At 37.9% G+C, this 288,358-nt stretch overlaps 4 protein-coding genes across 10 annotated transcripts in view; 2 read left to right on the forward strand and 2 right to left on the reverse strand.

Annotated features, from left to right (window-relative positions):
* Positions 1 to 5,965: 5,965 nt before the first annotated feature.
* mapre2 (microtubule-associated protein, RP/EB family, member 2) lies at positions 5,966 to 135,493 on the forward strand. 5 transcript variants are annotated; one of them, XM_028803492.2, is made up of 8 exons: positions 5,966 to 6,056; positions 43,522 to 43,569; positions 113,470 to 113,597; positions 114,584 to 114,729; positions 117,304 to 117,517; positions 127,489 to 127,628; positions 130,331 to 130,489; positions 134,949 to 135,493. In XM_028803492.2, exons 3-8 carry the CDS (start codon positions 113,477 to 113,479, stop codon positions 135,021 to 135,023), a joined length of 855 nt encoding a protein of 284 aa, XP_028659325.2. In that variant the 5' UTR covers positions 5,966 to 6,056; positions 43,522 to 43,569; positions 113,470 to 113,476; the 3' UTR covers positions 135,024 to 135,493. The 5 variants fall into 5 exon arrangements, with proteins under 5 accessions (XP_028659325.2, XP_028659326.2, XP_051785075.1 ...); XM_028803493.2 differs by lacking the exon at positions 5,966 to 6,056 and adding an exon at positions 6,129 to 6,443; XM_028803491.2 differs by lacking the exons at positions 5,966 to 6,056; positions 43,522 to 43,569 and adding exons at positions 61,947 to 62,274; positions 131,095 to 131,168.
* Positions 135,494 to 147,516: 12,023 nt separating this feature from the next.
* LOC114653273 (ethanolaminephosphotransferase 1-like) lies at positions 147,517 to 202,747 on the reverse strand. Its single transcript, XM_028803488.2, has 11 exons — positions 202,703 to 202,747; positions 200,446 to 200,703; positions 189,929 to 189,997; positions 179,023 to 179,131; positions 177,182 to 177,256; positions 175,811 to 176,076; positions 171,228 to 171,336; positions 163,478 to 163,526; positions 162,689 to 162,869; positions 158,932 to 159,114; positions 147,517 to 148,377 (listed from the first exon to the last, which is right to left on the reverse strand). Exons 1-11 carry the CDS (start codon positions 202,745 to 202,747, stop codon positions 148,312 to 148,314), a joined length of 1,410 nt encoding a protein of 469 aa, XP_028659321.2. The 3' UTR covers positions 147,517 to 148,311.
* Positions 202,748 to 225,227: 22,480 nt separating this feature from the next.
* LOC127528468 (protein ZBED8-like) lies at positions 225,228 to 227,225 on the reverse strand. The gene is given in 4 exon segments (XM_051929354.1): positions 225,228 to 225,652; positions 225,655 to 226,297; positions 226,299 to 226,492; positions 227,135 to 227,225. Coding segments are annotated over 4 exon segments (1,353 nt in total).
* Positions 227,226 to 230,559: 3,334 nt separating this feature from the next.
* Positions 230,560 to 288,358, forward strand: part of spidr (scaffold protein involved in DNA repair) — a 389,881-nt gene continuing 332,082 nt past the window's right edge. For all 3 annotated transcript variants that reach the window (XM_028803494.2, XM_051929096.1, XM_028803495.2), the window contains exons 1-5: positions 230,560 to 230,749; positions 236,861 to 237,019; positions 248,995 to 249,052; positions 251,021 to 251,230; positions 258,547 to 258,701. In XM_028803494.2, the coding sequence (XP_028659327.1) occupies positions 230,732 to 230,749; positions 236,861 to 237,019; positions 248,995 to 249,052; positions 251,021 to 251,230; positions 258,547 to 258,701 (600 nt within the window). In that variant the 5' untranslated portion in view covers positions 230,560 to 230,731. The remainder of the gene's footprint in view (positions 230,750 to 236,860; positions 237,020 to 248,994; positions 249,053 to 251,020; positions 251,231 to 258,546; positions 258,702 to 288,358) is intronic.

Raw genomic sequence — 288,358 nt, forward strand, 5'->3', positions numbered from 1 at the left:
ACCCATTTCTAACTCCATTAAGTGAGCTGTTACTACAAATGTAGGGTGATGTGATTCTCTCAGGCGTGTGGACCACCAGTTCAGTTGCTTTCTGAATCATTGATGTCCTCAGTTAAGACTCTGATTCTTAATTTTTTTTTTGTGAATTTCCCCTTGGGATTAATAAAGTATCTATCTATCTATCTATCTATCTATCTATCTATCTATCTATCTATCTATCTATCTATCTATCTACTTCATGGATTAGTTAGATTTTGTGTCTGGTTTACCAAGAACCAATGTGAGTGATTGGTGATGTGACGAGGTCAGTGCCACCCCTCGCCAACCTGGGGCCCTAAGTAGAATCGTTTTCTTGAAACCCCCTTCCACCCCCCAAACTCCACAACCTGCCCCTTCCATTATATTAGTTTTCATATAACTGCTTTAATATGAACAATAAATATAAATAATAGTTATTAATAAAAAATAATAATAATATATATTATATAATCATCTGCGGTGGGTTGGCACCCTGCCTGGGATTGGTTCCTGCCTTGTGCCCTGTGTTGGCTGGGATTGGCTCCAGCAGACCCCCATGACCCTGTGTTCGGATTCAGCAGGCTGGAAAATGGATGGATTATATAATCATATACAGTATAATAATAATAAATAAAAATAATAATAAAGTAATAAATAGTAAATAAAGAAGCACTCATCACAAACTTAACTATAATTTTTGTTAAAAATATCAAATACATTTTTTTAATAATCAGAAGTTGAAAGTGAATGTTTAGGGGTTTCTTCAGTCTCTTTGTTACTTGATATAGCCAACAGTATCATTTGTGACATGTGTTACAACAACAACTATTTTAATTCTACTGCTGCTACTAATATGAATAATACATAAAATACTATTACTACTAATAATAAGAAATAATAATACTACTAATAATCCACTATTAAATAAAACACTGTGTATCCAGTCCCTCTGATTGGTCAGTTTGGCTTTGGTGATGTGATGAAAGCGTAGGTGCAAATGTGAGACACACAAGGGGAGACGTCGCATGGAAGGCATGAAGAAAAGTGCACAGGAGGTAAGAAAATAATGAGAGAGTCTGAGACGTGGGCTTTACAGCAACGAGCTCGAGAAAGGGACCACTGGTGAAGAAAATAGAGAGGAAAGTAGCAGAAAGTGCATGTCAGGGCAAGAGATAGCAAATATTTTTAATTGATTCTATTACCTGTCATTGATAGATACCATGGCAAGATACTGTATACTGTATATAAAATACTACTACTACTAATACTAATAATATAACAATGAGTAGTAGTATTTATTATTATTGTTAATAGTAGTATTATTATTAGTAGTAGTAGCAATAGTAGTTTATGTATTAATAATAAATAAAATACTTCTTCTTCTTTCGGCTGCTCCCGTTAGTCGTTGCCACAGCGGATCATCTTCTTCCATACCTTTCTGTCCTGTACATCTTGTTCTGTCACTCCCATCACCTGCATGTCCTCTCTCACCACATCCATAAACCTTCTCTTAGGCCTTCCTCTTGTCCTCTTGCCTGGCAGCTCTATCCTTAGCATCCTTCTCCCAGTATACTCAGCATCTCTAGCATATAAAATACTACTGCTAATAATAATAAATAAAAATTACTAATACTACTACTGAACATTCTTGAGAAACGTACTTAATGCAGTAAATACAGGGTCAAAATTAAGGTAAATATTTAGATATTCAAAAAATGAATATGTGAATATATCATCACTTCATTTTGTCTTTTCAATGACAGCAGAGAGCAATAAAGCATTAAATAAATCAGTAAATGTTAGCTACCAATAAAATTAAGCAATAATTGAAGTTAATTTGAAGTACAGTATTTGCTGTTTTTGTATGTCATTGTTGCCTGCATATGCTTTTCCACAATTCAGCCAATAACTAAGCGGTAAGCAGAGAGCCTGTGTGTGTTTTGGTGAAATTTACAAATCTGTCCCCAATGCCACAACACACATCATCACTTCATATGTCGACTCACATCAGCAGCCTTTAACAACGAGGTCTTGAGGTCTATATGGTGTTAAAAAGTAATCCACAACCATGTTTCAGCTGTGTACTGTAACATTAGACAAAATCTGTTAAACACTCGATATCAAAACTAATAATAATAAACACATAATGATATTGTTTCTCCACTGTTACTCATGTAAGTGTCGTGGTGACTGAAGTAACGTTAGCTAACCTATTGGAACTTAGACACATTTAGAGTTCTAAACACACTCGCAAGGGCAACAGGGGCTTCTTCTTCGTGCTTTCGTCTTCTTCTTTTCTGCGTTCCTGACTGGTGTTGACTTGACTCTGATCACAACAGGTGACACCATTAGATGGGCTCCTGCCCTACTGGTCCTTCAGTCACAGGCCCCATGCCCAGTACGTCACGTGAGTATAGGAAAGGGAGGCTTATAGGGGTGGGGGTTGATTTGTTTACTATCCTATTTTTGTAAAAATTGATTTATTTGTATGGAATGTTGTGTGATTTTAATAAAATCAAAAAAAAAGGAAAGGGAGGCTCGTGCGTATTTTAATATCTGCAGAACGTAACTGAATGAGAAATACTTTTTTTTTTTTTAGAATCATTAGATACATTTCATTTAGGGCCTGATATATGGGACTGTTTATCAGGAAATATGGAGCATGTGATCACCCTTTACAAACAGGGAAAAGGAAAAAGATAATGTTAAGTAAGAAAATAATGTTTATTCTACGTACAACACACATTACAAAAGGTGAAACTAAACACTCTTTGCTACAAGCAAAACTGAATGGTTAGGAAAAATGCAAGTATTATTTAAAACCCGAAATGTTATCTAATTATTAAAATACTTTGTGTTATTTTCCTATTTGTCAGGGGGGTAATGTCCTATCTCCTGTTACACCCCCCGCCCCCCCGAAGATGACCTTGTGTTCAAGTCTGACAAATTCATTCTGTCTGTTTCAGCTTTTTCACATATTTCTCCTGACTGCAAGAAATATTGGGTCAATAGAGATTTTTCTTTTAACATTGCTACCAGAAAGCATGTCTAAACAATTATCTTCACTTGGGGGCAAAACCGAAGGTGGTTAGGACCCTGTCCTCTCTTGCTGCTTTAGTAATACTGAGAAGGTTTTCTGTTAACATTAATATTATTTAAGAAGGTTTTGATACAAATAAGACTTTCCATTTCTTGATGTGCATTTCCACTCAAAGATGCAGCCCAGCGTTAGATTTAATAAATCCTGCAATTTTTTTCTGATGTGAGGACCGAGATATCACGAGTATTTTTGACGAGCAGACAGCATTTTCAATAAAAAGTATAAATTTGAAAATTGCAGACAAGTTTGTCAATGTTGCCATAGTTTAAAATCACATAATGTTTTAAAGTATGCTAAAATAATAACATAAAAAATAGTTATGCAACCCTGTGTCTGCGTGGGTTTCCTCCCACAGTCCAAAGACATGCATGTTAGGTGCATTGGCGATCCTAAATTGTCCCTAGTGTGTGTGTGTGTGTGTGTGTGTGTGTGTGCGTGCGTGTGTGTGTGTGTTTGTGTGCCCTGTTGTGGGCTGGCACTCTGCCCGGGTTTGTTTCCCGCCTTGTGCCCTGTGTTGGCTGGGATTGGCTCCAGCAGACCCCTGTGACCCTTTAGTTAGGATATAGTGGGTTGGATAATGGATGGATGGATAGTTATGCAAATAAATAACGCATTAAAATAATACTTCATATAATAACAATGTTGACAAAAAAAGAAACATTAAAAAAGGGATTTTATTAGCATCAGTGAATCCATTCATTTTAACCCGCTTACTTTAATACAGATCATGAAGGAGCTGACATCTGCCACAGCTGCATCAGGTGTAAGGCAGGAATGAAATCTGGACAAGACGCTTGGTCAGCACAGGGTATATTGTGTACACACACACACACACACACTCATTCACAATTGGCTGATTTTTGAGATGCCAAATAAACTAGTATGTATGTTTTTAGAATCAGGAGTAAACAAAAAAACTAGGAGAAAGGCCTCCACAAACCGAATAAGAATATACAGATTTCATATTTGCAGCTGCCCTGACCTTGTCTCTGGATGTCTGAAGCAGCAGTGCCAACCACTAACCAACAAAGCTTCAGTTTTAAATAAAATTCTCATAATTCACCAAACATCCCTGTTATTTCTTGTTCGTGACGGGGTGTGCTAATATAAGACCTTCACTACTGATATCCTCAATCCTACCATCACACAAGCAAATGTGATATTTATTGATGTAGTGCAGTATTTCAGCTTTTCAAGTCACATATCTCCCCTTTCTGCTTGTGCAGGATCAGGTTCCTCGATAATGAGAGCATTCTGCACTCCCCCACCCACTGTCTCCCCACAGAGCGCCAACAGGTGCAGCATGATGGCGTCCCCCAGCACCACACTGAATTCAGCCAGGTAGCTGTCAATGCCTGACTCGTAATTCAAGTCAAGCCAACTTTATTGTCATCTTTACATAGTTGAATAAAATGCTTCCCTTCATGTCTCCTCAGAACAGTTGACAAAAATACAGTATCAAATAAATAAATCAAATTAAATAAATACGGATCTGGTAGTGGAGTACAGCTTATCTAGCATAAAGGAAGGTTCCAAGGCCGACATACCCGCCATAGGGTCAACGGTGCCATCAGCTGTGTCTGCCTTGGTGGTGTTTGGGGAGTACAGTCTCTAGTAGTCTTGGATCACTTGCGTTACCTACTGTACTTTTTCCCCAGCTAATTTTATTAAGTGACTGGAATGGAACTGTTTAAAGTAGGGGTTGCACTTCTCATTATTCTAAAAGTGCTCCTCTTTAGAATGGAAGGCATGGATTCCTGCTTTAGGTGCCTTTTCAGGCCTTCTTTGGTCACCTGCCACTCACGTCTTACAGTTTAAGAAAGCATGGATTCCTTATTTTACTTGTCACTCCTTTTTTTTCATCTTGTACCATTTACATATATTTTTTGATATACTTTGTTAAAACCAGAAGGGAAACTGTCTTTTAACATGACTGTTAGTGGTTAGGGCGTACAGGCAGCCATTGTGCGGCACCCCTGGAGCAGTTTTCAATTTTGCTTAAGGGCCCAAAAGAGTAGGATCCTTTTTGGCCATAACAAGATTTGAACCAGCAACCTTCCAGATATCAGCATAGATCCTTAGCTATTTTATCTGTAGATTTGTGAAATCACTGAGACAGCACTTTTGTTAGGGGTTTCTTCATTGGTGCCACCATTTTGTGTATTGTGGTACAGATTGTAGAATGTCATTTAAGGTGTTAATTTGGTTATACTTACGAGAGTACTGTGGTTGTATTACAGTTATGTAATTACTTATTTTTCTGTCTTTTATATTGATACTACCATTCATAATATATACCTGTTTTTGCATGAGTCCAGAAATGTGACTGGCTTTAATCCCATCCATAGTTGGTTCCTGCCTTATTCCCATTGTTGCCAGGATTGTCTCCAACTCTCCTGCAAAAGTGAATTAGACAGGCAGTTTCAGAAAACAAAATGGAGTGGAGGAACATCATACATAGAAAGATTTGCATAGTTCTGTATAATTTTCAACATAATAAAAATTTTACAACTACAAGACAGACATATATGTTCAAAATGCATTTTTAATGTGTCATTGCTTACCCAATTATTAGAGTGGATAAAGTTCTGAGTACCCCAGGACGCAGAACATTACCTACCAGTACTAAAACGTTAACACAAATATAAAGCACAGTCACAAGAGAATGCTGAACCTGAGAACAAAGACAGAAAGATCAGCTAAACTCAAAAGGATTAACTGTAATGACAAGCCGGCAAACAAGGGATTCCCCCGGGCCCAGAAATGGGAATCACTTTTGTGTACACACCGAAGAGTGACGACGCAGCTTTTGGCCACGCCTCCTGTGCGGTGGGGCGATCACGTGGCCCACGGGGTGGGCGTGCCGAATGAAGAAAGGAAGCCCCGCTAGTAGTGTGTCAGGGACTGACAGGGAAAGCGGAGCGCGAGGAGAGAGTGGGTGAGTCAAGTGTATTTAAAGATGCACGATCCAATTTCGCGTTATGTCGCAGATCCGGGGGGCCGACCTCGTAGCACGGTACCGTCTCTTTCTTGTGGCGTGTTGTCCAAGCGAAGCTTCACTATTGTTGAATAAAGTTGGGCATGGGCTTTCTTTGAAATCTGAGGGAGTTTGCAACGAGCTATTTTGTGGTTAAAGTACAGCATTGTTATCGGACGGAAGCAGGAGACAAATTTGGAGAAAGTGGTCCACGTTAGACAAGCACTGCTCTGACATCGCGTTGCGTAAGCATCTAATAATATGAGCGGAACCCATGTGCTTTGTTGAAACAGACGAGCAAAGGAGGGCGTGAAGAAGTAGTCCCTTTCTCTCTTAAGTGAAAAGGAGGTGAGTGTTATTATTATTTTTGTATCTCTTCCCGCGTTGTTTTTTTCTGGCGTGACACTCATTGTAACGTTGGAGGCTGCAACTGAGCCGTATACGTTGGTCTTTTTTGAGAGTAAACCGGTATTCCTCTTTGACACGCCTCTCTCACTCCCTTGTTAACGTTACAAATAAAGAACAGCTGTGTCATTGCACTGGGGAAAAGAAAGATGACAACCAGCTCCTTGTAAATCACTCTGCGTTATCGGTCTGGATGTGGTTAAGCCGCCCCGCTCCGTATTTGTGATCGTGGCGTTTCCGTGCGGCTCATTCTCCAAAAGCACGCGTGCGCACTGCAGCCAAATTCCACCTGAGCTGTCACCGGTTTCCAGCTGCTAGACTGCTGTCCAGCCGGAGCCGCCCAGAGCGGGAACGCCCAGAGTGCTCGCTGCGCACCTGCCATTTGTTTTTGGTGATTTGACTTTGACGTTTCAAGAGGAGGGCCGAGGTAAGACTCGCGCTGTGATTCGGGGGACCGAGGCTTCTGCAGGCGTTTCCGGCGTGATCATTTAATCACGAAAAGAGGCGTGGCTTTGTGGAAATCATCAAAGTTTTATATGGACGTGGTTCTGAATGTGTGCATTTCGGGTGTGGGAATATGTTCTGTTATTTTTTTATTCGTTTGTAGGTAGAAAACGAACAGCGTCGACAAAACTACTCAAAATTGCATCATTCCGGCTTTAGCGTCCTGTGCAAAGTTTAAAAAAAAATACCCCGAAAAGCAAAAGAGTCGTTATGCAAATATTTCTGTTTTGTCTGAAAATAGGCGTTTGAAAATAGAATGTAAATGTAAATAGAATGTAAACATATGCTAATTCCTTTTTTTGCTTCCATTAAAAAAGTTGGCATAAGACTTACCCTCTCCAAAAAACAGCACAGCCGAGCAGTTGTCTTTTTGTCCGGTCCCATTCTCCGTGGTTCCTTTGCTCTTCGAGCCAAGCACTTTTCACTCAGGAGTAGATAGATGGAAACTTATTTCTTACGGGGCAAATTTTGCTTTTTACAGAAGCTCCAGAAATGAATAAAAATTATGTTAGGTCAAACAACAAATACATCAGAACCACTGAAAAACAAGACCACAGACTTGGTAGTTACAGTCGTGGTGAGGCATTATGTAGCTGTATTGCCTTGGGCTTAAAGGAGCCCCAGTAGTGTTTGACATACTGCATGTGCAACTTGGTTCATAATGACCATCAGTTTTGTTTCCATTAGCTCTTCCGCCGCCATCTCCAGGGTGATGAGACTGACTCCCATAACTGAGCAAGCCTTTTTAATTAGCTTGTTGGTTTGGTGGGTCACACATGAAGTGATGTTACTGTCCCAGCAGCCTATACAGCCTAGAACATCGCACTGGCCATCACAGAACTGTAGAATATGTAAAGGATACCAGTACCAGGGCCACCATTTAGCCCTAACTGGCAAAACCAAAAGAATTGTAACCAATTGTATCACAAATATTGTAAGTCATGTTGGATTAATGTATCAACCAAATATGTAAAAAGCCCTTTCTTATGCTGTATATACCTCCTCTGTATTATGAGACCAGTCCATTCTGTCATTGGTGTGGATCCTCAAGCCCCTGTAGCAATGCGCCACCTCCACTTTCGCATCCACTCCATGAACAGTGACCAGGCATAGAAACTCTTTGCTACGGCAAAAGTCAATAGCCAGTTCCTTGGTTTTGCTGATGTTAAGTTGCAGTTATTTCTGTTCCAAGAAACATAGTTTACCACCTGACTCCAATACTTTTTCTCATCACCCTTATTAATACACCCCATAAGTGCAAAATCACCTGAGATTCTCTGCAAGTGGCATGACCTGGTGTTATATTTATAATCTGAGGGTGTACAGGGTGAAGAGGAAAAGGGACAGGACTGTTCCTGACCGTGCACCAAGGCTGGTCATGACCATATCTGAGAACACAGTCTTTGAGCCTCCCAGACTGTGGTCTGCCAGACAGGTAGTCCTTTAACCAGGATATAGCATAGACTCATCTCTGAGCTTACTCCTTAACAGGGAGTGCAGAATGGTGTTGAAAGCATGAAAGATTCACGGACTCAGTGACCCAAAGGCAACACAGCTTATGGAAATGCTAGATGTCTCTGCTTGTGTGATATATATTCATAATAATATATTCACCACGGTTTTCAGTCTGTTTTGGCCCACTGATCAGCAATATAGTTGGTGGAGTAGGGAATTACTACTTGGCAAGTTCACGGAGGTTTGTGAGGTGCACTTTCACCCAACAAGATCCTGGTGAAATAATGCCTGATCAGGTGACCATTGAAAATGCACTATTATCATCTTCTCTTTCTCTCTCCCTGTTATTTGCACCCTTTCATGTCTCTGAAAGCCTGTCTTACTGCTCCATTCTTTGTTATATACTGTAAGGCTTTGTATGATCCTCTACCCCTAACTTCTCAGTGGTTAGATTGGGTAGACTTTTATCTCAGAGGGCAATTTATTTATGGCAGGAAAGTACAAAACATATAAGGCACTGTTACAAGAAAGTAACCCAAGACTCAACAACTGACAATTTATAATTCAGTTCAGTGACTGAAGTCTGCTTTAAACCAATAATTTTACTGCTAATATTAACAATGGTTGTTAAGATAGTTTATATCTGTAATATTCTGGTTGCCAAACCAATATATAAAAGCAAAGGTAACCGCAGATTTAATAATTTGGAAAAAATTGCCGCTATGGTTTTCTCCATTTTTAAAACGATTGAGTTTCCCCAGGAAACATTAGAACTGTGTCTACTCCTTACAGATTTTTGCAGTGTTAAGATCAAACTTTAGCCGATTATCAATGATTATCTCACTCTCTAGGTATTTGTATTAGTCCACCATGTTCACGGCCTCCCCTTTAATTAATGTTGAGACAGTGGAGAGCAGGGAGTACCTAAAATCTGCAAGCATATCCTCTGTCTTAGAGATATTTAGCTATAAAAACAGGGATCACACTATTGAACAAACTCCTTAACAGCAGGTCTCATTTGTCTCGGGATCTCACATTATCCTCTCCTCTTTGCTGAGATGCCATTTTCAAAAATATCAAATTTTCATATTTCCAACCACCAACTTTCTCAGTTTTACTTTTGTTTATAGGTTATCTCTTACTGCCCACATAATGTCTCAGGGACAATTCTGTGCAGGTATTGTCTTTGTCCTCAAGGGGTGTGTGATATTGGCAAAAAAATATATCTCTGTTTTCTGGAAGTTTGACAATAACGATATTTAGATGATATTTTGCATCCTTTTAAAACATGTTTGTAAAAGTCTTATTGATCTAGTTTGGTCTTGTTAATAGGATATTAATTGTAGCTTACTAATGATATTTATGAACAGTTAAAGAAAACAGGTCTTATTTATTTACTTAAAACTGAAGTGAAATAACACAAAAACATTACAATCACCAGTCAAACTATCAGTGAAATCAAACAGTGCAGTATTTACACAAAATGCCAATGAAACCATTATAAACAGACACAACTATTTTAAACAGACACTTACCCTTAATATAAACACAATATGAATGCAAAGGGAATAAAATAGTAAACATAACAGTCTGGATAAACATAAACTGCTCTGTTGTAAGGTGAATTGTGCAGCATACAAGCAAAAACAAAAATCTAACGTACTGTACTATAGTGTAAAAATCCAATGTTCTGTCAAATACTGCGCAAGAAATTTAAACTATTGCATTTGTAAACGGGTTCTGTCATATAATAATAATAATAACAATACATTTTATTTATATAGCACCTTTCCCGTGCTCAAGGCCCTTCATAGTTTAAGATAGAACAGCAGGGTATACAGTATATAGCGTTGTACTAAACCAGATAAATAAATAAAGAAGAGTAAGATAGTAAATTCAGAGAAAAAAAGTCTAACAGACAACATAACTGATGGTCTCGCACACACACACACAGGTTACAAGAGCAACTTGACATAGCGGTAAACTGAAAGAAGGGTAATAAAGTCAAGTAGAGCTAAAAGCCTACCTGAACAGATGAGTTTTGTGTTGTTTTTTAAAAGAATTCATGGAGTCAGCTGACCTGATTAATTTCGGTAGGTCATTCTAGAGTCTGGGCGCTATACAGCTGAAGGCCTTGTCACCCATGGAGTGTAGATTAGTGTGGAGTACAACAAGATTACCAGAATCAGAGGACCTTAGTGGGCAGACAGGCACATAGTGATGGAGAAGGTCACTGATGTAGTTTGGCACAAGGTCATTTAAGGCTTTGTAGGTTATTAGTAGGATTTTATATTCGATTCTATAAGACACAGAGAGCCAGTGAAGGCAGAGCAGGACGGGTGTGATGTGCTCACTACTGCTGGTCCGAGTTTTGAATAAGCTGGAGCTGTGATATAAGATTAGAAGGGGCACCTGCCAGAAGGGAATTGCAATAATCGATGCAGGATGTGATAAAAGCATGGACGAGTTTCTCAGCATTGGAAAAGGAGAGGAAGGAGCGAACATGGGATATGTTACAGAGGTGAAAGTAAGAAAGTTTCTTAATGTGGTTTATGTGGGCTGAATAATCAAAAATGACACCCAAGATTCTTTGCAGTAGAGGCAGGTCTGATGAGATCACCGCCAAGATAGACTGGGAAGGAGCTCATTTTATTAAGTTACACTTTAGTCCCAATTTACAGGAGTTCAGTTTTGTTGCAATTTAATTTTAAAGAGTTCTGCTCCATCCTTGTTTTAATTTCACTGAGGCAAGTTTTGAGCTGAGAAAGCTCTGATGAAGTTCCACTTTTAACATTGAAATAGAGTTGAGTGTCATCTGCATAAAAATGATAACCCAGTCCAAAGCTACGAATAATATGGCCAAAGGAGGCATATAAATACAGAAAAGCAGAGGGCTGAGGACAGAGCCCTGAGGAACTCCTTGTGTGACTGGCGCTGAGCTGGACCTGCTGTTGCCAAGACTAACAAACTCTTGCCTAACAGTCAGATAGGACTTGAACCATTGGAAGGCAGTGCCAGAGATACCCAGCATGTTCTCCATTCTGGACAGTAGAATGTCATGTCTGACAGTTTCAAGTGCTGCACTGCGGTCTAATAGAATTAATATGCTGGTTTGTCCAGAGTCTGCTGCCATAAGCAAATCATTTGTTACCCGTAGCAGAGCAGTTTCACAGCTGTGCTGCGCCCTGAAACCAGACTGAAAGGGTTCCATCAGATTATTAGAAGTTAAGTAGTTTGGGAGTTGGGAAGCTATAACACGCTCAAGAACTTTTGACTGAAAAGATAAGTGGGAAATAGGCCGGAAATTGTTAAGATTATCAGCATCAAGACCAGACTTTTTTAACATTGGGGTTACAGAAGCGGTTTTAAAAGTGAGCGGCACAGAGCCAGTGTCAAGGGATGAGTTTATTATTGTTGTAATAGTCGGGATTATGGTATGAAGGCAGGATTTAAGTAGTGTGCTGGGGATGGGGTCCAGTACACTAGTAGTCGGCCTCATCTTACAAAGCAGGTTATTAACAAACGCAGAAGTGACTGGTGAGAACTTAGAGAAGGAGCTGGATGGAGTGGGAAAATGGAGAGATATAAACAGATGATGTATTTATGTTAGTTGAATTATTTAAATCTTTAATTTTGTTACGGAAAAAGTGGAAGAATTTCTCACAGACTTCAGTAGAAGAGGTAGTTGGGCCAGATGCGGATTAGAGCCGTTTATTAACTACAGAGAACATATATTACACAAAGATACAAAAAGCCCAAATCTGTACAATTTTAAACAACTTACTTATTTCAAGTTCTGTCCAATTTTGCACAAAGATATCAGAAAAAATAAAACAATTTAAAAATGCTATTGAGGAATCTTCAAGTTGTGTGACAGAAACACCAGTCTGTCCACAGCATGTGGCTTCAGAGCAGCACAGTTACATTTTACAACATTTCCTCAGCTTCTGAAAGCCCTCTCAGAAGGGCTGCTTGAGGCAGGGATGCACGGGTACTTTTTTCAAGTTCCCCCAATTTGGGGAAATGTGCTTTCCACCCCTTAAGTGGATTTACATAACTGTCCACCTCAGGTATCATCAAGTAGCTGTTGATCTCTTTTTCAGTGGCAGTACGCAGAGACTCGCCTTCTCAGAATTCCTGTGTATTTTTTTTTTTTTTTAATAGCTGCTAAAATACTTTTTTCAACCAAACGTAGTCATTTCAGATGTATAGAAAGGTTGGGATTTATGGGCAAAGCATCTCTGTTCCGCTTCATTATTGGTTTAACATTGTCATTATTGTACATACTTTATACATGAGTCGTGGCAGGATGGCGTGGGGCGAGGTGGTGGGGATCTGTGCGAGTGTTTTAAATAATGAAAGAAAAAAAAATGCATCGGAATCGAGGACCTCCAACTAAGACAGCCTGCAAAATAAAATTTGCCTGATATACTACTTATAGAAATAAAAATAATATGTTTTTTGCGTAATTCATTCCAACAGTTTTTATTTTCTTGCCTGACACCTACGTGGCTCTGTAATCGCTGACGATGCATGCCTATGCACTCACTTTGCACACTCGCAGCAGTCTGTCCTGTTAGGTTACACGAGACAGTGAATGCGTGGACATTCAGGTTGCTTTTGATTGTTTTTTGCAAAGTGAGTGACATACTTTATTTTCAGCTTGCACGTTGTTAAAGCAACAATTAAGATATTTTTGTAGATGATGCATCTTGCACACTCCCTCTCTCTCCAGTTTTATCAGTTTTTATCCCTACCTGCATTTCATATTCTTATAGTACATATTAGTTTTGGTTTTTTGACATTGATCAGCAGGAAAAGGCACATTAATGTCAAAGTGAAAATGATCTCTACAAAGTATTGCAAATATAATAAAACACAAAATAAAGTAATTTTACCCAGTCAGTATTTAGTAGATGAACCTTTACGAGCTGACAGCCTTGAGTCTGTGTGCACAGATCTCTTATCAATTTTGTACATTTGGACAATGTGATGTTTCTTCATTCTTCTTAGAAAAACTTCTCAACCTCTGTCAGGTTGCATGGAGATTGTGAATAAATAGCCTTTTCCCAAGTCCAGCTACACATTCTCCATTGGACTGAAATGTGGACTCTGACTCGGACACTCCAATATTGTTACTTTTATCCATTCCTGTGTATGCTTGGCTTTATGCTTGGCATCATTGTCTTGTTGCAAACAAATTATCTCCCAAGCTCGGGTTTCTTGCAGACTACATTTGTTTTTCTTCCAGAATTTTTCCATGTTTTGATGTATTCATTTTAACCTTAGAATCAATCCAGGACCTGCTGGAACAGTGGCACATAAAGTTGAAACTGGTAAAGCGCCTGGGATGCAGTTTTCTGCACAGTCTCTCCAGTCTTAGCCCCTGCAACGTGCAACTTAATCAGAGTTCTCATAGGTCTTTTGGTGACCTCTTCACTTGTCGTCGTCTTGTTCTTGCATGATCAGTCAGTATTTGTGGACAGCCTATTCTAGGAATATTTACAGCTCTGCCATACTCTTTCCACTTCTTAATGATTGATTTAACTGGACTCCAAGAGATATTTAGTGCCTTGGGTATTTTCTTGTATCCATTCCCTGACTTGTCCTGTTCAATGACCTTTTCGAGGAGTTGTTTGGCATATTTCTTTATATTTATTGTGTATGTTAGGCAATAATACTGACTCACCACAAGTTGGACCTTCCAGATAAGGTGTATTTATACAACAGTCAATTGAATCTCCTTGATTACAGACAGCTGAACTCCACTGAACTAATTCTGTGCCTTCTAAAAACAAATTGGCTATACCAGGGATAATTTAAGTGTGTCATGTTAAAGGGGGTGAATACTTGTATGATCAGCCATTTTGTGTTTTATATTTGTAACTAATCTAAACCTCTTCACAGGGATTTGTTTTCACTTTTACTTTAAAGACTTTCTGTTGTTCAGCATGGAAAAAAGCCAAAATTAAATCCACTGTAATTTAATATTGTACAGTATAATAATGTAAAAACTTCCTATGTTATGAATACTTTTTAAAGACACTGTATATACCTAGAACTTTCTGGTTTTGTGACCTGTGGTCACCAGTGTAAATTCTTCTGTTTGGGAACAGAAGCTTCTAAACATCTCCTTGCTGCTTGACGGTAGACGCCAGACCTGATTTAAAATGATAAAATAACTTTCATTCTTTTTATAATTTAATTCTTTAGGAGTTACCTGTATCACACATTAATTGATTATCTAGCATTTCTATTTATTGATGGGGTTCTTCTGCTTCCAAACTTAAATATTTTATGAACAGAAGCTTTTGATGCAGTCTCTCCACTTGTCAGGTATAGTGGTGTGGTCAGTTGGGGCAGTTGCAGTTCCTGATGGTATGGCACAAGACATTGTGTGTGGGAGATGGGCACCATTTGGGCTTATTTTGCAAACTGATTGATTGTTGTTCTGGCATGTTGATCTACTATATAATAAAACACTAAGATCTGTGTGTGTGTGTCCTGTCCCTCAATAAAAATTGATCATAAAAATGCCTTAATGTGAAACTCTGGCCATGTCAGTTTTCTTTGTATTTTGTAATGGCTCAAATGTCACAAGAAGCATAGGAGAGGACCTTTGACATACTGCAGGGAATCATGTGCCAGAGATTGAGCTGCTGCATTTTGTCCTGAGTTTTGGCAAGATGTTAGCAGATGGGTAGGGCAGATGACCATCCAAGGTGTGGTAACTCCAGAGTACATCAGATGAGGCCATCTAGATAACTGTTTTAGATCTGCTACCCATACTCCTGTTGAAACTTTTGGCAGACGCATTGTCTACCTCAGTGATGGGACAGACTCCATGCTGCTATCTTTGGAGCAATGTGGCCCTCTGCTCACACCCCTGGGGTTGGAATGCCTTTTCTCCTATCCTTAACCCCATAGACAACTTTTACAGTTGTACTAAATTGCTAAATTTGCTGCAGCGAAGAGGCCACAGCTTCATCGGGACCTTTATATAGTCCCAAAATTGCATATTCATTCATTGGCTAGTTTCAAGCAGTGGTGGCTGCAAGTGGCAGTTGCTTAACATACTGAAGGACCCAAGTACAACTATTATTAGTGTTAAATCTTGTTGTTGTTTTGGTTTTTTTTTTGTGCTAAAGTTGCACTATATTCTTTCTCTTGTTTATTCTTATTTTAGTATTGAAGGTTGAACCAACAATTAATGCTTCATTTGTTTGCTCCAAATGAAAGGTAATATGTAAATGGAAATATATGGAGTGAATCCTATAAATGGCATATGAGCAAAATACATACTGTAGGTCACTATTGAAGGGTCCCTACTTTGCCAGTACGTACAGTGTTTTCAGGTCATGGTAAACCATCCAGTAATTACAGCCACATATCCATTCTATTTGTTCTGCACATCCTTAAATACATTTCTTAAATGGTGTAATGGTCATTACATTCCCACAAAATCAGTGGAAATGATAATAAAATACAAGATCCAAAAGAAAATGTCCGAAAGAGAGGTGTCAGTATACATAGGAAGGGAAGATCCTGCTATACTGGAAATTACCAAAACCATTAAGATCATTTACTGTTATTTTTTGGGATTAAAGGTAATTATTTGATGAGATGTCTCAGAAGCAAGAGTAAAATTTTTCTCCAGAAAGGAAATGCATAGACATTGTTGTGAAGATATTTGTTTGAATTTGCCATTGCTTTAGTCCTTTATTCACTTTTGATAAGTTTCATAATTAAAAACTGGCAGAAATTAGCAGTCCTGTTGTAACAGGCGCTGGATTGTTTAGATAAACTACTAACCATCAAGTTAATTACATTTTCTGATTAAACTGAATTAGGAGGATTATCTGATATCCTTGGAGAAAGTAGATTTTTTGACGTGTGTGGACAAAATAAAAAAAATCAGAAGTGGCATGTAATATTTAGTGTAAACAAATGAAACCTATGGAGAGAAAATGATGGGAGGGGAAATGTAAAACTTTCTAATTTGCAGTGTTGTGGAAATGTATTTACCCCTTTCATGATTTCCTCAATTTTTATTTGTAACACATAATTGTTTCTGATCTCCTCCAACAAAACAAATTATACAAAAGACAACCTGAGTAATCACAATACACTGTTTTTTAAATGATCATTTGATATACTGAAAGAAAAACGTTCACCAACATTCATATCACCCATGTGAAGAAGTAATTGCCACTCTAAACTTAATATTTGGTTGTTCCACCTTTAGCAACAACAAGTGAAATTAAATTAGTAGGAGATCAGTCTTTGATATTGCTATGGAGAAATTTTGACCCACTTTTCTCTACAGACTTGTTTTAATTCAGCCACATTGGAAGGTTTTCAACTTTGAGGTGCTCATTTAAGGCCCTGCCACAATATCTCAATGGTGTTCAAGTCAGGACTTTGACTAGGTCTTTCCAGAACCTTAATCTTGTCATTTAGAGGTAGACATACTCATGTGCTTTGGATTATTGTTCTGTTGCATAATCCAATTGCTCTTGAGCTTTTGATCATGGACTGATGACTGGACAATCTCCTTCTGTACTATCTGATAGAGGGCTGAATTCATGGTTTCTATGGCAAGTCACCCAGGCCCTAAAGCAGCAAAGTATCCCCACACCATCACACTACCACTACCATGTTTGACTTTGGGCATGATGATCTTATTCTGAAATGCTGAGTTAGCTTTACACCAGATGTAAAAGTTCCACTTTTGAGTCATCGGTCTACAGAATATTATCCCAAACATTTTGAGGATAATAAAGGTGTTTTTTTGTCAAATGTTAGGCGAGCTTTCATGTTAAATAAAACATTGATTTTTCACCTTGCAACTCTCCCATAGTTGCCGCTTTTGCCCTGCGTCTTTCAAATGGTGGAATCATGAACCCTTACATAATCGAGCTGGGTGAGGCCTGCTGTTCCTTAGATGTTCTTGTGGGTTCTTTTATGACTTTCCAGATACGTTTTGCTAGGCTGGCCACTCCAGGGCAGATTTACTACTGTTCCAAGTTTTCTCTGTTTGAAGGTGATAGGTCTCACGGTGGTTCGCTGGACTTCTAGAGTTTCAGACATTGCTCTACAAACCTTTCAAGAATGATATATTTCAGTAACGTTTTTTCTCAAATCTTCTAGAATTTCTTGTTATCAAGGCATAGAGCACTGCTTCTTGAGACCTTTTAGCCAATTCCACATTGTTAGAAAGGTACTATTTAAGTGATGTTTAGATTCACTAGGTCTGACAGCAGTCAACCTTGTGTTTGTCTAGTCTAATTTGGTTCATTGGTTGACTGAGTTACTAAGGGGTTTTTGTTTTGCATTATGCTAAATTTGTTTATAGGTCAGAAACAATTAAGTATTATGAGTAAGCACAAATAGAATTACTTTATTAAATAACTAGGGGGCTTTGCCCCCTGCTCGCTTCACTCGCCAACCCCCGTGTTTGGTTTTCCAGATACACACACACTTTTAAGATTTTTTTTTTTTCTTTGAATTGTTACTATTTCATTAGTTTCACTTTTATTTCAGAACTTCTTTAAAAACAATATTTGGAATCTTTCGAGTCCCAACATGCTGAATCTTTTAAATGAGGTCCGTGAGACTCCAGAAAAAAAAAGGCTTCAACCTGGAAGGGACGCTACAATACTTTTGTATTTTCCTGCTTTCGTATGCTTTCCACGCTTTACATGCACTGGGAGCCCTGGATCTGTGTTTTGCTGCCCGTGGTCTTATTTGATATTGGTTGTAAGTAGGGCGTGTCTTGCAAGAATCTCATGTTGTACGTCCCCGCGAGACGGTCCTGGGTCAATCTCTTTTGTCTCGCAGGTCTTTTAAGTGTCTTCCGTGATCTTCACGTGAAGATCACGTCTTGTCTCCCTAGTCATTTTGTCCCAGGGTTTTTTTTTTTTTTATAATAGAGGGATGTGCTGATGCCCTCTTGGGCACAGTCATCAGCAGTGTGCCTGTCTGTGGAGAGAGTGTTGACCTTGTCGAGAAATTTACTTAACTCGGCAGCAACATTCATGTGTCTGGTGACTCTTCCTATGAAGTCAGTAGGCCGATTGGGAGAGCATAGCAGAGGGTCGTGAGGTTACTGGAAAGGGGTGGGTGACGCTCCTGATTTCTGTGCAAAAGGACGAATGTGCAAGTCTTTAGAGTCTTGGTGCTCCCTGTTTTGCTATATGGTTGGGAGACATGGATGCTCTCCAGTAATCTGAGACAAAGACTAGTCTCCTTTGGTACTGTGTCTCTTCGGAGAATCCCTGGGGACTGCTGGTTTGACCTTGTGTCAAATGAGTGGTTGCTTATAGAGTTCTGAATTTAGGCACATTGCCTGCATTTTGAGGGAGAGTCCGTTATGGTACTATAGCTATGTCACGCAATATGACTCTGTTGAGGACCTGAGAGGCTGGACCAGGCTAAGGGGATGCCCATATAACACCTGGCTGCTGCAATTAGATGGTCATTTCGGGAGGGTGGGACTGGACCGCATGTCTGACTAGGGGGTTACCAACCAGGATCCCAAGTTGTTTCGTCATGTGGTGGGTGCTACCAGTGAATGCTCTCCAACCTGACCTGACCTGATAATGTGTTTGACTATGTAGTATAGTATTTTTCTATTTTTTTTTTTTCTTTATTGAAGTAAACTGAATTGTGTTATTTTCAAAGATGCAGGGGATACAGAGTTTTAAAAAGCTCTAGAATACAAGAGCTTTAGTGATTCTTGAGCAAGCGAGTAGTAATCCTTGCAGGACATGCACATTTGCTGCATGATCTAGCATCTCTAGTCACACAGATAACTTATTATGAAATATACAGTATATGTAGTTCAAGAAATGGATGGCAAGAAGAATATTTGTCATTGCTAGAAGAATACTGTAACAGAAATGAAGGAAAAAGCAATTGAAGAGAGTATTTAAATAATTCAATATTTTTTTCAGATGCTAAATAATTGTTCTTTGAATATGTTCTTCATACCAACCAAGTCTGTGTCTCAAATTAATGTGTTTATTCCTTGACCTGCAGCACTTGGAGAGAAATGAGTCTTGTGGCAAACAAGATGACATGTGAAGAATGAAAAAAAAAATTAAATTTAGAGAGGTGCAGTGCTGTGGGGTGTTTATTGGCTAGTATCCGGTCAGTCTGGGGGTACATTTTAAACTTTCTAAACAAGAATAGAAAGGTCTTGTTCTTTTTTCCATTAAAGCAAGGTTAAGCGATGCTTAAAACAAAGGAAAAGCCTAGTTGGCTGAGTAGCCTCCTTAGCGTTAGACTCGAAAACCATGCTAAAAGCGTTAGTCCCAAGTCTCATTTGGGCAACTGTACAGATGCGTCTTGCATAAGCATTACAACCGAGAATCATTAGGAATTTGGTTTTGTATACAGGGAAAGGGACAATGTTTGATCCAAAATATAATCATGATGGTGTTGTTACGTCATCGATGCTGACTTTGATAGATGCTCTGCGGTATCAAAGTTACTGTGTAACTATGGACAATTTTTATACTTTGGCAGAGCTATTTGACATTGTGCTGCAAAGAAAGACTGACGCATATGGAACAGCGCGCCCTAACCGTCGTGGTATACCTGAAGATTTTGGCAGAGCTAAATTACAGCGAGGTGCAGTAGTAGCTTGTCGAAAGGGTAAAGTGCCTGCGCTGAAAATGAAAGACAAGAATGATGTTTGTCGTCTTAGCACTGTATATAATTCAGCTACAGTCCCTGTACAGGCAAAAGGCAACAAGCAGGTTGGACGCCTTATGCTATGGTTGACTACAATAGCACAATGGGCGGCATAAATCGTGTGGATCACTGATTGACTTTCTATTCCGTTATTTGGAGGCAACAAAAGAAATAATACAAAAAGATATTTTGTCAACTGGTGGAACAGTACATTTGGAATGCATTTGTGTTATACAAACAAAAAGCTGGCAAAACTATCTCATCCAAACTTTAAATGCCAGCTTGGAGAACAAATCATTGCTGCATTTCCACCGTCCACACTACCACTAAAGAGATGCGGTCAACCCAGCACGTTGTGGATCAAGCCAGTGCATCATATAGGTAGACATTTTATTGATTAATAGGGGGTTTTGCCCCCTGACTGTTTCGCTTGACCACTCACCAAACCCCAGCCCAGGGCATGCTACGCGCTAGCCACTTCACGTCTCTGCTGCTCACATTGTGAAGGGGGTGGCTGAACACATGCTAAGGAGATGCGGTTGAATCAGCTGCTGGCTTGCTGCCTGCTGCCGCTGAGCTGCGTGTTCTGCTTGTCACAGCAGCTGTCCTTTTGTCTCACTGCCTTGTCTTGTGAGACGTCAAAGTGTCTTCCGAGAAGATCACGTCTCATCTCCCATGATATGATATCCCAAGATTTTTTTTATAATAGAGAGATATACCTCCAACAGAAAAACAAAAACAGAATCCAACTCGTACCTGTGCAGTGTGCTGTTGAAAAACTGATAATCCTGGAAAGAAAATCGGAAAAGAAACTGATGTCAAAGTGTTCCATGATGGTATTAAATGATACATTAACATTAGAATCTTAATACATAATTCGCCTGCCTCCTCACTCACTCACTCACTCACTCACGTCCGTCCGAAGCCGAATGCGCAGTCGCCTTCTGTGCAGCTGCCCGAAAAACCTTAAGAGACCGAAATCCAACCCCAACATCGCAGCAGGTGGTGGATGCGCAGTCGTCTTCTGCGCACGTCCGAAGCCGAATGCGCAGTCGCTTTCTGCGCAGCTGCCCGAAACACCTTACGAGACCGAAATCCAACCCCAACATTGTGGCAGGCGGCTGATTTAGCCTACGCATTTCAGGATTATTATTCTGAAATCCCAAATCCTTCCGCCTAGGCGTAGGATATTAGCCCCAATTATAGCCAACCCTCACACTCAAAATAATACATAAGAACATGTTATTGTTAAGCACTTTCAGCGGCAGGAACGACTCCACAGCCATCACGATCCTTGCACTACCGTCGTCCGCAGATGTTGATGTGTGCGAAGCGAGGTACACATTCTAAGCCGCATACAAATCTCCACAGGTGGCGCGGTACGCATTGTCGTACACTGCTGCTGAGATCTGAGTAAAATAAAATGCTGCTGGCCTATTCGCACCAAGCACTGAATGTTCACCACACCATTTGGACTGATTTTAATGCCCCTTGCATCCTCGCCCTTTTAAATCTGCTTATTCTCGCAACTTGGTGCCAACGGCCGCAAACATTCAAAGAAAAAGGCGACTTCGATTAAAGCTCTAGAGGCCTGAAAGGCGATTTCGACTACAGCTCGAGGCCTAATTACGCATTCTGATTCAATTACGCATTCATTCAATACACCTATATCAGGTTTGTGGTGCTTATACTTATTACTATTCCATATTTTACTGGAACATTCATCATTCAATATTATACTATAGGCCTGGAAAATGTAGTCTACAGTGAGATTTTACAACTTTAGTTGCATACTGACAGGCCTCCAGTATACAAACAAACAACGTTGTCATAGCATGTATTTTTTAAGTGTACAGTATTTTTCGCCGTGATAAAGTCATACATATCCCAGACCTCTTAGTTACTTATCATTACTTACGTCACTTTCTTATTTATTTCTTACTTATCATTTGTTCTTCATACACTGCTGAGACAAACTCATGCCTGTTTCATCTTACGTTGTCGAAACGGGCTTTTTGTCTAGTTATTAATAATTTAATATTTGAAATTTCTGTATAATGATAATTGTCGGGCATGCAGTTTCAATAAACTCTTCTGCTGAGTTATTGTATGTAATTATTTTTATACAGATTCTATAGGAAGTATATGGTATGTTATTGTCATTCTCACCACTGATGATGACAAGTCTGCAAAATACTGGGTAACTTTTAAAGGAGGATCTGATATTATTGGGTATGGCATTTTACGGCCATTTCAGCAGAGAGCACACAAGGTTTTTTTTTTATATAAAGGGAATGTTGACTACAGAAAAGTGTGTTTTGTTTTTTTTTTTTAAACCCCCCCCCCCCCCAGTTTTATTTATTCACTTTCATTAGCTTAACATAAAATTCAAAATAAAGCAAAAACCGGATTCCTTAGACATTCACTTGTTTTTTAGTATAAAAATAATTTTAACTACTTCACATAAAGCATGTACTGTACTATGTCACTATTAACATTATCAGCAATTTTTAATTATAATAATTATTTTGGACAAAGTGAATGAATGTAAAACTTTGAAATTATCTAGACATCTAATGTGAATATACAGTGCCCTCCATAATGTTTGGCACAGAGGCACATTTTTTACTTGATTTACCTCTCTGCTCCAAAGTTCCACAGTTTAAAATTACAAATCAGATGATATTAAAGAGCATATTGCAGACTTTTAGTTAAGGGTATTTGCATACATTTTGGTCACACCATGTAGAATTTACATTTCAGGGTACTAGGGTGTTGTTCCGTGTTAGCCATTTTGGATATGGTAAGAAGTTAAGCAAAAGGACACCTTTAAGTGGCTAACTAGAAAGATTGCAATAGACAAGCTTTCAAGGCAACTCGGGTCCCTACTTTAGGCAAGATGTATGAGTTGCCTCAAAAGCTTGCCTATTGCAATCTTTCTAGTTAGCCACTTAAAGGTGTCCTTTTGCTTAATTTCAGAGTACCATAATGTTTAGGACATAGCAATGGTAGGTACATTAAAGCAGCCATATTTATTACTTTGTTGCATGTCCCTTGCTTCCAATTACTACTTGAAGTCATCGAGTCATAGACATTACCATGGGGATATTACCCACATTACCCCTAAAGATTTCTCTTCAGCATATGGAAGACATGCTCAATTATATTTAAATTGGATGATTGGCCTGATTATTCAAGAATTTTCAATTATTTATAGATATATTTGGGATTATTATCTTATCTTGTAGGATGAAGCACTGTCCAATGAATTTGGAGGCATTTACTGGAACTTGAGCAGATAAGATGTTTGTATACACCATAGAATTCATTGTGCAACTGCCATCAGCAGTTATATTGTCAATGAAGAGAAGTGTGCTAGTACCTGTGACAGCTAAGCATGCCCAAGCCATAACACTTCCACCACCATATTTAACGGATGTGATGGTATGCTTTGGATCTTGGGCAGTTCCTTTTCGTCTCCACATTTTGCTCTTGCCGTCACTCTGATACAGGTTCATCTTTGTCTTGTGTTTCCTTGAGACCTTTTTCCAGAACTCTGCAGACCTTTTTGTTCTTTTTCATAAATTGTAATTTGGTCATTCTGTTTTTGTGGCTAACCAGTGGTTTGCATCTTGTATAGTGGCCTTTGAGTTTCTGTTCATGAAGTCTTCTGCAGATAGTCATCTCTGATACATTCACATCTGCCTCCTGAAGACTGTTTCTGATCTGTTGAACAGGTGTTTGGGGATTTTTCTTTCCCATAGTGAGGATATTTCTGTCGGTGGAGGTCCTTCCTTGGCCTACCACTCCCTTTGCAATCACTGATGGTATTGATATTCGAGACATTTGATTTAGGTAATCCTAAGGTTTTACAGATGTCTCGAATGGTTTTATTCTTGTTTTTCAGCCTCATAATGGCTTCTTTGACTTTAATTGGCACAGCGCTTGTCTTCATGTTAAACTATGGCAACTACAGACTCCAAAGGTAGTCTGTAAGTAGAAGCAAGTCTAGGCATCTTGTGCCTGCAGTAATGAAGCAAAAAACACACCTGAGTAATCACACACTAGTTATGGTGCCTGCAAAATGGGGGGGCCATGTATAAAAAGTGTTGTAATTTGTGCATGCTCAGACCAAAACATGTATAAATACCTGCAAATGAAAGTCTGCAATTTGCACTTTAATCACGTTTGATTTGTAATTTGAAACTGTGGAGCAGAGGGGTAAATCAAGGAAAAATGTGTTTTTGTCCCAATCATTATGGAGGGCATATTCCCAATGCACTTAATCTTTGGTTATTTCTGTGTACTTCACTCTCCTTTGTGATTTATCTTCTAAGAAACTGCATCACCCTGTAGAATCTGTAGTGCTTGTGTAATGTACTGCCTAAAGCCTTTTACTATGTATCGTTCTAGATAGCAAATAAACAAAGAACTAATTTATAAATTTCTCTTTTACCTTTCCATTTATCTTTTACTTTATTTACACTTAATTTAGTCTGTTTGGTTTATATGTTACAGTAGAGCAAGTAATTAGCACATGAAATTAAGACAGTACTCTACACCATAATAATAATGCTCTTATAAATAACACAGGGTTTTGTGGGTTGTTCAGCAAGGCTATAATTAAAGCAAGCAAGTCATATTGTATTGGTTTATATCTGACTTTTATTAGCTGTCATAAATGTTGGCTGTCCCCTAGGGTTTTGCCTATGCCTCCATGATCGCCTTAAACTAGGAAGTAAATAATATTGTTCCCTGGAGTAAATGATGTAAAAGTGTGATTAGCTTAAAGTACTGTAGCTGTCCTAAATAACACACATTGAAGAAATGCATAATGCATATACACAATAACTCAAAATAATGTTTTGTTTTTGAAAAGAATGTCATTGGATCACATGTTACTGTTGAGTAAAAGAGGACCTTGTTAACCAAATAATACTAAATTTTAATATTTACAATTATAGCACCCGGCTGGGACGCCTCCACGCTGAAAAGACCGGGGGAGCAAGTGGGGCCAGAGCGTTACCTCCCCCGGAATGCTAGATGGCAACCCCCCTGGACTCAGACTCCTGCAGGGCTGCATGGGAGTTGGAGTGTGGTGCAGCCCTGTTGAGATCCACAGGCGCCGCCAGGGGGTTCTGCAACAGGAGTTGCTGAGCCCTTATGGGCAGTTCTTCAGCCACACCTGGAAGTGCTGCCGGAAAAGAGTAATCAAGCACCTGGAGCACTTCCAGGTGCGTTATAAAAGGAGCCAGCAGCCACTACAGGGGGGGCCAGAGTCGGGAGGAGGAGCGATGAAGCTTGACCTGAGGAGTTAAGGTGGAGAAGGATAAAGAGAAGAGACGTATAGCAATGTGCTGTGCTTGTGCTGGGACTGTGTGGGGAACGGGGAAGGCGTTTCCCACAAGGGGGAAAAAAAAGGAAAAATAAAACCTGTGTGCCATGAACTTGTGTCCCACGCATGTCTGTGTCCGGTTTAGCTGGCGGTGCCAGCCTGGTGGACCACGACAATGTTTAATTTATTAGCAAAAGTCACTCAATACCCAGTGCCCTGTGGTTTAATATGAAAAAGTAATTTTCTTAAATGCTGTAACTAGTTATGTTGCATTTAGCTGAAACAAGGGCAAATGCTTTGAGCATGGGAAATGTCCAATATAAATTAAATGTTGTTATTATTATTTATTAACAACTGGGGCTTTCCTTTAGTTACTGATCAGTTTCTTCCATCTCTCTTGAAGAATTTTGGCTCACTACTACTTGCGAAACTGGTTCAAACAAATGACTCTTGTTGCTTTACTAGCGCAAACTGCATATTTGATGCCAGTCTCTCACAGATGTTGATTCTTCATCTTTTGACAAGGCAATTACAAAGCCCTGAATTTTTTTTTCTCTTTTGCCAATCTGACATAAGATTTAACTGTATGGGCCTAATGTCAGTATCTCACTTCATGACCCTGCCATTCTCTTTCCTAAACTTTCAGACTGGTGGCCTGGTAATCATTTTCTAAATAATGGAATTCTTGTTTCTGTCATTTATGGCAAGTTTTCCTAGTTAGGATATAGCGGGTTGGATAATGGATTGATGGATACAGGAATACCCAAAGCCAATGCCCAAAGCCCCAAGTACCCCCCCAACCCAAACAATGGTTTTAACAACATGATCGTGATCATTCTTGATCACTGGCATTTTCTTACTTCTCAACAAAACTGGGCCCAGCTCTGTGTTTGTATATAATATTAAAAACAAAACTTTAAGCTTCTTTGTATATGAAATCTTGTTCTTGGACTCTGAGGATCATCCAAAGATCTTTTTTTGCAAAAAGAAGATGAAGGATCAGATTGTTATCAATGAGAAGTGTTTTCTGCCTTCTTTCTTTGCTGTGTGACAACCTTTGTAATGGCAATAGAGTTACTCATATTCCTGGATGATGATGATCTAGGGTTCTTTTTATCTTAATGAGTAATTTCTATTTCTCTCTCTATTATTATACTTGGTATTATAGCAAGACAGTTGTCTTTTTTGGAATAAACAATTATTACACAGCTGTAACTCATATATTTAAGTTTATATGGCGTTCTCTATATCTGCAGACTGGAAACACCTGAAATAAATTCAGGCAGTATATCACCTTTATAGTATACTGATAGAATGGAAAGTACAGGCTACAAGAATAAGAAAGCAAGATCAAAAGAATATAACTGTAGCCAAACAAACAGGCAGTGGTCAAAATTCAGTAAGTCAACATAAATCCAAAATTACTAAAGATGAAAATGTTTGCCAAAAATCTAAACTTTAATTCCTTAGTTTCTTAAAATTCTAACCACTCCCAAAATTTTCTGATTTTTGAATTTGTGATTTTTTTTTTTTTAATATAAAAGGGTTTGACTAGTGTTGATTACGCACAACCCTGTTAAATATCATTGAGTCTCTGACAGACATCATGCATTGCAGCGACCAAAGAATGTTGTTGCTAAAAACAGCATCTCTGTGATCACTTCTCTTCTAAACACACAGAATGGCAGTGACACAGATAATAAGTGAAACACAAAATGGCAGACTGAAAATGTAAGTTGCCCAGGGGGATATTTTAGCTTTTACATAAACTCATTAAAAATAAATTGTATTAAAAACATAAACCACCCCTAAATACACACCAATATTGCTAAAAAGGAAGAAAAACATCTTACCTAACTAAAAATGAAAAGAGCAGTCAATGTTCAACATTATAAAGGCATATTACCATAGGTATGATGGAGCCCCCGTAGTGCTTCTTGACACACTTCTGCTAAATAATTTGTTGACTGAAGGTACTTAATGATAAAAAGTAAAGTAAAAAAATGTACATTCATTTTTGTTTGGATAAAGTGCAATATTTGTTTGAAAATGTCGTCTGCACAACCTCATAATCATAACTTTTAGGAAATGACACATGGAAGCAAGCAACTAAACATTTCACAAATTCATGATTAAGTTTCTTATTTTAGTTTTGTTTGAAGTTCTGATACTGGGAACATTAAGGGCAAGCCTCAGACTTGGTATTGGCCTAATGTTCCCAGTATGCCTGTCTCTGGTGGTGAGAATGTACTATGGTTGTGCCTTGACCGGTTTAGCTGTTTTGTTTTCACTTTTGTTTTATCTAGATATCTTTTTTTTTTTTCTTTTTCATTAATTCCTGTGCACATGTTATTTCTTCTACTGCAATAGCATGGTGCAGCTTTGATGTACTCCATTTACAATTTATGCCATCTTTATAGTTTTGACTTAATGTGAAAAAACACATAGTTTTCGACCAGTATCCCTTCTGATTTTTGGTGCTGGTGAAAAAGTCTCAGTATATTGTCCTTTTAGAATGTGTTTATATGTTAAAGATCCTTTAATCAAGATTTTTTCTATTTTTTAATGTATGTGTTACTTGCTGTTTATAAGCCTTATCAAAGACTAGACAAAGCCAAATAAAGGTTTGGGGCAGCCTCTTGTATACTTGAACCCGACTGCAAAATGGTAAATTGATTGCACAGCTGTGCACAGATTGGAGTCCAAAACAGAAGTAACTTGGCGGAGGCAAAGATGGCAGCTTTAAAGGCAGGCTGAGGAAGTGAGGTCGTTGGGGCTGGGACTGGAATTTCCTGTAACTGGTCTGCAGTGGAAAGAGAGAAAGGATTAGCACACTCCACCACACCCTGGTCTTGTGTCGAATTACCTTCGTTCGAGCCCTTTAGCTGCCTCCCATGCGCACGTGTGTGTACAAAATACATTGAAATTCTTACTTGCGTATATTTATCAACATGCATCATGTTGCCACTCGCTGGTACCATGATTAGAAAGAAGTCCTGCGTTCAATTCTTGCACTCTGGTATTATTCATTTGGAGTTTACATTTCAACCTTTTCCTTCCATGCCACTCATGTCAATGTGCATCTTTTTCTGCAAATAACAGCTTGTCAAATAGTTACATTTGACTATAACAACCATTCTTGAGTATTAATAATATTTAATACAATTACCTCATACTTACTTACAGCCTCATTATTTCATTGGGTCTTCTGTATTTCTCTAGATTGGTCTACTGTATTCTGCACTGCTTAGGTCAGATTTGGGAGAGGGACTGGTTTCTCTATATTCATGTCAAGAGGTACAAAGGCTTAATGAGAAGTAAGAGAGCCGTTATACTGTAAAACACTACTGTTTATTTTTGGCAAATGTTCTCTTAAATAGTAAATGGTTAAACAAAATATTTGGTCATTCATCACATAATATTACAAACATAATTCTGAACTTCTTTCCATAATATATTGCACAAAAATTGCCAGTAGAATAGTCTCCCCATTATAAAGATGGAAGACTTTTATTTTGTAATTTATTTGGCAAAGCTCTCTTTGCCAGATTTGCTCTTATTTTAGGAAGGCTGGGTTTCCTAGGTACCTCAAATACAATATCTGAGCCTGCAGGCAAAGGCTGCATGCCAAATGGTACTCTTGCATACTTCATTTAAACAAAGGTCTATGGCTGGTTCATAAGCACAGTGTTTTAAGTACACGATTTTGTAATTAACAAACCATTTAGCTACCGTTGTGGTAAGTCAGTATTGTCACAGATTTTGCAATAAGGAATTTGTTCTGGTACCTAAGGTTTCAAAAAATATATATTTTTTTTTTTACATTTTATTATTTAACATTTAATCACAGTGAAATTCATTTGCCATTTTTACATTGATCAACAGAAAAAGACTAATGTCCAAGTGAAAACTGATCTCGGCAAAGTCTTCTAAATTATTTACAAATATAAAAACAAAATATTTGGTTCAATACTTGGTTTCATTGTTTTGCTGGAAAACAAATCTAAGCGAGATGTTGTTTTTAAAGCGTGATTTCTCTTTGCCACTCCCCAATCATGCTGGAACTTGTGAAGCACCCGAGCAACTGCTGTCATTTGCAGTCTTCCTAATCTGAGCCACTGTAGCTTGTAACTCATTCAGAGTTCTCATATATCCCTTGGTGACCTCCCTCTCTAGTTTTCTTCTTGCACAATCACTCAGTTTTGGTGGCTAGCCTGCTCTAGGCAGATTTCCATTTCCTGATGTAACTGGACTCCAATGGATATTCAGTGAGCTGGAGGTTTTCTTAAGGCTTTGCCATCACTTCTTCGTATGTAGGTGTTTGGATTTTTCTTTTTGTTTTCACTGTGTATTGGTTTGTCTACAATACTGCCCCACCATAACCTCAGACCTTCTGGATATGGTGCAGTTATATTTTAATTTAGATTACTTTGCAGAGAACAGTTTTTCACCTTGACATGATAGAGCCTTTTTCTGTTGATCTTTGTCAAAAAAGCCAAATTAAGTTCACAATGATTCAGTGTTGTATGATAATAAAATGTGACACCTTCCAAGGATTGGTATGAACACTTTCTGCAGGCATTACCTTATATAGACACTTTTTATTTTTTACAACAGCTTTAATTTATGCCTACTAACTTAATATGCATTGTTAATGTTTGTGATAACGAATATAAGGTCAATTACCCTATGTGTGGCAGTAGTTTGGGTAGAAACACAACTGAGGGTAGAAAGTGATAATATTCTTAAGGGTCTCCATAAGTCATCTGCACAGAACTAAAATGTAACAAAACAATTATAGTAAATAAAAAATCTGCAAGATAAAAACTTCACAAGTAGTAGTTTCAAATGAGCATCTTCACCCTTCGGCTTATTCTGTTGTACTCTAGTGATTTGATTTTTCCACTAACCTTTCTGTATTTGAGTGAAAATTTCTTTTATAGTGATATTATATATTTCTACAAATAGTGTAGTGACTTGTCCAAGGTCATACAGCTGTCCGAATGTTGAGAAATGAATTTTCATCGTTCTTTTTATAGCTAACAGTCAAACATCTTATTCACTAGGCCACAAGTTGTTTTATTTATCAGTGCCCCAGCAGTTGAAACTGTAGTGTGATTTTTGCATTATATTGGTCAAAGTACCAAATAAAAAGCCTTTAAAAAAACTTTTTATTGCTCAAGTAAACACAAAGAATTAAAATAAAAATATGAAGAAAATTTAGCATTAAATATACATGCTAACAATTTTTATTATACAAAAAATTGTGTATATCAAGATATATTTTAGTACCACATGCACTATACAGGGTTGTGATCTTTGACAATGAAAGAATATATTTTTTAATTAATGCAGAGAAAACTACAGATACAGTAAATTCCTATAAAAGGAATAAGGAAAAGTAAATTGTCCAGTGATGTATCATCTCCTGAAATTCATTGCAAAAAGTGTCTTTCTGTTTAACTTTCTCTGTCAGCACACTGAAAATGTTTTCTGCAATGGTACTGTACTTTGAAATTTGGCAATTTTATGGATTACCTAATAGCCATTTGATAATGCATGTGACCGTTAAGGCCTCCAACTGTAATCAACAATTTAGCAAGCTAGTTTTGCTGGGTGCAGTATTAAAAAGTAAATAAACAAAAGGTCTATAAATTAATTTTAAGATTAAATATTTGGTAGTACTTTTAACTTGAAGTATCCTTTTTCCTATAGATATTTATTTATTATTAAATTTGGTTTGCATCAAATTGTGTGATTAACATTTTTTTTTTGGCAGTAGATGGCTCACCACTGAAATCTCGTCCATGTTTAGTATTGGTAATTCACAATATGACAGGTGACACAATAGTTTACTTCTGTCTTAATCCTACTCACTCCATTTAGAGCACAGGGCTTTAACCGAAAAACTCCCATCTACAGTTCTACCAGTGTTGTTCTTCTGCAGGACAGAGATGGTCTCCCACTTTTTCTCTTTTCCTGGGGATTCTATTCCAGGGCATGATGTGCAATATTCGTCTGTTTCCAACTGAAGATGTGTCCCCAATCCACTTCCATGTCCTTCTTTGTATGCTGCACATGGTGGATATCTACTTTGTTTGCTTCCAGAGCACTATGTTTGCAATACAATACTAATGCACATTATCTGGTTCAGACAGGTGCTTGCAGCTTGTGGCTTGGCATGTTTCCAGTTCACTATATGCAGCAGCACATAATTTATATTGATATTAAATGTTCTGAGGTTGGTGTGATGACTAATGTTCTAGTTTATTTACACTGGCTTCAAGGCGATAAAGACTTGATGTGCTTTGCTGAATTCATCTGACCCTCCTCTCTGGTGGACCCATTTAACCACTGTCATCTTCTCCTCTCTTCACCTGCACAATAATTCCCACTCTACACACTTCTCGCGTTCCCTCTTTCCACCAGTTGACCACTAGCCACTTGTTCCCTCTTTTTCGTCTTGACCACTAGTCCCCACCCTGCACTATGCTAGTGCCAATACCAAGCAGTGATTGGGTAAAGAAGCAAAAGTTGATTCTGTGTATTTTCTGTACCTCTGAGCTGTATTATGGAGTACCAGAGTGCTTTCCCTCCCCATTATTCTTGCAAGAGTATAGTACTTTTCTTGGAAAACAGTCGCAACATTAATGATTCATTCCTGGATTGTCTTTGCCCCTGTACTATAACTGTACTTTTATTGTTTATAAAAAAAGAAAAATGCAGATAATTTCATTTTGTCACAGGAGCACGGTTTTTGCTATGGCTTTTCTTTTCATTATTTAGTTGTCATTAACTTATTATTCACACATGATGAAGATGACATTATTACCAGTTTTTGAACTGAGGACATTAATAACTGCAAGTATTTTCAGCTTATCAAGATTTTTATCAGTATTGCCATTTTAAATTGCTTTTTCCAAAAACGCTACAACCATGTCAAAGCCAGATGTGTGAAAAATATCTTCCAGGCTGTGCATAAGTAGTTTCAGACTTCAGACAAGAGTACAGTATGGGGAAGGTTACCATGTGATGTAAAGTTTTAAAAGTTATAGTGGTCAGTATGGCTGTATATAGCTTATATATAAAACCTTCTCTAGGTGTTTACTTTACTAAGCACATTTTTATTTTTTCATTCTCTTTTTGCATTCATTAATTTTCAGTCTACTACATGGTAGCAACATGCCAGACTGGGCTGGGCTACCCTCAGCAACCTCCTCCAGCACTTCCTTGGAAATATGCAGACTCTCAGAATAGTCAAAAGTTGGGAACTTTTAAACTTTTATCTGATTTGAAGATGAATATCATTTGGGAATTAAACAAAAATGGCACATAACTCCCAGCCCCTTCCCCTCCTCCCTCCACCAATCACAATACACCTTACAAAAAAAACAAGATTACAATATGGCATCTATATGCTGCTTGACAAAAATCTATAAATAAGTAAGCCGTGTTTATCATCGTATATAACAATTGCCTATGTTGGTGTACAGTTGCTGTTCTACCCATTACTAGTATTGCTAGGCTGGTGGTGCAGAGTTGTACTTTGTTTGCCGTTTTTAAAAAAGATTATTTCAAATTAAATCTGCATCACTTTCATATGTGGTCCTAGATTGGATACATATCTTTGCTGTGGTCATCAGCCAGCTCCGGTAGCACTGCGAAACAGCAATGGAGGAGAGCTACAACTGTGACACCAGTGGCAGTCACACACCAATGCTGTCCTGTTGTGACAATAGTAAAAGTTAGCAAATTGGCTGCTTTTTTTTTTTTCCGCCTTCTTGACCTAATCATGTACAGATGATGAAATGTTTGCAGTCCTCCAGGGCAAAATGCGAACCATACACTAGCTAGTAGAGCATTCATTTTCTACGTTTTTATTAACACAAGTCATCTCACAAATATGTTTTATGTTGTTGGTGATGTAGATCTCTTGCTCACAAACGTATCACTGTGTGCATACGTGTCGGTTTGTTGGACAGATGGGTTCACATTACAGTAAGATGCAGGTCACTGGTATTTAACAAATGTGAACAGTCAAGATGGGCAAATCCAATATGAGAAAAAAATGGGAATTGAGCAATAAGGGTTGTAAGGCAAATGTAGCCTTAGTTTACTCTCTTAGTGCTGCAATGTCGACCCGTCCCAGTATGAACAGTGTCCAGAAGACTGACTGCTTTTTGTGCTTAATTGTGCTTTTGTGCCTTAATTTTCTTTTATACATTAATGTGAATCTATACAGTACTTTCATATTCTAGTTGCTTAATGTGACAACAGTCAAAGCTTACGCATTCTCTTCTGGGTCCTGATGATGGTGCAGTTTTAAAGGCACTTCGTTTGGATATTTTTTTCCCCCCCTATTTCAAAATAAATAGAATCCCTCAGCAGAGGCGAATGTTGAGAGCATTTGCCTAAATAGTCATTTTTGTCCCTTTCCCAAAAGATACACAGGTTTTAAGTAGGAATCTGCATTGCTTTTTCTTTATATGGTCTTTCCAACCAGTATCAATAAGAAAGAAATCTTACTAAATAAAAAGATGTTGCATGGGATGAGGCGTTTAAATTAGAAATTTAAGAAAGGAATTTTAAGTAAGCCATTTTGTTTCATGAGTATGATTTACATAATGTTTAGGATAAAGAAGCATTTTTCCTTGATTTTGCTCTCCGCTCCAAAGTTTAAAAATACAAATCAAACAATTTGGATGTGATTAAAGTATGTATTGCAGACTTTTAGTAAAGGGTATTTGCAAATATTTTGGTCAAACCATGTAGAAATTACAACACTTTTTGTACATGGCCAACCCATTTTAGCGTACTGTGATGTCACAGGTGTTTGTGATTACTCAGTTGTGTTTCTTTTGCTTCATTAGTCCAGATATTAGATACCTTGGCTTGCTTCTACCCTTTGGAGTCTGTAGTTTAGACTGTTCAATATGAGGACAAGAGCTGTGCCAAAGAAAGTCAAAGACGCCATTATGAGGCTGAAAAACAAGAATAAAACCATTAGAGACGTTGATAGAACGTTAGGATGACCTAAATCAACTGTCCGGAATATCAGTAAGAAGCAAAAGGTCACACTGGTGAGCTCAGTAATTTAAAAGGGACTGGCAGGCCAAGGAAGACCTCCACTGACAGAAATGTCCACACTATGGTAAAGAAAAAAGCCCCAAACATCTGTCCAGCTGATCAGAAACAGTCTTCATGAGGCAGATAGATAGATAGATAGATAGATACTTTATTAATGGGAACGTGTCAGAGATAACTATCCACAGAAGACTTCATGAACAGAAACTCCGAGGCCACACTATAAGATGCAGTCATATAGTATCTACAGATCCTTTAGGCGTCATTGTGGTCTCATTCTGTGGAAACCTCATGTGAAGCTTGATAGCTTCCTTTTCCAGTGATGTCCACTAGTTGCTCCAAGGGTTACTACAGTGGCAGGGAATGACAATCTTTTGGCCACAGGTCCATGTTCCAGCCTCCACTGCTAAAATCTTATACAGGGTACATTTGGAAGAGAGCAGAAGTTCTCCTGGAGGCATGAGTTGAACTGTTTGAGATCCAGGTTTTCCAGGTCTTTTAAGCAGTTTCTACATCTTTCTGAGCCAGTCCACCATTAAGTGGGGATCAAATGACAGCTCAGCGCTTCTCTTTATGTGAATATCTAAAACATGTGCTCATATCAGTTGACACAAGTACAAAATTGATTATTAGTCTTGAGATACTTTGGGTACCTTGTTCACCTATGAGCATCCTTACCTTAAACAAGGTTTTCTTGTGGATAATCCATTGCTACCAGAGAAATCCAGTAACGATTCACTGGTTAGATTTAGATCATTTAAAGCCACACCTACCAATCACAATCTTCCAAATATCTATATTATTCCCTATGTGAGCATAGAAGTCTCCTAGTAGGCTTTCAGAGTTTGTCAATTATACTCTTTCAAGTATTGAATCCATTGAGTCTAAAAAGGCTGAATACTCTGAATTGTTGTTTGGCATAATTTATAGCCATAAATGTTTCCTCTGTAATACTTGAGGTCTTTTTAAAGCAGTGATCTGCCCCAGCTGAACAAAATTCAACTGTACAGCAGATAGTAAAGGGCTTGTCAATATTTCTCACACTCGCTAGGGGCATCTGTCATTTACCGTGTCCAGTAGGAAATGGTGAGTGAGATCACCAATAATTTAGTATTTTGTTTCTAAAGCCAGTGCAGTGTATATAGACGAGTCTCACTATATCTAACTGGAATTTTCCAACCAACTACATGATGGCTCCTTCCCTACTAGAGATGTCGTGTTTCAAAAATGTGTGTCCTTTACATTGCTTAGGTCTAGTATTCTTGGATTCATCCTTATTTTGCTTGTCACTCAAAAGGTATTGTACCCTTCATGTTGTTGGGTGGTGAGCCCACATGGTGGCTCAATGCAGTCTTTTGTCTAGCTGACTCCTGCATCACCAAGCTCATAGGTATCCATTGGTGAACCACACTTTTAGGTCTGGCTTTAGGAGTGGGTCCATGGTATCAATGCAGGGATGTATTTGAGCTAATTAGAAAATTAATGATTTTTAGCTATAAATTACTGTTTTTGTGGTCCCCTATCTTTGACTAATTTGCTATGAGGGAACTTGACAGGAGTACATTTCTCTAGAAAGCACAGCTGTAGGAATCATTGAGACAAACGAGACCCTACACCACATCAGAGTCATGAACTTTAATCTGTTACAGACTATATATGTATTATTTTATTAAGCTTTTTTAAATCTTTTGTTTAAATTGGTAGACTATTTGACATTTGTAAATTGTGAAATTAATTTCAAAATGTAACATTTACACAGTAAATGGAAGAGCAATCCACATGTAAAGAGGCGATTCTTTATGAATTAGTGGGCTTGAAGGAGATCAAAACAAGTGTAGACAACAACCATTATTTCCCTTTTCCGTTTTCCTTTTGACAAATATGCAGTTTACCATAAAGGGTAATTCATTAAGTACTTGAAATTTAATTCATGATAAACAAAATGTGCTTAGTATGTCTAAGATCTTTTGTTTTATTTTTGGATGATCTTCAAGCAACTTTGAAGTTGCTTCAATTCACATGATGAAGGGTGAATTTTTTCTAGTGATGTGAAATTCTATTTGTAATAACTGCCTTGAGTTAACATGATTTAATATTTTAGTTTAGCTAATCCTCCTGGATTGTCAGATGTTGTAAACTGCATTTTCTAATCACCACCGTGATTAATGTGGGACTTTCTGTTAAGTTTTAGGATTTAAAGTCATTGTGTTCTGTGTGGTATTCTGAGAGCAGGGTCTTGTTACCTATAGTTTGTAGGATTAGAAGATTGTACCTGATGACCTTCATGATCATTTTTATATTATAAAAGTCTTAATGTACAAGGATTATTCAAGTTTCAATGCAAAACAGGAGAATTTTCCTAATGGAATACACACAATACTGGTAAATCCAGTTGTCAGACTCAATTGATTTAAATAGATAATGACTTTTGATATTCCTCAGGTTCTAGCAATTGTTTTGTCTTTCCCAATGCTTCCCTCAGAGGTTTGGAAATCTGTAGAGAAATGAGGAAAAAAAAAAGGACTGGAGTTTGTCAGAAATGCGATCAGTTTGCAAGCAAATGCAGGTCTTCCATTTTTGCACTGGCATAAATGTGAAGATGCACACAGACAAAATGACATCAAGGAGGACCAGTTTGTACTTGATATTTTCAGGTATTCTTACAGTCTTAAATTTTCCAAACCAGTCCTTCACATTGCTAGTCGATTTAAAATTGATCAAACTACTTTAAAATCGTGTCACAAGAAGCAGTTCTTGCTCACCAAAGTATATGAAACCTAATGTAATATATTACCTGCACCTCTGCCTTACAGAGTTAGATTCAATGTGTGCTGTAACAGAGAATATGTAACAAAGCTCCCAACAGTTGTTCATGGCCACTTAAATTGCTTTCAGTTGGCAAAACACAGCCATATGATGGCACTATCATTGCATTGACGCTGTTCTGTTGCCCTTTATTTTTTATGCCGCAACCTTTATTTTCATTTTGACATTTCAAGGTCTGCTGTCCCTTCAACTCACAAGCTTAGCTAACATTCCCTTCTTTCTCTCCCCCTTTCTGATATGTGTCTTTGCTTGTCAGTTATCTCTGTTTGTTTCACAGGTTGTGAGAGGAGGGAGGTCATGCTGTGGGGAATAGTATTTTTATATTTTCATGCCAAAGAAACATAGCTGGGTGTGATGCATTGACGGCGTTGTTTCACATACTGTGGCTTTGCTACACTAAGGAGAAGGCAGTATATCACTTGACACAGAATTCGCAATTGGATGAACTTGGCTAACTTCACTACACAATCACGTGGTGACCCATCACAAACGTGTCCATTACCTAAATTTGTTCATAATTCATAGTTTAAGAAATACAGGGATAAAGCAGATGTCACACAGAATAAAAATTTGGGAAAGGGTTCTAGAGAGAAAGCTTAGAGAAGAGATCACCACGGAAAAGGAATAGTTATTCTTCCTCTTGAAATAAAAAACAAATGTAGTCTTTGCACTGAGTCAGTTCATAGAGAAGCATTGAGAAAAACAAAGGTTTGCATATGGAATTTATTGATTTGGAGAAAGCTTGTGATATAGTTCCATGGCAAGAGGTGCATGAGAAAGGAGTATTAGAGAAGTATGTAAGGATTGTCCAGGATATGTATGAGGGAGTGAGGACTCAGGCTAAAAGCAGTGTTTGGGCTGCATACAAGATCCCAGTTAGAATAGGTCTGCACCAGGGATCTTCTTTAAATCCTTACCCCTTTGATCTGGTTTTGCAAGTGTTGACTCATGCATTAAAATACCAATGCCCCTGGTGCATGCTTATTGCTGATGATGTTGTGTTGTGTTGTACCAAATAGAGGAAGTGGAGAGGAAGTTGAAAGAATAATAAAAGGCTTTGGAAGAGAGAGTATTGAAGATAGGTAGGAAGAAGACAGAATACTTGAGGTTTCATGAGGATCAGTATTCAGTAGTTCACCTGTAGGGAGAGATACTAAAAAAGTGGATAAGTTTAAATATTTAGGATCAGTGTTAGCACAAGATGGAAACTTGGATGCAGATATAACCCTCACAGTTTTGTTTAGATGAAACAATTGGAATAAGAATCAGAAAATGTTATTAATACCAAGGCAAAGGCACAAGAAACACTAAGAGCAAGTATAAAAAAATAAGCATGTAAAATAAAAAATATAAATAGAATATCTCTCTATTATAATAAAAAAATCTTGGGACGAATCTTGGGTTGTCCTACGAGACAAAAAAGGACAGCTGCTGTCCAGGATTTTAAATAATCGACATGCAGCGCGACAAGCAGAATACGCATCTCGGCGGCAGCAGCTGATCCGACCGCATCTCCTTAGCATGCATTCAGCACCCCCCACCCCTCCACCTCCCCCTCCCCCTTCACAACGCAAGTGGCTGGAGCGAAACGAACACGAGCCTAGTAAATATCAAAATAAAGTGCAATAAATCATCATTTACTAAGATCTACAAGCACAGTATTTATTATATTTCATTACCATGTACATGTTAGTATCTTACAAAATACCTAGTATACTAGACAGTAATAGCATACAAATATTGCACATTCTGAGAACAAAAAGTTATTCATGTGAGAATGTGAGATGTTATTGCACATCTAAGTAGTTGAAAATGTACTGGGATATCCATCAGAGAGAAGGGAAATGGCTTATATTGAGGATGATTGACCGGAATTAGGAGTTGTAGAGTCTGATGGCTGTGGGAAGGAAGGATATCCTGTGACATTCAGAGAAGCACTTTATGCTATTCAGTCTCCTACTGAAAATGTTTGTCTGTCCAACCACAACAGTATGAAGTGGGTGATTAGTATTTATAAATAATAGACTGAAGCCTAGACAACATTCTCTGATCTGCCATAGTTACCAAGCTCTCCAGTTTCCCTCCTACCAGAGAGCCAGACTTCTGAATTAGTTTGTTTAGCCTGTTAATGTCTGCCACTTTCATATTGTACCAAACAACCCACACCCCACCAAGTATGCCACAGCAAAAAAAAAATAGCACTGGCAACCACACACTCATAAAACATCGGCAGCATTTTGTTTCAAACCCTAAAAGATCTGAGTCTTCGTAGGAAATACAGCCTAGTTTGATCTTTCTTTTATATGGCCTTTGAGTTCTTGAACCAGTCTAGCTTACTGTTTATTTACACCCCCAGATACTGACTGATATTTCCGAATGATCTCCACATCCACACCCCTAATAGACAGGGGAGTAACTGGAGATTATCTTCTTTAATCCACCACCAGTTCTTTAGTTTTACTGGTGTTGGTCTGCAGCTGATTCGGCTCACACCGGTCAACAAAACCGTCCACTACTTTCCTATATTCTCTTGTCACTATGCCTGATACTTCTCACTTCTGCGCAGTCATCAGAGAATTTCTGCAGATGGCAGCCATCTGTGTTGTAGCTAAAATCTGTGGTGTTCAAGGTGAAAAGGAACGGTGACAGAACTGTTCCTTGTGGTTCACCAGTGCTACACAGCACAGCATCAGAGACACAGCCCTGTAGCCATACATACTGTGGCCTTCCAGTCACACTCCATGATCATGAAACAAAGGAGCATCCACCTGCATTGCCGATGGCTCACTCTCCATTCTGGTAGGCTGGATGGTGTTAAAAGCACATGAGAAATCAATGATCTTAATCCCACGATTTCCTAATGTCTTGGTTAGGTGACTGTAGGCATAGCACAGCAGGTAAATGATAGCATCTTCAACAATGCTGAACTAACCTGGGGGGCGAAGTGTTTCCAGGACCACTCTCTCAAAAACTTTAATTATATGTGCAGTGAGTGCCACTGGTCTATAGTCAGATGGGGCTCAAGGATGTGCCTTCTTTGGAACAGGAACCAGAGAAGATATTTTCCACAGCTCCAGCACATTTAGAATATTCAAGATTATGTTGAAAATCCTTAGTAGCACACCACAGAGCTGTGAGGTGCAGATTTTGAGCACCCATGGGCTGATGCCATCAGGGCCTGCCGCCCTGGCAGAATGAAGTCTGTATAGTTCTCTCATGACTTAGTCTTCAGTAAAGGTGATAAATGGTTTGCTTGTTATCAGCATTGCAGACAAAAGGGAGTGGGGGTGGGGTGATTTCAGCTAGTAAGGGGGGAGGAGAAGAAAGCTTTCGGAATACTGTGTGATGGAAGAATTAAGGTGAAGTTTAAAGGTAAGATTTTTAAGATTGTGGTAAGACCAGCAATGATGTATAGAGTTGAGATAAAGCTAGTAAAAAGCAATGAAGAACTTACAACAAAATTGAGCGAGATACTAAAAGTACAGCAAAGTAGATTGAAGTGGTATGGATATGTGATGAGGAGAGACAATGTGGGCAAAAGAGTAATGGAAATGAAAGTGCTGGGGAGGAGGAATTGAAGGATTCAGAAGTGGAGATGGATTGATTGAAGTGGACGGATAAAGTAAGATTTGAAGGAAACGTTTAACTGGGGTGTAGTTGCAGGACCAAGCTGTATGAAGAAGATTGATCATACACATCAATCCTATTTCCATAGTGAGAAAAGATGAAGAAGATTGATCTAGAACCTAGCTTTGTATGTTGGCTGATGCCAGTTGGCAATGCTTACATACTTGTAACACGTTTCCTTTACTCCTGGATCTCTAAATAGTATTACTGCTGGAGTTCCCAGAAATTGGTACAGTTACGGCCTCATTTCTAGGGTGAACATACATGTTTGACATACTGTACTTTTAACTTATGTTGGCACTTTTTAAAAGGTTTATAATACATAACATAATGTGTGATTGCACATAAATATAAACAAAATTTTGTTGAAACATTAGACTTGAAAAGTTGTCCAGCCTTCTCAGATGTTCTGTGAACATCAAGCATAAAGCATGTTTCAAAGTTGTTTTTCGCCCAAGCACTTAATGCATTCAAAATGAGGTATATTTGCAAGAGGAAACAATTCCTGAAAATTGGATTCCTTACATTTTGTTTTACACAGTTTTGCACTAATAACCATATCTTGATTCCTGAACACTAGTTAATGTCTCACACAGTAATGAATTGAAGAAGATGATGGCCCCATAACCATTTTGAAATGTGTTTTGCTACTGACTGACATTTAAATAAATCACTATTAAACCACCGCAGTTTGCTTCCACAGAGATGCTGAATAAGGTCATTAGTAGAAAGGAAAAACACTACTCAGTGTAAAATGTTAAGTATTTGTTTTTCTTTCTTTCATTCTTAACAAAAATATGTAGATCTTTGAAACTGAGTCAGTCTGTTTGGAAAGTGCAATATTAAACTGAACATAATCAGTGCAGTTCTTATTACCTTTTGTACCATGAGAAAATTTGCCACGTGTTATGTTTGGTAAATTTATTGCAGAGTACAATGTGATTATGTACATGCCTGTATGCATTTTTCTTATTTATTTTTTATTGTCTGTCTGTAGGCATTGTAGGCAGGCAATGTGGTGTAGTGGTTAAGGCTTTCGACTTCAGACCCTGAGATCGTGGGTTCAAGTTCAATGACACTGTGTGACCCTGATCAAGTCAATTAACCTGTCTGTGCTCCAATTGGAAAACCAAAAGATCATAAATTTTATAAGTCGCCTTGGATAAAGGTGTTAGCCAAATAAGTAAATGTAACAATATAATGTACAAACGAACAAGACTTTATTTTTATTATTTTTTTTCTGGCATTCCAGTACAGTAATCTCCATAAGGTGCTTTAAGTACAGAACTTTACTACTGTTTTTATAATCTGGGCAAAAACGGGTTAAGAGATTGATTTGCTAAGGATCATATGGGGAATCAGAGACTGAAATTTATTGGGTAGTCATGTGGTTTACAGCAACTTTAACTACTATGCCATACTGCATAGAAGTCATTGCTGACATACTGTATATGCTGCCTTAAAACCGTTTTCTTACACAAGACATACATTTTCCATCTGTCTGTTCATTTATTTATATTATTTTTCTCTGAAACATTCCTTTGTGTTGAAATTGTTTAGTTTTTTCAAAAATATTAAGATGCAATTAATGTTCTTTGGGATTACTTTCTCCAGGAACAGGATGTTCTAAATAAAAAAAAAAAAAGTCTTATTGTAAGATTAACACAATTTTTGAAAGTACAAAATTTGTTAGGTACAGGGTTTTTTTTTTTTTTTTTTTTTAAAGTTTGCTTTCATTTTAAACATAGACCTTCTGAACAAAACCTGTTCCCCTCCATGTTCTGCTGTAATTTTTCTTTTTCTTTTCTGTCTGTATTCTCTGTTGTATCATTCCCTGCTGAGAAAAGCAACAACTTGTTTGATGCTTGCATGATCTTTTTTTTTTTTTCATTGCTCTTGAAAGGATTTACCATTCAAGTTTAAAATAACACTGTCAAACTGAAAAGGTTGCATTGACACCCTATTTTCTTGTTTTGTCATAAAATTTACAGAATGTTTTTGCAGTATGCAAAATGAAGGACTCAGTAATTGATTTCGTTGTACCAAACAAAGTGTTCATATAGGTTTTCATTCACAAATGCATCTGACATTCAAGATTGTCTATGATGGCACTCTCTTCAGTAAATTACTACTTTGTTATGAATTTGTCAGTACAAGTTGCTTAGATATTTTAGTGAAATGCTACTGCCTTGAGCACCCTGGTTAGAACCTGGAAATTATAGCATAAAGTAGAATCTGAACAATAATAAACCCAGTTCCTAGGACTGTGGCACCTCCTTGGTCTGCTGTCACGAGAGCCACATCTGTTTGCTCTCAATGTGCATCTAACAGACTGCTATTGTGTGCACAGTTGAATAGAGATGTCTGTCCCTGATGCATGCTTGTGCCTCTTATCTTGATACTACAGTTTACTTTCATAATTTTCGAGTTGAAGTATTGAAAAAGATCTCCTTCATACTAAGTGGTGTTATTTATGTATTTTGTTTTCTTTAGATTGGTAACAACCAACTGAAGACTCATCTTTGTGACTGGATGAAAAAGGTAAAGTGCAAGCATATAATTTTTTAAATTTAGTGTCTTTTTATGAATTTTACTGGAAGTCGGAATCAAAAATAGACGTCAGCATCTAATGAAAAAGTCCTCTTTTGTCCTGTCCTTGTGTTAGTAGAATTGTAATGAGAGGTTCGGCTAGTCTGCAGGAAACTGTATAGAAAAATGTCCTTAGGTCTATGGGCTGGATGTAGCTGTTGGATATTAGTTATGTCCAGGTTCTTTGGTTACTGCTCTGTTTTGTGTACTAGTTCTATACACTTTCCGCATAACTTTTAAACATTGTAAATTATCTAAAGAAAATCTTAATTAATCAAATTACTGCATCTTTAAAATATTGTAATTTAAAAGCACGATACATCTCCATGCTTACTTGAAGCCCCCACCAACCTAAGTTTGTGAGATTACTATAACTAACACTAATATAATAATTTTCTTATTGAAATTTTCATTTGACTGAAATGTGGTTTTCCAAGTATATTATATTTAAAGGGACCAATGGACTTTTTTCTTTTTTACAAAAAATAATGATTTTTTTTGCTATTTATATCACTCATGAGCAAAGCAAGTTATAGATAATTTTAAATAAAAAGTGTTACTTTACAAATTTAAATATAACAGTCTGAACTGGCAAATGATTGTTGGAAGACTTGATATTAATTAAGGTAAAAGTAAATTTGGTCATCACTGGTCAGTGCATAAGAAGCCTTAGTTATATTTTTTGTTATAGTATATTTTTAACACTTTAATTTTAAAGCATCCACATTCTGGTGTTCTGAATATGAATTACTTTTTAATTTTTTCTTCCACCATTTATCCTCAGATTTATGATTCCCCTGCTGAGACAAATTGTCTTAACATTTATTCCTGAAGGACTTACATTTCACCTAATGATCACCATTTGTGATGTATATTTAAATAATGGGCAAACTTTTACATTTTCTAGTAGTTTTACCACGGAATAAACAGATATCTTGGGTAAATAGTATGCTATATTTTTCAGGTTTGTCTCTTCCATCCTCCCCTTGCTCCCATATTACATAACTGGTCACTGCATAATTTGTGATTGCATTGTGCTGTGCTGATTATTGAATAATTGCTGAATGTATAATGCACGCACAGAAACTTTGTGGAAAATTTGTGTTTTGCGCAAAGTAAAGAAATAATCTTTTGCCACCACTAAAAGGCCTCTTTTACTTAGGCCAAGCGAGTACAGATTGAATAGCCCATTTTCTTATTATAATTTCCTTTAAGTTGTTAACCAGCCATTATGGTTGCCATTAAACACATTTTATAAAATAATGATGGCTTAATAGATTGTACGATTTTGTGTACAGGATGCATTATTTTTTTCAGCTATAAGATTTAATTATAAGTTTAAAAAAAAGTTCAATTTTCTTAAATTACTTTCTTAAACTTGCTGTCACATGTGGGAATGTTTATAAATTGCATCTGTTAACCATATTGGATGTTATGAAATGTTAAGTGATATAGTAATACTAATGAGTAATAAACAGCAATAAAATGTTTCAAGTCACAGCAATGGGGCAACAAATGTTATCATTGAGATGTACTCTTGAAGAGCTATACCTCACCTCGTCTTCCTGAAAATGTCAAAAAATTTAATTTCTTTTTTTCTGGGACTGTACGAATATTCTACATATATGTTTACTGTTAAACCTCGCATCAAAGCCAGCTTTATGGACCTATATAGGGAAGACAACAGCTGTGATTGTGCATAAACATAGCATGTTGATGATATTGAAAGTTAAGCTGGCAAGAGGACCATCGTATACCAACTTCCTTAGCAACTTGAGGCAATTATGGTAAGATTTTTGTCATCACTGAGGTTGACAATTGGAAGTCATTAGTTATTTAAGTCCGCCTTAAGATTCTTTGTTTTTCTTGTATGTAAACCTGTCCTGTTTTCTGCCTGCCTCTGACCTCAAATAAGTTGGCTTCACGTCAGAAGAAAAATTTTAAATGGTTCTGTGCGTGAGATCTACACATAGATGTGATAGTGTGCCCTTGAAGATGTGGAGTACACTGAACAGCACAGGATGCTTGGTTCAGTCTTTACTAGTGACAAATTGTGTTACTGTGATCTTGTGCTCTAATTGTAGATTCATGTGAACAAGAAGATTTAGATAGGGATCTGTACGTTAATTTGGATTTGTATACAGTATGTCTCTATAAGCAGGGATTTGCCAGAACCAAGGCATTTTTAGTGTAATTTTTAAAAGTTTGGCTTGTAACATCTTATGGTTAAAAGTTTCCTCTTCACTCTTACGTAGTTATTTTTTTGGCAAGTTCATATGATATAACTGTACTGATCAAAGTACCAACATGACCTTTCATATGAAGTTGTCAGGATCAAATCAGGTTCTTTAGGGATTCATTGATTAGGCAAGGTTGATCATTGAATTTACTTATTTTGTTCTTGGGTAAGATTTCAATGTTAAAGTGTATTTTATAACGGAGATACTACTTTTTGGTTTTTACCTATACATCCACTAGAAAGTAGTTCCTTTATATGTTGTTAACTATTACTCTCAAAAAAATTCTTTGTATTAAGCTTGGAATTGTTCTGCCACGGGTTGTAAATTGGAAGGCTTAAATGGGTTCACATTAAAGATGGAGACATGTTCTCCAGTGATGGACTAATGCATCATAGCAACTGGAAGCCAAACTTGCATTGCCCAATGAAAACCAGGGTAGTGTTGTGGTAAATTGAAAATGTAACAGTGTAATAAAATAAACAAGCCAAAGTGCAAACTGAAAGTGAAAATGAATTCAGCACTGTTCGAATCCTAAGTAAGACCAAAATAAAAATGTATTGAACCAAGTTAAAAATTCAAGTTACTGACATTCATAACAAGAATGAGCTGGATGAGGAGGTGGATGTTCTTCAATGAGGCACTTGCTCCACACTTCTCACTGTTTTAGCTGATTCTGCAGAAAGTCAAATCATAGGTAAGCTAGGAGTAGCATGTCAAATGGTTAGGAAATCTTACACATACACATTGGCTCACAACCTACTGAAACAGCACTGGATGTATAGTGGTCTTATTAGAGCTATTCACTCCAAATGACTGTATTAAATAAATACTTGGCATCTGTTTTTCAGAGTTCTTCCTTTTTATCCAGAGTTTTTAGTATGATCTTGTATACTGTAGATTTACATCTTGTAGCGTCCTCATTTTTCTATAACATTGTTTCATATACACACAATGTCAATATAACAAGTAACAATACTTTTTCCTGCCCTTTGTCTGCTCATTTACAACATTGGGTCCTTTGCATATAATCACTTTTTCTTTCTTATGCTCTTGCACGCTCCCTCTTTCTCTCTCTCTCTCCCTCTCTCCCTTGTCCCTTTTAGTATCTTGTTTGACAAAAGGTTAGCCTAAACATCCTGAAGAATAAATGTGTTTCTACTTCCTCTTTGCCCTAGATGCCACTGAATTTTATTTTTACAAATTTCAAATGAGTTCAACAGGGTCTGCCTTCTTGTCAGCAGACTATAATGGAAATTTTCTCCAGGCTAGTGTGAATAGCCTTTCTTAAAACTCTTTCTAACCAGCAGGAGCACATTATCCAAAATACCCACTTGGTTCCCAGTCTCAAAGATTCCTAATGAGTGTTCCCTGACTACCTCACACTTAGTCATCATATTTTTTGTAAATATTTTTATTTTCACAGAAATTATCAATAAACATTTCACTTTCGTGAAATGTACCAGAGTTAGAACAAAAAATCAAAAATATGGTTCGTTTGTAGAGAATTTTTTTTTTTATATAGAAATGGATGGTAATAACCTGAAAGTGTTGCCATTTTCAGAAAAATATCACCTGATTATAATTGTCACTGATACTCCATACTGCTATTTTTCTCCTTTACAATGCTCAATATTGTCTGCCTTGACTCGTTACAACAGTACAGTTTTCATGACAACAAGCTGTACCCTATATTCATAGGCATCTGTGTGGGGAAAAAAGAACATAAAGATGCAGTTTGGTTTTGTGTCTGGGAAGGGGAAAACAGATGTGATTTTTGTTGTAAGGCAAATGCAGGAAAAGCATCAGGCGAAGGTAAAGAATCTACATAATTCATTTCTATATCTGGAGAAGGCGTTAGACAGTGTGCTGCAAAAAGTTAGGAAATGGTCTGTGAAGTAGTAGTTATTTTCTGAGATGATGAAAAGGCACAAGGAAGTACACACAGTAGTCATGGTACCCAATGAAGATAGTGAGCATTTTGAAATTAATATGAGGCTGCATTAAGTATTTTTAATCATTCACTGAAGTGGCCCCAGCCAAATAAGTGGATCCAGTCCCAACCAGTACTTCCAGGAATGCATGCTCAGAGAAGTATGAAAGTGATTGTTGATCTTTGACCTAAGGTTCTCTAATAGGTACACATATTTAGCAAAGTTATGTTTGTTATGAGCAATCCACGAATCACAAAAGTCTACCTTATTAAAAGGACAAGTGTGTGTGTCCTTATATTTGCTGTGTCTTTGTCATTCCAACAGATAGCACATCACAAACATTTTTATTAATGAAATGTATTGCATTTGTCATTCTAATAGTGCATCACAGACATTAACACTGCTTTTATGAATCCCATACCAAGTGGCTTATAACTGAGATGTATGCATTGCATGGTGTACTGCAAACATTATCACTGAGGTCTAAGTTGATTACTCAAGTTTCAACCCATCTTAGATGGGTAGTATACCTAGTACGTGATAAATGGTAAAAATACATTCTAATTCAGATCATCAGAGGTTCTTTCCCAGTCATGCCCCACTAGATATTTATCTTTACTGATCTGAATATATAATATCATCCGGTAGAACTCGAAAGTCAGTAGGTGGTAAAATTTCACGCAGTTCGTTAGATACATATGATACTGTACTTTTTATGTAATGGAGCAATATTGGTTAACCTCCAGTCACTGGGAATTGTTGCCGCCACGAAAAAAAATAGAAGGCAAAGGTTTATATCTAGACAGTTTAAGTTCACATTTAAACAATAAAATTATTAAAGACCTGTGACTGTAGTACAATATGAAGAAAAACAAAAAAATACAGTATGAGCAACAAAGTCCGCTCCATATATAAAAAGCAGCACATTCAACCACAGCTTTTATTGACAGGTCATATGATATTCAGCAGTCTCTCAAAATGATAACTACAATATTTCTTACTGACATTGTCACTTATGACAACATGGAAATATAAAAATTGTTGGCTTTCTCTATTCTTCTGCATTTTTTTTAATCTTGAGAATTTAGTAAATTGAAAACTTGTTTATATTCTCTCTGAGTTGCGTGCAGCTTTTGATTAAGTTGTGTATTTTCACCTACCCTTAACATTTCATGTCTCTATGTTGCCTCAGTTTTCATAGTTAGTGGACAGAAGTTTGTTTTGATCTTTAATGCTCTATTAAAATGTTTCATTCAAATGAAGAGTTTTTTTTCCTTTATTTCATTCCTGGCTTGAAGCCCATTATCTTGTATATTGTTGACATTTCTTTTTTTTTGTGTGCTTTAATGCTGAATTATAAGCTGGAGCCATTTGCAAAGTACATGTACTGCATCATTATGCAAAACAAAAAATCAGTTTTTACATAACTTCATCTGGTAATCCTAACTATCCCAGACTTGTACTTTTTGCCTGCTCTCTCCATGATAGATCAGACCCTGTGTGAAAAAATTGTATATGGTCATAACCAAAAATGTAAGAAAATTTCATGTAATAATTGTTTCTTTATTTTTCATAGTGTCACAGAAATCAGTTTTAATATGTAAAGAGTACAGTACATTCTGCGATTTTAATAAAAAAAAATCGTCTTATGCCTATGAAGCACTCTAACTATAAATACATTTTATTTATATAGCGCCTTTCCCATGCTCAAGGCACTTACAGAATATAAGAAAGAATGGCAGGGTATACAGTATATAGCATTGTACAAACCAGATAAATAAATAAAGAAGATTACGACTGTGAATTCAGAGAAGAAAAAAAAAACAGACAACATAATTGATGGTCTAGCACACACACACGGGTTACATGAGCATCTTGACAGAGAAGTAAACTGAGAGAAGGGTAATAAAGTCAAGTAGAGCTAAAAGCCTTCCTGAACAGATGAGTTTTGAGTTGTTTTTTAAAAGAATCCATGGAGTCCGCTGACCTGATTAATTTCGGTAGGTCATTCCAGAGTCTGGGCGCTATACAGCTGAAGGCCCTGTCACCCATGGAGTGTAGATTAGTGTGGGGCACAACAAGATTACCAGAATCAGAGGACCTTAGTGGGCGGACAGGCACATAGTGATTTCAAACATGCTTTTTATGTATAAAGTCTGACAAACAAAAAAAACATTATTATGTAAAATCATCCATGCTAAACTTTTAAAAGTTCTTATGCTTTTTTTCCATTCTGTTTAAATGTTTCTGTACAGTCTGTGTTTCTTTGCTTAACTTGGATATGTTGAATATTCCTGGTTTATTTGGAATAAAAGTGCATCTCTCTCTCTCTCTGATTGTCTACTCTCTAATTTTCTACTTTTGTATGCAGTGGCATGCTTTCTCTTCTAATTAGTAAACTGATTCTGATTATGATCATTTGACCTAGGGAATTATCATCAATAAAGTGATGGATACCAGTTAGCTTGCATACTTCTCAGAATGAGCATCATGTACTGCGTTGTTGAGTTATGAATATCCACCAGATGGCAGTGCAGCTTAAGGAGTGTATTCTATGCTTTGTTTCAAACATGGAAGCTTGCCTTGGATAGATTTGCCTTCCCAGTTCTTCTGGTATATGTAATTCAGCCTCCTTTTGGCATCTGTTATAAATCAAAAATGAGCTTGAATGTTACTTTTTACAGTTTAATTTGTCATTACAAATTTGCTCATAGTTTATCTCGTATTTATTTTTATATTTTGCAGTTTACTTTTATAAATTCCAATTGGCAGTCCGAGAAGTCATCTGTTTTTCATTCAGCTATTTATTTTCTTTGCAACACATTTTATTTTATAGATCATCTATCACTTGTTTTAGTAGAGTGTGTTATTTAGAAGTGCAGACGATCAAAATGCACTTTCATTTCAGGGTCTATATTACAGGGCACAAGTACACTTGTTCCAAAACAATTTAAAAACTTTCCTCATGGTTTTTGTAATAAAAAAAAATTTAAAAAGCATGTTTTTTTTATATTTTTGTTATTTAAAGGAAAGCTTTTACTCCCGATTTTACTGTTGCTGGGTTGTAAAAAGTCGCATCTTATCCTGGGACAAACCAGACTTGAATGGGATGCCAGTCATAAAGCACACAACACCCACATTCACTGACACTGCGTCAGTCCAAAGTCTAACCTGACTAGATGTACTAGAAGCAAGGAGTTATCTTTATAAAAGGTAGAAGAGATCCATTCAAATAGCAGCAGCATGTAGGGATACTCTGCCAGCTCTGAAATATTAGTTAAAATGTATAAAACTTGAAATAGGGACACATACTATAAAAATGTAGATAAACTATTTTCCAATGTTTCACGTGACCCTTATTTAGATTTTCAAAGACACTAATACATTATTTTAAACTTAATTTTTCGTTGTTTGCTTTATGATTAGATCTAGTATTTCTTCCTACTGTCAGACAGGTTTTTCTTTTTGAAGAATTTATCTGTCAGTTCTGTAACTGTGATGTAGCACAATAGTGCTAGCAAAGAATCTGTCCCAAATATGCAAATTATGCTTTTATTTTTTACTTGGCTATTTTAGCAATTCAGTTCTTTTGAGCCTTTCATTATATATTTATTTGTAGTCAGTAAACAATGTCTTATCTTTTCCTTGCCAAAGCCAACAGCCCCCACTTGTTCTTTGCAGGAAGTATTTTTTTTTTTATTTTATCCTGCTAATATGCCTATTCATGCTGTTTTTTACTCCATAAATATATACATATTTAATCTCATTTCAAAATTTCAAGCATTATTTAAGTTATTTTGTATGTTTTAAATTACCATATGATGGTGATATATGGTTTTTAAATGCAGTTATAGACAAAATTCATTAAGTGTACGTACAATGCTTAGTAGATGATTTATTACATTTTTCTAGTTGGGTAAGGAAGGTTCATGTTGCATTGCAATGAAGTGGGACTTGCTTGTACAGGTCATTTTGAAAAATAACTTCTACACATTAAGTGAGATAGGTGTATGGGTAAGTGTTTGTAATTTGAGCTTAATATGGGTTCAACATTACTTGAGAGAATAAGTGGCCAGGGCTCTATAAATCATAGACTTTATTGACACTAAATTTGAATTTCATTAGCTTCAAATCCACTAACAAGGAAAAAAAACTGTGTGTGTGCCATCCCCCAACAAACTGTCTAGGGCTTATCAGAACTTAAATTGTCTTGGCTTTTTTAGACATCAGTGCCTTGTGCACCTTGCTAATATGAGTTAGTAGTGGAGTGGCTGATCTGGCTGCAAGAAAAAGACACATTTCTTGTCAATTCTTATAAGGAGAAAATGTTAAACTTTCATCTCCTTTTTCTTGTCCTCCATTCTATGAGTTTTCACCTTCTGAAAACTTTAAAATTCATCCTAGTCTTGGTTCACACTGAACAATATAGTCACTGCATGGAAAATGTTACATTTGTTCCAGTATCTTATTTAAGCTAGATATCTCCACAGCAGTATGTGTTAGCTCTCAGCCTTTAGTTAGCCTTACAGTGTCCAGTCTTCAGGGCAGCTAACCAGTGGCCTGTATGATCTAAGGAACAGCATCTTCCTTTTTGTTCACTTCTGGAATTTTGTGTCACCCCACCAAGCTGCTTCTTCCTCCGACATATACTAGTTCCCCAATCTTTTGTCTGTCTAGCTCAATGAGCAAAACTACATGACTTGCTGTCCCCTACATCTCCACACAAGCATAAGCAGCACCTTATGAGAGTATCTCACAGATTTTATTAGTGTTTAATTGAGGCAGTCTGCAACACATTAATGTTTTATTTTGTGTGTTCCCAATTGTCTAGACACTGATTCTAATGATGCCAGCAATATGCTAGAATTGTTACTTGGTCAAATACTGAAACTGCTAAAAGAAAAATGCAATAATTGTTTTGATTCATTTAATAATTCATACAGGTGTAATTAGATAATTTTGGTTGTGGTGTTCGGGTACCAGAAAATGATATACTATATGTCCTGGGGAATTTATAATGCTAATAACACTGGCAGCTGCTGGCCAGTGGAATTTCAGTCTGCTTGTCAAGTATTTTTTTGCTTGAAGCACGTTAAACAGCTACATCTCTTATTCTGATGGCTGAAAATGTGAAAGGAGATGTTCAAGGTTATCTGTTTTTGTACTACTGCTCTACCAAGTAAAATTGTCAAATAAAGCAAGTTTCAAATGTTTAAAATTGTAAACACTTTGTATTAGTTATAAAAGGCCTGAATTATATCCACTAGAGTGGTTTTGGAGTGTAATGTTTTTTTTTATTGATTTTATTGAAATCACACAACATTCCATACAAATAGATCAATTTTTATAAAAATAGGATCAAAAACAAATCAATCCCCACCCCTGTCTTTTGTATCTCTTTATTTTGTCACAAATAATCTTAATGCCCAGTACAAATCAGTCTGCTGATCTGAATTCATTTTTGGCAGTAGTGAGTGAGTAACAGTAGGTGACTCCTTGCAGGCTTGACACTTGACTGTAAGAATCTGGAAATTTTGTTTAAAAAAAAAAAAAAAAAAAAAAGTACCAAGCCAGTTCTTTATGTCTAGCCATCATGATTTCATATAATTGAGGTCTGACTTCAAGACTTTCCATTTCTTTGACCATCATCAATTCCTTTCCAATAGGATAACAGTGTTTATGTTCAATTTGAAGAAAATTGTGTCTGTTGATCAGAAAAATATTAAAAGGATGAAATAATGCTGGGATGGAACATTTAAAATTTATACAAATAAAAATAAAAGGATAAAATAACTCCTGCCTACATGTCTACAGTATTAGTTGATTTCCTTCTGATATGAAGCTGTAGGTCAAGCCATTGCTTGTACCTCTTCTTTCACATTCTTTTAAAGTCAAGCTCCTAAAAAGGGAAGGAAAAAAGAGCTTGTTGTATGATACCCCCCCCCCCCCCACGTGGGTCAGTTATGTTTCTCCCTGCTAACAATTTAAAGAAAAAAGGGTTACATTTAAGTGTTTTGGTCAGTGTCTTAGAATTAGAATGGCACTAATTGCTACTCCTTTGCAAGTGTATATCAGTACACTGAATTACAAAACAAACTGGTGAAACAAAATTGAACTTATTAACCTTACTAACCATTATTTTGTTTTGTTTTGGTTTTTTTTGTAATGCTGTTCAACCTTCCAGAGTATGCCATCAGTTAAATTTCTGTTAAATAATTCACTAACAAACTCATGTGAGTAAGAGCCTTTCGTGATTGAAAGTAACATTTTGTTGACAACCTTTGCTTTTATAAATTAACTATTTCATTTCTAAATTAAGGGCAACAAATGCCTCAATTTATTGGTACAGTCAAAGTTAGTAAGGAAGCCACCCTGCCTATCCTGTTGCACATTTACCATCTTCTTAATTAAAATTTTCATGCTAAAGGTTCAGATTTGTAAAAGGTTTTAAAAAAATTTTATTCACCGTATTATTAGCATTATTACTTTTTAAAAGACTCCTGGTTGGCCTAGGTGGAGGCTGAATTTTGATGAAGGCTAAATGACATACACTTATGTAAGACTTCAGCATACCAGTTCTTTCATCAGATTATAGCAATACATCTCTTTTTTCCTTATTTTTTTTTAATTCTTAGTTTATGTACTGCATTCGTGAGAGAATGTGTGTATGAAGGTACAGTATATCCCTGCAACAAATATTTTTTTCTATAAGGCTAATAAAGTGTAACTAGATCTGTGAGTTAGTTACATTCTGTCAAATCTTTCTTGTTCTCCATTACAGAATTCCCTTCACTGTATGATGATTTTACATTCTATGTAAACTTCATGGTAGTTCATTATTGTCAAAAGAATTAAGGCATTTCCTATTAGAAATGAATGCAGTCATAATTGATTCTTGTACAGAAGGTGCTAGTATATGATTAATGGTATTCCAACAAAAGCGATTACTGGCAAATTTGTGCATTTAGTAAATCCACTCCCAAGGGGTTAATTTTATTTATTTATTTTTTATAAACATAAATGAAATAAAAATGTGGGAAAGTAAAATTGTATAATACAAAAAGAAACAACAATATAGTGTTTCTGTAGGGTTGAAGAGAAACCACAATTTCATGTAAATTAAGGTTCTGTACTGTGCAATTTATTGCACCAAAGTATGTGCTGTGCCCTGCAATAAGTGTTAATACCAAAATACGGACAAATGTCAACATTTTACAGTGATTAAACTGGACATATCTTTATTTGGAGTAACCTCCTAGCTCTGAAGGAAAAATAGCTACAAGCTTATATTATCTTTATATATAATACACTACTGTGGCTGTTTGTCTGTCCAGGAAATTAAATCACCTGTAGCTTGCAAACCATTTGAACTATTGACCTAAAATTTGGTACACATACAGTATGTAACGTCTACTATCCGCTTTTGGGGTGATGATTGACCTCCAAGGTTATTCCTGTTTTTATTTTTATTTTATTATATTGTAGAATCAACTCTCTGCAGCGGTCCGGCAGGGCGGCCGTGCGGTGCATGCGTACGGACATCGTTCTCATCCCTGCCACCTTCACCGTCACTTCCCATACCTCTTCATATGTTAAATCATTCTTGAGGCAGATTGAAGAAAAATTAAGGAAAATGTACTAAGTAATTGTAACACAAACACTGACTTAATCAGTTTTAACGGAAGAAGAGAAGAAGCAGGCCACTAGGGTGGAGAAAAGAAGAGCTGCTCAGGAAACGGCAAGCGCATCAACCTCTGAACAAAGGAATGCTAAATATGCAGAGAAAGAGTATGAATGCTCAAGTCAAGTGTATTTGCACCGTTACTGGTACTATATAAACTGCCAAAGAATACACTTTTTAAAATGTAAGCATCCAGAAAGAAAATAGAAAACAAGATTATAGCTGAAGGCCTAGAAATTGCAAAAAATTCTTGTTGCAGAGAGGAAAATTGGGTGTATGGGGAATTGTATCTCTTTTTAGACGATTGTCACCAGTAACATTTTAATTAATGAGAAATACAGGGTAGTTGTAATGCCCTGTTGCTGTTTTTGTATTGTCTTGATGAGCTAGCGGATCAATGTTGTTTTAAGTAATCAAAGCCATTCAGCCTATGGACCTTTTTACAATAAAGCCTCCTGGTCACAGCTTAATAAAAAGCCAGAAAGACAACTTGGTGACAACAAGAAACTTCACTCACTACTTTTATACCAGAGACTCCTTTTCTGACAATGTGATAATGATAACACTCTTCTTTGAACAGCATTAAAAACTAATCTCAGCATTTTTTTTCCTGTCTAATAGTTTAATTTGTCCTTTTATGCCAGTTTGAATGCAGGTGGGCATTTTTATACTAGGCCTTAGGCTCGAACTACAGTATAATTAAGACCCCCACAGGCCCCTAGGTGATTTAGCTCCTTATCAGAGAGTTAATCATATTAACAATGCAGTGAGTGGACAACCTGTAGTTTAATGTTGCATGTATTTCGCATAGAGACTGGACCGTTTCATCAAGCTTCAGAGAGAGCTGATCATTTCATCAGATGGGGGCTGGAGGAGGGGGGAGGGTGGATTAGAGAAAATCTACAGTGTAAATGTCAAGAAAAATCATAAGATTTAACAGCCTATGCTTAAAATTTTCCCCTTGTTTGTTTAATTCTAAAGTTTTTTAGTTTGCATATCAGGAAATTTCCAAGGTTTTCAGTAATAAAAAAGGATGCATTCATTTCTATATGCAAATTAATAATAAGGTAGGTTTTTGCAAAAGTATTTATCTTGAGGTCTTGGGTCATGTTTTCCTCTACAGTCTGTGAATGGGCCATTACACCTGATGTAAAACACATATTCTGATGTCTGGAAAACATTACTGGCCTAGCATAGCTAACACTTTCCCAAACTTGACAATTTCATGTTAACACTTTTTTGTGTGTGAAAAATAACAACTTCCAAATGCATGTTGTTGCTTTAGAGAGAAGGGTACAAAACACCCATATGTCCATTCTTACTACCCACTATTATGATAGTTTTTTTTTTCTTACTAGTTTAAATTTAATATAATCTAAGATTCTTGTTTTTGTGTAAAACATGCTGGCAGTTCTCTATGTACTTAGAATTGCTGTGATAATAATGAACTGTATAAATATCATAATGGTCATGAATACTTAATTCTAGATTAAATATTTTTTAAATTAATATTGTAATTATTAAACTGTTGAATTGAATCTGTTATTACTAAACATTCTGAATATCTCAAGTGAGCATTACAAAGGACTTCATTTTTCCTTTGTTATATAATTAGTTTAAGTATTAAATGGAATAATTAAGAATAATATTCATCCATCAGTAATCAAACCTGTTAATTGTTGTAGGGAATGGGACCTTTTCCAGCAGCACTGGAATGAAGGCAGGATCCAGCTCAGGAGAAGGGTGTCTGTGCATTGCACTACATACTCTAATATCTTTTTTTTAATACAGTCATGTATAAATAACATTTATGCGATAAACGACAATGTACAAAGAACAAGCAAAAAATAAATTTAAACCTAGAGTCACCTCTAAATTACTTTTTTTCCAAACCACACAAACCAAATTTTAAAAAGTAGCCACAAAAGCAACAATTTGTGCATTATATCATTGTATTAATACTCAACCATGCTGTTTTTGGTTTGAAAATTCCAAAAGGGCGATACCAGGATTTTCTTATATGTACAGACTTCTCTAACATAAACATGAACTTAGTTAACTAATGAAGTCGGTCCCTCTTTTGCTAATGACTTGTGAAACATGCTGGTGCCTGGTCTGTTTCAGTTGGCATCAGATCATTGTGATATCTCTGACACTATCATCAACTGAGAAAATCCAACAAAATAGGTTTAAAGGGCATTAAAAAAAGTGAGAGACTCACAACCACAGTATTTTGGCTATAAGCTGCCTAAATTGAAACAGCGACACCTTGATTTAGAATCACACAGCTTTGAAATGAAGAAAAAGGACAAGCCACAGTAACATGAAAAGAATTTGCAGACTACACAGACTATGTTCGGTAGCCATGCTATCTACCCAGCCAGGTGATTGTTCATCAAATTGAACAAACAGTTTTCAACGTACATACTTGTTCTGTCCACACCAATATTCTGTGCCTCCTTGAAGCATTGGTATTATATTGTTGACATCTTTTCTATGAAGAGAAAAGAGAATGCGTAAGCCTTCTTGGTGGCTTTTTCAAATTTAGCACAGTCCTCCTCTGCAATAGGTGAATATCAAAATGTGGTGTAATGTCTTGTGAACAATGCATTTCTGATATTGATCTCCTTTTTTATTCTCAAATTACTGTAGCTACCTTTAAAGAAGGAAATGGTACTGGACTTTTCTTACAGTTTCCCTGGCAAATGCTGCTTGGCCTTGGCTGGAAAAAACTTGAACCATAAGTGCAAATTTGTGATTTAAAAAAAAAAAAAAAAAAAATGGCGGTAATGACCCACCAGACCCATCACTGAACTGGAAAGTTCACATAGCACAAGTGCTTAAAGAGGCAAGGGTATAGAGAACACTGCAGAGCCAACTGGTCCAGCCTCATCAGCCAGAAACAGGTTTACAGCACCAGGCACAAAGACAATTTTACATACTGCAGGAAGCAATGTATTTATAGATAAGTAAATAAATTGAGCATGTGATAGAAATTTTGAAAGAACAATGTTTTAAAAGATAAAGCTTAGGGTTGTTATAAACATTTTAATAATAAGCTGAATTACTAAGGAAGGTGTATTAAATACTTTGCTGTATCCCAATGAATCTTAAAATATAATTTTTTATGACATTAGCTAGATTTCTTTCGAAATTATTTCAGAATTAATTTAAATTGGTATCCATTTATATAATCATTTGATACCATAAAAGAACTGCTGTGCCATTGCTAAAATTCAGTACAATATGAATGTATTAGGATGACTACAATGGATCTGCCATTCTCACTGGTCTGTTCTCATTCTGTTTTCAAATATTTCACATTGCCTTTACTACATTTTTGATGATGGTCACCTTTTGTTATAAGCTGAACAAACCACAACATTGTGTCCTCCAAGCCTTCTTGGGAAATTCCCAGACTCTCTTAGGCCCTTTGAGAGATGTAATGCCTCCAGCTTGTCCTGCACCTCCCAGTTGCCATGCGTTATACACCACCTTAAGGAGGCATCCAGGCACCCTGCTAACTACATATCCCAACCTCCTCGACTTCTTCCTCTTTATCTAGTGAAGCAACCGTTTTACAGCAGAGTCTTCCCATAGTGCTGAACTCTTCATCCTTAAACATAAAGGGAAATTAGCAACATGGCCAAAATTAAGCCCCTGTGCTATTTGTACTCGCAGTCTCATTGCCTTAGTTATCATTCAGGAATCCTCACCATAGATCAAGATTGTGATTTTGACCCCTCAAATTTTAGGGGGTCCCTTCTTACATGTTGGTTTTTTTTTGTTTTTTTTTTTATAAGAGAATGAGAGACAGTGAAAAGATTTACATAATAGTATCTAATGAGGAGTCAAACGAAATGACACCTTTTATTGGCTAACTCAACAGATTACAATATGTAGGCTTTCTGAGTTACCTTGAAAGCATTGCATATTGTAATCTGTTCAGTTAGCCAATAAAATTTGTCATTTTGCTTGACTTCTTCTCATTGCATCCATAATGGCTAACACAATACAACACCCTACTACTACATAATAGAATCTATATTTTGAAACATTCAGATCATTTATATGTGCAATTTATAGCCCAATAGAAAAGAATATTTTAATCTCCACTTTCTATTGTTCTTTATATAAAACATAAACATTGTATGTAAAGGTACAACTCATTCTCAAAAGAGATATGGCATTTTTATTTCCTTTTGTGTACTTCAATGTGCTTTACTGTTAAATTAAATAGAAGCAGAATTTATGGTCTTTTTATGTAAGTGTTTTAATAAATACCAGTAATTTCTCTTATTAACTTACAGAAATCTGCAAATCTTTCCCTGAGTTTTAAATAACCTTGCAAATTAAAATTTACATCACATACAATTATTCTTTACGACTAGAGAATGGTGTTTAATAGGAAAGTGTAAAAAAGAAAAGACTAAAATTCTGTAGACAAAACAATTGTGCTTTCAATTATTAAAGGCTGTAACCTTACAATAAATAACTTAAAATTTTTATTTAATCAATTCCTGGCCGAAGAATATTAGTGTTCTCGGATGGGGAAGGAAGTACGCTCGAAGGGTTTCCATATTTTAAACAGAGAAGACAATTACTAGCTGCCAACACTAAAGATTTAAGGAGCTTTGAATATGGGATGGTAGTGGGTGACAGATGTGTATGTTTTGGGATTAGCCATAACTAGAAGCGTTAATGTGATTGGAAATGGGTCACTGGTCACAGAGCACTGAATAGGCTGATGTGATACACTGTGCAGAGTGACAGTTTAATTGTGTAGGGTATGTACAGCTAGACCAATATTTGAATGCCACAGGTCACCTGAATGTCATTGCTGGTCTAATGCAACCCTTCATGATAGTCATATACCCAAATTTGAGAGGAATTTTTTGAGCAAGTTACTGCCACAAGCCACAAAGCTAAGAGTTTTCTGGAATGATTCCATGGACATGACTATATATTAAACTTGATGTAGCAATCTCCATATCCACCAGACCTTTATCCACTTCACATTGTGGGATGCAAATTGAAATTGTATCTTGTCTTATTTAAGCTGCTCCAAGAACAAATAAGGGCAAACCCACCATTAGTTAGGTGTACCTATATTACTGGCCACCCTGTGAATAATAAAATTAAGCTTGATTTGTTGATTTTTACAATTTAAGTAATCGGCACAACTTTATGAACTACATATAAATGGAAATCTGTACCTTCACCCATTCATTTTTGTATCCTTTGATGTTATTTGATGTTGAGATAGTCTGTGCTTCTTACAGCAGATTCAAGGTGGAATCCAGCATTGTACAGAGCACTAGTTAGTAACAGTTTACATGGATTCATGCACCAGTCCATGCCAAACAACCCTTATTGCTTAGAAAGAGACCCTGACAAGGCGCAGTGTGCTGATGCGATTGTGGTTCTGTATATGACTGAATACACTCCAGGGTGGGTTCCAATCCTATGAACAAAGCTCTAGAGAACTGGCAACAAAGTGTTCTGATCGAAAAATGGATATACAGGTTAGAAAGTGGATGTAAAGTGCAATGATAGGGGTAATGGGTTTATACGCCCAGATTTCTTCACCCCAACGATTTTCCAAGAAAAAGAATTCACAACCCTATTTTCTTTGTAGTTAAATCCTGCCATCTAGCGCTGAAAACAAATACTAAGTGGAAATTGTGTGTTGTGTGCCAATATTTTAATAAATTGATGCAGTACATCCATTGGTTATTTTTCAAAACCGCTTAAAACAATTCTACGCCAGTGTCCTAGCATCTTAGCTCCTGGGCAAGGTAGGAATCAACCCAGTCGTCGTTAATTAGTGCTTCAGTGTTAAAATTAAGTAAATATTGTATAACACCTATTTTTTGAATGTTTCAGACTTGTTCATTTACTTCATTCACATTTTACTACTTCATACAGGAATCGACAGTTTAAATTGCTTTGCTTAGTTTCAATATATCGTTATAGTATATTATTCCTTTATGGTGTTGTAATGAGTTTCCCTAGGTTTCTTTTTAGTTTTGTAGTAATGCATTGTACTGTTTCCTTCGCTAAGCTAAAAGAATGTAGCCAGGTGCACATTCGTGAAGTTGAAAAGAAAATTGGGATGCAGAATCTTACGTTGCTATGTATCTGATTCCTCCTGTATACCGTACGATGCATTATTTTTCATTATATATGCATTTTCTTGCACCCTTCTATCCCTGTTTACACATTTAAGCGCTTGACCCCAAATACTGCTGCATTCCATAGAAGCATTGTGAAGGTTACTTCCCGTCTACCCTTAGGGTGACTTTAGTTTGCACAGCTGCAGCTTTGGGATTCAAAACAAAAAAAATGAGACAAGAGCAAAAGGAACACAAGTCAAGATGTAATAGATTAAGCCCACACTGACAGTGTAATGGTGGGTGAGCTGCGTAGCTATGTATGCGCGCGTGTCCCGCGCGTCTGAGAAGGGAGGGTTGCTCGGTTGTCATAGTGAAAGGACGAGTCACGTGACGCCAAGATGCTGCGGCCGCCGTCACTGACGTCACAATCGCGAGCGAGTAAAGGAGGGGCGGTTTGTGTCGGAGAAGGCAGACGAGCAAGTCAGCTAAAGGAATAGAAACGATCAGATATATACGTAACGGTCTACCGAAATCTGTGCCCTTCTTCTAATTTTGGGGATTGCTCCAATGCCCGGTCCCACCCAAACACTTTCCCCAAATGGAGAGAACAACAACGACATCATCCAGGACAACGGGACCAACATCATCCCATTCAGAAAGCACACGGTGCGCGGGGAGCGCGCGTACAGGTAATAGCGGATCATTACGCAACTGGTCAGCCGCCGCAACACCTCATCCGTATTGCTAAATTTCAAGTAGAGGTTTGCAGTTGGCATATATAGACGAAAAGTCACATTATGTTGCATTCTCGGAAATTTATGTTTATCGCTGTCAAGCCTCCTTTAGGAGATTTTCTCTAACACGTCTTTTATTTGGGAGGGGGCACGAATAATGATTAATTGTTTACATTCTAGAATCAGTGGAACATTACCGTTATATGCTTGAATAGACTGAGCGTACCATGCGTCCGCCGTTATATTGATTGTACGTATTATCGTTTTATTTTTGAAAAGGGCGAAAAGCGGTCGAGCAGAAAGGGGGATGTGGCAAACGTGAAAATGGAAGCCTCTGGATTTAAAGATGCAAGCGGCTGCTGCTGCTGTGCGGGCGCCAGATTGATGGAGCTTTGCGCGGTGCTGTCGCCTCCCATTGGCTGGGCGCGTGACAGCTAGGTCACGTGGTTGTCCATTAAAGGGGTGGCGAGCCGAGAAGGAGCTACTCTCCTGTGGCGTGTACTCGTCACTGTTTTTTTTTTTTTTTTTTTTGCGTTTTTATTTTTGCAGTTCCTTTTTCCGCTTGGAACTTCAGTCTTGACTAATACATAAAAAGCAGCGGCCAACAACACTGCCATCTGGACACTTATTCTGTCCTCTTCGTGACAGACGGAAAGCGGGTCTCTCCCTCCCTCTACCCCCTCTGCAATCGTAGAAGGAAAGGCTGCTTAAAGCTTTTAGTTTAATTAAATGTGTCCGGTGTGATGGGGGTGGGGAGTTTAGTAATTGTGTGGTTTTGGGATGGCTTAAAAAGCAGGATCATGTGTTTATGTTCGGAGTGTACTATGATAAATGTAGGGTGGATTTATTTAGGGGAAAAAAAACTGCTGAAAAGTACAACTATTAGCAACACAAAAGCTCGGGAGACTTCGTATTCTTTTCGCGCAAGAGAAGGTAAGACACATGAAAGAGATGAAGAGAGACTCCATCAGGAGGTTGTGACGACTAATGTGTGCAAGAAAAAATGCACCTTAGACAAGGAGTGTCAAAATTGTGTCCCGTTGCTTATTAAGAAATTGACCTGGAAATTCAAGAGTTCCCAGTTTTGAACCCTGCAACCAAATCATAAGGCAACCCGCTATTTTAAAAAAGCAAAAAAAAAAACATTAACATGTTTTTGTTTAGACGCAGAAGTAAACAAAATTTTAAAAAAATAAAAAAGAATTAGGGCCCGATTAACATTTTCTATAACCCTCTTCATCTAGCTGGGAAGCTATGCATAAACAATTGCTCTTTTCCCTTATACAGTACTTTCCTCCTGGCTGTACACAAACTGTTTGGCTTTTCATGGCTAAGGGCTAGGTAGTGTGCCCTCTAGGGGTCAGGGTTGCACTCCAGAGCCTTTCTTTTTCATTAGACATTAGACAGGTCTCCAAGAAATCTCCCCAGCTGCCTCCTATATAAGAGGGACAGCATGATCCACGTTCATTTTTGGGACCATGTATCCTCTAGTAGCCAGAAGTTGATGCTGCCTATGGCATTTCTTTGGTTTAGCTCTTTCCCTTGGAAGTCTTTGGGGAAATCCTCCAGACTGCCAAGTTGTCTAGTGTACTGGAGAAACATGACACCCTTCCAACCAGGGTGCTTCTGTCTGTCTTTTTGGTCTTTTTTCGGTTACTTGGCACACACAGACCCCATTAATTGCCCATGCATTCCAGTACAAGCATATTCTGGATCTTTCTGCTGCAAGTGTAACTTCCTCTTTTCCCCATAAGGGTGTCTCCAGAACCTAGCTGTGTCTTTAATATCTTGGCAGTTAAATTTAGTTTATTCCGTAATTTTGTAATTTGCATTTAGACTAAGCAAAATATACAATAATAAGCCATTTTATACATGGCGAAATATCCAGAATTTTGTGCAGTGACCTCAGTTGGCTCCCTACAGATACGTCTGCCCTACAAGCATGAATTCTTGAACATTTTTTAATATGTTTATGCAGTACTTTTTCAGTAGTGTATATTACTTAACTCTAAACTAGTCTTTGGTTAAAAAAGCAAGTTTTCATAGACACCAATTTACTGAGTTTATTTTAATTTTGTTCGATTTGACTGCTGCAGAGATTTAGTTCTGAGGCTGTTTGAACTAAACTCTTCTAAATGATGTGTTTGGTGACTTTGCACGTGTGTTATAACTTACCGATATCACTCATCAGACTTGGTACAGATTTACCTGATCAATACTGGTTGCATTAACTGTGTTATTTTAATAGTCTTGTTAACTGCAAGCTGTGGTAGGCTAAGTTTAAAAGAGTTATTCTTGATTTTTTTTTTTTTCAGGACCTATGTCTGCTGATTTATTTTTTTAATTTATGATATTCCATTACACTGAGCACTATATTCAGTACTGCGTGTTCATTTTTCTGCATCCATTAGACTTTGCTTAAAGGTGCTACCTTATGCGAATTTAGTTTAGCTCAGGGCTTGTTGTGCAACAGTGTGAACCTGTGGCATTGTTTGCGGTGAAGTTCTGTTTGCTCTAGTCTGTTGCATACTAGTCTCTGGTAGCAACTAGAGTAAAATTTATCATGCCATCTGCTCAAAACCTAAAACATAGATGTATGGCTATTGAAAATTTCAGTCAGTTGAGATGAACAGAGTCTGCCTTTTAATCTGTTCAATTTAGGAACCTTTTCTGCAGTTGGTTTGCAAAATGTATGTTCTCTGTTTGTAATGACCTGATGATCTACTCAAACATGCATTCAGTAATGTTGGGTTTGCATATATCCTTGTATGTTTTACAGTGTGCTTTTGTAGATCTATCGAGGTATACAATCTTTTTTGGATTATCAGAAAAGTAGACAAATTTGTAAAACAAAAGACATCTTATTACCTATGTAATATGGTAGTCTTAATTATACACACAAAATTTATGAATTTACTGTCATATTGTTTTAATGGCTGTTGCCAAGTTTTTAGTCCATCCCTCTGCATGTTTTTATGTTAGGTAGAATGCCTAGCGGAGGCTGGGCGGTCTCGTGGCCTAGGAACCCCTGCAGATTTTATTTTTTTCTCCAGCCGTTTGGAGTTTTTTTTTTTTTTTTGGTTTATTCTGTCCTTCCTGGCAATCAGACCTTACTTTTATTCTATGTTAATTAGTGTTACCTAATTTTAATTCTTATTTATTTTGTCTTTTTTCTCTTTCTTCATCATGTAGAGCACTTTGAGCTACATTGTTTGTTTGAAAATGTGTTATACAAATAAATGTTGTTTTTGAGCATAGCTCATATATAAATAAATGTTGTTGTTGTTGAGCATAGCTCATGGCTAATTATGCAAGTACATCAGTAGTTTCAAATTACCCAAAATTATAAATTACATTATAACAAATTTTCTTCTTAACATAATGTTTAATAAAAAAAAATGAGTTACCAAGTTTTTGTTTTTTTAGGTTCTCTTAAGGGGGTAATATTTAGTCTTGAACATAATGGGAACATCTGGATAACAACACTGGTTAGAAAGCCAGTCCATTAGTCACCAACACATACCCCCATTAGGACAATTTAGAGATGCTAATGAAGCTAATAGAACTTAAAACAGCAACACAAAAATGTATTTTCAAGGTAAAGACCATGTTAACATGGGTAATACACATACTGTAGGTGCCACAAAACAGGCACCCTATATAGAAATCTGATTATGTGAGGTAGCAACTCCTTGCGATCAAGTTTTTGATATTGTAATTTAAGCATATATTTTAACATAAATCATTACATTTTCTGTAAGGACCAAGTCTCAATATTATTCCTTTTGAAAGATACAAATGAAATAAAAAATTGCAATAGAAACATCAATGAAATTTTAGCTGTTGAGTGCAAAAAAGGTTGATATATAAAATCTTTTTTTTTTTTTTTTGTAAGCTGAAAACTTATGATTTGAGATGACCACAAATTAGACAGCCCCTGGAAAATTCCTTCAAGTACACAGTCTATTCAAATTGTTTTGTCATGACATTTTTAAACCCACTTAATCTAAAGCATTGTTGCAGTGGGTCTGGAGCCTATCCCAGGTATTATAGGGCGCAGGGCAAGAACAACACCCTAGATAGGATGCGAGTCCATTGCAGGATGAACACACACAGATACTAGGGCAAATTTAGTGTTGCCAATTCACCTGACTTGCATGTCAGTGGGAGGAAACATATGCAGACATGGTGAGAACATGCAAACTCCACATAGGGAGGACCAGAGAAGCGAACCCTGGTCTCCTTACTATGAGGCTGCTTTGGTACCAACGCACCACTGCCTCCTCTCAAATAGTCTTATGAAATCTCATTTCCATGAGTGTTTATAAAGAGTTAACACAATCCAGTCAGGAGTGTGGGGGCATGGGCATGCATTTTACAAGCCCTCTAAAGACTATGTATTTGAGGCATCTAACAGCATACTTTCTGAAATTATTCTTAAATTTTATTTATTTATTTATTTATTTTAAGATTTGTAATTACTACTTCTATAAAATCAAACATAAACAGTTAATTTTGTTTACTTAAAGAATATATTAGTTAAGCAGTGTTTTATAAATCGGTACAAGCTGGCATGCTAGTTACTAGAAATCAAAGCAGATAGCAAATGTGAGACCAGGACAGCCTTTAAAACAATTATGGGTGTATGAGAGGCTTTTGTCAAGACTAACTGATCTGGCAATCCTTACAAGCTATCTTACTGAGGAGATAGTTTAATTTAATGGAGGTATTGGTACTGAGAAAATAGCTATATACAGTAAATGTAATGAATTATTATTTATTATTGTTAGTGTTCATTTAAAAATAGAATTAGATGTCTAGTTTACTTGCAATAAACAAGTTTACAGATGTGAAGTTAACAATCCTATTAAAGGTTATGTAATTTTAAATTTGTACTAAAAGTAACATGTCTTGCGAACTGTTACCAAAAGTATACCAATTGGCCATTAAGTAAATACCCAGAACAATGCTTCCGTATCTATACCTGATGCTTGTTTTTATATATCACTTTGTTCAGTTTTTTTAAAATATTACAGTAGCCATGCAAGTGATCTCAATATATACTTGTCAGAAATATTTGTCAAAGTATGTGTCATTTCACTGTTTGTATTTGCAGAGTGCAGATGGTCTCAGTGAGTCTTGTGATTTGATATGGCAGGGCTCTGAGTGAATTACAGTAGCATACCCATCTGCACTAGGTCAGTAGCTTCTGACATTCTTCTGCATTCTTTAGCTTAAAGACAACACACACATTACATGTTGCTATCAATCTGGTTTAAACTTTTGCACTCATTACATGACTCTTAATAAACATGTCCTAACTCCATAACTGAGTCATGCATTTTTGGTTGGCATTTACGCATTGATTTTGTATGTTTGTGTGTGTGTGTGTGTGTGTGTATGTATATATATATATATATATATATATATATATATATATATATATATATATGTGTATATATAATATATGTATATATATGTGTATATATATATATATATATATATATATATGTATATATAATATATGTATATATAATATGTATATGTGTATACACAGTGTATATATGTATGTATGTATGTATGTATATATAATATATATGTGTCAATGTATAGCTGCAGAGGTTAGCTTGTGTTTGAAATTTTCCTATGACCAAACTTATTTCATCTTTAAAACCATAGTCAAAGCAAATTATAGTAGCCTTTCTGCCTCTAATCACTTTATTACATCTGAAATAAATGCCTTCAAAGCATGAAAATAGAAATATTTTTTCAGTTTTTAAAGTAATTGAATTAATTTATTAAATAATATGTGATGCTGTTTTTATAATACACTTTTTTTTTCTCTTCTTTCGGCTGCTCCCGTTAGGGATCACCACAGCGGATCATCTTCTTCTGTATCTTTCTGTCCTCTATAGTTTGCATATCTAACACTGGCCCTTGGTTTATATTAATACCTTGAACAATGTAGCCTAGGGGCTGTAAAACTGAATTTTAAATCACAATACCAGTTCATCTGCACTGCTGTTCCCCCTTAACACTCTAGTGCTGTGTATGTAGAAATAAGCAAACAGTGATATCAAGGTGATACTCAAAACTACATAAATTAGTTGAAAACATGTGTAAATGTGGTAATATCTGTAATATTTCAATTGATGACTAACTTAATGCATAATACATTGCAAAATTGAAAATTTAAAGTTATATGTCATATCTTCTGTATCTAGTACTGATAGACATAGACAACATTTATTTTTTAGATTGATTATTATTCATCCTTAAAGTTTATCTAATCAATATGGGAATAAAATTAAATAAATAACTATATATAAATAAATGTATATTGTTCAGGTATGTCAAAATGGTATTGCAAAATAAACTTAACGAGTGCTCCGGTAAGAAGCATTGAAATGCCTGATAGCAGTAGGCAGAAAAGACCCCCAGAGGCGCTTCTTAGTACACCATGGTGGAATGAATGGATAAAAGTGCTCCCAAGATGCTCCAAGAGAGCATCTCGTATAGGGGATAGGGAGGGTATTTTTCATGATAGCATCCAATTTTTGCCACAATCCTCCTTTGTACAACAGCTGTGTCCAGAGTTCACCCTGTGATGGAACAGGCTTTCCTGATAAGTTTATTCAGGCATTGTGCTTCTTTTGAGCTGAAGTTGCTTCCCCAGGACACACAGTGTAAAACATCACTCTGGCTACAATGGAATATTTCCAGTAGCTTGCTGCACACATAAAAATACCTGAGTCTCCTTAAAAAATACAGTCTGCTCTTCCTCTTCTTATACAGAGTCACTGTGTTGACAGACCAGTCCAGTTTTTTGTTTATATGGACCCTTGCATACTTGTAGCTCAGCACCACTTCCATATTCTCCACCTGGATGGTGATAGGTCTCAGAGGCTCCTTGGCATGCCTAAAGTTCACCAACAGTTCTTATGTCTTGCTGATGCTGAGTTGTAAGTTGTTTTGAGCTGCTGAAAGTAGTAAATTTTAAAACATTTTAGTAACTTCCTTTTAATTCTGATATTAGGTATAATACATCCTTAATGTATTCGTCACTATGCACACAGGTTGTTATATCATAGTTTGTGGAGCAATAGGACATGAAAATTTATCAGAATCCTACATATTTCTTTTTTGCACAGTCCTGTTTATTTTAGTAATTGACAGTCATGGTCTTTATTTTAGAATTTCATGAGAAAATGTTGCTAATATGTAATTTTTAAAGACCATAGACTACTGTTACCCAAAACATCTTGTTCAAATTGCATTACTCAGTAATTCTTTTATGTTACAGTGAAAAATTCTGGGAAGAATCACTTGTGGAAAATATACTGTATGTTCTAGGAGTTGCAGTTATAGTGAATTGGTAGGCTGCATATTCTCTGCAGTCTCAGTGGTATGCTGACAAAGAGTCTCAGGAGGGCCAGCTGGTAATGATGTAAAAATTCCTTTCTGGCTGAATTGTACGTGGTTATGAAACAGAAAGGGGGTGAAGCATGTAAGAGTGTAGTATCTAGTCTCTAGGGCACTATTAGAGACAGACTTTAAAGAAGCATATTATATGAAGTAATTCTGCTTTTGCATTGGTGTGGATACGTTTGTATTTAAATCTCTCAACTAGGATAATATGGTATGATACACTTGAGACTTGCATACTACTTTTATGCTATAATGACATTGAGTACACTTTTATGGATGTAATCCTTATATTTTAGGTGATTATTATGACCAAACTTTGTATTTCAAGTAAATCTGATATTAAGGTGAAAGTTTATGGTACTTTCAGTTAAACAGTAACAATTCAGTCGTGAGGTTAATTAAAGATCTGAGTATTTTTTATCAAAGTTTATTGTTTATTGTCATATGCACAGTAAGGAAACATGTTTCCCTGTACAATGAAATTCTTTCTTTGCTGTCCACACCAAATGACAAAACCAACGTATAAAGATAAACATAAATAATAAGTAGCAGATAGATAATAAGTAACAGAGGCAGCATAAATTATTAAAACAAAATAGAAGTATAAAGTGTAATGTGCAGGTAGGTGTGTGATGGACAAGTGAAATACAGTTGTGTGAGGTAGATAGAACAAGGTGAACCATGGTTATAAACTCCAGTCAGTTATTTTGGAGTCTAATGGCCTTGGAAAAGAAAGAGTTCTTTAGCCTGGAAGTCCTGCATTTCATGCTTCTATACCTCCTGCCTGAGGGTAGAAGTGTGAACAGTTCGTGTTGGGGGTGGGTGGGGTCCCTGAGGATCGAGGCATTTCTCCTGGGACTCTGCAGTTGTAGATCCTCTGCAGAGAGGGCAGTGGGGTCCTGGTGATCTTCTCAGCAGTCTTTACCACTCTCTGCAGGCGTTTGCGGTCCATGGCAGTAGTGTTGCTGTACCACACGGTGATGCAGCTGGTCAAGATGCTCTCAACAATGCAGCTGTAAAAGTTGCTGAGGATCTTAGTCGGCATACCAAACTTCCCCAGCCTCCTCAGAAATTACAGCCGCTGTTGAGCCCTCTTGACCAGCTGTGTAGTGTTAAGTGTCCAAGTGAGGTCATCACTGATGTAGACACCCAGGTATTTAATGCTGCTCACCCTCTCCACTTAAAGCCCTCGGTTGAACAGTGGCCAGTGAGGTCTCCTCTCCTTCCTCATGTCCACTATCATCTCCTTCTTCTCGTCTGTGTTAAGGGTGAGGTTGTTGTCCTCCCACCATAACGCCAGACTGTCCACCTCCCTCCTGTAGGCCACGTCATCCCCACCAGTGATGCATCCTATCACTGCGGTGTCATCTGTGAACTTTAGGATGATGTTATCTTTGTGGGAGGCAATACAGTTGTGGGTGAACAAGGTGTAGAGGATGGGGCTGAGGATGCATCCCTGTGGGGTGCCTGTGTTTGTGATAATGGTGGCTGAAATCCTATTACCAATCCTGATAGACTGGGCCCTGCCAGTCAGAAAGTCTAGGAGCCAGTCACAGAGGGTGAGGTGCAGGCCAAGTGCAGACAGTTTATGGGGGATAACCGTGTTAAAGGCGGAGCTGTAGTCAACAAAGAGCATCCTAATGTAGGAGTATTTGTTCTCCAGATGGGAGAGGAAAGAATGTAGTGCCGCCACAATGGCATCTGAGGTGGACCTGTTGGGCCGGTAGGCATACTGCAGTGGGTCCAGAGTGTGCGGTATGCTTCTCTGAATGTGGGCCAGCACCACTCTCTCAAAACACTTCATGATGATTGGAGTGAGTGCTACCGGCCTGTAGTCACTCAGGCAGGTGGGTGGGCTTTTTTTTAGCAAGGGGGACGATGATTGTAGTCTTAAATCAGGACGGAACAATGCTCTGACTGAGGGAAAGGTTGAAGATGGAGCAGAGAACATCAGCCAGCTCGTTGGCACATGCTCTGCAAGCCCGCTCAGGGATGTTGTCTGGTCCTGCTGCCTTACAGGGGTTGATCTTCCTTAGTGCTTTGTGTACCTGACCTGAAGAGGCCGTTGGGGGAGGGGAGGGGGGTTGGGTGGTCCAGGTGTGTGTGTGTCTCCACTCTGTGCTGTTGCCAAAGCGGGTGTAGAAAGTGTTGAGATCATTCGGCAGACTGTCTGTGGAGCTGATTGTGCTGGCAGTGGTCCTGTAGTCTGTGATGTGCTGTAGGCCCTGCCACATAGTTCCAGAGTCAGCAGTAGAATAGAAGCCCTCCAGCTTCTCTCTCTACTGCCTCTTGGCTGCTGTGATGGCTTTTCTTAGTCTGTACTTCGCAGCTTTGCACTCAGTCTCCGTGCCTGTTCTAAATGCAGCATGTGGTGTACCTGACTGTTTATCCAGGGCTTCTGGTTGGGGATCTTCCTAACTGGTATTGTGGGCACGATGTTGTCAATGCAGATGCTAATGTACCCAGTCACATGGGACCTATGTTTACATTTTATTGCCCTTCTGAAGTTCTTGTGAATATTTAGAGAATATTTGAAAACCTATGAATATTCAGGACAGAAACATGTTCTAGGTAACAGAATTGTCAGTTTTTATATAGGAAAGCCACTTCTGTCTTTTATTTTATTCTTTGCTTTCATACATCCATTTACAGTTTGTGAGTCCTATACATTACATTATTATGCTAAACCCAAAAATAAGGACCATATTGGGGCAGCACTGGGCAGCCCCAGATAAGGGTGCCAATTCATCACATGTCCCCCTGTCATTCACACACATACATATACTGGAGCCATTTTCAAATTGCCCATTAACCCAACCTGCACATTTTTGAGAATGTGAAAGGAAACATGGAATGCCCAGAGGAAAACCAATATACTGTAAATATGTGAACATGGACAATGTCTGGATGTAAGACTTGACGGCAGGGTACTGAATCTGAGGCAGCAGTTCTACCCACTGTGCCAGCCTGCTGCCGCTATGTCCATAATCATAGCACCAAAGATTGGTGACATTTTACATGTTGAATAACATATACAAATATGTATTTCAATGTATTCTTAACACTAGACAGTAGTGACCCTATACACTTATACCAAAGTAATATAAGAAGATATTTATTCTGTTCTTAGGGCTTTCCTGAATTTCATGTGTGGCAGAAAGGACAAATGCCCCCAAGTGGGCATTTATTAGGCTCAAGGATAATTCCAGCATAAGATTTAGAAAAGAATGATTGACAGGATAGTCCTGAGCCACCTAAATTTATTTGCTAACATTTTATCTCCAATAACTAAAAAATAAATATTGCTTAAAATGCATACCAAAATGTAAGATTTCAAACGTTCTTTACTATTGCCATATATATTAGAGAGTACTAAAATATTTCAGGATATTTTTAATTTTAAACAAACTCAAACCTTCTTAATGTTATGTTTACCCCCCAGAAAAATGAGCCAAAAAATCCATTTTTTCAACAAGAAAAAAATTACATTTAACAGAACCATAAATATACTAAAATGTTAGCAAAAATGTAATAGAAAAGATATTACACATTCTTCAGGTGGCAATTGAAATAGTAGCAGTCTGTTTCTTTGCAGTCATCTCTCTATTATAAAAAAAAAAAATCTTTGGGAGGGAGACTAGGGAGACGAGACGTGATCTTCTCGGAAGACAATTTTGAAGTCCTATGAGAGACGCTTTAACTTGCTCCCAGCTCTTAAAACAACGACAAGCAAAACATGCAGCTCACCAGCAGCAGAAACCCGGCAGATGATCCGACCGCTTTTCCTTGCGTGTGTTCAGCCACTCTAACCCCCACCCCCCCCACTTCACAATGCGAGCGACAGAGACGCGAAGTGGCAAAAGGACAGCTGCTATGCAGGCTTTAAAATGACAGCAGAAAGATAGCAGATGATCCGACACCATCTCCTTAGCATGCATTCAGCAGCCAACCCCCTGACAACACGAGCAGCGTTATATGTCCTGCGAGAAAGAGATTTAAACATGCCCAGGGCCGGAAATATAGGACAAGTATTGTTTTTACAACGTCACACTAGACAAGGCAGTGAGACATCATTTAAAACAAGTCCGCGGACATCTAACTTAGCAGTTGTTGTACAGTAATCCCTCCTCCATCGCGGGGGTTGCGTTCCAGAGCCACCCGCGAAATAAGAAAATCCACGAAGTAGAAACCATATGTTTATATGGTTATTTTTATATTGTCATGCTTGGGTCACAGATTTGCGCAGAAACACAGGAGGTTGTAGAGAGACAGGAACGTTACTCAAACACTGCAAACAAACATTTGTCTCTTTTTCAAAAGTTTAAACTGTGCTCCATGACAAGACAGAGATGACAGTTCTGTCTCACAATTAAAAGAATGCAAACATATCTTCCTCTTCAAAGGAAACAGAGAGGAAAGCAAACAAATCAATAGGGCTGTTTGGCTTTTAAGTATGCGAAGCACCGCGGCACAAAGCTGTTGAAGGCGGCAGCTCACATCCCCTCCGTCAGGAGCAGGGAGAGAGAGAGAGAGAGAGAGAGACAGAGAAAAACAAACAGTGAAAAATCAATACGTGCCCTTTGAGCTTTTACGTATGCGAAGCACCGTGCAGCATGTCGCTTCAAGAAGCAGCTGCACACAGAAGGTAGCAACATGAAGATAATCTTTCAGCATTTTTAGACGAGCGTCCGTATCGTCTAGGTGTGCGAACAGCCCCCCTGCTCACACCCCCACGTCAGGATCAGAGAAAGTCAGCGCGCGAGAGAGAGAGAGAAAGTAAGTTGGGTAGCTTCTCAGCCATCTGCCAATAGCGTCCCTTGTATGAAATCAACTGGGCAAACCAACTGAGGAAACGTACCAGAAATTAAAAGACCCATTGTCCGCAGAAATCCGCGAACCAGCAAAAAATCCGCGATATATATTTAAATATGCTTACATATAAAATCCGCGATAGAGTGAAGCCGCGAAAGGCGAAGCGCAATATATCGAGGGATCACTGTATTGCTGTTTGCAGACACGCTTCATGTGCTCCAGCACTTAAAACAACGACAAGCAAAACAAACAGCTCGCCTGCAGCAGAAAGCCAGCAGATGATTCGACCACTTCTCCTTAGCATGTGTTCAGCTGCACCCCCTTCACAACGCGAGCAGCGTTATACATCCTGCAAGAAAGAGATTTAACCACGCCCGGGGCCAGAAATAAAGGACAAGTATTGTTTTTACAAAAGTTTTAAAGTAAAAGTGAAAATAATGCATATGTAACAATTCCAATGAAAATAACAATCTCTTTAAATTGTATATCCGGTAAACCAAACCTGGGGGTGGGCGAGCGAAGCGAGCAGGGGGCATAGCCCCCTAGTTTCTTATATTTTATTCTGTTGCTTGAGGATGAGAGGGTAGAATGCCAGTGCCTGAAAAATGATTAATACGCCACTTGTGGAAGTTGCTATGCCTTGTGCCTGAGGTAGCCTACATTTCCCATAACACAAGCATTTACAGCTGCTGCGCTGTGAACCGTGTATAGTGGGCTAATGTCCATATTATCCTTTCACTTGAACACAAACCATGTTGCCTTTTTGCCACACAGCTACTGTCACAACACAGTGAAACTTTACCCACCCAAATTCACCTGGCATATCACGGCGGTTTGGTTGTACAGTACCATATAAATCAATTTCAGTATCTGTGTCAAAGTCTGATGACCAGTTCACATTATAATCAGTTTTGCTTGATTCGTGCAATGGTTCACTTTCAGTTTACTCTAAAACTGGCTTTACAGTTTTTCATTTGTCATTGTGTTTTCAGTTGAAAGCTTCCTCTCCACTCATGAATATTGATGAGTTACCATACAGAACGCATAGAAATAATTATGATTTATTACAGCATGATATTATTTCATCCACTAGATTGCAGCAGAATACTGTCTGAGGGTTTTTGGGGCTTAACACTTCAAAGCAGAGCATTTCACGTTACACCCAAGTGTTTAGTGTGTTTGAATAGAAATTCTGAGCCTGAGTCATGCTCTGGGTTAACGACAAGAAGGTTAAAGCTGCAGTTGTAACAATACACCTTTCAAATTGCAGTGTTAAGTTTTTGATATTTGCTGTTTTGAGATTTACTGTATGTTTGCATTGGTATGTGGAGAAGACATCAGCTGGTTAGTAAAATTTACTCAATTTTAATGTAAGTCATATTAGTTGCTCTCCTTTTTAAGAGTTGTCCCAACTTTAAGGCTACCTTTGTGAAATCAAACTTGTCAGTTTATGATGATTATTACTATTATTTTTAAGAACTAGTAGCATGACCGGGAAGTGTGTAAAATATGCGTAAATTAAAAAAACAAAAAAAAAAACAGGTCTAACTTTTAGGACCTCCTCATTGTGGCATAGTTTAGTAATAGTATTGAAATGTTTCACAACATGTAGAATGCACCACAGTCATAATATACACTTCAGTCATTAAGAGAGAAATGAGGGTCGAGCATCATATTGCCACCTCCTCCTTCTGTAGCTGTGCTCCTGGCGAAACCCCACAGCATGTCCACCCTCTCTCACTGCTGCCATCTCAAAAGACTTTTGTTACTCCAGCTTGAGCACGGATCTTTGTCACAAATGGGTCATTTACTTAGTGTTTAATAGTGGCAAAAGTCTAGCCAAAACTTTTAGTGAAGTGGTATCAGTTTTTATTTTCTTTCTAAATATTTATATGTAGGAAATAGAAAATTGTATTGTATTATATTATAAGGTATTTGGAAATAACGGTAAAGTTTCACCTGATGCTCAAACAGACAGACAGAAATTCAGTTTTATATATTAGGAAATAAGATACAATGTAGATAGATTCCAAATAAAACACCATCCCTTCAGAGCTTAAGAGACCTTGATAAGGTAATCGGTTTAAATTCCACAATTCAAAAGATAGCAATGGAAAATTTAAAGGATATTAAAGGATGTTACTGTGCTACTGGTTAATAAAATAATATAAATCTGTGTTATGATTCAACCATTGTACACTGTCACTAATGTAGCCATCCTGACTATGAAATGCAAAACATCTTTGAAAATGTTCCAGGTTTATTTATTATCATTTATTAAATCAAGTTTTCAGTGAAGTTGGATTTTTCTTGGCCTTTGGGGAAAATAGATTGATCTATTAGTAAGACATTTTTCCTCAGATTTTCTGCCAATATTAAGAATATCTGTTTTTCATAGATTTTTAACATAATTTTACATACATTAGTTTTTTTATTTTTATGTATAAGTGAAATACTGTAATTTATATTCAGCATGAGTTATTTCATCTCACTCTAAATGCATGTTCAAAATAAATTACTTTCTTTTACTGACCCAGTTATGTTTGACTTTGTTACTTTTCAAAAATGGTGAAGCATTCCACAGTTAGCTGTGAAATCTTGCGAAGCTTAGATGCCTAAAATGAATGAGGCTGCAATTAAAAATAATAGATGAAGTGGGTTGGGGGGGTTCCCAGTAGCAAAAATATGAATATATTAAGAAGCATTCAATTTTAGGTTAATGAGTTTAATTAAAAAGAGTATGTTTAGATGCTTGGAAGGTTTTTGAATTATAATAAACACATTTTGCTGGGTGGTTTTATTCTGCCCCTGTGATGTTTCCATTTAGCATTAACTTAGGAGTTGGCCTGTTTCAAAATAGTTTACCTCCATTCTTATCAGCTTAGAAGGATATTTACATCAGTTGCACTTCTTCGCTCTCAGCTGTTTAACTTTACCAATTGGTAGTTTTTTAAAAAAAACAAAGTGATTTTCATTTTTGAATATCACTTGAAAACATTAATTCAATTTTGCTTTAAAACATTAATTAAACGAAATGATTTAATCAAAAAAAATTGCTTGGCCATACAATCCAGACTCCAGCGGCCAACTGGACAAATGTTTGGGCATCACCAAAATTTTGTGTTTGTATCGACTTCTTGTTATACAATCAAGTTATATGAACACATCTTCACATACATATCAGCAAGCTGTGCAGGAAACACAGACTCAGATATAGCAAGAAAGGATACCTTGTACATTGTGAATATGTGCAACTGTGTGCACTTTATGTCCTTTAGACTTTCCTTGTTTGATACTATAGAATGTGCTTTCAAAAATACTCTCCTGAAAAATGAAAAGGTTCTGGCAAAACTTAGACATTTTGTGTCAGTACACACTTATGTGGAATCACTTTACTTTCTTTACAGAGTAATTCTTACATTCTTCTCTTATTGTACTGATGTGTTATAGACTCCCTAAGAAAAGCAAATGCAACTTGCCACTGCCTGTGCCAATGTTCTGAAGAAATTAAGCCCATGTTTGCAAATAGCTCTTTCCTTGCTGTCACTTTCCATTAAAATATTTTGGAGCCTTATAAACAAGTCTGCTTTTCTTTAAGACTATTCACATAATCACTTTTGATTTAGATTACTCCTTACTTACACTTATTTATCTAAAATACATTTGGTAACTCATGACAGCATACAGTAGGCACAGCAGACTATTAACTAAATGATAATAGTTTCTACTAGGATGTTACAAAGTTTTCCAGACAACCTCTGATTTTAGCTGAATTAGTATAACTTAGGCAGTCTGTCAATAAAAATAAGAGCATTTTTAATCTAGAGCAATGAACACTTTAACTTACTGTCCATTCAAATTATTTGTTCTCTAATTCTTCCTTCCTACAGACTACTACTCCAGCATCCCTTTGCAATCCTGTCATTTCACATCTGTAGACATCAGTATTTAGAAACAGTAGCCCATAGGATACCTCTCATCTCTGTGCCTCCACCAGCCTTACTACCACATTCACATTCTTTATTATCAACAGTGTGGCATGTCTCTGTTGTACAAAGTGCTAGACGCAAACCCCAGTGTTTCTGGTTTCTTTTCTGACATTTGATCATTTTCAGTCCACTTGTTCTCTCAAGGGTCAAGGTTACATCAGTCCTAATTTAATGGGCCATATTTCCTCATGCCTTGTAACAGTTTCCAAATCCTTTTCTAAGAATCCTCAGTCCAGTTCAGTAAGATGATGGCTCCATTAAGTTAGGGAGTGATTAGTGGTTAGGGAGCATCCTCACTAAATGTCCAGATTATAATAACTACTTTCTGTTGAGCTAGAAGAGCAGCAGCCAAGTTAGATTTCCTACCTAATTATAGAAAACATGCCTGTAACCCTTCTCAAGTGGTAATTTGTTCCATGTTGATTAGCTTATGCAAGTAAGAATTTCACTGTACTAAGTACATGCAACAGTAATAACCCTATGAGCCTGTAACCTTTTTACCTGCATGTACCTAAAGTCTGATACATTCGGTCATGTCCTAAAGTTTGTAACCCTAGGTGAGGAATAGGAATTTGACCAGTAAATGTCACTGTCTGCAATCCTTTCCACCACTGTATCACAATTGTTTGCACCCTTGAATTTGTGAACACAAACATAAAGTCTTCAAATCTTCTTTTTGGGGTCAGCAGCTATCAACCTGTGTACAACCCTCCCCCTCAACTGCAGAGATTAAACGGTGCCTTTTGAGAAGTCTATATTACACACTAATACTTGGAAGTGCTGACTTTTCTGCAAACTACTCCATTGCACTTTTGGAGTTTAGTCAAATGAAGCTGTAGCAACAGTATCGACCACAAACAGCAGAGGTGCATCCTTGAAGTCTCCAGATTAGTTATTCTTAGAGGCACACCTACACCTTGACATGCTTTCAGTGAATACTAAAATATGGAAGAGGAGATGAAATGCATCCTTGGTGTGTCTTGTTACTCGCACTTTAATGAGATTTTCCTTCAAGGATGCAGATTAAATCTATGTAAATACAGGACTAAATAAAACAAAGTAGAGATCTGTAATCCCATGGGGTATGGCTTATTTATTTATGGTAAGGAATTGTTTTTTTAAGGGATCAAGCGATGAAATAATACGGACCACTAAAGTAATTTGTGTCTTTAATGTTTTGTTTTTTTTCTGTCGCTGCATAAGTATAAATCAATATAGTAAATATATCCCTGATTCTCTTGAGGTAATGTGGACCAATGTTACCTCGGATAAATGAAGACTCAAATAAAACAGGTGACCATGGCTATTTTGAATACAAAATTGTGTATATAAAAGATTTTGCCAATTTATATGGTACAGTATCATTTTTATGCCTCTTTTCATATCTTAGTGAATTTAATGTTATACGGAAACAAATAAAAAATTTACATTCACACTTATTTTCGTGGCACAGTATTTAATATGCAGCTAATATACATGCAATAGTTTTAAGAAAAAATGTATTTCTGTAGTTGCATTTTAATATGAGTGGTTTGTCTCAAATTGAAGTTAAAATAATAAAATGTAACAAGGTTGAAAGTAAAGTATGTGTGTACTCGGTAAGGTATTCACAGCAAAGCTTTTGTGAATTTTAAGAAAAGTAGTGTATTACATTTATGCAAGTTTCCACAGATAATGCAGAACCCCGTTTATTTGAAACGCAAATAATTGGGGTTCTACTGTATTTTTAAACTCCAGCTTGCTATTTTAGATGGTATGTCCCAACTCCGCATGCAGACAAAAAGACATACCCTGCCAAGCTGGGCCGCATAGGTTGATTAGTGTAAAAGTGCATCTTGGTGTGAAGGAAGTTAAAGAGAGCGCATCGCTGACATATTAATTTTTAACCCATTGTTTCTAATAAGAAAAGTAAACAGCTGCTATTACTTCTGTCAAATGACTTAACAAAGCTTTTCATCTGCAAGAAACACAGTGACAAGTGACCGAAAAAATGTGTATTTTAATTGGAAATATGATTATATGAAAGTCTGTGCAAAAGATTTTGAATTTATGCATCACTTTTTTACATTTAACTGTATACATTTCTGTGAGCATCACAGAATCCAACGTTAACACCCTACACCTTAAAGTATTTTAGTGCCTCATGCAGGACTAAATTGGTATTGTTTTTAAGCAAGTAAGAGCTTGAAGAAACTTAAGAAAGCAGGCAAGTGGGGATTAAAAAAAAAAAATTGGTCCAATATAACCCCCTTGCGCACAACAGTGGCCACAGGCTGTTGTACATTGGCAGCATGTTATTCAATTGGAAAGTCAACTTTCATAAATCTGAGGTCATTGCATGTGTATTTTGGGTACAGACTTGAAGTGTTCTATATAGGCTATAGTTGTAACCAAAGAAAGAGCCCTAGCAATTGGATTCGAATTACTTTGCTTAAAAAATGGTTTCCATCCCATTCAGAGTGGGGAAAATAACAATTCATGAGGGTATCAGACTTGTCTTAACAGTCTAGTATTAACCAAAATTTCCACATTCATGAATTGAGCTCTTGAACAAATTCTGTAGTAGCTGAGTTTCAATCACTTAACTTTACATGGAAAGATGCTTCACAGAAAACTGAAGGGCGGGAGAGGTGAAGGTTTGGGGATTATACATAATATAACATGTTCAACAAAAGACACCAGGGAACTACTGTAAGGCCAATGAAAATATTCAGCAAAAAAAAAAGTGCACTTGTTGTTTGAGTGAATAAGTAGAAATGCCAAAATATTTACAGAATATTTTTCAGTGCTCCACAGCCCTCGGTATATGTGACACTTTCCATACTGCCTCCTGTTTTATTGGGAATGAGTAACACACCACCACACCTTGCATAAAGGGTAATGGCTCCATCTTTAGAGGATCGTATTGGTTTGTTTACAAGAAGAAACATCAATCACAGTGATAATACTATGAGAAACCACAATGTATTTACCAAAACAAATGTAAGGAGCAGGAGTTTAATATGTCCTCTCAAAAAAAAATGATTTTAACAATGAAAGGATTTTTCAGCAACTTGTAGTTTTATAATTCATTTTCATTGAAAAACATACAGAGTGAAAATTATTTAATTTTTATAAGTTCAAAGTGAACTTATTTAATTTTGGCCTTATGCAATGACATAAAAACAGTGGCAAAGAGTAAGTGAGGAAAATGTGTTTGGTACGCAGCCAGTGTTTTCTGAAATTTGGCATTGGTCAAGAATTGTCATATGAGTGCATCCCTGCAAGAAAGCTATTGTGTAGATGAATTATTTTGGAGTTTATGGACTTACCCTCAGCCATGCATCCTTGCGTTTATATGGGTGTCCCTCATGTACTGTATATAAGATGCACTTCATTACATTCCACTTTCAAGAGATTAAAGCTTAAAAGGCAGATGCTTGAAGCAGGAATGCCCTGTTACTCAAGTGTTCTTGGGGGAAAAAGAAATAGTGTCTGTGCATTTCTTGGATAGAGGAATAGCAAGAACAAATACCCTGGAAAGCCCCTGTTGTACATCAGTAAATGTGTTTATTTCAGGGAAAAGTGACCTGGTATGGCATATGCGTTGCCTCTTAAATTCCAGCTTCTCACAGCATTCTGCAAAATGAGCAAAGAGTAAGAATAAACTAATAAACTGCAGCACGGCCAAAGTCCTGCTGGAATTCATCAAGTCCTTAATCAAATACAAGTCTGTGAAAAACAATATGAGAATATGAATCTATTACTTGCTTATACTGTGGCCCTCATTATGTTAAATGAGCATGTTACTTGAGTTTCTTCTACATCATTTGTGATTCAACAAATTAGTGGGAAAATGGGCATCAAAGATTTTGTTTCTGTTACTCAACAACTTTGTCCACAACCTATAAACCTGTTTGTTGCCTCTAGTATCATTTCCCTAAATTAGGCATTTTTTAAATATGGGTGTCATGTCTTGGAGTGTTTTACAGATTAAGCACCTGAATGCCCTAAACATTCATATTGTAATAATTAGTGGCTTCACCACTGTATGTGTTTTCACAAACCATGACTATTCCTCATAGTATTTTTACATGTAGTATGACTGTCTTGCTTGTGCCTAAAATTGTGAAGTAATGTAGTGGCTTTTGAATTAGTAGAAACCTTACTGGTGAGATGTAACATTTAAAATTTAAAACATGAAGGGAAAATTCAAACTGGTTGGCAAGCTTAAGGTGTAATAGTGGTGCCTTTCTGACTCTAACCCTGAATATGTTTCTGTTACTAGATGTATGTAGCACACTGTCTTTTCTACTTTGCTGCATGACTGAGCCCTGCAAAGGAGTGACATAGTGGTATTTATGCTTCTTGCCTTACACCCAGTGTTGCTTGGATAATAATAATGCAGGTATTTTTCTATCAATATAGTACGTATTGCACTAGGTTACTCATTAATTTAAAAAGTAATCCGACTACATAACACTTTATTTTTAACTTGTTACCCCCCCCAAAAAAACACTGATCCTGAGGTTGTGCACTTAGCGATTTCTGAAATATGAACACAATTTATTTCAAACAGGTGTAGGAATAATGTGATTGCCCAAGCATTTGCTTCAGGAAATTTTATCTTTTGGACACTTCTAAAGTATGTGCAAATAGAGTGCAACAGCAAACTTAGTGCAACAGATACATGCAGAATACTAAAACCTTAACTGTACCATGGTCAAGGATTTACATTGTCACATAACTGGGTTACTCATGGAGATATCTGCATGTTAACCAGATGTTTCAGAAAACAATAACTAGGTGTCTCTAGCAGGAATAATGGTTTACATGACATTTTAGAAACTAGGTTTCAGAAAATAACTGGGTTATTAAAGATATGTTGATGCACTGTGATGCCCCATGTGCCCGCAGCTTTCATTCACACTGCTGTCTTCCGAGGATATCGGTAGTCACGACTAAGGATAAGTTAAGGTGAAGGAGTAAGCAAGCACAAGACTTACTGAACAAAAGAATAACAGTTTATTCCAGACAGAATATAATGTTCATTAAGAATGTGCAATTAACTAAATAATCAATAAAACTGTTCCATAAAAAAACAATAATGTGTCTCGAGAGACTTTAAAATGTATTCTCCATTAAATAGGTTAAAATCCAATGTGGAAAGCTAAAATTATCAATTTTCTTTCTTTTTCTTCCTGAATCCTTGTCAGTACTCATGGGTATTCTTTGGGTGCAACCCGTCACATCCTTCCACATCCCTCCGATCCACAGTCTCAGCTAGTACCCACGGACCCTGAGCTGCCACCTCAGTCAGTCACCACAACTCCTGAGTGTGCTGTGCCCTTTCCCAGATGCCGCTGCATTGGGACAACATCCTAATACTTGCTCCCATTGTTTCTCTTACCCTCCTGCCAACTCTACCTTTTACCTGTATCAGCTGCCGAAAGCACAACCACCTCTCGGAACTCCCCCAGCCCTCCACCCTGCTCCCCATAAACTCTTCAGCAGTATGGTGCTGCCTAATTCTTCCTGCTCGGCTTTCCTCTCCCAAACTAGTGATCGCTTTCTAAGGAGCTGCTGATTAATCACCATTAACGTGTCAGATTAATACACAAAGCATTTATGTGTAATGAAGCAGCTCCAACTGAATCCAAGTCTATTAAGTAGTAGCATGTCCCTGGCGATTGTTTCCTGTGTTGTTTCTTGATCGTGAACTTTACCCCACATTGCCACCTGTAGCTTGTAGTATGGGATTCTCCCATGTTAATTATCTTTTCATTTATACACTAGCTCTTCAATATAGAGAGAATAGCATGAGAACAATTAAAATCAAACCAGGTATATAAGTGGAATGAAGTAGTTTCATTTTCGTGTTGCACTAATGTTACAGATGTACAAGCACTGCGCACAGAGTGAGACCGCAAGTCAACATTATCCTTGCCATTATGCTGTTGGCCGACATTAACAGCTAGGGAAAAAAAAAAAAAAGTCACATGACCCAGTACAGTGGATTGTTCAGAGAAACACGCTACATGCAGTGATGTCTGCTAATGGAAATCATCTTGTGAAACATAACTTGTGGTATAGATCTGAGACAGAACGATAGTGGGTTAGCTCTGAACAATGAAAACACTTTCTGTGAAGCTTTTTCGGTTGCCCATGGAGGATTATCTAAATTGAAAAGTGTAGTGCAGGTGCTGCTCATGTCCAAGCAGCTTAATCGCATATGACACAGAGTGGAATTGTTCAATTCAGTTCCTTAAATCTTGCTCAGACTTTCCTCAAAGCAAGACGTGGTATGTTGTTGTTTAATTATAACTACTGTAGCTTACATTATAGCCTACATTTGCCCATATTATACTCTATATAACCAATAAAACTATGGCAATAATCAGTGCAAATTGATCATGCTGATATTTCCTTCCATTTGGGGCCAACCTCAACCTCAAAATGGGCTTAAGATTAAGATAGTTACTCATTTTTATTTATATATACATTTCCATTTCCATTGTTTTGTTTAGCAGACAACTTTATCCAAAGTGACCAACAAAGGAGGTCAACGCAATCGAGTAACAGAAGTCTAGGGACTGTTTTGAACAAGTGTAGCAAGACTGGTTACAAAATTTAATAACCACAAATGAAGAGTTGTAAAGCTAGCATAGCAAAAAATTATCGATATGATGGATATCCACAGAGCAAGAACATTCATTATCAATTTGACAGATATTCACAGAACAGTAGGCTTTTCAGTTTGTTCTTAAACACATATGAGGGACTTGACAGTTCAGATGGAGATGGGCAGCTTGTTTCACCAACTAGGAGCTACGTATGAAATGAGTCCGGATTGTGATTTAATACCACGCAGAGATGGCATCACCAGTCTCTGGTTACTGGCAGACCTGTGTTGGTGAGTAGGAGCCTAGCACGTCACAAGTGTCTACTCTTTAGAATTTGAACTAACAGTAATGAGTGCTTCTACATGGAGCTAGTGTAGCAACCTGAACAGAGGAGTGACATGTGGCCATCTTGGTTGGTCGAACAGAAGACAGCCCACTGCATTTTGGGCCTTCTGCAGTGGCTTGATGGCATATTTGGGACTCCTGCTAGTAGTGAGTTGCAGTAATCCAGTTGTGACAAGGCCGAAACCTGGGCCAGAAGCTGTGTTATACACCCTTGGTCAGATAAGGTCTGCTCTTGCAGATTTTATACTAATTCATAAATTATACCTTCTTTGGTAATGTGCAATTTAAAACCTCTAAATAAATAACCCAAATGGTATTTAAAAGGCTAATTTATACACATTTTCAACCTAATTAAGGACTTCTCCTTTTCTGGTAATAGCTCTGGAATTTGATTTACTATTTGAGTTGTAGTTAAGCACAACCTGAACTATAACAGTGCTAGTTGTGCACAAAAGCTGAGCCATGATTTTACATGTCTGTTTTTTAATATTTAATTGTTAGTGATTTTGGTATTTTGCTTTGAAACATAGCAGTTTAAACCATACTTATTGGTTTTCCCAAATACTATAGCAACCCCTTGGGTGAAGGTGGGGGTGGCGTAGGGATTATTTGGTGGTTGTTAGGTTTTGTGGAACAGAAATAATGCCTTTCCTTAAACTAACTGGAATAATTTAACATGTATAGACAAGTGTTTATTAAAATTGTTTTGTATTACAAAATAATCAATAGAAAAATATTAATATGCCTGAAGGAAATATGGTAAATTATGATTAATATGCAGTTAATTTCAATTAAAAATTGTAATTGTGTGACCATAGTTTAGTTTTTAATTGAACAACAGCCCCACTTTCTTTCAGTTTCATTTTTTTCCTCTGTCCTTTCTTCAATAACCCGCTGCATTTTATGCACCGTTTTGTGCTTAGTCTTTGCCTCCTGACTATTGCACCACCCGGAAATCCTCACTTAACAACCAGCACAAACCAGCATGTGCAAGCCCCCACACCGACCTGTGCAACGCTGTTTGTGCCGCTACTAAAAAGGATTAAATAATCAAAACATTTAGCACCCCCTAACTTGTCTCATGACTCACACTCATTGTGTGGTAGTGAGCCAACATAGTGCCCTTTATGTCTGAAAATACAATCCCAAAATTAGGGGAAAAAATTACTTTTTATGCCAGAAATTGCATATAATATCAGGGTATTATTACTGGTTAACTGGTTAGTATCAATTGATCACAAGTGAGCTTAGAATTCTTTCACCTTAAATGAATACATAAATGCTGCATGTTTGTGGTTTTAATAAACAGTGCATGTCCCTGTCAGTCTCAATAATCTTTGGACCCTCTAGTCGTCTTCTAATATTGCAAAAAAGCTACATACTTTTAGTTGTTTTGACCTGATCATAATTCTGAATGTCAGAAGTCTGCATAACTGCTATGTTTGTTTCCATGACTATATTCATCCATCCATCCATTTTCCAACCCACTGAATCCGAACACAGGGTAACGGGGGGTCTGCTGGAGCCAATCCCAGCCAACACAGGGCACAAGGCAGGAAACAATCCTGGGCAGGGTGCCAACCCACCGCAGGACTGACTATATTTAATTGTTTAAAAGTGTTAGCTGTTTACTTGTTGATCTTCATCTTTGGTCTGTGACAGTTTGCTCCTCAGGCACTAAAAGCTTGAACATTGATATGCTAAGCTGCATGTTCACAACCCAAATTCAGCAGTAAACTGTTTCTATCCATCTATCTGTCTTGTCTGTGTTAGATCACCTTTCATACTTCTATTGGTAAAGGTGTTGACAATTAAGGAAACTGATTAAGATCATAGAGTGAATCTGTAGTAAGAATTTAACAGTGTTCCATGTGTTTAAACACAACTCAGGGTCTTGGCCACAAGGTCTCACTAATTGTTTTGTATTGTGTATGTTAGATGTTTCATTATTTAGTAAATAATGTCTTTCTTACTTTCAGAAGTACAAGGAATACTAATGAGTAATCTGTTCAGATTTTCAAATGTGCTTATTTTAAATTAATTAAAAGATTAACTTTTGAAATAGCAGCAGCATTTTTTTTCATTGTTGACTTATACTAATGTTCAGATTCAGGTTAGTATTTAGTTTGAAATTAGAATTAAGAACTAATTACTGAAAGTAATCAGGTAATGAAAGATTCTAGTATTTGCATGCATATCACATTTTTTTATAATATTTCATTAAAAATGCTAAAAAAGCTTTTCATAGGTTATTTTTATTAATGTAATAGAAGTGTATATGTAGTAGCAAATCTATTTTAGTGTCTTAATAGTTTAAGACCTCCTCATGTAACTGTTGAGGAATATCATCTGGGTTGGGAAATGTTCCCTTTATTTATGAAAGCTTGTGCTCCTGCAGGAAATTCCATGTGATTTCCTCTTTGCCTTGTGTCAGGGAATTAGGAAGTTTGCTTCATGGCTGTAGATACAGTTTGACTGAGAGACTGGCCTCTCATCTTGGCCTTTGAAAGCATGTATTTGTTTCTTTAGTAACATCTGTTTCTAAACCTTTGTTATTCCTATTAAAGACATAAGGGACTGTAGACAAAGGCAGTTGTCAAAGCAAAGGTATTTAAGGCAAAAAGACACCAGAAATTAATTTTTTGCATATATATCGGTCATTGGTATAGAATTACAGCTTACTGAAAAATGTAACTTTATGCTGTAAATTTTTTTTTCTGTTTGTGTGTGAGGGAGAGAAAGCTGCCATTTACCTGCTTAAAATATGATTAGATATCAATCAATAAGGTGTTCCAGGTGAAATGTGAGGAAATCCAGCTGTTTGTCCAATCAAGCACAAGGTCAAAGCAAACCTAGTGTTCAGACTCAAATGTGCATGCAGCACAATCTAATGCAGAGGTGTCCAAACCTTTTTCATGGAGGGACAGATTTGATAATGTGAAAGTGCACAAGGGCCAATAATCCTTTGACATTATTTAAAACAATAAAAGATGCATATAAATACACTGTTAATTAATACTTTCATTTTCACACAGCAAACAACAAAGTAACCAAATGTAAGCATTCAGATGGACAAATCAGAATATACAGTACATAAGCCATCTGAATTTCAAACAGAAGTTCAAAACACTCAGAAACTCTGTAAAATAAAACTGTGAATTTCTGATGACTGAGCAACATGTAAGTTATTGCCACTAATGTGAAGGGTGATACTGAGATCTGTATTTCAGTGCACAGGGCAGGTCTGGTTCAAGAGCAATGGTTGACATGCGCAAAATGTAATGTAGATGGAAGTCACTTAGTCTTGATCTCAAACAGTTCTTGTTTAAATTCATAACAGAGAAAGTCTGCTCCTACAAATATGTGGAACCAAATAAGCTGAGCATTTTCTTTGCAAATGTTTGTATTTCTGTAAACTTTTCTTTATCCTGTTGCCAGTAAAAATGCACAAGAGAGAGATGCTGGTGTCAGCTGCGCCATTCGCTGTCACATTGTAGCTCAATCAGCACCAGCTGCAGGTGAGGTGGAGAATCATCAGGGTCTACGCTGATAGGAGAAGTGAACAGCAACATGTCCTTTTCAATTGCAGCAAAACCCCGAAAGCGGTCGTTAAAGTTTCCCAGGAAGGGATACAAAGACTGTTGCATACCTCTTCTTTTGAGTACTGATATTGCCGATCGTGACCTCCTGCAGAGCTGGGAAATGTGTGATGCAGGGTTCCGTTTGTGACATGTGTCAACGGAAAGGTTGTAGCTTGGTTCCAAAAGCCTTGATGTGTGCATATAGTTGGCTCATTATTGTGTCTTGTCCTTGAAGGCTGATGTTCAGTGCATTCAGATGCTTTAGTTATGTCAACCCAAAAAGCCAAGTCTGCCACCCATTCGGTATCTGACAGTTCTTGTATCATTTGTCCCTTTTCAGCCAAATATTGACCAATTTCCCTTCTAAGAGAGAAAAATCGCTGCAGTGCAGATCCCCGACTGAGCCACCTCATGTCGTCATGATATGTTACATCTCCATATTCAGCCTGGATGTTAAGCATGAATTGCTGAAAGTGGCGGTGGTATAAGGCTTTGGAGCGAATGAAATTAATTGCCTTTACCACCGGTTTCATAACGTGATCAAGTCTTATATGTTTAGTGCAAAGAACCTGTTGGTGAATGATGCGATGAAGTTTAATAGCGTTGCCTCCTTCTTTGCTGACTTTGTTACTGATCAGCATGGACAATTCACTTCGTTCACCAGCCATGGCAGGGGCGCCATTAGTAATAATCCCAGTAACTTTACTCTACGATAGTTTCATATCATAATGATAATAATGATATCATAAACAACAAGGAATAAATCTGTTCCTGTTTAGCCTTTAAGGCTTTGGATGTAAAGCATCTCTTCTGTTATGTTCATGTCATCGTCCACACCTTTAAAAAAAAATCAGTAACTGATTACTGTCTGATGCGTCTGTGCTTTCATCGCAGATTAATGAAAGAAATCAAAATTCCTTGCCCTGTCTCCCAGTTGTTGCTCAGTACTGTATCTGATGATAACTCTTTAATTCTCCATTCCACAGTGTTATGAGCTGGGCAATCATTAGCCAACTCTGTCTTTTTCTCTGGGCAAATGTTTTCTGCTATTTTCATAACACAGTCTTTAATAAACTCGCCTTCGGTAAAAGGTTTGCCATGTTTAGCAATTAACATAGCCACTTCGAGGTTTGCTTTCATGATTTTTTTATTTGACTCATGGGCCCGTGTAAAGAACCGCTGCTGTGTGGCTTTACTTTTTCAGCATGGTCTGTTTTGTCTTGTAGTGCCTCCTTACGTTATATTCCTTAAACAAGGCAACAGTCTCATGAAAAATTAGGCAAACACAGTTGTTTCAGTTTTCAGTAAGAAAGTATTGTACTTTCCACATCTCCCGGAAGCGGTGGCCTTCATTATCAATTTTCCTTTTTTTTACTTGCTGTAGCCATGACAGTTGAAGGGTCACAGTGAATGTCACACAGCTAGACAGTTATGAGGTAACCCTAACCACTCTGTAGCTGTTGCACAGTGGCCACCATAAGGTAAAAAGATGAATTGCATGTTGAATTTGTATGATTTATTTATTCTGTTTGACTGTGCTGGCAGGCCATAAATAATGCATTTTAAGAGAGAAGGCACAGGCACTATAATGTCTGACCTCAGGCTGGACTTTTATACATGTCTGATCTAATGAAAAACATGGGTTGTTTTTCAGTTTTTGTGTTCTGTGCTGTAATGTTAGTGAAACCAGCTCCAGTCTCATTCCAGTTTGGTTCCTACTTTGTTCTGTGACAAATTACAGCACACTAGCTCTCATTATCATGCCATTGAAGTCTTGTTTCTGATTGTGGCAAGTCTTCAAATAGTACTGCAGTAAATGTATAGTTTGTACTAAGAAACTATAGAATATCACTATGTACTTTGGTTATTCACAACAAACTTTAGGTATTGTCCAGTATACTATGTAAATATCTGGTGGGAACATGTGCTGCCAATGTGTTTTACAGAAAGAAAAAGGATTACTTGTTTTTGCATTTATCCATAAATTTCAATGTTTATTCACATTCACATGTGTAGTTTTGTAGTTTTGCTGGACCAAAAATTCGATTTTAAACAGAAAAGAAATATTTGTAGTAAATATTTTTTTTTCTTGCTTGGTGACTTGGCTAACTGTCTTTCAACAAACTTCACCTTGTATGCTTTACAAGCTTTTATAAATATTGATTCTTATGCTTTACTATCTAAAAATGTAATGACACAACTGCTAAGCCACTGAAGATCTTCCTACCTTGATTAATCCTGCATCATATATAACAATAGCCTCTGGAAACGTGAGAGGTGAGATGGGGGTAATGTGTGCTATTGTTAGAACATTGATCTTTTTCACACTCAGTGGTAAAGAGGCCTGGCCATTTTATAAAACGGAAAAATAGACATTTACAGCATATTTTGCCACATAGTTATTTTTGTTCAGTATGGATTCTCTGTTTTGTATTTATGTAGTAATTTATGCGGTCCTGAGAAGCCTGACAAGCATGAGTGATACAGTTTGAAACTATTTAAGTGATCTGTGACAAAAACAGACTAGAAAAAAAACACTACGTTTCTGTTATTATAAACTGGTACAGTCCTAAAAACACTGACATTTAAAATGCATAGCTTAAAATTTTATGTTCAACATATTTTCAGTTAACTTAGATTACTTAATGAAAAAGAAAAAAAATTAAGAGACAAATTACTGCAGCTTGCATGAAGCCCAGATACTTGTATTCCTGAAGGCAGTCTGTTGAAGGAACGTAAAAATCTGGACTGCATAATACTTCATCATATGCTTGCCAAAGAGGTTGTAAAGTGCTGTTTTGCCGAGCTATGGCTTCCCAAAAAATTATCAAGTCCAGCTGGCTAATTTCCCATATCGGTGTTCTCCCTGGGTATCAGGGGTCCACATTTTTTTTTTTTCTCTAAGCAGGAAGAGGTCTGCAGACAAAATTAGAAATGGAGCGGTTAGAGTGGTGGCATCCCATCTGTGACCTGGGCATGTAATTCATAGGCTAGTGTCTCTCCCCTCTCCAGCCTTAATTTAAAGAGGCGTTGACAAGGAAAAAGAAACTGACAAAAAATCCTAGGCAGAGAAAATTTTAGTCTTTGTGGCCAGGGAAATTTTATGGGCTGTGTGCTAGAAACCATTTTTTTTTTTATTTCATGGTTTTGACTTTTATATTTTTTGGCAGACATCCCTTGTACATTTTTTTTCACATTTTTCATTTGAAGTGTAGTTTTCCAATGTTACAGACAAAAGGGCATACATAGTATGTACTGGGACTTTGTACTGTATTTATTTATGTGTGTAATTAATAAAGTGTCTTGCAATATTTGCTTACAATATATAACATAATACTGTATTCTGTTAATCAGTATTCAAAATGTAGTTTATGCATGCAGTTTAAAATTAGCCCCTTCTCATTGTGCACTGTTTGTGCCTGTTAGTCTGGGATGTTAAAATCTGTCTAAATTCTGTTCTGATTAGTTGATTATGTCATTTAAAATGAATTAAACAGAAATGTAATTTTCACTGATTAGCAACTTTTTCAAACTCACTGATGACCCCTCTATACATCTTGAGATCAGTGTTGAAAGTGACCAGATATGACCTGCTCTCCTAGCTGCCATAGGCAATTGTTTAGGATTACAGACTCCAAATTAATAAAATCATGTAAAACAGTTGTATGATTTTTAAATAAATGACTCCATTTATCTTGACCCCTCAACCTTTTCTGAAGTTCCAACCTTTTCTGATGTGGATTATCTGGTTGTGAAAAAGAGCATGCAGATCAAACATGCATCTCTTCATATATTCCAACATACAAGTAAGAATTTTACTTATCGTAAGTAGAGTTACCTGCACGTGTTTGGGGTATATGAGAACACCTGAGATAACTTTGGAGAATATGTGCAGTATACACTACACTGAACAATGTGATTTAAGCACTGGATTTATGCTCTGTCAGACAGTGGAAATTGTGCTGACCATAATTATTTTTAATTGTTGGATTCTATATATAAAACATTCTACAGAAAATTCAGAATCGTCAAGAGATTTTTAAATTCTACACAGAAATGTATTTAGTATAGAGACATAATTCAGAATGTTTTTTGAAAGAGGGATATGCCATCCATATCAAAACCGGTAAAAACAATTAAGTGCTTGACCAAAATTAAATATAATCACTGGAAAACTATGTTTCATTTTATGTATCTGATCCCTAAAAAAGCAGTGTGATATTAAATACATTTCATCTAGGGTATTTCTGTTTTTATACCTCTCCTGTATTTAGAATACAATATGTACTCTACATTCCACATTAAAATTGTCCGACAGACTATCTTCTGAAAGCAAGGTTATCTTTGAGGTCTTCAGACTGCAGAAGCTAAAAGTGTTTCACAGTGCACCAAGGCTCTGCCCCCTGCTCGCTTCGCTCATCCACCCCCGGGTTTGGTTTACCGGATATACAATTTAAAGAGATTGTTATTTTCATGGGAATTGTTACATATGCAGTATTTTCACTTTTACTTTAAAACTTTTGTAAAAACAATACTTTATTTCTGGCCCCGGGCGTGGTTAAATCTCTTTCTTGCAGGATGAATAATGCTGCCTGCGTTGTGAAGGGGGTGCAGCTGAAAGCATGCTAAGGAGAAGTGGTCGAATCATCTGCTGGCTTTCTGCTGCTGGCGAGCTGTTTGTTTTGCTTGTCACTTGTTGTTGATTTAAGTGCTGGGAGCACATGAAGCGTGTCTGCCAACAGCAATCCAACAACTGCTAAGTTAGATGTCCGTGGACCTGTTTTAAATGATGCATCACTGCCTTGTCTCGCATGACGTTGTAAAAACAATACTTGTCCTTTATTTCCGGTCCCAGGCGTGTTTAAATCTCTTTCTCGCAGAACGTATAACGCTGCTCGTGTTGTCAGGGGGTTGACGGCTGAACACATGCTAAGGAGATGCGTCAGATCCTCTGCTGTCTTTCTGCTGCTGTTGCTCTGCCTGTCGACCATTTTAAAGCCTGTACAGTAGCTGTCCTTTTGCCACTTCGCGTCACTGCCGCTCGCATTGTGAAGGTGGGGGGGGGGAAGGTTAGGGTGGCTGAATGCACCCAGGGAGAAGCGGTCGGATCATCTGCTGGGTTTCTGCTGCTGGCGAGCTGTGTGTTCTGCTTTTCGCTTGTCGTTTTAAGAGCTGGGAGAAAGTTAAAGTGTCTCTCGTGGGACTTCAAATTGTCTTCTGAGAAGATCACATCTCGTCTCTGTAGTCTCCCTCCCAAAGGTTTTTTTTAATAATAGAGAGATGACTGCAAAGAAACAGACTGCTCGCGTTGTGAAGGGGAAGCGGTTGAACGCACACTAAGGAGATGCTGTCGGATCAGCTGCTGTCTTTCTGCTGCTGCTGCGGGCAAGCTGCATGTTCCGTCGATCATTTAAAACCCTGTAGAGCAGCTGTCCTTTTGCCACTTCGTGTCTCTGCTGCTTGTGTTGTGAAGGGGGTGGGGGGAGGGTGGCTTAACGCACGCTAAGGAGAAGCGGTCAGATCATCTGCTGGCTTACTGCTGCTGGTGAGCTGCGTGTTTTGCTTGTCGGGCTGCGCATAGATCATTTCAAAGCCTGTACAGCAGCTGTCCTTTTGCCACTTTGCATCTCTGCCGCTCGCGTTGTGAAGGTGGGGGGGCTGAACACACGCTAAGGATAAGCGGTTGGATGCATCTGCTGGCTTGCTGCTGCTGCTGGCGAGCTACGTATTCTGCTTGTTGCTTGCCATTGTTGTAAGAGCTGGGAGCACATGAAGTGTGTCTGCCAAAAAAAAAGAATTCTAACAACTGCTTGGTTAGATTTCTGTGAACTTGTTTTAAATCTTGTCTCACTGCCTTGTCTTACGTGACGTTAAAGTGTCTCTTGCGGGGCGTCAAATTGTCTTCCGAGAAGATCACATCTCGTCTACCTAGTCTCCTTCCCAAGATTTTGTTTCTTTATAATGTGTATATATATATATATATATATATATATATATATATATATATAAAATATAATCCAACGTCTGTCTGTATGTCTGTCCGCTTTTTACGAGAAAAGTATTTAACAGATTTAGATTGTTTCTTTTTTTTTTCTATAATTTGTTTGAACATTCCGGTTGATTTTGTGACTTCTCTCATCATGCTAAGAATCGTAGTTCGCTTGCAGGAGCAATATATTCACGCTAATTTGAGACAGAGGCTCTGGGTCGAGGGGAGGGGGAAGCGTGACATCAGGAGTATGCCAGTGATATTAGGAAATCCAAGCCTATCCATTATGCATCAGATGCAAGGCAGGAGCCAACCCTGAATGAGCTTCTGACTACATAGTTACTAATTTATCCCAGAAACAACTACTGTCAGGGATTGTGACGTCTTGCCTTGATTTGATGTCTCTGTCAGAATGTGTTCATGTTCCCTTATTTTTCAAAATGCCACTATACCATATCTAGCCAGTTGTTCTTTCATGTGCTGGAACTCTCCTGTCATCTCTTGTAGCTCTTCCCACTGTTGCACAAAGTTTCTTGCATCACCTTATTTGAAAGTGTAAGTCTACACCATGCTTCATCACATTAGACGACAGAAACTCTCATCAAACAAACAGATTCCCTGAGGAGAACTTTGATTGTATATGTGTGGCTGTTGGCACAGCATATTTGGACATACTCATTCATTGATGCAACATACTGTTGTAAAGGTGATTGGTGTCAGGGCCTGTATCAATAGGTACAGAAGCACATTTTGAAAAAGTGCCATTTGTAACCTGTCCCAGAAGGGATGCCAGTTGGTGAAGGAAAAGGCATCCTTTGAATAATTCAATGGATTTAAATATAGTGTAAGAACAATAGGGATTGCACAAAGAAAGTATGCATTCCCCACCCCTGTAATTGCTGGCTGTGGAAGGATGCTTTTTAGGCCCCCTGTAGGTCTGTCTAGCCCTTTGGTTAAAAATGGGCCAGCTGTCTGACAGGTACTGTATACCTGGGGCCAACAGAGGAAGCTCTAGGCAGACTACATAAGGGGTTTTATAGGAATATGCATTTCCCAGAGGTACTAAGAACTGGGTATAAAGAGGCCAGTGGCCATTGCTCCTATGAACTTAGCATCAGGTGGAGAGAGGTTAGGAGTTCACTTGGAATTAGGAAGGAGAGATGTGCAAGAAGGGAGAAGGGTAGAACGTGTAAACAGGATGAGGTGTGAAATGACTTTTTATTTGGCTTTAGTGCCTCATTCATTGTGTTTTATCTTTAAAGTCTTATAACATTTTTATTTGCTTTTAGTTGTATCAAAACCTTTCTTTTCCTTATACTTTTAGTTTCTTTAGTATGTTTTGGGTGAGAAGCCACACTGTGAACGTATAAGGTGCTCCCGAAATTGTGATCATCAGGGTATCCACTATGAAGCAAGAGTACTTTTAGTTAGAGTAGGGTGCCTCGCTCGCCCACCTCTACCAAACCTTCCCGGCCTGTGCTACGCACCAGCCACTTCGCATCTCTGCCGCTCAAGTTGTGAAGAGGGGGGCTGAACTTGGGGTTGCTCCTCTGAAACCCCCTCTTAAATGTTGATATATATATATATATATATTTTTTTTTTTTTTTTTTTTTTTTTTTTACCTCCACTTTGCTCGATCAGCTGCTGGCTTGCTGCTGCTGCCGTGCCACATGATCTGCATTTCGCGTGGCGCACTTCTGTCATATCACCTATGTCCATATTTTCGATCTCTTTTCGCTTTTCATCTATATTGCACTGAATTTTGATTACGTGTTTGAAATTACATCATAACAACGCAACGTTTAGCTGCCCGTGAGTGAATATCCGCGCCAACGTTTTTGAATTCTTTATGACGTTCTACCTTGTCATCTACTTTTTGTTTTATTTCTAGCCCCGGGTTAAATCTCTTGGCACAAAGACTCGTCTCGCGGGACATGAAAGTGTCTCCAAGAAAATCACGTCTCGTCTCCTTCCAACCTTCCAAGATTTTATTTTTTTAATAGAGAGATACTTAACACCTAAAACACAGTGGACTCTTTCCTTTACCCATGAACTCTACCCCCAAAAAATGATTAATTGATAAATCTGTAGTCCTTCCCTTTCTCCTGAGACCTTTACTGTTAAAGTTAAAATGGCTTAATCTATCTACAGTGTTTTGAAAAGAGTTGAACATTCATCTTTGTAGTCTATGTTTAACTCTTGAAGGGTAATGTGTATTATGGAGTGTTTGCGATTGATTTTTTCTTTATAGTTTTTAAATCACTGTAGTGTACAGTATAATTCTTATGCTTCTATTGTTTTTTTCCTGGAATCATTTCATATGTTATCTTTTTTTTTTTTTAAGTCTGTAATTACATTTAATTAGTGTTATCCATCTATCCATCAATTTTCCAACCCGCTGAATCCGAACACAGGGTCCTGGGGGTCTGCTGGAGCCAATCCCAGCCAACACAGGGCACAAGGCAGGAGCCAATCCTGGGCAGGGTGCCAACCCACTGCAGGACGGACACACACACACACACACACACACACACACACACCAAGCACACACTAGGGCCAATTTAGAATCGCCAATCCACCTAACCTGCATGTCTTTGGACTGTGGGAGGAAACCGGAGCGCCCGGAGGAAACCCACACAGACACGGGGAGAACATGCAAACTCCACGCAGGGAGGACCCGAGAAGCGAACCCAGATCTCTCAACTGCGAGGCAGCAGCGCTACCCACTGCGCCACCGTTGGGTGTGTCAACACTTTTCATACATTTGTATAAATTATGCAGTTATTAAAGGTACATATTTTAGAGTGCTGAAAATTGGTCTATCTTAATTAAATTGGCTTATGTATGACATGATAGTTTTATTTAGACACTTGGGGGCAAGATATTGAAAAATAACTCCAGTTACACCTTTTAATTGTGTATGTACATGTATTATTATCTTATAATAGCGTGGCTGGTTCTTCCTTTCATCCCTTGCTGCTCTTCACAATCTTCATCTGGATAAGTGTTAGAAAATAGATTTAAGAATGTACAGTTTGCTCTTTTGTTTTTTTTTTTTTTACCCAACATTATTCTAAATAGCAATGATGTTAGTTTAGTAGTAATCCCTCAGAGAGATCAGGCAGAGAAGTCAATTAATATTTTATTTGTATTTGTAATATGTATACAGCATTTGAAGATGCACATAATTTAAAATTTTGTATTTCTACAGACAGCAAATTGCGGGCAGGCATTGAATTTTTTCTTTATCTGCTGAATCCTCTTTAGAGAGCCCATTCTAAAAAAAGAAACGCATTGTAAATAATGCACTTGTTCAGCATGTCCTAGACAGTAATGTACAGTAATTTCAACAAGGAAAGAAACCACACACATTTCAGAAAGAAGTAGATGATCAAGAATCCCTGTCTTTCTTGAACTGATGTTTGTAACTGGCAAGGAGCTCTAAAAGATATGCCATTCCTTCACATGGATGGAAAGTATGAATCAATGTATTTATAGATTTTACACTCTTCAGGCTTGGAACACCAGACAGCAAGACTTCCTGCATATAAATATCAATGTAAATAGCTTGGAAAAAGAAACAGCCACTCTAAACAGTTATACACAGTATGCATAAAGGAGTCTTTTTGTTCATAATGTATTGCTATCTGTCTTCAGAAAATTCCAACAGTGATATAGATGACCATGTATAGTATTTAAGGTTTATAGGGTCAGTATTGTCAGATGTACAAATGATAGTGAAATACTTACTTGCATGTGCTAATCAACATGCAACACATCACCAGTCTCCAGCACCCCAATTCGTGAGTATTCTTACCTTACTTCTGAACTTCAGTCTTCCTTGCCAGAAGAATCTCACATTTCACGTTAAGAATTTTCAACAACCAGTGTCATGAAGTTTGGGGCATTTTCTTACCTGCAACAGAGCTTATCAATATTTTGCTGTGCATTGAATGAAAAGTACAAAATTTTAACATATTTCGGTTTAAGTTTAATCAGGCAATCTCAGGGTTAATTTAGAAATATTCCACAAATATAGACCTAGACTTCCAACCAGCATTCAGGAGGCAAATAATATTTAGTCCTTGTTTTCTCAAAGCATGTGTTAAGGTGATGTCAGGGTTCCCACGCGTCCTGGAAAACCTGAAAATTTTGAGGGTTATTTTCCAGTCATTGAAATGACCTGGAAACTGATCGAAATGGCCAAATGTCCTGGAAATAATCTTTCTTGTCCTGGAATTTTATTTCTGTTTTCGCTTTTTAATTTTTCTGTTTGAAACAGCTTGCTGTTCGTAAGTCTAGATATGATGACAGCTGAGCTAGGTCGTGGCCTCTGCTGCGCAATGTTTCCACCTACTGAGACATGTATAGGCAATTATATTTGAGTTTTGACCCTCGTTGCTCTAGCTTGTCAGTAGCTGACAGGAGAACAACAGAACATCAGTTCATCACTTGAAATTTCTGCTGAGTGCATGACTGTAAGTATGACCACAGTGCATATGGTGCAACTGACAGTTTTGTTACTTCATACCGTCTGATGTGGACCCAGGTCGCATATTAAACATGTCAAGTAAATTGGCGATGCTAATTTCTGTTAGCCTGCTAATGGCAATTCCCATTAGGTGTTAACATATTATTTGAAGAAGACGGGTCTAAGGAGGCCCCAGATATTAGAAGCTTGATAAACCTAGGAACCTGTGGTCTTCATACAGTTCATGGAAGCTTCCAACAAGGCGAGAAGGAAAGTAGATGGAAGATAGGTGACAAACTAAGAGCCCTTTGGCAGCTTTTTCATGACACACCAGCCAGACGGGATGACTTTATTGAAATTACCAAAACATCAACATTCCGTCTAAAATTCTGTGCTCACAGGTGGGTGGAGGACTTGCCAGTGGCAGAGAGAGCACTTAAGATGTGGCCACATGTTGAAATATTTGTCGACAATTACAAGAAACTGCCAAAGAGTAAAATGCCAACGTCAACATCATACACTGTGGTCAGAGAGGCTGTTGGTGACCCCCTTTTTGAGGCAAAATTACAGTTTTTTGCCTATGTGGCAAGGCAGCTGAAACCCTTTCTTGAGACTTTCCAGACTGATGCCCCCATGATGCCATTTTTGGCAAAAGACCTTCAGGCCCTTCTGAAGAGTTTGATTTCATGCTTTATGAAGAGGGAGGTACTGTATAACATCAAAACACCTGTCCAAATGCTTAAAATTGATGTACTGGACAAAACACTCCCATTTGCCACTGAAAGAGGTGGATCTTGGCTTTGCCACCAAACAAGCTCTTGAGAAAGCCTCAGAGAAGCTGCTTGAAAAACCGCTGCCGGGTCAACAATTCCGGAGAGAATGTGTAGCCTTCCTGTCCGCAACAGCAAAGAAACTGCTGGACAAATGCCCTTTGAATTATGCAGCAGTAAGGCACATGGCATGCCTAGATCCAGTAACTATGATCAGCGATGAAAGGCGTGCCATCTCCATGTTTGAGAAGCTCTTACAGCTGCTTCTTAACGCCAAATGGCATACAGCAGAGGACTGTGACCAAATCCTGAGTGAGTACAAGATGTTCCTCACTGAAATGGTGCAGCACCATAAGAAGGAATTTCAAGGGTATAGAAGTAGCTCCTGTCGGCTGGACACATTCATGGGAAGATTTGCTGGTGACAAAGCAGAGTACGCAATTCTGTGGAAATCAATGAAAGACCTGTTCACATTGTCACATGGGCAAGCAGCGGTTGAAAGAGGGTACTCTGTGAATAAGGACATGCTGGTTACAAATCTGAAAGGAAGGACTCTGATGTCTCTTCGCCTAATCCAAGATTCTTTGACTGGTGGCTCATTTGATGGAGTATTGCCAAAGCCCCTCTTGCAGCATTGCAGAAATGCCAGGATGCGGTATGTCCAATACCTTGATGATGAAAAAAAGAAGAAAAAGGAAACTGAAAATGACAAGCAAAGAGAAGAGCTCCGCTCTGAAATCACAAAAGTGGCAGCAAAGAGACAGAAAATAATCACTAGCATTGAGGCAATGCAAGAAGAAGCAGATGCAATGGCAGAGAAGGCTGAGAGAAAACAGGACTTTACACTGCTCACAAAATCTAATGTCTATCGTAAAAGTGTTGCTGAAAAAAAGAAAGAGGCCATCAGTCTGGATGCAGTTTTATCAGACCTCAAGGAGCAACACCAGCATTGTTTTCTAAACCTAGGCCTACACCAGATGCCTTTTTCATAGGTTACACTACAGTGACTTATAGATTGTTTTTTTTCCAATATACTGGAGTTCAGGCTCTTATCCTTTGTTCCTAGTATTCTTTCTAGTTTAACCAAGTTTTCAACTCGGGAATTGATGGCAAGGCTATCATGATTTAAAATGGATGTATTTTGCTTCTTTTCCCACAAAGATAAGTTCTTTATTATAATAATCTTTGTCATTGACTTATGCAAATTCTACAGCTGCTGTATTCCCAGTAAAGCTACCAGTTGAAAGTTAACTCTGACTTTGTTTTGTCGCGTGCCAATTGTTGCATATATTAGTGTTATAGGCATCATACACATGATATAGGCAATAAATTGGCTTTATGCAGTTTTGTTTAATACAAACATTGTACATAAATTTATTTGATACAAACAATGACATAATATGTAATATGCAAGTAACTTTTACTGAAATTAGGTCACTATGGTAGCCTATTTCATGGTGTGATCAACAGCTCTATACTGAACATTATGGAATTGCTCAGTATATGTCAGTGTTTGGATAGTTTTCCACAATCCAAGAGGCATTTATTTCTTTAAAAGAGTTTTGCAGTTTAAAACAGTGTGTAACAAAAAGAGGTCAAACATCTCCATTATACATCAGTGCATTAATTGGTGTTGCCTTTATGTAATTTAGCATATCGGTGACACTAAGTCCATGCATAATCAAAGAGAAATTAAAATGGCGTTAAGCCTGCGACTAAAGTGTATGACTGTATGAACAGATCCTGTCATGAATTTCCGGAAAAAGCTCCTGGAAATGTCCTCGAAAATGATTCCTTAAAAAGAGTGGGAACCCTGGATGTTGCATCTTAATAACTTTTTACTTGCGTTAATGGACACACTACAAGTGTGTTCCAGTGAGCATATGGTTTTCTTGCAATTCTGATACAGTCTTTCGTAGGCTAAAATATGTGTTCATTAACTAGCTTATTTATGAATTGCACAGATCATAGTGGGTACCTATTTAAGAAACCATCCTAACTTTGTTTGAATTGTTGTAGACTAAGTCTCCGGGAACTGTGAGGCAACAGTGGCAACATCTTGTTCACTGTTGAAATGTTTGCCTAGTTTAATCTGAAATAAATGTAATTTAAGCCGTAGCAAATCCGTTAATTTTTCTGACCCAGCCTTTTCCAGGGAGCTAGAATTTTACCTAATGCATATCATTAGACATATAGCAGTTTGGTCTCTCAATTACTCATTTGAGGAAAATTTATAGTTATTTACCAATTAACTCAGTTCACTCATCTTTTATTTGAATAACACAGGAACAAAAAAAGTGTTTAGTTGGGGATTCATGCTCCATTTAGGAAGTGGTTGCAAACTTCAAAAAGTTTTCTTGCTTTTAAAAATTACCTTGAGCTGTAATCATCCAGAATTTTCTTTTTGATTAAATTGTTTTAACATATTTTAATAAAAACTAGGGGGCTCTGCCCCCTGCTCACCCACCTCCGGGTTTGGTTTACCGGATATACAATTTAAAGAGATTATTATTTTCATGAGAATTGTTACATATGCATTATTTTCACTTTTACTTTAAAACTTTTGTAAAAACAATAGTTGTCCTTTATTTCCGGCCCCGGGCATGGTTAAATCTTTCTCGCAGGACGTATAACGCTGCTCGTGTTGTGAAGGGTGGCCAGCTGGACGCATGCTAAGGAGAAGAGGTTGGGTCACCTGCTGGCTTGTTGTTGCTGCTGCCGAGCTGCGTGTTCTGCTTCTCGCTTGTCGTTGTTTTAAGAGCTGGGAGCACATGATGTCTCTCTACCAGAAGCATTCCAACAACTGCTTGGCTAGATGTCCATGAACTTCTTTTAAATGTTTTCTCACTGCCTTGTCTCGCGGGACATTAAAGTGTCTCTCATGCAACGTCAAATTGTCTTCCGGGAAGATCACGTCTCGTCTGCCTCCCAAGATTTTTTTTTATAATAGAGAGAAAGACATTGGCTTAAATTGATGTTCTTTCAGATGACAGTGTATTTTTAAATGTCCACATCCCTCACCCATAAAAGTTTTCTCATGATAAGAACTTGACTATGAAATGTGAATTTTTGGTGAACTATCTCATTTTGGGATTTAACGGCTACAGAATAAAAGTATCAAACACCTCTATTGCCCCTAGTACTAGCAGAGTGAAGCACAATAATTGAGTCATTATTATTTCTAATTTGATCATTTTCTTGCAAGTTACTGTATCAGACAGTTGGTAGTGCATAGAGCTAATTAAAAAGAAAATCATGGAAGTCTGCTGAAAACATTTTTGGCCTGTAAAGAATGGGTTTGTGGCAGAGCCTATCCTATAAATCATTGGACACAAGGTGGTCCATGGCAGAATATACTCGTGCATACACCCACACCGTAATAAATTGCTGTGCAGGTTCACTGATACTAAATCACAATGGCTAGTTTTTTTCTTTACTATCTCTTGCAAGTGTAGAATTAAATGTTTTTGATTGTTTCATAGCTACACTATGAGGTTCTATACTGCAAAAATATTTCCCATTGGGACATCATTTGTTATTTTGTACATCGCTGTGCTAAGTAATTGTCTTAACCTTTATACAGTGGTAAAAAATCTGTTATTATTATTTTGGTTCAAAATAATAATAAGTCACTCTGAATAATTTCCACAGTCAATCGATGTCGTATTTATTGTCACTTTGGATTGAAAGCATGGAAAAAGTAAAGCCAGTGGAACAAAGAATGAGTAGCATTCTATGGCAAGTGTAAAGAAAGCTCATTTGCCAAGACCTTAAAAAAAAAACAGATAAAATTCACTAAGAACTGATTTTAAAAGTTGACCCTCCTCTTTCTCCATTGTACATTTTAGCCATTCTTTCCCCAGATTTATAGATTGCTAAATCTGTAACCTTTTAAGTGGAAAATGATAGAAATACCATGAAGCTTAAGGAAAATGAGATAGTAGAAGATCTCTCAGTCTATGAATGTGTGGCTTGTTTCCAGGATAACAGATGCCCTTAGTCACAAGCAAGGAAAAGTCAAATCCTATTTTTGAAAAATGCTAGGCTGATGCATTCTTACGCTAAATCTTAGAGTCTTGTTATCCTAAATCCTGAAAAAGCCCTTGAATCTCAAGTTTTCATATGACCAGTATTTTGTATGTAGTCATTATGTTTAGATTTATTTAGTTGATTCTGTTGTCCAACACATGTAGACCTTGGTTTCCTATTTATAAAGCTAATAATGTACCTCTGCCAAGGGCAGAGTGAGAGAGTAGTTGATTGAACTGGCCATGTAGCTTACACAGTCCTCAGACCTTTTGCTAAATTTTTTCATCCTCACGTAAATAATTCTTCTTCATTGTTTATTTATTAAAGATACGCTCGAAACAGATAATAATAACAGTTAAATTAACATGAAATGTGAAATTATAATATTGTAGCACACATTCAAAGATTTAGGACTGTCTGAATTCCCGTGTGTCTTGTGTAAATATTAGAACAATGAATTATGGAATATTTTAGAATAATATCACATTTTGAGCTACCAGCAGTTCAAGTATTAGAACAAGTTAACCTAGTGCAATTAAGAGTCCTATTTTGTATTTACATAGAGAACCATAGACACTTGGAATAAGCTACTAAGTAGCATGGTAGACTTTAGCGACTTTCAAATCTAGACTTAATGTGTTTTTAAAGAATCAAGTGAATAGGACTGGTGAGCTTTGTTGGGCTGAATGGCCTGTTCTTGTCCAGATTAGAAACTAGAGTTGTATTTGTATATGCATGGAATGCTAGCTTAGAAAAATATCTATCCACCTCTTACACAAATAATGTAAAGTAAAATACTGTAAACATTTACATGTACCAACAATCAATAGTTCAACTGAAAAGATAAAAATAGAAAAATAGAATTCACAAAGTAAACAAGGATTAAAGCAAATTGTGAACTAATGATCTACATGCCTTCAACCATTGCCAGTCTTCCAACTTATCCCAAAATATGCATGCTGTTTTGTACCTTCTAAAAATCTGTTGTCCCAAACAAGTTATCTGGGAAGGCGTGTACAGAGATACATTAAATGGAAATTTATGTAACTATTCTTTTTATGTTTCTTTTGGTAAAATATTCCCTTGAAAGTCCTGACTGTTTTAGTCTCATTTTATCTGTTAAAATCTCATGTTGTTTTCTTGAGACTTTACTTTTTTCCTTCTATCTTGGTTTTCAATTGAATATGTGTATCTGTTTTGAGTTCTTTTGTTTTAGTTTATTAAAAATGAAGTTCGTTTTGTATAAAAATACACAAATAAATGCTGTGCTTCTAGATCACAGTGATTCATTAATTACATCAAGTAATTCTTTGAATTTTTTGTCAAGGCATTATTGTTGAAATTTTCAGTTGATATTTTTGGGGTTGTGGGAGTGGAATATCACATCAAGAATTCTTTTTTAAGTGCTATCACATGAAACTTAAATGAGTTAAAAATATGTAAGTGAAGTAAGAAGTTGACATTCTTTTAGAAAAAGAAACCTAAAGGGCACCGAATTGGCTTCGTTTCAACTGATTGGTTAAAACTGGAAGATTAGGAATTCTGTTTTTTGATCTTCTGAGTTTATGATCTGAATTTCCTTTCTGAAAGAGAAGCTGTCTAAATTTATCCTGCAGAAAATGTGTCGACATGATAACTGTAACAAAATCACAATAGTAATCACAGGTTAAATTATTAGTTAAATTATTTTCCAGAATATCTGACAGTAAAAGCATTATCATGTCTGTTTTTTAAAATAATATCAATGAAAAAAGATATGACATTCTAACTGTGGCAAGCATGTTACATTCATTAAGATAGTGTCATAAAAACAGTGTCGTTATGACCCAAATTTAATTAACTGTTTTTATTTAGTTTGGAGGGAGTTTTAGTGTGCTGAACATAAACGTTTTATTCCTATGCCAGTGAATTTTGCAGATTATGGGCTGTATGATTATGATGATTCATTTTAGGATACCGAATGCTTAAGGTTAATAATACATCAGATCTTTTTTGTGGTTTTTTTTTTGTATTTAGCATCTTCACTTACCCACTAACCTCCCCATGGTTGACTTGTTTATACATGGTGAGGTTTGGTAGGACAAAAATAATAACCGGAATTTACTGCTTTCTCAAGAAAGTTACTTTAATTGCCCGTTGCATTATCTGGCTGTAGATTCTGAGTAGAAAATTAAGCATGGTTCACTTCAGAACTAGTATAACTTTCAATTACAGTATACACTGACTTGTATTGTAGTATGTAACATTACTAACATGGTCAGGCTAGTTTTGTGTTGACAGTGAACACTTGAACAATGCCAGAGTCATTCTCATTTGAAAAATCTGTCATTTATTGAATGTAAGAGACAATACTTGATGTGGGCTGAGGGTTAGAACAGTAGATGGAATGAGACCGAGTAAGTAGAGCCAGACTTTCCACTCTAGTGTGGAAACATACAACAGAAAAGGAAGAAAACTCTACTAACTTTATGTAGTATCAGTATTAAACTGGATAAACATCCCAGTGCATTCCACAACATACTATTTTACCTTGCCTTTTTTTCCCCTCTAATTTAGTGGACCTGCTTTAGAAAACATTTTCCTCCGACTAGGTAAAGTTACGAAAATAAAGTGACCTCAGTGCACATATGCTGATTATACTATGACTCAAATTTGCTGCAGTAATTAGTGGTCACACAAATGCTGTACCATTTATATTGTAATACTCAGTAATAAACCTTGCATGCATGATCCAAGCAGATGTGTTTTGTCTGTGTTCATAGAGTCGAACCAAACTTTGAGAAGGAAAATGACATGGTCCAAAATGTTTTTAATAAAGATAAATTACAATAATTAAATCAGGTGCCTAGCCATTGTCTGTGTGGAGTTTGCTCATTTTCCTTCAGGTCTGCCAGATACCTTCTCAAATGTCCAGGATAGATTTATTGACGATTCCAGTATGTGATTGTGTGTTCCTTGCTGTCCAGCTGGTGTTTCTCCACCTTGTACCCAGTGCCGCCAGGATAGACTCCTGAATTAGCTTAAGGAGGCTTGTATGTATATGTAAAAGTAAGGAATCACAACCTTTTACTGTGTGAGAAGTAGCCCGGACACAGACAGACGGACGCCATATTAAAGTCCACCACACGTTTATTGTGCATAATTTACGGTCCAATAAAATGCACAACCCAGTGCCTCCAGCACCAAACTCCCCCAAAGTCCAGGCCTCTCTCAGTCTCTGCCTGCTCTTCAGGCCGCCTCCACTCTCCTGCATACACACCTTGTCCACTCCTCACCTGACTCCAGTCCTCCTTGGCAGGGAGGCGGCCCCTTTTATAAGTACCCGGATGGGCTCCAGGTGATCCCCGACACTCCCCTGTGTGGCGGAAGTGCCGGCTGTGTTCCCGGAAGCCCTCCGGGTGTTCCCAATCTTCTTTCCCCCAGCACTTCCTGGTGTGGCAGAAGTGTTGGGGTTCTGGGTCCTTCAGGCATGGGGGCGCCCCCTGGCGGAGACCACGGGCCCCTACAGGGTTGGGCTTCCAAGCGCTGCACCCTTGGCCCCCAAAGGAACCAGGGCGGTCGCCCCCTCGTGGTCTGGAGGAGGCAAGAACCCTCCTCCAGTCTTCCTGGGCGTCCCGGCTGGGTGCCACCCCCAGCCGCGTGCCACAACTGATTGTAAAATATGCCTACATTTACGTATGTGATTGCACTACAAACAACAGCCAGATATGCTTACTTGTATCTGAAACAAAATATGCAAAATTGTCTTTAATAATTTAAAACTTTCTTGAGAGCAGTGGGCATATTAGCTCTGCTATGTGTGAAACTGAAAACAGACCCACAGTGTAGTGTTCATGCTCCTTTGATTTCTTAAAGTGTCTTTCCATTAAAGCCTTTAAAAGAACAAACAGACAAAACATTATGAAAACAGGGACAAGCAACATCTCTGCAAGTCCCTTGATTTACTGATAGATTCAATGATGGGCTTGTTTTACTTTGTTTGGAATTGTTTACTCTGAAAATATTTTGTTCTTTGCTTTCATGACGGTGACCTTCACATTGTGTGTCGCTTTGTTTTGAAAGCAGACTCCTGCCCAGCTTTGGTGATGTTTTGTTTTGCCTGTTCATCTCTTCCATTATCTCTCTTAGAAGCCTAATGTTGTGCAATCAGCAGTTCTAACAGAGCACAAAACTGTCTTGGGTTTGTTATGCATTCAAACTTTCATTTAAGGAGGGTATTTTATGTCTACCTTTTTGATATAACTAGGGTTCAATTATATTGTCTTACTGAAGTAATGACAGTTGACTCCAAATACTGGAGTAGTTTTGCAGAATCATTAAGCTGTCAACCAAACTGAAGCTGTGTTATAAAGCCATTTTTATTATGCTTTTATTCACGTCTGTTCTACTGACTACTGAAATTGAATTTCTGATATTGTAATTTTCAAGATAAAATTTAATATTCAACAAATATTGCAGTAATATTAGATAGGATGATTGGTTTCCAAATGTTAAACTTTTGATAGGTCTTTTCCTTTTTTGTTATGAATATAATGTGATTTTTTGTTATCTATTAACAAACTTGTATCTGTTGGACTTTCTGGCTGTCAGACACCTGCCAAGACGTAAAATAGAATCCAAAGTCACTCCAATCTCTGTCTTGAGTGACTTCAGTTGTAATGAATCTCTTCCTCCTTTTTTCCTTCATCCTGTGGGTTTTTATACACCATATTATATTTCATATGACACTGCTGCTTCCCCCAGACAAAGCACTTCCATGCTTTATCAAAAATGGTTGTTTAACTTTTAACTTTCAACTTACAAATATTTAATCAATACCTGCCAGTCACCCACACCTGACATAGTCAAACCATCTTGTCAATTGGTAACAACAGAAAAAAGGTTAATCAACCAAATCCCCTAAAACACCTTCATATACCCACAATAAATATTGATAAAGTGGAATTAGCCACAAAGAGTATCTAACCAAAAATTAAAAAATCTTGAAAGCTGATGACAGTACTAGGACACAGACAATTGTGAAACTCTTGCATGTTTATTCACCAAAAATCCATCTAAATTTAAGAGGATGTAAGAGCAGATTGCAAAAAAAATGTAAAGTATTAAAATCATTGTTTAAAATTAAAAAAAAAAAAATGGTGCAAGTCAAGGTCTCACCCTTAGGACACACAAACGTACACACACACCATCACACACACACACACGGACAGATGATCAGCACTGTAGTCTTTAGAATATTGAAGTAAAATGACCGTTCATGTCCTCATTTCTTTGTGTTAAGTTCTTGCCCCGTGTTTAGGGCTGTTCACATATGGTGTAATAAGTACTTTCTGCAAGTGTCATTTGTGTCAGTCTGTCTATCCATATGAAACACCTCTGCTCAGAGTAGACCATTTTTGTTGCAATTTGGAACACTTATTCTTCACAGAAAATTGTTGGGAATGTTTCATTTTCTTTGAGATATCTTGAATAGAGTGCATTGTACAAATTTTTAAATCTCTTCATGAAAAGCATTGGCAAATTTTCTGAGTTGTCTGACTTAAAACAAATGAAGGTTCTGTGTGACTTGAGGTACAGATTAGTTTCCTATTTCAAAATGACGGAGGTTACTTCAGCTTCTGTATTTTGTATATTTTCCCATTTTACTTATTCAACAGCCACTCCTGATGGCAAAACAGGTTTGAAATACAAGTTAGTCAAACACCAGGAGAGGCGCTCACGCAAGCTATACTGCTGGTTCCCCAGCTCAGTCCCCCTGCTGACTGAGGTAAGTTAACTGTAAAAATAAAAACAAAAAGACATTTTAGACAAAAGACATATTTAGAAACGAATGAAAGAGGAAATTAATTACATAAGCATCAATCTGTAAGCATAAAGTAAACAAATATGTTCTCAGTATCACATATCTCGATGATTTAGTATTTTGGAGATACTAAAATGTATTTGCAAAGGTCCAGACCTGCTTTCTATTATGTTCTGGTTCAGCCAACAAATTCTGAAACTTCAACTGGGATTTTAAGTCTTTTTTTCAAAAATGTTTTTAAGAAATTTCAACTAAAAATAGTCTGAAGAGTCTACCATAACTTACAACAGGGACATCAGACAGTGCCATGTTTACATCACTTGAATTGGACTCTGCTGGCCGTGAAAGCTACTGAGCCACCACAGATCTACTACATGGTACTGTAAAGAGCTATTATCGAGCATGTATTTAATGTACAGTAGTCTGCTAACACATTTATTTGCATTTTGTTATTATTGCTTTTTTTTGTTTATGACTCACTATTACAAAATACAAAAATATGATTCTTTGATGAAGTAGTTGAGTAATTTTAAAATTATTTAACTTTTATATCAGTTATCTGTGTCCAAATGCATACCTGAACTTGACACCATGCACAGTAATTTGTTAGTTTTTCACCCTCATTTTTTTTTTCATTGAATTATGTATATACTAGGGGGCTTTGCCCCCTGCTTGCTTCACTTGTCAAGCCCCCCGGCCTGCACTACGTGCCAGCCACTTCATGTCTCTGCCGCTCGTGTATGTGGATTTCACTTTCACCAAACAACTTGGGAAGAAGCATTACTTTTCCCTGATGGCAACACAAATTAGACGATCTACAAGTCTCCAACTTAAAGTTTAAATCCGAACAATATATTCGATCTCTTTTCGCTGTTCCGTTATTTCACTGAGTAATAATTTACGTTTGTTTGTGCTAATGCGATCTTTCATTTTTTTGGGACTTTTGAATTTTAGTACTTTCATTATCTCTAACCTGCTATGCATGTGTATCGCGTCAAAGTTTTTGAATTCCTTACGACATTCTACTTTGTCATCTACTCTTTTTGTCTTTTATTTCTGGCCCCGGGCGTAGTTAAATCTCTTGGCAGTGACACAAAGTCTCGTCTTGCGGGACGTGAAGGTATCTCTCTGAAAAAGTCCTGTCTCGTCCCAGGCTAAAAAGTCTTGTCTTGTCACAGGATTTTTTTTATTATGATATATATATAATATTTATTTCACTGCTTAATTTTTAAAATAATTTAACTCTTGCTGTTGACTTTATTTAAGCATCTTTTTTTGTCTCTCTTTTTTGTTTTTACATTTTGGTGAGGTTTATGTTTGTGTGTGTGTGTGTATGTATGTTGTTACGCAAATTTGACTACTCTGTCAGCCACAGTGCCTGGCAAGCACTTATAAGCTAAATGTATCTTCTTAGAGCTTCACCAAACTTTGCCTGTTTTGCTTTGCTTTGCTTCTGCAAATGGCCTTCATTTTCATAAACAGGCCTGCCCCAGTGCTGAGGCGAAATAAAGAATGCAGTGCATTAGAATATCCCACTCGCTAGAGCATTATTAACAAAAAATATCAACAAATCACAAAATACATGTGGGCTGAGCACCATGTATATATGTAGGTAACCACCCATACAATCAGATTGTGATTCAGACTACGAATGCCATGAATGTAATTACCCCGATCTACATGCTGTCAAATAAACGAACCACATGCCGTGGCACAACGTTAGGGGCTTTGCCTCTAGCGCTGATGTCCAAGGTTCGATTCCCGAGAGGGAGTGCAGTGAGTGTGTACGCCTGATGAGCCCAGAATTAGGGTGAAACACGTGTTGCGTACTCTTTGCATTATTTGACAGTAAAAAACTATTTTCAACCATATATATATGTATATATATGTGTGTGTATATATATATAATATAATATACAGTGATCCCCCCGCTATATCGCGGTTCAACTATTGCGCCCCCGCTACATCGCGGATTTATTATTATTATTATTATTAGGGGGCTCCGCTCCCTGCTTGCTTTGCTCGCCCACCCCCGAGTTTGGTTTACCGGATATACAATTTAAAGAGATTGTTATTTTCATGGGAATTGTTACATATGCATTATTTTCACTTTTACTTTAAAACTTTCGTAAAAACAATACTTGTCCTTTATTTCCGGCCCCAGGCGTGGTTACATCTCTTTCTCGCAGGACGCATAACGCTGCTCACATTGTGAAGGGGATGCAGCTGAATGCACGCTAAGGAGAAGCGGTCGGATCATCTGTTGGCTTTCTGCTGCTGCGTGTTCTGCTTGTCTCATTGCCCAATCATTTCAAAGCCTGTACAGCAGCTGTCCTTTTGCCACTTTGTGTCTCTGCCGCTCGCGTTGTGAAGGGGGCAGGGGGGGGGCGGGGTTAGGGTGGCTAAATGCACGCTAAGGCGAAGCGGTCGGATCATCTGCTGAATCTCTGCTGCTGCCAAGCTGTGTGTTTTGCTTGTCGCTTGTTGTTGTTTTAAGACCTGGGGACAAGTTAAAGTGTCTCTCGTGGGACTTCAAATTGTCTTCCGAGAAGATCACGTCCTGTCTCCCTAGTCTCCCTCCCAAAGATTTTTTTTTTATAATAGAGAGACAGAGAGATGTTACTCATATCCTTAGCCCGACATCCACATATCATATGTATTTACAAAGTGTGTTTTACATGTTACATGGTCTTTCTATATCGCAGATTTGGGTCTGGAACGTAACTTCCGCGATAGGCGGGGATCACTATAGATTAAAAACACATTTATGAATAGTAGAACCTGTTAAAAACGGTTTCTTCTTAATTTGAAGTTAATGTTCATTGCAAACAATTTTCGTCATTAGAATTAGAATATGTGCCACAAAGCTTGAAGGAGCAGACAACAAAAGAGAATAATGCAAGACTCTGGGGAATTTCACCCATCAAAGGTTTACCGAACAGTATTTGAGCATTAAATATTATGCTATAAGATAAATTCAAAAGATAGATACAAAGTATGTCATCCATAAGTGGCGATGATGATCACCAAAGTTTTATTTTGCATACAGTTTCACAAAATTTCTAGTAAACTTAATTTTGTATGTATTATCAAAATCCTGAAATGCAAAACTCACTGAAGACTTTTTGGGGGGTTTTAAAGGTTTTTCTGTTGGAATGCGTAGAATATTACTCCCTAAGGGTTTGGCAATACCTTCCATTTTTGGACCTGTAAATTTCTCAGAGTGTCTTTTGGAAATAACAAAACAAAATTATAACAAAATAGTAAGTTTTGATGTCACGAAGTAATCTTAAAGTTTTTTTTTTTTTGTCTGTTTGTGTTTTTTGTACAGCTGGGGAATGGCGGTCAACGTGTATTCTACCTCAATAACTCAGGAGACGATGAGCAGACATGATATCATTGCCTGGGTCAATGACATTCTCTGTTTAGCATACACAAAAGTCGAACAACTTTCTTCAGGTGAGGTTTTTTTTCTGCTTGATCTTTTTTCCCCTACTTTAACTGCTGTTTTTCTGTTGCAATTTATATAATAAATATTATATGTAAACAACACTAAACATCTGTGTATAGTTCTGAACATGCATGTTAGTGTTGGTATTTTGTTTGATGGTAATGTCCTCCTGTAAGCTCATTACATTGCCACTGTGGTTTCACTGTTGGTGTTTGACACCCAATTTAAGGTTAATGGACAAAATAGCCAATAAAAGTGTATTTATTTTTGTTTTGTTTTTTTAATGTGTAACAACATGTGCAAAGTAACTTTAGTTTGCTTCTTAAAAAAGAAGGAATATCCACCAGTTCTTACTTCTGCCTCATCTTTCCCAGCAGATATAGTGCAATTGAGTATTTCCTGAAATGTAGATCTAGCTATAGAATGGCTTTCAAAGTATTTTGTGTATTTTATTTCTAAAATAAGGTAACTCCTTCTGTTTTTAAAGACATGTTGATGTTTGAAAAGCTTGAAAATATTAACAAAAAAAAAACTGCCATCAAAATGTTGCCTCAAAGTTTTACTCCTCCACAGAGCCACAGTGTGACGGTTCAGTCTTCCTGAACTCTTTGAAATTCCCATTCTCAGATACTTCCTATGTCAGTAATGTCTTAACAGAACCCAATGAAAGTACTTGAATTTCTTGCCTCCAGATTCATGGCAGTAAGATGTAACGGGAGTCTGTCATACCTGCTAAGTACTTTTGATGACACCATCACATTGAGAATGGCAATAATGACCTCAAGTCTGTTCAAGGGAAGAACAGGAGAGAGCGTCACATAACTACAAATTACACCCCACATTCTCACCCAACATGAGCTATTAAATTGTTCTTGACACAGGAATTTGTGACCACTGTTATTAGAGTTGGATTGTTTTAAGTTGCCTGATACTGATTTCTTTAATTTAAAATAATTTATGCTCAACATAATTGTATACCGTTCTTGTTCTGTAGGTGCAGCTTACTGTCAGTTTATGGATATGCTGTTCCCTGGCTGCATCAGCCTGAAGAAAGTAAAATTCCAAGCTAAGCTAGAACATGAATACATTCACAATTTTAAGCTCCTTCAAGCTTCATTTAAAAGGATGAATGTGGACAAGGTGAGTTAATCAAATATATCTAAAACACAGAAAGCTTTCTTAGGTATTCCTTCTATAGACAGAAAATGCAGTGGTCAGTTTACAAATTTAACTGTCCGTCAGTCTATGTAGATCCATTACAGTAATCCCTCGCTATATCGCGCTTCGCCTTTCGCGGCTTCACTCCATCGCAGATTTTATATGTAAGCATATTTAAATATATATCGCAGATTTTTTGCTGGTTCGCGGATTTCTGCAGACAATGGGTCTTTTAATTTCTGGTACATGCTTCCTCAGTTGGTTTGCCCAGTTGATTTCATACAAGGGACGCTATTGGCAGATGGCTGAGAAGCTACCCAACTTATTTTTCTCTGTCTCTCTTGCGCTGACTTTCTCTGATAGATAGATAGATAGATAGATAGATAGATAGATAGATAGATAGATAGATAGATAGAGATCCTGACGTAGGGGGATTGAGCAGGGGGGCTGTTCGCACACCTAGACGATACGGACGCTCGTCTAAAAATGCCGAAAGATTATCTTCACGTTGCTATCTTTTGTGCAGCTGCTTCCTGAAACGACATGCTGAACGGTGCTTCGCATACTTAAAATCTCTCTCTCTCTCTCTCTCTCTCTCTCTCTCTCTGTCTTTGTCTGCTCCTGACGGAGGGGGTGTGAGCTGCCGCCTTCAACAGCTTTGTGCCGCGTTGCTTCGCATACTTAAGCCAAACAGCCCTATTGATTTGTTTGCTTTTCTCTATCTCTGTGACAGTCTCTGCTCCTGACAGGCACTCCTTTGAAGAGGAAGATATGTTTGCATTCCTTTAATTGTGAGACAGAACTGTCATCTCTGTCTTGTCATGGAGCACAGTTTAAACTTTTGAAAAAGAGACAAATGTTTGTTTGCAGTGTTTGAATAACGTTCCTGTCTCTCTACAACCTCCTGTGTTTCTGCGCAAATCTGTGACCCAAGCATGACAATATAAAAATAACCATATAAACATATGGTTTCTACTTCGCGGATTTTCTTATTTCGCGGGTGGCTCTGGAACGCAACCCCCGCGATGGAGGAGGGATTACTGAACTTTCTTTTAAGCTTTTAAGGAGTGGAGCACTTCACAGCTCAGATAGAACAAGTTTTAAGAAAGACAAATATGGTCTGAATTTTTCTTTCAGATCCACATTTTTTGTGCACACCACTAACATGGAAATTAAACAATTGGTTTGAAATTAAACAGAAACCAGTATCTTAACAAATTTTAAAGGAGTATACCTTGTCTTGACCCACCAAGTTCATTTAGTAGGTTTATTAGCCATTTATTGATCTCATTTAATATCTGGCACACACAAAGGATCACGTGAGGCCTGAAATATATTAGTCCCCATGATTACTGCATGATCTTCTCATATTTTTTTCCTTTTCTGATAAATTTGTGCTTTATAACATCTGGTTGAAATTATTTGGAATCAAATCAAAAGTATGCTACTAAGTATAAATTTTGACATCTATGATATACATTTATGGAAACATTTATCTGTGAGTGAAACACAAGAGTACTTGAGCCTTAAGTCTGTGGAGCACCATGGGGCTACGGTCAACAACAACAGCATACTATACATGATCTGAAATTTTTCTGACCATAGTGTGGCTCATGTGTCGAGTGAACAGCAGCCCACCTCCTCTCACAGACAAAGCAGCAATGTCATGCTGTTCACAATTTGTTTTTTGTCCTGATATCTGAGTTTTTTTGGTCCAGTTTAATGTTTTTTTTAAATTACAATTGAAAGGATTTCACATAAAGCTGGTGTATAAAGTGCAGAACACCCCCTAGTTTATAAAGTTCAACTGTATGAAAGCAACAAATATTATTTAATGAGATTTTTCTAACATTTCGTTCTTTTCACATTTCATTCTTTTATGCCTTATCTCCCACAATTATTTTTTGGTTGTTACTCTACTATCAGACTTCCACACTGTTTTGCACTGCACTCAGCAGCGTATGTGTTTCAGCCGCTAGCATTTGACATCACCCGAGACAAAATGTGAATTTACTTGTCCTTAGCCAAACATCAGATATTCACATGTCCTGTCCAAACTGATTCTTTTGTACTGCCAACTCAGATTACTAATCCATTTATTGCCAAAAAAAATAAAATGGATATGCTCATGTTGAATCCAAAGTCAGGAAGTACTGGGCCTTATTGAAGTAGAGGATAATGAAAAAAAGGAAATGAAGTAGGAGCGAACTGCACTTCAGATCTAGAAATGAGTCAGCACAAACTCGATAAAGACTTTGGACAATAGTTACACAAGTGTCACTGCTATCAACAAATATAATGCATTTTATGAATAAGTGGATTAAGCAGAGCAAGGCACCAGAGCCATAGCCCTGAGAAAATATTTAAGAGGACTTAACCCAAATAATTTAGAACATTACGATGATGCATGGTTCATCCAAGTGCTAGTTAGTAAAATTTTCTTTATAAATTCTGAATGCATTTTCCTAATGCATTAAATAAGGCAGAATAATATTTGTTTTATTACTAATATTAGTATATTATTACATCTTAAACTTGCAATGTCTTAATTTTCAGATCATCCCAGTTGAAAAGTTGGTTAAAGGGAGGTTTCAGGACAATTTGGATTTTATCCAGTGGTTCAAGAAATTTTTTGATGCAAACTATGATGGTAAGGAGTATGATCCAGTTGAAGCTCGACAAGGTCAAGATGCAATCCCTCCTCCGGACCCTGGTGAACAGATTTTTAATCTTCCAAAGAAGTCCCATCATGCAAACTCGCCGACAGCAGGTAATATTTTTAATTTTTAAAAATTTAATTCACATATTTAGTTTCATTTAGTGTTAATCTGCCATTATTCAAACTTAAACAACAATGCTATATGTGTATCGTAACATAAAAAATATAAATAACTCTGTCTAGACTACAACAATTAATAACCTTTCTTGCAATGAAGATTTACTTAGTGTAGATGATGAATTGGTTTCTTACTACAATGATAGACTTCACCATTTTGGACACATTTGCACTTCTAAAAACCCGGACTGTTTTCTTTACACACTCTGCTCTCTGGTTCACTCCTGAGCTTCGGCAGCTTAAAGTGAATGGCCATCACTTAGAACGATTCATTGTGCACATAGAAATGTATCATGAGCACATTAGTCTGTACAAAGATGTGTCATCTGCGACAAAAACTGCTCATTACTCTAAACAAGTCATGTCTGATGGTAACAAAAGAGTTGTGTTTTCCACTCTTAATAGAATTCTGGCACCTCCTGATGTAGCAGTGTAACACACATTAGATGGAATTACATGTGACTCATTCCTGACCTTTTTATAATAACCAACATTAATAGTATTTATCAACAGCTAGCATCTTCAATACGTACACCATACAATTCTTATTTAAATATTTCAACTGAACCCCCCTTTATCTATTAACTTTTAAATATGCACACTGAAGCTGAAATTTCTCCTATCTATAATAATAAAAGGCAAAGCCCTCACTGACTGACTCACTCACTGACTGACTGACTGACTGACTCATCACTAATTCTCCAACTTCCCGTGTAGGTGGAAGGCTGAAATTTGGCAGGCTCATTCCTTACAGCTTACTTACAAAAGTTAGGCAGGTTTCATTTCGAAATTCAAAGCGTAATGGTCATAACTGGAACATATTTTTTGTCCATGCACTGTAATGGAGGAGGCGGAGTCATGTATCGCGTCATCACGCCTCCTACGTAATCACGTGAACTAAAAACAAGGAAGAGATTTACAGCACGAGTCACACGCGGGAACGAAGGTAAATGACGTTAATTTTTGACTGTCTTTTAATACTGTGTAAGCATACATATTAACACATGTGCAATTAAACGTGTGCATTTACGGGGTGATTTCTCAGGCTTAAAAGCTCACCTTTTATCAAACGCGGGAACAAAGGTAACTGACGTTGTTCACTGTCTTTTAATACTGTGTAACCATACATATTAACACATGTGCAATTAAACGTGTGCATTTACGGGGTGATTTCTCAGGCTTAAAAGCTCGCCTTTTACTAAAAAGGTAAATGCAAAACTATTTTCAATCAGTTTATTGAAACGCTCCCGTTAAGGATTGCAATAACATATTCGCGAGATAAAAGAACGAAGTAGGGGGAAATGGAGGAACAGCCGGAAACAGCGAAGAGCAAAAAATTAATTAAACAATTGAGAACGGAGCGAGTGAAGCATACAAGCATGTTCATAAGGGAAACAAAGCACGGTGTAAAACGTAAGTTTAAATTAAGTTTATAGAAACGCTCCCGCTGCGGATTGCAATAACATATTCGCGAGATAAAAGTTTAATGAGAAGACACGAGGTATAAACGAACCACACGCCGTGGCGCAACGTTAAGGGCAACAGTTTCAACCATTCTATGATCTGCTTCTCGCAACTGAAAGACGGCACATGGCGGATGTTAGCCGACTTGCTGACCGCAACGTTAGGGGCTTCAACTATGGCGCTGACGCCACATCTCAGTGCCAACACTTTGCAGACTGTACTTAAAAGACACGCCCTCCTCACTGGACAGTTAAAAAGACCAATCAAACTAACGATGACATCAAGTATTACCCAATCAAAAGTAGGAAAGGAGGCATCTTCATAAAATGCGTGTGGGATGATTTGCATGACACGCTGCTTTAAAAAAAAAAATGATAAAAAAAATACGGGATAAATCCCGTCCAGTATTGATTCAAAACGGGACGCGCAATTTCATTCTCAAACGCGGCATGATTCCGTATTTTAAAGGACGGGTGGCAACCCTACAGTGCCAGGTAACCACCCATACAATCAGATTGTGATTCAGACTAGGAATGCAATGAATGTAATTACCCCGATCTACATACAAGGCGAAAGTCTTGCAACATTCAAAGATGATGGTTTGGGATAATTAGTACTTATTAAGTACACCATGGCACATAAAAGAGCTTATGAAGCCTTGAACCGAAAAAAGCAAGATCTCAGAGATCGTAAAAAAAAAAAAGGAGGTGATGTCGTTTTACTCGCTGTAGATTTTACTCAAACATTACCAGTTATTCCACGAGGGAGACCAGCAGATGAACTCAACGCGTGTTTAAAATCCATGCTTCTCCCACGCTCGGTTATATGTCGCGTGTTCTCGGGTAGGTACACCAAAAAATGTATACATTTAAGCATGTAATGGGCAAACAAAAAATGAGGTATACCCGAAGGCACTGCAGTAGTAATAATAATAATAATAATAAATTTTATTTATATTGCACTTTATATTTTAGCAATTTAGTACTCAATGTAACTTTACTTCTTAAATGTTAATGTTTTACTGTTTAATAATTTATACGCTTCTTATATATTGTTCAAATTCTTTTATCAAAATACCAGTGACAGCGCAATGCACGATAACATGGAGTGAATACACCATACGCATCTGCCCACGGCCGCCCTGGTGTGCGCAGATAGGAGTTGATTCTAAAATAAAATAAACATAAAAAGAGTAATACAATCATCACCCATAAAGCGGATAGCAGACGTGACGTATTATATGTGTACCAGATTTCAAGTCAATAGGTGAAACGGTTTCCAAGCTACAGGTGATTTAAAATCCTGGACAGACCAACGAAAAGCCACGGTAGCAAATTATAGAAGAAGATTTTACTGTTTAATAATTTATATTTATATGAAATGTGCTTCTTATATATTACTTCATATTCTCATATGATAATGATGTTAATGTTGTTTATATTGATTTCTATGTTATTGTAAGTGCATCTATGTGTGTATATGTATGTATGTATGTATGTATGTGTATATATATATATATATATATATATAATATATATATATATATATATAAAAAATATATATATAAAAAATATATGTGTATATGTATATATAATATATCTGTATATGTGTGTATATGTGTGTGTATATGTGTATATGTATATATATATGACAGCAACACTCATAACAATGACAACACAATTACATTGACAATCATGTTACGTTATTTTTAAAATGTTTCCTTTACTTTTTCATAACCTCTTTAACACACTACTTCTCCACTGCGAAGCGCGGGTATTTTGCTAGTTATTCATAAATCTAGATCTGTCACTTGTCAGCTTGATTCCATGCCTTCTCGACTGGTACACTTAATCTGGATTTGTTTCTTTATACCTTAGTTCATAACTCTAATTTTAAAGAAACCTGATGCTATCTTTGATAATAAATAATTCTTGTCCTATATTCTTGAAAAAGTAGTTGCAGCACATCTTAATGCACATCTCACAGATAACAACCTGCTTGTGATGTTTCAGTGTGGCTTTCTAGTAGTGAAACAGCCTTCCAGCCTTGGTAAAGGCCACTGATGACCTCGTGATGGCTGCTGATGCTCAGCTTTTAACAGTCCTTGTCCTACTTGATCTGAGTACCGCCTTTGATACTGTATCACGCAGTATTTTGTGCAGTCGGTTAGCTGCCATCAGCATTCCTGATACCCCTCTTATTTGGTTTACTTCATACCTGTCTAATCATACTTGCTTGTTCAGCTTAAAAAACTCTCGGTCACAATTGCTCACAGTCACTAGTGGTGTTCCCCAGGAATCTGTGCTTGACCACTTACTGTTTTTCATATATCTACTCCCTTTAGGTGGCATTTTTAAGAAATTTTCAATTTTCATTGTTCTGCAGATGATACTCGGCTCTATACATCTACAAAGCCCAACTCTGCCCTTTCTCCTTCCTGCCTCAATGATTGTGTACTTGAAATAAAATCTTTGTTTTCTTCCTATTTCCTCCAACTCAATAGCCTTAAGACAAAGGTTCTCCTCATCGGCTCTAAGTCTGCTTTATTAAAATCCCTCGGGTTAAGAGTTTGGAGGTTCTCTTTGATAGTATTCTGTCTGTTGGATCCCATATCAGTAATGTTACACGGTCATTTTCTTCATTTCTGTAGCATTGCACGCCTGTGACCCTCCGTCACACTAAATAGCACCACTATCCTTACTCACACTTACGTCACTTGTAATTCTCTTCTCTTTGGTCTTCCATAGAAGCTTCTCCTTAATCCCCAGCTTGTTCACAATTCAGCTGCCCGTATTATAACTCACATCTCTAACATACAACACATCACTCCATCTCTTAAGCAGCTTCACTGGACTCCAGAAAAAATTTGTCATTGGTTTGAAAATCTTTTTACTTTAAAGCACTTCATAGCTTTGTTCCATTTTATCCTCTCGGACCTCATACATGTTTATACCCCCAACTGCACTCCTAGGTCCTCCACATTGTCTGTCTGTCTGTCTGTCTGTCTGTCTATCTATCTATCTATCTACATAACCCCCCCCAAACCCCCCCCCCCCCCCCCCCCCGTACGCCTGATTACCATGGGTTCCAGGACATTTAGGTATACTGATCCTTATCTCTGGAACTCGCTACCACAAAACATTCGGCATATTGATTCCCATTTTCAAACCCTTTTTAAAATCCTGTTTTAAGACTCGCCTGTTCAGATTAGCTTACACTACATGACCTTACGATGTATTCTTATTTGCTTTGTTCATGTTCAGTTCCATAGATATATGTGTATGTGAATGTTTACATGCATGTTTGCTTACTGTTGGTTTTAGGATTTTATTGTTTGTGTGGTGTTTAGAAAGGCAGTTTGAAATAAAATATATTATTATTACATGGGGGTGGCGCAGTGGTGGCACAGTGGTAGCGCTGCTGCCTCGCAGTTAGGAGATGTGGGTTCACTTCCCGAGTCCTCCCTGTGTGGAGTTTGCATGTTCTCCCCGTGTCTGTGTGGGTTTCCTCCCACAGTCCAAAGACATGCAGGTTAGGTGCATTGGTGATTCTAACTTGTGTGTGTGTGTGTGTGTGTGTGTGTCCTGCGGTGGGCTGGCGCCCTGCCTGGGGTTTGTTTCCTGCCTTGTGCCCTGTGCTGGCTGGGATTGGCTCCAGCAGACCCCCGTGACCCTGTGTTAGGATATAGTGGGTTGGATGATGGATGGATGGATTATTGCATGGTTTAGTTGCACCAAGTGTTGTTTTATGTACTTACTTGGCTGTTTATTTTAATAATCTTATATTTGGCAACTAAGTCTCTCGTCAGAAACTTCTATAGGCCTTTGTTCAACTATTCCAGCAGACAGAGCGGAGGACCAGCGAACATGTTTGCGTTTTATCTGTGTCTGTGCCCTGTACAGTCAGAGTGCTGTCCTGATTTTTTTTTGTACATCTGGTATAAGTGCAAGACAGAGGACATAATAAGGTGGAAATTTGTATAAAAATAATATACTAAGTAATATCCAGACTATTAGACAAAAACTAGGCTTATGAAGAAATTTTAATTGAACAATTTATTTTGAAACTACCGTAGATTATATTGGCATTAGCAGCTTAGAAAACCCAGCAGTACACAGTAAGAGAAGAATGCTGCATGTGGTGTGAAGTCATCAGTGGAGTTCCTCGGTTATCTGTGCTTGGATCACATCTCTTCATTAATTTATATTAAATACCAGTACCCTTAATTAGCTAGTAAACTAGTGAAATTTGCAGAAAATCTTAAAACTGTAGGGCCAGGAAATACTAAAGCTAATATCACATTACGGGATTACATTACATTACATTACGTTATGTCAGATTTGCCAACCTCAGTTACTGATCTTGTCACCATACCGTGCCAATTTATCTGACTAAATATTGCTGCCCATGTCACATTTACTGATTGAGTGACCTACGATCTTCTAGCACAGTCATACTTCTCCTTTTTGTGACAACCAATAGCATCCTGCCTGAAGGAGCCAGCATTGTAAAAGGATTAATGGCTTCTAAGAGTTCGGTTGTAATCTTAGCCCTTTTATTTACTGTTCCATTCTGTCATGAATGGTGAAATCCAAAACACCCATTTTTTTCATTCCTTCTCACAGCATTATATGCAGTACTTACATTCATTGGTTGTCCGCTGTCCCGCACACAGAACCCGCCCCATAACTAAAGACAAAATTAAACCTGTTTGAATTTATTCAAGCAAATCGCAGACTGCTTGGAGTGCGTTGCTGAATGTGTCACACTGCTGTCCTGTGAAGCCAGTTGTGTACAGAGGGTTCTATTCAATAAGGGCGCGCACAAAAAGGCGACCTTCAAAAGGGCGACCTCAATTGGGCGCGGAGAATAAAAGCGCACATAAATAAAAGCGAGCTTCAAAAGGACGACCTCAATTGAGCGCCAAATAAAGGAGTGCTTCAAAAGGATGACCTTCGGAGCGAATTAAATTAATTGCCCTTGATTATGCTAATACGCCGCATCTCGAATATCTACGTGGCATTGCACATAATCTACAGCTTCAAGTGTAACTTGCTTTCACCTTTTTATACATTCAATCATTGCCTTAATCTAATTTTCTGTAATTTTGAAAACAACGAAATATAGAGAGCTTTAGAAATAGTTCGTTAGAAGTTCATGCATTAATTAATTGGATGTTTTAATATTCTTGCTTTCACCTTTTTATACGTTCAATCATTGCCTTTATCTAATAAATTTTCTGTAATAATTTTGTTGTGTTTGCCTTTATTCGCTGCGCCCAATTGACGTCACCCTTTTGAAGCGCTCCTTTATTTATGCGCGCAGTTATTCGGCGCTCAATTGAGGTCGCCCTTTTGAAGGTCGCCTTTATGTGTGCACCCTTATTGACGGATACCGTACAGAGAACTGCCTCCGACTCACTAAGTTTATATAAATGAAGGCTGGGACTGAAGATCACTAGAAGTTGTGTAAAGCTGGGGGCAGTGATATTAGACATAAAAATGTAACCAGTGTTTGACAAACTAGTCGTAAAATTTGGATTTTTAGCAGTATCGACTATGACACTAACATTTTCAGCCTTTTTTTCTTAACATCTGCCGTTTTATCATTCTAGGATGTAATAAACTATAGTTTTGTGTATACTGAAAGTCCTTAGTGAAGGTGCAGAAGATTGTCCTGCACTGAGTAATAAAAATCTCCCCCTATGAAGCATTTTAATCTGGGTGTGGGGGATTTTCACATTTTAATTCAGAAAAGTGTAATCGGCTCATCCAGTCTTAAAACTTGAAATGGCAAACATAAATCTCAAATAAAAACCTTTCATATCAGCATAAAATGAATCAATGATATGTTAATAAATGCGAGACAATGTGTAGGAATACATTTGAGTTTCAGTGGCCCATTTGCACAGCTGCTACTGGACTGACCTTCTCATTACTTCATCTTAGTGATGACGACATTAGGCACTCTGGGCTTTCTGTCTCACTGTTTTATTGTTTGCTGTAGGTTGGTATTTTTATCTTTTAATCAATTTGTAATCTTTTTAGAGCACTGCTGAAATATTTATAAATAGAAACTAAAACTTCTTGAAATGTATCAAGATGAATAATAATATGGCTAGCTTGAAATACATCAGAGCCGAGAAACATTGGACAGTGCAGTGTGCTGAGAGAGCAAGTTACCTTCTGTTCTTTGGCATAACTCCACTCATCTGTCTGCTATTACTACGACGGCATCATACGCTACAGCAAATTAAATTGGACTTTGGTGGTTCCACAATGCATATCGCAAAAATTAAAAAAAGGAAATAAAGAATATGGCAATAAAAATGATATTAACAGAGTTTTTTTGGTGGTTGTGTAAACTTTAAAGCTTAATTTTCTGTCAATTCCCTCTTAATTTAAAATGTACTCCTAGGATTATAGTTTTTCAGGAGTTAATTCATTGCACTCCTTCCATGTTGTTATTATTTGACCAAGGTGCTATTTATATATAATCAGCCATGGAGTTTGAGAAGGCTTTTGTCACTTTGCACCTGTAAAAGGGGAAAAAAAGAGAAGATAGAAAGAAGACTGCAGACAAAAAGCTTTTTTTTCTATTTTATTAATTTTATTGTAATCATTCCATACAAATAGATCAATTTATAACCAAACAAATTAAAGACAAATCAAACCCCACCCCTGAGAAGGAGAGCTTAGCTAAAGGAGAATTGCTTAGGGCTTTTTAATAAGACAACAATAAGCAAAGGAAAGGGAGAAATAAATATCTATGTAAATAAGAGATGGAGAAGGGAATTAAATGCGGTAATAGTTATTTCTGTTATTCTAAAATAATATTGATCAGATCCTGCCAGGTTTTGAAAAAATTTTGTACAGATCCTCTGAGAATTTGATTTTTTCCAATTTCAAATAATATAAAACATCGGTTTCCCACTGACTTATCAGAGGAGAGTTAGGATTCTTCCAATTTAACAGAATAAGTCTGCGTGCCAAAAGTGTAGTGAATGCAATCACCGTTTGCTTGTCCTTCTCCAATTCAAGTCCATCTGGAAGGACACCAAACACAGCTGTTAATGGGTTAGGAGGGATTGTGATACTAAGGCTGTCTGAGAGGCACTTAAAAAATTTTGTCCAAAATGATGTTAGTTTGGTGCAGGCCCAGAACATGTGACCCAGTGAGGCAGGAGCTTGGTTGCAGCGTTCGCAGGTTGGCTCTTGCCCTGGAAACATTTTGGACAGTTTTAAGTGAGACAGATGGGCTCGATATATAATTTTTAGTTGAATAATTCTATGCTTTGCACATATGGAGCTCGAGTGAATTCTCTGCTTTGCTACTTTCCACTCCTTTTCTGATATATTAAGAGATCTTCCTCCCAGTGTCCTCTTGGATCTTTGAAAGGTAGGGACTCTAATAAGATTTTATATAATGCAGAAATGGTGTTTGTTTCCTCGGAATTGAGCAGTATTTTTTCCAGCATTGTGGAGGGTGCAAGGTGGGGGAAATCGGGCAATTTCTGTTTAACAAAATTTCTAATTTGAAGATAGTGAAAGAAATGTGTAGCTGGGAGGTTGAATTTTGAGCATAATTGTTCAAAAGATGTAAATATGTTGTCTATATAAAGATCTCTGAGCATTTTAATCCCAAAACTTTTCCAGGTATTAAAAACTGGATATGTTTGCGAGGGTTGAAGGAGGTGGTTTTCTTGCAGAGGTGCCACAGACAAAAAGCTTAACACACCTGATGATGGCCACTCAGCCCAAACATTGTGCCTTAAACGTGATGGAAGTAAACTTGTATGATAAGCTAAGAGTCCGGCATGGGGAGCAGTGGCAGTATGTGCGGCTCACTGAAGCTACTCACTGGGTTGTGTTTAGCCTCCTGTTTCTGAACCACCCAAGGTGAATGAAGAGATGCCTACAGCTTCACTTAATCTTTTCAAGCATGAATTATGAATAGGACTGAGAAGCCCAAGATATAGAAATGTTCTGCTTGTTAAATGTGATTAGTATTTGAAATATTGGAGATTTCAAGTTGCAGCCTGATAGGTGTGTGACTGTACTCTCTGTAATTGTATAATGCATTTAAGGCAAGTTATATGGCTTGTCGATGTAAAATAAAACCTCCAAAATCCTAGCTCTACAAATAGCCCCACTATTCTAAGTTTTATTAAGTGGCATTTGCCTTTCATATTAATAGAAACTGATTCTGAATTACAAATGTATTTATTTTATATTCTGTACTGCTTTCTTAAATGTCTAAATATCAGGTAAGGATGTGTTGGCTGTCTTTGTTGGCGTCTCTCACACACTGCTATGCTGAGACAGGTCAGCGTTACTACAAGTGTTTTAAAGATGAATACACGTCTGTGTATGACCAGCTCTCAAGCTTTTTGTGTCCTTCCAGAAATTACCATTTTTTTTTTTTTTTTTTTTTTTTAATAGGCGCTGCCAAGTCGAGTCCAGCGTCAAAACCCACAACACCTTCATCCAGACCTTCATCTGCTAAAAAGATACCAGCAACTGCACCACCAGCAAAAGGAGAAAAGGAGCTGGAGGCTCAGGTCACTCAGTTAAATGAACAGGTACTGTGCACCTTCATCCAGACTGACTCGCCCGTTTTACAGTATGGAATACTTCCAGGATTTGGGGGTTTGGTTTTGATTGTGAATATCTAAATATATTTACCTTTTCTGTTGGCTTGCAGAAGTTTCACAATATTTTTTTCAACATAACCCAGATAAAACCTCCACCTGATCAGACTTATTGATGATTAATGTCTGGACAGTATAGCAGATACAATGTTAAACTCTGAATCCCAGTTTGAACTTTTGTATGGTATGCTTTATAATGTTGTGAACTTATTTTACTCACTAGGGATGTAATCGAGTAAGTGATGCCAGCCATTATTTGGATAGTAGTAGATAATTTGCTTGTCATAATTTTGTGTGCTTTACTGTGCCGTGTAACTGGAGGATGTAGACCGATTTTGTTTCTTGCTCTCCTTTTCTCCTATAATAGCTTCATGACGTGGGCTCTGTCCACACTAATGTGTTTTTATTTAAAAGAAAAAAAAGCGCATATCTGTGTACATTTTTACCTTTTATCCGCACTTCTCCATCCGTTTTGACCCCTGAAAATGATGACTTTTAAAAATGCTCTCCAGAGTCGTATACCTCTGAAAATGCAGCATCAGTATTTTGGTTTGGACGAGCAAAAACGATCCTCTAATCTGCTTTGATTGGTTCCTGCTCATTTCATGGCCCTCCCTTGATTGGATCTTTTCTATTCTTCTTCTTTCGGCTGCTCCTGTTAGGGGTTGCCACAGCAGATCATCGGTCCACATATGGATTTGGCAAAATTACAACAGCTAATTAATTCCCTGACTGGTCACCCATCATGGAAGAAAACGACACACATTTTATAACAGAAGCAAATATGAAAGAGTTGCTTTCCCATGTGCTTGATGTTCTGTTTACCTGAATGCATTTAAATTTTGTTTATAAGGTTGGAATGCTGCATACATGTGTCAAAAGCCAACTTTTTACCAGTCACAACAGTTTTGCGATAAATCCAGTGGCTGGTGGTGCTACCATTGTAGTGGAACATTCAGAGTTCTGTGAAAATCAGGTTGTAAATAATAATGTTAATAGTCTTAGTCAACATTTATTACTTAAACTTATTCTTTTCATTAAGGAGGAGCTCATTCTGCTGCAAAATTAAATAACTGGGCGCATAATGAAGTGGACGGGTGTAGAATGCAGCCAAGCTCCAAATATCATAGGACAGAGACACAAACGCACAATGCAGTAAAGCAAAGATATAGACATTCACGGAGACACATTTATTTATTGCAAGACACCTCCAATTGCTGTGAACTGCTTATAATCAATTATCTTGTGATTAAACATGGAGTGAACCCCTTTTAATTTGTCACTTTAACATTTGCTTTGTTTTAATTTAATCACAAGAGACCCATTGCCAGATGTGAGGAGACGTGACATGGGGTTGATTCATTCCCATATTTCTTTTTCTATGAATGAGTCCTGCAATCGCTGATAGTTTTAAGAGCACATAAAAACTAATTTTCCTTTTCAATTTGAATTTTTCACTACACAGTTCCTTGAAGGAGTTTGACACCAATTTGTGCATCCCCAGTGTATGCACAGGTGTACGCTATGTACGTTTTCAGACATTTCAGTGTGGACTGGGATCTTTTGGTAAACTGTGTGTGGACGGAGATCATTTCTGTTTAAAGACTTGGTTTTTAAATGAAAATGTGGTAGTGTGGATGCAGCCTCAGTAATAGAAAAGACGTGTTCTTGAAAGAGATGGGCAGATGATTTAATCCAAAACTTCAAGTGTTGTGGTATCACTGCGTATACTGGGTGTCTTCATGGCAGTCTGGCCATAGCACTTCATTAGAATAAAAGTCACAAACATTTTATCGTATGCCCAGAAAACAAAACTGCTTCAAACATCAGAAAGTAAATCAGCAAACTTATTTTTCTGGCCGCTTGTATTTTGCTGCCACGCTGTCCTGCAGCTGGGTTTAGTATGACAGTTACATTTTTAGTAGACATTTTGACTACTAGGCCAGAGAAATCGGATGTGTTTAATGAATGTTTTAACGTACGTTGATTATAAGCATGTCTTACATTGTAATTTGTTTTCATTGTTATCGCAGTGCAAAATAAATAATTAGTTTTAATGTTATAATCACCTAAATAGCTTGTAGTGAACATCACATGAATTGAATTTCCCTCAACCTTCTACAGCCAGATGGCTACAAAGGGAACGTAAAACTTGACTGAAAAGTTTTTGGGTGTGTATTGGAACAGCAGGTATCCATCAAGGCCACACTTTAATATTCCTTTGGTTACAACTTTGTTTTAATAAACCTTTCCCTTTGTGTCTGGTCTATCTTGTACCCTTTGCAGCAATGATAGATTCTGGCCTCCCTCCACCCTGAATCAGATTATAAGGGTTTGAAAATGTTGTGATGTCTGAATAGTTTAGAAACGAAGTGTGTTTTTAAGCCGTCTGTTGCTTTTGACAAATGCAAAGGTTTAATAGGAAGAGAAGGCAACGTGATGCTCGAGGGCTTGAGCTGCGTGTCACACAGTTGTCCCCAGTGTGTGTTGCTGCTGTTTTTGAGTGGATGCCCTCTCCAGAACTGGTTTCCCCTTAGTGGAATAAGGAGATACTGTGTTATTATAAGCCTTTTTAATGGACTTAAGGTAACTTCAAAACTGTTAGTAATAGAAGTGCTTTGCTTGATTTACAGGTGAATTCATTAAAAGTTGCACTTGAGGGTGTGGAAAAGGAGCGGGATTTCTATTTTGGAAAACTTCGAGAAATTGAGTTACTTTGTCAGGATCAGGGACAAGAGAGTGCCCAGTTTGTGGAGCGTTTAATGGAAGTTCTTTATGCAGCAGAAGACCAGGTAAGACATGCTTCAGAGGACATGAAAACTATGCTTTACTCGGTGTAACCTGTTAATATGAATATATGATATGTGAGGAGCTTGACAGAACTGAACAAAAATAGAGAGCTGTGCTGGAATGAGTGCAGAACATTGTGCTGAAAGTAAAGTGAGGGATCATAATCCTCACACGCTACCTGAGACGCACGGGGCTTACAGTAAGTCTGCAGATGACCTTTTGAAATGGTTTGGATTGTAAAAATAAAGGGTACTGCAGACTTCCTTTTGTGACGTTGAAGAATTGGCTGTAACATATCTAGTTACCAGTTTCTGTTCAGTTTTGTGGAGCTCCCCATACTTGGTCACCTTGGTGTCTCTCCCTCCACCCTCTTTCTTGGTCGTGTAAAATAGTAATTGGCCTTGTAGTACACAAAGCAGATTCAGGCCTTTGAACATATTAATAATCCTGTATAGACTATTTAAAAATGTTTTTTGTTTGGAACATTCTGTTCACTGTGGGCCCCACTTTCTTGCTTTGAGCTTCTTTCTGGTCAATGTATGTTTAATGTGTATCTGGTGTGCAATGTGTTTTATAAAAATGTTGAATTTTTGCTGTGGCGGCTTAGGGCAGAAGAAGCATCCTTTGTTGTCCACAATATGTGCTGCAGGGAGACGGAACAATGCCTTCGAAGTGAGCGAGGTAATACTCCAGCAGGACAGTCGCTTTTTATAAGAAAGTTCTGCTTTTAACTGTTATTGTCTTTGGATTTTTTTTTTTTTTTTTTTTTTGCATTTACATTAACAAAAGGCTTTTTTTATATTAAGTTTGAGCTTGATCACTAAAATATGGCATCCTTTATGAATAAGATCGTGTTGCTGCAGGAATATTCAGTTGTTTTTCTAAATAGGCTACCTGGAGACAGATCAAGGGGCCAGCATCTGCCATCAAGGGTGAATAAGGCAGACTTGACTGTAGTTTACAGGCCACAGGTAAAGGGGATTTTAGGATATGCCATGCCGCGAACCTGTTGCTTGGTGCCAGAACAGTATGACTTATCTCTCTGCAACCAAAGGTACAGTGATCTCCTGCCATTCAGGCTTCACACGGGTACAGTATTGATTCTTCAGTCTCTGAAAGCTGCCTCTTAGCTTTGGGGTGCCTTAGAAATGCGACAAAATGAGGATGCGCGTGAGTAGCTACAAATGCTTGAATTTTGTTAAAGTTTTATTTTGGAATCTAATTGTGTGTGTGTGTGTGTGTGTGTGTGTATATATATATATATATATATATATATTATATATATATATATATATATAATATATATATATATATATACGAGGGGAAGTCAAAAAGTAAAGGGACATTTGAGAAAAGGGGCATTTATTCTAATGATAGAAATGTGAAACATACCTTATTTTTCTATATAACCTCCCTGGACTTCAATGCACTTTTCCCAACATTTCACAAGTTTTTTGATTCCGTCGGAAAAAAAGTTTTTCGGTTGCATCTGCAACCAATTTTGCACCGCATCAATGACTTCTTCATCACTTGCAAATCTTCTTCCCCTTAGAGCTTCCTTTAATGGTCCAAACATATGAAAATCGCTTGGAGCCAGGTCTGGACTGTATCCATTCTCCATTCGTAGCTCTTGCTTCGCGATAAACAGTTGTCAGTGCTTGCATTCAACGAATAATGTCTGCAGGTTTAACACCTCCCACAAACAAAAAGCGAATCACTGCCCTCATTTCCTCCTTGGTGCAGATCGACAATGGAGCTGTCATGTTTAACGGTCTGCTACACTCCAACGAATAACGCGGGAATAAGAGTTACACGTTGTATAGAAGTGTTGGCGACTACACTCATTCAGCGCTGGATACGAGCAGTGTTACCAAACTCTAAAAAGAGAAATTAAAAAAATCCCTTTACTTTTTGACTTCCCCTCGTGTGTGTGTGTATATATATATATATATATATATATATATATATATATATATATATATATATATAAGGTTTATAGGGTGGTGGTTGTCAAATATACTGACCACGTACTACTGTGATGAACAGCAAAATCCTTATGGTCTGTCAGTGGCAGATCTCACGCTCTCAGACAGTGTCATTTGCTTTTCACACGTGGTGGTGATCCATCATTATGATTTTCAGATTCTTCTGAATGAAGTACAGCTTTACCAAATGGACAGACAATTGTTTTTATAAGATATAGTTACACATGACAAAAGTTAAATGGAAAGGCAGCTATACGTTTATCTGATATATGAAATACCAGAATACTGAAGGGAGCTGATTTTAAGCTTTTGTGTTAGTTTCAGCGAGGCGCACTGTTAAAGGTTTCTAGTATTCTTGTTTAAGCCTTTTTTTTTTTAATAACTTTTCTTTTTGGTTGAAAATGTAAAGCAATCCGTTGACTTTTATTAGGCACAGTTTGCTGTGTCTCGTCAAACTGGAGGCATGTTGTTGTTTGTGGGTAGAGCAGATTTTTCCGTCCACTTGCGAGTGTTCCAGTCCTTTGCCAATTCACCAATCGGTGGGCCAGTTTCAAAGGCAGCCATGGCTAGCAGGCCCATGAAGTTACTTCCACCATCTTTCACAGATACTGTACAGTCGTATGTTTTGGATTGTGTATAGCTCTTTTTTTTTTTGTTTTTCATTAGGAGAGTATGATCCCATCATGCCTCACCTTAGAGGTTGCAGGGGATTTCAGTAATGGCTGCTTTGGCTTTTTCTTTTACAGCTCTGCTAATTTTTCTGCAGCTCTTTTTACTTACTTGAACTGGTGATTGAGTGCTAGTTACAGTGCTTGCCAGTTTTCTTTTTCAGTGTTCCATATCCTTAATTTTGTTGCCCTGAATTTTAGTTTAGATTAAATTGTCAAAATTTCTGGCTTTTATTTCATGAACACTTCTTCAAGTCTCCTCTGGATTCAGGCATTTTAAGTTAAATGGAACATTATTAACTCTCCATTCTCTTACATTATTCAACATATTAAATAAATAGTAGTTCAAGTACCTATTTATTTACCCTGCAGGTTGTAGTTCTTTTGCTTTTGGTGGTGAAACCCAAAGTGGTGATCTCCATAAATATCCTGACATACTGTAAATGGCCACAATGCACAACTATATCCATTCATCTGTCACAGGGGCAGCAGTCTAAGTAAAGATGTCGAGATGTAATCTTTTCAGCTTGTCCTAGATCTGCTCCAAGGTCTCCTTCTGGTTGGACCTGCCGAAAACCCCTCTGCAGGGAGGCATCCTAATCAGATGCTCAGACCTCAAGTGGCTTCTTTCAGAGCGAGGTAGTGGTGGCTCTACTTTGAGCTGCTCTTGAACGTCTGAGCTCCTCACCCTTTATCTAAAGCTTAACCCAATCACACTGCAAAGGAAACTCATTTCTGCTATTTAGATCCACAACTTAGTTCTTTCAGTCAGTACACTAAGCTTGTGACCAAGATGAGGGAAAGCATACAGATTGGACAGTAAATGGAGAGCTTTGCCTTGGGTCTTGGGTCACCGTGACTGACTGGTACGTCTTTGTGACTGCAATGCTGCGCCGACATGCCTGTCAATGTCCTCCTCCCTTCTTTCCTCAATCGTAGGCAAGACTCCGACATAGTTAAACTGCTTTTTGCAGATGATATAGTCCTGCTGGCTTCATTGGGCTGTCACCTTAGACTCCATGTATGATGTGTAGCCATTTTCATAATTTGACCTCCCAGCCAAGTTGAATTTGTGAATATTAGACTGTGTGATCTCAATAAATCTGTGCTCATGTCGAGATCATTAATGTTCTAACCTACCTGAAAATTAAAACACAAAATCAAAGAAGTGTTTCTTGGAAAGTTTAAACTACCTGCAAAGATTAGCTAATGGACCAATAGACTTGCCTCTGTCCTGATCAGAGCAAACACCTTGATTATTTTAGACGTCTGTGTTGTTAAAAGTACAGGGTGGACATAGTATGGCTAAGAACACGAAAAGAGACCCTCAGTCATTGGGTTGAAGTCTGTGCTAATATGGAGTGTGTCTGAGTTGTTCTCTGCCACAGTTGGTGGGCAGTAGTGTCTGCTCGATGCTTTACACACGCAGTACGTGAGACACCTTAGACACTAATCCTCAGTAATCATTCAAATGACAGAGTGAGGGTGAAAATATTCGTGTGATCTTACACTACAAATTGTAATCTAAATACTCGAAGAGGGGGATTGTTGAAACAGCCTGCACCCCATTACATGTAACAGCACGGCACAGCACAGCCCCCATTAACTGTCCACCTTGCGCCAGAGAGCCGTCTCTTGGAAGCTGCCCAGGAGGTCAGCAGGGCCTCGCCTGTGGTTCATCCTTCTATGTGGCCTGGGGATGACTTCACACAAAGCAAGAGAACGAAAAGTAAAGCTGAAATTTGGTACAAGTATGGATATGTTTTTGAATGGTGTGATTTTAAGATGATTTATCCATGTCTTCACAGGAAGGACATGCTGAACCTCAAGATGACCAGGAGGAGCAGGTCCATGAAGAAGCTCAGCAGCAGGAAGAGTACTGAGCTAAACCACTGGCACCCACAGTATTCAGTATTCATTTTGTCAGGACCTTTTTTTTTTTTTTTTTAATTTGCTTTTACTCCTGAAGAAGCGAGCGCATGTGGCCTCGTACGAGGGGCTTCAGGCTCACTTTCGAATATTTATGCAGTAGCAAATGTACAGTAACTGAAACACTTCTAGCTTCCATCTTTTTAGCAGGACAGTTACTGCTCCCTCTTATTATTTTTTTTTCCTCTTTCCTGGTCAAGTCACTTAATTTCTCAATAAATAATGGGCACGGGGCAGAACGGGGGACACTTTGGGGTTTGTTTAACGGTTCTTCAGGCTATCAAAACAAAAAACGGCCTAAATGGCCCTGCCTAAACATGGAGGTTATCAATTTGGTTACCATAGCAAAACATTGCCTAGAATACGTTTTTGGGCTCCGTGTTTTCTTGCTGATATTTAAAAGGTACTTAGGAGCTCTGGTTTAGGGGGGGGGGGGGGGGGAAACCTACGGACTGTTGGAACGACGTGAGCAGAGTAAGGATACGCTCAGACGATGATGCAGGCAGCTGATTTCTGACTGAAATAGCTTTGGGAAAAATTAAGTTGTAAATGCTTGGCACCATTTTTGGTGGAGACTAAATATAATTATGCAGAGTACATGAACAAACATCAGTATTCCACATCTTATTGTTGTTTTTTTTGTTTTGTTTTTTGTTAATTTTTCCCCAGTTTTCCTTTCCTCAATTGTCAATTTGCTGTTATTTTGGCTAAATTGCTCACCATCATGCTTTGGTTATATATCCATCTAAACAGAAAAGGAATGTAAACATATGTACTGTTTATAGTTATAAATAGCATAAAAGCAAAAATATTGGGGAGTCCTAATTAGATTAAAACAAGATGTCTTATTCAGATGTATCACACATTTTACACGCGTTTTGTTGCATGACAGTCAGTTTTTTGTCTTTGATTATGTGAATAACTTGACCTTTTATCTTTTTACATATTTAATAAAAAAATATATGTTCAGTGATGTGTTTTATAAATGTACACAACGATAAAAGTTTTTTTCTTTATATAATATGAGCATTTTTTTGTTCAAGTCTTTTATAGAATTTCAACTTCTGATTTGGTAACTAAAAGCAAATCTGCCTCAAGATGTGTTTGGGAACGGGTGTCTCATTAAGTTATCATGGGACGTGGGCGCAGACTCGGGTGAGACGGCGTCACGACACCACGACTGGTGATGGTCCCTCCACTTGTTATTCTGTCATTTGGTATTAAAATGCCACATTAGTGCCAGTATGGTGTTTGTTACCTGCTATCGTTTCTGCATAAAACGTCCCAAACTCTGCTTTGTAATGTATATGTACATAGAATTCTTTGTGTAATGTTAAAAGCAGGTACGTTATTTTTAAATAGTTCAATTCAAATCATTAGTATTCCAAGTTATTGGAGATGTGCAGTTTGTGCCATCACAACAGGTTTACACATTTCCATTATTTTAAGTCTGGAATTTCTGGCATTCTTAATTTTTGCATTCAGGAAAGCCCCAGAATTGACATTTTACATTAGGCAAGTGATTCTGAGCGTTTCTAATAGTTGCTATAAAGTGAACATCGCCTATTTGGTTTCTGAAAAATTCAGACAGTACTAATTTTCTCACATTCAGCATTTCATTTTATTTTATTTTTCACTCAAGTTGAGTTTAATCTGCATGATTACAGCAGCAGTAACAGAGATCATCATCATCATCTGTCAGGCTGAAAACTATGGTGGACAAACCCATCTTTGCTGGCAAGATGACTGAGTGAGTCGAGCAGACAGCATCTTTTATTTATTTTATACTGTTGGACAAATGCTGGTATCAAATAAGATTAGATAAGTAGGAAGAGTGACGACAATGCTGTTTTATTCAAGGTGTTTGCAGCTACTACACTGGGGTGGTTTTGCTTCCTCTTTCCCCCCTTCCATTACCCAGTCCTGGAATAATGTGCATCAAAAGGGAATCTGCTGAATTGTTTCTGCAGCAGGGTCATCTTTTCTGCCATTGTTACTTTCCTCCAACTTTTTCCCTGTGTGAGTAAAATGTTGAGGCTGTCATGCATGAGGTTTTGCATTTGCCTCAGAATATTCCCCATTTGAAACATCTGCAAGAAGACCTCAAACAAATGCCTCCACCTGTACTTCGTTTTTCATCAGAGTCTGCATAAGTGTGAGAGCTGTACGTCTGCACTGAGCTGCCATCATTAAGACAAGACCCCAGAAAGGGACAGGATGGCTGTGGCTGAGCAGAAGCTTCATGGAGAAGAGACCAGAAAAGGTAACATCAGCACACGAGCTTAACTAACTGCAGCTCAGCGAGCGGCCATGCGGCTAACGGGGTTCAGTGGTAATGGTGAGTGGACTGTTAATACATTTCTGCAGGAAAAAAAAATTAGATGTTTTGTGTTGCTTCTTAATAACTTAAAATAAGAACACATTTTGCAACTAAAATATAAATAGTCATTAAAGTGACTTCTGAATTTAAAAATTATTGTATTTGATTAGTTTTTCTGCTAAAATATTTATCTTTATTTTGTAATCAATCTCCCTTTATTTTTTATTTAGCAATGGTTATCTAACAAATGTCTCTATTATAATAAAAAAATCCTGGGACGAGACGTGACTTTTTCAGAGAGACACTTTCACGTCCCACGAGATGAGACTTTGTGGCAAGAGATTTAACCACACCAGGGGACAGAAATAAAAGACAAGTAGAACGTCGTAAAGAATTCAAAAACATTGGGGCAAAACACATGCAGAGCACGTTAGAGATAATTAAAGTACTAAACTTCGAAAGTCTCAAAAAACTGATAGTAAAGATCACATTAGCGCAAAGAAATAGAAATTATTACTCGGTAAAATAACAGAACAGTGAAAAGAGATCGAATATTTTGTTTGGATTTAAACTTTAAGTCGGAGACTTGTAGATCGTCTAATTCGTGTTGCCATCTGGGAAAAGTAGTGTTGCTTCCCAAAGAAAAGGCCTATCTGCAAGAATTAAAAGATAAGTAAAAGATAGTGCAGGCGGGGGGATTGGCAAGCAGTGGGCAAAGCCCCCTAGTTATTTACAGAATGAACTGCTAAATACAGTAAATGCCACATGTGAGCTGGTAAGATGTGCTTTGTTGATCTTCTTCTTCACCTTTTGACTGCTTCTATTACGACATTTTCTCTGATTTGTAATGTGACAGTTTTGGATTAATGGATGCCAGCTCTGTGATGCCAATACAAGTGGCACTGCTGTTTGACCGTCTAACCAAAGCACAGATTAATTTGTTGTGTACCGTCATTAAATTCTTGTTGTCACTTTGAAATATTCTGAAGCAGAATTAGGAGGACAACATTGTTGCCCCAGGGAGTCCAATCCTTAAACAGTAACCCTCAAATTTTTACAAAGTTAAATGTCTGTTTCTCATGGGTGTCTCTGGTGTGAATGAGTGCCCAGTCATTGACTTAACCTTTTAGTTCAAGACCACCCCTAGTGTGTGAAAATCAAATTAAGGGATTGTGTGCAAGACTGACCACACTGCGTTTTCATTAAAATGGTGTTTTTAAACAAAACCGACTCCATCCCCAATAAACGACCAAAAACGCACATGGAGTAGATGTTCGCCTACACTGGGCTTGTGCACCTCAGCAGAAAAATTCTTGAAGGGTTGGTAATATCGCCGATCACGGGATTTATCACAAAACTCAAAAACCAGTAAATAATTTTCATACTGTGCAAAATGCAATTTAGATGTATACAGTAATCCCTCGCTACTTCGCGGTTCACTTTTCGCGGATTCACGACTTCGCGGGTTTTTAAATACAAGTGATTGCCCGCCTATCGTGGAAGTTATGTTCCAGACCCATCAGCAACAGGAGAAAATCCGCGATATAGAAAGACCATATAAATAAACATTTTTATAGTTTAAGCCTTAAAATACCCATCCCACATGCTTTAAACACATGTAAACTTATAAAACACACTTTGTTAACACATGATATGTGGATGTCGGGCTAAGGATATGAGTAACATCTCACTATTATAAAACATTTTAACTTCATGCAAGACAAGACAGTGAGACAGGAAAATTGGTGATGTACAGGCTTTTAAATTATTGACAGGCAGAGCGACAAGCAGCACAAAGCCAGCACAAAGTCCACTTCTCCTTAGCGTTCATTCAGCTCCCCACCCCCTTGACAATGCGAAGTGGCAGGAGCGTACTGCGCTTCCGGGGAGGGGGGGTTTGAGTGAAGGTGCGTTCAGCTCTCACACACCCACACACACACACTCCTCGCGCAGAGCGACAAGCAGGCATTTTGGCAGAGCAGCACAAAGTCCATTTCTGCTCAGCGTGAGTTCAGCTGCCCCCCTTCACAAAGCGAGTGCAGACACATTGACGTCTGATCGCTGCGTGTAGTGTGCAGTGTTGGTCTGCGGTGTTTAAGAATGTAGAAAGTGTTTAAGAGTATAGGAAGTGTTTATAAGAGTGTGGGAAAGGTTAACAAGAGAGTGAGAAAGGTTTATAAGAGTGTGGGAAGGGTTTATAAAGCCTTAAAATATGTATAAATAATAAAATAAATATACTGTAGGTCACTACTTCGCAGATTTTCACCTATCGCGGGGGGCTCTGGAACGTAACCCCCGCGATAGGTGAGGGATTACTGTACAGGAAAGCAACTCCTCCGTGTCTGCTGTTTGTGTTAAGCACAAACCAGTCAGGAGTGCCATTAGTTGGACTTTTCAAATGTTGACCTTTTTGCCCATCCATATTGCAAAGCCGGTGTTTTCAAAAGTCTACGACTCTGGAGAGTATTTTCAAAAGTCTGTTTCAGGTTGGGTTTAATAACAGTGGAGTTGCGTGGATCAAAGGCGAAAACGGACTCCTGTCCTGTGTTAACGTAAACGTGGTAGTGTGGATGAGGCCTTTAGTATGTTTCTGTACAAGCTACAGTGGCGAGGCTGGTCCAGCTTTCTTAGCTTCAGATTTTGGAATGAATGCCTTTTCTTGATTCGGTGCTTTGGCCGAGAGTGGACGTGAAGTGCTACTGTCTGATTCAACAACTCCACAACACCTCGAGTCATCTGAACAGTCACCTTGGGGACTCGGTGTGGTGCTTTGAACCCTTTGTCTACACAATTTGTAGTTTGATTTAAAAATGTTTTTTGTGTTGTTCAGGTAACGGTGCAGTAACCATATGTGGCAGCGCCGAGTACTTTAAAGTCTTGACTTGATGTTGAGGGGGTCCTAATGATCTCCACAGGCATTCTGCTATCTTAGCATTCCCTATTGAAAAAAAGGAGGACATCACAGCTGACAATAATGGGTACAATTTAGTAAAATAGCCCTTCATTGACAAAGGAAGATTTTCACAGGACTCTTATTAGTAAAATGACAATCTTTTGCATTTGCCTTCTTAATGAATTTCTTTTAATCTCTGTGGTTTTCCCTTCACAGATTTAACTAACGCTACAAGACCCCATTTGTAGACAGTGATCTGATGTCGCCCTGTTAGTCTAATTTCCTGATTCGAACTCGCCAAGGTAGAAAGAAAATGACCTTATGGATTGTCACGGACGGGCTGTTTTTCTCTCTGAACGATTTTCGGGGGTATCGAGAGGTGTGGAGGATGACCTGAGCTCTGCCTCGCTCTTACATTTCATTGCTCTGGTCCGTTTCTGTGTATTAGGTTGTGGTCTGTAAAAAGTAACTGGTTCATGTGGAAGAGTTCGCAAGACACACCAGCACAAAATGCAAAAATTCATAACCAGACATTCATTTAAATAAATGTATTTAGTATTGAACCTTTCTATTAACAAACACCAACCAAAAGCCCATTGCGTGATACAGTCCAAGTGGAGAACAACCTGCTTAAGCAACTGGCTCAGGGTCGCACTGTCACGGAAGGCTGGAATCCAGCTTGTGGCTAGAAGGCCTCACTACTGGGCATACAGTTTCATATTGAGTTAATAAAAGACACATTATTGGAATTATCTGGTCAGAAAACCTTTCAGGACAATGTGACAACAAGCCTGAATGTTTATTTGCTGGTTTATACAGCTTTTGGAGTTTGGGCAGCTTATCACTCAAATCAAATTCAACCAAAATCTAAAAGAGACTCTGGGCAGGAGTAGTAGTGGAGCAGCAGCATGTCGGGACCTTTAGGAATAGTAAAGTCACCGTAGTAAACGCGGCCCCGGTGTCTGTCCTTACCCATACCATTGCACTTTAATATTTATCTGCAGTTTCGAGTTTCTCGGTTTTCACTCGTGCTCTGCAGTTGTGAACACAAAGGGCCTTCCAGGGTGTTCGGCATTGAACTCTGGGAACACAGGGACATGGCTGACCGGCTGGAGGCCTCCTCTAAACAGGATTCAGTTTGGTTTAATGAAGAATTAGCCTCCAGTGTGCACATTCCCAGAAGTTTATCAACTGGACTGGCTGTGTCAGAGTTTCACACGTGACTAAAAGCCCCCTACATCAGTACATCAGGTGAGTCTCGGTTGCTTTTTCTTAAACATTCGGTCATCTTTTTTTTTTTTTCTTTCCCCATCAGGTTTGGACAACTAAGATGGTTTGTGGACTCACAGTGTAACACTGCGATGTCCACAGCCAATGGAGGCCTTTCTAAAATGCTGCATTGGTTTTACTTATTTCGCTTGTGGAGTCGTTTGCAGTTTCTGAAAATCGGGTTACTATAAGGGACTGATTTCACCTTTCTGTATCTTGACACAGAGCTCAGTTCATATGACCTGCAAACAGTTAAATTATTTTATTTGTCGTGTGTAAGCAGTAGAGCCCCAAATCATGCACTCCTAATCCTGAGCAAGAGGCTCATTCTGCACTCACCTTTTTTTTTCTGAGTGCAGCTTGTCTGAATTTGGGTGGCGGTGACCCCGAAGTGAGCAGCTTTTGTAGGTTGAAGGGGCCCAAGCTGCCCTGAAAGCTTACATATGTGATCTGCTCAGTTATGAGGTGTCATTTTTGCCTGACGTCATTGTGTACACATTATGTGCTTATATTTGCTTTCGTTTTGCTCATTTAATTTCATTTTATTATACAGTGGAACCTCGGTTTGCGAGTAACTTGGTTTACAAGTGTTTTGCAAGACGAGCTAAAATTTTTAATAAATTTTGACTTGATAAACGAGCGAGGTCTTGCAGTACGAGTAGCATGTCTACGCTTTGTCTGCTGAGCATCATGTGATCACAGCTGAGCCGATGGTGGTTCTCTGTCTCGCTGCGGGATTGTGGGTAATCGTCTTCTATTCTCCGTCTGAGTCGGTGTGCCTCACTCATATAGTCAACATCCGTACAAGCGTATACTGTTTACTACAGCATTGTGACTGTGTGTGTGTGCTGTGACGTGCGAGTCTCCGTCTTGCACCCCAAAACACGAAGCCGAGTCTCAGTACTTTAGCAACTCCACCTTTATTCAGCAACAGTGCAGTTATTTATTGTGGTGGGATCTGCCGCTCTCCTATACACAGACACAGCAGTCAGGCAGGGTCGTGGCCAAGTAGTACTGTGCCCGGCGCATTTATAATGTTCCTTGTTCCTTGTATCACCCATCGACGGCAGGCGCTTATAACATGTCCGCGATGTTTTCGGATTCGCTTTTACGGCGAACTGCTACAGCGCTGGGAGACTGCGATTGCTTTGGGACACTCTTCCACATGTCATCCCGTTGGGTGCAATCCCACAAGAGTTTAGAAACTCACTCACACCAGCCATGATTCTTTTCAAAGGTAAAGTGCAGGTTAATTTGTTTTATGTATTTTTACTTTATATTTTGTATTTTTATACGAATAGTTTTGGGTTGTGGAACAAATCATCTGAGTTTTCATTATTTCTTATGGGGAAATTCACTTTGATATATGAGTGCATTGGACTGTGAGCTCATTTCCGGAACGAATTATGCTCGCAAACCTGAGGTTCCACTGTATGTGATTTCTTCAGTGTAGTTTTGTATGTCTAAAAGTTGTAGTTCTGATTTTAATATATGCAACTCTCTGGAGATTGGCTATAATAAAATGTATTGAGTTGAATGAATGGCTTTCATTATGGTGGGTACTGATTTATCATCTCGGTTAGCCTAAATTTGGCATTACTGGCTGTCACTCATGAAACGAATATATTATGCTGAGGCCTCTACAATATATACAGTGGCACAAAGTGTATGAAACAAAAGACTTGTGAGCTCCATACTGGCCAGAGGTCAGCAGATGCACGCACTCTTGAATGATGGGCTGCTCTTTGGCCAGCTGTATGTCCAGCCATCCATTTTCTGAAGCGTATTCCGGCAGCGTTTCCTGCAAGGCAAAGGGCAACCTGTGATAGGAACACGTGGTGGAGATTCAAGTGTCTATACTGCCAACATGTTGCTAATCAGCCCTTGTTGGTGGTAGTGGCTATGGAAAGCGGAGCGTGAGACTTTTAAGAGTGACACTGAATTCCTGTAAGCACTTCTAGATCTGCAGCAGACCCCCCACCACATCCTCAAGATGTGCAGGCAGACGTGCCAATGTGTACACAAGCGTTACCCCCGGGTTACTGGAGTGCTGCTGCCGATGCAGCTCTAAACTAGAGAAATCTGCTATGAAGAATGGGTGTACAGGCCTGCAGCCCAAGACTGCCCGTTTATAGAAGGAGCCGCCTATACGGCATATCAGTGCAATGTGCGGGCTTGTTTTTACTATTTTTACAGAAATATTACGTGCTACTTACTGGTTGCTGATTCATGGTGTATCTGTGACGAATGACCCACTAAAGTACCACCTGTACAGATATGAAAAAAACTTGACTCTGCACTCGAGATTTGTAAGTAAAAGTCCACTAAATGCCTCTGTGGCCTCTCTGACACACTTCAGTCACTTGCACCCGACTCGTGTTTATGCCGTCCTGATATTCAGCTTTAAAAGCGTCACCTATTGTTCCACTTGAGGGCCTCTCTTGAGCCAACTGACATGATGTTATTGGATTTCTGTAACGTCGGGCAGCAGTGAACATTGATGTTTAGGGAGAGTTGCATTCTTTATGTCAATAGTAGACTTTATAGATTACCTCAAAACAAATTCAGGCACTTAGTAAACTAGCAAAACATTAAAAATGGCACAGTCACAATTGGCCTTTGAAATGTTGTGCAGCCATTTTAGCAGATTTAAAAGCAAACTTGTTTTTGTGGAGACTTTATGGTAGCAGTTTATTTAACAAAGAATTATGCATTTTATATTTTAACATCCCTCCATCCATTATCCAACCCGCTGAATCCGAACACAGGGTCACGGGGGTCTGCTGGAGCCAATCCCAGCCAACACAGGGCACAAGGCAGGAACCAATCCTGGGCAGGGTGCCAACCCACTGCAGATATTTTAACATATAAAAGGATAAAATATTGATAGTGCCAGTGAACACTGGACTGTTTGTGTCCTTCCCCTCACAAGTGCTGAGTGGCCCAGAGGGTCACAGGCAGCAGGCTGACTGGCATTTTGCCTTCTGACCTGGAGGTGCTCTTGGCAGCAGACCCGCTACGTGCTGAACCAAAGGGAGGTGAAATGTCGTATTAAGTCCCATGTCTAAACACATCACAGAAGTCAAATGCTTTTTATTTCCTTCAATAACCATTCTATTTAAATGATGATAGATTTGTACCAAAAAAACATACAAGTCAAAGTAGGGTGCTCGTCCATGTCCTTCAGTGAAACTCATCATCTCACCACAACTGAAGGGCTACAAGAAGGTCTCATTGCATATGGTGGTGTCACGGACTGCCGCCAAGGGACTACCTCAGTGGTCAACAACGAAGGCCCTACAGATAAATACACCACACAACTGACACACCACTCTCGGCATGACTCGATTATCTGTTAAACTCCAGGCTATCTTCTTTGGAAGTCACTAAATGGGAAGCCTCGTCTCCTGGACTGATCCAGAACTTCCAGACTTTACTTGACCTGACAGCCTCACCTTTACTCGATATGTTAACTGATAGGTATGGCATGCACTCCAGAGACCCCTGATTGTAGACCACTCTCGGCATAGCTTCCTCATTATAGCACAGTCTGCGTATTCATAACGCAGGACATGGAAGGTCAGGTCAGTAACCGTGCACTGGTACAGGACATTCCCGCACCCACTATATGACACATCTTGGGATCCTAGATGGCAACCCCCCAGGCAGACATGTGGTCCAGTATGGAAATGACCATCCATCCATCTGCCTCAGCCAGGTGTTAGATGGACATCCCCTTGGCTTGGTCCAAAAGCTCGGATTCTCAACCACGAGTGTCCTGTGAGCCGTATAACCCTCGGGGAATCACGCCACATGGCCATAGTGTCATAACTGACGCTCTCTCACAATGCAGGTAATGTGCCTCATTTGGGACTCTGAGCACACACAGTCAAACCAGCGGTACCAAAGAATTCTCCGAAGAGACTCGGTACCAAAGGGGTCAAGTCTTCGTCTCGGGTCACAGGATAGCATCCATGTCCCGCAACCATATAGCAAAACAGACAGCAGCTGGAGTCTTAACGACTTCGTCCTTTTACAAAGATGTCGCAAGCACCACACACCCCTTTCCAGCCACTGGACCCCACGCAGGATAATCATGTGTGGCAATCAAAGGGGTTTTGACAGAACAAGAACACAACTTTGCCATTCACTACTGTATTAGTCGTGCAATCTAGAAGTTATCAGATGATGGGGGGGGGTAATTAGATTACTAGAAAAATGTCTACAGCAATGGAGAGCGAACCATCATGAGGTGCAGTCTGTCATTTATTTTCATTTTAGGAAAAGACGCACATCCGTCAGTGTGGACTTGTCATGCCCATAAACCGGCCACACGTGACTTGAGTCATAGAGTAGGCACAAGTGGGCCCTCAGATAGACTGCTGTGGTTCCAGTGCTGGCATGATAGGCTTTGGCCCTGTGCCTTGAATTTGACTTGCTAGGCTCAGATGATGGACAGTTACTTACAGATCCCGTCCAAACTTAATAAAAACAAAAGACCAGGGGCCTCATGCATAACGCCGTGCGTAGAATTCGCACTATAACATGACATAAGCACAAAAGCCAAAATGTGCTTACGCACAGAAAAATCCAGATGCAGGAATCTGTGCGTTTGCCAACTTCCGCGTTCTTCCGCTACATAAATCCCGCTCAGCGTGGAAATACACGCACGTGCACGCGCCTGCTGTCCCGCCCCAACTGCTCCCAGAATTATACCTCTTTGAATATGCAAATCAATATAAATAGCCCTTAAGCCCAGCGTTCTGTGAAAAGGCAAAGGCAAAAGTACGAGGAAAAATAGAAGAATTTCAGCGAATACCAAATGGAGGCAAAGAAAAACGTGCTATTTGTTGGTTTAAACAGCTATATAAGCAACAAAAGGAAGTTGATCGAGTGACATAGCGTGTCGGAGAAACTCGAAAGCTCAAGTTCACAAAGTCGCATAGTGCCTGAAATAAAAAAGTTGTCTCATATCAAAGTCGGCGTGAAAAGGCGACTCGTAGCCCACCGTCTGAGTGTCACATGAAAGCTTATTAGGGTACAGTGAAAAAAAAGGCACACAGTGTGAAAAAAGCACAAAATGTCAACTTTAATCTCAAAATTTCCACTTTAATCACGTAGTTTATTTTGTCATTAAAGTAGAACTTCATAAACTTTATCTTAAAATCGTTTAGTTTACTAGTTTCTCAAATCCCATCGTAACTAAAGTAGCACGTTAAATGCTTTGTTGTGTATTTGATCTTATATGTGCTCTATGTGCCTGAATCACTACGTGCTTTTCCTCCGACAGGACACAGAATCCATTATGTTCATAATATTACAGCACTCTGAGTAAGGGATGTGCAATATTATAACTATCAGAAGTACAATTACCTCACGGTAACTTGCAAGTACAAACAGTTCTACAAGGAGCACTTGAGCCGCCGTAATGGATGTGGATCTAAGAAAGGGTAACTACACAGGAACAGGAGCACTGCTTTGACGCTGGGTGCCGCCAGTCTGCAAAACCTAACAGAGAACTTGCGTACGACAGGGTATGAGGTACCGTGGAAAAGTGTGTGGCTTTATGCCAAGTGTAGGTTTTATACATCGCAATTTGAACGTGGAAATGTTCTTGTGCAACATTTCCGTGCGTGTGCACTGTTTATACATGAGGCCCCTGGGTATTGCTGACTTAGGTTCAGCTTTTATGTGGTCATCCTTTTTTTATTTTTTTAAACCAATTCCTTGCTTTGGTCCAACTTAACTAAAATGTGGTGAAACGTTGGGGCCATAGGCGGACTTTCAAGTGTGCTAATAGTAAGCTGGGGCAGCAGCAGTGCTCAGTCTTTTACAACATTTTGGGTTTGTGGCTAAAACACTAAAGTCCACAAATTATTTAAAAGGAACAATGAATTGCTGTAGACTGTAGCCATCCAGTGAGCCAAATGCCACAAGCTCGTCTCATGTGTCCACAACACTGAGGGTCTTCATAACATGACATCCTCAAGCCCATTTTTTCTGGTTTAGGGTTGCAGCACTGAAACTATTGTGGAAGAATGGAAGCGGCTGTAGACGGGATACCAAACCACTGCGGGCACTACCCTTCATGCCAGATGCAAATCCATTTTAATTTGGCATTTCTGAACCTCCAGTTTCATCAGAAGATGCCAGTAGATACCCTGAGGAAAAGTTCAGCTGAAATGGGTTAGGAGGGGGCCATCAAAATTCCAACTAAATGACCTGTTGCTGAGCTTATGCCTAATTTGTTCCCAAGTATCCATTTTCTTTTTCCATGCGTCTATCCCACAGTGGCGAGGGGAAAAAAAAAAAAGAATCCCTAAGGGAATCCTTTAAAAAAAAAAAAAAAACCTCTGGAAACAAAGACCACGACTGCGACCGACAATTACTAAGGCAAAGCCATGGGAACCGTGGTGATCCAACAATCCTGAGCCCACAGTAAAGAGCAGCCCTGTAGTTTGTGTCCCAGTCAGTTTAGAGCACAGCATTCCTGGCAGGGGGCCGCTCTTCAGGGCGGGGGTGAGCAGGCAGGCGGACAGGCGACCCTCTGCTTTGAAATGTTTCTTTTGTTGTCACGTCTTTACCTGATTACTGTTCATAATAATAAACTGTCATTGCTTACCTGAGAAATAATAAGCTGTCCAGGATTAAAACAATTAAAACACATCTTGAATATTTTTTATCCTCTTTTGGACATTCAGGGGTTTCACCATTAGACACAATTTAATTTGTAAATACTGTCCCAGACATTCAACTGTGCTCAGTCCAAACGTCGTTTCTCCAAAGAAAATATGAAAATGTTGAAATATTCGCTCAGCTGCTTTCCCTGGAAGAGAACAAAAGTAGCACAGACATGTATAATGAAATGCATTATAATTTAAGAAAGAAAATTAAAAAGAAATAAAAGCTAAAGAGCAGTCACAGTTCACCAATAAGACAATTGTGGGAGTGTGGCCTTCACCAAGGCTTTTCCTTTGTGTGGTGGCACCGCGGCCCCTCAGTACACCAGCAGCCTCGTGGCTTACAGCCATTGGGACGCACTTCTATTTATGGCATTTTTATCATTTGTTACGTCGAGGTACGTGCCATGCAGTTTGTTTTATTCCACAGGGACACACGGAACAGTCTGCACTGAAAGATCATTTCACACTCAGGATCCATAAATTGTCAAACTTGTGGGTTTTTTTTTCTTTTTTAATACCAACCCTAAGGACAAGTCAAGGTTGGCACCAAGGAGCAAACTGATAATCTCCACGCACAGATGTTTCCTGTGCAGAATAAGCACCAGCAGTGTGCTGGCAGACCATCTGCAGCTCTCCAGTCCATGTTAGACTGGAGGGCAGTCGGCGCCTATTGTGGCTTTGTTAGCCGCCAGTTGTGCTGACAGACTGGCCAGGAGGAGGACACATCAGGTACTAGTGTGTGGTAGTGGCAGCGGGTGCCACTGAGCTTCATGAAACTTGCACATACTGTGCCAACATGGACTGTGGGTTTTGACATTTTAAAAATGTCCGAAGTTGCACCTTGTACGTGGAAAAATCTGTTGTGCAATACAAGTATTTACTGACTGCAGCGCCGCAAAGCTGATCAGTTCACTCCTTGACTTGCTGCCCAATATAACTGCATTTTGGATTTGTTAACCGGATCTTTAACAATGTCACCCTACAGAAAAGTGCACTGAGCTCCCCTCTGTATTCATAGTTCACCTGTGACTGTGTGTCCAGACACGGCTCCAACCCCATCATGACATTTTCTAATAGCACGGCCATTTAACAAAGACATTTGCTTTTGACACCAAATTCAGCAAAATTAGGAAACTGGTGCAGCCTTAGGGAGGGTAAGCAGCTTTAAACTACTCGGAGTCACCGTCATGGATGGTCTAAAGTGGGCACAACTCATCTTGGCTGTCATAGTGATGCCTCACCAGTGCCATTATTTGCAATGTACGTCTCCTCCTACCGTAAGCTTCTTTGTTTATATTTACTTGTAACACTTCTTTTGAAACATTTATATAAATATACAACAATCATTTTAGAAATAATAAATACACTCAATTTGCTATATCCCAGAAAAAATTAAGAATTGTAAACCTCACTAAACCCTAAACCCACCCTGACCCAGACCCGAGAGTCAATTAGGGGCCTTGTAGAAATTCAAACATCAGCAGTGATGGTGGCAGGAGTCCAGCAGACTTATTTTAGAATAATATTCATTTATTTTGGTCAAATACTAAAGAAGCTCAGCTCAGTTCTACACAAAGATTTATTTTTGCTTCAGAGAATCTAAAGTAGGATCCTTTACCTGAGCAGAATTAACTGACACGCTTCGGGTAGGAAATGACAGCTCATCACCAGAGAGTCTAAACTCGTCTGACTTGACTGAACACTGTAAGCTGTAAGCGAAGCTGCAGTGATTGGGGGTCCTACACTCTCTACAAGATAACAAAAAGGGTTTTAAGGCCGGGCGTTCACAATTAGGGTCCATTCCCTGCAATATTTTGGATATAATCCCAATTTGGACATGATTTTTCAGCTGAATTTCATTGATTTTTGCACAAATCGGTGAAGAAAAAATATTCTGAATGATCCACTGTTTGCTTGAAATCTTCTTAGTAAAATTTTATTCCCAGCATTGCTGAAAATAGTCTAGCGGTGAGCAACAAAAAGACTGAAAATAATGCTAATGTTTTTTTTAAGAGGATTAGTTCAGTTTGGCAAATTCCTAACTTGTAAATATAAATATAGGTGTGTAGAAGTCAAGCAACATATCACCTTTTACTGGCCAACTAGAAAGATTAGAATATGCAAGCTTTCAAGGCAACTGAAGAAGGGGCCCGAGTTTCCTCAAAAGCTTGCATATTGTAATCTTTCTAGTTGGCCAGTAAAAGGTGTCATTTTGCTTGACTTCTCACGACATCCATAATGGCCAACACAATACAACACCCTAGCACCAGTACTACAGGTCTGTAGAAGGAATTCAATATTTACAACAGAGCTTCCCCGTAGGTGGATTGAAGAACACCTTGCTGGCTGCCCTCCATCCTGGTACAACATTAAAGTGGCTCAACATCGTACTTTAAGGTGGCACAGAATTCTACTGCCACACAACTGCCTTTTGTTCCCAACATATGCAGAATGTAGAAATAAGGACACGGTGGAAGGATTACAGCTAACGGCTGAATTGGGAGCGCCTGGGAATTCCCCAGGAAGAGCTGGAACATGAAGCTGGGGACAGGGAAGTCTGGGCTGACCTGCTTGGCCTGCTGCCACTGCGGCCCTCATCAGGAAAGGCGGTTTCAGAAAATGAGAGGAGTGCTGAGTAAACTGCGTCCTGCCCTGGATGTAAGAGCAGCAAGTCTCTGTGTCTCTGTGACTTGTTTTCTTTGTTATCTGTGTGTTTGCTGGAAAGACTGACATGCTGTATTTTTTGGAAGAGCATATATTGATTGTGGAGCTGTATGGACTCCTTCAAGCGGACACATGAAGGATTTGTGACACATTAATCTGTCATGAGTCCTCTTGTGAAATGCACAATTCAGCAATTGGTTAAAAAAATAAAAATGGTGTAAGCAATGCCCAGAAACCAAGAAACCGTTCAGTCCTTACACTGGCGGTTGTTGGTGATACTGAGGATCATATAAAAAGAAATACGCTGGGACGGGACAGGAGTGTCCTGAATCCTCATGTACCCCATGGTGTACTCCATGACCTGAGGACTTCTTTTGCACGCACCATCTGGTACAACTTCTTAAAAAGGCAAACCATTTGTTCTGTTAAAAGGTACAGGGAAACCAGATCTTACAGCAGCAGATTCTGGGTCCAATTTAATCAGCAGGGTATGCATAGTGCAACATGGCAGCCACACACCATGAAAGCTACGTGAATGGACCTCATGTGTGTTTTTCTATTCAATGCGTTTTGTTGGTTACCATACTATTGTCACTTAGTCGTGGAAGACGTGCATGAAACCGTTTTCAGTAATGTTACTATATGAGAATGTGACTTAAATTGCTTTAATCTGCCTTTACTAAAAAGGAGGACTGTCTTTAAAAAAAGTCACAGTGATCATGAAGTTGGTGCGCCGATTCTGTACAAGCGGTGCCACATCTGTGTGACTCGCAGAAATCCAACTGACGCTAGCCGAACTTTGTTACGGTAGTCATCAATTCAGGCACAAAAACTGAGATAGAACTGGTTGAACGCTAGTCATCTTCAGCTTACTGATGAACAGTGCAGTCAAAGAGCGATATGGCAACTGAAGAAGGTGACCCTGACGGTATTACAGCGCCTGTTGGCTAGCAGTGTCACAAGGCTTAGCCTGCCAGGAGGCAACACATCGAGTCTTTCCAAACATTTACCTGTCATTCATGCCAATGTCATCTAGGCGCTCAGAATGACTGGTGTGAAATGGTGTTTACAGTAAAAACAAGGAAAGTTAAGATGAATCTATTCAAGGGGTTTGGGTGTTCTCTGTCTGGATGTGCATCACTCGTCTGTTACTGCAGTTGGTGTTCACTTCTGCTGATTCTTTTTTGTTGAAAAAAAAAAAAATGTTGCTTTTTACTTTGTGAATCTATCTGCTATCTGCTTTAGTATCATTTAGGTATATATACACCAAAGTCCGAACTGTAGCACTGATCTAACACTAGCCAGCACGTATGTGTTGAATTTAAGAGAACAAAGAAAGTGACAGAAGCAGAGCCCTCGGCCCTCACTGGTTTATGTGGCGTGTGCAGCACAGCACTACATTAGGTAGATTTTAGCATTTCACAGTATAGTTACATTTCTTAACATCTGCAGGGGGATGTGAAACAGATGAACAGCAACATCACAGTCAAACAATTGATTTACTGTATTTATTGGGTTTTTTTGATATAAAGAATGCAGCTACCGTTTTAATGTGGGATGGCATGAAAACAAAGAACCTGCCCAATCGTTCACCCTACAAGTGGCGGGTCAACTGCTGCATTCCACATGAGTGCTGCGTCCAGGCACTACGAGCAGAAGGTCACTTCTAACTCTCGGTCATCAGCTGGACTCCAGCACTGCGCTGTTACTGTCGCACACCATTACACGTGTGGTGGGTTTCAGGTTTACTTGGTTCCTTTGATGAGGATGGAACGTCCATCAGACCAGGAGTTTTATTGCCAAAAAAAAACTTTAGAGCCTTTATTCTAATAAACGTATTTCATGTTTTTAGACAAGCAAGACAATTTGGTCCTGAAAAACACTGAATCCCTGATATTTCATCCACGAAAAGTCCAACTAAATTAATCCTGGATTTCATTGAATTCAACTCTGTGCTATGGATTTTTTATGATTTATGTGTTTATTCAGGTCATTAAATATATTTACACTGTTGCCTCATTATTTGTTTTCTCTTTTTTGTTAATCTGTACCTCAATAAAAGACAAAGAGAAACACTAAGCAGGCTTTGTGGGATGTTTGCTTACTAGAAAAATGTCTTCACTGACTGAACACACTGAAGCAGCTGAAGGTGTCTACCCGGGATTAACTGGATCGGGCTATCACAATCAAATAAATACGACCAGCATTAATTATCTTCACATATCATCTGACTCCTGATATGCAGAAGGGATGAACAGCCAAAGAGGAAATCCCAGTACTCACCCTGCAATCTGATCATCCTCAGTTTCACTGGCCAGAGGACGATTGTCTGGATAACTTGTACTGAAAACAAGACCTCTGCTAAGTACTGAGATATGCTGCTCAGAAATCTGGCTACATTGGCCAAAGTGCCGCTGCTTGACTCCATTTATAACTACCAATATGAGAGTGGCACAGGTTGTTTATGGGAGGGGGCACTGGGTCAATTTACCCTATAAACTTTAAACTTTGATGAAGTTTCTTTAATAAACTGGCTAACCCAATATAATGAAACATTTGAATGCAATCAAAATAATCATCTTTAAACATTAACCCATGATTCATGTTTTCAGTGTCAATGCTAACGTATTCAGAGAATGCAACAACCACTCCATGCACAATGTCACATTCACATCTAAGTGTACCGTTTTTGCCCATGAGAGCGTTTATATGAGTTGAGACCTGGTGAGCCTATTCGTATTTCACAATTAAAATTACTGAATGGACTAGATGTTGAACTGTAATGCTCTTTAGGTACATATTGTATTTCCTCCTCACTTTTTTATGTGGCAAACAGTAATTTGAAAAGTCGGCTACTAAGTAAAAAAAAAAAAAAATAATTCAAATAAAAATTTTAAATGAAACCACAAGAAGCCGAGGTTATAGGTTTTTTAAAAAACAAGGCTTGTGGAAGGTGGATGAAGTATGCAGAGAAGCCCAATTTGACAAATTTGTAAAGCCCTGGTGGTTAAAGAATGACATAAGGATTCAACCAAACGAGATTCTCGTACCCTTTACAGCTGCCGCACAAATATTACATTATTTTAAACATCAATTTTTTTGTAACTCCTTTGTTTGAGGAATTGTGTGTCAAGCCAGCAGCCTCCATGTAGCATGTTAGTCAGACATGCATATAAGAATTTCACTGAACTCTGCGCATGTGACAATATCATTGCCACTACTACTCCGTTCCCCAGTAGATTTTCCTTTTTCCAGGGTAGCTGTAAAAGGATTAAAGCCCCCGAGAGTGATCTGAGGACCACTGTAAATGCTCTGGGCTGCTCGGCCTGTTGTCTAAGAGGATGTTGACCAGTGCCACACCTGCAAAGGACCCCAACGCCATTGCACTTCTCTAAAGCAATTCCTTGTTCTTGAATATCTTTTGATGTATCGATTGTTTTTATTGTGTTTTAAATGTGTATATGTGTAGATGGAGGGTTCTAGACATGCACTGATGATGTCCATTAAAGGCCATGTTACTTTAGATGACTTTTCTAGTGATTTTCAGTCGTAGCCTTCATTTACGTAATCTTAGTGAGTCAGCGGCAGTTGGCGGTGCTCTCCTTTTAATCCAGTTACATAATGTGACATGTCCAGTGACTTGGGTTTGACTTTTGTCTTGAATGTTAAAGATGGCTCTGTGCGCATGACAGCTGACAAATGATGAATGCTCATCCGGAAGTAGAATACATTTAATGTAGTGATGAGAAATAAGACATGTAGCTGTTTTTGACTTTGCAGACAGAAAATAAGCTTCCCTGTGTGATAAGTTGTGTTTCACAAATTAAACTTTTAGTGGAATGAAAAAAGATTGCAGCTGAACTCATTGTACCTGTTAAGCCGCTAAATGTGACATGCCTAGTGACTTTTCAGTCATTTAAACCAGTCAATAAGTCTAACATACCCCACAGCTAGATGGCATATAATGTGACATTAACTGAACTCATCAGAAGCTACTCCATCTGCTGACCCCAAAGATATGCATATGGTGGACATGTGTGTGTGTGTGTGTGTGTTTTCTGTATATATGCCTTGTGATGAACTGGCATCCCATCCAGGGTTGTTTCCTGCCTTGTGCTTGATGGCTGCCAAGTCAGGCTCTGGCATTTCATAATCCTATAATGGGAAAGAAAAGTTTGGGAGATGGATAGATATGCTAATATTCCATTTTTAAATAATGCAAAGCTTATCTCACAGTTATACTGTACATAGTTAAAGTCGCTCCGCTTTTCAGAAGAGAGACAGATGTGTCGTTTCCTGAATTATGTGGACAAGTTTCAAAGCTCAAACAATTAACTGACTTGTTTTCCCCACCATCACTTTGTCCTGATGAATCTCCCGGATGGTGGTAAGAGGCTGCCTACAGAACATCAGACTTCCTTTCCTTCAGCAACAATTTCCAGCTACTTCTGGGCAATTCCAGGCTAGCCAAAAGCAGCAATCCAATCCGTCTACGGTGGGTTTTTTCTTTTATTTGAAAAGTTGCTGTTCTTCAGCAGCATGTACTTTTTTAAGAGAGTATCCAACACTGATGTTTAACAATCCGAGCTCAAAAAGCCATCCGCAGGCCTACTACAAAATGGCCCCTTGCAGAGTATGCCACTAAAATTTATTGCCTTACTTATTAGATTTTCAATTAAGACAATGACTGAGTGTTATTCTGCCAGAAGCCATTGTCGACAGGAGAGCTTTTGCACAACTCTCTTTAAATTGAGCTCTTGGCTAGAAAATTAATGTCAAATGCTTCTACTTTCTAAGCAGCTTTAGATATTCTCTTACCAAAAAATAAATTTAACATAACATTGTCATACAGCTTAATCCAGTTGAGGGGGCTGGAAATGTATCCTGGTGGCACAGGGTGCAAGGCCTTTGCGGGACCAATTTAGATCTGCCAGTCAACTTAACCTGCATATCTTTAATATGGAAGTTTATTTGTACCAAAATTAAATGTACTCTAATGTATTAACTACATTGAGATGCAATACATATGCAAGTGAGCTATTTAATTTTGGCACATTTTTCCATGTGTTAATTACAAACATATCAACTAAACAATTGCTTTTCACTACAGCATGAAGTTTATTTTGCCTTTAGTTACGACATGCGGTCTATGGACATGAATTAAAATGCAATGTGCTTTTTGTATTGCACTTTAAACGGACATAAAAATTGCATGCAGTAGTGAAAAACAATCGATCATTTGGTTGATCTTTTTAACTATTGACAAGATAAAACCATGCCAAAATGAAATAGGCCATTTGCATATGTATTACATTTCAATGTAGCTAACACGACGGATTGCAATAAGGGTGTGGAAGGAAAACTCATCTCATATGGAGACAGAATGTGAAAACTCCACATGGGTCAAACCCAGAATGCTGGAGCTGCGCTACACACTGCACCACCGTGCTACCCCAATAGAAACACTACTGCTTTGTTAAATGTTAAAGGGTTATAATAAAAATGTATTACATTTATATAGCATTTAATAACCTACTCAAAGTGCTTTACACAGAGTGGTGGTTGTATGTAGCATCGACCTGGATGATGTTGTGAAGCCATTACTATGCCAGTACGCTCGTCACACGTTAGCTTTTAGGTGGTGAAGGGTTGAGATACAGATATTCTATTAATAGAGCACAAGGAGTGATTAGGGGGTCAGAATAACCAGTCCATGGTAGACGATGTAGCAACAACATCAGGAAATGCCCTACTCTCTTTGAAAGAGGCCCTTTATTACTACAGAGAGTCCGGACCTCACTTTTACATCCCTTTGCACCATTTTTCAGCACAATGTCTACATCATAGCACTGGGACATTGGGGCCCACACACAGACCACAGGGTAGGCGCCCTTTGCTTGCCTCTTCTATTGCACAACATAGATAATTTTTAGTTCAGCACATTCTAAAATGGTTTTCTTCAGCCCAGTTTGCATATAAAATTTTTAAGTAAATTTTGTGGTGTTGCAATTTTCAGATGGATGGGATATGGATGAATTCTTCGCTGTGTGAAGTTAACCTGCACTTAACATGGAGTAGAGAAGACAGACACTACAAGATACATAAATCTGCAAAAGCCCTAAAGTGTCTGACCTTTAATCTGCTATTTTATGCATTGTACACCTGCTCAGCTCTGCTGTAACAGGCCGGGGCTCCTGCCCCTTGTGCCCCTGAATTGGATTAAGCGTGTCTGAAAATGTTATATGTTATGTTAGCAGAAGCGGCTGCAGAGTTTCATTGTAAAAACTCTCTTAATCAGACACAAATTCCTTCTTGCACTTCATTTTCCAGTTTCTGCACACCAAACTTGACAAAGCTGTGTTGTAAAAAGCAAATCCACACAGCTGCTTGTGGTCTCTGCTGGCTTCGTTAGTATTATGCTATTGTTCTCTTCTGTAAACAGCAGACAGTTTGCACTAAACGGGCTCAGGTGAAGATGGGTTTGTTTTGAAGGGCTTTTACATGTTGCCATGTTGGCTTAACTTGCTTTAAAACTAGTGAGAGACTAGAAGGAGTACATCAAAGAGGCAAATACGTCAGTCAGTGACTTAAATTGTTTCTGATTGAACCTTTTACCAAATTGAGCTACCTCAGAGTTAGAATGTGAGCTCATTCAGAGTCCTCAGTGATAATTTAGACATTAGAAAAACAAGAAATCCAATTAAGAAATGAATTCAGTAAGACACACAAACAAGCCTTTCATTAAAACTGGATTGCAATGCAGTCATATATGGACCGAGTTTAGCAGGTAGGATTCAATATACAGTATTTGTTGTGCCACAGACTATTTTAACAGCTCTAAGAATGCAATTAATAAAAAAATCACAGAGGCTAGTTAGATGGACTCATTACAATGCATCAGAATTGCCCGGCTATTTTAAAAATATTACTTTTCTTACCAGTTATCCTGGCTCATTGCAAAACAAAAGAGTAAACAACAAAGGAGATAAGGCGAGTTTTATTTCACCTATAACATAGATACAGCATGTACAGTGTGCATATATATATATATATATATATATATATATATATATATATATATATATAAGATATAGATATACTTGTATATACAGTATATAGATATATAGATAGATATAGACTAGCTGTGTAAGCCCGTGCTGTAAAAAGCCTGGGGTCCTAGAAACTATTGTAATCGTCAGAAAAAAATTAAAATACAGACATGTCAGGTAATTGAAAGGAAGTACTGTACTCTGGGCATCTCTCTCCTAGGAGGATTCGTTTTGCCGACCTGCTCGTCTCGCTTGTGCATTAGCGGCGGGAGGAAAAGGGATACCATTTTGCTGATGTTGGTGGCTCAGCGACTGTCTTATCTTGTGAGGTTTCGTTTTGCTGACATGCTGGCCTTGCTTGTGTTATTAGCGGCTAAGCAAGTTTTCTGTTTCCTTGGAGCCCTTATTCCGTCCCCACCTCTCACTTCCGGGCCAGACACACACACACACACACACACTTCCACACACACATAGACATTTATATATAAAATTTGTAGCATCATCATTAAGTTTTGCCTGCTATTTATGCTGTGTTGCATTTTATTAATGCATACATTGAGTACAAGACAATTAGCTTATAAATGGAGCTGTTGTGTTTTGGAGGTCAGCACAGTGATTAACGCTGCTTCTTAACAGTTCCAGAGTCAAGGGTTGTAATACTAGTACAGCCACTGCCTGCATGTAGTTTGTATGTTCCTGTAGTTTTCACAGAGGTTTCACTGGATAGTTTATTTTTCTACTGTATCCTAATATCTTGTTTTGGTTGAAAGGAATGAGTGTTGTGCCCAATGGTGGACTGGCGCCCCATCTATTGATGGTTCCTGGCTGTATGCCCCAACTTTCTGAAAACCTTAATTGGAATATGTAGGTTTAAATATAAGAATGAAATCGATTGAGTATGTGGTGTAAAGATGGACAACATAGAGTGGACTCTTTACAGGTATGCCTGTGCTGTTACAACATTAGACAGATTTGGCTACTTACCACACAGATTCCGTAATGGACATGGGCTACTGTCACCAGAAGTGTGAACCCAGTTAATAAGGCAAACTCAGAGTGCACCTCAAGCCCCATGTAAACGGCACCAACAGTCCCAGCTAATGGAATGAGCAGCCAGTGAATGACTTCTGACCTTGTTTTGGTCATTTGGCAAACAATCAGCCTGCACTGGAGCAAACGACATGTAAAACAAAACAACAAAAATTACATTTATGCTGTAACCAAGAAGTTTACTTCTTTACCGTTCCTTCAGTACAGGAATCAGTAGAATGTTTAACTGGTCCTAGCGTAGCCTTCTGTTTAGCAGTCTTCATTTCATCTCCAGTCTTAATCGTACATAAACATGCTTAGCATACCCTTTATTTGCTTTTTTTCTAATGACTAAGATGATGGGAAAAAAAAAACCTAAACAGAAAAATGAACTTTATAGGCAAAGCCATACAAGCAGAATATTAATTAGGACAGGCAAATGTAAGCAGACAGCATTGTGGAATGAGCACTGAAATCAGCACAGCCACTTGACGGCATTGATAGTTTCTTTAGCCCCTGCAGGTTTTGTTTTTTGCTGGAGGTCATGCCATTTTTATTTCAAGAACTTTCACCAGGGGATTGCAGTTTCTGACTGCAAATAATGCAAAAATGCCTATGCAAACATTTATTACATGTCTGCTGGATCACTGTAAATCAATACCAAATAAAACTGTGAAATGTTTACTGCAGAAGGTACAGAAGCCTGCATTTGGAGCCTTGTTAAATTTTTAAAATGAGCTCATATTACATCAATACTATTCTCTTTGCACTGGTAGAAACCACTGAACTACACAACAGATTTTAACATGCTTGGGCTTTTTTTGTCTTTTTGACCACTGATTGAATTACTAATGTACCAGTTCATTCATTTTTTTTAACCCACTTTTTCTCCAGAGGAAAAGTTGCAAGGCAGAAAGCAGGGTAAGCACCACTTGGCTTCAGGCATCAGTACATTCTGGAGCACAGTCATCCACAGCAGGCAAACTTGTAGTCACCATTGAACCGAACATGTGTTTAGTAAGTGGGACAAAACCAGAGTTCCAGGAGTAAATCCACAGCCATAATATGACAAGCGACTGGGCCATTTGTGGGGCACAGTGTGTCAATTTACTGTGCTGTACACCTTACACACACCCTTGTGTAGCCTCTAGTCATTTTCAAACCTTCAATCCTGCTCTGAATTCTGGACTTGAAATGCAAAGAGACCACCTCCTGTTTTTAATTGACCAAAATCGGCAGTAATTACTCAAAACAGATTACAGAATATGCATCAAAAAATTTAAGGTAAGGTGAAAAACTCGGCTCTTTTTGGATATTCAATGTGTTCAACTGTTTTTGAAAGATGGTTAGTGTGGCTCCAGGGTGCCAAGTTCAGTTCTTATCTCAGTCTCTTCTCTGTGCAGAGTTTCTCCAAGTACCTCATTTTCTTAATACACCCAAAAGATAAACACGTTTGATTTCCTGGCTGGCCAGGTACCGGGTGAGGGGGATGTGTGGGTGACTGAACCCTATGATGCACTGGACCTTCTAATGCAAATGAAAGAAAACAGTTGGAAGAATGGATTACTTGGAATGGAGGAATAATGGCTGAACAGACAAAAAGTGAACTTTTCAGATGTTCTTGTGAGCTTACAGTAGGGCCTCCTGTTTACCTACTGTAGTCCATAGACACAGTGCGAGTTTATTGTTGATGTTTAACATTCCTGATGAGAGTGAATGTGGGCATATGCTTTGTAACAGACTGCTGTTCTCAGGGCTAACAGCTGTCTTGATCCTGTTGCTGCCAGGTTAGGCTACAGCTTCCATCCACTTTGTTAGACTAACAGAAATGGACTTCTTGTCTTATTTATCTCCGATTATATGAGACTTTCAATTCATATTTTTCTAAAGTCTTCACTGATGAAAACTTAGATACCTCCAGCTAGTTATATCAAATAGTATTCAAATGAGTTGATTTGGAGATTTTGGGAAAGCAGCAATAATAAAATAAAAAAAAACTGAAATTAAATACATTGCCAGGCCAGATAATGCTTACTCATGAGTGCTACTAGTTATATGTGTATATGTATATAAAAACACTTAACAAGTACCGTATTTAACGGAAATCAATGTTATTGTTACTAAAGAACCAGCAAAACACTGGAAACTTGCATGTGTCATCCCATCACGCAAAACTGGGGACTGGGACAGTTCTTGGAAAATCAAGAAGCTTGCCTAAATTGTATTGCAGGACAATTAAAAATAGCAAATATTAAAGACAAGACTGAGCAACAAATATCAAGTATGGGTGCAACAGTCAACTTGGGTTTACATGGGGGGCATGGCGTTTTGTTAATGTAATAGTGAAGAAGCAGCAAAAAGATCAATCAGAGTGGTTCACACAATTTTATGTAACCTAATTTTCAAAAAGGTATTTAAGAAAATCATAGTGGGGTAAACTAACAAAGATGTGGAAATTATTGTTCAGCATGTAAAAGGGTGAAAAATTGACTTAAAAATTAAAGCAAAGGGTTTTGTTGTCGGAAGCAATTTCCAAATGCCCGTGACAACATTCTGTAGCAGCATTCCCTTTTTATTTTTTGTTGATATCGCTCATTTGTGTGTTGTCTTTTTTTTTTCCTTTTGTTTATTTTTTTAATCAACAAATGTCCTGTCATAAGACACTTCTATGGGGCCTAACACTGAACAAACAACACAGATTACTAAAACATCCATTAAAAAAGATAATCGTACTTCACTTATGTCATATAACCCAACTGTCAGATAACCAGTCATATGCTTACAACATCCCAAACACTAAACGCTAAATTAACCACTTCCAGAAAAACCTTTCGCAAACGGCTGGGGAGCATTTTAAAAGAAGAAAACTCTTGAATGGAAGACCTGCCTACCCCCTCATTCATTGTTCAGGGTCCTGCTCATTCACTGGCTACCACAACACCTCACACCATATAAACAACTCACAGTGCAACCTAACAATTGGGGAACAATTAGGAAAACAAGAAAGTGTAAGTATTATCAGGTAGAAAATGTCATATTTGAAGTACTTCAACAAGGAGAAGGTCAATGCAACAGACTAGTTTCAAAATGTGCCGCTAAAAACCCAGAAACATGGCATTATGGCTTAATGCCCAGTGAATTAACTATTTTAAAACTGTGTGTGTTTGAGATGCTGTGAGTATACAACTGGATGTCTGACATGGATTACTGTATATGACATACATAAAGAGTCTTTATGGATATGCTTATATAGTTTGTTCAGTGCTGGTCCCCACAGAAGCCTACTGTGTCAGGAATTTTATCTCCATTCTCCATAAAAACATTTCTTCCTCAGCCATTCCTAAAAACAACACCAGCCTTGTAACAGATAAAAAAACTATAATATAATTTTTGGGAGGGGTATTCTTCTGCAACAAAACTGGGGCACAGATGGAAAAGTTGATTAAAGTTAAATTTCAGACTAATGTTAGACAGTATTTCTTCAAAGAAAAACAGATAAGCAGAGTAAGTTTACCAAGCAGTAACGGCCTGCACTTGTCTAAGCTTTCATGTGCTTTCAGTAAATATAAACAGTGAAGACTGCAACTGTACTGAAACAATGTTAACTGTACGTTATACAGAACAAAGCACAACTCCCTTTGTTTAGGGAAAAACTATACAGCAGCACACTTCTAAAGCTGGCAGTACTGCATATGATTGTCAGGGCACTTACTGTAACGTTTGAGAAGGTAACCCCCACCATCCACAAGAAAATCCTGGGGTTTTTAGTAAGGATATCCTCTGGTGATATTTTTGCCCATGTTGTTAATAATAGGAACAACAATGTGGGTGATAAAAGAGGAAGGAGGCCTTCGGAAATTGAATTTCTTTGGAGGGTTCCAAGTTTCTTTGCTCTGGAAAGGCAGTGAAATAAATAGAAAAATGGACATGAAACACAAAAGTCTTTGGTGACATTACTAAACTCAGTCCTGACTTAAATTATTGTACATGCCTGTGTAAAACTAGGCTAACAGTTACATTCTACTTAATGTAACAGTTTCAGAGTGTAGCAGTTAAGCATTTCACTACATATTGTATTGTGTGTATAGCTGTGTGTGACAATATTTGATTTGATTTAAATTCTAATCATTTCATCAAGGAATAGAAAGATAGTAATACAACTAGCTGACTGTCAAAAACATCAAGACATGTAATCTCACAGAATCTATAAACGGTAATGAAGCAGAAAAGCAGCATAGATATTATGAATGAATGCTGTGTTTTCTTCTTCTTAGATATTGTAAAAGTATATCTCTAGTTGTCCAGTTACAGTCTGCAGTGAACTATATCTAAAATATTGTATACACATAGGGTAGGTAAACAAAAAAAATCAATAAAAGGTTTAAAAATCGCCAAAATGGGTGCCATTGTGGGTATAATTTATAAAGAGTGCTGACAATCTGTACTACATCTTTATGCCTTTCAATTGAAAACATTTGCTCTGTCTTAAAAAGTTACTCACTGGTAAATATTGTACAGAGTCTGGGGAAGAGACAGAAATACACTGCAGCCTGTAAAGAGAAACAAAAGGCAACTGCTTAGGGTCATCTGGTCACTATAAAATTCAGTATGGCTCCTTCTCGTTGGCATCTCCTTGTAACAGATCCGTGACTGATGCATAAATTCTTCAACACTTTTTTTTCCCCCTCAATTAACAAAGCCACTAAGGCACAATGTGTAATTGGATGCTTCAGGCTCTCACATTTGTTTTCTATTTTCCAAACTTTTGGCTTTCACACACTCTGCTCGTTTCTGTTCTGCACAAAGGCTTGTCATGTACAGACCATGAACAACACTCTTATTGTGTAAGTGCATGCTTGAAAAGTACTACTTATGGGAAGATTTTTTTTTTCTTTGGGGCACAAATACGTTTCTGGGAAATTGTAAAATCTAAAAGGAGAATTTCTCCAAGGTCAGTGCTTGGTCAATGAATCAATATGTTGTATTAAAAATTATTGAAAACTACAAATCAAAGCAATACCATAATAGAGCACAACACAAGATCATTCTTCAAGATGGTGGGATTAAGTTGGGGGGGGGGGGGGGGGTGTGATGGTGCCTTAAAGAGGTTGTAAATATCAAGTAGCAACTGGAGAGTGTGAATACAGCAGTTGTGAAAATGAAGGATTTAGTTTTATGTATGTACAGTAACTGGAAAGGAAAAGTTTAAAGGCAGACGTTGCCACTTAAGACTGAGGTAAAGATTTGTTCTTCTTTCTCCAGGTCTTTTTGTTTCTAACTGCAGTTTTACAGTTGACCTTTTATTAATTCTCTGAAACTGAAACTACCACGTAATACTGTGCTGTCACTAGTTACATAAAGTCCTGGTTAAACCCAACTGCGCTCTCCTTCATATTGGGCCTTTCCAACCTCCTCCTTGTGTTGGTCAATATGGTTTTCTTTGCACTAACTACAGTAATTTTACTCTGTTATATACCCATCACCTGAAACCACTTCATTCATTTAAAATGTTGACTTGTATTCTGTTCATCTGATACCATACTGCAATCACATGTGCTCTGTAATTGTGGATGTTGTTCATGATACTCTACCATACTCAGAAAATTAATTCTTTGTGGTGGTAGTGCATTGGCACAGTTGTTGGCTCACATCTCACAATCCTTGGGGATTCAGGTCTGTTACTAGACCTGGCACTATGGAGCTTGCCCAGTGTACATATTAGCTTTCTCTGCCAACAATACTTGAGGTTTATTTAACTCTAAATTTAGTCAGTAGGAGTATTTGTGTGTCGGTATGGATCCTCATTTTATGCCTTAGGCCCAGTGATACCATGATTTCAAAACTGGATGGACCTACGGCAAAAACTAGAATGCTGTAAAATTCTCAGCTGTCAACTGGCTCTAACTCAAATATTATGTTAAAAGAACGTTATTAAGAAATACTCCACCCAAAATTATCTTTTTTTTTTATGTTACTTACCCCATGTAGTTTGTAGTCATGGCCAAGAAAAAAAAAATTAATCTCATGTTTATATGGAGAATGGAGTTAATAAAGTTTCTGCTAGAACAAGACCCAATAGTGTCCAACGCTGGATAACAACAAGCCATATCAAAAGCATCCATGGAAAAAAATCTCATGTCACTCATGTTGTATAATCCACACATCAAGTCATCTAGTCAAATGCTCACAACGTGTAAAATACATGCACTTTTTGATAAAATACTGTTAAATAAATAACTTCAGAAAATGAATATAGTCCAGAAACAGGAAGCCTCTTCACTTGGGGTCATGCTTTTAAATGTTCTCCAAAAAACTTCCATCCATCCATCCATTTTCCAACCCGCTGTATCCGAACACAGGGTCACGGGGGTCTGCTGGAGCCAATCCCAGCCAACACAGGGCACAAGGCAGGAACCAATCCCAGGCAGGGTGCCAACCCACCGCAGTCCAAAAAACTTGAACATTCAATTTTTTTCTCAGCCATCACTACAAACTACATGGGGTAAGTAAAGTATAAAGGTATCATTTTGGGTGGAGTATTCATCTGCTTTCTTGTGTTCATTTGAATTGTATTTTACTGTGTGTTTCATGACCCAGAAGTTAACACTGGTACCTCACAAATCCAGTGTCCTGGGTTCAAATCACACTCTGTCTCTTTGCACATTCTCTTTATATGTCTTTGTAGGTTTATCTGCCACATCCCAAAAGACATGCTGGTTGAGTTAGTCATTCCAAACTGGTCTAAATGTGAATGGGTGCATACCTTGTTGTGGACTCATGCCTTGTCTGGGGTGGGTTCCAAGCAGTTCTGAGAATATCATGTTTGTTTAACTTAATATGTGCGCTTATGTAGGTAAGTTTTAAGTTTTAATACAACAGGATTCACTGCCATTGCCTACTTTGTTTTGCTTTGACACACAAATCTTTTCTTATAAGGAAGTTGCCAAAACCTCTTTTCTGACCATTAACTAACAGTTCTCCTCACAGTACCTCTTTTTGGAATCCAGTTTCTGGGTCTTGTCTGATAACACTGTTCAATCACAGGCAAACACATTTAGAGATGTCTCCATGATGCACCATTTAAACACCTGGTCAGTGGACAAAGAGCAGTAACCCAACTACTGGTAACCTTTATGGACAAAACTATGCAAAAACTTTCAAACCAAAAGGTTTGATTCATGAGTATCCAAAAAACCAATGACAAAACATCCACTCCTGTGCTCTCAGCCTGGCTGTAACATAATGTTTACTCCACAGTAGGACCTTAATTGCCTGGAGTATGGCTGTAGCAGAGGATGGAGTGATCCCTTTTACTCCAACGGGTAACTTAGTGCTGGACTGCAAGAATACCATCCATGACAGAGCTGGATGCAGGTGCCTCACAAGTCCATATCTTGCTAAAGTAAACCAAGATGCACAAGCAAGAATGGGAACAAATCCATGCAGATTATCCCATTCATTATCCAACCCGCTATATCCTAACTACAAGGTTGCGGGGGTCTGCTGGAGCCAAACCCAGCCAACACAGGGCGCAAGGCACGAAACTAACCCCGGGCAGGGCGCCAGCCCACCGCAGGGCGCACACACACACACCAAGCACACACTAGGGACAATTTAGAATCGCCAAAGCACCTAACCTGCATGTCTTTGGACTGTGGAAGGAAACCGGAGTACCCGGAGGAAACCCACACAGACACGGGGAGAACATGCAAACTCCACGCAGGGAGGACCTGGGAAGCGAACCCGGATCTCCTAACTGCGAGGCAGTCCATGCAGATTAGCTGTGAAGAAATGAACACTGCTAATACGGTGCATAACTAGTTAAAAACTTACCATCCAACTAGCTGAAAAAAACAGTATTCTGACTAGACCATTTTAAAGCCAGCCTGGAACTTACAGTATGTTTTCTAGATAATTCTTTAGATAGGAATTAAGGAAGTTGAATCCACAAATTGTGAGCCTTTTTGTAGAGGAGAGAAAAAGATCAAGCTATGTGTGTGTTTGTTATTGTGCATCATCTGTATATACATGCACAGATCCATCTTCTATTATCCTTATGAATAAACTATCATTTATCTTTAGTGTAGCAAGCATTTTAGGGTGACTTATCGAATAGTCAATTGCCTGATCTGAACAAGAAAAAGTGAAAGTTTACTGTTATCACATTGCTCTTGTGAATATGTGTTAACAGTCCTAAGACTGTACTCATTTAGGAGTGCTACAGAGCAATGGACTGACTTGAACCGAACTGAAGGAGGGACTAAGGAGCCATTATGCAGTCTATGCAGTAAGACAAGTGACTGGTTAGTTAGTTATAACTGAAATATGCAATTTTCCTGAACATCTAAGGTGTAGGTCTCATACATTCTTGTAGATTTCGTCATCTTCATTACTCACGTAGGATGGGATTTTGGCAGTCAATCAGTTTATGGGTGATTTAACATTTTAATGCAAATATCTCTCAGAGATGCAACATTGCGGACTGTCAGTTTAAGCACCACACTCTGAGAAATTTCTTTCTAATTGCTTAAGCTGCATATTTTCACATTACACATAATGATTCACCCAGTTTGTATTTAACAATAATTGAATAAAGGCATTAGTCATTGGGTGGTTAAACTGACATTTTACTAAGTGAAGCTTTAAAAGAACTTGGAAAATGCCATATGTCTACAAAAGGTAAATATTCTAAAGCTTTAAACAAGTCTTTAAATAACTAGTACCTTATAACCTTAGCTTTAAATAAATATTGTCCTATGTCTGTAATAGGTAAATATTTCAAAGCTTTAATCACATTTTCTTTAAATAAATATTACCTCTATACATTGTACAATTTTCTAAATTTGATTTCTCATGATGTTTTTATTCAATTAACATTCACTCTTTCATTCAAAAGCGACTATGGTCTGGTCACTGAGAGATAACTTAGGCATTTGCCAGGTGATTTCCAAACTTGACCATGTTTCTCACCCACACATATTTTGAAATGATTGTATCTTTTGCTTTGTAAGTCACCCTGGATAAGGCCTAAATAAAATCCTGAAATAAATGAACATGTTTTAAGGAGATATAAATGACACTAAACACTCTTACATAGAAACCTATTGTAATAAATCTGATTTATAGTCTAACCATTTGCGCACCAGTTTATATTGTTAATTTCAACCACTACAGCTTTTTATCCAATTGTTTTCAATAATTTGCAGAATATTAACCTCAGATAATCTATTGTGAATCTGTTGATGCACTTGCACAAAGCAAATAACTGGTATACCCACCTACTCACTATTAATAAGACATGATTAAGAAAAAAAACAGTTTGGGAAGTTTCAAAACATCAGTCTGACGAGCATCTACTTGTTAAAAGATAAAACATTTCAACAAAAAGTTCAAAATGGACTTATGCCTTAATTTTCTACCCTCTTCCTCATGGTTAAATGGGTTTTCATACTCAAACGTGCATGATCTCCAAAACACTCAGTTTGGTTTTAGACACTTTCATGCCCAATGCTTTCAGCTGACATTCACAAAATCTTTCATATTATCCATTAAGCACAGAGTCCTCTAGGTTGTAGATCCATGTGTATTTTATAGTGGGTTCACTCTCAAAAGGATGTTTTGTCCCCAAAGTCTTAGCTAATGGCCTAATCCTTCCACACACAGGCTGACACACCTCAAAATAAGCAACAATAGGAAAAAACATAAAAACATTAAGGGAAAAAGCTTGACTTTTAATGCTGATTTAACTTGGGGAAACAAGCTGCTCTCATAGCAATTGAAGTAAAAAGTCTCTGGTCCAAAAGTAAAAACTGGGGTAAAAGCAGGTCTCTTTAGCTGTGTTTCCATGACAAAAGATCCAGATGCAGGATGGTTTGATGGAATCCAACAAGACCTCAATCAGATGTTAAACCATTATAATTAATGACCCACTGCTTGCAATGTTTATAAGCATTTGTCCAATAAATAAAATACTTACTATACACTGCGGTGGGCTGGTGCCCTGCCCGGGATTTGTACCTGACTTGCACCCTGTGCTGGCTGGGATTGGCTCCAGCAGACCCCGTGACCCTGTGTTAGCATATAGCAGGTTGGACAATGACTGACTGACTGACTTACTATACACCTCCACTCTTGTGCTTGCTTCTCTATATAACTACAATATATTAGCACGTTTTTGGTTTATGTTCCTTAAAATAAGTTTGTACCTAAACTTGGGCTTTATCTGTTTGGTTGTTTACCTTTGAAAAGGACCTTGTCTTACAGTCATTCTCCTATAGTGTCTGACATTGGGGACAATGCTTTTTCTAGTATAAGCAAATCATTTTTGTATTAATGCAAGTTAAGTCTACTGCATGTGTAAAGTCTACTGTAGTTTTATAGCTTTGTACACTTCTGCCACAAATATTACAGAAAAAGAAAAATCCCACTAGGAATTACAGCACAGGTACGCTTACAAGGTTTTTTTTTTTTGGTTTTGTTTGTAATTCATTTTTTTCCCTTGGCTATCCATATTGATTTTACACCAGCAAAAGTATTATTGCTTCATATTCATAATATGTATCTGTAGAACAGCTGAAGCTGTTTTTAATACCCAAGTATTCTCAGTTGTAACTACTTTCATTCATGTAACATATAAAGACAGCAGACTGCCGTGTATATACGAATTGCTTTTGAAAATTAGCGCTCTGCTACACAGTTATCTGCAATGAATGTAATTCATACCAAAATTCACTGCAGTCTAGCGCATCTGTGATATAGAATTGTTGTTCTTTTGCATTATGTTGTTTAACTCAGTACATACTTTTATGTTTCTAACCTCACTTTTTGTAGGACATGTAATGAGAGCTTTTACTGACAACATTAAACCTCACTGTGTGTGTCTGGACTGTAGTTTTGTCAGTGTCAAGTCACCGGTATGAAATCACATAGCCATCACAGTACATTTGACTGAAAAGGGCTGAAACAAAACATTACCTTAGCTTCTTGCATCTTGCCAACACCTTTGCCTTTTGGTACCACTGCACAGCTATAAGGAATAAGATCTTTAAACACAGTCTCTCTTTGTCCTATGGCAATGTTTTAACCACTCAGCCAGACAATTCTTCAATCTGCTTTCCTCTTTTATTAAAGGGTAATAGGGTGACAAGAGTGTATCCTGTCAGCAAAAGATTCAAGACAAGTACAATAACCGTGCACAGAATGGCTTTTCATCAGACGCTTCACTAACATACAGCCAATATAGCCAGATCATTTAAGATATGCCAATTACCAGATAAGTACAGTATGTCCATGGACCAAAGTATCAAGAGAAAACCATATTTGCAGGTACACTCTTCTCATATTATAAAATGTATGACCCAGTGACTAGGCCGTGAATCCAAATCCACATCTCCAGAGAGGCAACAATGCTTATTACTGCACAATCAATTAAGCTATTGTAAAATTCCTTCCAAATTACTTTCAAAGCCCATTCCCCTAAGTGTGACTATGTCGTACAGTACACACCTGATGTCCCATTATAATCAATGCAGCCCTGTATACCTGGCTTAAAATCACTCATGCATTGCTTGAAAGGGGTGCTCACGAGAGTTTAGTATAAAGAGTGGTGAAATTTAGTATATGGTTTGTTCATCAATGACAAGCTTCTGCACAGAAACTTACAGTATGAACTGTTTTAATATGTATGTTAGAACAGTAGTATGTGATCTTTTTCATTTGTCTAAAAGATAAAAGACATCCATTGCCATTTCTTAATTTAGCATAATATTATATAAAGTAAAATGTTTGTTCATTAGTTAAATCACTCATTTCTGAGCAAATTGTTAGATCATAGAGGTACAATGTTAGTATCAGAAACAATGAAGGAGTAACAAAATCTTATTATGTAGAGCAAAACAGTAAATAGAGAGTGGTCTTTAAATAGAAGCTACAAGTTAAAAATAAAACCTCTGGTATGTTACTGACCCATTGAGCTTTACAAAGAGTAAACATGACTTAGTGCTACTGAACATTAAGGCACAATCGACACTACTAATGCTAATGCTACTACTTTAAAAACACAATATTTCAGTTTCCTGAATAAGAAAAATAACACTTTCATTCTGGAATTTTGTCAGTATTACCATCTGGTGGTGAAATATAGTAACTACACAAGTGTAAAAGAGGACAACTTCAGATAAGTGTTTTATTTTTATATATTAGCTACAGGTACAATTTTGTAAAAAGGATATCAGCTCAGGAGTTCAACTTACCAATGACCATGGCTATTAATATATCCGCAAAGAAATAGCCAAACATCAGAGGCTTGTGCCACGCTTCTACACCATATATTGCTGTCAGCACATAGACAGCTGTTAATGTCTAGAAAGTACAGAAAAGGAGTGTTAATGATAGATACTTTTGCATGTGCTATAACTAAGTCAAGCTCTCCAAACCGGCCTTTACCCTGACAAACTGATTATAGCAAAAAATCACATATGTATACAAAATATATATTTATAAGATTTACATTTGGTTGATGATGAGAGGGGACATACAGGTGATGGGTGTAACAGAGCAAGAGGACAGAGGATATGGAAAAAGATGATCCACTAATGAGAGCAGCCGAAAGAAGAAGAAGAAGATTTATAAGGGGTAATTTACAGATGGACAGACATACAAATCATGCAGAAGAAGCTGAAGCCTAATAGTTTCTCTATACTTGCTCTTAGATACGGCCCCCATGGTATCTCTAAATCTTTGCTGCTTCCTCCCTTCTACCCCTTCAGTCCCTCTACTGAATAAAACGTGTCATGAAAACTGGCTAGGGAGTACTTAACATAACCTGATTTGTGGTTTTCATTCAGTAAAATGAAGTGTTTACCATGGCACCAGAGAGAGATGATGTGTGGCATTATCAGTCAAACGTGCAAGTAAGAACTTCACTGTACTCTGGACCTGTGACATTATTAATACTAATAGTGTAACACTGTCTTAAACTCACTGGTGGAAATGAAGTTCATTTAAAATGGAAGGCAGGAGGAGTTTTTCCACTGAGCAATCAGTAACAAACTTTCCTAGCTGTGGTTTAAGCAGATGCAGCATAAAAATAAAATGTACAGGATTCTACAACACTCAGCTAATAGTTTAATTTTATATTTTACAATATGAGAATTTTAAGAATACTGCAAGAAAAAAATAAAACCACCTGCATACCCACTTGTGTAAAAATCCACCTGTTGTCTGAATCAGGTCACAGGGGAATAGGAAGATGGAGCCTATTCTGTCAGCAAGAACAGCACATAATATATTTGGAAATTAATATTTCTTAAAAACTTATGGAATATTAAGACTTTTGAATGTGGGTAATAAAAATATATTTGGTTGAGATTCTGCCAAATAAAGGCTTGTTTTTCAGCTTTTACCTTGATGTTTAATTAAAATATTTTCACACCGGTCCAGATATGATCAACTATTATGTTGGTAACAAGTATTTTCATACAGGCATATGGTAACGATGGAGTGCCTAATGAAACCAACTTTCTTAAACAAAAATCCCTATCTATTAAGGTAAAACATCGTAAAATGTGAAAATCTGCAACCTTATGTTGAGTAAAATTTCGCTCTAAAATGAGGTGCTAATTAGTTTCTTCAACTAATTTGACAGCACTCATTTTAGTATGCCACCCTATACAGACTGATTTCCAAACAAAATCCTTAATAATCAAACTGAATAGCAGAATGCTGTGATTCTGATATTCTCCGCTGCACTCTAGTTGGTATACTAAAAGCTGGGTACTATGTAAAACTAAATAGATCAAAACTGAACAATTTTACTTTTATTTTAAAAAAATATTTACTTTATAAAACATAAATATATATCTTAGAATTAAATCAAATATAATCTAATTTGATATCATTTGATTTAAAAATATTAATTCAGTGACCTCTTTATATTCAGAGGATACCTCTACACCTAATTGTCAGTTGGTTATCATATTCAAGAGTTGGTCTGTTGTGATCATACTCGATTTCCTAATTCTCCCTATAGTCCTCATTTCTGCATGTTGGATTAACTGATAATTGGTAAGGGAACAACCCGTAAAATTCCTTTGTAAAAAATGAGTACCTTTTATTTTATGGTAACCAGCAGCGCATGCTAAACAGGGTGAACCTACTATAAATAACTCAAGAGTTGCATTTTATTCAGCCTTGAATGCATACATACAGATGTGATAAATAGAAGAATAAGTTTGGTATGAACATAAATTATTAGGAGGCATTTACAGATCTCTTAAATATTTAGAGCAGCCATGTTATTCTGAGTCCTTTAAAATGTCTTTACTTAATATTAAGAGTATTATTTTGCGGTAATAAACTTATTACTGATAGGAAATTTTTATTTTTTTATTTTTGAGAGAAATGTGGTTTTACAGTGATATAGTAATCATGCTAACTGAAACAGCCCCCAAATGTTTATTCTCATTCTGTTCACCATGGACAAAAGGCAGTGGCTTGGCAAATGTTTTCTCAAGCAATTTAAATTTTACAGACAGCATTCTTGGTAGTTTCACATCTTGAACATTTAGTTATCATTACCACCTGTCTATATATTAAATGTATATCATATGGCAAAATATAATGTCTTGTTTATCAATAAATTCTTAGAATTACATCAGCTGCCTGTGTTTTCACGATTGGTTTTAAAATACCCTTAACTGTATATAATTCTCTGAACAATTTCCACCTTTCTATTTCAAATTATCAGTCCCCTTACATCCCTAATCGTAGCCTCACATCTTTGGATACTAGCTTGTTGAATGTTTCAAGGCTGGTCCTATGGTCTTGGAACCCCATTTATTTTCTGCAGCCTCCATATCAGCTACAGCTTTTGTGTTCCTCTCCTTCCTGGCCATCTGGACCATTGTATTTCCTATTAAATCAGACACTGGCCATTGCTCTAATAACCATTACAGACTTTCAAAATATCCAAGTTCAACTTTAATTATATTTAAGTTCACCTCCTTTAGAAAGTTTCAAATTCTACCTTTATTGTTGCAATTTTTTTTTACTATCTGTAAAGCACTTTGAATTACATTGTTGTATGAAAATGAGCTATAAGAATAAATGTTGTTCTTATGTTGTTGATATGCTATCTACAGTATATAAAATGACTGCAAATTTTAAAGGTGTCCAAGATGGAGGAAACTAGTGTTTCACAATGTATTTGTGTGGGAAATAAAAAATGAATTAAGTTAGTCTTTGGCTATCCAAGTGGAACATAACCACACTTCCATTCATCTTCTGAATCCATGTTTTCTTTTATGGAAAATTGAGCCTATCCTATCAGCAATGCACATAAATTTGGAAAACATGTGGAGAGAACACCATTCCAACTCAGGGCAAATATATGCAGACATCCCCCCAACTATCCAGTGGGCTAGTCAACCAAATAAATTATTTTTGAGATGGTGGAAAGATTAAACGAGTCCCCAATGGAAACCCATGCAAAAAGAACAAATCCCTGCCAGTTGGTAAAGAGCATGGGTGTTTGTCACTTGTAATTTGCAAATTAACAGACCGCTTCAAAGTGTAAATAAATTAATTATTAATTCAAATTTCAAAAAGTCTGTTTGCTGAGCAACAATGTGCACAAAACAGAATGCATCACCATTACTGCAAATAAGGAATTTTTATACATAATTTTATCTTGTATTGAAATATTTAAGTTAATATAAAAAGTTGCAAAATACTTATTTTATTTTACATTTTTGTTAAAATCTGTGAAGGTCTGGTGTCCCATCTAATGGTATTTCCTGCCTTGTAACTCACATGAATTTATATGAATGTAACTCATGTGAATTTCCCCTTGGGATTAATGAAGTATCTATCTATCTATCTATCTATCTATCTATCTATCTATCTATCTATCTATCTATCTATCTATCTATCTATCTATCTATCTATCCATAATGCTTTTATTTCCCATAACTCTGAGACTAAATTAAGTAGTTTTAGTAAACAGAAGAATGGATAGTTAAATAAACTTTGACTCAGTTAAATATATTCAGATGAAGGATAAATACATTCTCAGGCCAGCTCTATTCAAGTCAGGGTCACAGGGGACCAGAACCCATCCTAGAAGCATCGGACACAAAGCAGGAATTGGTAAACTGCACAATGTTTTCGTTCTTTTAAAATAAGTTACACTATATTAGGTTTGTTTTAAAATTTACATACAGTAAATTTTTAAACATTTTCAGTATAAAGTTTTATTTATAGGTCTGTGGGACAAGGAAATTTTAATTTATTGCAAAATTCTTACTGTGGGCTTCTGCTGTTAGCAAGAAGTGCTCTTTTTTCTTAATTTTAACTTAATGACATTTATGCCACTTCATATTTAAAGTAACAACAAAATATTATGCATTAGAGTAATTAACTGGATTTCCAAACTCACTGTATTGTACAGTATGTTTGGCCATTTGGTGACTGATGATCTGGTGAGGTCAATTTGTCTAATGACTTATGACCTTGTGACACTGACTTTTGTTTTCATTCTCACAGTTTCTCTTATTACTTAGAGGTTGCAAGAATATCACTTATTATCTCATTTAAATTTTAAGAAATTCTAGTTAACCACCCATTTTCAAAACTATTAACTAGTCATTTGGTTCTTAGACTTAGAATTCCACAGTACAAAGCAGTTTTGAAAACGCAAATGTTCACACTGTCACCTTTAGTATGTGGGTCACTGAACTAACAAAAGAAGACAATGATGACATTCAAATAGCAGAGTCACTGGCTATCTCTATTCTACTTGAAGATGGGTAATTTTGAAAGCAGTTACCCTACTCACCACTTGACTTATGTCATATCCCCAGGGCAAGAAGAGCACCCCAGTGTTGTACTTTTCCCAGTGGGATAACATAAATGTAAACAGGATGATGCACAGTATGTAGTAGAGGGTGAAAGGTGTCACCTCCCTCTCAGCAGAGAGGCCAAACACCGAGAAAAAGGAAAGTGTAAAAAGTGAGGTGGCCCAGCTATCCAGTCCATGGTCAAATAGCTCCCCAAGTGGACTGCTGGAGCATGTCCTCCTTGCATGCTTTCCATCAACTGAATCTAAAAAGAGAGAACACCACCATTTGCTCTTAAGTGCCATAACAGTGATATACTGTACATTTTTCATTACCAGTACAAATACCAAAGACCCAATAGTAACCTCCATAGCAACCTCTAAATGACACAAGTTTCTACCATGAGAGCTGAGTATGTTCCATTTACTGATTCTTTTTTAATATTTATCAGTATACACTTGCTAAAGACATTCTGTATTTGCTACATACTTCAGTTCAGTAGCCAATAAATTCTCACTTGCTATGATGATTTCAAGGGAAAGGTCGGCGAAACCTTTTTCAAACTTGTCTAGGTTGACACTCTCAAACCACATAAAGTATCGTAAATCATGGTCTCAGCACAATAGTTTATCACAAATAATAACGGCATGACTTCACCAGCTGTGACTGCATACACAGTTTAAAATCTACCATGATGGTAGAAAGTAGAAGCAAGTCTACAAAATTTAGTTATTATTTTAATGAAAGGTATCCCGAACAGTTAAGAACTCAGGTGAGGGCAAAAATACTGCACACCGCGGTATTCCAGGATGAACACTGGGAAAACTCAAGATTCTGGATCATAAACAGTATAAAAATCATTTATGTGCAGAGTCTGCAAATAAATTGCAATGGAAACTTGAGACCTGTCAGAAGATGATGCAATAAACACAGTAATATAAGTGTGCAAGTAAAATATCAATATTCAACACAGAGTAAACACCCCACCTTTCTTTGGTCATGCATAAGAACAGTAGTAGTTCATTCTGATTTTCATTATTATTTTATGTAATATTTGTCATTCTACTGTCTTTAAATTGAAGCATTCATCTTGAAACTTGGCAATTAATTCAGTAAATGCGTAATGTAACCTTGCAAAATCTGAAGACTGCTCTGACTGCAATTCTTGATATTTCAGTTATATTTGAGCATAGGCAGGAGCAATTTTACAGCATTTCAGAAGATGTTTTTATTATTTCATAAATGCCTTTAACCCAAGGCAAATTAAAATATTATTACATCTTAATTTATAATAATAAGCATTTAGTAACATGACATTTTCTTTTCCAATATCTTGGTGTGCTGGTTTTAAGGACACCAAACATTCTTACCCAAAGCATAAGCAGAGAAAGTAGTGAGTCCAGTCAAACCCCACACCCATTTAGGGGCATGCCGAGACCCCGAACCTAAACATGAGGAGAAGAACAATTACTGAGCAAACATTACTCATTCAAGAAAAAAACACACTTTAAACAACAACTGTATAATATGATGATTAAAATTAAAACTTCCATTAATGAGAAGGTTGTAGACTTGTTTTAAAACTCAACAGATTTATCACTGTGTAAAAGACCGGGAGCACCACTGGGCACCAAAACCCAGACACACCACACTAAACAGTCCCAGGTGTAAAATGTGTAAAGGTTTTTATTTATATATATATACACTAGGGGGCTTAGCACCCTGCTCGCTTCGTGCGCCGACCCCCGTGCCTGTGCTACCTACACGCTAGCCTTGGTGGTTCTGTCGTTCGTGTATGGGGATGCAGTTGTACAATTTAAACATATTTTTTATTTTCCTGAGAATTGTTACACATGCATAATAGAACTATTTTACATTACAGCGAGTAAATAACCATATTAAAAAATAGTAAAATGTAATAATTTGAAAGTAAATTATGTTTCATGTTACGTTAGTTATTCGTTGCGTAATATGATTTCATTCTGTTTGGCTTTGAAACTAACAAGCAAATACTTTTTAAATTTACACTTTTACTGTAAAACTTCAGTAAAAACAATTTTTTTAATTACATTTTCATCAATATCACATTGAATTTTGATTCTGTGTTTGGACATTCATCTTGACAACACAACATATAACTGCCCGTGACTGAATTTTGTTTACTTCTCTCTTTTAAATAAAAAGACTTTTTCGAATGTTTGGCTCTGAGATTTGTTAATTATCTTTGCAAAAGCTATTCTAATGGGAAACCGTTAACGTTTTAATACAAATGGCATATCAAGATCTCCTTTGTTGTCTGATGTTATTTGCGGAAGATGTACTACATTACCTTTCTTAGATACAGTAGAAAGAAGGATGTAATTTGTGCGGTGGAAGACCGGACGGTGTTAACGGTTGTAGTTATTCTTCAGGGTATTGTAAGTTGATGTTTTCATCTTCTGCACAATCTCTACCAACTGTTTCAGCATAGTCTATTGATACGCATTTAACCAATTTGCCGTGTAAACGATCATCATTTTTGGCATTTATTTGTTTGACTTCATCGTTTCTCTGTAATAGGATTGCACGTGTACTCATTTTTTCTGTTGATAACCCTTCGTGATGAAGTTCTTCAATAGATTTGGACATAATAAGTCTTCTTTAATTAGGAACTTAAAGTGAGGAAAACTTTAAAATTTATAAGAGCTGAGAGAGCAGAAACTGTATCTGACAAAAGCATTCACACGAATGAGAGGTGTGAGTACCATGTGTACGGTTGAATATGGTTGGGAGGAGGGCGTGACTTTAAAAAATCTCATGACCAAGGTCTCAACTCGTGGGACTTGAAAAAAATCTTCCAAAAAGTCTTGTCTTGACGCTAAATACAATATATATATATATATATATATATATATATATATATATATATATATATATATCTTTATATATATCTTTATATATAACACAAATAAAATATATAAGAGAGAGTGAAGATAGTGTATTAAAAAATAATATGGCACTGTACTACTCCTGTCCATCCATCCATCCATTTACTGTACCCACTTAAACACTATAGCACTTGTTCTTTGTTGGCACTGTAATTAGTTCAAAATGTTAGGACAGATTTATAAGTTAGCCTTATACCTGTCTACAGACTGAGGTGATTGGAAATGAAAAAAATTAAAGTTTTTCACCCACTAAATTAATTACACATACAGTAAATCATACTTACTGGATGATGTGTAGTTCCAGTCATAATATGCCAACAGGAAGTAGTTTAATAGGATCAACAGAAACCCAGTGAATGTCAGCAGATTTGGAGCAATCCACAAAGGAACAGCCTGTAACAAAGAGACAAAATGAAACAAACATAACAATGTTTTCTAATACTGCTCTGACACTCCAAAACAGTAATATTTTTATATTGTCAATGTAAAGTGCTAAATCTGACTATACAACAGATTTAAGTAGGCTTTATAAATATGAATCTCTACTATAGTACTATATACTTAAATAAATCTTTTTACATATCTTTACCCCTCCCCCCCCCCTTTCATTTGGGACTTTTAGGCAATATAATTTCATCCCTCAGTACAAATAATAGCTTTTACTGTAAGTCAGTTATGAACTCTAACTTTCCCTATTGTCAGAGATTGTAAATATATCCAAAAACTGACTAACATCCCACTCAAAGTTGATGCCACTATTGCATAAACTGCCAGGTCAGGATCCAGTTACCAAATAATTAACAGATTGCTGTGGCGAGTGCAAATGGAGCAACACAGGGATTGTGATTTTATAATGGATATCAGTTCATGTAAGATCTGTGATATGACAAGATAATTCACAGTGCATCACTTTTTCCACATTTTGTTATGTTACAGCCTTACTCCAAAATGGATTAAATTCATTTTTTTCCTCAGAATTCTACACACAACACCCCATAATGACAACATGAAAAATGTTTACTTGAGGTTTTTGCAAATTTATTAAAAATAAAAAAACTGAGAAATCACATATACGTACTGTAAGTATTCACAGCCTTTGCTCAATACTTTGTCGATGCACCTTTGGCAGCAATTACAGCCTCAAGTCTTTTTGAATATGATGCCACAAGCTTGGCACACCTATCCTTGGCCAGTTTCGCCCATTCCTCTTTGCAGCACCTCTCAAGCTCCTTGAGGTTGGATGGGAAGCGTCGGTGCACAGCCATTTTAAGATCTCTCCAGAGATGTTCAATCAGATTCAAGTCTGGGCTCTGGCTGGGCCACTCAAGGACATTCACAGAGTTGTCCTGAAGCCACTCCTTTGATATCTTGGCTGTGTGCTTAGGGTCGTTGTCCTGCTGAAAGATGAACCGTTGCCCCAGTCTGAGGTCAAGAGCGCTCTGGAGCAGGTTTTCATCCAGGATGTCTCTGTACATTGCTGCAGTCATGTTTCCCTTTATCCTGACTAGTCTCCCAGTCCCTGCCACTGAAAAACATCCCCACAGCATGATGCTGCCACCACCATGCTTCACTGTAGGGATGGTATTGGTCTGGTGATGAGCGGTGCCTGGTTTCCTCCAAACGTGACGCCTGGCATTCACACCAAAGAGTTCAAACTTTGTCTCATCAGACCAGAGAATTTTCTTTCTCATGGTCTGAGAGTCCTTCAAGTGCCTTTTGGCAAACTTCAGGCGGGCTGCCATGTGCCTTTTACTAAGTAGTGGCTTCTGTCTGGCCACTCTACCATACAGGCCTGATTGGTGAGTTGCTGCAGAGATGGTTGTCCTTCTGGAAGGTTCTCCTCTCTCCACAGAGGACCTCTGGAGCTCTGACAGAGTGACCATCGGGTTCTTGGTCACCTCCCTGACTAAGGCCCTTCTCCTCCGATCACTCAGTTTAGATGGCCGGCCAGCTCTAGGAAGAGTCCTGGTGGTTTCTAACTTCTTCCACTTACGGATGATGGAGGCCACTGTGCTCATTGGGACCTTCAAAGCAGCAGAAATTTTTCTGTAACCTTCCCTAGATTTGTGCCTCGAGACAATCCTGTCTCAGAGGTCTGCAGACAATTCCTTTGACTTCATGCTTGGTTTGTGCTTTGACATGAACTGTCAACTGTGGGACCTTATATAGACAGGTGTGTGCCTTTCCAAATCATGTCCAACCAACTGAATTTACCACATGTAGACTCCAATTAAGCTGCAGAAACATCTCAAGGATGATCAGGGGTAACAGGATGCACCTGGGCTCAATTTTGAGCTTCACGGCAAAGGCTGTGAATACTTATGTACATGTGCTTTCTCAATTTTATTATCTATATATATAATTCACTAAGCCAGAAGACAAGTAGCCGAGCACGGAAAGCACGCCGGAAGGGGCGTGGATTCACTAAACCGCCGACAAGTAAGACGCCAATGGCGCACGCAGGAAGGAGCCACGCCCACCAACTCTTAGACCATTGGATACGACGAAAAAATCACAGTCACACCCACCAACTCGGACGCGACGCCTCGAAAAACATGCCGTCATTTCTGTTTGTCTGTGCCACAGTCCACTTGCAGCTCTGAGCCACGTTGACTTTTCATTAGTCAACCTCAGTGGAATCTTGGTTCACACAGAGGCAGCGCCAGAGAGAGACAGAGGCACACACAGGCAGCGCGAGAGAGAGAGCCGCACACACACAGTCAGCGACAGAGAGACAGAAGCACACACACAGGCAGCGCGCGAGAGAGAGCCGCGCACACACACAGAGAGGCAGTGCCACAGAGAGACAGAGGCACACACAGGCAGCGCAAGAGAGGACGCGCAATCCTTTAAAACTGAAGTTAAAACACAATGAAGGAAGCAGTCTTTAAAAACCAATAAGCCCTGTGCCTGTTTTTCATTAGCGTCTCACCTGCTTCAGGCCCTGCAACAGTTGAGACGCTCTCTCTGCAGCTGACCTTCTCTGTGCCTGACTCCACTACTGTCAGTCGCCTGATTAAAAATGGCCTTTTGAAGGGGAGCTATGGACCTGCTATACCACAGAAACACATTGCCTTCGAGCCTGCTCTCGCTCACTCTTAACGTACCGGCTTTCTCTCTCTCTCCTCACTCACTCACACACTGCACAGGGGAGAAATGCCCGAAGCACGAGTCTACCCTGAAACCGTTTCAGCCACACTTCCACGCCCCTCACTACACTGTGAGTGCGATGATTATTTATTTAAAAATGGGCTTTTGAAGGGGAGCTGTGGACCCGCTATACCACAGGATCACCTGTGACATTGCCTTCACATTGTTTTCCTTTTATTTATAATCCTGTTGAGCAGATCAGACACCCAGGCAAACAGGCCCGCCCCCACTCCTCATGGTTTCGTCTCTGTTCAGCAGTGTTTGCCAAACTCGGTCCTGGTGAACCCCTGTGGCTGCAGGGTTTTGTTCCAACCAGATTCCTAATCATTAATGCCGGTGAAACTCATCCGGGATAAGTCGGTTTTTCAAAAGCAGCCGTGTAGCAGATTAGTCTAGCAAGATGTAATAATCCGAGATGAATGCGCGCCCTCGCGCTGAGTGAAAAGCCAATATATATTGAGTCTACAAAACATGATCAGCAAGTCTTTGATAGGCTGCAACAAAATGATGAAAGAACGGGCGCATTTTTTTCACACAAGCTGAGTAGGTGGGTGTTAGTTAGTTAATTAGCAACTCGAAGGATTTCAAGATATAATATACACAAGAGGTAACACTGCAAAAGCGGCCCAAACCAGAAAAGACAGCTGGCAAAAAGTGCCTGACAAATTAAACGCGTGTGCATTGTACTTACTGAAAGCAGCGTTATGGATTTTCCAAATGTTCATTTTTTTCCCTCTGCTTAAAAAACATTGAAAAAGCGCGCGGATTGGTTTGCAGTGTGTAAAACAGTTTGTTTGTCGCGGATAATTTGCTATCCACACAGGGAGGAACCAGGAAGCAAACCCACAATCTTTCACTGTCTCCTTACTGCAAAGCAGCCGTACTACTACAGCGCCACAAGGCAGTTAAAGAATGCACCGGCCACATGTTCATTTTTTCCCCTGTGCTTAAAAGACATTAAAAAACTGTTTCTCAACTGTGACTCCGGAACAACTCAGTACGCGAAAAGCGGCCAGAATCGCAAACAACAATGAAAACTCTACGTGACTCACAGGTAGTGATGGGCTGTTCTATACTAAGGTTTTGACACTGTGTCGAGCTTTCGAAGCACTGCAGATTTTAATACTTGATCGAATAATGACATCTGTGATTTAAGGATTTCACATTTTCTTTCTCAAATGTGCTTACCTATATCATGGCAAAGTACAGCGATAAACTTTTATTTTCTCTCTACTCCGTTTTAATTAAGACAGACCAAAGAAAACATTTAAGGCTATTAAATGTGATCTCAAGAAAAGATCAGGGTTAATTATAATACTAATAACAGGAGCGATTATAATGATACAGTGCAAAAGTAAATACTAATTGAAAGAGCCGGGAATGCACGAGGTGAGGCGTCTTATTTTGTTTAACTCTTGCTATCGTATAGTGCATTCTGCCTGTCGGCGTTAGTTATATTTATATTTTTTAGACATCACACACTACAAGCTGCTGACGAACCCTTCTCTTCGTTGTCAGTCTGTAGCTACGAAAAAATAAAAGCAATACGACTTTTAACAGACGTCATTGAAGTTTATCATAAGTTTCTGTAACGTTAATGAAAATGGCCAGGAGGTGTCACGAGAGAGGTGAGTGTCAAATGCTTCGAAGCTTCGATATGATTTCCGACACAATTGCTTCAAATGTGTTGATGCTTCGCGAGGCTTCACCCCGCCCATCACTACTCACAGGTTACTGAACGAGAAATCAGCAGACTAGCATGACGGATGGGGTGTAATGGGCGTCCTTCCCCTCTCCTCCGGATTTTTCAAATGTTAATTTTTTCCCTGTGCTTAAAAATCATTAAAAAAGCGGCCTGATTATGCGGCATATGGTACGCCACGGGTTGGCTAGTTTTTAATAAATTATGAAGTGTTGTGTGTAGAATTCTGAGGAAAAAAATTAATTTAATCCATTTTGGAATAAGGCTGTAACATAACAAAATGTGGAAAAAGTGATGCGCTGTGAATACTTTCTGGATGCACTGTAAATCAGTTGTAAACCAGGAACAGTAGTAGCAGTTTTAAGATATCCAGGTTACAGTATTCCTGCCTAAACCTAATAAAACCTAATAAACAAATGACAGATTCAATTGGGCTACAATTCAAATATTGCTGGAAACCAACAAGCTATGTGGAAAAATGAAAATAACGTTCTACAAACAGACCAAATTAACATTAAAATGTAAATTGGAGCTTATGAGTGTTCCAAGACTTATCATATGATCCTTACTGAAACAAGTATTCTACTTCCCTAAATACACTGTTTGATCTAAAATATGATTATCCACCAGAGCCAACAGCTCTATTTAATCATTTCTCACCTCACATTAGCATAATCCTTATTCATTATGCAATAAAGCCAGATTTTCAATAATGGGTAGGAGCTGCCTGGTAACTACATAATATTATCTATAGGGTAACTCCACATTTATGCAGACTAATAACTATTTACTCTATTCTAGGCAGCTATTATATTAGATACATCCCTGCTGAACTAATTTACTGCTCAATCAATGACACTATCAAATGTGTACATAGTGCTGTTTAAAGATTCTTTGTGTATTCAAATCAGAGGATGGGGAAGACAAAAGATATAAGTGGCTTTCAGGGTGGTGCTGTAGTTAGCAACAGCCGAGTCTCTCTGAAATTTATGAGAAACAGCAACCCTGCAACCATGAACTTGTCAAGTTTTTAGATACAAAAGCACCATGAGTACATGGAAAGTAAACAGCCACCTAAAACAATCAGCAAATGCAATCCTGTTATTGGTAATAGACTATATTAGCAAAGACAGGCTGACAAGACTTGTACTGACTAATAAATGGGCTATAAACAGTCAACTAACAGCTTGGTACAGCTGTGTTGTTGAAAGAGGCATATCACACTACAAATTATAATTCAATACAGATGGGTTATGGTTGCTAGACCCCTAATGAATTTTTTTTATCCCGTCCTCCAAATAACTAACACCATGCATTTAGAGAGGTTAAGGAATACAAACACGGGACACTAAAGGACTACAAAAGTTCTGTCTTGACTCATGAAGCCAGGTTTCTGCAAATTCATACTGCTCAGAGGAAAAGGTGATGGTAAAATTTCCATAAGTACATAGGTTATATTAATTGTGAACAATGCAGGCTAATCGTGGCAATGTAAAGATAATGGGGTGTATTTTTAAGGGGCATACTGTATCTCCTGTCACACAGAGTAATGACTAAATGCCACAGGATATCTGAATATCGCCGCTGATCAGATGCATCCCTTAATGGCTGTGAATGGGTCTTTTAGGTAAGATAATGTTGCATACAACAATACTAGGCAAGTTCTGGAACGATTCCAGGAACCAAACAGGGAATGTATAAACCTCTTAACCCAAGCGAACAATATAGGGGTAAGAAGGATGAACTGCTCAGACCACAAAACCACCATCTTATTTGCAAAATCTAAGGTACACACTGTGGCTGACATGGGCAGTATTCATGTGCTGCACCTTCAATATATTTTTGAGCGAATGTCACAATGAATTTAGGCTATTGCGAAGGAACAACTTGCCGTCAAACACGTGTACTAAAAAAACTGTTTACTTGGTGTATATTAGTAACAAATATTCTCTGTTCTTAACATATGTATACTTGAGAATATGACTGTAATACAGAATTGAAAGATCTAATATTTACTATTTATTTTTGAAATACATCCATGTTTAGTATGCAAAGTGCCTTGCAGGATGGTATTTCATGAATGGCACTTTACAGGATAAAAACTGATTGAGTGCACACTTGGCTGTATAAAGTTCTGCTGTGCGTTTCTCTTTGATATAGTGTATAAATCTGCAGTCACATTTCTCTTTTGTGAAGGAGTACTTGAGAAAAGATGAAATGTCTGGCTGGTATAATCACAGAAAAGTGCAGGCCTCCACTGTAAATCTTTTTTTGCCACGAGGTAAAGGTAACTGCTTGGTCAGACATCTCCAGCATCTGTAGATAGACAAACTTTAAAAGGGTTAAGGTGAAAACAAATCTCCAAGGCTATAATAACAAAGATCGCCAGTACTGTCATCACTACTCTATATAAGCCAACAGGAAAATTAACAATAAAAAAAATCAATGAGACATCTTTCAGATGTGGCCAATGGACCATAACACCATAAATAAAGTCAAGCAAAATGAAGAAAGAGCAGAATGTGACATTACAGTGCCATACAATTTTCAGTCCATTAAACCAATAAACTCAAATGACAAGATCCTGTTTTGCTATTATGCATAACTATTCTGTTTTTAAATTCATAAACATATGTTGCCTTTTTGCTTTTGGACTTTTACAATCAAGGCTAAGCAATGAAACATTCAGTGCTGTAATGAAATAAATGGTAGAAAATAATGTGCATTATTATGCAAAATACTGACATTTTAATTTGTCAGCTGCAACGGTTCTGATAAAGTGCTTAATATTAATCTCAAAGAATAAAGGAAAATATGTAAGTGGAATGAGTTAAGCAATTACAACAACAAGAGTGCTATCTTTTATGCAACATTTAAAATTACACTTGTTGTACTCTTATCCTCATAAAATGAACAATATCCCCTAGAGAGTACTTAGACTCATAAAATGTAATAGAGGAGGCTCTTTCTCAGCAAGTAAATTTTCCCCAAAGCATGGCAACGACCATTACTGCACCAAAGTGTCAGCCGTCTTTCCCAGTGTTTGGGAAATCTGCATTCCTGTCAACTCATGTTTAAACTAATTAGTTTTGTTTTGCTCAGTCAAACTTCATCCTTTGGTATCACCTTTTAACTGCTAATAAACAGAAATAAGAATTTTCACATTAATAATACTAATGTTTCTCCCAAACCATAGAACATACTACACTAATTTGAGCAGTTATTTGATACACTGTGAGTCAATAAGAGAACTGAATCACAAACACTATAGTTTACAAAGTATACTCTTAAAGTTAGGCCACAGTAACTGACTATCCACTAAACAGTGTCATCTCCAGACAGAGGAGCAGCTTCAGCGACAGACTGCTGTCACTTTCCTGCTCCACTGACAGACTGAGGAGATCGTTCCTCCCCCACACTATGCGACTCTTCAATTCCACCCAGGGAGGTAAACGTTAACATTATACAAAGATATTGTCTGTCTGTATACCTGCATTGTTATCACTCTTTAATTTAATATTTTCTTTATCAGTATGCTGCTGCTGGAGTATGTGAATTTCCCCTTGGGATTAATAAAGTATCTATCTATCTATCTATCTATCTATCTATCTATCTATCTATCTATCTATCTATCTATCTATCTATCTATCTATCTATTCACCCAGTGTAAAAAATCAGGAAGAAATCGAAAAATTGACTGTCAAAAGCCATGTTAGAACAACAATCACAAAACCCAAACATGAACATAAAATATAATGAAAAAAAATTCTGGGTGTCCCTACCATGAGACACCCATTAATACACTTCTGCAAGTACAACCATGATTATACATCTCGCTATATAATATATATTTTTTTTTAACTTCAAAATTCAGTTGTGAGGGTCAGTAGGCTTTGCGCCCTACAAAACCAAGTTACCTGAACTATTCTATAACATTTCAGTAATTATTTACTGCTCTGATGCTGATCTTTCTGATTATAAAATAAGTTATTACGATAGCAACTGACCAGAACAATTCATAATTAATTGCAGAATTATGGTATTTGAGGGTTGCTCTAGCATGCCTCTTTCACTTGCATGATTTAGCTCAAAAACTAATCAGCACATCATCATCTCATAACAGTTTCAAGTTTGGTATTTTACTGTCCAGCCATTTTAGCTCTAGACCGTCCTTAAGAAACTGTGACACACAGACACACACCTATCATCAATGTATCAGGGGACCCTAAAACATCAAGATCCGTCGAAAACCGAAGATCAAAATTTTTGACAAATCTAAAGCTTTCCTTCCTCCCCGATAGACAATAGATTATGGGAGGGGGGAGCACAAAGCAAAAACAATGTTAACACCTTTCAGTATCACATACAATACATAAAAACATTTCAGACGATATTAACTTTATAAAAATATATCTAAGTGAGGACAGAATTTATAGTTCTACAGTGTAAAATCAACAAAATTAACAGAGAAAAATTAAACAAATTGCACACTGCATCAATATAGTGTGCAAAACTGAATAAGGCTGCATGACTGTGATGTTTGCCTTCCACAATGTCTCAGCACTCCTCTGTTTAGCTACTGATAAAGCTCTACAACAAGTTATTGATTTTTTTTTCAGGTGGAGGTGATGAAAATGCTGATAATTCTGATCATCACTCCTTCTCTAATAATCAAAATATAGCCCCCCTCAAAACTTTCAGCTTCAGTAAGCAAAACGCTCCTTTTTCTTTATGTAAAAAATGTCTCCATTAATTGTCATAAATGAATAAATACATTTTAATGAATTAATTTAAATGTATGAATTTGTTGGTGCATTGTACTGTATAACCTCTAACTATCTGGTTAAGAATTTGTGGTGGGGTGGTGTTTCGTGTTGATTGCCAGATGCAAATGGCTCTGGATGAGGCACCAGTTCACTACAGAACCTATTAGAGCAAACTCTATATGGGCAATGTGGGAATCAAACCTACTTTCACCATCACGGAAAAAACTCCCTCTGTATTTTTAGTATAATAAAAGTGTATGGTGGGGACTTACCCTATACAGCTAGTCAAATGTTAATCACTAAAAAAATCTGGCCTGGACACATAAAGGTACCCAAATTTGCACCACTTCCCAAATTTTCTTAGACAAATGCTTTTCTAATGGGCAGAATGTACTCTTAAAAAGCTTCTGGAAAAATTCTACCATTATCAAAAATAACAGATAGATTTATTTTATTATCTTTATAATTTTAAATATCGTACTTCTATCATGAGGCCGAGGGTTAAAAAAAAAAAATTCTTTCACTCTTTTATTGTATTCTTTAATTCTACAGACATTTGACTGTAAACCACCAGATTTCTAGCTGAATCCTCATTGCTAGTTGAACTTGTAACAGACTGTGTGATCTTGGCCACATCACAACCTGATTTTGCTTTAATAGTGGTGCAATAATGTGGAGTATGTCAACAACTGAACACAAAGTCCATACAGCTATGTGCTTTACAGAAAGGCAATGAATATATAAGATAAGTTTTAATGTGCAGAAAACATGAGGATGCTTTTGAAATGATTTGAGAATATTGTTGTGAAGAATATATGAATTTATTAAATTGCTTTACTTTTTATTTTTACCTCACATTTTATGAATAATATGGTGAAATCTCTTTGCATGCTATGAATTTAGATTTCTGAAACACAAGTCTATTATTTGCAAATTCAATCCTGGAGCTCCTGGTGACTGCAACTTCATAAGCACTAACTGGTGCTTCCAACTAAACCTGGTTAAATAATTACCCTTCCCTTGCTTGCATTCTTTAATATATCTTTTAAATGGTTTAGATTGAATCATGTTTTAGTCATGGTTTTTAATATTTATGGGTATATTATCCATTTTCCTGATTAATTCATTTTTAAATTATTGAGTATAATGCCTTAATACCTACAGACATTAACAACAAGCAAGCACAGTTGACAACTACAGCAAATGTATACAGTAGCTGTTACTTCAGAAGGTACATTTACACATGTTTCCATCTGGATGAACTGCTACAGGATTGTAAACTCTGTGTTAACACAGTCTGGATCCACCCTCATCAACATAATGGCTTTGGGTGCTCAATAATATACATTTGCTGTATATTTTGTTCTTCAGTGAATTAACTAAATACACTATGGACTGAAACTTGAAAAAATGACTTGTCTTGCTGTCATTTGAACTTGCAATGTGAAAGACTGGCTCAAGAGTTTGGAAAAGGTTTCCTAATATTTGAGTAAACAAAGCAACTGATGGATCAAGTAACGTGAAGTATTGCAGATACATTTGGAATGTGCAGTTAAACACTGAATCACTTACCTTCACTATCCTGTTCCACAGATTTTGCATGACATACACAGACAGTGGATTTGTATCGACTGCATTGTACTAAAGAAAGAGAGGGAGACAGAGAGAGGCAAAAAATCACCCATATTATTAATTTACTACAAACATCAAAGAAGATTCTGCTAGCTAATAAAAAATCCATGTTGCACATGCAAGTTAAAATCTGCTTGTTAAAAATTTCCATTTCCCTTTACCCTTCAAGTTGACTTCCTACTGGTTTTCCCTCCTGGTAGTGATGTAGTTAGTGTATTACAACTACAGAGGCCTGGGTCAGAACCATTGGCTTATCATTAATTATATGAATTTGTAAGTTATCCCAATATCCACATAGTTTTTCTTTAGGCACTTTGAATTAGAGTGTTTGGGTGTAACAATGTGTGTGCCCCTTAATGTGCTTTTGTACCATTTACTGTTGGCGTCTGGCTAGCACATTATGCTTATGAGACAGACTTTAAATCTCTGGACCTTAATAATATAAACTGGAAGTTCAGAAAATGTATGAATAGATAGTTAATGATCTCTTAGATTTCTTTAACCAGAGAAAGAGTTTTCTCAGTTCCACTACTGCTAAACATGTCACTATCCTTATTTATTTCAGTTCAGTTCAGTTCAAGTTTTTTGTCAAGTGTACAAACCAATAAAATTTTTACTTGCACGTCTCTCACTGCCAGCAGCACAATATCAACAACAGACAAAAAAGACCATGAAAACAACATCATAAACTGAATGTAACATAATGTGTATATAAAATATACATTTACAAGAAACAATCATGCGTTTGTCAATGTGGGTTGTTGCTGAGTTACCTCATGGCCAATGGGTAAAAACGGTCTCTGAAACTACTAGTATGAGTGATGCTGTACTGTTAGCCAGAATGAATGACAGTGAAGGTGACTGTACAGAATGATGTCTTTAATAATGTTTTATGGCTGCATGTGTTACAAAAGGCATCTGTCTGGATGTAACATTTTGTGCATATGTGTTTATGTATGTACAATCTCTATAATAATGCCTACAAAATTAACTTGTATCACTATTTAGACTAAACCACATAGAATCTTCAACAGGAAGACCAAATAGCTCCTCTGTCATAATTGAAAGCTGGAAGAGGGCAGCCTTAGAAATACAGGACACCAAACTATCCTGTCCAACTTTATAGACATGTACTGCGGTTAGGATCCAAATTTTTTCCTGCTGTTTGTTTTAGTTATTTATTCCCACAGCACTGCAATCTATAAACCAAACATTAGATAAAACTGTAAGATGACGTGAAGGGTAGGTTGGTTTGGACTTATTCACTCCATCTATAGAACAGACTGACATTATCCATTCTTTTGCTGTGACCAAGCCAGGACCAGACACTCTTCATGCCACCTAAAAAGTCTAAGTTTGCCTGCTGGGGCCCCTCTGCAGAATGTAGACTGTGCACATTATCTGATAAGATGATTGATCACAAACCAAGTAACACTCCGAGATATCTCTCAGAGGTATGAGCTGGATTCCCAAGTTCAAACACAGGTCCTTAACTCCAACCTGACAACCTTGAAGGACAAATGTTTGCAGCAATGGTTTACCTGGGCTTATGTGCACCCAAGAAACCAAAGCCAAGACCTCTGTCGCTTCCCTTGTAAGACCTTAACTCATCGCTTCCTCCATCAAGCTCACTACTCAACTTGGCAATAACATCTGCGGTATAGCAGAGACGTCAGTACTTATCGGGTGGCCATAATTAACTTGGAACAGTTCCTTCTACTTCAAAAGGATAACCGGGCCTCAATGGAAGAAAAAACCTGGGGTGCGATTAGTCCAAACCAAGTGCTCAACCAGAGGAAGACCATATATGAGAGGCATTCACCTTGCTAACAGCTGGGACTGACTGATCAACAGCCGACTCAGCAGGCATAATTTTGCTAGCAACCGTGAACATTGTGTGTAAAAACCTCAAAGAGAGACTACAGTACCATCCACAAGCTGATGGTTTAGCCAAAGCAAAGAAGGAGACGAGCTTCTGAGGAAAAATCAAAAATTCTACCATGTGTCTAAAGAAAGCCAACCAGGAGAAGTGCAAAGCATTGTTTACATGAAACCATAAGGCTATAAGAACCATAAGAACAACTACTTTGATTGTGAGAACTATTCATTGTAATTTAATAGATTGGATAAAACCAGATAATATATTATGCTATTGGTGTCACTGTAACTGAAAGAACGTTGTGAAGGATATGTTCTGGCTATTATCAGTTTCACATCCCAAATCAAGTAAGAAAGCACAGAGCAGCAACGCATCTCTCACATGCATGCATTCACACACACACACACACACACACACAGAACTCTGTGTATGCGGATTGGCAATCCAGTGCAAATACTAGCTGTAAGCAAATGAACGCCACAGTGCAACAATGACAAAGTTAACAAACTATCTAAAAAACATATCCATTTTCAACACATGGATTGAAAGATCAAAATTCATAAGTTATGTGCCTTTTTCTAAACAAAAGAAAACAGTCTAATCCAAGGGTGTTAAAATTCAGGCCTGGAGGGCCGCAGGTTTTCATTCCATCCCTTTTCCTAATTAGTGACCAGTTTTCCTGTTTTTAAGAATTCAGTCCTGTGAAATGATTCCTTTCTTCATGAAATGACAGTCACACAGAAATGAGACATGAAATGAGCCAATTAATGACCAGCTGAATTGGGGCTTCAAACTCCAACAAATTTCACTCCAACCAGTTTCTTAATGAGAAGCCAATTCTTGCTGTTAATTAAACCCATTATTTAATCCCATGGCTTATTTCTGCTCTCATTCTGTCACATCAGACATTTCCAAAACTGTTGATTTTCTGTTTTTAAAAACAATGTCAAAATGTTTTGTTGACCTGAGAAATCAACCTTAATGAGACCTTCTCCTTTCTTTATTTTCAGATATGGTTTGCTGGTCACAGGTGAGGTGGTCATTTGGCGGATTGTTTTGTGACTCATTGTTGTTTGGCTGCTAGTTAAGGAAAAAGAAACAATTAAAGGGCCTGAGTCAAGTCAGTTAAAATGAAGGCAAAAGAAGTTAACTAGCAGAAATAAACTGGTCACTAATTAAGAAGATGGTTAGAATGAAAACCTGCAGCCACTGTGGCCCTTCGGTACCAGAGTGCAACAGCGATGAGCCAAGTGACAGAATTCATATATATATATATATATATATATATATATATATATATAAAAACAAAAAATATATATATATATCCATCCATCCATTTTCCAACCCGCAGAATCCGAACACAGGGTCACGGGGGTCTGCTGGAGCCAATCCCAGCCAACACAGGGCACAAGGCAGGGAACCAATCCTGGGCAGGGTGCCAACCCACCGCAGGACACACACAAACACACCCACACACCAAGCACACACTAGGGCCAATTTAGAATTACCAATCCACCTAACCTGCAGGTCTTTGGACTGTGGGAGGAAACCGGAGCGCCCAGAGGAAACCCACGCAGACACGGGGAGAACATGCAAACTCCACGCAGGGAGGACCTGGGAAGCGAACTGCGCCACAGTGCCGCCCATATATATATATATATATATATATATATATATATATATATATATATATATATATATATATATATATTTTATCTAGGGGGCTTTGTCCCCTGCTCGCTACACACTTGCCACTTCGTGTCTCTGCCACTCGAGTATGTGGATTTCATTTTCACCAAACAACAAATCTTTTAATTCTCATGTATACACCTCTTCATTGGGAAGAAACACTACTTTTCCCTGATGGCAACACGAATTAGACAATCTACAAGTCTCCGACTTAAATTTTAAATCCAAACAATATATTCGATCTCTTTTCGTTGGTCCGTTATTTCACCAAGTAATAATTTCCATTTGTTTGCGCTAATCCAATCTTTACTATCTTTTTTTGAGACTTTCGAATTTTAGTACTTTCATTATCTCTAATCTGCTCTGCATGTGTATCGCGCCATCGTTTTTGAATTCTTTGCGACGTTCTACTTTGTCACCTACTCTTTGTCTTTTATTTCCGGCCCTGGGTTGTGGTTAAATATCTTGGCACAAAGTCTCGTCTCACGGGAATTGAAAATATCTCTCTGAAAAAGTCATGTCTCGGTCCAGGTTAATAATTCTCATCTCATCCCAGGATTTTTTTCTTTAATATATATAATACATACATATTAATACATATATAATACATACGTATTTTGTTTATTTCAAGAAGCGTGTCTGCTTAGTTTGTAAAAGTAAGCTTTTAGCCATGTCTGGACCACAACAGGGAAAGTAAAACTGTTAACATAGGCTTTCGCCAATTTATTAACCAAGTTAATCATCATAACCTTGCTATGAACCTTCATAAATTGTACAGATCTTGTCACATTTCTGGTGTCCCAGGGGAAAAGTGAAACAGAGATCCCTTACTCAACCTACATTTAGCATGCATCCCTTGGAGGCTTGTTGTTTGCTTTAATTAATTACCAGCACTGCCAAAGCTAAAACCAGATAATTAACTGAGTAATCATACACTCCACCCTACACAGCAGTTCTCTTCGTCCACAGATGTCATTTAATAAAAATGTTCATATACTGTATATCTCTTTGTTGAATCTAGTTTATCCAGTAGTTGGTACTGGGATGAAAACATATTTTACAAAAAAAGAAACAGTTACATTACTATGTTTTTACGCCATACATCTAACTTCTGAAACTGAGGTGATGAGAGAGCAAGACCCTAGGTTTGATGAATTTCACATAATGCTGTAACCATTCCTACTTGGAAAGACAGTCCATCACAGGACTGCATACTCTGATACAATAACAGACAAAAAGGACTCTTTTCCTCTTCTGTGAGAGAAAAGAGTCAGCAGAGCTGTCAATGCCTCTGGGGTTTTGGTTGCTTCATTAAAGGCCACATTATGCATTCTCTGGCTTAGGCTGCATTCCTGTTTTGCATATCAAATTTGGTTGAAAAACACCTCTGTGCACATTGATGATTTTGTAAACTTCACCAACTGTCCCAGATTAAAAAAAAAAAATCAGAATTAAACGTTGATGCCTAATTGCCTAATTGAAATTCAAATGGTTTTTTTTGTTAGTTTTTTGAGTCTAAAAAATAAGCAAACATGTTATGTTGTTAATTTTTAAATAACAATCTCTCCATTATAATTTTAAAAAATCTTGGGACAAGATGAGACTTTTTAGCCTGCGACGAGACATGACTTTTTCAGAGAGATACTTTATGTCCCACGAGATGAGATTTGCTGTTATCAATGAAAACAGCCTTCAAAAATGTTACATGTGTTCCTGTGGTCATCTGATCTTTATGTCATATAGGTGTTTTTTTAAATTTACCAAATCTGATAAGTTACAAGAGCATGGTTTCTTAAAAACCTAAAACTGCTTAGCAAAATCCTGATTTTATGAGATTATGCTGTGGGCAAAGCCCTGACAACAGTGTCAGCCTCCAGATTTAGACTAGGCTGACTCCACTGGGTAAAAGCTCTACATACCTTGTTTTCCTCTGAGGCAGTTTAACTAGAAATATAAACATTATCTCTACTCTTATGAATGCAGCAGAGCATGATAAGCCACAAACACTTATGACCAACTGCATTTGAAATTCCTGACTTTTAAACTGGATAAGCTGACCCTGGATGCCTGACAATGACACTGTAAGGTAGAAGAGCGCTTCTTCTGCTGGTTGCTACTCTACCATTGCATTACAATGGAAGAACCACACTTTAATCATGCATGAAACAACTAAAACCCTATAGTTTCACAATTAGTGAAAGACCTACATTATAAGATACTGTATTATTTAATCCTTTACCTTACACTATTTAAGGCGGTAGTTATCTATTTCTGTTTTTTATCAAATGTAGTTTTTGGACTAGATATTTTATTCTTAAACTTTCTCAATGATTCACAATACATTTAGTAAACAAGCACTAAAGTATAACTGATAATGGTGGCTCTGAGGCTAAGGATCTGCGCTGGTATTCCGAAGGTTGCCGGTTCAAATCCCCGTCACTGCCAAAAGAGATCCTACTCTGCTGGGCCCTTGAGCAAGGCCCTTAACCTTCAATTGCTCCAGGGGTGCTGTACAATGGCTGACCCTGCACTCTGACCCCATGGGGTATGCGAAAACTAACAAATTCCTAATACAAGAAATTGTATAAGGCGAAATAAAGAACAAAAAAAAAATATTGCTTATCTGGTATTTATCTTCAATCACTTATGATTTTCATAAAAGCATCTGCCAAATTAATAGGTATATAGATAGAACATTATTTGTCCCCTACGGGAAATTTGGCTTTTTACAGAAACTCTTTGAGAAATACTGAGCTTCTGTAATAGGCCATAAATATAAATCAAATATTCACATATCCGGACACAAGGCAAAGGCAACATCCATCACCAAACTTTCTCATTTGTAAACTAAATGCATAAACAAACATAAATCACTAGAATGCCTTAACCGGCTTTTACATTGATGTGCTGACCATGCAGTACTATTTTGCAACATTTACATCCTTATGGAGATAGCAATCCAAGCCAAAGCTGCTGACATACTAAACTGATAACTTGACAACTAGGCTCTGTCTTTTCATTTTAATAACCACATCCATATTACTAAACGAGAATGGTAAACCGGATATGGACGCAGGGACCTGCCCGTGGACGCAGGAGACATAGTGCGCAGGCGCCACACAAAGCCCCCCCCCTAGCCCCAGAGCAAAACGGGAGAGACTACGAACCGTCTGACATGCCGCAAGCGGAATAAACCGAGGTCAGAAATAAAAGACAGAGTAAGGAACAAAGTAAAACGTCATAAAGAGGTTAAAGAACGGGGACAAACACATGGAGAGCAGGTTACAGATGATGAAAACTGGAATGCAACAGCGTCAACAAAACCTAGGCATGAAACACATGCACAGCGAGATACAGAATATAAAGGCAGAAACAACGACAGTTAAACGTCCACACCACACAGCGGGGGCACACCCGGAAGGTGCAGGCACCTACATCGCGCATCGGAAGGCACGGGAAAGTACGAAAGGCAAAGGTGCCTACACAGCATGGTAAAACCCGACATAATACGGAAGGCACAGGCGTTGACGGCATATTGTGAGTGGCACTAATGCGTAGTGAAGGTGCAGGCATCACCGCCATATTGTGCGTGACACTACTGCGGAGTGGAGTTAGGAATAATGTGCTGCTTGGGATCGTACAAAAGGCCGAACGCGACGCACCGTCTGAAACTGCAGAGGCAAAGCAGACTCGGGTTCAAACTGAATGAGCTCGACTGACGGATATACGCCTACAACGCGCGTCTCAAACCGCAGAAGCAGGGCAAGCACGGGTTCAAAACAACACAAGCTCCTACAACGCGCGTCTGAAACTACGGCTGCCCAGCGGGCATGGGTTCAAAACGCCGGGGGTAGGCTAGCGAAGCCCCCTTGTACTGACTATATTACAATATACAGTTTATACAGTACAACTGAGGTATACTACATCATCTTGGGCAGTCCTCTTGTGTTTATGTCTGAGACAGAAGTGACAGAAGTCTTCTAGAAAGAATACAAAAAAGAACATGTGAGTTGACTGGAATACACAACAACTTATATTTTACAAATTATGGTAATAAGTGAGTCACTTTTCATAGTATTTTATACAAGCTGATGATAAAGCATTCATTCCTGTGTACATTTTTGTTGTAAACTACACATTACTGGAGTTCAACTAAACTTACTGATGTAAAGAGATAACCTAATTGCCAGTGTTGTAATTTCCATTAATGTTTACTTCGGGCATGTGCATGACCATTGCTACCATTTATTACAACACTGGGGACAAGACAAACCTACCAGTAAGCTTAGTATGTACTTGCTGGCCCATTCATAGAAAAATGGATAATATCCACTCTGTCTTTAAAGACAATCCTGAATAAGTGAAAATTTCTTTAAAAAAATCAAGGGGGCACCTACTTTGCTAAATAGAATACACATTTACACATGGCAATTGAAAATCTCATACAGGATATTGTATGCTTACTTGTTTTAATAACTTGCCTAATTGAAAAATAATGAGTAACAGGGTCCGGGAACTGAATACATTATCATCACATCTCTGGTGAGCAGAAGTTTTAACTGTTGGTTGTGAGTAGTACAACCCTCCATCGAGCAGCTAAACATTTCACATTGGTTCTAATTAAAATACATCTAACATTCTAACATTCTACAGTCTTTACTGTGAGAAACAAATGCCTTATGTGTCCTCAGTTGGCTTTTTCCTTAAATACACACCACATACCAGAGTCATCTGCAACAGTGAATAGATGACTCACTCAGGGATGCTGCCCTTAGATGCAGTGTTTCAAAGTAAAGGCTCTATCTTGGCAAATAAAAAAGGAAAGATGAAAATGGACAAAAGAACACTGGACATTGGACAGAAGATGATTGGAAAAGCGTATTATGGTCAGCATCCCTCTTTTCTCTGTTGTAGATGACTCTGGTATTTGGTGTGTATTTCAGGAAAAAGCTGAGGAGCTCTAAGGCATTTCTTTCTCACACTACAGATTCTCTTGTCCTTATTCTCTTTATAGTCGTGTATCTGCCCCCCCCCCCCCCCCCCCCATGTTTTTCTGTCCTGGTTAGAACCACTTTGCCCTCTTCTCTCAAGATGGTAATACTGTAAACACCTTTGTATGAAATCTTGAGTTTCCTGGCAATCTGCACTCGGAATAACATTCATTCTGCAAACAAAAATGTAAAAAAACACATTTTTGAACCCAGAAATAAACTTTAGGAATGCAACTACCTTGCAACCCTAGTGAACAGAATAACAGGTTTCAGTCGTGCTAACACAATTACATCCATAATAACTGATGAGACCTTAAAATGACTAATTTAGGATAAGCTGATAGAGTTTACCATTTCAGCACTGAAGGAACTGCTGCTGATAATGGTGGTTTGTCATATTGGGTTTGCTTCTCGATTCCTCCCTGTGTGGATAGCGCTTTGAGTACTGAGAAAAAGCGCTATATAAATGTAATGAATTATTATTATTATTATTATTATATTTGAATAATAAATTAAAAATCAGTACGCTGCTGATAATGGGGTTTTACAGTATTATTTGAATAATAAATGAAAAGTCTGTAATATTAAGTCGTAATAGCCATTAGCAAAACAAGTAATGCCTTGGCTGTTATTTGTAAAATCATTTTAATTGTGTCTTCATTAAAAATTAATAATTTCCATCAAAAATATGAAAAATTCTGTGCATGTCCAAACTTTTGAATGTTAGTGTATGTAACCTGTTTTTCTTTTTCTGTTTCACACCATATGACAGGCACAGGGCCGAAATTCTGCCCGTCTTGCCCGCTTTTCTTTTCACTACTACATCCTGCACAATAAAATGTCAAATTGTGCAGGACAGCCAGCCTATGTCTTGACCTCACAAGTGTATTTTCGTTTTTTGACAACAACAACTTAAACTAATGGCACCTCGCTCTAGGTGGAAATCTCCCCACTATTTCATTTAAAGTAACTGTCGTCTCAATAACGCCTCTTTCAGGCTGCCAAACCTTCATGCAGCGGACGGCCCAACCTACCTATCCAGTTTCCAATAAAAGCAGACGAGAAATGACAACGAACGTGTGTGTCCGGAAAGGTCATTAAAGACCCGCCGTTTGTTGCACTTGCCTTGCTTTAACTTCAGGGCTGCGCGGGCATTCCTGTTCGGACGCGGGGCTGCTTTGTAGTTGAGGGCGTCGTATTTCGAGCTGTTCGTGCGAGTTTTGTTTTCTAATTACTTGGTGGCAAGCTGACCCACAAAGAACGTTCTGACCAATCCCTTTCTATGCCCGGGAAACGAAGATTTGCTTGCCAGCTCCAGTCGGCGGCCCGCTGAAGTTCGAACGGACGCCTTCGGTGCCAATGGACTCTCAGCTGTCGCGCGCCTTTCCTATCACCGCGGCAGCAGCTCGGGTTTCCAGCGCGCGCCACTCGCTGAGCGGACTAAGCCAGAGCGGCTCTATACCGCTTCGTGCAACGCGTAGCCTTGAGCGCCATGGCTACCGCGCCCAAGAAATCCTCTAGAAAGCAAAAAAACAAAAAGAAGAAGACTGTACACTGAAAGGAACAGAGAAGGGAGACAAGTGGACTCCAATAACCTGTGAGGAGCAAAACACAAAGGGGTACTCGGCTTTGTTTTGCTGCCCGCTGCCGCGCTATCTGCGCCTATGTGTTATGTATCAACGGGAGCGCACTGGGGACACCTGTATTGAGGTTTGGGGTGGGAGGGGATAAAGGGCTTTGCTGCCCACCTCTCACACCTCCAAAAACAAGCGTAAATTCGCGACCTATGCACGTAGTAAATTGCTCATCTTCTCCACCCCCCTGCCCCGCTTGCGAAGGCTGCCGTTACACACTCCCCAGCTCCTCAGAATAACACCTTCGGGCGACTGTTCGTTTACCTTGTATAGGTCGAAGCCGGCCAGTTGTTGCCGCGTAACGTAGCGGTAGCCGAACATCCCGTCAGCTGTGCGGGGTGCAGCCACGCTGCCAGGGCGCTTCTCGGAGCTGTCAGCCTCCTCACTCGCAGCTGTCTCGCCGACCCCAACATCTACTGGAGCAAATGCATCGAATGCGTCACTTCCTGACCAGACAGCCAGGTGAGAAGCGGAGGGAAGATGCTGTCCAGCCGCGTCGCGTCTCTTTCTTTTCTCTACTAACTTGAAAAACGGCAAGACACCACGTACGGTCAAACGTGCCGCACTCCCGGTAGCCTCTTTTGCATGTGTCTTCACTTGGCACCCTTTTTTAGTTAGTGCCAACTACGAATCGCGATATGCAGTGCCTTGTGACAATGTCTTCGCACCCTTATAGACTGTACTTTTCGTTTTCTGCCGTCACAACATGATTTACAAGTAGAAAAGAACAGTCCACACCTCACGCTAGGAAAGGATCATTAGAGGCATGGCTGGCTCATCCAGCAGGGTGACTTGGGTGCACACCCTGAGGTCGTGCTCCCAAAGCGGCCTTAACTTATTGAATGAAATGCTTAAAAAGAAGAAAAATGTCCGCTTTTTCTACTAAAGTATGGACATCACCTATCCAACACACAACCCAACCATACTTTGAGTTTTACGATCATGATTAGAAGAGATGGAAACAAAAGACGCTATTTTCTTGACATTTTCAAAAAATAAAAAAATCATTTGAACAAACCATAAATCCTGAAGTTGAGAATAATGAGACCACCTTACAAGACAGTCAAGTCAAGAAAAGACTAATATTGAGCATTCCTGCGGCGTCACTTAAGATCCACATAGCTAAGCGGAGGAGAACGAAGCCATTGAAGGAAATAAGATACACCAAACAATGTTGAACCTGAACAAACGGTCTTTTATTTTATTTGGTGTTAATGAGCAAACCTAAAACTCTCAGTTACACATCAAATTTTTGCCACAAAGTGACCAGGGACAGCTCTGTCATATAGGCAAACTACAGTAGGCAAAGTTTTTGGAAGATGGCATTTTGTCAAACCTAATAGATGTGGCCAAGCACTTGGCGTCAACAGAAAACCAACAGGGAACCCCACTCCTTGATTTAATATCATTATGACATTACATCCCTGTACCATATTTAAAATTGACATACAGGGGATTCAAAATTATTCAGACCCTTCACCTTCTGCACATTTTATTGTGTTTTAAATGGATACACTGTCCATTTTGACCATCAATCTACACTCATTTACCCATCATGACAGAGTGAAAAAATGTTTTCAGAAAGATTTCCAAATTTATTAAAATCACAAAGTGAAATCTGATTCATATGAGTTTTCAGACCCTTAATTCAGTGCTTTTGTAGAAGCTCTTTTGGAAGCAATTCTTTGGGTAAGTCACAGCAAGGTTTGCACACCTGAACTTGGCCAGTTTATCACCACCTCCATTATTCTGGATGTGAAGTATCTGTAAACTGCATCATCAGGTCTCTCTGCAGATTTTCTATGGGGTTAAAGTCTGTGCCACTCAAGGACAATCAGAGACATATTCTCAAGCCACAGCAGGGTTTTCTTGGCTGTATGCTTTAGGTCATTATTATGCTGAAACATGAACCATCTCTTCAGTCTGAAGTCGTGTGCACTCTGGAGCAGATTTTCTTTAAGGACCCCTGTATTTAGCTGTATTCATTCTTCCCTCAAGTCTTCCAGTCCTGGCCACTAAGAAACATCCCATAGGATGATGCTGCCACAACAATGCTTCACCATAAGGATGGTATTAGGCAGGTGATAAGCAGGGTCTTTACTACATATAGTGCTTGGATGTCTGCCCAGACAGTTCAATTTTTGTCTCATCAGACCTGAGAATGTTTTTTCCTCATGCTTTCAGAGCCCGAATGGGCTGTCATTTGTCTTTTACTCAAGAGTGGTTTCTATCTAGCACCTCTACCGTAAACACCTGCTGCTGCAATCGTTGTCCTGTCAGGTTCTCGCATCTAAGCAGAGGACTTCTGATACTATGTTAAAGTGACCATTGGGTTCTTGATCACCTCCCTGACCAAAGCCCCTTTTGCCTGGTTGTTCTGTTTGGCCAAACAGCAGATTCTAGGAAGAGTCCCGGTGGTTCTAATCTTCTTCCATTTCACATTTATTGTGGCCACAGTGCTCCTTGGGACACTCCCAACTTTAGAAATGGTTTTATCCCATTGTCCTGATCAGTGCCTTACCAGAATTTTATTGCTGAGGTCTATTGAGACTTCCTTGGACTTCATGGTTTGCCATTTGTCCTAAGATGTAGTGTGAACTGTAGACCTTATGTGCTTTATAAATTATGCCAAATCAATTCAGTTTGCCACAGGTGGACTTCAATCAAGTTCCAGACACATCTCAAGGGGAATTGAAGCAAACAGGATGCACCTGAGCACAATTTGGAAGGCCACAGCAAAGGGTCTTGATACTTATATAAACTAGGGGGCTTTGCCCCCTGCTCGCTTTGCTCACCAACCCCCGTGTTTGGTTTTCCAGATACACACTTTTAAGATTTTTTTTTTCTTTGAATTGTTGCTATTTCATTAGTTTCACTTTTATTTCAGAATTTCAGTAAAAACAATATTTGTAATCTTTCGAGTCCCAACATGCTAAATCTTTTAAATGAGGTCCGTGAGACATGTGTTTAATGACTTTGTACCATAATTCAGGATTGGTTTCTCTGTGTGGAATTTCAGCACAGACAAAATGATCTACATCATCAGCAGTTAATATTTTTTTTTTCCAAAGTAACCAATAAATGCATGTGAGGTAAACTCTGTTTTTGAAATTCTCTGACTTAAACTTCAAAGCCTTACAATATTTACATACTTCTGAAATATTACCTGTGTCCATATATTCAATCTCTATTCACCTTTTTGTTATTTCTCCAAGTAATGTCTTTGTTTTGACATTGCTGTTTTTTCTGCTATCATATTCTGTATCTTGCTCTGCATGTGTTTCGCGCCTACGTTTTTTTTTAATCTTTTGAATTCCACTGTTTTCATTACCTATAACCTGCTCTGCATGTGTTTGGCCCCCTTGTTTCTTAACCTCTTTATGACGTTTTACTTTGTTTTCTACTTTTTATCTTATTTCTGACCTTGCTTTGTCCTGCTTTTTTTTCAATGACACCTGGTCCGTGGTGATTATTTTCCCTTTTACAAGTAATAATTTCCATTTGTTTGCGCTACTGTGATCTTTACTTTCTTTTTTTTTATACTTTCTAATTTTCCTGCTTTCATATTCTTTAACTTTCTCTACATGTGTTTTGCGCCATTTTTATTTTAGCTTTTTGAATTCCACTGCTTTCATAATCTCTAACCTGCTCTGCACGTGTATTGCGCCAACGTTTTTGAATGTCTTTATGAAGTTCTATTTTGTCTTTTACTCTTTGTCTTTTAATTCTGAGCCTGGTTGGACGCGCTTTTTTTCAATTCCACCTGTTCTGGGCTGATAATTACTTTCCTTATTTTCTGAATTTGCACCTAGATTATTCTTTTTCTTTTTTGCATTTTTTTCTCTCCAACGCTTTTGTGTCTCTTTTCTCCATGCTGCTCTTTCTTCTTCGCTTAGTCGTTGATGTTTTATCTATAACGTATTGTCCTTATACGCTTTATATGCGCTGAGAGCCTTGGATCTGTGTGTGCTCAAGCCTTTACACGACTGAGTGTTTTGCTGCCTGTGGTCTTATTTGATATTGGTTGTAAGCAGGGTGTGTCTTGCAAGAATTTCATGTTCTACGTCCCCGCGAGACGGTCCTGGGTCAATCTCTTTTGTCTCGCGGGTCTTTTAAGTGTCTTCCATGATCTTCACGTGAAGATCACGTCTCGTCTCCCTAGTCTTTCTCTCCCAGGATTTTTTTATAATAGAGAGATATATGAGAGACTTCAGTTTTTTATTTTTTATTAATTTGTAAACCTTTCTTAAAACGTATTTTCATTTTGTCATTGATTAGTGGACAAAAGTCTCAGATTTATCAATTTAAAATAAAATCTACAACACAATAAAGAGTGAATAAAGTGAATGTGATGTTCATAATGTAAGAGTAGATGTGTGCGCCTATTGAGGTAGTGAGATAAGCAGAGCCAGCCCAAGGCATAAGTGAACTATGAGAATGTATAGGGCTCCACGGCCACCAGGGGGCCCCCATCTGCTCAGCCTCACATGGAAAATTGGAAAGATGGGGAAGACAAAGTTGACAAATGACAACCAGTCTTGGTAAATGTACTCTTCTAATGCCACCCCCCTTCTAGTGTAACTTTTTAACAAGGCTTTGTTTAGCTTAAATCTTCATCAACTACATAACCGGCACTTGAAGTGAGGTGAGTGGGGCCTTTTGAGCTTTGCAGAGACCCTAAGGGTCTTAACCCGACCTTGAGTGCAAGGACCAGTGCTAGATAGAATAGCAGTCCATCTTAGAGCACACAAGAACAAATCCCTAAACTCTACTTCCACATGTGCACAGTATTTTGTTTTTTCAATACTCAACACCATGAACTTGACTACCACCGCTATGTGCTCTTTGTCCTAAGCTACATTCCCCAAGTTTTTAGTCACCTGAAGATGTTCTAATTTTAAGTAAAACAGGACATCCTTTTCTAGTTGTTTAATTGTAGATGGGTTATAATCAATGTTGCCCCTAGCAAAACTGGTGGCCCTAAGCAGTATCTTCTTTTTGGCCCCCTATTCTCCAAACTTCCCATCCCACTGCTCCCTGAATCCACTACAGCAGTACTTAAATAGTAACTTTAATATAAACAATATATATATACAAAAAACAATGAAGCACACATCACCAACTTAAATATGACTTTAACATCAAATAAAAATATTTTTTTTGTTAAATAATCAAAACTTGAAAGTCAATGTTTAAGGGATTCTTCAGTCCCTTTGCTGCTGATCACAACAGCACACGTCTACATTTATTGAAGGCAAAGTCCTCTATTAGGTCATCACACAACAGCATCTGTGTAAGGTTTGAGTGGATACTGATGATAGCCAAGATGGTTATACATTCTTGTGCCATGGATGACCTCAAGTATGTTGTCATGAGCTTAAGATTTGAAAAACTTTGCTCAGGGTGGCACGTTGGTGCAGTGGGTAGCGCTGCTGCCTCGCAGTTAGGAGACCTGGGGACCTGGGTTCGCTTCCCGGGTCCTCCCTGCATGGAGTTTGCATGATCTCCCCATGTCTGCGTGGGTTTCCTCCAGGTACTCTTGTTTCCTCCCACAGTCCAAAGACATGCAGGTTAGGTGCTTTGGCGATTCTAAATTGTCCCTAGTGTGTGCTTGGTGTGTGTGTGCGCCCTGCGGTGGGCTGGCGCCCTGCCTGGGGTTTGTTTCCTGCCTTGCATCCTGTGTTGGCTGGGATTGGCTCCAGCAGACCCCTGTGACCCTGTAGTTAGGATATAGCGGGATGGATGGATAGAAACTTTGCTCACCAGATGCAACTGTAACTGAGAGGGTTAATGCAATCCAGAGGGTAATCCATAGATTTGGACTTTAATGGTATTTAATAGCAATGATACATCAATTAATTTATTTTCTTTATAAATGAAAGCCTAATTAATAATAATAATAATAATGGCACCCTGGTAGAGCCACACAGGATCACTTGTGACATGATACAATAATTACAAAAACAACAGTTATAATGCTACTACTGCTATTACTACTACTAATAATAATAATATATAATTCTACTACTAATAAAAATAAAATAAATACTTCTACTAATGATGTTTAATAAACATACTTAATGCAGTAGCTAATGGATTAAAATGAAGCTGAATATTTAGATGCTTAAAAATGAGCATGTGGATATATCATCTACAGTTATGAATTTATCTAAACTTCATTTTGTACTTCCAATGACAGCAGATAGCAATAAGGTGTTAACTAAATCAGTAACGTTAGCTACCAACAGTTGAACTTCATCTGAGTTAACTGCTCTTTTTGTATGTCAGACTTGCTTGCATGGTGCTTTTCCACAGTTCAGCTTTTAACTAACTAGTAAGCAAGAGAGCCTGCATGTTGGTGAAGTTTACAGATGTGTCCTCTGTGCATCAGCACTCAGAACACTTCATATATCGACTTCATACGTCTGCAGCCTTTAAGAATGTGTGTAGGTCCTGAGGTCTATGGCAGTAATAAATATCCACATTCATGTGCCAGTTGTGTACTGTAACATCAGCTAATATCTGTTATACATGATGCTACTCCATTACTGCAATAAACTTCTAACTTTAGTGTAGTGGCAATTGATGTAATGTTAGCCAGCCTAATGGAATTCAGATAAATTTAGATTTTTAAACACACCAGCAAATGCAATACAAGCAACTTCCTCATGCTTTCATTTTTTTATTTTCTGTGGTCCTGACTGGTGTTGACTTGAAGCCATCTCTCTACTGTTTAATAGAATATGATCACAACAGGTGACAATCAACAATGTTAATTTGATAATTCATTAAATGGTGGCACCATGTGCACAAGACCCTAACTGTGCCCCTTCAATTACAGGCCCCAAGCACAGGGCTTGATGTGAATATAAGAACTTGCAGCTCTGGTTATAATTATTCCAGCTGTACAAGAGAAGGTGGCAGTGCAGATACGATAGGAGTTTGTTCATTAAACAGTAATGTCCCATCAGACATCATCCTAAACTGTGCTGTTAGTGGATTAGGGATTAGTGTAATTTGAAGGGTGCCTGATGGAGAAGCAAAGACTTTATTCCAGTAAGGCCATATTAGGAAACATTCCCAAAACATCTGACCCAGTGATGGAAGCATCTGACAGCATTATAACCTTGTTCCAGGTATACGTTGATAGTCTAATTCAAGAACAACGTGCAATCATTTTGAGTTGGATTAGACCATGTTAAGTAGAAATTCATGAATGTTATGTTCTACCCAGGACTGACATCCATTTAGTATATAAAAATCTATAAAAACAGATCCACCTTAATAAAATGAGAAGTGACTTGTGTGTTTCTGTGTGTCTGTCCATTTGCTAGGGTTAGGAAGAAAAAAATTAAAATAGACAAAACATGTAGAAGAAGGGTAAAAAAAATTAAAAAATGATAATAAAAATGACAAATAAGAGTCTAAAAGTAAGAAAATTAGCTTTATCAGCCTACTAGCTGAAATACCCAGCGTTGCCCGGGAGGAAAATGCGTTTTTTTTTTTTAATTGTTTGAGAAGAACATAATTAACAAAAACAGAACTTTAATAATAAAAATAAATTAACAAACAATGAAGACTCACTAATGTGCTTGTCTTGCGGTCTTGTATGCATGTTATCATCCAGTTGACGCTCAGAACCGGCCAACTCTGTTTAATTTCAAAAGCAACAGGAGTGCGTGGTACTGAAACATAAAGAATGCTGGCAGTCGCCCTCTGGTGGTCATTCCAAGTGTCAACTGGATGATAACATGCATACAAGATCGCAAGATCACCCTACCACCAGGGCCAGATTTTCCTATAGGCTAACTAGGCTTCAGCCTAGGGCCTCAAGATCAAGAGGGGCCTACATTCAAATTGTTAGCAAAATTTTATTATCTCTCATGTAATTTACAAACTTAAAAATGGAAGGTGAAAGGGCCTCATAAGTGGAATAGCCTAGGGCCTCTTTTTATATAAATCCGGCCCTGCCTACCACCCTACCCACACCTGCCCATGAAATAGCCTTTGAGTCAATTGTCCAATTACTTTTGAGCCCCTGAAATGAAGGGATTGTGTTAAAAAATGCTTTAGTTGCCTCACATTTTATGCAATCGTTTTGTTCACCCCACTGAATTAAAGCTGAAAGTCTGCACTTCAACTGCATCTGAGTTGTTTCATTTAAAATTCATTGTGGTAACGTACAGAACCAAAATTAGAAAAAAGTTGTCTCTGTCCAAATATTTATGGACCTAACTGTATGTCTCTATTTATATGATTTGTTTTCATATTAGATTCATACAACACATTACATTAATATGCTGTTTGCTGATCATTTGCTTTACCATATAATGCATGACCCCATTCAAAACTGCTTGTATTAATTGGAGCCCTTGGGAGTCCATTAAAATAATGCAAATCTTTCTCCTCACTCCTTCAGAAGTACATGTTGAATTTAGTGTATTCGTCTGTTTCCCAAATGTGTGGCCATGCTGTCCCCGCTCTATAAATGCATTCATGCTCAAATTATGTAATCTATTGAAAAGCACCCAGCTTGCTGCTTCAAAGAGGATAAGGACAATGTCACACCACAATGCTCATCCTAACTAATTACAGTATTTTTGACATATCCAGGTTTTTCTTTTTCTCTGAAGTATACAGTATATGGGTATAGCAAAAAGATATATGGACTTAACATTGTCCTTTGAATCTCAGTTTCTTTTTGATGTGATCAATTGTTTTACAGCAACATGAAATAAATAATGAAACACGACCATAAAGGTAAAACAACCCAACCCTGTTGTAGGCGACAGATATTGTAGTCACCACCATCAGTGATAATTGGGGAAGAGTGCGCTCGACCATACTGAAGTCTATGAATATTCCCTTTGTTTTACTGATGTTGAAGTGCAGGTGATTCAGTTTGCACCATTCAACAAAGCCCTTCACTTAGTGTCCTGCCAATTCACCCAGTTACAGCTGTGTCCTCAGAAAAGTTCTGTAGATGACATGATTCGGCATTGTATTTAAAGTCTGAGGTATACAGGGAAACATGAATGGAGAAAGTACAGTTCTCTGTAGTACCCCTGTGTTACTCATGACCATGTCAGATACACAGTTCGTAAGCTGCACAAACTATGGTCTACCAGTTAGGTTGTCCATTATCCAGGACACTGTTGTGGTATCAACCTGCATTGACTAGAGCTTCTCAACTAGCATTTTCATCTGCAATTTGGTAAATGCACTAATGAAATAACAATACAGCATCCACACCCTGCTGCGGCCCTGTTTCTCTAGATTACGGATAGTCTCTGTTTAGCCAAATATGGTAGCCTCTTCCACCCCTAAGTGGTCCTGGTAGGCAAGTTGCAGGGGGTCCAGTGTTGTTCTGAACAAGTGAGCCAATATTAGCCTTTCCAAAGTGTTGATAGTGTGTGAAGTCAGAGCCAACGGTTTGTAGTCATTCAAGACTTTCAGCTGGACTATTTTGGGGACCCATACCACATATGATGGTTTCCATACAGCTGGAGCCCTTTGTAGGATCAGACTCAGATTCAAAATATGTTGAAAAATTTGAACAGGCTATGAATCCATTGCCATGCACACACCATGTTAATCTAACATGCACATTTTTGCAGCATGGGAGGTAATGCAGAATATCCAAATAAAACATCTGTGCAGACACAGGGAGAACTGGCAAACCACACAATGCTGGAATTGAAATCCAATCTGTTGATGCTGTGAGCCAGCAAACATGACTACTGTACCACTATGCTGTCCCCATATATGAAGTAATTAGAAAATTAAAAGCCTTAAGACCAAGAAAAGTCTACATATACAGTACTTGTTAACATAGATCTCCATGCTGCAGTATTAATGTAAACACAAGTGCTGTATACATCCTCCATGAAAGTCATTTGGGAATAGTCATGGCACTTTTTATAATGGTTTCCTGAAGTAACCTGTTTTTTTATCAATTTGTCCTTAAAATATTAATTATATTATATATGAGAATGAATGATCCATTCCAGGGATTTCCAGATGCTGTTGTAAAGTTGTAGATTTAGTATTTCGTGCAGTAATCTGGCCAGGACTGAAACCGGAGTTCTTCAAGTTATGAGACAGAAATGATAGCCACTGCTTTACTTTGCCTAATACTTTGCATTAAATCGTATAAAAATAACCTTCTTCTTACATCCGTCCATTTCCCGACCCTGTTAATGTGATCTTAGTGCAGGACAGACTATTGCCTGACATGCTGGCAGCAGGCACAAGGCAGGGGCATACCCTGGGATGCCAGTCTGTCACAGGACTCAGTCATTAGATCTGGTCTCCATCAACCTGCATAGTGCTAGGATGTTGAAGGACAACCGAGTACCCAAAAGGAAAAAAAAAAAACATGTGGACCAGGAGAGAATGTGCAAAGCTACAGAGAAAGTGGGGTTGGATGGAGTAACACGGTCAGTTTTATTTTTTCTTAATTATTATTTCTTATGCCTCGTAGCCCTGAACTGAATTAATGGATTGAAAGGTGGATAGACAGATGCTTTTTTTTATAGTTTTGTTTATTTCACAGCAGAAATGTCGACATGTCTCAGTCAATGAAAGAAACTAATTTATTGTACTCTTATTTGTGTTTTTCATGCTGTAGAATGTGACAAGTATATTGCAAAGGCTTAAATAAGGTACTAACAAATCCAGAACTCAGTTCTTATAAGATGAGAGACACTCTGCTGCACAACCTGTGTTCAATGTCCGCCTTCTTTTCACTGATTACAAACTACTTGAATAATTTACTCCATTACAGCAGAGATTTTACCATCATGCATTTGGTTTAAATATGACATGCAGCTCTGGTAGGCAAGATGAACCAGCCAGACAGGATGTTTGCGCACTAATTCTACCCTTTTTTTTAGGAAATGTGTACTTTGGCCTTGACATACTAGCACTGGTTGCTCTTGGCATTGAATAAAAGCCAAATTGAGTTTTTTAAGATACTTCAGACTCAACCCTGATGATTTTAGTTTCAAACTATTGTAAAATGAAACAGGGATTTGTGTTCATGTAGAAATGGAATAGTCGTATGGAGTTTGCATGTTCTCCATTATGTGGGTTGCGATTCGTACATCTTTAAAGCTAATTGTTGTTTCTTCTAACATGCCCATGTATGATTTTTGTGAATTTAAAGTACGCTGATGGAGCCCAGATTCTTAGTGTGATGCTGAGTAAAATAGTTAATGTGCAAGTGCTTCCTCTGCAAAAACAAATGTACTATAGGCATCTACTTTGAAAACACTTTGGGACGATAGTTACAATATAAAGGTGCTATATAAAATGAAGGATATTTAGGGTCTGTCATGATTTTAATGTGAATGTGTTTACAGTTTATGAGCAGATACTACAGTCAGAAAATATTTCTCAGAATGTTTTCTTTAACTTATTACAAAATTTCACAATGCAAAAAATGTTCCTATATAATGAAGATTTTATTACTCATAATAACAATAATAATTCTTTTTTGAAGGTTGAAATACCGTACACATTAAATACATGATCTTCTGAACTTAAAGTAACCAAATATCAGATTTATTGCCTTATATTTATCATACATGGCAAAAATTATTTAGTGATGACCAGGGACCCAAATTAAACCAGCTGTGTTTTGGAAGCTGAACCCAGATGAACTGGTAAGGATTTTAGGAAGATGAAAGTCTCTGAAAGGTAGGAAACTGATCTATTAATTATTAATTTATACTTCTTGTCTAGATGTGTTTTCTACTGTATTTAGACCTGGTGATAATTGATATACTGTATTATATATCCAACCTATATACAGTATTTTAGTTTGAACGTAACCCCTAATGTGTATGAACTTTTAAAGTAAGCTTTCCATTTATAGGGCTGTCTAGGCCAATGCCTGCAGGTAGCTGTTCAGAGATTGACTGGTTTGGCATGAGAGCACTCTGGACTTGTCCGTGAAGGTTCAAGCCAAGTATTTTGGAGGCCTTGCACCCTTTTCACCATGTATGGAACTCTAAATCATAACACATTGTGTGTCTTTTAGAGCAAAGAGAGACAAAAAAAACCCAAGAATACTCAAAGTCACAGCAGCTAGCCCGAGGCCTCTGCATCCTTTAACTTTGACTCTGATGGAATCCCAAGGCTCAACATAAAAAGGAAAGAGAGTGCAATGCTCTGAATGCCTATTCCCATCCAAGTTTGGCTGACCCATGTAGCACTCCATGAGCCAGCATCACACTGTCTTGGATACGTGTCTAATGATTTCACTTCCAAGTTGTTAAACGTTCTTTTATTTATTCTTAAAATGAACTTCACCCCAGACATGCCTCTACATACTTACCTTGTATTCAGTTCCACTCACTTACATAACTCCCAAGCTGTCTGTCATTCTAGCACCTTCCATGACAATGTGCACCTCTGTGCACTGCCTCACCATTCCCCACAGCACCACCTTTCAACCCCTCAAGGTAAGTGCCACCTTGTGTAATTATTTACACCAACCTTCACAGCTATGAATAGCTACCCTCAAACGTAGCATCAGAATCCCAAAACAAATACCATCACCATAGTGTGACTTCACCAAAAGACACTAAATTATCATAGAGGCCAACAAAATGATTATAAAATAATTAATAAAGACAGGAGCAGCAACAGAAATAACAAACCAAAAATTAACAAAAATCACAAAACCCAAGACAGGGAGAGAACACCCAGAAAAACAATCAGTCAGTCAGTCAGTCATTCATTCTCCATCCCGCTATATCCTAACACAGGGTCACAGGGGTCTGCTGGAGCCAATCCCAGCGCGCAAGGCAGGAACAAATCCCGGGCAGGGCACCAGCCCACCGCAGGGCTCACACACACCAGGGACAATTTAGGATCGCCAATGCACCTAACCTGCATGTCTTTGGACTGTGGGAGGAAACAGGAGCAACCAGAGGAAACCCACGCAGACACGGGGAGAACATGCAAACTCCACGCAGGGAGGACCCAGGAAGTGAACCTAGGTCTCCTAACTGCGAGGCAGCAGCGCTACTACTGCGCCACCGTGTCGCACCAAGAAAAACAATACTGTGATTTTGACAAATTTTTTATAGTTTATTTTAAAATCACATCCAACAGCTCACCTTTTTAATCAAACCCATAACTGAATTTTGGGAGTTATGCTATCAATTATAGTACTTTTGTTATGCTTTGTAAATTCTAATTGTTATCTTCCACGTTATGTTTGTGTCTGCTTTTATTTTCAAAAGCACTACATAAATAGGATTTACTATTTTCATTTATAATCATTATTATTTAACCTCAGTAGTAACTTTTGTCAGGTAAAATGTAAAAAATTAAAAAATGTTACAAACAAGAATCTACTGTTCAATGCATTGTGGTTGTTGGGTTGGCTGATACTCCTGAAATATTCTACTATTTTTTAAAACTGTTTGAAGTGCATGACTTTAGCTTGTTCCAGACTTTCACAACTCAACAACAACAACAAATGCATGCTTGTTTCCTCCTTGAATGTGCTTGACCCTTAAATATCAGTCAGCAATGTGGAATCTGAAATCAAATGGGCTACTGTGCTTACAACAAACCCATCAGTCTTTAAATGTGACCTAAATACTGAAATGAACAGATGCATGCACGCCATTTTCTTACACCACTGAGATTTACTGATTAAGGTTTCCTAACAATTTGTAAAAAAAAAAAAAAAAAAAAAATAGGCAAAAGCATAATAAAAAAAACAGAAACAGAAGGTCAAAATACAAATACACAGAAAAGAAACAAACCAACAACCCCTCTGGGCCTGCTTAAATAGAGGGACGGGAGTTCAAAAGCTGATGGGGTGGCCTGCTCACTTGCACACCTCAGTACTACACAAAAGCATCGGCTGTCCCACATCCTTTCTGTCTCTTTAGACCACAGCCACTCTGCTTCCTTCCAGTTGAACTTATCTTTGCAACATGGGATGCAAGGCAGAAATCATCCGTGGACAGAATACTAGCATATGGCAAAGCTCACTCTTACATACACCCACATGGTGTCAAATTGGGATTATGGTGATAACATGCTGACTCCACACAGACTGCAACTAGGTCCAGGATTCAAGGTTCATGACTTAGGCCTGATGCTCAGGGGATAGGCTCTGGCCACCCCGACCGTGATTTGGATTAATTAGGTTTGAGAATGTTATAATATACTGTATTATGTGGCACAGTGCTGCTTCTGCAGGTAGCATTTTGAGTGTGAATTACACTTATTCTTCCTATGTTCCTTTAACTTTCTTTGGTGAAGGTGGTCTAGTTTTCATTCTGCAGTCCAAAGGTACACTCTACTATATTGTGTGTGCACAAATGTGTCCTGTGATGGACTGATGACTTGATTAAGTGTGGAACATGGTAAATGAAACATTCTGAGAGATTCAATGATTATCTTCAAATCAACAGATTTTAAAACCACAAAGCTTTAACAACTGAATCTGTCTGAGTGAATGAATTCTTTTTTGTATAAATAAGCACAACATTTCAGAATGGAACAAATCACTGTAACAAAGCAGCTTCAGATATGAATCTGACCTTAACTCCGAGGCAGTTGGTGCTGTTACTGACGTTACATTGCAGTTAAGATTGTAACGGACATTTGCTCCCATCAGTAGTCAATGGTGGCCTCTGTTGCAGACTGGTTGGACTGCAGGTGCTTGGGCGTATTGTGAGCTTTAAAATAGGACCAAGGAATGTAAAGAAGTGCTTTTGTTCCACAATGACAAACTGGAAAAAGATTCAGTGGTGAAACAGAAGCCCTTATTCTCTACATGTTCTTGAGAGGATAGCATTTCTCATTATTCATTCTGTGAATGTTACTACATAGCGTTTTACTCCAAAATGTAACAATAAGAATTATGACTTTTTTTTTTTAACTTCACCATACATCATTGATCACTGACATTCATTCATAGTTGTTATGTCTATGGCTAAACTTTCTCAGAATTCAGATACATGCACAAAAAGCTGTTTGTAGCCCAATCTGACAGCCATTTTGTTATGAAAATTAATATTTAACATATTGATGATTGTAAATTTTCTTTTAAGAATTAATAGTGAATTAAACAAAGAATCAGCTTTCTTTAAGTAAATGAACTAATTTCCTTCCCTCCACCAAAATTTAAGAATGTTGTTAAGTCCTTCTTTGAAAGTGTAATCTATTGCAGGAATTTTGGGTATGCTTTTGAAACAGTTGGGCAAGGGGAATTCTGTGCAGGAAATTCTATAAGCTCATCCTCTCAGGAAGGCCATGAACTGTCTAGCTGGCAGGTACAGGCTACAAATCAATAAAGCAAGAGTTTCATTGGGAAATGGCTCAGGAAGCAACAAGCAGAGTTATTCTGTTTGTTATCGGAATTGGATTGTGACTGAAATAGGATGAACTAAGGGAGTTGCCTGCACCCACTGATCTAGAGGTATACCAAAAGTAGTTGGACCAATATAAGACAAGGGTCACCCTTCTGCTCTTTCTCACACCATCAGGTCATGAACAGATGATCATCTCTCTCTCATTGCAGCAGCCATACTTAGATAGACATGTGAACATGTGACCTGGTTTAATAATCCATTCAAAGGCTATGTGATAGTAAAGAAAAATCTAATTGATGATAATCCAAGAGCCTCCTATGGATGCAAGACGCACTGCTACTTAGGCTGTAACGGTATATTTTTATCACACTCACTTTATTTTGCCTAATGATTTTGGCATATTATGAATCATTAATTTGAAGTATAACTCTCTCCTGTTTGTTCTGTTACTTTGTCTTGTTGCCCGAGGGCATAAGTATAAAAGGTAGTGTAACATATGAAGGCCAAAACTTTAGAATTTAAAACATTTTCTTAAGGGCTACACAATAAACTGTATAAGAGAAAAAAAAAGGGTTGTCACAGGACCCTATATGACAAAACACATTTCAAATGTAAAAAGAGAAGTGGCTTCATGTATAACACTGTGCGTAGAATACATACTAAAACATGGTGTATGTACAAAAGTGGAAATGTACGTACGCACAAAAAAATTCAGATGCACAAAACCATGAGTAAGCCAACTTGTACGCATTTCTGCTCCATATTTCCCAGTCAGTGTGAAATGTAACGCACATGAACGTGCCTACCACCCCACCCCAACTCCTCACAGAATTGTGCTACTTTGAATATGCAAATCAATATAAATAGCCCCTTAAGATCAGCATTTTGTGAAAAGACAATCACAAAAGCACGGGAAAAGAAGAAGAATTTCAGCAAATGTAAAGGGTAGGCAAGGAAAACATACTATTTGTTGGCTTAAGCAGTGGTATAAACAACAAAAGGAAGTTGATCGAGTGATACAGAGTGGCGGAGACACTCAAAAGTTGAAGTTCAGAAAGCCTCATACACAGTGAAGAAAAAAGGTTGAAATGTCAACTTTAATCTTGAAATCTCCACTTTAATTTCATAGTTTATTTTGTCATTAAAGTAGAATATTATGCACTTCATCTTAAAATCAATGTTTAATTTACTAGAGTTTCTGAAATCCCATCATGACCAAAGTAGCATGTTAAATGCTCTGTATTCTGTGTTCTATGTGTGTGAAGCATTACATGCTTTTTAAAGACTCTTTCTCTTTCATAGACAGGAACACCCAGGCACTGATCTCCACACAGAATACATTACATTTATGATATAACAGCTCTCTTAACATTTTTAGAATACTATAATATCATTTTCAGTATGAAATGCATTAAAGCATGTATTAAACATGTGGGGGCACAGTGGTAGTGATGAGCTGGTGTCCTGTCCAGGGATTTTTCCTGCCTCCCGCAAAATGCTTGCTGTGACATGTGCGACCCTCGATGGAACAATTTATTGCAGCAGTACTGGTTTTGTCAAACATATCAACCCACAATTCCTGTCCTTCTGTTTTCTTTCTCCACATAACCAATCGCCACAATATAAGCTCTGTGATAAATGTCAAACCAGCTGTAAGCTTAGAACGCTTATTCTCCAAAACTTTTAAGGAACATTGAAAAATTTTCATAATACATGTTTACTTATTCCATCCATCTTTCCATCCAGGGTTGTGCCAATCCCAGCAAGCATACAGCACGAGTCAGGACCAATCCCTGGACAGGACACCAGCTCATCGCTGCCACTGTGCCCCCACATGTTTAATACATGATTTAATACTTTAATGCATTTCATAATGCAACTCTATCTCTGAGATCTTTTGAAAGTGGCTTGCCACCCATAGTCAGTTGTTTGCTGTCAGTTGCACTACCAAGCAAGGGAATGCTCCAGGAACAGCTGTTTTTATGCTTCACTAATCACTCTGATTATAATTGATCACAGGTGGAAGCCAGTAACCGTGGTCTGCAATGGAAATGGTGGTTACTTACTCCTGATTGAGTTTACAGATATTGTTTAGGAGGGGGTGATCCTTTATTAATCTCAGTATTTCTTGTTTTTTATTTTTTTAAATTCTTCTCAACTGTAGCTGTGATATCTTTCATTTGGATGTTATAGATTGCATTGAGTAAGCAACGCTGGGAAATATATTGGTTTGTGTGTTTTCATTTAAGGCTGTAAACCAAAAAAATTGGAATATTTTGAAGGGGGTAATTCTTTTCTATAACCACTGTACATCCATTTACCAGATGGCTACCCGTCAAATGTAAATAAATGACATAATTAAGCTTAGAACAACTGCCACACCCATTTCTGATTACTCTTCAGCTTCTGCTGCTTTAACCAAAAAGACATATAGTAAGGCACCTCCATGAGCTTTTTAAATGTGTACAGATGATAGCTCAAGGCTGATTGTGCTTCACTAAGATCATTGTTGATATATACTTTAAGCACTGTAGAGCACACGTGACTGACACAATAATGGCACAGACCTTTTATGCCATAAGGTTGATTCCCAGCTGTCAGTAATCGGAATAACTTGTAAAATGACAATCTCCTGCTAGCAGAGCTCTTACCAGATGACAGTTTGTATGCAGCCTGTAATATCAACAGTGAGGGATCAATTGACCATATTTAGAAACGTATCATGAATCAGAATTAATCAGAATGCAGGGAAAGGAAGCACTGTAATATACAGTAGTGTTTCTCAACCACTGGCAGTGGTTCCCAAGCTGTGTGTGGGTGTGTGTGTGTGTGCCCTGCGGTGGGCTGGCACCCTGCCCAGGATTTGTTCCTGCCTTGTGCCCTGTGCTGGCTGGGATTGGCTCCAGCAGACCCCCATGACCCTGTGTTAGGATATAGCGGGTTAGATAATGGATGGATGGATGGATGGGTGAAAAGGATATTAAAGTATCAAGTAGGCTAGCGGTAAATTAAATAAATATATTTAATATAAAATAATCTGTATATATAATTCACTAAGCAGCCACCAGCGCAAACAAGACACCCATGAAGCACGCAGGACGGAGCCACGCCCACCAACTCTAAGACCATTGGATACGACGACAACTTGCAGAGCCACGCCCACCAAATCGGACGCAGCAACTCACAAAACACGGCGTCATTGGATACGACGACAACTCGCAGAGCCACGCCCACCAACTCGGACACAGCAACTCACAAAACAGGGTGTCATTCGCGTTCGTCTCTGCTACACTCCACATGCACCTCTAAGCCACATTGACTTTTCATTATTCTTTTTGGTTACGACGTACGACCGCGTCCGCCATCGCAAACTGTTTTACATGCCATGGTCTTAGAGTTGGTGGGCTGGTCTCCGTGAGTTGCTCTTGTGAGCGGGCACATGACCAGGTGGTGTGCATGCTTCGAGAACGAGGGTGGACGTGGCAGGACCATCTAAGAAGAGGCATGTTTGTCGCGGATGTGAATCGCTGTATGCAGCGTGTAAAACAGTTTGTTTGTCGTGGATGTGAATCGCTGTATGCAGCGTGTAAAACAGTTTGTTTGTCGTGGATGTGAATCGCTGTATGCAGCGTGTAAAACAGTTCGCGAGGGGTATCCCATGGTCTTAGTGTTGGTGGGCGGGTCTCCGTGAGTTGCTCTTGCGAGCGGGCACATGACCAGGCAGTGTGTATGCTTCGAGAACGAGGGTGGACACGGCAGGACCATCTAAGAAAAATCATGTTTGTCGCGGATGTGAATCGCTGTATGCAGCATGTAAAACAGTTTGTTTGTCGCGGATGTGAATCGCTGAATGAGCGTGTGACGGCTGTCCTCCAATTGTCAGTCACGGACAATTGTATGTTGCCCTCTCCAGAGTTCCATCTTTTCATTCACCTACAGTCATATCCTCAAACCCACCCCATTTGGACAACTGTATCTTTCAGGAAGTGTTCACCCATCAATACATAATTATGCGGCGTATGCTACGCCGCGGGTTGGCTAGTTATAAATAATTTAAAACACTATTAACATTTATGGCAGACATTTAAATCTTTATTAAAATTATTTATCTCAGGCTATTTGTAATAAAAAAATGAAAGCATATTTCATTGCTTGTGTTCATTGTAAAGGACAGCATTTCAATAACTTTTTATTTATACAAATAATCTTAAAAATCCTTACAATATACTAAACATATAATCTATTGCAATTAATAATAACAATTTTACCTACTGTCACTGATCTGAAGATCACCATACTAGCTCTTCCCAGGTTTGTGATATTAGTCTGAGTCGAGCACGGCGCTGCCACTAACTGTCTTGTCATTTTCTTCCTCCACAGTCTCGAAAAAACTGCCCAGTGAGGACACCTGACCCCACCCCTTTGGGTCCTGCAGCTTCAAAGGGACAAGTGCCCAGAAGGAGATGTCAATTATCACAGAAACAACCTAACCAAAGGAGCTCCGAGCCCAATGACCTAACAGCTGAGCCAACTTAATCAGAAGCCACTCCATGACGTGGTGATTGCCTTTTTTGTTTTTTTCTTACACCACTGAGTGTTGTTTTTGTTGGACAATGTTAGTAAACGGGGAGGGCCATGGTGACACCTCAAAACATTCCAGAGTTGACAACCTTCCTTCACTTAGGTGACCACACTATGTACAATTCAACTACAGTAAAAATGAAAAGGTAATAAAATATAAAAGGCATAGAATTTTTAATTCACACCAGTGATTTTGAAATGTGAGATAATCCAGTACAGCAATTTTAATCAAAATTTGAGATGAAGTAGTTAAATTTTTTTTAAAAATTGTGATTATCCGTCTTAGAACAACCCCATTTAAAGAAGATAACAGTGGTTACCAAGACCTTGTTGCTAATTGCAAAGGGGCATCCATAACAATATAAGCTTCAGGTCCCCAAAAATGTAGGTCCGTCAGATCTCCTATTGCCTATGGCATTCAGACTCCTGCAGGAATGCCTCGATCTTTCTTACAGTTGTGATTGCAAAGACACCTGGATCTGCCATAGGAAATCCACATAAAACAATTACTTGAGTTTTACAGGACTGGCCTGAAAATGGCTGAGAGGTACTGACTGGTCATCAGGCCTAAATGAGCCTTGCATCCTTCAGGCAGATGTCAAGCCTTTTAGCAAAGGCTTGCCTGGCAGGGAGGAACAGACTTCAGTGTGCTTTCAGAGTAAGGTGTGAAAAAGCCACCCCACATGTAGACAGCACCCAGGATTTTTTCCTAGGTAGGCCCAGAGAGGCATAGTGTTCTTTACAGGTATTATTGTTACATGTATTGTAATAATAATAATAATAAATCATTTTATTTGCTTATGTGTTACTGACATCTTTCTCTGTATATTTTACTTAATTACTATATTTCTTTACTTGGGTCTCAGAAATATCATGTGTTTGTGTCTGTTTTTAGGGTCCACTGTTGAGTACAGCTTACAGGCCACACTGTTCATTTTATTTATTTATAATAATGAGCAAAACATATAATGCTTTGGCTTGAGTTTATATAATCAGTAAACTAAAAATTAAAAAAGAAACAATAGAATACAATAATAATATTAAGAATAATGACTGAATACATATGAAAAGGACAATTCTGCTCACTTCCAAATCCAACTAATTCAGCTAAGAGATCACAAGAAGTCTACCTTTGAATCGCTGGGTACAAGGTAGAAACCAAACCTGAGTGGGCTCCCATTCGATCATGGGATACATATTAACGCACTCATTAAGGGCTAATTCACCTAATGTGCACTTCTTTAGATTCAGCTATATTTCAGTTATAATAAAAGAAACAGTTAAGTTAACATGGAAAAATGGTAGAAACTTTTTTCCAGGTATCATAATATGGCTGATGTAGTGCTTCTTAGCCTCAGGTTAAAGCTTCATTAAACTCACCTGGTTCACGGTCATATGTTGAAAGACCAGAAACCCCCACTGTACTATCACATTTTATTAGATTCTGTCTACTTTCTTTGCCACATTCTTAATGACCAGGCCCTGCACACCATCTCTACTGCATAAACAACTTCTAACTTCAGTTGGCATGGACAGCGATAAGCCCACCTCTGAAGATCAGTAGGTGCTGTTCATAACTAATGACCAAGTGAGGAAACAACTGAGGAGGCTACACACAGGATACACCACCCGAATTGATATTGTCAGTCCGTAACTACTTAATGCCTGTGGTGACCAACATTGTGCTATCCTTTATAACCTGTTCAGTCTGTCCCTAAAACTCCAGAAAGTGCCACTGCTGTGGAAAACAACCAGCATTGTTTCAGTTCCAAACAAGGGAAGCAACTCTTCATCTTGAAGACTTTTGAGAGGCTGGTTCTGGACTAAATGAGTGCTCTTGTAAAAGACCATTTGGACCCACTGCAGCCTGCCTGTTGGACAAAGATTGGAGTAGAAGATGCAATTATCTCTCAGCGCCACATGGCTTATCACCATCTGGACAAAGCTGACAGAGTTTTCTTTTCAATAGCTTCTGCCATCTTCGTAAAGCAGTATGCTCAGATATATGCAGGTTGATGAGCATATGTTGTCATGGATAATGGACTATCTGACAGACAGACACAGTTTGTGAAGCTCAAGGACTGTGTCTCCGATATGAATGTGAGTAACACTGGAGCGCCACAAGGAACAGTCTCGTCTCATTTTCTCTTAACCCTGTACCATCATGTATCATTTCAAACCTTGCTTAAAATCCATATTTAAAATCTATCATCCAGATGTTTATGGTAGAGTGACTAGATGGAAGCCACACTTGAGTAAAAGGTATGTGACAGATTAAAGGATTCAAATGGAGAGCTTTGTTTCTTGGTGCACAGAGAATTGTCTGCAACTCATCATCAGCCAAACCAACACACTGGTTATTGACGTTCACCACACCAAAGTACCTCTTTGTCTAGTCACTATTTAGTGAGTGGATGTAGAGGTAGTACACTGCTACAAGTACTTGGGGTTCCACATCCATGACAGGCTGGACTAGTCTCGAACACAAGGGGAGTATATAAGAAAGAGAAGAGCAAAGGAGACTGATTTCCTTTAAGTGACATCCTTTACACGTTCTATATCTCTGTGAGAGATATGTGCTGTTTTCAACACTGAAGTTTGCTTGGCTAAAAGCAATTCAAGGGAGGCCCACTGAATAAACAAGTTGATTAAGATGCTCCGTTATGACAGTCATTATAAACAACGCCTTCGGCCACCACCCTTAAAGACAGGGTGAGAAATTCGGTCATCTGGGAGGAGCTCAGAGTAGAGCTACTGCTCCTCCGCATCGAGAGGAGTCAGATGAGGTGGCTCGGGCATCTGATCAGGATGCTTCCTGGATACCTCCCTGGTGAGGTGTTCCAGGCACGTCTAATCGGGAGGAGGCCCCGGGGAAGACCCGGGACACGCTGGAGGGACTATGTCTCTTGGCTGGCCTGGGAACGCCTCGGAATTCCCCTGGAAGTGGCCAGGGAGAGGAAAGTCTGGGCATCTCTGCTCAAGCTGCTGCCCCCGTGACCTGATCTCGGATAAGCGGAAGAAGATGGATGGATAAACATACATCCATCCATCCATTTTCCAACCCGCTGAATCCGAACACAGGGTCACGGGGGTCTGCTGGAGCCAATCCCAGCCAACACAGGGCACAAAGCAGGAACCAATCCCGGGCAGGGTGCCAGCCCACCGCAGGACACACACAAACACACCCACACACCAAACACACACTAGGGCCAATTTAGAATCGCCAATGCACCTAACCTGCATGTCTTTGGACTGTGGGAGGAAACCCACGCAGACATGGGGAGAACATGCAAACTCCACGCAGGGAAGACCCGGGAAGCGAACCCAATTCTCCTAACTGCGAGGCAGTAGCGCTACCACTGCGCCACCATGCCGCCCCCTGGATATAAACAATGCTGCAAATCCTCTATATAGCACACTAACTTTGAGGACTTTCAGCTAATTAATTATTTACTAGAAATCTGTAAACAAATACTGCTGGGACTCATATTTGTTATAATATTTCTTGACCTTATGTAGTACTAGGGTGTTGTACCATGTTAGCCATAATGGGTGTAGTGAGAAGTTAATCAAAATGACGCCTTCAAGCTTTCAAGGCAACTCAGGCCCCTTCTTCTTCTGCCTGAGTTGCCTCGAAAACTTGCATATTGTAATCTTTCTAGTTAGCAAATAAAATGTGTCATTGTGCTTCACTTGAGCTTCTGTAAATAGCTAAATTTCTCTCTTGACACAAATAAAGTGCCCTATCTATCTATCCATCTATCTATCTATCTATTCAAATGCATTATATCAAATGTAAATGCATCAAAAATATAGGCAGAAAAGAAAAGTTAAATTTATAAAATAAAGAGAAGTAAATCAACAGAAAATGGGTTATATATTATCAATATAGGTTTACATTATCATTTTTGTCACATGTGCAGAGTACAGTGAAATTCCTAATTCCTATTGCATGTGCTAATCACCATGCAAAATATCTGTAACATTGGGCTTTATTCAATTGAAAGAAGATAATAGTTTTCTTTTCACATTGAGATTGTTAATATACTTATTTCAACTCACTAATAATATCACTAATGATTTTAAATATTTCCCCATTCAGGTTGGAAAATATTAAACTTTTTAACATTTACTATTTCAAATGTACTATATGCCTAAAATAATAAGTCCAGTCATCAAATATGAGATTGTATTGTTCTTGCAAGACAAACATATAACATTTTTATTTCTAAGAATGTTATTTTCAAGACACAGTGATGTATATAACTGTTAAAATCAAAGCCTGCACTGTTCAAATAACTGTCTCATAACAATACGTCTTTATCTAAGACAGCGTTTGCCGATTCATTTTACCCTCGCACGCCCTGTGACGGACGAGGCCGATTTCGCAACCCCTTGGTTTGAGAAGAAGTATGAAAAAACATGAGGTTAACACAGAAAAACAGATCACCAATTGAAGCTTTATAAATTATGGATACTTTATTCACAGCTAACAAGAGGGTGGAAAGAGCAGCCTTCCACACCTCAACCACACAAAAGTATGAAACGATACAAGTACATACATACAAGTATGAAACGATGTTCTTTATAAAGAAATTTATAGAAGGAATAAATAGGTTGAGAATTTTATGTTGTTTAGGTTCTTTGACTTTTCTCCTGCCTCTTCTTTGTAATTATCTCTTCGAAACGTGGTTCTTTATGTGTTAATGAAATGTGTAGGTCATTTTCGGGGTTCAGTGCGTTACGATATTTATTCTTCATGTGCAGTAGAGATGAAAATCCCGATTCACATAGCCAAGTGGTGGCAAATGGGACAAGGACTTTCAATGCTCTTTTTGCAAGAGTTGAATACCCAGTTTGAACACTGCACCAAAAGGTTTCGAGTGAACTGGACTCGTAAAGCAGCTTCATTGCTTGGCATGCTTGCATCTCAATTAAATGTTCTTTGTCTTCATCCTTATCTCTCATCTTTTCTAATTTGAAAGCAAAGGCGTTGACGATCCAGGTTTCTGATTCTTCCAGATCTCCCGGGCAGAAATAACCGTCAAATGACTATTTCAGGCTTTCCAGGTGCTGACTGATTTCTTCTTTGACACTGTCTTTAAAATTTAAGCTGCTGCACTACACAATGACTTCTTCCAGCAAAGGAAAATTAGCAAAATTATTATTCCGGATACGTAAACTCCACAACAACAACTTATTCCTGAAAGCACGCAGCTTGTCGCAGGCGGTCACAATATTCATTTCATTTCCCTGAATCGAACAATTCTTATCATTGAGATGTTGGAAAATATCTGCCAGGTATGCCAACAATGGTGTAAAATTAGGAAATTCGAAAGAATGCAGAAGGTCAGATTTCTGTTCTCGTAGAAACTCTTCGATTTCCTTTCTGAGCTGAAAAAACCTTGTCAAAACTCGACCTCTAGAAAGCCATCTGACCTCCGTATGAAACAGGAGAATAGAAGCATCATCATTAAGTTCACTATAAAACGCTTTCAACAACCTGTGATTCAAAGCTCTTCCACGAATAAAATTTATAATTTTAAAACACGATCCATTACATTTTTCAAAGTGACCGGCAAGGTCTTCGACACAAGAGCTTGGCGATGAAGGATACAATGAGTAACCGTCACCTCTGGTACTTCATTTCTTACAAGAGTAACAAAGCCAGATCGGTTTCCTAACATAACAGGAGCACCGTCAGTACAAATAGATCCGATAATTTGCAACGGAATCTCGTTAGTACTGAAAATACTTTTCACCGTATTGAAAACATCCCTTGCGGTTGTCGTTGTTTCGAGTGATTTGCAAAACAGGAATTTTTCCTCGATGCCATTCGCCTTTACATAACGAACGAAAACGATGAGTTGGCTACAATTATCGACGTCTGTCGATTCATCTAACTGAATTGAGCTCTTGACGGGGGAAGCTTTGATGTCCGAAACCACTTGATCGAGAATATCAGCGCCGATGTCATCAATCCTGCTTCGGATAACATTGTTTGACAGAGGAATCTGTTGAACTTTCCGTGCGGCCTCTGCACCCAGGATAGTCTTCACTATATGTAAAACACATGGTTTGATAAAAGTCTCTGCAACAGTGTGCAGCTTTTTCATTTTTGCCACTTCGTATGCAACTTTGAATGATGCCAGAAGCAGGGGCTTATCCACAGGAGCGAACCCTAACTTTCGGAAGTGTTCCTTTAATGTCGTAGCGTGCCCTTTTACCCTTCAAGGAATTAAGATCATTCCCTTCTCTGGTGTTTCCACCATGTTTAACTTGGAAATGTTCACCAAGCTTTGATGGTTTCAAGTTGGAATTGGAAAATATTGCATTGCAAAGCACGCACTGCGGTCTGTCTACTCCAGGGGTGTCGAACTCCAGGCCTGGAGGACCTCAGTGGCTGCAGGTTTTCATTCTAACCCTTTTCCTAATCAGTGACCAGTCTTCATTGCTAATTAACTCATTTGCCCTTTGTTTTAATAGCCCTGTTATTAAGGATTCAGTGCTCTGACTTGATTCATTTCTTCATTAAACGACAGCCAAACAGAAATGAGATGTGAAACGAGCCAACAGATGACCAGCTCTTCAAACTCCAACCAATTTCACTCCAACCAGTTTCTTAATGAGAAGCTAATTCTTGCTGTTAATTAAACTCGTTATTTAATTCCATGGCTTGTTGCTGCTTTTATTCTGCCAAAGCAGACATTTCCAAAGTTGTTGATTTTCTGTTTTTTCAAAGAATACCGTCAAAATGTTTTGGTGATCTGAGAGTTCAGCCTTACTGATACCTTCACCTTTCTTTATTTTCAGATACTGTGGATAGCTGGTCGTGTGGGCAGCTCGTTTTGTGTCGCATTATTGTTTTGCTGCTAATTAAGGAAAAAGAAACAACAAATGGGCCGAGTCAAGTTAATTAAAATTAAGGCAAATGAAGTTAATTAGCAGCAAAAAACTGGTCACTAATGAAGAAGATGGTTAGAATGAAAACCTGCTGCAACTGAGGCCCTCCAGGACCGGAGTCCAACACATGTGGTCTACTCCATCAATAATTGTTTTGGTAAAGCCATACTCAGTGTAATCCTCCTTCCATTTTCTAATTTTTTCGCGACTAGCCATGATTAAATGAACGGTAAAAAAAGTAAGTAAGAGCGAAGCGACGGTGACTTATTGAGGCAGGCAGGCGAGAGCACAATAGCACGCGGGCTCGATGTAGTGCCCGTCAAGTCGATCTAAAATGTGCGGTCAGATTCGAAAAAATATATCTTTTCAAGTTCTATTTGGATATAAGTTGGTTCTATTTAGTCGACAGAAATATCTTTGGTAGGAATGTAAGTTAAATTTAGTCTTTAAATTTCTATGGTGAAGAAAAATGTATGCTTATGGTTACTAAATTTAACTTACATTCCTACCAAAGATATTTCTGTCGATTAAATAAAACTTACTTATATTTAAAATTTAAATAGAACAGATACGATAGTTCATAATACCCACGCACGCAGCACTAAGTGCGCGTAAGAGCGGAAGTCATCCGTTGTAACAAGGAGCGTATTGCACTGATACGAAATGGCCTGCCCATTTAATTATTTAGGAATGGATAGATTAATTAAGATTTTGTACAAATAATGTTTTTCATTTTTCTTCCTCGATGGATTCTAGCACCCCCAGCAACAGTTGCTCGCACCCCCAAGCGGGAAGCGCTGATCTAAGAGTAGTTAATAAACGTTTACTCCCTCTAGTGGCCATTTAACAAAATGGAGAATTTACAGGAATTAAAGAATTTACAGTATAGTGAAAACAAAATCTCAGACGTGCTCAAAGCAGAGCCACCCTGGCCACCTGAGAATCCAAGTGGTCACTTAGCTTGCTTATCCTAGAAAACTCCCCCAGGTTTGGCAATTTCTCATGAGCCACTGTATTTCTGATACAGCAAATTCATTTGATATGGCAAATCTCCGCTGATCTCTGCATACCTGATTAAACACTTCCAGTTTCTGCCTTCTTGTGAGAATACTAAAATAAACCGTATTGTGAACTATGCTTTTATTAAATTTTGAAAATTTAAGAAATGTGCATAGGTGTTTGGTCTGTTTTTAAAGTTTTATGATTTTGTAGTACCCCCTGAATGGACCAGATTTAGACACAGTCAATAAATTGTCAAAATTCAACACGGCACATTCACAATGTACAATGATGAGAAAATTATTTTCCAGGTCTGAATTTTTACTTTTGTTTTGTGCTGCTTCCTCATTGTACAGGAGGCCTGAGCTCAAAGCATGACCCTGGAGTGCCTCTCTGGAGTCAGGGCATTCTTCACCTGCATGTGTGAGCTGTCCTCCAGATACCCTGATTTTCCTCTAAAACGGCAAAGATTTTAAACCAACTGGCAACTCTAAATTAAGACAGTATGAGTATGTCTGAGTGTTCTCTGAGATGGACTTGTACCCAGAGGCTCAATCCTTCTGCAGCCTGGAACTACATAAAGCAGTCTAGTAAAGGTGTGAATTCATTGTAGGTATACTGTATACAAGTGGAGCAATAAAGTATTCAGACTGCTTCCGTTTCTGCACACTTTATTGTGTTGTCATTTAATTTTAAATGAATTATAAATTTGTCATTTTGTTTAATCAGTCAACACCCAATAACCCATAATGACAAAGTGAAAGCATGTTTTCATAAAAATATGCACATTTATTAAAAATCCACAATGGAAATCTCTCATGTATTCAGTCCCTTTGCTGTGGCCCTTCAAATTGTGGTCAGATGCATCCTGTTTGCATTCACTTTGCTTGAGATATGTCTGGAACTTGATTAGAGTACACCTGCTGCAAATTAAATTTACAGAACATTGTCCAAAAAGGTACACACCTGTGTATATAAAGCTCCACAATTCACACTGAATTAAAAAAACAACAAGCCATGATGTCCAGGGACACCTCTGTGATAAATTTGTGGTTAGGTACAGATCAGGGCAAAGGTATAAAAACATATCTAAAGATTTGTGTGTTCTAAGGAGTACAATGGGCTCAATAATTTTGAAATGAAAGAATTTGGCTGTACATCCAAACTGAGTAACCAGGCAAGAGTGGCCCCAGTAAGTAGGGTGATCAAGAACCTAATGGTCACTCTAACAGACCTTTGGAAGTCTTCTCCTGAGATGGGAAAACCTGTCAGAAGGGTGACCATCTCAAGAGCACCCCATCAATCAGGAATTTATAGCAGAGTGACTAGATGGAAGCCATGCTTGAGTAAAAGACATATGAAAGTTTAAAGAGCAGTTTAAAGAAAAGGCTTTGGTCTTCTCACAACTGAACTACTGCAGCTCTCTCCTGGCAGAAATACCAGCATGTGCCACCAAGCTGTTGCAGATGATTGAAAATTCAAAATACTGCAGCATGTCTGGTGTTCAACCAGCCAAGGTTGAATTAATTTTTGGAGGAAAAACATATTTGATTTGATGTACTATAAAGTGCAGTTAAGGTCCATGAAACTAGATATGAATTCCACCGTTTGCTCTTTTGTCTTGTTAAAATGTGTTATTTTTGACAATCTGTCATTATCAGCAATTTCAAGCATACATATTTCAAGTTTGTGAAGGTTATACTGGCCGTAAATTTACACCAAAATGTCTACTTAAATTAAAAACACTGATATAAAAATTGAAACTATATCGTGTCGAGTATTAAAATGTATCAGACCTTGTTCCGTAAAGTGCCCCTTCTCGACGTTTCAGCCAGTGCCCACGAAAAGGTCTGTGCACTGCTAAAAGCAATTGTGACTGAAAAGTACATCTCTTTCATAATAACACAAAAGGAAAACTCAAAAATATACTTATTTTATTTGTATTGCTATTAAAGTCTTAACATCCGAGAAAAAATCGAAGAGAGCTAATTACACTTGGACTTAAGAGAAGTCCTCATTGTCCAAAAAATGACTACTTTTAAATATACACTTTTAAATATAATCAATCAAATCCTGCAGAGTAGTCTATCAATTTGGCTTGCCTTTCGTTGCATCGAGGTCAAAAATATAGGTATTTTTAAATGTATCTTTCAAAATAGGCTTTTCTTTAAATAAACCACAACCCCCAAATCCATACCCCTCAACCCACGCTCCAAAGCAACTTCTTCAACGTCACATCTACCTGTCGTATTTGTTATGAACAAAATCTGCGGGTCTATGTTCATTTAAGTCGGGAAAGCTAACAAGACAGATTTTATTTAAAGACTTAAAAATAAACTTGAAAAAGGTGACGTTTAGACACAAAAATAAAAGTGATACTGGGAAGAGGAATAGTAGACATCGCTAACAATACTTACTAGAAAATGAGCGAGCATGTGTACCTCCTGACCACAAGCACTAACTTGGTCAAACTTCAACTTCCAAGATTCAATGCGCGAGGGGCTAACGCCGCGACCAATTAGTGAACGCCTGCTAAAAAGTTCACCAATCAATGAACAGTTTAGCGCAAACGGCGCGGTGAGAGAACGAAGGGAAATCGAAGGAGCTGAAAAAAGTGTTCCTTTAGTCCTTCCGAAGAACACCGAATAATAATGTGTGTGGTACTTTGTTTTACTACAGGTACAGTCATGCGAATTTAAATAAATGTTCGTTGTGGATTTGGAATGGCTTCTTTCAGTAAGGTAAGTTGTGAATTTACCATAGCTCTTTTTAGTAAGCTAAGCTCACTGAAAATTTAAATACACTCGTCATGTTTAATAACGTATCTTAGAGAAAACTTTAATGTGTCGGCGACATGCATGTCTACTCAATAATCTGTGAGGAAATTTTACTTTACATTTCCTTAAAATGTCATCTGCCCAGCCAGTGGAGAAATAAACAGAAAAGTCAAGAGTTGCAACGCTAGCTGTGCGCGCGCACTGCACGAAGTAAACGTGGCTGCCTGCGGTTACGCGCCCGCAGTCTTGTTCCGCTCTACGGATGCGCCAGCGAAAAGATTCCGCACACTCGGGTCACTTGAGGATAGCATTAAAATTACACCATAAGCTGTGGTGACCATCTGGCTCTGGCATTTTTCTGATCAGGTTATCACGTTATTTCAAGCTCTAAACATATCCATGTATTTCTTATTTTCTATTTTCCTGTTTGTGGAATGGCTTTTGTGCCAGGAATATTTAAGAACACATTGGCCAATTTGCAGAACAGGTGGAAGGACAAAATGCATCTTGTAAAACTTGAGCTCCATGAAATAACAGATAGACAGACACTGGCCATGCTGCAAGGTAAATGTGGTCATCTCATCGTTATTTCCATTAATTTTTTTAATACTAGTTGCAATATCAGTTTTCATAATGTCCAGTTTGAAGTTTGAGTTCAAATGTATACAATTAACATTTTTCACACACATGACGCAATAGTACAATACTGAGAAAAACAAAAATGCAATACAGATATGGTCACCTGTTGGTTTAGCAGATCACACGTTGAGATTCACTGAAATAACTTTCCAATCTGATTTGTTAAAGAAATATTATGGCTAACAGTAGCCAGCCTGTTAGCAACCTAAATTAACCTATTCACAAACAATGATTAGAGAGATTAGCCTTCACTATCTGCGCAAATATTTAATGTTTCATTGATTGGTGCCGCACCTGAAAGTCATGTATTTTTTGTTTTTGCTGTCATTCCCTTCATAAAATTAGAAGAACACTGGTGACACTATGAGCAGGGAGAAAAGTGATCTGTTGAATATGCGTAACAGTTACTTGTGATACACGTTAAGATAGCTTAGCATTTTCAAAGTTTTGCTTTGTAGTTATTGCAGAGTTTTTAAACTTGTAATAAGGACTAGCAAACGTAACATTAAAAACACCGACAGTTCAACATAAAACTAAAACAAACAAGTTTGTAAAAAAAAAAAAAAAATGACCCAGAGGTAAACCAAATAAAACCCAACTACCAATCAAAATGAAAACATACTTTAAATTACAGTTTCTGATAAAAAGTCTATTAATAACACAATAAACAAAATGAATTGTTCTGATGCATGTCACCCAGGGAGTGCCTATGGGTGTTGCCTGGCTCTCTGCAGCCCATTATTCTAAAGGAGTATGGTGTGGGCCCCAGACACCACCACATTTGTAAATCATTTTTTAAGTATAGCTCCCAGCATAGCCCACTGCCTGCACATGCATCACAAAGGACATGGATGTGGCTTCATTGTATGATGTTAGTGGAGTGCTTGAAAACATCAAAACACTAAATAAAATATATTTTGGTATTAACAAATGGACCCACTCATTTCATCTTTGGTGTAGACAAGCCAAGTAGCTGCTTCGTTTAAAAATTGTATTTTTACTTGCTATAACTATTGTTAGGATGTGGGAGGAAACTGTGCTAAAGTCCTATATGTGTGACAATGAAGCTACTCGGGGAATGGATGGATGCTCATAGGGATATCTGTAGACAATTAGAAAATGAGTACAAAATCTCTGTTTGTTTATTAGCACAGTGTAGGACATGTTCATAAAGAGTGATTAATCTCGCCATCTATAAGTTAAACAGTTATAACTCGCATCTATTCAGTAATATGTGCTCTCAAAGCACACAAAAATATATTTCTGAGCAGACTCAGTAATGAGCCTTTTTTCTCTTTAATTAATTAATTTTTTTAAATAAGCATGATACCAGCAATCGCACGCTGACATTTCCTGACCATAAGTGCATTTCAGAAATGCCTTTTGCGGTTTTTTTTTTTACAAGAGGGAGCATTAGGAGCCATTTAATATGCAGTTTTCACTCACACTTTTATCATGTATTACTGTGCTTTCTGAAGTCAACTTGCAATCACACATCAGTGAAGTACCGACTTTCACTTTGGTATTGATACTGGTTTAAAAAAAAATAATAAAAGCTAGTACCGTTAGGATTTTGGCATTTTGGTGTTTACTTGGTACCGAAATTTTGGTTCTAGTGACATTCCTACACTCCTACCAGTGTTTTTACCAACATTTCCCTAGGGTTGGTGTTTCACATATGTAGGAGAAAAGTGATCTTGCACCACTTCTACACGAAGGATCTTGATTTACCTAGAAAATAAGGCTCATCCTTACCCATGTGACAAGGTTAGCAATCCACTTCAGAATTCATTGGCCTCTTGTCAGTGATGTAATAGTCAGTGAGATCATTCATGAATGCTGTTATTGGTGGTTGCTGTACACCCAGCTTTGACAGCACCCCCTGGCTCTCCACTACAGAGATGGTTAGAGTTGAAGAGGAAAAAAATGGTTGTGCATGGTGGTTAAGGTCTTTGATAATAATGTTTGCTTTTCTAAGGCAATGTGTGATAAATATGACCTAAACAGAAGGGAGAAGTGTACCAGTAATATTCCAAGCCAACACCAGTCATACGCTCAGATAAAGAAAGAGTAGTTCATGGGACTCTGCACATTGCTTTGTGTGTTGAATGTGTTAAAGATTAGTATGATGGAGGAAGTGATGCAGCAAGTCTGCACTTGCTGAGGTCTGCCAGTTAGGAAGTCCAAAATGTAGCTGCAGAGTGTGGTACAAATTCTCAATTTTAGTTGCTTGGTGATTAGCTTTGATGTTGCAGTAGTGTTAAAAGCTGAGCTATAGTCTTTGTAGCTGCATTTACCCAAAATTACCAAAGTTCTGCAGCTTTAGTTTGCTTCATGGGATTCTGGCAACTGCTTGACGCGTTGAAATGATTTCACAGACAAAATATCTTCATTTTTAAAAGCTTTAGTAAAAAATCAAGGTAAAATGGTTTATACAACAATACAGAACAAATTGATATAACAAAGAAAAGCTCTGTTTAAAGCTTATATATCTTGTTTCATTCTTTAAGTTTGCTCATACAATTGAACCATTTTTAAACGTTCAGAAAACTGTATGTTTATCCCATTTACAAACTGTAAATGGGTCTTTCAGTCCATGCTAGCTATGAGCCTATTTCAAAACACACACTGACTCAATTAACACACTGCATTACAGATATAACTAAGAAAGTTCTATCTCATATTAACTTACAGGGGGTGAAAGGCTATACCATAATCTATAGCTATGAAAGAAAATTATATTCTATTTAAATTAAGCAAACACTAATATGACTTTAACTTAAAGCATTAACTTTCTAAGATTGACTCTTACAGTCTTTAAACTGTAGCATTGTTTTTTATTATGTGGATATGTTAGTGTGATATAAAATGCAAGGGATATACAATCCTTTGTGAACTGTGTGTTGCTGCATTAATAATACATTTTATTTGCATGTTATCTTTCTCTTGCTGAAGGTTGGTTGAGTTAGCATTAATCCATGTTACTAACCGAGAATGGTAAACCGGATGGCATGGACGCAGGTTTACTAACTAAACCGGATGGCATGGATGCAGGTACACGGCGATGGGACCATGAGACGTACTGTGCAGGCGCGTACAGCGCACATCTCATAAACTGCAATCGAAGTCGTATCCACCGCGAACGAAGGACTCACGGCCCAAAAACGTAACAGCTCAACTGACGTGAATGAGAAATGAAGCAACAAGGCGCCCATAGCTGACGACTACCGCCACGCCAAAAAGAGGATTCTGCGCTGCAGCCCGGATTCAAACGGAAGAGGCTACGGCAGCCCCACAGGTCCACAAAGTACGAAAGGCGCATGCGTCACCGCCATATTGTGAGTGGCACTACTGCGGAGTGAAGTTAGGAGTAATGTGCTCCTTGGGATTGTACAAACCGCTGAACGCTTTACACTGAATTCAAACACAATACAGCTCAACGATACAAACACGAGCTCACCTGGATAAGATCAATGAACACAGGCGCCTACAACGCGCGTCTGAAACTGCGGAAGCACAGCAGACATGGGTTCAAAACGAACAAGCGAGCTCATCATATAAGAGCTCACCCCTCAAAAAACACTCAGTCATGTAGTACACACAGATCATGTGCTCTCAGCACATATAAGGCGTATAAGGACAATACGGAGAATAGAGACCCAAAGGCGTTGCAGAGAGAAAAAGGCAGATAAGATATTATGAAAGCAGTGGAATTCGAAAGGCTCCAACAAACGATGGAGCTATACACATGCAGAGAAAGGTACAGAATATGAAAGCAGTAAAATCCAAAGGTATTGGAGCGTCCCAGCCAGGTTGAGGGCTTTTTGGTTTTAAGTCACTGTTACGTCCGATTGAGGGAGGGCGGAGTTCAGCACGGAAGACTGATAGCGGGGTATTGATTAAAGCGGTAAGGGGGGGCGTTGGAGAGGGTGCTAGAAAGGTGTGTTTGGGGTTAGGAAGTCGGCGATTGTTCAAGTAGAACTTTTGTGACATTTTATCATGTCGGTCGCTACAGTATCAAAGAAAAGATCGCATTACCGCAAAAAAAAGGTGATTAATCATCAGAGCCAGGGGTAATTGAAAAAATAGCAGGACAAATCGAGGTCAGAAATAAAAGGCAAAGAGTAAACAACAAAATCTTTTCGCATTTGCATCATTCAATGCACAAAACGTGCATTTCGCCATATTGTGACTGGCACTACTGCGGAGTGAAGTTAGGAATAATGTGCTGCTTGGGATTGTACAAACCGCTGGACGCTTTACACCAAATTCAAACACAATACAGCTCGACTAACGGAAATAGCAAATAAAACAAATGTGCTGCTTGGGATTGTACAAACCGCCGAACGCTTTACACCAAATTCAAACACAATACAGCTCAACTAACACACGGCCCCAGAAACATGAGCCCACCTGGATAAGATCAATGGACGCAGGCACCTACAACGCGCGTCTGAAACTGCGGAAGCAAAGCAGGCACGGGTTCAAAACGAACAAGCTCGACTGACAGATATACAAACATGAGCCCGCCTGGATAAAATCAATGAACACAGGCGCCTACAACGTGCGTCTGAAATGCCGCCGGCAAAGCGGGCACGGCTCCAAAACAAACGAGCTCGACTAATGTATTTCAGGATACCCAATGCCGGGGGTAGGCGAGCGAAGCGAGCAGGGGGCAGAGCCCCCTTGTAAAAAATAATGAAAAACATGAACCACAGAAGGAATAATAACAGAATCAATAAAAATAAACTTATAAAATTGATGTCAAAATGGAAGAACAAATACTGATTTTAGAATAAACAACGGATATCAGATTCCAAGGATTAAGAATGAAGGAATGATAAAAAATGAAATATATTCAAAACAGCGTTGAAGGAAGAGTGTTAAAGGCAGCTTTGGATATATTGGAGTAAAGAATTCCAGAGTTTAGGGTCCCTGGCACTGAATGACCTGCCACATAAGGAAGAGAGTTTGTTCTGAGGGACCATAGGACCTGAGTGTTCTGGAAGGTCTTAAGGGTCAAGGAGGTCATCTGCCTACAACCACTTGCTGTAGGCCAGTGTTTAGTAAAACCATATGGACACAGAAAGATTGAGTGATAGGCTTGAACATAGTTTCATGGAACTATGAGGCAACAGCACAAACCACTGTGCTGCCCCAACTCGGTTCAGTTTACTATTATACTGTACATTCTTAAGAAAATTTGTGTATTTGATGGATTTACAAAGTTACACACTTCATCAAGTTTTTTGTGACTTGTAGTTCAGCTAAATTCTTGGTGCCCGTGGTAACAAAGGTTGCATTTTGCTAAGTAGCCATGAACTCATTAGTTGTGTAAAATTGTCTTGTACTATTTGGAACTAGTTGCATGAATTAGACATTTAATTTGGTATTTTGTTTTGGTAACCAATCAGCAATTTTTTCTGTCCTTTTCAGCGCAAGAGGAAATCTTTAGAAGCAGCATGCGCCTTTTTCCCCGATGACACAGAAGCTGCATTCAGAAAAGCAAGAAGTGAGTCACAAGATACCCATTCAGCCCCATCAAAGATTTGGCAAAAATGTGGAGACGGATTTCAAGAATTATCAACGGCAACAGTAAGATCTCCATTTTTTTCCCAAATGTGCTTTATGATAGTATTGGCAGCACATTTCCATTGTTGATCTATTCAGATGTTGGCAATACTATTTCATGCTAGAAATCTAACTTTAAAGGTTTTTAAGTAATTTTATTCCTACTTTCAGTAGTGTTAAGGATTTTGAAAATTACATTCTATATACTAATTATAAAATCATGCTTTGCATCATTATTTGGATTATAACATGATTCTTAAAAACAAACAAAATGCTCTGTATACACTGGCAATATGGCAAATGGTTTAAATGGTAAATCGTGAGAAAGACTCACCCTAAAATGGTTTAGGGTCCAGGACAACTCGCCCAGTCCAAGGGCCATAAAAATAAATATGACATGCATAAGGGTAATCTGTCAGTTTTGCAATCCGAATTTAAAGAGTTAGATGACAGGCTGAAAAGTAGAACCCACAAGGTAATCTTCTTTGAAATTTTACCTGTGCCACACACCAGCTGATGTAAGATAGAAGAGATTAGAAGGTTTAATGTGTGTCTCAAATCTTGGTGTAGGGTAGAAGTATACAGGTTTTTTGGGGCACTGGTACTCCATTTGAAACAAATGTGAGCTGTTCTGCCACGATGGGTTACATCTGAACCGCAGAAGCACCAGTGTGTTGGGAAGGCATAAGAGTTGGCTAGATGAGGATTGTTTAAACTAAGACATGGGGAAGCAGAGGGTTTAGGACAGGCCAGGTTTAGAACTGTACATGAAGGAATACACTATTGTATAAACATCCCAGTGTATAGTAATGTAAATTCAAACCCAAAGTTTAAATGCAAAGGTAAAATGAGTACAGTGATCCCTCGCTATATCGCGCTTCGCCTTTCGCGGCTTCACTCTATCGCGGATTTTATATGTAAGCATATTTAAATATATATCGCGGATTTTTTGCTGGTTCGCGGATTTCTGAGGACAATGGGTCTTTTAATTTCTGGTACATGCTTCCTCAGTTGGTTTGCCCAGTTGATTTCATACAAGGGACGCTATTGGCAGATGGCTGAGAAGCTACCCAACTTACTTTTCTCTTTCTCTCTCTTGCTCTTTCTCTGATCCTGACGTAGGGGGTGTGAGCAGGGGGCTGTTCGCACACCTAGACGATACGGACGCTCGTCTAAAAATGCTGAAAGATTATCTTGACGTTGCTGCCTTCTGTGCAGCTGCTTAGTGAAGCGACATGCTGCACAGTGCTTCGCATACTTAAAAGCTCGAAGGGCACGTATTGATTTTTGCATGTTTGTTTTTCTCTGTCTCTCTCTATCTCTCTCTCTCTCTCTCTCTCTCTCCCTGCTCCTGACGGAGGGGGTGTGAGCTGCCGCCTTCAACAGCTTTGTGCCCCGGTGCTTCGCATACTTAAGACCCAAACAGCCCTATTGATTTGTTTGCTTTCTCTGTCTTTATGACAGTCTCTGCTCCTGAAGCACACTCCTTTGAAGAGGTAGAAATGTTTGCATTCTTTTAATTGTGAGACGGAACTGTCATCTCTGTCTTGTCATGGAGCACAGTTTAAACTTTTGAAAAAGAGACAAATGTTTGTTTGCAGTGTTTGAATAACGTTCCTGTCTCTCTACAACCTCCTGTGTTTCTGCGCAAATCTGTGACCCAAGCATGACAATATAAAAATAACCATATAAACATATGGTTTCTACTTCGCGGATTTTCTTATTTCGCGGGTGGCTCTGGAACGCAACCCCCGCGATGGAGGAGGGATTACTGTAATACATTAAAAATAGCTTGCCTTAAATGGTAGAACTATCAAAAGTGAAACAAGTGAGCTAAAGTTGTATGTTGTGGAGCATAATTATAATATCATAGGAATAACAGAAATCTGTATAAATAAAAATAGATGTATATCCCTTTATGTTAAAATCATATATATTTTTAGGAAGGATAGACACAATATAAAAAGGAGCTGGGGTTGCTGCTTATGTCAATCAGAAGTTAAATGCACATCCTCTTCAATTGGACGATGAGCCGCATCTTTGCACAGACATCCAGCTTCGTTTGGAAAGCATTAGGGAAAGAGGCCTTATTTCTGGAGTGTGTTAGTGACCACCCAATGCAGACAGTAATGTCAATACACATATTTTTACCAATATTAAAAAGGTAAGTTTACAGGGGGTTATTATAGTCATGGGGCGCTACCCGAATATTAACTGGGATAACCTTGCAAATAGTGGAGGATTTTTTAAAAGGAATCGGTGACTGTTTTTTTAACACAGTATGTTAATGCCCCAAAGTGGTGAAAATCCTGTCTTGATTTAGTATTCTGTAATAATCAGGATAGAATTCAGGGTGTAGAGATGATTGGACTGCTAGGGTCAAGTGACAGTAATATTATACAATTCTCAATGTTTTGGAAGAATGCACATACAAAGACTAAAACTGTTAAATTTAACTTTGGTAAGGCAAATTTTGAGCAGATGTGGCAAACTCTAAGGAGAGTAGACTGGAACAAGCTTTTCAATATGGAGACAGTTGAGGAGCAGTGGAATAGGTTTAAGAACATTTTACTTATAATGCAGGACCAGTACATCACTACATTTTGAATTAGTTGGAAATGTATTAACTTTCCAAAGTGGGTTAACAAAGATATAAAAAAGAACCTGCAAAGGAAAAAATCAGGTGTATAAGATTAATAACTCCAGTGTGAATTGTAGGTCATGTAAAAGGCGCTATATAGTGCCCGACCCGGCACAGACTCACGCAGAGGCACGTACTTTAATAAAAGGTACTTTATTTCTTCCTCAGCCGTGGGGCACGCCTTCTCCGTGTCCCACAGGCCCAACACAGTCCCAAAAGCACTTCAAATCCAAATAACTCACACTTCTCTCCACCTCAGCACCACCACTCCTCCTCAGGCTTAGTCCTCTTCCTCCCGACTCTGGCTCTCTCGAGTGGTGGTGGCTGGCCTTTTTATACCCCACCCGGATGTAGTCCAGGTGCTTGGTCACCTGGGCCTAATTGCATTTCCGGGTGGGGCTGAGGAATTGACCAGCCGGGCTGGTAAGTCCACGCAGCTCCCCCTGGCAGCCATCCAAGCCCCCAACCAGGCTCTGGAGGACTCCATGTCCCATGGAGCCTTGCGCCAGGTTGGGGAATCATCGTCCACCAGGGAGGCTGCCACCAAGCGTCCCGGGGGAGGTACTGAGCTGCCCATGGTGGCTCCCCTGGAATAGATGCAGCAGGGGCGTCCCTGCCGGGCATGGGACCCGGCTGTCCTTCACAGTCATATGAGAACATGAAGGCAATCATTAAGAATGATATTTGGGAGGCTAAAAGGCAGTTAGAGATGAGTATAGCAGATTTGACGAAAGATGACCTATAGAGATTCTTTCAGTTTAAGTAGTAAAAGAACAGTCACGGTGGAGGTAAGGTACATCAGGAATAGTAAAAGAGAGTTAAAAAAATACAGTGAAATAGTAGATGCTTCAAACTCACATTTTCCTGAGGTCTTCGCATGTGAGCAAGTAGATAACATCCCAGCAGCAAAAAGGGACTACTAAGGAAGTACTGAGTGATTTTGAAATTTGACAGGGAGAAGTACTGCTTGGATTAAATAGACTGAAATCAAACAAATCGCCAGAACCAGAATATATTTATCCTTGAGTTCCTGAGGAGGTTGGCAAGTACACATAAATCCTTGATGCATATTTTTAGGAAGTCACTGTGCACTGGGGAAATTCTGAAGGACTGGAAAATGACAAATTATTATCCCGTTGTATAAAATGGGTGACTAGGCAGATCTAAGCAGCTGTAGGCCAGTAAGGTTAATATGCATCACAGGTAAATTAAAGGAAGAAATCAGTAAGGGAAAGATTGAACAACATATGACAAGAACAGGAGTTTTACTGAACAATCAGAATGGGTTCAGAAGAGGTAGGTCATGTCTTACTAACATGCTGGAATTCTATGAGGAAGCAACAAAAGGGTATCATCAAAGTGGAGCATATTGTATTATTTATCTGGATTTCAGAAAGCACATGAGAGTGCCACATGAGAGATTGTGTATCAAACTGAAAAAAGTGGGAGTGCTGGGTGTAGTTTGTAGATTGGGGCAAAACTGGCTCAGACACCGGAATCAGAAGGTTGCGGTGCAAGGAACCTTCTCAGTATTGGCTAATATAAAGAGTGGTGTTCCACAGGAGAGGGTGCTAGTGACACTGATTTTTAAAAAAAATATAAATAAATAAATAAATAAATAAATAAATAAATAAATGATTTGGGTAGGAATATAAAAAACACGCTAGGTGGATTGGCAGAACATCTTGAATCTATTGATTCATTACAGAGGGACTTGGATAGCATAGAGGCTTGAGCTGATTTGTGGCATATGAAATTTAATGTAAGTAAATGTAAAATATTAAATGTAGGAAGTAAAAATTTTGGTCTGAACATACAGTGGAAAGTCTGAAAATTGAAAGTACAACTAAGGAGAAGGATTTAGGAGTCTTAGTGGACTCAACATTATCAACTGCCAGACAGTGTTCAGAAGCCATTAAGAAGGCTAATAGATTGTTAGATAGTATAGCATGATGTGTAGAGTACAAATCCAAGAAGGTTATACACAAGCTTTATAATGCACTGCCAAGGCCTTACAAGGAGGATTGTGTGCAGTTTTGTTCTCCAGGCTACAAAAATTACATAGTAGCTCTGGGAAAGTCCAGAGAACAGTGACTGGGCTGATTCCTGGACTACAGGGGATGGATTTTGAAGAAAGATTAAAATAGCAGAGCCTTTTCAGTTAAAGCATAATGAGATTAAGAGGGGACATGATTGAAGTGTTAATTATGGAGGGAATTAGTATAGTGGATTGAGACTGCAGGTTAGGTCGACTGCTGATTCTAAATTGTCCCTAGTGTGTGCTTGGTGTGTGTGTGTCCTGCGGTGGGTTGGCGCCCTGCCCGGGATTGGTTCCCTGCCTTGCGCCCTGCGTTGGCTGGGATTGGCTCCAGCAGACCCCCGTGACCCTGTGTTCAGATTCAGCTGGTTGGAAAATGGATGGATGGATTGAGACTTTTTTTTTTTTTTTAAATGAGGTCATCCAGAACATGGGGACACAGTTGGAAACGTGTTAGGGGTAAATTTCACACAAACATTAGTAAGTTTTTCTTTACACAGAGAACCATAGACACTTGGAATAAGCTACCAAGTAGTGTGATAAACAGTAGGACTTTAGGGACCTTCAAAATTAGAATTGATGTTATTTTAGAAGAATTAAGTGAATAGGACTGGCAAGTTTTGTTGGGCTGAATGGCCTGTTCTTGTCTAGATTGTTCAGATGTTCTAATATGCTGTGTGTATATCTATATCTGTAGAGAGATGTTTTTTCCGATACACCTATTATACATAATTTATACATATCATGCATATATATTCATATGTTGGTGTGCACTTAAGATCAGACATTATCAAATATGTGAAGCACATACTAAAACTGACTTTCTTCTGAACTGGAATTGTCACATAATATTTGGCCATGTAAGTAAGCAGGGATGCGTAAATGCACAGGGCATGTATTTGTCTTTTAACACAACAGATTGCACCCTTAATTGTGAGTGAATGTTTGTATTTGGGGTGAGGGGAGAGTATACTCTATACAGAGATCTATATTCATTGTTAGCAGAACACAAATGTTCTAATCATTCTGAATTCTTGATTAGCATTTACAAACAGCCATGCAGCTCCCCCTTTAACCTACACAAAGAGAAGCAACTCAGAAATCCATTCTTTCACCATAATGAACTGCCACTCTCTGCTGACCTAGATCACTCTTAAATGAAATGCTGCTAATAAGGAATAACAGAATTCACTGTACAGCTTTTGATCAGCGATAAATAACAAACAATTCATGGGATGAGTAAGTGATCCCTCTTGTCAGACATAGGCATTAAAGACAAAAATATGTACAGCTTTCCTAACTTTCACTGCAGTGAATCTTCATATTAAATGTTCATAATATGACTTTCTGCTACTTCCATTTCAAATACAAACAATCCATTCAGTCAGTTATATTCAGATATAATTGTTTCTAAAAATATATTAGGCACATGAGTCTCTTTTTGTTAAAGGGTTTTGAAAGTAAAGTTAGTAAATTGCGATTTAATCAGTTTGTGGTAAACCTTGTAGATTTTCCCCTCCATTTCAATGGCTGTGAAGAAGTTTCCCAAACTAGGTCAGGCTAAAGTCAGTTGAAATTGAAATATGGAATTGCATGTTTCAGCTTACTAATTATGTTTAATGACACACAGCAGTGAATATATTAATAAATACTAAATCTTCACATTACCACAGTTTTTTGTGTATAAAAATATGTAAATACATAGCCTTGTCAGAAAATCGCATTAACAAAACAAAGCTGGTTAACAGTAAAAGAAAGAACATCAAAAATGCCAGTTATCAGCGTCCCTCCAAAGAACTTCATTTGGATTTTTATTAAACCTTACCCATTTTTTCCATATTGTTAATGATCACACAGTTCTTATTGTTCTTAAGCTTGTATTGTGTGTTACAAGGAAAATATTACAGCTTTAAACAGATTCAGCTCTAGATCAGACCAAGCAGTCAAACATTGTCTTGCTATGCTAACATACATGCTTACATGATGAAGCACTGGATGTGGTTGCGTTGATTTTTTTTTTTCTTTGGAGCTGGTGTAGAACAAAGCTACAGTCTATTCAGTAGGGTATCATTTAAGGTGGGAATTTCTAAATTGAATTTTAACAACATTCAGAAAGGAGACATCATATACAGCATCCTATGAGACTACTGGTTTAGTCTCGATCATTAACTCACTCTGTGATCCTGAGCAAGTCACTCAGTGTGCTGGTTCTGCTCATGTTAACTATATCTGGAACAATTTACTATAGTCCTGTAGCTGTAAAATTCAATGGAATTTTTGAATCTTGCTGTTCAAATTTTAAACAAGGCGGTTAATCCACATTTAGAAACTGTGATAACAAAAAATATTACTAAGTTCTGACTGCTTAGTCAAGGCTTGTAGTTAAAATTCTGTTAGTGAATCTGAGCTAGTAAAAATTCAAATGATTTGCTAGCACCATCACTACTCAATGTATTTTCTTACTTCAGTTATTAATATACAATAAAAGAGTACTAAACAAAATAGTAGATTTTCATGACATTTTGATTAGTCCTGCTGCTTAGTGATTGTCTTTGTGAATTTTACACTTCAGTAACCACCATATTCTTCTTCACTGATTACCCCAGTCAAGGGTCTGGCTCCATTTGATCCTGAAATAGAATGTTTGTTGTAAAAATGGAAGACCTGACAGATAATACAACTGGCCAGAACAGTTAGAAATAATGGACTGTTTGTCCTGTTTATAAGCTTATCTTACAGTAATTTAGTTAATAGTGGAAATCATTACTCGGTTTGTTTTTTTTTTTTTTTTTTTGTTTTTTTTCTTTCCAGAGGTAGCAAACAACCCTGATTGCATAAATCTTTGCCACATTTAAGAAATTATCAGAAATTGCATGTCTCATTTTAAACCACTAGGTGGAGTAAACCTCCACTCTCCTATCATTTGTGGTTGCTCAAAGCTTTCTTCCAGCTGTTTATTTCACTTCCATAAGCATGGATTTCTTCAGCCGAAGTTTTTATTTAAATATAATTTTCCATTTGTATTGTGTTAATTCTTATTGTTGCTATTGAATTCATCTCTTGGTATAAAATTATTGTTTTTAGTTTGATTCCTTTGCTTGTACTCCAGTTTCATAAAGCCAGTTTGGAGTTTGCCAATTTACTTAACACACATGTCTTTGGAGATATTCTGCTGCGGGAGTGGGATTGAAGTACATGGGACTCGGAGACACCGTGAGGCAGTTTAAATTTTTCATGAACGATGACCAGACATGGGTTTCAAACCAAAAGCAGTGAATATTTAACGGCAGCAGCACTAACCACCATTCCACAAGGACAATGTGAATGTATATTTACTTTACAGTAATGTTATACTTTCAGAACTTTCTTAAATGACTATCTTTGAGTAATTAGAAGCCTGCATTAATTCCAGCTTTAATCATCACTCTATTCGATCTTTGCCTTTTTTGATGTTTGATACTTTTATATTGCTTTTAGATAGGGAAAGATTTTTAATCTTAAACTGGAATGGCAACATTCTTACAAAGTGCTTTGGAAAGATCAATACAAACACGGCACACAATTTTTTTTTTTAATGTTACAGAATAAATATTTTCTGTTGTATATTTTCTGTCTACACTAATGTGAGATATCCTATACCTGAAAATCCTGTTCTTATTTGGTGAAATATATAAGCAAGGAGTATTTATTTAAGTAAAAATTTAGAAGACCGTGCTAAGTGAAATACTTTGAATATGATAAGCATTTGTCAGGAGAATGCCACATGCATTGGTTTGGTTCAGACATGAGGTTAATTATTCAAATTGCTGTCTGTGAGTAACAGAAAAACAACTCAAAGCTTGCTTGATTTATCAAAAAAGACTGCTGTAATATAAAAACTGTTAACTTAGTGAACGTTTGAATAGCAGTAGTGACATCTAATTTATGATTCTATTGTTTCTGTATTTAACTGCTTTCATTGGTGAAATTTGTTGTGATTTTTCCATAGGGATGCACCAATATTACTGGTTGGTAAATGTTTTTGTTTGAAACCTCCTCCTAGGTACTTGTACTCGATATTGGCTTTGTCTTACAGCTTTTTCCGAGTGCCAAGCAAATCAGTAAGTGACTAGAATCTTCTTCTCATGCAAAAAGAGGAAAAGCATGTAGTAGAGACCAATTTTAAGGCAATTGTTTTTTGCTATGTAAATGAGGACTTAGACCGTGCAAAACTTCCCTGTTAAATACATGGTTCTTGTGTGTGTACCAATCAGATTTCCTTATGTGTTTGATATTTGTGCTCCTTCAGGGTTATTTTTTTATTTTTACTAGAGCTGTCACATACTAATTTGGAATTAGAATATATTTGAATTCATTGTACATACCTCTTTAATAGCTAAAATCAAAGTTTCAAATCTCCACACTTGGTTTCTTTTCCTTTGTATCATTTACTGGAGGAGTGACTTGTGCAGCTAAATGTGTAATCCTGTTTTGGATGCTTTACTCCGAGAAGCCACTTACAATGAAGTGACCCCTACGTCATCATGCTAATAACAAATAAAAAAAATAAAATTAGGTTAGAGTAATTTACTTATGTACAACATGTCACTATGAGAGTTCTGTGTAGGAAATGGCACTGTGTTGTCATTTCATATTATGTTTAACATGTGTATGCACTGATTTGCTGCTGCACTGAGTTTTGCACACATCACCCCTCAATACTTCAAACCCTTGTAAAACTTTTGCTGCACTGTTTTTAATTCTCTTCTGGTTGCACTTCACATACCGCTACTATCTACAGATAAACCTCAAATTCAAACTGTTACTTCTGCTATTGTGATTTTTTTCGGGTAGAAAACAAAATAAACAACATTGGAAAATGTAAATTATGGGATGGACAAACTTCAGTGGAGGTGCCAAATCTACACTAATAATTAAAAAATTTGGATGTGAGCGTCAGTAGACTTTGCACCTTAGGAACCAACTTACCGAACTATTCTATAACATTTCAGTAATTATTTACCGCTCTGATGCCGATCTTTCTGTTCATAAAAAGGTAATTTCGACAGCAATTGATGAGGAAAATTCATAATTAATTTCAAAATTACTGTATTTGAGAGTTCCTCTAGAGTGCCTTATTCTATTGCATGCTTTGGCTCAAAAACTAGTCAGCACATTGTCCTCTCATAACAGACATAATTTTTGAGTTTGGTATTTTTCTGTCCAGCTGTTCTGGCTCTAGACCTTCCTCAAGAAACTGTGACACACAGACATAGACAGACAGGCAGACACATACACACACTCCTCATTGAGATATTAGTGTTTTTGGTTTCAGGGGATCCTGAAACTTCGTTTCCAATTCCATGCTTTTCTACCTTCCGCTCGCTTTGCTCGGGATCCATTTACAATTCTGTGAGAGTGGCGTATTAATCATGGCCTGGAGAGTGCCAATGTGGAACTTCTTAGCAGATCTCCGCTGCACACTAACAGTCAATTTAAAAGCCTCCACATAGGATACCACTTGGATGTGCGTCAATGCAGCCTTGCATTACCAGAGAGCCTGAGATGTACTGTTTTAACAATTAACTCACATCAACACACCTGCAGATCAAGTGAGGAGAGAGCTAGTGAAACTCTGTACGAATAAGGCTGTAGGGCTGGATGGAATTGGCTCTAAGGTACTGAGAACATGTGCTAGCCAGCTTGCTGGGGTCCTTTAGCGCCTGTCCTAACTTTTCCTGAATTTGCAGAAGGTTCCCCAGCTATGGAAAACATCAGTGTTGTTCCAATGCCAAAGATAGGACATTCGTATGATTCCACTAACTTCAGAATAGTTGCAGTTACTTCATACACAATGAAGATCTTCGAGAGGCTGGTCCTGAAACAACTCCAACCCCTAGTTTCAAAACCGATTGATCCTCTGTGATTTGCTTATCATGCACATGCTGTATAGCTGTGGAGGATGCTCTGATCTACATGCTCCATAGAGACTTTTCTAACTTGGACAAAGCCAGCACCAATGTCAGAATAATATTCTTTGATTTTTCCAGTGCCTTTATCAATATACAGTATAATATTTTATTTAATGTGGAAAAAGCTCAAAACTATGCATCTTTAGTTTCTCCGCAATATCCTAATTAATAACAGTTTGGGAGGCACAGGGACAGTGTGTCAGAAATGGTAGTGTGTAATACTGGAACACCTCGGGGAACTTTTCTGTCTCGATTCCTATTTACCCTCAACACAACAATACACTGCCAGTACAATATCAGTGTTTGCCATCTACAGAAATTCTCAGATGACTCCTCCATCACAGTTGAAGTACTGGAGGCTTGTGGAACACTGTCTTGTGGTGCAGGAGGTGGCGCGGAGCTACACGTACCTAGGGTTCACATAAACGGGAAACTGGACTGGTCTGACAACACAGTGGCACTGTACAAGGGCCAGAGCAGACTGTGCTTCCCTAAGGAGACACGGGTCTTTTGATGTATGCAGCAGGCTCCTAGAAATGTTTTACCAGTCCATAGTAGTCGATGTGCAGGTAGTTGTCGATGTACAGCCTATGGGTCTTCTAGCCATTACGACCGCTACCATTTAGGCAAAGGCTTGGGTAAACAACACCAGCTCTGTATGCTGTGACTCATTCATCTTGATCTCAGTTTATTATTTGCAGCATTTTTGACTACGTTCAGTTACATATGTCTTACAATTACAGGAAAAAAGTCAATTGATCATGACACAGAAATGAAGGTGATCAAGCAGTATGAGAGAGGAAAGTAAGCAAATGCGATCGCATGTGACTTTAAGTTATCCCATTGTAAATGGCGTTTGCTGCACGTGCTGTTCTGCTCTACTGTGACTTTGTATCCAAGTTAACCTCTAAAGCTTCAGTGTTGTGACTCACAATGTCCCGTCTTCGTGTGAGCCACCATGAAGCGGTAATGCAGCCACACTTGACTTATAACTGATAATAACAGGAATGTTGTTGTTGTACTTACTCTCCGGCTTACTTGAACTGTGAGTTTTATTTTTATATGGAATAATGGAATAATTCTGAATCTGAAGTCAGACTGCAGTTGCAACCAGTATCAATGGCTTCTGTTAGGACAGCAGCTGCCTTCATTGGTAAAACTTCATTGGTACCCTGATGAACTTAAAGGGGCATTTGAACTGTGTTCATAAAGGTGGCTGTGTGACCTAATAATTGTATTGTTTTGGTACTGTGAAATGTCATTAAGTGCTTCCATTTATACCATTTATATTGAAGATAATTGTTATGATAATTATCTCGCTTAGAAAGTTTTTCTTTCTTTTTTTTTTTTTTTCTTTTTTTTTTTTTAGAGTGAAGGCTCATCTGTTAAAAAGTTGAGCACCGTGAGACAGCTGCTTCCTTCTAAAGGTAACTAATCCCTTTTTAGAAAAATGTTGCTTTAAAACACATCTTTCTTTTAAGCTGGTTGTACAGTATTGTCAAATAGCTTTATTCTGTTTATTGCCTAATGTAGATGTTTTTATGTGCTGTCAGACCTTTATAAAGGTTGCTACAATAGTAATAGGTTGGCGGACTAAATAAATTAATTTTTGGTGATTTTAGCAAAATTAGTTTGCAGTGTTTATGATGTCTTTATGCATGGACAATTTTTGCATGTGTTATAACTTGTCACTTTATCATATTTTATTTTATTTGATTTATATATCTGTGCAAACCTTTTTTTTTTTTTAATATCGGCAGATTATGCTTTTTTTGCTGATGGCCTTTGCACTGTGGTCTGCATGGTCTAGTTAATTTTGATCTAGTTTTTAGTTCAGCCCTATTTAGTTGAACCTATTTGGCAAAAAACTATATAATCACAATAGCTGAATAGAAACTGGCTAGCTTTCTTAAGATGCATTTTGATAGCTGTTTGTTCGGTTTAAAAACATACTAAAATGGCAGAATTCTATAAATAAAATAAGTATGCTTTGGAGAAAAAGAGAATGAGCAGATTGAGATGAAAATATTTTGTTTCTCCTAGCCACTTATTCAGGCTGCCTGAAACTTGGCATTCAGCATGCTCAAACCTGTTCTTAATTAAGAATGCTTGGGATTCTACAAACAAAAGCACAGTAATTTCTTTAATCGCACCAAATAATTCAGGAAATGATAGTGCTTGAGATCCACACACTGACCCAAATCCAGGTTTTCTACTGAGCATTTTGATAGTTTATACAATGGACATGTATATAATGTGTTTTTGGAAGTTACCATTAACTGGGGAAATTCCAAATGACTGAAAGATGTCAAATATTATCCCGTTATATTAAAAGAGTAACCAGGCAGATCCATGTAACTATAGGCCATTAAGGGTAACATAAAGTACATCAAAGGTAAATTAATGAAAGGAATTATTAAGGGAAAGACTGAGCAATACATGGTAAGAACAGGAGTTTTACTGAACAGAGTTTGGGCTTAGAAGAGGGAAGTCATGTTTACCATCATGCTGGAATTTTATGAGGAAGCAACAAAGGATATGATCAAAGTGGAATATATGATATTATTTATCTGGACTTTCACCTCAAGGTGCCACATGAGGAGTTTGGCATCAAACTAAACAAAGTGTGAGTTTAGGATGTTGTTTGTAGATGGGGGGCAAAATTGGCTCAGACATAGAAAGCAGAAGGTTATGGTGCAAGGAACCCTGTCAGAACTGGCTAATACTGTATTAAGAGTGGTGTTCCACAGGAGAGGGTGCTAGGGACACTGATTTTTTGTAATATAAATAAATGATTTGGATAGGAATATAAAAAAACAAGCTGGTTAAATGTGTAGATGATACCAGGCTAAGTGGATTTGGAGATAATCTAGAATTCATTGAATCATTACAGAGGGACAGCATACAAGCTTGAGCAGATTTGTGCCAGATGACATTTAATGTAATTAAATGTAAAGTATTCTATGTAGTATGTAAAAATGTTTGGTTTGAATACACAGTTGGAGGTCTGAAAATCTAAAGTACACCTTTATGAGGACGATTTAGGAGTCACAGTGTATTTGACACCATTAACTGCCAGACAGTGTTCAGAAGGCATTAGGAAGACTAATAGAATGATAAGTTATATAGCATGATGTGTATAGTACAAGTCCACGGAGGTTATGCTAAAGCTTTATAACACACTGGTTAGACCTTATCTGGAGTACTGTATACAGTTTTGGTCTACAGGCTACAAAAAGGACATGGCCCTGCTGGAAATAGTCCAGAGAAGTGCGAGTATATATTTACAGTTAATAATTTAATTATAATAATATGACAGTAAAGGCCATGTATACAATTACGTGTTTATCATTTTTTGTATCCCTAAATATTTGTGACATTTTTCTTTTTCTTAGCAAAATTAAAATGTCAAGAGAATCAAATGGAGTCTGACTTTTCATGGAGTTCCAGTGAAAGTGATGGTTGTGATGGAGAGCCCAGTAGTGCACTTCTGAAACCTCAAACTGACACCATGTTTACAACTCGGAATAAAGTTATTGTTAATTCATATAGCAAATACCTGCATATGATGAGTAATTTGAGGAGAGACTGCAACTATAGTGATGGTATGTATCCTGAACATACTCTTTAAACATTTTTTTTTTCCAAATCCTACATTGATAATAGAATTTGACTTTAAATCAGGTAAAATTATATATTATATTAAAGTTTCCTGTATAACCTGACTGCTGCTTTTAGAAAGTAATTTTGGGACCGGGCAGAAAAACAATGATGTATGAACACCCTATGAACCAGAAATGGATTACATTGATTTGATAGTGGATAGATATGTTGTGGCCCGATCAGTAGAAGGACTGTATGTACAAATGTACTGTATGTATAAAGCAGGTCAGTTGTATCCAGTAAGGTCCAAGGAAAGATGGAGAAGAATACACTGGCAAGAATAATGTATATTGTCATGTCTAAGGGGGGGGGGGATGGGGAGAAAGGTAACTACAATGGTGTAGTTTACCCTTTGCGTGTGCAGGATGTCCCACAAAGGGTATAGATGGGGACGTAACAATTTGAGAGTGTTGTAGTAAAAAATAGTTAATGTTCCCCAGAACACTAGTAGATAGATAACCTTGCAGTTTACGGAATTCCCTGCCCCTCTTTATATAAAAAGAGTGAGTGACAGCTGAAGGAAGACTAATAGACCTCCTGGCCAAAAGAACAAAACACACGGTCAACAGACGAAGTTGCCCTTTTAATTAGAAATGCAGTAAAAGGGCTAACTTAGTTATACAGTATGTACCCTGTTAAGTGAAATAACAGATTAGAGATGTAGTCTGTTGTCACTGTTGCAAAGGTAGGGAAAATCCTGACCCTGGAATTATTTCTAAAGCTAGGTTGGAAATGATCCAGGGATGGGGATTAAAGCTATCTTGAGTCAGAAGCAAGTTCTTGGTTGATGGTAAAAAGAAAGACCGCTATACAGTAATCCCTCGCTATATCGCGCTTCGCCTTTCGCGGCTTCACTCCATTGCGGATTTTATATGTAAGCATATTTAAATATATATCGCAGATTTTTCGCTGCTTCGCGGGTTTCTGCGGACAATGGGTCTTTTAATTTCTGGTACATGCTTCCTCAGTTGGTTTGCCCAGTTGATTTCATACAAGGGACGCTATTGGCAGATGGCTGAGAAGCTACCCAGCTTACTTTTCTCTCTCTCTTGCGCTGACTATCTGTGATCCTGATGTAGGGGGTGTGAGCAGGGGGGCTGTTCGCACACCTAGACGATACGGACGCTCGTCTAAAAATGCTGAAAGATTATCTTCACGTTGCTATCTTTTGTGCAGCTGCTTCCTGAAAGGACATGCTGCACGGTGCTTCGCATACTTAAAAGCTCGAAGGGCATGTATTGATTTTTTTATCTGTCTCTCTCTGTCTCTCTCTATCTCTCTCTCTCTCTCTCTCTCTGCTCCTGACGGAGAGGGTGTGAGCTGCCGCCTTCAACAGCTTTGTGCCGCGGTGCTTCGCATACTTAAAAGCCAAACAGCCCTATTGATTTGTTTGCTCCTTTGAAGAGGAAGATATGTTTGCATTCTTTTAATTGTGAGACTGAACTGTCATCTCTGTCTTGTCATGGAGCACAGTTTAAACTTTTGAAAAAGAGACAAATGTTTGTTTGCAGTGTTTGAATAACGTTCCTGTCTCTCTACAACCTCCTGTGTTTCTGCGCAAATCTGTGACCCAAGCATGACAATATAAAAATAACCATATAAACATATGGTTTCTACTTTGCGGATTTTCTTATTTCGCGGGTGGCTCTGGAATGCAACCCCCGCGATGGAGGAGGGATTACTGTATAGTTAAGGAGGAGGTGAAATTTGGTTGTTTTTTGTGTTTCATTAGTGGTAAAGTGAAAGAGTAAATTTCACAGGAAGATGGAGATCAATATGTGTTTAATAAGGCACTAAAATCTACAGGATGTATCGTTTTCTGCCCTGTTTATTTGTGACTTTTTGTTTTCCATCTATTTATCCCTCCCTACTGTTTAGCAATTCAATAAATCAATAATAAATGGTTTTGTATGTATTGGCTTTCTGGTATTAATGTAAATAATGGGGTTGCTACTATAGTGCCCCCATTTTGCAGCAGAATAATCACACTGTTGGAATTGTGACAATAGATGGTGCTATACCAGCGCTTAACCCGACACAGACAGACACAGGAGGCACACTTATAAAAGCACAAGCTTTTTATTTTCTTTTCCTCCGTCGTGGAGAACGTCATCCCCATTCCCATGAATACACAACACAGTTCCAAAGCACAAACACAATACTTTCTTTTCTCTTTTTCCTCCACTCCTCCTCGGTAAGCTTTGTCTCCCTCCTCCCGACTCTGGCTCACCGAGTACTGTCCGCTGGCCCCTTATATAAGGCACCCGGAAGTGCTTCAGGTGTTTGTTGCAGCACTTCCGGGTGTGGTGGAAGAACTGCCCACACAGGCTCAGGGACAGCTGCAGTGCCCCCTAACAGAGCCTGCGGATTCCAACAGGGCTGTGTCCAACTCCAACGACTCTTTTATCATCACTCTTGATCTTTTCTCTGATGCAGAAGATACCACTTCCCTTTCGGTGTCTTCTCTCTGTCTCTCTCTCTTTCTCTCTCTCTCTTCCTTTCCAAACAATGTTTTTGTGAATTTACACTCAACCATGCTACTGTGCTCCCTCCTGCTTCAAATTCAGTACTGCCTGTACTCTGTCTCATACCTCTCTTGGTGGCCTCCTCCCTATGCTCATCAGTTTGCGCTGGCTGCTTGTACTCCACTATGTCTCCTGCTGGCGGTCCTTATTTATATAGCAAGCTTGGGCAGTCACCTTCCTACCTCGTCTTGACACATTATAACATGTAATAGATTACAAACTGAGTTTACTTTTTCTTTTTATGCATGAAAAACTGAACATTTCACTGGCCAGCATTTGTTATTGAATTCTAAGTTCTTATGGGAACCTTCATAAAGTGACCAGAAAGAGAACCAAAAAAGTATTTTGATCATTTCCTAATTAATGTGTGGTGAAATAATTAACACTCTTCCCCTTTTCCATCTGCAGAAGCAAGCCCCTGAAGATCTGCAGTATGAACACTAGCCACTATGCCACCAGATCACACTGTTTTAGAATATCATTAGCAAATAGCTGGATTAAAACTAGACTGATACTTGTTTTTGGTGTCTTGTGAGATTTTTAGAAATCGTGGTCAAGCAACTGCTCACACTACATGATAGAATCTCCAGTCGTATATGTGCTCAAACTGTAAAAACATGTTCAGTCTGATTGACATGCCATGACGTGGGTACTCAGACTATACAGTGGATATAAATAGTCTACACACCCCTGCCAAAATTGTAGATTTTGTGTAATAAAAAATGAAACCAAGATAAATCGTGTCAGAACTTATTCCACATTTACTGCAAAATTGCAATCTATACAAAGAAGATGAGAACAAATCAGAAACTAGGTATTATGGAGCCCCATAAGTGTCAAGCAAAAAACAAATTTGAACAGATTTTGAAACAACGTTCGAACAGATTATTTTTTTTCCCCTGACTCTTATTTCAGTAGTGCAGAACCCTGTTTCATATTAATTCATTTGAACAGATTGTTGTTTTCCGCCCTTGCAGTCAAGTTCTTTTTTGGGCGTGTTTTACTCCACAAGCCAGTGTGGTTGTGGGACCTTGATTCCAAAGCACTTTTTTCTAATAAGCTCTGAAAGGATAAAGAAAGTAAAAAGCAGTAACTGGACACATGGATGACTGAAGTGTGGACAATAAAGTGTTTTACAAAGAGAATTAAAGGTACATAATCTGTGTAATTTGTAGTTGTGTTTGTTTATTTTGGGTTCTTTCAGTAAAGGTTTCCTAAGATGCTTTTGTAATTGGTCATTTAGTTGCTTATGTGCTGCTGTATGATATGTAGTTCTTTTAAAATCTTAAATGTGAAAATGAGCATGACAACATAGGCACAATATACTGCTATCGATTTTATAGCAGCATCAGAAAATTGGGTTGTGAGACTACTTACACTACAAGACAGCTGGCTGAAATGTCTTAACATGACAGAAGTTCTTCCTGTCGTGCAACAGCCCATTTGTTGATGAATCTGCAACTGACTTACAAAATCAGTTAGTGACTCCAAATCGGGCCTAAAATTGTGTCAGAATTGCACCGTGTATGCCCAGGATTAGTGGATTGCATGCAGCATGCTCTTTTCTGCTTGGCAGTGCAATTGTGCCCTGTTATGGCACATGACATGTTTTCTTCTTGCCTTGCACTGAATTCTGCTGCAATAATCACTGCCTCCATGTGACCCTAAACTGGACAAATTAAATTTATCCCTCCTCACATGCAGTTATAAATGTATTCCTGTAAGATTTTTAAACATTTTTTTATTTGATTGATTTGATTCAAAGAACTTCTTCCTCAACAACTGGAGTACATATGTGCACAGTGTAACACTACAGCAGGCAATGTATTACAAAGGCAACATTTGTGAGAAATAACACATTATTTTTAATAAGCTTTTATAGTAATGCAGTAACTTTTTTTTTTTTTTTTTTTTTTTTTTTTTTTTAAGTAATGTAGGTATTTTTACTTCAGTAAAATAAGCATTGCTTTAGGTTGCTCGTTTCTTTAAAAATGAATGTTATGTTTTACAGAATCAATTTTAAATTTTCACATTCAGCTTATCTGCTGGTGAGGAATTTGTTTGTGATATTTTGGTTAAAAATTCAATGGTCGTCTCCACGAGTACTATCAGCTCTATGTACATTTAACCTCAATTATGTGTACACTGCATCTGCAGCCATGCACTAGTCCTCTTCCCTTGTCATCATGCCAATCCAAAATCCATAATAAAAGGAATCTACGCAATAAGACTAGTATTCAGTGTATGGATTATGGATTTTTAAGTGAGAATTTTTAAAATTTGTGTCTTCAGTAATATTATTATTTTACGTAGGTTTTGTTTGGTGATCAAAACAAAATGTTCACATGTCTATTTTTCACTAAAGAAGGTGGTACATATACATCATATTAGTTTGAGCACTGATACACATTTTATATCTTCAACTGTCTTAATTTCTGTTGTGCTTCAGAGTTTTATATTGCTTAATAGCTTTGTTGTTTTTATTTTTATATGCAGCAAGCTCAAATATATGAAGAGAATACTCGTATCCAAAAAAACAAAAACCAAATAAACCTTTTACATTCATAGATACACACATACAATATTTATGCATAGTGGCATGATGGTGTCAGGACTGCATTTTTTTTTGTTTTGTTTTTACCATTGACACAGTAATGTCATTGTTGTGAACATTTTTGTACTTCTTTCTGTTTTAGAACATTTTGTCACTGTGATGCCACATACAATATTGTTAGGCATATGATACATGTATTATGTGATGCATGACAGCAGCCTGGCCTTGTTTCCTGGTTTTAAAATCAAACTATGCTAAACATAAAGGAAGACTTTGATAGAGACTTAATACCAGAGCAAAACAATTTAGTGTGGAATTGGATTTGATTTAATGACTTCAAGTTTAGAGGTGCCCTTAAAATCTAGATTTTAATTTCAGCTTCTTGTGTACTTTCCACTGCTATATCTGAAGATCCTGCTTATGTACTGGAAAAACCTCTGTGACATTTGTAAATGAGTGGACTTCATGGATCTTCTCAATTGTTACAACGGGTGGCATAATAGTTAGTTTTAAGGTTTAAGGGTTTGAGTTTTGGCCCAAGCATTGTTTATGGATTTTTCTCTATTTCTGTCTGGGTTTTTCTTTGGGAATTCATATTTTTGTCCCACAACTCAAACATTTTAACATGTAGTTAACGGAAAACTTTAAATTGGCTTGGGATGAGTGACTATGCCCTGAATTTGGTTGGCAGCCAGCCTAGGGTTGATACTTGCCGGGCACTTATTGCTGCTGAGCTGGGCTCTGGTCCTCTATGACCCTGCAGTGAGTAAGTAGGTAACAAAATTACACACATGCATAGTGAAGTTGTATCATATATGTGTCATATGATCCTGATATGATTTGTTTATTTGCTTAGCCTATGTCCAATATTCAGTACCCTTTACTTCTTTGTTGTACCTGCCTATACCAATCCCCCACTCTGGGTTACTACAGATAATTGCAACCAATTCCTGATCTATGAAAAGACTACTTGTTAATACAAAAATTACGACTTGCTGTTTGCACTGTTTTTATTCTTTTTAAATGGAGCTAAGTGTTAGTGAAACCAATCACATTCAAATGCTAAAAGTGTGATGCGGTATTATGAAAAAGTGGGGCAAGAGTGTGTGCATTCAGGATAGTAAGGAATTTCATCATTCAGGCTCCCTAGGAAGGTCTGTGCTGATGTATTAGAATGGAGAGTCTGACAGTCAGAGAAAACCCACACTGTAAAACTGACCAACAAATTGGTGAAACTGTGGCAGTTGTACAAGGTTTTGTAAGTGACCGATAGTAAAACAGAAACATAGTCCTTTGACGAGGCTTCAGGTTTACCATTTTTCTGACCTTTGTTTGTGGGCAGTGATCAAAAGAACAAAATGAGTATAATTAAGTCACAGTGAAAAACTGCTCTCTGTGCATGGTAGGTCAAGACTTTCGACAATATGATAAAAACTTTGAAATATAACTGCTGTGTTTTTGTATATTGAGACAAGCAAGTTGGGGTCATTTTGACATATAGAGATGATGTCCTTGCCACAGAGCAAGTGGATGGAAATGAAATGGGGGGCATCCAATATATTTGAATCATTATGTCAAACTTTTCTCTGAAAGGTACAATTATTCAATCATTCAGTCAGTCTCTGATATGTCTCCATTAACAATATACACCATCACAAGGCATGTGATGGTGCAAACAATCCTTATATTGGTCATTTTACATATTTTGATGCTGAATTGTAATTATACATGCCAGGAAGAAGTTGTCAGGAGCATCCGATTACTTTTTAAACCATAATTATCAAAAAAACTATTCAAAGGTAATGTTTCCAAAGGCCACAAATTAACTGAAGATTGAAAATTGACAAATAATGGGTTGAGTTTTAGTTGCATTCAGGGAATATTCATCCTGATTAGATAGATATGGTTGTTATGATTTATATTGTATGACTATTGTTTTTATTTTTTGTGGGTAAAAACTATGTAGTTTTTATTTGAGTCAGACTTTATCTTGAATCTTAGTTCAATACAATACTGTTTACAAGTAACACCTATTGTAACTACTTAGTAGATTTCATAAAGGTTGGAATTTGTTTATATACAGTAGTTAAACACAGATTAGAACATTTTAACAAGTATTAACTTTTTTTTAAAAAGAGATGTGCATTAATTTTTTGTAATGTCTTTTTCTCCTTCAAAGATGAGTTCCATGTTATTGAATGGGATAATGAAAGTGAACAAGGGAATGAGAAATTTCAAAATTGTGACAGTATGGCAGAGATTTCTGATACAGATTCTGTCTTGGAGAGCCCTGCAGCTCAGTGTGAGAAACACCTTCCTTGTGATACTGCAGAGGTAATTATATGAAACGGAGCTCTTATTTTTTTTTTTTTCTTCTACTGGAGTGATCTTTTTGTTAAATTTTTATTAAAAACTTAGTTTCAGAGTTCTTGTGCCTGTAGGGATCATATCAATACAGCCTGAAATTAGAAGACATAAAGTACTTCAGTCAACCTGAGGATATGCTTTGGGGGTAAAAAACATACTTCAGGAGGGGTGCTCCTACAAAAAGTGGGAATACACTACCAGTTCAGTATGGGTTTTGTTTATTTTTTTTACGTCCATTCTGTCTACACTGGTTTTGTAATGAAAATGTAAAGGTGTATTTCTAGTTTTGTCTTTGATACTTTGCACACTATTTTCTCTATAATATTTTATAGTAATAACAGTACAGCCCAAATTTATTTTGCATGGCACCTGATATGAGTGGCAAGCTGAATTTGTAATAATTTAAAGGACATAAACAACTTGATGATAGTGTAATGAATCATTGCTTTACAGTCAAATACAAGGTATAACGTTAGTAATAGAATAAAATTATGAAATAATTGATTTTACAGACTTGCCATAAGTTTTATGATTTCAAATATCTTGATTTACATTGTTATTTAATTTTTATTTATTCTGATATGTTCTGATTGGTTTTTACAATTTATGTAAAAATACATTCCTGTTTTTGTTGGATTGCACACTTTTTTTTCACAAGCTTTTATTATCATAAGTTTACAATTAAAAACACCCAAGGTAGCCCAAGGCAGGATTTTGGTTCTAAGCTTATAAGGAGTTAATGTGCTTTGCTTTTTATGGTTCTCTTTGTAATCAGATTGTTACAGCCTATAAAAGAATCTTGTGTTTGACCTTCAGTTCTATCTTGTTTTGTAGTGTGACTTTGATATTTACCCTAAAAGCCACCCTGCCTTACAGCTGAAACATTATTCTCATATGGCATTTGCAAATAAACATATTTTTCTTGCACAAGTTAAAAACTTTAATGTGTGTATAAGTGCAAGCTATGTATAAATATTTAAATACCTAAAAATATGTCAGCATAACTGTATTAAATTACACATTTTGTTTATTGACTGTATTTACTGTTCACTCATCTGCTGTTTTAAAGTAGCTTTTTTGACTATTTCAAAAACAGTTGCCTTTTATAATGTATAAATTATGAAACTATTTTTATTAAAAGACAGGTTTTTTTTTGTTTTTTGTTTTTTACACGTATCAGTCTATTCCAAGGATAGCACTTTGATTAGTTTGCAGTAATGTTTTTATTACTTTTTTCATGACTTTATTATTTTAATATTATATTTCTGACTAGGAAAGAATATTATATTATGTATTTTAACCACTGGGGTGCGCTTAATCAACTAGAGCACAAGTTCTTTAAGTAAAACGTATACCCTTAATAAGTAGGATAAATTGTAAAAAAGATTTTTCACAAAGAAAATGTAGCAATAGTTTTCAACAAGTTTAAATCAAAATCCCAAATCCTCTATTTAACAGAAAAATGTTATGTGATTACTGGTTTTAGGCTTGGTTTCTAACAAGCCCTATAAAGCCTTTCACCTAGTTACATGCAAAGTTCAGCACTGTGTCTTAGACCATTCCTACATGTAGTCTTACCTATCAAAGGTGGACTGTCCTTCGCAGATTGTTTTAAGTAGTAATGAGTGACGTGACTGGAAGGCACAAAAAAATGACTTCACTGGGCAAGGCAAAGTCCTCTGATTTCCTTCTTTGGTATGTTATTCTGAAAACTCTTCTGGCCTCTGAAAAGACAGAAGAACAATTTTTCATTTTATTTCCGTTATGGATTTCACCATGCATGTGACTTGGGTCCCATCTGTATTAGAGTTTACTACTGAAGTATGCTTAAAATGCATGAAAGAGTGTACTTTGGTCAAGTGCTAATTTTGAGAAACAAAAGAAATAGTCAAATAAAAACTGTTTACATTATTTTTCCTTTACTAGCAGCCTTATGAGCGAGTGTTCTTTCCATGTAGTGTATTTGTCAGACTAAATTATATTTTCTATTATAATGTATATGAAATTTCTAAGATTTCATTTTAATAATACTGTATTTGGAAATAAAATCGATCATGTATACCAAGTGAGGAAGGTAAAATTGTATCTTTTACAGTAAGCATAATGTGACATTTTTTTTTTAGAAATGATTATTACCACCTCTTCGTCCAGGAATCATTATAGAGCAAATAAGAAAGACGATTAGCTTTGATAATGATATTCACTACATCTAGTAACTCAAAATGTGGGTGCCTTTGGGAACACTCGTCCTACTAATGCGTATATATACAGCAAACAGAAAAGTCAGTTGTGCACTTCTTGTCCCAAACTGATAATATTTGAATATGTACTGTATATTTAGTACTTTGTTTAACAACAAGTTTGATGAGATCTGTCCATTCAGCCGAACATATTTTGTTAATCCCTATTCTTCTAATTTCTGCAAAGTATAATCAGGATTTCATTATCTCCACGGTACCTACTATCTACCAAAAGACTTGGTACCTTTTTCCACGTTTTTCTGTAGTTTTCTTTTTGCAGAAAATACCCTAGAGATTTTACCCTTGATCTGCTTCCATATGTGCTCATGTGTTCTGGTTGAATAATTCATTTTAAAGTAACACTTATCATCCACTGTACTGCTGCAATTCATAATTTTGAGACAAAAGTAATTAAACCTATTAAGTGAACACTCTGCTTATTTATTGTTTTTTAGTTTTCACCATCAACGTCATAATGTGAAAGTGTTCCTTCAGTCAGTGTAGCAGACGTTCTTTCTTCCAAGTACCTTAATGCAGTGGCGAAGCATTTTGTGCATTCGTGTTGCTGTTTGTTATGTATTTATTTGGTTTTGGACAAGTAAATATAGGTAAAATAATTTTCATCTTTAGTTCGATAAATTTAACAATTTTTTTAAAATACATTTCTGCTAATGAAATGGCTGTAAGTATGTTTTATAATGTTGGGTTGTATTTTATTTAATATTAGTTCAATTTATTTTTATGTTGGAAAGGCCATTTTTTTAAATCACATTATAAAATAATATCAAGAACCCCTTCAAAATAATCAAAAATAAATGTGATTTAATCAAGGAATAGTTTGAGTGATTACCAAAGGCACTAAGCACAAAACACTACATACAGAAAGGAGGAAACAACAAGACCTCAATGCCTTACTAGGCCTGCCTAACACAGATTCAGTTTGCTCACATTTAACAGGTGGGCAGCTTTCCTACTTACCTACCTTGCATAGTCTTTTCTCCAAACTTTTGCCTTTCTTTTTCTATCAGGTAAATCCTTGCCCCAAGTAACTTTTTAATCCTAGACTCGGTTTCTCAATCTCAAACAGTCACCCTGTAGTACATTATATAAATATTGGAGAATCTTTGTGATATGTTAGAATTATTGAAAATTAATTTTAATCCTTACATCTATGTGTACCTGTGCAATAGTTTCTCCCCCATAGGGGGGAGCATCCTCCAATAACCCTAACTTCCCTAACCACCTAGGCTTCCATCCAGGAATGTGTCTGCCTAGCTTGCCAAAGCAGGTATATAAAAGTACCACAGTCGTTTTTCAGTAACTCTTTTGCCGCCTGTTGATTTGGTGAGACAGAGTACCTTAGCCTCACTGAGGCTCTCAGTGCACATTAATCAGCCATTGTTCAATTCCCAGTAAGTTCCACACGCATTGGGCACTAGCTGTAACCTGAGTCAGCTCCTTGTTTGTGCTGTAGAATGCCATTCTGGAATATTTAGTCTTGCATCACTCCACAGTTCATACCTTTAGGCACGCTGCTTTTCAGGATTTTGCCCAGGATTTTGCTTTCCTGGCCCGATCACCCACTCTCTCTCCGTCTGTCTGTCTGTGATAGTCTTTTTAATTATTTATTACCCAATCTTCTAGACCGGAAACCCACCACTTGTGTTCAGGTCCCACCTTTAGGAGTAATCCTGTTGATGAAATGATCATTCTGGATTTTCCACAACCACTAACACACCCTTAATTCAGAAAGGGATTTGCCAAGAATGGCTTGGACTTTTGATTTAGGTTGCTTAGTCATTGCAGCTTCCAAAATACTTCTAAAATGTAATAATCACCTTTAGCTGGAAACTTTCTCTTATGCTGTGATTTTTGCTGAGACTTCAGTTTCTGTCTTTGTAACACAAATGTATTATGAGGTATACTTTACAGGCAAGTCACTAGCTTTATTTGTCTGGTGAGTGGCAATGGCTGTAATGGGACTCCACTTGTGGGCTGAGTGCTGGGGAATATTGCATAACGTTTGCAGCTCTAAGGATGGACTGATATCTCTTGTTTCTCCAGTACGTTTTAATATGGTTTTATGTATTTACACCTATTTGTTTTTCATCCTAAGGAAGTTGCACTTGCTTTTATAATCATTAAACAATCATGTTTTAGGCTCTGACACACTAATCTTGTTGTTGTGTCTCATTTCCCACTAGTCTATCCTCCGTTTATAATCTTTTAGGGGCACTGTGTAATATCTGAGTGTTGGGTACACCCCCTCAAAGTGACACCTGCTGCTCTACCAGTAATGGCTATTTTTTGTTAGAAAATTATTTAATAACTCCTATAGTTTTCAGAGATGCAATGAATATCCAAGGAGTTTCCCAGGTTATACAGTTTATAACATGTATATTCTATGTTATTCTGTTTTAGTTTTGCTGTGCATTTCCCAAAATAATAATAAAGATTATTTAGCACAATTTTTTCCCCCCAAGATTAAAATCTAAAATAAACAGTTCCATAACGTTTTCTTCTCGAAAGTATAAAGAGTCACACCTGTAATTACTTTTAGGATGTAACATTCTGATTTCTCATGCAGACTACAGAATATGTACAGTATTTAACATGTTTTGCTACAGCTGGGTGTGTCATAGCTGTGTGAACTAAAATATTTTTCTCATGATAAGCCAGTAATTATACTTCTGCTTCAATAATTTTTAAAACTTTATGGTTTTGACTTGAAAGGTTATGCCAAAAATTTTTTAATTTATTTTGAGTATCCAATGTATTTGTTTCTCATTTTACATCATAATTCTCCATTGTAAAGCCAGTTTTAGTTGTACATGATTTCTTTACTTCATGTCCTAACTTTGTTATTAAAACTAATTCTTTTTAGAAGATCATCCGCCAGCTTTAATGTTTACCTACCCAACCATTTTAAAATCTCATTTTTATTATTTTTATGATATTGAACTCCACAGTTACTTGAATTTTTGTATTGCAGGTGTAGCTTGTATGGTAGCTCATTGTTCTTGTGAGCTTTTAGTTTGTATTGTTATTGATATAGAGATTGTTTTTTATCAATCAGTTCTTCTTCTGAACATACTATCCCAATCCCTGAAGCACTGGGTGCGGTGCAAGGATCAGTCCTGAATAGGATGACACTTCTTCAGAGCACATACAGTATACATGAACATTAACTCATACAGAGTAAAATTTAGTGATATCAATTAACCTAATATGGATATCTCTGGAATGTGCGATACAACAATGAATGTTGTAGTACATTTCATTGTAACAAAGTCACATTACAGTATGCTTTAAATACAATATTCTAATAAAAATAAACACAAAACGGTGATCACAAATACTTAGATTGTTCAAAGGAGATATAGTTATCCTTATATGAATTTGCCTGATATGAGTTAATACAAATACTAATATATTTGTGTACACTATAATGAATTGGTAGCTTTATTCACATTTGGTTGATTCCATTCACAGAATACTACCAGGAAAAATGGGCTCATCATTGCATGTTTTTTCTGGAAGGAGTGTAGTAATACTGTTCCCGATTTGGCCTTTTGGATGAAAATGATTTTTAGTTCACTGAGCATGTAATAATGACCAGAAATGTACAGGGTACAGTCTCTCATGCACATTAGTCCATCTGTGTATAATATTCTTGATTTATAGTGAGAAATATTTACAATATAATCCAGCATTTTATTTGCCTATTTAATTTCTTGTATGCAGTGCTGAGAGAATGATAATGTTAAACCCCTAAACCATTTTCAAAGTTTGCTTTACTCTAGGTCATGTGTGCCCATCTTATATTAATGAATAATCTTCCTTTTTTTTCCCATGTAGCACATTAAATATGTCTGCATTAAACAGTATTTTCTAAGTATCTGCCTAGTTTTAAAGATTTTCTGGGTCCTTCTGAATTATGTTTTCCTACTCCTCTGTAACTGTAATAAGTCCAGTATTGGTGCATTCTGCAAATTTCACAACTTTACTATCCATATCAAAATAAAGGCGATTTGTATAAATTAGACATAGTGAGTGTCAAGCACAAGATATCTGATTAACTCCATTGATGACTTCATCCCTTGTTATCACATTCACCTCTTATTTGTACTGGGTAGTACTCTATATCTAATAGACGATGCTATGAAACCAATGATAACAGTTATATAAATGATCTTTATCCAGCTTTTCTCCTGATTTTTATCTATTTTAGGGGTGGACAAATTATAAACAACATGGTAGTGTTGCTGAGCTACTACCTTTTTAAACCTAATCGCGTTGTGGTAGCCCAGCTTTATATATGGTACATTCTCTGATTTGGTTGTGATACTGACCCCGCCCTGCAGTCATCACTACTTTATGGAATATTCTCTGTATTTAGACTCCTTAAAAAGTTTTTCCAGTATTTGAAAAGTTATTTTTCAGTTTCTTTACAGCAAACACTGTTTTTTCTTGCTTGCTTTATAGACTTGCTGCAAAATTTTGATATATTGCTCACTAGTGTGTACGTGCACACATGCAGACCCAAAGCGGCAAAGGAAGGGCGAGTATAACATACTTCTGAATTGGTGATGAAGAGGTGCACGTCATATATTTTTGCATGTCTTCCTTGCGTTCTGATGGCCTGTTGTGTCATATTCAGTCATTCGTTCATCATGCTGGCTCCCATGTAACCAGCTTTTCCTCAGAATTTACAATTTAGGGTTAGGATTTTCACCATTTAGTCAAGAAAAATGATGTGCGCAGCACACAGCAAAAACCCAGCTCATGTTACCTTGACTGATGTCATTTTTTCCTGTGCTGCCCTCGCAAACAGCAAGGACGTGTCAAGTGTATCTTTCAGTTTTTTATTTTTCTGCTGCTGTATGCATTTTAATTTCCTCTTGGGATTAATAAAGTTTATCAAATCTAATCTAATTGTTTGTGATTATAGTTGTTGTAGTCTTACATTGGTTGGAAGTTTATGGTCATTGAAATTAGTTTTGTCCCTTTTGATCTGGAGTCATATTTGTAACTTTCTAGTCATTAGGTAACTTTTTAAAATCATTCACATTTGCCTATATTAAGAAATATTTCCTATCAACTGTATGAAATTTACTTATTGCCAACCTCCATTTATGCACTTATCTTTTTTTGAGAATTAAACTTAAAGTAACACACCCAACCTACTCCATTAATTTTAAACTCTGTATTATACTACTTAGCTTCAGCTTGCTTAAGGTAAAAGTATAGTAAATGGTTGTCAGTTGTGTTTATCCGAGGCAACTTAGTAGGTGATGAAAAAGGATCTATATTTTTTTTTTTTTACAATTGGTATACAGGCAAGTTAAGTGAATAGTATGAGGTCACCATTACACCACACAGCCTACTTATAATGTGGTAATTAAACATGCAACAGATTTACAGATGTGGTTTTAATCATTTAACCTCTTTTAACATTTTAGCCCAGTATTCCAGTTGCTCATGTTCATTGTTTAGTTAAAGACAATAGTGAGTCCAGCAGGGCTCCTGTCTTTCTTATAAGGTATCCTTTTGTAGCTCCTAATGTATCATTCTGTAATTATGTTGAAATCTTAATCAACCTCATTTGTCTCATGTCTGCCCATATCTTATGTTTTCCCCAAGACCATTAATTGGAAATTGAGTAACTCTAGGTTATTTTCTGACCTTCTTAATCTAGAATTACCTGATGCTTTGTAACCTAATAGGGTGAGATGACTTGCTTTAATGCATTCTTGAATCTACAGTCTTTGGTCATATCTCCATATTTCTACTTACTTAACTAAAGCAATTGCCAAATATAATCTGACAGTTTTAGTAATGAGTACATTGTTTTCAGTGCCATAAACCAATTCTGATTTGCATTTTTTTGCCTCTAGAGGGTGTACTTGTACCTCAAATAGTGAAAGATTGGACATAAAATTTGCAGCTGTAAATGCAAGATGAAAAATGATATTTTTAGGTTACCACATATTTCTCTCTTTACGCATACTCATTTGCAAATTCCTTTAATATTTTGTTACATTCTATAGCTATATATGTAGATTTTAAAAATAATTATCAAATTAGGAAATAAGACTTATTTTGTACAGCTTTTGTGTCATTTACAGTATAAAGCTGGAGTAATTTAAAGAGAATGTTCTCATTTTATCTGAATTTAACTGCTTCAGTTTGATATTTAAATGTGTATATGTAGAGCCACATTTATTTTCGGCCACAGTATTTCAGTAGGGTTTAGTTTTTAAGGTGTTGGGTTAGCCATTAAAAAATTTCCCGCCATTGTGTTGCAGGTTTTTTATGTTGTGAGACATGTTCATTTAAGTCACTGAGTTTTAATTGCTGATATACTAAGGTAGTACTTTTCAGAAGACTAGTAAAGACCAGGGGCCTCATGTATAACGCTGTGCGTAGAACTCACACTATAACATGGCGTAAGCACAAAAGCATGAATGTGCGTACGCACAGAAAAATCCAGATGCAGGAATCTGTGCATACGCAAACTTCCATGTTCTTCCACTACATAAATCCTGTGCGTCGGTCTCTCTCTCTCTCTCTCTCTCTCTCTCTCTCTCTCTCTCTGTGTCGCACGTGCGTCGGTCTCTCTGTCGCGCGTGTGCGTCGGTCTCTCTCTCTCTCTCTCTCTCTCTCTCTCTCTCTCTCTCTCTCTCGCGTCTCTCTCTCTCTCTCTCTCTCTCTCTCTCTCTCGTGCGTCGGTCTCTCTCTCTCTCTTTCTCTCTCTCTCTCTGTGTCGCGCGCGTCGGTCTCTCTCTCTCTCTCGCGCGCGCGTCTGTCTCTCTCTCTCTCTCGCGTGCGTCTGTCTCTCTCTCTCTCGCGTGCGTCTCTCTCTCTCTCTCGCGCGCGTGCGTCTGTCTGTCTCTCTCTCTCTCGCCTGTCTGTCTGTCTGTCTCTCTCTTGCGCGCGCGTGCGTCTGTCTGTCTGTCTCTCTCTCTCTCTCTCTCGCACGCGTGCGTGCGTCTGTGTCTCTCTCTCTCTCTCGCACGCGTGCGTGCGTCTGTGTCTCTCTCTCTCTCTCTCTCTCGCGCGCGCGCGTGCGTCTGTGTCTCTCTCTCTCTGTCTCTCTCTCTCTCTCGCGCGCATGCGCGCCTGTCTCTCTCTCTCGCGCATGTGCCTCTCTCTCTCTCTCTCTCTCTCGCTCGCTCGCGTCTGTCTCTCTCTCTCTCTCTCTCTCGCCCGCGCGCGTCTGTCTGTCTCTCTCTCTCTCTCTCCCGTCTGTGTCTCTCTCTCTCTCTCTCTCTCTCTCTCGCGCGCATGCGCGCCTGTCTCTCTCTCTCTCTCTCCCGTCTGTGTCTCTCTCTCTCTCTGTCTCTCTCTCTCTCTCGCGCGCATGCGCGCCTGTCTCTCTCTCTCGCGCATGTGCCTCTCTCTCTCTCTCTCTCTCTCGCTCGCTCGCGTCTGTCTCTCTCTCTCTCTCTCTCGCCCGCGCGCGTCTGTCTGTCTCTCTCTCTCTCTCTCCCGTCTGTGTCTCTCTCTCTCTCTCTCTCTCTCTCTCTGTCGCACGTGCGTCTGTCTGTCTGTCTGTCTCTCTCGCATCTCTCTCTCTCTCGCTCACAGTGCGTGCGTGCGTGCCTGCCTGCCTCTCTCTCTCTCTCTCTCTCTCTCTCTCGTGTGTGCATCTGTCTCTCTCTGTCTCGCGCGCGCTGTCTCTCTAACGCTGCACAGGGAGAGACTGAACACGTGCGGAAATCATTGGCGCGCACAAACCGAAAGGGAAACTGGCTTGTTCTTATACTGAGTGTGTGGTCGTGCACAGAGGCAAAAGTTTGGCGAACTTTTTGGTCATAACTCGCTTTGTACGTGTTCCAGAGATGTTCGTCCACTGAGGTTCCACATTAGGCTCGTAATGTGTAAAATTATAACATAGTTTGACGTTTAATAGGCTTTTTCTTAACACCTCCCATTATCCGACATTTTCGCTTATCCGACGTTCAGCCGGCCCGTTTCGGATAAGCGAGACTCTACTGTACTTCATTTTGGCTCACCCGGTAAAATTACAGATTAAAAACAATAAATGAAAATAATGAATTTTCAGTCAATGTTAATATTGCAAGTAAGCACAATTTAGAAGGCAACCTCAAACTAACATGTTTCACTGAAGTATGATTTGATACTGTGTAATGCCACTCTAAATTATAATTCTGTGTTCCACTTGTGAATCTGTTATGGCAATCATACAATAAGTAACAGCTTAGATATTTTAAACTAGTAGCTTTCAGGTGTTTTAAAACTGAGTACTTCTACTCTAGAGAACAAACTCTCCCTACAGCACTTGAAGGAATTTGTTTTTGTTCCCCTGTGTAAATTCCATTTCAAGTTCTTGAGGGAGCCTTTTCAAACAGTGTAATAATAAGTTTATTTGTGTTCAGTTTTTTATATAATGAATGGGCTCTGTTGACTAAGGTGAGGTCAAATTGGTGACATGTTCTTATGACTGGGGAATGGGAGCAGTATGAGAAGTTTATGAATTGAGCTTTATTTAGACTCTATCACAAAAAGTACTGAAGTGAATCCAAAATTATGCATGAGAGATGCTCTTTCATGTCATGTTTGACATATTTCTGACTGTTCATGCTGGACAAGGAAATCCACTTGGCATTTTTTTCAGGTACTGAGAAAAAATGTATATTTCTGCTTTAAATTTATATTAAAAGTTGAAATGGATGGAGTAAGACTATTTAATACTGAGCTCTTTTAAGCAATACAAAATATCTATGTAGTATAGAAAACTGAGCCAGTAAAGTAGATGCTGTTTTAAAATTCGAATAGGTGATCAAAGTGTTTTCCATATATTTAAGAAAAATGCCACCATACACCCCCATTTAAAAGTCAAGTTCTGATTTGTTAGATAGAAGATTATGTATTTGTGTCCTGCTTTACTCTTCAGCCTAGAAAATATTTCTGAAGTTGGATAGGTTAACCATCCTAATACACTATTCATAGAAGTATTAAGATGACCTGGAGAAATGTATGTTCTTTCAAGTAAATGAACAAAGAAGCGTGACAAAATATTTTTGTTCAAATAAGAAGAGGTAGTATAATTGATTGATTGAAAAAGGAGAGTAGAGATAAAGGTGAAACTGAACACACATTAAAGTGTACAAGATCTTTGAGGAATCAGCACATAAGTAATGCAAGCTTTGCAAACCGTCCTTTGTCATTTAAACCGTTTCTATTGATTTATATTTTATATGTAATAATATATTTTATATGTATTTTGTGAATAACAGTTGTCTCTTGGTTTAATTAATTCACAGTTTTAACTTTGATAGCACTTTATATTAATAGCTAATTAGAAATATTTCACAGGAGATTATTGGTTAATAAAGTTATAAAATGGGCTTTTGAGAGCAAGAGTGTAACTATTCACCAGTATTATACTTATTGGTGCATTTTATATAGGCAGAAACTTGCCAGAGAGTTAAAAACGCGGAAGATTATTTAATTCAGAGACTCTTTTTGATGTTAAAAGAGAAAAACATTGTGGAGAAATAAAAATGGTTATGTTCTAATATATCTCTTTTGTCTCCACCTGAATTCGGGACCAAAGTGATCTGTGCATTACCATGAATGAATGCAACCTTCTGCAAAGGCTTTGCAACAGTTTACTTAGCCAGGAGAGCATATTAGCAATTGACACATGTACCTCGCTCGGGTTAAAACTGAAAAAAAGCTATATGTATTCACCATCATGTTATCTCCCCAACAGCAAGGGGAAAGGTGAGGGTCAGGTCTAGGCCATCTGGATCACAGGCAATGGTGATGTGTGCCACTTTTTTCCTTTTCTTTGTTAAGCTGGAATGAGTGCACTCATTTTACAGTTCAACAAAATTTTTTTTTTTAGCACTTTCTAGATTTAATTTTTTTTCCCTCATCATACAGGTATAAGTCCTTCTTTTTTGTATCTAGCCTTGTTATTCAGTGTATTTTTTCACATTCTGCAACTTTTTCATATAATGTATACAGGCATACTAGATACTGTTATAAATCACAGTGTACACAATCAGCCAAGTATAATGTACAGTCTTCTTAAATATAAAATGAGATGCAGTGCAAGTACATTCACATAGAGAGTGGTGTATAAAATTACTGTTCTATAATCACTGTAGAATTCATTTCTCTACCCAGTATTTTTCCGTAATTTTGTACCATTTTCGTATTGTATACTTTCTTCACCCACAAAGCACTTTTTATTTTATTTGTATAATGTTAACTTCCTCCTCTGTAATTTCTTTTTTGTTGGGTCATTTCCAGAATTTTTTATGTCTTAAGACAGGCCACATTTCAAGGCAATTTTACCATTTCTTGGGCATTCATTTATATTTGTTGTGGTCATTATTTTGGAGATATGTTCTCATGTTTCTTCATGGGACAGATTTAGTCCATGCCTTTAAAACAAACAGCTACCTTTCTATTGCATTCTGAAGCCAGCATTCCTACATTAAACCTGTAATAATAATGTTCCTTTTGTCCCTTTACCTTATGCCTCTTTGAACTACTCTTCTGTTGACTTCACTGTCTCTTGCTAATGTTTTTGTGCTGTTCAGCACATATCATGCATCACTTGATTCATTTTATATTATTCAGTGCACATTATAAAAAGTGCTATATAAAGTAAAGAGTTTTGTTAAAGTTATTTTTAACACACTAAGGCTACCATATAAGTCATCTTTTACTAGGCATTTTCTCAGTGTTCCTATTCACAGTGTGTTATTTGTAAATGTAATTTTAATTTTTCAAGATTTTATTTTATACTGTGCCTATAGTTTAATTTCTGCTTTTCACAACTGTAAAGTCATACTTGCACATGCTTGTATATAAAAAACTTTGTGTCTTTGTATAACATAAAAAGATTTCTTTGGCTGATTTTTCTCACATTTTGTGTCGGCAGCTCAAGTAATTCATCTGCACCTTGTCTGTCAGTTTCTTTGGACAAGATTTTAGCAACAAATTCCATTTTAGTTTTAGTATCACATGTACCACTTCCTGCTCCAGAACAAGACCATTTGTTATATCTTTTGAAAATGATTTGAATTGTTTTCTTTTTTCCATTACATTGTTCTGTTGGGTGTTGTCTTGGTGCAGTATTTATAAAAATGCTCTCCATCTATTGACAGTTAGGTTTTGTTTTCTAATTATAAAAACAGGTTTACTTAGTCTCTTGTTACCTTCTGTTTTTTTTTTAATGAAAAAATGTACTTTACACAAAATAAATCTGTTAACTTTAAGTTGTACATTTTTCAACTGCTTGATAGTTTGTTGTTTGTATAGCAATGGTGTAACTGTTTTGTACTGTTATCCCATTTAGGCCAATTTCCTGCTTTGAATTTGATGCTGCTGAGATGTACTTCAAGTCTTTTTACACCTAAAACAATGCAGTAAATGTTCTAAATTGAAAACACATACAGACAGGTAGTGATCTATTCAAACTTTAAAGTAAAAATAGCAACTTAACTCAGACACTTGGTGTCTGCAGTCCATGAGTAGTATATCTGGAAACCAAAGCTTTTGTGCATTTTGTGCATTTTTAATAAAATGGACATAAGTGTGTTAAACCTGATGGAATCTTTGACTTACACTTGTGTATTAATAATAAAAAAAACATCTTTTCTATGCATTATTTCAAATACAGTTGTGAGATGGGATGGCAAAGGGCAGGTTAAATTTCGTAAGAAAAAAAAAGAGCCTGCACATTCTAGTATGGAAGCATACAGGAAGAGATGTGTCAGGTATGTGTGTTGCATTCCCCTGAAAAAGGCATTGAACAGGGCCATCACTACAAGTGAAAGAGAGGTGCTTCCATTGGATACTATAAAGTAGTCCAACCCAGCACTGAACAGAGATGCCTGGCTCTAGGCCCATGGAGGTATATAAGATATGGCAACACCTCATGACTGCTAGAGGGGGACAGAGGGTACTACCTAGAAGATTTCGCAATTTAAGGACAAAGGATACTATAACTGGAGGAAGCTTAGCCTTTTCTTCCTAAAGTAGTAAATGATCCTGGAACTGTCTGTATTCTTGGAATTAACCCTAGGGTGGGGTTTAAGGCACAAACTTAATTTTTATTTTTTATGTATCATTAAAAAAAACAACTTTTTTTATTAGGTGGGCTTGTTTTGGTGTCTTTAGATTTGCCAAGTTCACTGCTGTTCTATATAGATCTTTAGGGTGGTTAATATTTTCATTTTTTAAGTGGGATTAGTAATCAGAAGGGGCGGTATAGTGATCTTTCTTATAATCTGGTACATGCACAGTGGTAGTTTGCAACACTGTTGATCTTCATTTACATTGTAAGTTTTAGTGTTTTAAGTACTGTATGTGAGGTATCATTAAACAATAGTGAATTAATTTTAACTTGAATTACTTTAATTTGGAGAGTTGATGCCTTATCTAAAATATATTTCACTTTTAGGTTTTAGTTATTTGTAATTATATGTAGTTTTTTTTTCTGCTTAGGTTTGAGATTCTGAGGATATCAAGAAATAAATCATGAAGTACTGCTATTATTTAGATATCTCATAGTTCTTTTTCTTACTGAAGTATGAGTTGGCAATGGGAGGAGAGTAAATTTGATTAAATATTTATTAGCAGAAGGACAAAATATTGAATTATACATATTGGTGTGATTGTCACTATATCAGACCTTTTACAGTTTCGGGGGGAGCTCAAAACCCAGGAATCAATGGCAGCAGGGTGGACTAGGCCATGCATGGCCAGCCTACCCTCTAGCTGCCGCATTGATTCTTTGACTTTTAAGATCTACGCCCACCTCAGTGCTAGACCAGTGACGTAACATGACTGTTTTTTCTGGCAATTTTGAAAACAGCTGTTTGTTTCATGTGGCAATTTTTTCAAAAGCTCCTATATGAAGGAGTACTTTTTGCTGCTTAAAGGTAGAACATTATTGCTGTTTCCTTTAAGATCAATTGAAAAGGAAAGGAAGGAGGAAGACAAGAAAAGTTGGACATGTATATTTTTGGTTGATTTTGTGAAGCTCTCGTATACTTCTGTCACATACGCATTGCTTAAGTTTTTAAATTTACTCTGCCATATGCATCTCATTGGTACAAACTGTAATTTCAAAATTTCTAACCTACTATCAACTGGTGAGCCTTCATTTCCTCAGTTTACATAAACCTCCTGCTTTAATTGCTGCCATTACTACAGCACTGTGGAGGCTGGCTGAATTTAGACCTCTGTATTTGTACTGTTGTGAAAAGTTTTTTTATCTGTTATGATGCTCTTTGTCCGCATTTATAATAATTGCAGCAGTATTATAAAAACTTTTCTTTAGCTAAACACTGTAAAATCAGCATAACTGTTAATTGTGCTGTAATTTTTGTATTTAAAGTCCAACTTGTGGATGCATTTTTTGAATATAGATTGCAGACTTTTTAAAGGTGGTTGCAGAATTATTTATTGCTTAGAAATTTTGTTTTCAATACTTTAAGCTGGTATGTGATCTAAAACTGGACTAGCAGTAGGCTAAGACTAAGATTAAATGCAGTTGCAGTACGCTTGTAAGAGATGGAGAATTGGAACAAAGTTGCTCTTCTGAACTACATGCTTCCCCTTGGCCATATTATTTGTAGCTTTGGACTGGGTTGTCATTTTTATGAAGGTGATAATCAACTCTATTTAAATGTTAAAAGTGAAAATTAATCTGAGCTTTCTCAGCTCCCAACTTGCCTCAGTGAAATTGAAATCTGGATGGAGCATAACTCTTTAAAATTAAACTGCAACAAAACTGAACTCCTGCAAACTGACACTAAAGAGCAACTTAAGACCAATGAGCCCCTTTTCATTTCTCTTGATGGTGATCTCATTAGACCTTCTTCTAATGCAGCAGTTCTCAACCTTTCTAGTGCCATGACCCTTTAATACAATTTCCCATGCTGTGGCGACCCCAACTGTAAAATTATTTTCGTTGCTACTTCATAACTGTAATTTTGCTGCTGTTATGAATCGTAATGTAAATATCTGATATGCAGGATGTATTTTCATTGTTATAAATTGAACATAATTAAAGCGTATTGATTAATAACAAAAACAATATGTAATTATATATTGTGAAATATTTATTTCTAATTACAACTAAATTAAACTTTGTCTTTATGACTTACGTTTATTTGTTTTTCTTCATTGTGTATTGAACTGTATTCATGTTGTATACTTATGTGAAAAGCATGGCGTAGCATGGGTAACAGTCTTAATATAACAACAATAAACTACATTGCTACAAAATTGTTGCGACAGTACGCGTAAAAAGCCAACGTCAGTGCGAAGGTTGAGGCTGCTTCTTTCTCACCAGATCAGAAATTCTCGGGGCAGTCTTTGCAAGAGCACAACGAAGATCATCTTCTGCAACAAGTCTACTTCTATATTTAGACTTGATAACCAACAAGCTGGAAAACCCTGTTTCGCAAAGATATGTTGTTGGAAATGGAAGAAGAAGGCGCAACACAGACAGAACAGGATATGACTGCAAACACTTGATCCAGAATTTTGTAACTGACATTGAAGATAAATCATTTCTCGCTGCATTGCTGTTAATGAGTTCAATGAACTCCTCTTGTGCTGTCTCAGGAACATCTTCAACTTTGACTGTGAATGGACTTCTGGCAAGTGCAAACGGGTTGTCAGGTAGATTTGGAAAGTACGATGAAATTTCGTCCGCATGCATGTGCAAATGTTCTTTCACAGAAATTATCATTGTAATCCTTTTGTCAGGTTCAATGTCATTTTCCTCAAAGAAAGCAGATAAGGTGGCAACATATAAATTTTATTTTCATCCAGTTTTTTTTTTTTGCCAAAGTAGAAGTTTCATTTGGAATGATCGGATCTTTTCAGACAAATTGAGGCATGTTGCATTTGGTCCTTGCAGTTATAAATTTAACTCATTCAAGTTGGCAAAGATGTCTACCAAGAAAGCTATTATGTGCAGTTCACTTTCATCGCTGAAAAGTGCTCAGAACTGCGGTCTTGCTTTCTGATTAAGAAACGTTTTTAGTTCATCACGAAGATCAAAAACACGTTTTAAAACTTTTCCTCTCGACAACCATCTCACTTAAGTGTGAAATAGCAGAGCATTGTTGGACTCATCCAACTCATTACAAAGTTTCGAAAACAGACGACCGTTTAAAGCAGTCGCTTTTACAAAATTGACGGAACTTACAACGCTTTTCATTACTTCTTGTACCTCTTGTGGCAGCGTCTTCGTTGCTAATATTTGTCGATGAATCATACAGTGAGTTCTGATGACTTTTGGTGAATCATTCAGTACCAAACGTTGAAATCCAGACCGACATCCTAGCATAGCTGGAGCACCATCTGTGCAAACACCACAAACCTTTTCCCAAGAGATCTTATGCTCTTTCAGAAATGAACCAATTGTGTCAAATACATCACGTGCAGTAGTTGTCGTTTCAAGAGGTTTGCAAAAAAGAAACTCATCTTTAAATTCGCCATCATTAATATACCTCAAGTAAACCAGTAATTGTGAACAGTTTGCAACATCTGTAGATTCATCAAGCTGGATGCTAAATATTGGAAGTGGAGCAGATTTCATTTCCTGGATTACCTGATCAATAATATCAGCAGACATGTCACCTATTCTTCTGCGGACAGTGTCGTTAGATAAGGAAAATGCACTCAATTTTGTAACAAATTCGGCTTCGATCATAACTCGAACAATGCCTTTGGCCGCTGGCAACAGTAAATCTTCAGCAATGGTGTGAGGTTTCATAGCTCTGGCGATTCTGAGAGCCACCAAATATGAAGCTTCAACAGCTGCTACGTTTTGTTGGTGGTACTTGCCGCCAGTGTCAAGTCTGGCTTTCTTGACTCTATCAGCTTTGCTTCTAAAATACTGGGTATCCTTGCCAGCAAAGCTCGGATGCTTGGTATCAAAATGACGTTTCCGTTTGTTCGGCTTCATAGATTCGGCTGATAGAACTTCATTACAAATAACGCATTGCGATTTCTCAATTCCTGCTGTAACTATTGAAGTAAAACCATATTGTAAAAAATAGTCACTATATTTTCTTAACGTTCTTCTCTACATGATCCATTGTCATGGGTTGGTTCGCTAATGAAAATATTATATAACAGTAGCTTCAATAACACGGACTATAAAACATTTGTTTATGCTTTACTAATTAGAAACGGATGTGATTTCAATTACGTCACGAAATGCGTAAATCCGCGCAATGGAGTGACGTTACGTAAAACTGCGTACAGTAATGTAAACAGTTAAAAATAATAAAGTTACGACAATTAAAACATTTGAAATTATTCTGATTCAATTGTCTGCAACATCTATCCTCGAATGACAATTATAGTAAAAAACTAGTAACTACCAATGGAAAAAATTTGGACATTAACAAGTTTTTCACATTAGAATAGACAAAACCCATATTTCCAATGATCTTAGGCGACCTCTGGCAAATCGTCATTCGACCCCCAACGGGGTCGCGACCCACAGGTTGAGAACCGCTGTTCTAATGCAAGGAATCTGGGTGTCGTTTTTGATTATTCTCTTTCTTATTCCACCCACATAAACCACATTAAGAAACTTTCTTACTTTCACCTCCATAACATATCCCATGTTTGCTCTTTCCTCTCCTTTTCTAGTGCTGAGAAACTTGTCCATGCTTTTATCACATTCTGCATTGATTATTGTGACTCCCTACTGGTAGGTGCGCTTTTGTATTTTATATCATAGTTCCAGTTGATTCAAAACTCTTTCTTATTTGTACTGGTGATGGACAGGTTGACAGACGAGATTAGACAGTAGTCCCTGTGGACTATGATGTTTGCAGATGAAATTGTGATCTGTAGTGAGAGTAGGGAGCAGGTCGAGGAGACTCTGGAGATGTGGAGATATGCTGTATAAAGGAGAGGAATGAAGGTCAGTTGGAACAAGACAGAATATATACAGTATGTGTGTGAATGACAGGGTGGTCAGAAGAATGGTGAGGATGCAGGGAACAGAGCTGGCAAAGTTTAAATACTTGGGATCAACAGTACAGGGAAATGGGGAGTGTGGAAGAGAGGTGAAGAAGAGTGCAGGCAGGGTGGAGTGGGTGGAGAAAATTGTCAGGAGTGATTTGTGACAGACGGGTACCAGCAAGAGTGAAAGGGAAGGTCTACAAGACAGTAGTAAGACCTGCTATGTTATATGGGTTGGAGACGATGCATTGAACCAAAAAACAGGAGACAGGGCTGGAGGTGGCAGAGTTAAAGATGTTAAGATTTGCACTGGGTGTGACAAGGATGTTCAGGATTAGAAGTGTATAGTAGAGGATCATCTCAGGTTGGATGGTTGGGAGACAAAGTCAGAGAGGTGAGATTGTGTTGGTTTGGACATGTGCAGAGAAGAGATGCTGGGTATATTGGGAGAAGGATGTTAAGGATAGAACTGCCAGTAAGAGGAAAGCCTAAGAGGATTTTTATTGATTTGATTAGAGAGGACATATAGGTGCTGGGTGTAACTGAGCATGATGCAGAGGACAGGAAGATATGGAAAAAGATGATACGGAAGCAGCCAAAAGAAGATGATGACAGACTGTTATGGACATGAAAAAGCACAAATATGGCATTAAAATGTGGAAAACATTTTATGTTTAGACTGAAGTATAGTGTGATACTGAATCAAATATATTGAACTCATTGCCACAAAAAATGGCAAGTGGTGTGTGGATTAATTGTATTACATAATATGAGAAATAGAAAAATAAGGATCAGCATGCATTTAATGGTTAATCTTCAATTAAAAGATGCTGAGTCGGTGTCCTGAATTAACAAATCACTATCAGTTGGAAAGTGTGTACTGAAAGAAGGTGCCAGTTTTTTCCATACTGCATTCCTTTGGAGTGTTGGGAAGATATATTTGCAAGTGTCCTCCTGATCTGATTTGAAATCTTTTACAATATTGTGAAGCGTGAGTCACTGTCTTGCACCCCAAAACATGAGGCTGAGTCTCGGTACTTTAGCAAAACCAGCTTTATTCAGCTTGAAACAGGAACAGCATGGTTGTTTATTGTAGCGGGGTCTACCACTCTCCTATACACAGACACGGCAGTCAGGCAGGGTCATGCTGTTCCCTGCATTTTATAATGTTCCCTGCATCACCCATCGACAACAAGCGCTTATAGCGCAATCGCTATCGGCTCGGATTTGCTTCAGCCTGCGGTTGCCCGTTGCAATGGACAAGATGCAGACACCGACGTGGCAATCGTGCTTTGGGATGCACTTCAGTGTGTCGTCCCAAAAGAGTTCAGAAACCTCACAATATCTATTATGTAAAGCTTGTGCTCTACTGTGAAGATTGCTCTGTTTTGAAACATTTTGTGTAAATATTGTCTAGCATCTGATATTTTATGTGCTTTGGTGACGGTTGGACTTATTTGGCTATTAGGAAAAGCTGGGCAGATAGTGAATGACAAGTAACAACTGTTTTTTATTATCTATATAATTGGAGAATGATTTATAGCAAGACCAGATCAAGACAATTATTGTATGTGTAATTAAGTATTCCATTACTTTTTAAAAGCATTCATATTCTGCTATAATCAGGCTTACACAAATTGTTTTCTTTTATTCATAACAGACATGGTTTTGTACATAGTACTAAATGACCCTCTTTACACTTGGTATTAATTTTTTTTTTCTAGATTGTGCCTGGAATTTAGCTGATGGCTATTTGATCTCTTTCACCTGATTTTTAATGTGGCCAAATGCTATTCAGTCATGATTAGATCACCAAAAGAAATATCAGGTGTAAAGGAGGCCCGTGTGTGCTTAGGAAGTAGTACAAATTCAACAAGAAGTCATTTTCAGTTTGATTAAATTTTAATTTTAATGTTTGCTAATAGCATTTTACAGTAGCATGTCGTTACAAACTGAGCCCAAACAGGATTGTGATAACTGAAATAGCTGTTGTAGACAGTGGATTATAACTCAAGTGATGTCCAAGTTACATCGATTAATGTCTTGTTGCTGGTTATGGCTAATTGTAGTTCAGATTCCTTATGTCAAAACATTTAGAACAACTAATTCTGCTAGAATCTAAGTTTGAAGCTCAATCTAAAATTGTTGGCTATAAAGGATCATAATGGATAGCAGGTCATTGGGGTTTTCATCAGTACATTTTATAGTGTCAATTAAATATTGAATAATAGTAATCTACAAATAATGCAGCTGAAAGTTTGTTTTTAGTATAATGAAAATACTGAGTATGCATCTACTCACTCTATGCTTTCAATGCCCCACATACTGTACATAGCTCATTTATTTTTTCATTCATATGTAGATTTGATTTTTACTTTTGCTTTCTATGCTTCCACTTGTTAATTTTATGGTCACAAAGATAATTTACCAGACCTGTGATGGAATGCCTTCAAGTAGCAGGAGATGTGCATTCGTGTGGCCGAGGTTTGTCCTAGCTAGCCACCAGTGCTGTTGCTGCCTGTACATGCAGCATATTTCATTATAAGCCACTGCTGCATTAGCCATTCTGCTGATCTGTTTAGCCAACAGAAGCAATTATTGGACAAGTATATTATAGAAAATATACAATTTGAGTTACCTCTGTTAGGTAAAATTGTAAGAGTAAATTTAATTGAAGTTTGCATAGATTATTTGTTTTAGGACAGACAAATTGGGAAATTTGCCAATGATTTTCAGTGACAGTTTTTGAAATTTCAGTAATATGTATAGCAATCTCTATTTGAGCTGTCTCAATGAAAATTCAACTTCATTGACATACTTTCTTGAAGATTAAGTATGCCATATTAAATAAAAAAAAAAAAGTGGTCATTGGAAGTCAAGTTGTTTGATGAGGACAGACTAACATGGTGATGACAGTAGATACTTTTTCACAGCACTAGAGAAGGCATAGAGAAAAACGAATTGACTGATTTGGGAAATGTGATGTTCCAGAAAAGAAGAGAAGAGAACTTTTTCATCTTAAGCAAACTTATGTTAAGCGGTGACATGACTGAAGTGTATACAGCTATGAAGGAAATTAGTAAGTTCCCACAAAGGGAGAGAATCAACCTTGAATGGAGTGGCAGTCCATTGTAGGACTCAGACTCACACATGTCCATTTTCAAATCCATTAATCAATCTAACATATCTTTGGGATTTGAGAGGAAAACTGGAATACCCAGAGGGAAACCCACACATATTTGCAAACTTCACATATAAAAACTATGTGCAGAAATCAATCCCAGTCCATTAATATGTGAGGCAACCACTGTGCTGCTCTGCTTTGATTTTATGGTTATGAAAATATTGGCTTTATACTTTTGAGAGAGGAGAGTATTGTGGGAAATGGATGGTTTAAATTACTCAGCCACATACAGTAAATATGCTAAACCAGGAAAACTGAACAGCTTAGCCCCCATCACTGAATCACATTTTGACTTGGAGTTAGTCACTTCACCTTCCTGCATTTCATTTAAAGAAATAAATATACAGTATAAACCATTGCCATAGAGTTGGCTCTTTCACATTTGCCTGTCTGTAGTAATCGTGTGATTCTATATGCAGCCATGTTAGAAAAAAGTGTGCATAAAGTATTTGAAAGAAAATGCTGTCCCTTTGGCACTCCTTACTGAATGAGTTCAGTATTCAATATAATGTGTATACACAAAACTACTGCATGCCAGGCAAAGAAAATGTTTGAGAATATCCATAATGTTTCTATGTTTCTCTCATTTTTAGCTAGCTGAGCATGAACACTTTAGTAGAAAATAATTATGGCTTTTATTTGCAGATTTTGTTTAGATTTGTTACTATTTTACCTTTAAATTAAATCCATGTACTTGATTGACTTGATGAAATGGTAAAATGTAATATCTTTTGTTCAGCATTATCTAAGATGTAGATATCTTTCTGTATAACTTATATTTTTTCTGCATGAAACAAGTTGTGTTTCTTGTTTATATGAAGACATTTTAAAAGTGATCTAGCTTGTACTCCGACAATTGCTATGAATTTCTGCATACTTGGCTCTTAGTTGGTCTTGGCAAGGACACATCTTTAAAACTGAAAACTCAGCAGAAAACAACATTTGTTTGTTGAAAGTGGATTGTCAGTACTGTGGTATGCAGACCAGATGTCATTGCCAATTTAGGGATATATGTAATTATTAAAGACTTATTTCCAACTTTAATATTTTCACATTAATATTTCTTTTCAGTGTGTTTAGGTTTTCAGTTTAATTTTAAACATTTTGGGGATGGTTTCATGTGCAATATCTTAAACAGCTTTAAATTAATTCTTGCTGTTTACAGCTTTTGACTTTTACAAGTTTTGCTGGCTGAATATTTCTGTCTGTTTTCGCCATCCTAACCCTTCCTACCCACCCCTTTCTGTGATAGGTGAGAGAAGAATGTACATGTAAAGCTGTAATTGCACTGAAAGTTGTAAACAGCAAGATGTAAAACCTTGGCTGGTTAAGCTGTAACCAACACAAAGTATGATTAGAGTAGCCTCGGGTAACCAAATTGGTGTCATGACTTATCTACTCAAAGTGCTACCACTCAGGGAGGACCTGGGACATGAACCCACAATCTTCTTAATGGGAGGCAGCAGTACTTTATGTGAAAAATAACTGTTGAAAGGGCCATCATTTGTAAGAGACTGAATAGAATCTTACTGATTACTGATGAGACTGATTAGAATAGGGGATTACCCTAGACACTGAAATGTTTTGAAGTGATGCAAATTTTATTTTTGGTTATAATCCTTAAATTATTGAACTCTTAATAGGTAAAACTAAAGATATTTCTTTAACCATCTCTTCCATACGGTTGTAGGTATGGTATTAAGATTTTTTGTGTGTGTCTTTTCATTTTTCTCATACACACCTAATGTTTTTTTAAATTTATTAAATACTGTGATTTTGATATAAAATAAATTTAAAAAATTATAAATCCCAATATATCTGCACTTCAATTTATAAAAAATAAACAGTTCAGAAGTTTAATTACTTGTGTGGCAGAGAGGGTGAGGGGGAACCCCAGATTACAAAAACTAGAGGGGTTTTAATGACTTTAGGGATTTCAGCATCAGTTGTTAAACAATGGGTAGTCAATGAAGATCATATCAATTTATTTAACAGTGCACACATATTACCTTTATTCATTTACAGTACCTGTCTGTCAAGTGAAAATTTAACACTGTATTAAACCAATACTTAAAAAATCAAACAACATTATGTCACTACCATGCAAATTACCAGTACTGAATATCAAAATAATTCACAATATTTTAATTTACACAAACTCTTTAAAGCTGCTTTTATAAAAGCATACTTTTCAAGTCTGGTTTGTTACTTTTGTTGTTATGAGATGTCATCAATGTATGGAGGAGACATTAGCTGGTTAATAACACTTAGCAACTCATACGGTACGGCAGTATTTAATGGACAGGTCAAATTAACTCAGATTTCAAATGTCACTAACTCCTGATGCCTCACTTTTTCAAGTCATTCCCTCCTTGTTTAGATGTGTTGCAACTTTAAGCCTACCTTTGTGAATGAAATGTATTATAACTATTAGTTTGTCTATTTGAGCTTATTATTATTTCAGATTTCCTATAATTTACTGTTTTTTTGCCTTTGTTCTGTTTTCAAGCTAACATACTGTAACTAATCAGACTCTTCTATTTCTTATGCCTAATCCAAAATTTGCCATTGAATTGGAAAGCACAAATTACTTTTACCTGGTGGCTGAGTCCCATTTGCTCCTGTAATATTCAAATATGTGCTTTAGAAAAGCCAAGCAAAATGACACCTTTTATTGGCTAACTAAAAAGATTACAATATGCAAGCTTTCGAGGCAACTCAGGCCCCTTCTTCAGGCTTGCCAGAAGAAGGGGCCTGAGTTGCCTCGAAAGCTTGCATATTGTAATCTTATTAGTTAGCCAATAAAAGGTGTAATTTTGCTTGGCTTTTCTCTACATTCATAATGGCTGACACGGTACAACACCCTAGTACTACAAATATGTGCTTTGCAAGTTTGGCACATTTTAGTTGTTATAGTAAACATTCATATGATTTAAAAGATGAAATACATAAAACATAAACTTAGTATTTGCTGATTCAATTTCTGCAGTTAAATATTCTGTTTCAGCAGGCCTGCTACTACTATTATGTTACTTATTGTACATGTCAATCTGAAGTAGATAAGTTGGTTATAAAATGAATGGGTGGTTGGACACACAACTGCAGTCATGTTCATTACAATCAGAGGATTAATATGAAGCCACCATTCATTTATCAGGGCTATGTAACTTGTAAGTTCAAATGACTTTGACAGTTGATTGATCATGTCATTGCACTCTCAAAGGCAGCACAAATTGGGTATTTTTTATTTTGTTAATAACGAAAGCTTTTTTGCCTTGAAAACCCAGCAGAGTCTTTATGCTTGTTGAGGTGTAACCACAGCACTGACAGCTTCCTTCTGTCTCTTGTGCGGTGGGGTCTCTCTCTGTCTTTGCTGAAGGTTGCTGTCCCACTCACTTGCCAACCTGTAACTCCTTGTGTACCACAGCTTTAGAACAACTTAATTAGACAAACAAAATAAAAACTGACAGTTGACATGTAGCCCAAAACAGGTACAAGCCACTAATTTGAAGACTACCAGCAAACAGACTAGGTCAGATTGAAATAAGGTAGATGGAAAACAAAGTGTCAGAAATACAAAAGTTCCTGAAGGAAGATAAAGATTAGTACTGTACAACAAAGAGACTTCTATAAATGAACAGTAATGAATAGAATGCAGTCTCATTAAATCTAAATTTGTTTGAAACCATGATATAAGAAATAACTGATTTATTTTAAAAAATAAACCTTGAACAACTCACTCAAAATGTTATCCGACATTATTCGAAACTGATGTCGTTTTTCATATTATGCATTAAATTGTTGGCAATATCACAAACTGTGGCTCAGTGATGTGAAATTTCTGTTATGGTATTGAAATATGAAATTATTATTTAAAAAAATCATTATTTTATATCAGACTCTGTAATGGACTGGAATCCAGATATTTATACAGTGGGCATTCTTTAAAAAGAGTGGTGTACATACTAAATCACTTAACATGTAATTCCGTGAGTCCTGACTTTAAATAACTAGTCTGTACCATTGAAATAAAGATTGAATACATGGGCAGATTTAGTTAGACAAGACAATCTGTGATTCTTGGCAGCGGCTAGTTCTGTTACCCCATGGGCTTTTCACATTTTAAGCACCGGCTCTCAAAGGAGCCCCAATATGTTGATAAAATTTGAGAAAAATAATAGGACATTACACTGATAAGTCTCTGGATAGTTAAAACAAATAAGGTTTATGCTTGGGTGATTTTCCTTTCTTATGTTTAAGTGACAGAATTTCATGTATTTATTTTGTCTTGTGTCTCCCTAACTGCATAAAAAATAGTCTTCTTTAATGACCTGGCTTCAACTTGCATCAAGGGCAGTTATATTTTTCTTTGCTACAAGGTCATGCTATTTTTGTCTCGGCAGTTACTGCTAAATTCATTTTATTAACCCTTTGACACACATGTAGTGTTTTTTTTTATTTACAACAATTAATGTTAGCTAGTTTTTCTTTTCCTAGGTATTATGCATATATTTTGTTTCTGGATTTTTCTGATAATTCATCTGGATTTTTCTGATAATTCATTTTAAACTGATAGTATTATAGCGGTAATATAAAAGTGAATTGTCTGTAATAATACTGTTGTTGTGTCTGCACAGTACTAACATAAATAAGAAAAAAGTAACTGTACATTTTCTTCATTCTGCTTGTTATGCATTGTAGAGCGCTCAGGTAAACAAGTTAACTGTTTTTTCTAATTGTCCCTCTCAAATGTGTCCTTTGGTTTTCAAGTATAAGAACAATGTTGATAAGAACAAGCCATTGGATCTAACATGGCTCATCAACCCATATTCACCTAACTTTTACAAAATATCATTAAGCAGGAGGTCTGACAGTCCCTTAAGTACTATCTCTCCACTATTTAATAACATATTCCACATGTTTGTGGTTCTCTGTGAAGAAAACCTTTTCCCTTAATCAACTTTCATATGTTCCCCCAATTTAACAGTGGAACCCAATGTACTAAATTCTTTGATGGTTTTGAACACTTTTATCATAACCTTGATTTGCCTCAACTGAATCAGACTCATTTCTCATTACTTTCATAAGAAAAAGCTTTGAATCTACTGTTGAGTTATTTGAGTCAATGTAACTTCTGATTAATTTATTATACCTGGGATGCGCACAATCTATATTACTAACCGAGAATGCTAAACCAGATGATGGACGCAGGCACATCCGGCAATGGGCCGTAGCTGCAAAAAGACGTACTGCGCAGGCGCAAGAAGAGTCCGCCTACAAGCAAGGGACGGGACACACACAAAGAGGGGGATTCAACAAGACACAGGAACACAAAAAGAAAGAAGACGCTCGGGCGACAACAATCCTCAACACCCCCCCCCCCCACACACACACACACACACACATCCATAAGAAGTGACACCCAAGGCCACATATTCTAAAGTGAACATCAACACCTTCACACTAGACAGCATAGGTGTCAGCATTGGTGGATCTCCTTACAATAAAGCACTATTAACCGTTCAACTGCAGAAAAGGAAACATATTAACAGTGAGTGCAATACTCCTTATTACTTATCCATATTTCGCATGCTGAGAAAGAAACAAGTCATGAATACACGGTCACGGGTACAAAACGAAAAGGAAATGATTACAGGAACAAACACACGAACACGAAAGAAACAACAAAATAGACGGCTATGCAGCATAGGTGGATCTCATTACAATAAGGCACTATTAACCGTTCAACCGCAGAAAAGGCTCCATATTAACAGTGAGTGCAATACTCATTACTTATCCATATTTCTAAAAGAAAAAATGTCTCGACTCCAAAAACGCAAAGCTCAACTAAAGCTTCTAACTAACGATGTACCTAAAAGTAAAAACTTTATGAACTGCATTAGATCCTACAATAGTTCATTTGCTTTTGCATATACCGGAGTAAATATCAGGCCACCAAAAGGCAATGGCCCATACTGCTTTCGCATATATGCACAAATACTGCATCGCATTGGAACAGTGCACCCTGAAACAAATCAACAACGCAAATATGCACAAATCTACATCCTAGATCCACATGACGCAAACTATCAATCAAAGTGCTGCATCGCAACAGGCACGGATTCAAAACGAAACACCTCCCGTCTCAGACATACGTTAATGGCAGCGAAGGCTACAACGGGCTTCTCACACAGCACAGGCAAATCGAATACAGCTCCAAAACAACACGTCCCAAATACTACACATGCAACAACGCGCCTCTCAAACGGCACAAGGAAAACATACACCAGGAAAATTCATTCGAATTAATGAATGTCATTTGCAATCATTGTCATTCAGTTCACTTCCCTGAACAAACAACTGGCAATACAAGTTATACATTTACACGTTGTTGTCAAAAGGATCAAATTAGACTGCCTTCTTTACATTCATATACTGAATATCTACAGAAGCTTAACACTGACGATGTACCTGAAAGTGAAATCTTTATCAACTACATTAGATCCTACAGATCGGTATCCACTATGAACATTAACGGTGGCACTGCACGTGACATCCGTCTTGAAAAAATGTTGTTTATTGATGAATGTTCAATGGCATGAAGTCACTTACTCAACACCATTCATAAACTTCTACAAACGTTTATGAATAATAATATTCGATTTGGAGGAAAGGTACTTTTATAAGGAGGAGATTTTAGACAGTGATTAGCTATTCTTCCAGATGCCATGCACTCAGCTATTGTTCAGTGCACCTTAAAATACGCAGACAATTGGCATTGCTTTCAAAAGATACAGTTAGTAAAAAAGATACGATGTCCAGAATCAGATCATAACAATTGCTTATTACAACTGAGAGATGGTACACTCACCAATACAGATGGACTTCAGCCACATATTATTACAATTCATCAAGCCTTTATCTGCAACGACTTAGTTACAGAGACATTTGGAACAGCAATCTCATTAGACCAAATGCCCCTTTTAACACAACGCACTATATTATGTCCAAAAAATATTAATGTGGAAAACATTAATACCCAAGTCATTCCATTACTTCCTGGAGAGACACAACTCTTTCTAAGCTCTGACAAACTTGACTGATCACAACAATAACCATCTTAAATGACCTTACAAGTTCTGAGCTGGAATTACCTTTTACACTTAAACGGCGTGTACAAAGAAATTTTCAAATAAACCTTTACACTGTGCCAC

The sequence above is a fragment of the Erpetoichthys calabaricus genome, chromosome 6 (genome assembly GCF_900747795.2).
Source record: "Erpetoichthys calabaricus chromosome 6, fErpCal1.3, whole genome shotgun sequence".
Lineage (NCBI taxonomy): Eukaryota > Metazoa > Chordata > Cladistia > Polypteriformes > Polypteridae > Erpetoichthys > Erpetoichthys calabaricus.

Coding starts and splice junctions, on each gene's coding strand:
- mapre2 (XM_028803490.2), top strand. CDS start 62,153: ATGCCCGGTCCCACCCAAACACTTTCCCCAAATGGAGAGAACAACAAC. Junction 113,598..114,583: donor AGTCGAACAACTTTCTTCAG/GTGAGGTTTTTT, acceptor CTTGTTCTGTAG/GTGCAGCTTACTGTCAGTTT. Junction 130,490..134,948: donor TTTATGCAGCAGAAGACCAG/GTAAGACATGCT, acceptor ATGTCTTCACAG/GAAGGACATGCTGAACCTCA.
- LOC114653273 (XM_028803488.2), bottom strand. CDS start 202,747: ATGAAGTCCAAGGAAGTCTCAATAGACCTCAGCAATAAAATTCTG. Junction 200,704..202,702: donor ACCTCAGCAATAAAATTCTG/GTAAGGCACTGA, acceptor CCGTTTTTCAAG/TTAGTAGAGAAAAGAAAGAG. Junction 189,998..200,445: donor CCGGCTTCGACCTATACAAG/GTAAACGAACAG, acceptor CTCTTTCTTTAG/TACAATGCAGTCGATACAAA.